The 288,358-nt window shown below is 38.0% G+C and overlaps 3 protein-coding genes across 5 annotated transcripts; 1 reads left to right on the top strand and 2 right to left on the bottom strand.

Moving 5' to 3' along the window:
- Window positions 1-20,071: 20,071 nt before the first annotated feature.
- On the bottom strand, window positions 20,072-233,237 carry Dredd (Caspase-8 Dredd). Of its 3 annotated transcripts, XM_025307385.1 has the most exons (6): window positions 213,889-213,969; window positions 202,680-202,854; window positions 160,214-160,406; window positions 110,949-111,074; window positions 47,346-47,498; window positions 20,072-20,585 (listed from the first exon to the last, which is right to left on the bottom strand). In XM_025307385.1, the coding sequence occupies exons 3-6, from the start codon at window positions 160,299-160,301 to the stop codon at window positions 20,380-20,382; spliced, it is 573 nt and encodes a 190-aa protein (XP_025163170.1). In that variant the 5' UTR covers window positions 160,302-160,406; window positions 202,680-202,854; window positions 213,889-213,969; the 3' UTR covers window positions 20,072-20,379. The 3 variants fall into 3 exon arrangements, with proteins under 3 accessions (XP_025163170.1, XP_025163168.1, XP_025163169.1); XM_025307383.1 differs by lacking the exons at window positions 202,680-202,854; window positions 213,889-213,969 and adding an exon at window positions 233,038-233,237; XM_025307384.1 differs by lacking the exons at window positions 20,072-20,585; window positions 202,680-202,854; window positions 213,889-213,969 and adding exons at window positions 32,637-32,913; window positions 233,038-233,237.
- Window positions 147,376-149,813, bottom strand: LOC112590535 (uncharacterized). Its single transcript, XM_025307386.1, has 2 exons — window positions 149,574-149,813; window positions 147,376-149,488 (listed from the first exon to the last, which is right to left on the bottom strand). The coding sequence occupies exon 2, from the start codon at window positions 148,036-148,038 to the stop codon at window positions 147,463-147,465; it is 576 nt and encodes a 191-aa protein (XP_025163171.1). The 5' UTR covers window positions 148,039-149,488; window positions 149,574-149,813; the 3' UTR covers window positions 147,376-147,462.
- A 22,609-nt stretch (window positions 233,238-255,846) lies between the features above and the next one.
- LOC109503716 (uncharacterized) lies at window positions 255,847-256,279 on the top strand. Its single transcript, XM_019840721.2, has 2 exons — window positions 255,847-255,950; window positions 256,026-256,279. The coding sequence occupies exons 1-2, from the start codon at window positions 255,884-255,886 to the stop codon at window positions 256,187-256,189; spliced, it is 231 nt and encodes a 76-aa protein (XP_019696280.1). The 5' UTR covers window positions 255,847-255,883; the 3' UTR covers window positions 256,190-256,279.
- Window positions 256,280-288,358: the final 32,079 nt, after the last annotated feature.

Consider the following 288,358-nt stretch of genomic DNA (forward strand, 5'->3'; position numbering starts at 1 on the left):
ATCACGAGGATAGACGGGCTCTATTTGTAACAACCAATGAGAATAGAAATAAAACGCGAATAAACGATGACACTTCTAATAAACGAGTAAAAGACGCGTGATAGATTGGAACCCGCTAGAATTGAGTATAGCTTCTTCGGCGTTTAACAGCTATGCACCTCGAATTCTACCAGCGAAAGGACGAACATGCAAACGTACTATCAGAGATACGTCTCTCGCTGAAGAACGCAATGCAGAGCGTGTACACGCGACATTTATAACGTCCGATCAATATAGGCATAAAACGCGAGTAAACGCTTTTAAATCCGCAAGTAAAAGACGCTTAATCAATTGGAACACACTGGAATGACCGACCTGGCAAAATTCTACTACGATCCTGTATACTATGCGGGATACTCTGCGATAAAAAATCTTTCGCGAGCAGCAGGACCTGACTCCACACGTGAAGAGATCATTCGTTGGTTTCAGTCGCGGGATGCATACACACTTCATCGACCGACACGGCATAAATTTCCACGTTTGCATTACAACGTCACGAATATCGACGATCTATGGGAGACTGATTTGTTCGAACTCGCTAATCTCCGAAATTACAATGATTTATTGTTACTTATTGACAATCATCGATATGTTTAGCAAATTTGTCTGGGTAGAACCAATACGAAGTAAGACTTCGACCAGCGTGACGGAAGCTTTTCGCCACGTGCTCTCAAGAAGCCGTGGGCGAGTACTGGTGTGGTTGCAGAGTAACAAGGGTAAAGAATTCATCGGTCAAGCATTTCAAAAATTTCTGAAGGAAAAGAACATAAGTTTTCACACGGTGCGAGATCCTGATGTCAAAGCAGCGGTGATCGAGCGCTTCAACAGAACGCTCAAAGAACGCTTATGGCGCTATTTTACGCACAAAAATACACATCGCTACATAGATGTTTTGCAAGGCATCGTGCACGCTTACAACTACACTCGACATTCCACTATTAAAATGGAATCGGCAAGCGTCACGTTGGACAACGCACGCATCGCTCGTGAACATACGCAGCAGCGATACCATCATCCCGATAAACTCGATCGAAGAAATCATAGTCGAGGAGCTAAATACAAAGTGGGAACACTAATGCGGGTCAGTAGAGCGAAAGGAGTCTTTGAGAAAGTATATGAGGCGAACTGGTCGGAAGAAATATTTCGTATTCACCGTATTCTCGAATGGCGAAATCCTCGTGTGTACGAATTGCGTGATCTGTCAGGTGAAGTGATCGATGGGATATTCTACGAGCAAGAACTAACCGGGGTAAACAAAAACTTACAAGAAGAAGAACTTATCATGGATAAGATGATACGACGCCGAGTACGAGGAGCTAATACAAAATTTTTTGTCAGCTGGCGAGGATACCCTTCTAAATTCAATTCCTGGATAGCTGCTTCGAATATAAAGCTGCTTCCAAACTATGATGGAAGGAAGCCAGTTTTTCATGATACTACCGAGCAATAGTAGCATGCGACACTATCCAGAAAATACAGCTACTTCATTTATTACGGAATTGCCTCAAGAAGTGAAGCTGAGTGGTTTATGAGAAGTTGCGCTTGCCGAAATTCAATTCCCCTTTAGTTTTTTACTCGTGCGTCCCGAGGAAGATACAGAACTCATATTTATTTCATTGTCGCGTGAAAATATTAATAACAAAAGTGCCAAATCGGTCATCATAAATGGTGACGATCATCTACCCAAATTCGGGGTTACCCGCATATCCTCCGGTGTTTACGCCACGGTGAACGAACTGCTACATGCTTTAAACAACGTTAGCTTATTACTCAAAACACACATTACCTGGCGCCAGGATTCTCATCATAGTAGTAAAGTAACAGTGTACTGCACATGTGATATTAAAGAATGCAATAGTCTTCATTTCGTAAAGTTTTCTGACAAAGTGGCTCGTATGCTCGGCTTCGATATGTATAGACCGAAAGAGGAATTCATTCATCTCAACTTGCCGAAAATTATGCAGGGGCGTACAGCGTACCGTCCCAATACTGATCGTAATGCGAGTCTCCAGAAAGTTGGAGAAAGAAGGTTTTACTCTTTCATCACATCAAAACGTGAACTTATATCCGACGAACCTGCTAGTGTGTTGCGGGGCGTACCCGATAAACTCTTTGTTTATTGCGACGTTTGTGAGTCCCATATAACAGGAGACGTGTATTCTCCTCTTCTCCGTGTAGTCTCCGTCGAATACAACGGTGGTAAATATGCCTACGGCCGTAACATGGTAAAGCATTTCTCACCTTCGAATTATATTCCATTGCGATTAACATGTTTCCGTACGATCGAATTAGATATAAGAGATCAGTTTGGCGAAAGAATACCATTTGAATTTATGACGTTGACAGTTACATTACAATTTAGACGTCGTGATTAGCACGATATGATACATTATTTAGAATATTACGAAGCACAATCCGGGGGAAGTCGCGGCGGTGGAAATCCGCGAGTTTTTATAGGAACGCAGTATCAGCGTGGTCATGGTATCGGCAGTTTTCTCGGTGGTCTGTTCAGGCGCGTGTTACCTTATCTGGCCAGTGGTGCGCGTGTTGTTGGAAAAGAAACTCTACGCACAGGGATTAATATATTCGATGACGTGGAGAATAACACGCTGCTGAAAGCAGTTGTTAAAACGCGCCTCAAGGAATCAGGCTCAAATTTCAAAAGAAGAGCAGAAGAACACATTAACAAACTGATGGAGGGGTCTGGATATAAAGCCTCCGCGAAAATCGGAAAAGCTCAGTTTCCTTTCATCAGGCTAAGCGAATACAACGGCAAATCATCTGCACCCAAACGTCGAGTCAACGCTTTTAAATCAAGTAAGAGGAAAGTGACTCGAAGAAACGTACAGAGGAAAAAATTGAGTAAGAAGTTAGCGAAGAAACCGGCGAAAAAGCGTTCAGTGAAGAAAAGCGGGAGAGGACTTGTCGGGAAGTTATCAAGAAGCGTAACGTGTCAGACATTTTTTCCTAAACAACAAACGCGTGCTTTCGAAGCATGTCCTTTCTTCATACGCATTCCTGCGAATGTTTAAAGAGTAAACTCGATATCTTCACCCTGCCGCCTACACAAACCAGTATTGAGAGTTCACAATAGATTCACTACAAACCCGTATCTTCTCTCACGGACGACGCGCCCATAGAATTCGTCATACCTGGGCATGGAGAAGAATACATAAATCTTGCTCACACCATGCTGTCGCTACGTATACGAATAGAAACGGAAACTGGAGCAGGAGCCGCCGTCGCAAAAGTAGGTCCAGTGAACCATATACTATATTCGATGTTCAATCAAATCGATGTATATTTCAACCAAAAAGAAGCTCGTGTCTTCTCCAAACAATGCTTACGCTTACCGCGCTTACATAGAGGCGTTATTAAATTATGCTTCACCAGTAAAAACCTCCCACCTGGCTTCGTGCCTGTGGCACAACGATACGGCAGGGAACATGAACGCTCTACTTGGAGTGACACCATGCAATCACGGACTTGACCGCTTTTGTACAAGGAGGGCGAACGCTGGATCTCGTAGGTCATCTTCACTGCGACGTCTTCAATTAAGATAAATTTTTGATCAATGGTGTCGAAGTGCGCATGAGACTTGTTCGTTCAAAAGATTCCTTCTGTCTTATTGAGGGAAATACTATGTCACGGATACGCATTTTAGATGCTACACTACTTATCAGAAGAGCTAGAATAAATCTAGGCATATTACTCGCTCATACGAAAATGTTGACCAAGACTACTGCTAAATACCCGCTCACGAGAGTCGAAGTTAAATCATTCACGATTCATAGTGGCGTCGTAGGAGAAACACTGGACAACGTCATTCTTGGACAAATACCGAAGCGTATAATTGTCGGTTTTGTCGATAACAAAGCATTTAACGGCGCCCGGCATTTAAATCCATTCAATTTCCAGCATTATGGAATAAATTTCTTTTCGCTGTATGTCGATGGAACTCAAATCCTTAGCAGGCCGTTACAGCCAAAATTTTCTAGTAATGAGGTGCTCTACGCCGAGGCATATCACACCCTTTTCTCGAGTACGGGCATTCACTTTTTGAACGAAACTAATTCTATATCCAGAGAAGATTATTCTGCTGGTTATACTCTTTTCGCTTTCGACCTCACTCCTGATCTTTCAGCTAATTGCACGGATCAATAGAACCTTGTGAAACACGGTAGTTTGCGAATGAAAGTACGATTCGAAGAAGCTCTCACAACAACGATCATCTGCTTAGTTTACGCTGAATTTGAAAGTGTGCTGGAAATAGATTCTTCTCGTCAAGTCATTGTAGATTATAACGATTAAAACGAGTCCCCCACTTTTCTTTTCGACGTCATTCCCCTTCCAATGTAAAGATTTTCAACATCATAACCCTCCTGAGTAATAGTTTTGAGAAAAGAGCCCAGTCGATTTCGAGGCGTGAAAAGTATACTTTCGGGGAAGCAGAATTGTGAATACAGAGGGAATATGGATGTGATTATCGAAGTGCAATGTTTCCGCGATACCAACGATGTCTATGTGCTCAAGGAAGTGGCTATTGTCGGTATTAATGAGTCATTCGTCGGACATTGGATCTTAGCTTCAGAGTATTTATTTGCGGAATTGAATGAAAAATCAAGACGGATAAATAACTGGCTTTCACAGAATTATCATGGAATCGAGTAGTACGACGGGGAGAGCAATCCGAAATATTTTTATCCGCGCTTACGTGAAATTACGAGTCACATCCGCGACTTCATGACAAAGGGCGAGGAAAAAGCGAGCTGCTTGCAAAATTTGTTAGTCCGAAACGTGTATAATCTGGAGAATATCTCGCCAATGTCCAGTGATCTTTCATCCAGCAAACGTGTAGAAGCTTGCTCATTTCACGCATTTAAAAAACACAGGCGTTATCGTTGTGCATTACGCAACGCATACAAATTGAAACACTGGTACATCGAACAAAGCCAAATCAACATCAGGAAATGTGATAACGTCTATGTGACTCAGTGCTTGTCCTTCAAAATTGACGACGAAGACAGTGAAAATAACTATTCCTACAAATCGGCGAGTGAAGAGTCATCGACTGAAGAAGAGGAAAACGAAACAAATACTGAATTGGAGCATTCAGTCGAACCGTCGAGGACTATAACAATCACGTTACCAGAGGTAAAACGAAATTATATAAAATGAATTCGCTCGAAATTCAACATGCGCTGCAACATCTCAACGCTAGATACACCAGCGTCTATCCAGCCGACAGACTACCGAAGGTGTGGACGAGATCGGCGGCAGTAGTCGCTAATACGGACAATCACGATTGTCCAGGACAGCACTAGGTCGCATTCTACATCGATCAGAATGGGGCAGCCACATACTTTGACAGCCGCCCTGGGACTCACGATTTCTCCTGCGTCTTAGAAGAAATTCTGTCATTTACCCATGGAATACCTCTCAGTTACAGGGACTTTTATCGATGACTTGTGGCCATTATTGTTGTGTTTTTCTTTACTTTATATGTCGGAGTTATAACCTCAGTACCTTTAAAATTTTGTTTACCAATGATTGCGAACGAAACGATCAGTTAATTTTATGAATGTATAAGAAAATCTTTTGTCAATGTAAGCGTAAATCACTAGATCATAATATCCCTATATACCAGGTTTAATCCTGTATTAAGAAAAATGCATAAGAATAAAATATGAATTTATTCTATAAAAATTTTGTATTGCTTTCTCGCCACCTCTTCTCTCTTCTCTGTGATCTGCAGTTCGCAGTAACAAAACCCGTTATAAACTTTTCGAGTTCGAAAACGAGAGGACATGCGCAGATAAAAATATTCGGCTAGACATAAACCGGAGGCATCGTCTTCTAACAATCACTAAGTAGTTTTTGTCTTCGAAATTAGCCTTATCTGCCCGAACATGTTTGCATGCGCTCGCGCGACTCAAAAGCAGTGGCCTCAGAGACTTGAGTCTGTAGGGTCTAGAATTTTCGAAATTTTCCACGCGTGACGTCAATATTCTACGTATGTACATAATATAGCTAGTTTCCATCAGAGTATAGCAATAACGTAGCGTTTAAGACGCTTGACTCAAGAGCCAGCTGACCCAGGTTCGAATCCGAGGAGGAGGACCTTACAGGATTTTTTCCAGAAAACATGCATGCAAAGGATGACCACGCGCACACACACGCACACACACACACACACAGCTCACACTGTTATACGACTACGTCTTGAAGCCAGTTTCTACCAGAGAGCAGCAGTAGCACGATGGTAAGACGGTTTAACTCAAGAGATAGAGGACCTCGGTTCGAATTCGAGCAGGCTCACAGAGTTTTTCCAAAACTTGTGACGCCGATACTTTCCGTATGTAGGCAATATAACTAGTTTCCATCAGGGTATAGCCGGTAGCGCAATGGTAAGACGGATTGTCTCAAGAGCCAGAGGTCTCCCAGGTTCGAGTCCAGCAAGGCCTACAGGGTTTTTCCAAAACTTTGTGACGTCGATATTTTCCGTATGTAAGCAATATAACTAGTTTCCATCAGGGTATAGTAGTAACGTAGTGGTAAGACGCGCGTGACTCAAGGGCCAAAGAAGTCCCAGGTTCGAATTCTCAGCAGAGCTTACAGAGTTTTTCCAAAAATGCAATATGTAAATTAAGTAGTTGGTCAAGAGCTGGTCCAGTAGCGCCTAACTCCAGCAACTCCTCCAATGTCCAGCAACTTTCTAATAATGGCCGCCATTTTACTAGTCCCAGCCATAATTTGCTTATGTCAAAAGTCGATCAGTTTTTGCCTGTGGGGAGATATGGGCCGTCAAAACATTCCCCCTCCACTCGACCCGCCGGCGCCGGTAGGCGTGGTTTAGTGGCGCCGACGGGTCGAGTGGAGGGGGAATGTTTTGACGGACCATACCTCCCCACATACTACTTCTGCGTTAAATGTGTTGCCTATTTGCCATCAAACTGTGATAGCAGGCTTTGCTCGAAATCTGCTCGCATAGGTTTGGTTATCTGGAATATTAACCTCTTCCGTGACACGGACGCACCGGTGCGTCTAACCAAAACCGTGCCGTAAGTGGCACGGACGCGCCGGTGCGTCCAGATCATTTTCGTGTTGTATTGAATTTTAAGTGTAATAACTATTGTTGTAGAATTTTTATCAAGTATTTTTTGGGTCGCTGATTACGAATTTCAACTTAGTTTTTATAATTTGTTAATAAAAAAACTATATTCAAATTAAAATGTCGGAAAATTGTAAATTTTTTTTGACACACAGGATGTGTGAGAGTGAGAAAGAGTGAGAGGGAGAAACTGAGGAGAGACCGAGGCATCCGATGGAGGGATCGGCGTCGTTAGAACAGGACAGCGGCGTCATCAATGGATTTCGCGCGACGTTCGGCGTCGTTTGACCGCAGCGCCTAAAGGAATCCGGAGTATTCGGTAGTACCAAAAACAGAGGATGTACGAAGAAGAGTGAGCAGCGAACGAGTCAATTCGCAGCGAGCAGCAAGAGCGTTAAGAGCGATTTTATATAAAAATCGTTAATTTAGTGATTTGAGAAATGACCAATTACTTTTATTTATAATATTAAGCATTTCTAAACATTTTAGTCGCCATATTCGATCCGCCATTTTGAATTTATATATTTTGACCTCAAATTCGGCTTCAGCGACCAAAAAACTGAAGTATACAAATTATTGAAAAAATCCGCCCCGTCATTTTTTTGGGCGGTTTCAGTGCATTTTACTGAATTTTGCTCTGCCACGAAAGGGGTTAATAAAGCATGCGTCGTACGAAACATCGCAGCGAGCCCCGCGAAATACCATATATCACAAATTTGTGCAGATAAAATTGCATAATCAAACTATTAAACTCTTTCAGGAATCATTGACGGAAAATGGTATAACAATTTGCCGCTGATATATTATATGTAGATAGCATGTAAAAGGAATATGCTGCAACAATTAGGTGGCGATATATAACGTCAACAAGGCATAATATCTCAACTTGTAAAATGGTATTTTGCGTGACTTGCTTCGACGTTTAGTACTGCTGACGTTTCATTTGAATATGATAAACTTTACATGGCCTTATTGCAAGATCCAGCTTTGTAAGGACCTCGGGAATAGTTCGAGGAATATGTTATAACAAATTGGCGGTGATATATTAATATTATAAATTTTTGACGACCGGATTGCAAAATCTGGCTTTGTAGCAATCTCGGGAATAGTACAAAGAAGATGCTGCAACAATTTGGTAATAATACGTATCGTCAAAGAGACGAAATGTTGCATCTCGTAAAATGATATTTTGAGTGACTCGCAACGACGCTTGATATGGCTGACGCTTTATTAATGTATGATAAATTTTTGACGGCCGGATTGCAAAATCTGGCTCTGTAGGGTTCTCGGAGATAGTTAAAGGAAGATACCATAATAATTTGGCGGTTATATACAGGGTGTCCTATTTTAGAGGACCCACTCAAATATTTCAGAAATACTGCGTTAAATCGAAAAATCTTTACGACAAAAATAGTTTGGCTTGAAGGAGGACATAAGACAGCGATAGCATTTTGTTTATAGATGGCGCCACTTTCGAGATATTCACTGATTATCAATTTTCTTAAATGGAAATCCCAGTTTTTTATTATATCATCTTTTTCTACCAATTAATTTGAACAACTTTTGTCTGAAACATTTCTTTATTTGCTTAATATTGTAACGATACGCCGATCGTTACGCACCGGGCCGTGCAATATGCATTCGTCCGCGTGCTGTCCACCGTACGCGATATGCAAGCGAGCGAGCGAACGAGCGAGCAAGAAGAGCGAAAGAGCGTGCGAGCACGCGGCACGCGCGGGGAGGCAAGGACCGCCTCGGCGCGCGTGGCATGCGGCCGTCACGCACCACTCCAGTGTCGCAAGGCACGGAGTGGGAAAGAGCGAGAGTCGTACGAGCGGCCGATATAAGGCGCCGTGCGAACATCGAGAGAAATCTTTACGATGCCTCATCTCGTACGACGAATTGTCTATCCGCCCGAGAGTCCTTAGGCATCCGAAGTGAGTGTGCTCGCCATTTCCTGGAGCGAGTGTCCTCACCGCTTCCAAAGCGAGTGTCCTCGCTGATACGTGCCAAATAGAGAGTGCTCTATTTCATCCGAAGCTAGTGTCCTCGTTAATACCTACCTACCAAATAGAGAGTGCTCTGTTCCTCCGAAGCGAGTGTCCTCACTAACACGCACCGAATAGGAAGTACTCTATTTCTTCCGAAGCAAATGTTCTCGCCATACTGGGGAAACGAATATCTCCGTTTCCCGAATCCTCGTCGAGCGTGCGAAATATCAATCCGAGTAATCTCGGTATTTCTCGACCACCGGCGATTTAACGTAACTCTCGCGTGCCACGAATATAACGGCGACGGCCGCGACCAATCGCCCTCCGCATGATAAAACAATTCGCGAGCGAGCGATCCCCGCGGAAAACCGTAGACGCTTCACATCGGAGTCAAGCACGGCCGTACCGAATTAAGCAACCTTTCCACTGGTCACGATCGCATACTGCGCCTCAGCCGTTCTCTTCACCTTATATTATTAAGCCTTCTTCACGTTATTATGTTAAACTTTCTTCAAATAAAGGACTTTTAGACTACGTGAGATCAATAAATTGAGTGCGATCCCTTCCCGCCTCTGGACTCCGGCGAGCCGTGACTCGACGGAGCCCTATCGCGAAACTTATTCGCGGGCAGGATCCGCACGGACGCACATCAGGCGTCACAATATACGTATTTTGAGATATTTAGGGAAAACTTGGTAACTTTTCCAACATTTTTACCTTACGATATCTCACTAACTATTCGTCGAAATAAAAAATAGTATTAGACTTTTTTATTTTATTTACTATCAAGAATATATTACTATAATAGTGCCCTGACTTTTATTAACTTATCGACCTTTCGAAATTTCAAAATTATTAAATTAATAAAAGTTAGAGCATTATTATAGTAGTATATTCTTGATAATAAATAAAGTAAAAGTGTTACGTCCTAGAGGAGGAGCGCAACTTTTTCGTGCGCAAGAAAGGCGAACCTCGTTCATACACGCATGTCAGGGAACGGGTCAAGAATCCGACGGGTCCCTTTACTCGGTCACTGATGTACGACGAGCGGTCCGTTTTTCGGTCAAGGACGCGAATCCTTTTACCGGAGATAGAACCATGAGTCAACTGTTGGAAGGTGGGGTGATTTTGAAATCAATTGGATGAAAATTAGACTATTAAAGATTTATTAAAATAAAGACGATAACAAAATGATATTACGGCGTGGTTTAGAATATTACAATTTACGTATGGCTGTGTATATGTATGTGTGTGTGTGTGTGTGTGTGTGTGAAGTGGAAGAAGAAAGAATAGAAAAGGGAAGGAATATGAGTAGGAAGTTAGTCGGGTGAGAGGGAACGAGAGCGGTCAGGTGAATTTAAAGGAGTGGATAATTCGGAAAAAGAGACAAGAGAATACGATATCGAAGGAGCAGAAGGAGTGGAAGCGCGTGTAGGAGAAGAGTAAGGAGTACCGGGGGGAAAATGAGGGAGAAGGTAAGGGGGTAGGAGTGTAGGATATGGGTGATAGCGCTATATTGACTATGGCTCGGAGATAATAAACCTAAGACGCTAGGTGGTCGGAATCGCTGGTGTCAAAAACCGACTCGAGCGTTTGGCGTAGTCGAGGGTTATCCCGATATTGTAACAATGACCCACTAAAAAAGGGTTTCAATAATAAGGGGAATTAATAAAATGGTGGTAGGAAAGATAGAAATAAAGAAAATGAAACTTACTGCTGATTCCTGGTATGCGAGGAGTGAACAAGATAGAACTGTCGATTAGTGGCTCCTGCTCGGTAGAGTAGGTTGGGATGGGTTGTGCTCACCCACTCCCTTCCGATTGTCCAATTATGGCACAATAGCACAGATACCGAATATAAGTTTTGTCCCCAAAAAAGAAAGGGAACGTAAGAGTGTGTGTGTGCTGCCGAAACAAAACTTGGAAGAAAACCGAGTACGAGTCTGAGTCTGAGTACGAGTTTGAGTGCGAGTCTGACTTTTTGTGTCTCTCTCGCAGAATTGGATTACCGCGGTTTTTATACCGATGATCGGAGGCAGAAGCTATCATGGGTGGGCAGAAAGATGACCTTTGAGGAAGGGGTGAATTGGTCTTAGTGAGAAAAAGTCTCAGCCATTAGAAATTAAGGATGAGGTTAAAAGATCTCGTTCTCGGGAGGCTTGGAGACATGAATATAGAAGGGCTAAGGGGTGGAGCGTGGATGTCTCTTAGTTAGGTGGATTGGTTTGATTGGCGGAATTGATTAGGCATGACAAGTGCGATGGTGGTGGATTCCTGTGAGAGAGAGAGATGTATACAAGTGGCCGGCTAGAAAAGTTAGAATGTCGTAAATCAAGGGTTGGGATAAGATTTTATGACCATCAGTGAAGTAGGCTTTGTTGGTTGACTGATAGGGCACGTATGGTTTTGGATTGGGAAGATGTAAGTTTCAAGTTTTAGAGCAGGAATGCTCTGAGTTGCTTTGTTCTATTAAAGGTTTGTTAGTGCAGAGTATCAAATTTTATAGCTAGGCTGACGGACACACTTGGCGAACACTACTCACAAGGGACATTCGGCAACGCGGAAATTCAAAAAAATCTGAAACTCTGCATAATTGTAGAGCAGATATACCTAATAACAAAACATTTTTCGTTGGTGCCCAAAAACGGTTTTAAGGGTGGAAACAACCCCTTGAACAAAGTTGATTTTTGTCTTTCTAAGCGAATATTATCGAAACTATTAAAGATATGAAAAAATGTTTTAGACAAAAGTTTTATGGTTTTAAAAGTACTTTATTATGCTATATTTAGATTTTTTTAAAATGTAAAATTATGTATAAAATACCCCCCCTCCTTCTCTTTTTTCAAATTGTTAAAATCAATTGTCCAACCAAAATAAAGCTTATTTTATGACAAATTCAACCATATATAATAACATTATGTTTGGAAAAGGCAATATTGAAAAAAAAATTAAAAATGCTCTTATATATATGCTACGCGTACCAAACTTAAGGGTTCGCTACTTGACGATGGCATTTCTTTCTCCCTCATAATTACTGACTGTAAAAGGTAAGGAAGGAATAAAAACAGGTAATCTAAGAAAAGAATAAAGTTGATGTTAAGAAGTAAGTTGAAGAAGAACAGCATGATAAGGAGGACGCAGAGAGAGTGTATATAACCCTAATATAGATAATCTTTTAAATTCAATTGTAAAGAACAAATAAGGAAATGAATGATATGAAGAAAAAAGGAGAACACACACGGATTTAATAATGAAAAATATAATTTATAAATTTATTCAGTGTACATTTGTGTGTATGTGTTTTGCTTCATTCAGTATATAGGTTTTATTAATTAAGTAGTCGATATAGATATTCGAGTGAAAGATATCTTATATTTTGGTATGGATTATAATATATACAAATTTTACAGGAATTGAGGACAGTAAAATATTATTTATTCTATATAATTATTACAATAATGATATTGCTCAAAGAAATGTTTAAAACAAAAATATTGCTTGCACCATGCACAACGTATAAAAGCCATTTTACCACAAATGCTACATTTTGGTATACGTTTTTCTTCTTTAAAATAACAATAATCGATTGGATTATGAAATTTTTCAGGCCGTGTACATAAATAACCACTTTTATACCAGCTATATCTAAATAAATTTCGAAATCTTGGAGAAGACAGTTGATTGTGTGTTAAAGATTGCAATTTTATTATGTTATTACGTAAATGTAAATTTATGTTATAATTATTTATAATAACACTATCAGAAAAGCTTCGAACAAAATTTTTCCAGATTCTGAAACCAAAAACATCTAATGGCTGTATAAAAGCAGTTGTTTTTTTTGGTATTGTTAGAATATTTACATGTTTGTCTTTTGGTACAAGTTCTTCCAATTGGTTCGGGCAATGAATCAAGCAGTAGTATACTTTTCTCTCCAGTGTTTGGTAGATACACTTCTTGGAACCAATTTTTGAAATGTTCAGTTGTCAATTTCCCTGATTTTGAAGCCGCAATGTAAATATTCACTGGTCTAAAAAGAGTTTGTTCTACTTGTGGTCCAAAAACACCAGTAGATTCTTTTAATACTATATACAAAGGCGAAAGGAGATGTCCATCTGCAGATATAATAGGCATAATGGTGTAGCTATGAGTCATAGCAGATAAAGATTGGATAGTAGCTCCAACTGTCTTCACTCCTACATTAGCTAATGTTCTTCCTGCATGTATTTCTAAATTAAAGCCACTTTCGTCCGCATTATAAGTTGATTCAGCACCGATTACATTAATATGTGGCTTTACTGTATTTACAAATTCCTCAGCGTTTTGACGTATAGTTAGATCAGTTAAATGAGAAGACCGCGTTTTAAATGTAGTTATTTTACGTGATGTAATACGATGTGCCTTTTTAAAATTCCATATCCACCAATTTCCTGCTTTAAATGAAGAAAAATCCACTTGTTCCTTTGCTTCTAGTGCCCATTTTCGCAGATTTATATTATGAATAATAAGTCCTCTATTAACAGCTTCTTGGAATTTTATAAGAACATATTCAGCAATAACTACAAGTTTGTCTGTATTTGAACCCCCACGCATTACATGTCCTTGCCATCTGTGCAATTGTTGAATAGATTTTACCTAGAAGAAAACAAATCTCAATATTAAACAATTCGAATTCAAAAATAAAAGAAGTTATATACGAATTAAATGTTCACGAAACATCAAATTGTAAAACTTAAAATAAAAAACAACGCGACTCTAACTATATAATTTACAGCTTTGGTCATAAGTATAAAGCATCTCTAACTCATTGTATTTTCCTAGAAATCAATGCATATACTCATAGTAAATATATAATCTCTTTACAATAAATATTATATTAATATTTTATAATATAATGTGTATATTATATTTATGTATATTATATTTATATTATAATTTATATTATATTAATATTATATTATATTACAATAAATATTGTAAAATAAATATTATTTTCCACATATTCTTATATTATATTTTTTTATTATATTATTTTTCCATATACTCGTATACTATATTATGTTCTCCATATATTCATATAGTATGTTTTTGTTACACAATTTAAATAAATTTTTTGGGATGCTTTATACTTATAGTCAAAGCTGTATGTACAATGACCGACAATGACGCGTTCCGCGAGAGGGGAAATAGAGTTCTCTCTGTCGCGGAACGAATCACTGCCGGTCACTGTACACCGTAAAAGCCTCAAGAATTTAATATATATTATTCTTCTTATTTTTTAATTAAACTTTACTTTTCTAAAACGATGTTGTACAGAAGTAAGAGATAAATGTCCTTTCTTTCCACTCTTCCAAAATTCGATTGCCTTTTTCTTATAACTTAAGTTTACATTTCCACCTTCATCATCCACAGTGCAAACTTCATTTCCATAATTATCTTCTTCAGGATCAATATCGTACACATCTACAAATTGTACGTCATGCGGTTCTGATGGATCGTCAAAATCAAGTCCCCACTCATGTTCGATCGTAATATCGTGATGTATAGCACTCTTTATTAAATCAGTAATTGTATCATGGAGTTCCACCTCTTGATGATTAACAGGAGTTATTGCAATATTTGTGAAATGAAATGTCGCAATTAACAAATTAATAACATTAGCTGGATTTATTACTGACATTATGATACAAATCTTAAGGATATTTTAATTAAACATTTCTCACAGCAATAATAATATACGTATTGCTTCAGTAACTGCTTCAATAACACTGAAATGTATTCCAAAATGGACAGCTTTTATATGCAAATGAATGAAGATAACATATGTCAATATAATGAACCTTGATTGCACTGTACTTGATAAAGAGTGCTATTTTGGTCGCACAGTCATAAAACTTGTGACAAGTGTTTTGCATGTTGCTATGATGTACACACACGTGCGCATGTACAAAAACACACATACACACACACACATATTTATTTATATTTACGCGTGTCGTTTAAATTAATGAAAAAGGTAGCCGCAATGTTGGCAAAATAAACGTCTATTACGTGAAATTTTATAATTTATAACATTTTTAAATATTAGTGACTGTATCCTTATCATGCTATTTTTCTCCTACTTACTTCTTAACATCAACTTTATTGCTTTTTTAGATTTTCTATTTTCTTCCTTCCTTATCTTTTACAGTTTGCAATTATGAGGAAGATTTGAGGAAGAAAGAAATGCCATCGTCAAGTAGCGAATCCTTAAGTTTAGTACGCGTAGCATACATACAAGAGCATGTTTAACTTTTTTCAATATTGCCTTTTCCAAACATAATGTTATTATATATGGTTGAATTTGTCATAAAATAAGCTTTATTTTGGTTGGACAATTGATTTTAACAATTTGAAAAAAGAGAAGGAGGGGGGGTATTTTATACACAATTTTACATTTTAAAAAAATCTAAATATAGCATAATAAAGTACTTTTAAAACCATAAAACTTTTGTCTAAAACATTTTTTCATATCTTTAATAGTTTCGATAATATTCGCTTAGAAAGACAAAAATCAACTTTGTTCAAGGGGTTGTTTCCACCCTTAAAACCGTTTTTGGGCACCAACGAAAAATTGTTTTGTTATTAGGTATATCTGCTCTACAATTATGCAGAGTTTCAGATTTTTTTGAATTTCCGCGTTGCCGAATGTCCCTTGTCAGATATAAACCTTCAACGAAGACGTGTAGATTTTTACAACAGGGCACTGTTTCTTGTTATGAAATTTTCCTAGATCGCCTTTCATTTGGCGCAACGGCTGTTTGCCAGATGTGTCTGTTTCCTATCTTATATTTATATATATATATTCCTATTATATAGTTATATTAAGAGAATAGAAGTTCGAAAGGAGAGAGAAAAAAGAAAAAAAGATTTTTTAAATAATTGTCCGGAGTTTGCAGGACGTAACAAAAGTCTAATACTATTTTTTCTTTCGACGAATAGTTAACGAGATATCGCAAGGTAAATGTTGGAAAAGTTACCAAGTTTTCTTTAAATATCTCAAAATATATTAAGCAAATAAAAAAATGTTTCAGACAAATTTTGTTCAAATTAATTGGTAGAAAAGGATGATATAGTAAAAAATTTGGATTTCCATTTAAGAAAATTGATAATCAGTAAATATCTCGAAAATGGAGCCATCTATAAACAAAATGCTATCGCTGTCCTATGTCCCCTTTCAAGCTAAATAACTTTTGTCTTAAGCATTTTTCGATTTAACGTAATGTTTCTGAGATATTTGAGTGAGTCCTTTAAAATGGGACATCCTGTATATTGTCAACGAGGCAATATATTTGTTCTTATAAAATTGTATTCGGCCTGACTCGCTGCGATACTTGGTACAGCTGACGCTTTATTTGTGTATAATAAATTGTTGACGGCCTGATTGTAAAATCTGACTCTGTAGCGATTTCGGGAATAATTATAGGAAGATGCTATAATAAGTTCATGGTCATATGTTACGTCAACAAGGCAAAATACTGCTTCTTGTAAAATGGTATTCCACCTGACTCGCTGCAACTCCTGGTACGGCTGATGCTTTATTTATATATTATAAATTTTTGACGGCTGGATTGCAAAAACTGGCTTTGTAGGGTTCTCAAGGATAGTTCAAGGGAGATGCTATAACAGTTTGGCAATTACGTATCGTCAACGAGGCGAAATTTTGCATCTCGTAAAATAATTTTTTGAGTAATTCGCTGCGATGCTTGGTACGGCGGACGTTTCATTTATTTTTCTTTATTTATTTATCTATTTTTATTTATTTATCTTTCATAAATTTTTGACTGGATTGTAAAATTTTATTCAGATCATTTTCCTTGAAATTTCAATACTGAAGAGTTATTAGGGTGGGCTGTTACTTTTGGGACATCTTGTGTTAGGAGTACAAATAAGTTTCCGCCGTTTTCTATCAAAAATTAGGAATTTATTGTGAAAGAACGGTACATTACATTTTATTCAAAGTATTGTCCATCACTAGCCACTACTTTTTCCCATCTTTCTGGCAGCATTCGGATACCACGTCTTCTGACGTGGTATCCGAATGCTGCCAGAAAGAATATCCACGAATCGACCCAATTTTTAGTATCTTCATATGATGTAAAGCGTTGCTTAAACAGGTACACTCTCGGATAATACGATTTCGGAGTTCATATAAATTATTTGGCTTTGTTTAATAGATTCTACTTTTCTGATAACTCCACAGGAAATAGTCAAGAAGTGATAGATCTGGGGATCGAGGAGGCCATTCGATTTCACCTCTTCTTCCAATCCATCGACAATAAAACTAATTATTAAGAAAGTCACGAACAATTATGGCATAATGAGGTCCTGCTCCATCTTGTTAAAACCAAGTTTGTTCAAAATTATCACCTGCAATCTCTCTTATTCTTGGTATTATTTGATTCCTTAACATATCCAGATATTTTGCGACGTTCAAATCACCATCAATAAAAAAACGACCCACTATTGAGTTATTCAAAATACCTGCCTAGACGTTCACTTTCTGTGGATATTGAGTACGAGATTCTTGCATCCAGCGTGGATTAGTGTTACTCCAATATCTGCAGTTGTATCTATTCACTTCGCCCTTTAATGTAAAAGTATGTTCGTCAGAAAATACTATATTATAAGAAAAATCCTGGTCCCTGTCGTTCAAATTCACAAAATTCTATTCAACGATTGGGATCGACTTCATTGAGTTCCTGAACTAAGTGAACTTTATACGGATGAAATTTGATTAACTTCAAGATTCTATGAACGGACGTTCGAGTGTTTTCATGCTGTTTAGCTGCGTTGCGAATAGAAAGGTGAGGGTTTTCTACAAATGCTTGTGCAACCTCCATTGACTCTCCTTATTTGTAACCGATTTAGGCCATCCAGATCTCTGACGATCTTCTATTCCACCAGTTTCATATCGTTGCATAGTTCGAATGACTGTAGGTTTGGAAATTAACGGCTGACCATTATCTCGGAATGTTTGATTAAATATTGTTCGAGTTTGCGAATAAGAATGTTGAAGGTCACCTCAACCTCGCATCATTAATAGTGATAATCGTTCCTGCTCACTAATACGTACATACGCCATAGTTTAGAAGTAGAAATTGACTGAACACAAAAATACATTTGGAAGATTTCCAAAAAAGACTGTTTAATTCGAGAGAAACTTTTTATAATGAAATGCTCTATAGAGAAATACGTAGTTGCATCTGAATAACGTCGGGTGAATATAGTCAATTTCATTCATAATATTTTACTAATGACAACATGAATGAGCCCTTATTTTCTAACATTAATCCATACTATAATTTTGATTCTGACACGAAATTTATACTACTTTGGATTTATCTTAGTTACACTCAACGAAACAGCTAGAACCTCCTTTTTGATTTATTAAACTTGGAAACTTGGAGGTAATGCTAGCACCAGAAGCCCAAAAGGAGAAGTGGTAGAATCGGCTACTCAGTTGATCACACGATCTAAAAGCTTGAATATTTTTTACGAGGCTATCTGAACTGTACAGTCTATGAGACAAGTCCGAATAATTCTGATAAATTTTTAAATTACATTAAAAACGAATTTTTTCGACGATGTTCTAATTTCGGAAGCTATTTAGACCTTGGATCATTATAATCTTGCTTTCAGTGGCTGGATCACATGGGGTCTGAAAATCCAGTCTGCTTCAGGCAATGGTTACCTAATATTTTATTCAATCAAGTGAACATTGGCAACGTATTCTGTTACTGCACGGTGCTCTCAAGGTCAAATCATTATTTGTCCTTTGATTGACCCTCAACGTTTGCCTTGACTCCTACAACAACCTGAATGTTTAACAACCTGAACGCGTTCTTCAGAATCCGGGATAAAAAATAGAGGTTCCTATTTTAAAAAATGGTTGACCTTTAAATGACATTGAAAATGGAGGTCAAGGTCAAAGTCAAGGTCACCAGCTTATGGCCCTCTTTGATCTCGACAACTCTTATTCGGGTCATATTTCATAAAAACCACGAACTACCAGCTATTTCGTACAAATAACATATTTGACTTTCAAATAACCCGTACAGTTCATTTCGACCCCCCCATAAAAATACATATCTAAACGTAACAGTTTGCGCTCTTTCAAAATCCGAGGTCAAAATTAGGGATTTCCATTTGAAAAACACAAGTTGACCTTCAAATGATCTTGAAAATAAAGGTCAAAGTCAAAGTCAAGGTCATCATAAGGTAGCTCATTAAATCCGTACAACTTTTATTCAAATCATTTTCCTTGAAACTTCAATACTGAAAAGTTATTAGGGTGGTCCGTTACTTTTGGGATACCCTGTATAACGTCAGCAGACAAAATATGTCAATTTGTAAAATGGTATTGCACATAAGTCGCTGCGACGCTTAGATCTCTCGCCCAAAAGCCTGGAAAGCATTTTTTTACTGTATATCGGCCGGCGAAATGCCCGAGTGAGTAAGATAAGTACAGCGATCGATTGTTCGTCCTTGTCAAACTGGCTGACCTAACCTTCCTGCTCTTGCGCTCACGCGCACTGTGTTGGTTGACGGTCTCGCTGCACGAGGCCTCCAAAGTCAACGCTGGATTTGTCTCTGACTCCTGTAGACCCTTAATGACAGAAATCTGATGAATGAGCGGGCGCCGGGACATTATGGGAGGAGCATCAAGCCGCTCAGGCTAGAGCGCTACCTAGTCGACCAAGGAACTGTTGCCGGCGCGCAGCGAAAGGAAGGACAACGCATCGATGCTCATGTCCCTTACCTCGTCACTCCTACGTCCCGCCGCACTGCGCCGATAAGGCCGCTGAATATTTGTGATTATAATTACGAGATTATTTTATGAGGTACTACTAGGATTATTTTATGAGGTAAATAGTTCATATTGAACTATAAAGTTCAAGGTTCAAGAGTTCTTTAATCAAGCAAAACATCGAAAAAGACAAAGCAATAGAGAGCGATGAGATCTACAAAGATTTTCATTATTTTCTATTGCAATCTATCGTTTCGCTGCATCTCACCGAACCCGGAGCGGTCTAGCGAGCATATTCGCGTTATTTCTTCTCTAAAATTAACTCAGCGGACTTGGGCCGTTACAATTGTTCATAAAAATGTCTTTGCAATATAACATAATATTTTGTTAGTAAAATATATATAATGCAACAGTATAAATTATAAACATTAGTAGTGCAATACATAATTTTAGTTATATTCTTTTAATTATATTCTTTAATTGAAAATCAGAATCTAAACGGTCTTGTCGTATTTCTGGTAGTTGAGCAACTTGACTTTCTCCTATTGTCCCTTGTTTTTTTCGTACAGATGCCATTATTTCTCTCACACATTCCAGAAAAGTTAGCTGGCTTCCATAAGTTCTGAAGATTTTACAAACTTCTTGTATAAACCATGAACCTAAATAAAATAAAAAATAACAATTAGATATCACCTACATATTCAATATGTAAATGTTTATATGTATGCTATTGTAACATTTATAAACATTATGGATAAAATAAATCTATTCTCCTTTTGTCAATAGAGTTAGTGATCTATTAGAGGGTTGAATTAATTTTGGTCTCATGTCAACTTTTTTATCTTTATTTAAAAAAAATAGTTAAATTTACATCAATCAAAATATTTTCCGTCGTTAGCTGTGACTTTTTCCCATCTTTCTAACAATATAGCGATTCCGCGATGATAAAACGATCTTTTGAAGTAATCCAATCAGGTACCCATTTTTGCACATCCTCATAATTATTGAAGTATGTATCTGTCAAAGCGTGTTACATCAATTGAAATAGATGGTAAACAGATAGTGCTAGATCTGGAGAGTATGAGATCGGGTGCAGAAGGATTTCCCCTCTAAGTATGTTTGTTTAATGATTGAAGCAACATATAGACGAGCATTATCATGCAAAAGAATTATTTTACCGGCTATCGCTGCCTTTTTCCGCATTAATTCATCATTCAATTGTTTTCAAATTTATTCAATTGTTGCTGGTATCGCTCCCTCGTAACTGTTTCATTCGGTTTTAAAAGCTTATATCATATTATTTTCGACAATTGGCCTTCCAGTGCGTGGTGCATCTTTGACATCGAAATTACCAGAACGGAATCAACGAAACCAAATTGCGCGTGATTGGCTGTTACAGTATCAGGACCATAAACACTATTCACATTTTCCGCGGCCTGGCTTGCGTTTTCGCCTTTATCGAAGAAAAACTGTAAAATATAGCGTATTTTCTCTTTGCTAGTGTCCATCTTTGACGCGCGCTCAAACAAAACTGAGTCAACTAATCACAAAACTGTCGGAAAAGTTTTTTTAGTACGAAATCTCATCTTTCTAACGCCATCTAGTGGAACCCGATCGGACTTATACAACGCGAGATATAGATAACTAAAGCCATCTATTGGAAAAATAATGGATTTCTTTTTATTACACCTGATAGTATACCACATCTTCCATATCCTAAATACAGAACATTACGTAATTATATATTAGGTTATTCGGAAAGTTCGTTTCAAATTTTTGAAATAAATTAAGAGCGCAATATTTTACACAAAGAGGAACTTTATTGAAGCAAATATGTACCGTTTTGTTCAACGACCTTGGCCCATCTTTCAGGAAACTGCATGATGCCTTTGCTCCAAAATAAAGGTTTCTTATTGGCGAAGAATTTATCAAGATGACTTTTGAGGACTTTCAAAGACTCGAATTTCTTGTCCCGAAGAAAATTTTTTAAAGCAAGAAATAGATAGTAGTCAGATGAGGCAAGGTCGGGAGAATATGGAGGATGAGGAAGAACGTCCCATTCGAAGTCTAACAGCTTCCTACGGATAGACATTGCGACGTGAGGTCTGGCGTTATCATGATGGAAAACAATTCCACGCCTGTTGGCCAATTCAGGGCGCTTCCGTGCGATGGCAGTCTTCAGTTCGTCCAGTTGAAGGCTGTACTTCGCCGCGTTGATGGTTTCGTTTGGTTGAAGAAGCTCATAATATATCACGCCCTTAAAATCCCACCAGATATTCAGAAGAACCTTTTTTGCGTGAAGCCCCGGCTTGGCCACTGTTTGCGTAGACGCGTCGCTGGTTCCCCACGAGACCTCTTGCGGCTAACAATTGTATAGGATCCAACTTTCATCGCCTGTTATGATTCTCTTCAAGAACGGTTCTTTTTGGTGCTGTTGAAGCAGCATATCGCAGACGTTCACACGTACCAGCAACTGCCGTTCATTCATTTCAAGTCGACTGGATGTGTGGCACCCACACATCCAGTCGACTTGAGAATCCTAGCTTCTTCAGATGGTCATGCACGGTGGAAACAGACTTGTGCAGAGTGTCGGCGAGTTCTCTAACTGCCACTCGAGGATTTTCGTGCACGAGATCCATAAGAAGCGTTTCATCAACCTCCTGAGGCCGGGCTGAGCGAGCTTGATCTTCCATGTTGAAATCGCCAGCTTCGAATCTTCGATACCATTTTCGAACTGTCTGGTGAGTGACACAGGCATCTCCATATACTGAGAACATCTCATTCAGGGTCTGCGAAGCCGTGAAGCCACGTTTAAAGCAATATAGTATCATATGACGAAAATGGACTTTTTGGTTCTCCATTTTTCAAACTGATTTCTGACGAAATAGTTGCACTTAGGAAGATCTACGAAGTTTCCTTAGCGGGCTCATAGATTCGGGAATGTTTGTTGACAAACATAAAATCGTTTAGAGCGCCCTCGTTCTTACTGATTACATAGAAATGTGGAGCGCGCGAAATTTGAAACGAACTTTCCGAACAACCTAATATATTAACGAATACTTCGCCGATGATCTTGAACTTCATATATATTATCAAGGACATGTCTCTAAGTAACTGGGAAAAAGTTTTAGGCGGCGGCCATCGTTTATTAAAGTTATTAACAAAAGAAGTTTCATTAATCGAGCATAATTTTTCAACACAGTAGGGGAGACCGGGGTGAAGTCGTCACTTTTTTTCGTTGTCGATTTTTAACAACAAAATTTATAATTCTAGTGAAATATGGTGTACCGTTGTAAAGAGTGAACTCTTGGCTACAAAATTTATATGGGTATTTTTTGTCTACGTCGCTTTATTTAACCGGTATAGCATAAAAACGACAAAGGTGCAAAAATTAAAATGTCAAAATTGCCGGGGCAGAGTCATCATATTCCCAGGGCGGAGTCGTTACTCCATTCTCGGACTAGAATCCCAGACAGCACTAATGTCCAAAACCAGGACGTTTTTCAGATGTCTTTAAGTCGTCTTTAAAATGTCTAGACATAAGACGTCTTTAAGATGTCTAAAAGATGTCTTAAAGACATCTTATGTCCCAGTTTCGGACATTGTGCTGTCTGGGATCGATCATTTTAAATGAAAATACATAATTCCGATCATGATATATGATAGGATAAGAGATAATTCGATTTTCATTTCTCGAGATTTGGAGAAAAAATACAGTGCTCAAAATAATTATGGCATAGATAATTTATTGTCGAAAATTGGCCAACTTTGATTAGCGATTACTTTACGAAAAATTATTGTAGATCAATGATTTTTATTTCAAATGAAGCTTGAAGTCTCTATTTTAAGAATATATCTCCATTTTTTGCATGCGATGCATTCCTACTCCTGTAACCCCTGACATCTGAGGGCATGTTTAGTATACTGAAAATTGCAAAGTTTGACGGAGTGCACGGATGTGGACAATTTTTTTTTGGGGACGTCGTTTGCATCGTCATAAAGTTCAAATCTTCCCCTTCAATTTGAAATAGAAATGGAGTTGTTACAATTTTTTTCGCAAAGTTACAGCCCTTCAAAAATATCGTTGTTTTCGACTTTCGGGCCAAGTACCGGCCGGCGGATTAAATGACTGGAAATCACAGTGGAGCAATAGCAAAAGTGTTTGTTGACATATGCACGCAAGCACGCGCGCATATTTTTCAGCTCCTGGCTCGTGTTTTGGCCGCAGCCGACATTCTTAGCATCGGCAAACAAATTCTCTCCATATTCTCCACGGCTCCGTATGATTTCTGAAGGGCTGTAATTTTGCGAAAAAAAATTGTAGCAACTCCATTTTTTTTTCAAATTGAAGAGGAAGATTTGAACTTTATGACGATCCAAACGACGTCCCCAAAAAAAAATTGTCCACATCCGTGCGTTCCGTCAAACTTTGCAATTTTCAGTATATCAAACATGCCCTCAGATGTTACAGGGGTAGGGGTGCATTGCATGCAAAAAATGAAGATACATTCTTAAAGTAGAGACTTCAAGCTTCATTTTGAAAAAGAGATCATTAGTCTACGATAATTTTTCGCGAAGTAATCGCCAGTCAAAGTTGGCCAATTTTCGGCAATAAATTATCTATGCCACAATTCTTTTGAGCAGCGTAAATATTATAAATTTCCGACATACAAACAATTTCACTTTTCGCCTCCGAAACCGAAAATATGTTTATTGTTATGAAAATCACAACATGGCACATAATCTCACTAAACTCCGTTGGTCACGTGGGTACTATAAGTACGAGTAGCGTTTACAATATTAATGGCGATAACTAATTCGACTATTAATTCATACAACATACAGATTTCGAGATAACTGTAGTAACGACTCCCGGTCTCCCCTACATTTAACACCAAAAACTTGCCGAAAGCTACTTTGGAACATAGTCAGAGTTGCTAGATGCAATATATTGCGATGCTACAGCGCATGCGTGAGATGACGTAGGAGCACGCTGCTTGAATAAAAGTCTCACAAGGGGAAGACGCATCGACCGGGAAACGGTTTGGAATGAAATTTACGGAGTTAATAGTACTTGACTACTAATAACTCATGGTAATAGCATACGACGCAATACCTCTTCGTTTTTGAGAAAAAACGGTCTAAAGAAAAGAGCCAACAAAGTGTACGAGTTAGTAAGATAGGTATTCAACGAAGCAGCGTAGCACAGCAGCAAAGGTAACGGACTACCGAGCTGACGGCTGAGGTTCGATTCCTGCTGTATGGTTTTTTTATTCTGTAAGCATAAAAATGAAACAGAAAATATTAATAAATAATAAAACTGCGTTTCTTAAATATATTAGTGTTTGTTAAATATATTATTAATGATTTAAATTTCAAAAAGACCGTAAATCTTATCTATAAAATATATAGTGTATGAGAAAATTTTTATATAATAATTGCAATGGAAATAGGAATAAAAATATTGTTATGAAATATATAGGAATGCTATTAACCCTTTGCGGTCGATGCCGCCACAGTGGCGGCATTCGCAAGTCATCGTAGAAATCGATGCCGCCAGGTTGGCATTCATGATCGCCTGGCGTGCGGCACGGCAAATGAGGCTAGCGATAATGAAACTATTCTCCCGATGCTAGATTCAAATGTTTAGATCAACTTACAGATATCAATGTTTATCGATCTCTTCGAAATCGGCCGATGGGTTAAACTGGTATGAAATAATTTTTCGTAATCTTATATTGTATATATAAAATATTTATTTCTGTTACAACTCTCTATATTGTGTAGAAGTCGTGTTATGTTGAAGTTGTGTTGTGTCTTTATCTCTTCTGGCAATCCCCCTCCAGAAACTTCCTTTGTGTCATTCTAAACGATCGTTAAGAATGACGAAATGATTCGAGCATCGGAACAGTCGTCAGTAGAGCAAGCAGCAGTGTGCATTTACTAGTGATACAGAGCAATTCGGTGATCATATTTAAATTACATATATCATAACAATGTCAGAAAATCCTTCAACAAGCAAAATAGTTGATGTAGAATCGCTAGAAGAAAGATCTTTTGAAAATGAAGATTTTAAAGGTGAATTCACTAATGCTCTCGTATATGCGAATTCTATTTACGAGAATAATGAATTATTATCGAAAAATCCTCCAGCGAAAATATATATTTTTACTCCTATTTCCATTGCAATTATTATATAAAAATTTTCTCATACACTATATATTTTATAGATAAGATTTACGGTTTCTTTTGCAATTTAAATTATTAATAATATATTTAACAAACACTAATATATTTAAGAAACGCAGTTTTATTACTTATTAATGTTTTCTGTTTCATTTTATGCTTACAGGATAAAAAAAACCATACAGCAGGGATCGAACCTCAGCCGTCAGCTCGGTAGTCCGTTACCTTCGCTGCTGCGCTACGCCGCTTCGTTGAATACCCTTCTTACTAACTCGTACACTTTGTTGGCTCTTTTCTTTAGACCGTTTTTTCTCGAAAATGAAGAGTTATTACGTCGTATGCTATTACCATGAGTTATTAGTAGTCAAGTACTATTAACTCCGTAAGTTTCGTTCCAAACCGCTTCCCGATCGATGCGTGTTCCCCTTGTCATCGTATTTTTTTAAAGATATTATAGCGCCCGTATTATACTATGCAGTTGAGAATTGCAATCTTGAGAATTGCAATCGAGTAAATTAGATAATCTAAATCGTGGTTATTTTAATTGGTCCGATAATAATTCTCAATCTACATTACAATTTTTCATTTAACAATGTCATTGTTAAATAATACAAATATCATGTAACAGTTACATAGTCGAATGAGAAATTATAATGTTAATGTAACGTAACTTACTTCACTGGACAACATAATCTGGGATAAAGCACTCGCGTAAGAAACGCGGGAAAACTATGCGGGAAGACAGCTGATCGGATAGCGCGGGCCCCTCCATGGACCCTGCGATACGCTTTATTATCATCATTGGCATATACTTTCGTAGAGCTTTGCGTCATCTCACGCATGCGCTGTAGCGTCGCAATATATTGCATCTAGCAACATTGAACATAGTACATATAAGCGGAGGAAGGGTTCCGCCTCTCCCCCACACCCCCTTTCGAAGAATCCTAACCTAATGTAGGTTATTGTATCTTATCAGAGCGTACGAGAAATATCGAAACCCTTTAGTATCTCGGGAAATACGCATTTTAGAAAATATTTCAAAGTTAGTAGGGTTTTATAAAGCGCATTACATGGCAATATTATTATGACCTTGAATAGCGTTTAAGATCATGTGCAGGTCATCTTAAATTTCTTAAACGAAACCCTCTATTTCCATTACATATTCTTGTAGCTTATCTCGAGGGCTTTCCAAAACACTATAATTAAATGTCTTTTCGTTAGGTATTTTTCGAGTTATAAGACTTAGAAGTTGCAGTACCGCCCCCATTAGCATTATCCAAGGTGTATCGCGTAGAGGTTGCATGGTCAGACTTACAGCTCTTTTGTGTATGCGTATATGTATATGTGTGTGTGGATGTGAGGTGTATCATCAATTTTGTACCTTGGGTAATACTAATGCCGGCGGTACTGCAAATTTAAGTCTTGTAACTCGAAAATTACCTAACGAAGAGACATTTAATTACAGTGTTTTGGAAAGCCCTCGAGATAAGCTACAAGAATATGTAATGAAAAATAGGGAGTCCTATTTAAGAAATTTAAGATGTCCTTCACATGACTTTGACAACGCTATACAAGGTCATAACAATACTGCCATGTAATGTGTCTTATAAAACCCTATTAACTTTGTATGAAACATTTTTTTTCTAAAATACGTATTTTCCGAGATATTAAGGGGTTTCGATACGTTTCGTACACCCTGTATATTGTTGGGCGTGGGTTCTAAGGGTTTTAATTTTTTCAACAACGCCCAACAATATATAAAGATGCAATAATCCAGATAGCACACGGACGTCCACTGGACGTCCGTTATATGTCCATTTTTTTTACAAAATACGTCCATAGGATGTACGTTTGTCACAACTTCGGACGTCCATCGGACATGAACGTCCGATGGACGTACATCGGACGTCCTACAGGTCCGATGTCCAAATAAGGACACCCTTGTTACGTCCAATTTATGTCCACGGACGTAAATCGAACATACGGACATAAATTGGACGTGAAACGTACATCCATTGGATGTCCGGTGCTATCTGGGAAGTTACGTTAGGTTAAGATTTTTTTTGGGGTGTGCTTATATGTACTATCTTACACTTTGACGCATTGCACATGCTTCTCGGTCTGTCCTTTTTAGATGCATTAAAGATTAACAGTGCGACTAAAAAGAACAGATCATAAGTCTTTGTATTATCGGCATGATAGATTTCCTAACTTCATATGTGTTATTTTTTATCACTTTATAACTTTTGATTTGTTGGAGAGCGACATTTTTCTTTGCACGTTCTACGCACCAAAATACACAATTGTACAGTTTTTACGAAATTAGTGAGAAGGCCTATATTTTCGATAATTACCGAAACTTCTTTTGTTAATAACTTTTTAATAATTGATGACCGTCGACTTTTTGCAAGTTACTCAGGGACACGTCCTTGAACATATATGAAGTTCAAGGTTATCGGCGAGGTGTCCGTTAATATGCATAATTACTAAACAGAAAAAGCATGTGTGTATGTCGAGGATATGATGAAGAGAACGTGCTCAGATCTCAGAAAAATAATTGACACTTATGATGACTTGGAAGTTAAATAAGAGAGAGGGGGAGGTGAAGGAATTGAATAGGCTCCTTTAAGATAAGAAGATCAAGGATTTAAGACCGAGGAATCTATCACATGCCTTCAAGAGAAGGAGGAGATAATAAAAGTCTTAACCGAAGAAAAGGAGGATGGAAGACTAGTCTGGAAAACGAGCGGATCACCCCGGGTCCTGTAGATCGCCACGGGACTGGATCCAGGCTGGTAACTCAGAAGCCTGCTTGGAAAGACCCGACAAACGGGCGGATCGCTCCGAATCCTCCAGAAAACCGAGAGACTGGGCCCGGGTCTATCTGGGGGAAAAGAGTCAGATCTCCTGATGAATCAGGACTCCAATAAAAAGGCGGATATTTTAGTAAAGCGGCTCTGGGCCACTCTGCCAGAAATAAAAATATGTATTTGTGTTTGAGGAGTGGGATCACTCACGTAGAAAAGGATGCCCTCTGTTTGTACTGTGCGTTCTCTCTCGCACACTCTCGATAGAAGGAGAATAAGGGAGGCAGTTGCTAATCTGTATGACAGTACAGATAACCACTGTTTTTTTATTTTTTTTCCGATATAATGATCAACCTAGATCACCGTGCCTTCAGCTCAGCTCGAGATATAGTCTGTAAAGTAAGAGCGTGCACAGCATAAATGGCAGTTGGTTTCAAATATCGTCCTAGTTTTTTTGTGAACCGATAGATGAAATCTTTGTCGTGAATGCTTTGTCACAAAAGATTCAGTTGGCATCGAACTCCAACCTGAAAAACACGTTAACCGCCATGAGTGCTGCATACGTATCGCGCTACGAGGCTGTGTTCCTTTGTTCCCACCGCAAAGGACCAAAAATGTCATATGCAGTGGCTGCTAAATACATGGCAAAGTCAAAATCGTTCGTCGCTGTGGGTTCAGCAATATAAGAAAATCAAAATGTCGATGACTTGCCAGAACGTGGCTCGATAGGCAAAGTAACGCCGAATATGGAAAAAAAATTGTGAATTTGTTTAAGCGGAACCCGACCTTAATGCTTAAAATTTATAAGAAGAGTTTATTGCCGACTGCTGAACGATGTTTCATAAAAAAAACGAGGACTGGATCTTACAGGAAGACAACGACCCAAAACACCGGAGCAAGCTTTGCACCGAGTGGAAAGAGCAGTCTGGCATCGTCACACTTGATTGGCCATTGCAGTCGTCTGATGCAAATCCCATTGAAAATGTATGGGCATATCTCAAGCACAAGCTTCGAGGAAAAAGAGTATGCACTTTGAAGCAGCTGACACGACAAATTCGTCTCATTTGGAGGTCTTTACCGAACGAATACGCAGTCAACTTAGTGGAAAGTATGTCTCGGAGATGCCAGGCAATTATAAATGCTGGTGGTGACTGGACTCATTATTAATGGTATAGCATTTTTCTTCTCATGAAGTACAACAAATCCATGTACATAAAAATCATTAAAAATAAATTTTTCTACACATTAACCCTCTTGCACACATTAACTCTCATGCACGCTCTTACTTTACAGACTATATATATCGGTATAGCCGCTGTACTATCGTACAGGCCGCTCAAAAAGCGATACCCGGTGAAAGTTGGGGCTCATGTGAGGGGCGGGAGTCATATTGGCCATATTGGCAACCTCTTTCTTGGGCCTATGTCCCTCGGCCGTGACCACCGATAAAGAGTAAAAGAAAATGATGTACCAGGTTGTAGCCCGGTCCCATTCCCCGCCTCCTTCAATAACATCCGAAGAGAGCCGGGGGAAAGGGCGAATGTCCCCTCTTTATAAATATCATTGTAAACCAGGAGGTTATCCCCGTCGGGTAGAATACCTGACCGAAATGTCGCCCTTCCCCGTGTGCACCGCAAGGGGGGGCGACGTCAAATGTAAGAAGGGCCGAGCACTAGGCCCCCCTGATCATAGAGTTGGAGACAAAGCAACGTTAAATCTTTACTGTCTCCCTGGCTCCATAACAGCCTAATAAAAGGTAACTCGGGGGTTCTAGTAAGAGTCCAACATAACTGCCGCCCTCCCCCAAGGGAGCGGGGTACTCATGAGGATTCCCCCTCTGGTTAACAGAAAAAGGTTATTCCATCAATTAAGACATGTAAATATTGGTTTAAGCGATTAAAAAATGGCAATTTCAATTTTAACGACAAAGATCGCTCGGGACAACCAAAAAAATTTGAAAATGCAGATTTGCAAGCATTATTGGACGAAAATCCAGAACAATTCGCTTCAGAACTTGGCAGAGCATTAAGTGTTGATCATACAATAGTTACTAAACGTTTATGTGATATGGGAAAGATTCACAAAGAAGGAAAATGGGTTCCACATCAATTATCGGAAAATGTCATTGTGAACCGGTTGAACATTTGCATTTCATTGGTCGCTAGACAAAAAATGAAGAATTTTATGTATCGAATTGTTGTGAGGATAAAAAATGAATCTATTTCAATAATCCCAAACGAAAAAATCATGGGTTGATCCAAGCCAACTAGCAACATCTACTTCGAGATGTAATATTCACAGTTCAAATGTGTTGCTGTGTATTTGGTGGGATCAAAAAGATGTTGTGTACTATGGACTGTTGAATCCGAATGAAATTGTCATCGCTCATCATTGTCGACAACAATTATACAAATTGAAGCGAGTATTGGATCAAAAATAATCAAACGCTTTAGATCTGAAATAGGAAGTCTTGCCGCATCCCGTGTACTCTCCAGATATTGCTCCATCCAATTATCACTGTTTCGATTATCATTGTTCCGGACAATGCAACATGAGGATATACATTTTCATAACATCGAAGAAATGCGAAATTTTGTTGAAAATTGGATAAACTCCGAAGAATCTTTTTATCGTCGTGGAATCCATCTTTTGCCAGAAAGATGGGAAAAAGTTGTAGAAAGCGAAGGAAAATATTTTGACTAAAATATTCGTTCATTATCTTGTTTAACCCTTGTTTAACCCTTGTTTAAGCCTTTGAAGTTTCTCTGTTCAACAGTTCTTCACTAAAATTTATATATAATGGTTTTTGGTGTAGCTGATTATGAATCCGTTGTCGAAATTTCGAAATTCAAGATGACGGATCGAATATGACGGACCAAATTTTAAAAGATTTTCGATTTCTATGGAAATTCGTACATAGGGGTTTTTAGGATCGCTGATTACGGATTCGCTGTCTATGCAAAAGGAGGAAGCTTCGTGGCCGCTCAAAACAAAATTAAAAAGCCCAAAAAATGAAATGAGAGAAAACAAAAAATTATGAAAGCATTGAGATAAAAAAATAAAAAGAAAGAAGTGAAAAGGACAACGACAAAAAACAAAACAAATAGCAAAAAGACAAAAGATAACAGAAACTAAAAAACAACAAACGGAGAAACTGAAACAAAGTACAAAATAAAACAAAAATAAAAATTGTCATAAATAAAAATATATATATATATTTTTAGATTTTATTGAAATTTCCGGCATTGGGTACTGTTATTTATCGGATTTCATAGGTTGATAAAATTGCTCCAATTCTAACAGCGGATTCATAACAGTGATCTTGAAAATTTCTATATACCAATTTTCATAAAAATCAAATATTTAAAAAATTTTTGTTCCACTATATTGAATTCGCCAACTTGAATTTTGAAATTCCGACAGCGGATTCATTATCAGCGGCCTCAAAAACTTCTATATACCAATTTGCACGGAAATCGAAAATTTTTTAAATTTTAGTCCGTCATAATGGATTCGCCATTATAAATTTCGAAACTCCCGTCAGCGGATTCATAATCAGTGACTCCAAAAAATCTTAAATATACATTTTCATGAAACACTTTTGAATAGAAAAATGAATCTTCAAAGTTTTAAAAGGTGTTGCATATATGCAACACTACGGAGCAAAGGGTTAAGTAAATCATTTTTGAAAAAAAACTCAAAACTATATCATGCTTCTATGTACATATACGAGGGCTGTATGATGAGTATTCATGTTAAGGGGTTACATACACTTCGAAGGCCGAAAAACAGGCCAAACTTTGACATTTTATTCTGTTAAACAGGTAGTGGAAATTACATGAGATTTTGTGTGATTATAGACTTATGTTTCGACAATATAAAAATATATATAAGTCATTAAAAAATTGCAAAGCAAAGAAAATATGGGCGCCGGCACATATCGAGGTTTAGAAAAGTGTGTTTTGCGGTGCACTTTCCCGTCTAAACGACCCATCTGAAATAAAAACCATATGGCGTTTTAAAATTAACAGTAATGGTTTGTCGTCGACGTTTGTCTATTTTTTATTTTGTCGTTATGAAATGGTGACGAGTTGAAATTGAAATTTCAAAAATTACGAAAAATTTTCATCTTTCTGATATTATTTCTTTTTTTAATGAAGATCAATAAAGAAAAGTGAGATCGTCAACGACAAAAAAAAGTTTCTGAGAGTATTGTGTAAAAATTTGAGAACGATCAATCGATTGATTTTTGAGATATCGTGTCCACCGTCTTTGAAAACCGTGTTTCGAGAAAAACACGTTTAAAGTTTCAAGTTTAGTTCAACTATTGTTAACAGCAGAATTTTGTAATTGACCTCTAGTCAGCAATTTCGGGGCTATATAAAGTACCTTCTATATCACATGCAGCATCGCTACACGAAAATTTCTGTTGACGGCGAGCAATTCTTCTTTTGCGCGTAGCCTTGTACGCTCGCACTTCGGCCACATCAATGCGCGCTAGGTTTTGATATTCACAATATGCGGCACAATTGTGACTAATATTGATTTCTAATGCATGCGTTATTAATAAATATGCAACAGCACCTTCATTAAAATTGCATACAGCAATATTGATTACAAACATTACAAATTTTGTCTTCTCGCTAGCTCAACAACTTCCGAATTGAATTTTAACGGTTTTTTTTCTTTTTCCACGTAAGCAGAGGGGAACATCGAACAATAAAGACCTGAAACCAGTGCTTCCAGAAACACAGAAGAATGCCGTGTTCGTGAATGCTCTACTGGCCGCGTCAGATACCAGAATTCGAGCGCTCGAATTCATTTTATTCAACTCTCTGTAACTTCGCCATTTTTGCAGATAGCGACATGAAATTTTCAGGATATTGGGTTAGCAAATAAGTTCGTTCGATTTTTTAGAATAGAATAAAACATAATTTTTTGATACATGTTCGGGAGTTCGATTAATTTCTTTAAATTCGACCGAATCCTTGTGATTTGATCAAATATTCTCGACGCTGTCGAATACGACATAGGTTGATTGAAATCGTGAAGAGAAATCGATTCCAACCAAATATAAACTCCGAACAATAGCTGGCGAGCCAACTCGGTGGATCTGTTATATTTCGAATTATGTTTATCTCTTCCTCGTCACGAAACAGTTGGATATTTCTAGAAAGTTCTACCGCTGATATCGCGCCGAGAATAGTGGCTGATCGCAAAAGGATTCGGCCTGTGCGCTTATGACTGGCCACCGAGCACATTGTGTGCGTGGTTATTCTCGATGCCTGATTCTGCGGGTCAGGTTCTCGTCTTACAATATCGGACACGCGAACTATGCTAGTATTGCGAAGTGTGGCGCTGATTTTCATTGAGTGCCGGAATTCATCTGTTTTTTTTTTGTATTTGGTTTTTTCTGTAATTTCGAGTTATTGCTCCGTGCTGACTGTCGCTGTGCTTGCGATCGCCTGTTCGCCCGCGGCAAGATCTCCGTCGTTCGCGAGGAAGATCTCCGTCGGTTCGACGGTGACATCCCATCGGCCCAGAAGTTCTCCGATCGCGGTATAGTGCGAACCTGCTCGGGCGCCTCAAGATCTCCGTTCGCCTCAATTTCGACGGTCAGCCCCCGCGGTGAGCCCGTTCATTCGTGTAGCAATCTTTGGTGCAATTAAACGGTGGAAAAGCATTTCGATTCTTCATTTGGATCCTTTTTTGGCCATCCGTTCCCACAGCCTCCGCTTCATTCCCACGTTGTTCCATCGATCTCGTTGCTCAGCGCTGAGCGATACTAGCGGTCGCGGCGCGGTCGATCGAACGGGAAGATCGCGCTCGCAAACAATACACAAGATAAATTTTAATCAATTATATATTGGCCATTTTTATCGATGACCTCTAGCCATCTTTCCACCAACTTCATTATGCCGCGTTCGTAAAACGTCTGAGGCTTATCGGCGAAAAACCAGTCCAGGTGGTTTTTAACGGCCTCTTCATCCTTGAAGATTTTTCCGTTCATAGAGTTCTGCAGCGAACGGAATAAATGATAATCGGAAGGGGCAACATCCGATGAATACGGAGGATGAGGCAAAACATCCAAGCTGAAGCAATTTGTTCCGAGTGGTCAATAACGTATGAGGTCTGGCGTTGTCGTGGTGGAAAACGACACCTTTGCGATTTGCCAATTCTGGACGTTTTGTGCAGATTGCTTGGTTCAATTTCGTCAATTGCAAACAATATACAGTCGAATCAATCGTTTTACCTGACGGTAACAGTTCGTAATGAATGACACCCTTGAAATCCCACCATACGGAGAGCATTATTTTCTTCGGATGCAGTCGCGCCTTCGAGGTTGTTTGCGGTGGCTCGCTGCTGTGCCCCCAGGATCTTTTACGTGTTACATTATCATAGACGACCCATTTTTCATCATCCATCACCATTCGTTTAAAAAATGGGTTGTTTTCTTGGCGTTTCCGTAGCGAATCGCAGATGGATATATGTGTGGTCAAGTTAACCTCGGTTAATTGATGCGGCATCCAAACATTAAGCCGAGAAACGTATCCCAGCTAGCGCAAATGCTTTTCTATGCTTGTGTGGGATATATTCAATGTCGTAGCAATTTCTCGTACCGATTGAGATGGATTTACTTCGATTATAGCCTTAATGTCACTTGAATTAATCTCGGTCGGGCGACCGGAGCGGGGCGCATCATTGATGTCGAAATTTCCAGAACGGAAATTGGCATACCACTTTTGGCATACGCGTTTCGTTAAAGCATCATCTCCATACATACGGCACATCGTTTTATAAGCATCCGCAGCTCGTTTGCTTTTTTTAAAGTAATAGGGGAAAATGTGACGATAATGCTCGTTATTTATTTCCATGTTCACAGCTACGCAGCACACGCAATACTGATGTTAGCCAAACCAAACACAGCACAACATAAACAGTGAAACATAACCTTTCAAATGTGTATTCGGTTTGCACGATAGCGCTGAGAAAAGAAAAGCAAATCCGCATGGAACTTACACTGAAACAAAAATCGAACGAACTTATTTGCCAACCCAATATATTCTCAAAACTTGAAGCTTTAAGAAAATGTAAAAAAAATCGACTTTTTTACTCTGCTAAGTGTATATAACCCCTTAAGGAAACGCATTTAATTTTTTTTATTTATTTCTCAACAGTCTGCTTTCAGCTCAATACACTTACGAGAGTAGTTCGAAAAGTTCTCGGCCTGACACAGAGATAGCGCCAGGAATATCAACTGGCTATAATTTTCTCAAGTTTGATCCTCCAGAGGGCCTACCGTCACAGTAACGTTACAGACAGTTGCCTTCAGTCGTTTGCTTGTTGTGATCGAGGAAAGCAAGCAAGATTTGGTGTTTCTCGAAAAATGGATAAATTCGAGTATCACGCAGTGATAAAGTACTTCGTTTTGAAAGGTTTAACGCCAACGGAAATAAAAGACGAGCTGGCTTCCACTTTGGGAGACTTCACTATCGTTTTCAACAATGAAGAAATGGGCTGCTGAATTCAAACATGGTCGTTCGTCCATTTATGACATTGAACGTAGGTCGTCAAAAAATCGCTACGATTGAGGAAATCATCGCAAAAATCCACAATGCCGTGTTAAATGATCGACGAATGAAAGTGCGTGAGCTTGCTGACATTGCAAAGATCTCAATAGATCGTGTTAACATCTTACACGAACATTTGCACATGAGAAAGCTTTCAGCACGATGGGTGCCGTGTTTGCTAACGGTCGATCAAAAATGCATTCGCATGAATATTTCTCAGGAGTGCTTGGACATGTTTAAATGCAATTCGACCGAATTTCTGCGATGATTCATCACTATTGATGAAACATGGATTCATCACTACACGCCAGAGACGAAACAACAGTCCAAACAATGGGTGGAAACGGGTGGAAGTGCTCCAAAGAAGGCAATAACAGTTTCATCGGCCGGAAAGGTGATGGCGATAGTTTTTTGGGATTCGAAGGGTGTGGTGTTTATAGACTATTTACAAAAAGGCAAAACCATCAACGGAGAGTATTATGCAGCATTGCTGGAGCAACTGAACGATATTATTAAATCCAAACGTCCTCATTTGGCAAAGAAAAAAGTGCTTTTCTATCATGACAACGCTCACACATCTTCGATTGCAGTTGGAAAGCTCCATGAATTGCGCTTCGAATTGCTGCAACATGCACCGTACTCACCAGATTTAGCCCCCAGTGACTTTTACTTGTTTCCGAACATGAAGAAATAGCTCGCTGGAAAGAAATTTACTTCAAATACGGAGGTCATCGTTGAGACAAACGCTTATTTTGAAGGGTTAGAGAAATCGTATTATACTGAAGGTATAAAAAAGTTAGAACATCGGTGATCTAAGTGTATGGAGTTGAAAGGGGACTATATAAAAAAATAAAAAAACATTTTGTCAAAAATCATGTTTTCTTTGTCAGGCCGAGAACTTTCCGAATTACTCTCGTACAAGTAAACCTATTCAAGTGTGATTCTCTAATTTTAATGAATTTCTAATACGTTGTTTTCCAACTAAATAAGAACATGTATTTTTTTATTCGGGCCCATACACCCTTTTAAAGAATAAAATACCCCTTTGAAAAAACTGGGTTTTCTCTTTCAGGCCGAATATCGATGAAACTATAAAAGATAGAAAAACATTTTTTAAACGAAAGTTGAATGGTTTCAACAGTACTATAAAACAATAAGAAAAAATTTTATTTTATTTTTTAATTTTCTTCAAGATACCACCACCACTCATGACCTTATCAAAATTTTGAAGCTTTTTTCTCTCACCAAATGAAAGCTTATTTTATTACGAATTCAGACATGTATAATAAAGTAACATTTCGAAAAATCATTTTTGAGAATTAATTAAAGGCCTCCGTACATATGCTATCTGTGCTCGCAACACGTTCTGTGCGCATCTTCTCGTAAACATGAGATAACAAATATGTTTGGAAGATATTCTTCATATATACCAAGTTTTCCAAAAGTAATAGACCCCCCCCCACCTATCTCAGAATATATGCATAATAGGGAAAAATGATCCGAACAAAAGTTTTAGGATTCATAAAGTTCTGTTTTTTTGTGACCTCAAATTTGATCTCGACCTTGAAGGTCATTTCAAGGTCAACTTGCGTTTTTTAAATGGGAATCCCTGTTTTTATTACACTGTTTTTTTTACCAATTAATTTGAACAACTTTTGTCTAACAAGGGCTATATAAACCCATGGGGAAACGGATTTCGCCGTACTTGCGCAGGAAAGTAGTACTCAATGAAACAATGGACAATGGAACAATGAAAAACGCTAAATGGATAGAGTGCGCTTCTCAAGCGTTTTCGAGAAAAAACGCTTCAAAGTTTTGCGCGGTACATAAGTGCCGCTACAGTAGCGGGGTGACCAAACAGCGACGGTGGCGGAGCATACTAGGCGAAGCGCTACGGAGCTGCAAGTTGCCTGTTCGTGCCTGATTTCCAATTTTTTTTTACTTTTTTTTACAGTAATAAAGTATTGCAGTTAAATATGTAATAATGCGCACGAAATAGGTGGCTTCGTCGGACATTTTGCTTGCAGTATGTTAATATAAAAAAAGTATATTTTTGCATGCATATAGGCGGCGCAATTAATTTATACGATATGTACGTAATGTCCTAATGTTTCTTTATTTTAAAAGTAAAAAAATACATACAAACTTTAAAGAAATCAGTCAATGCAACTAGTTCATGTGTACATTTTAACGTTTTATACCTGCGCCGGCCGACCCTTGAAAGCCGGTTCCCTTATTGTAAGCATGTGGATAGCCGAAGCGAACAAAGAGTTTCTTTGATCCTATGGCAAATTTTATCCAAGGGTTGCGGCCGGCGCAGGTATAAAACATTAAAATGTACACGTGAACTAGTTGCATTGACTGATTTCTTTAAAGTTTGTATGTATTTTTTACTTTTAAAATAAAGAAACATTAGAACATTACGTACATATCGTATAAATTAATTGCGCCGCCTATATGCATGCAAAAATATATTTTTTTATATTAACATACTGCAAGCAAAATGTCCAACGAAGCCACCTATTTAGTGCGCATTATTACATATTTAACTGCAATACTTTATTACTGCAAAAAAAAGTAAAAAAAAATTGGAAATCAGGCACGAACAGGCGACCTGCAGCTCCGTAGCGCTTCGCCTAGTATGCTCCGCCACCGCTGCTGCTTGGTCACCTCGCTACTGTAGCGGCACTTATGTACCGCGCAAAACTTTGAAGCATTTTTTCTCGAAAACGCTTGAGAAGCGCACTCTATCCATTTAGCGTTTTTCATTGTTCCATGAGTACTACTTACCTGCGCAAGTACAGCGAAATCCGTTTCCCCATGGGTTTATATAACCCTTGTAAAACATTTTCTATTTGCCTAATATTTTTTGAGATATTTGAGGAAAACGATAACTTTTTTAATATGTAACTTACGATATCTCGCTAACTATTTGTCGGAAAAAAAAGTGGTACTAGACTTTCTTGCTTTATTTAGTCTCAAGAATATATTGTTACAATAACGGCCTGAGTTTTGTTAACTTACTGACTTTTGGAAATTTCAAAATCATCAAATTAACAAAAATCAGGGCACTATTGTAACAATATATTCTTAAGACTAAATAGAGTAAAAAAATCTAGTGTCATTTTTTCTTCCGATAAATAGTTAGCGAAATATCGTAAGTTAAATATTGAAAAAGCTATCAAGTTTTCCTCAAATATCTCGGAAAATATTAGGTAAATAAAAAAATGTTTAATAAAATATTTAAATAAAAAAATTTAGACAACAGTTGTTCAAATTAATTGGTAGAAAAAAACAGTATAATAAAAAATAGAGGATCCCATTTAAAAAACGCAAATTTGACCTTCAAATGACCTTTGAGGTCGACGTCAAAGTCAAATTTGAAGTCACAAAAAAAAGAACTTTATAAACCCTAAAACTTTTGTTCGGATCATTGTTCCCTATAATGCATAGATTCTGAAATAGGAGGATGGGGGTTTCGTTACTTTTGGAAAATTTGGTATAATCATGGAAGTTTTTATTGCGCGCAGATAAACATATAAACATAGTGATATAGATATACAGAGTTTATCAAATTATGGAAACCATGAACTATTTTTATAACAATATCAGAAAACGGTAAAACACGTGTACCGATTTTTTTGTTGTTTTTTATATTATTTTTTTGTAGGCTTTTATACATAATTATTATTTATACTAATTATTATATATGTTATTATGATTATTAATATTATTATATATAATTATACTATATTTATATTTATTCTTTATTTTATATCCATTATTAATATTTATTTTTTGATTTTATTTTTATGTTGATTTTTGTATTTTTATTCTTTTTTGTAGGTTTTCTGAAATGTTTTTCTTTTTCACATATTTTTTTAATCATGTTCAGTTCGTAACTTTTGAAAGTATGTACAGTAATGAGGACGTCCAGAATTTTGTGGGTCAAAAAACTGCTGTATACACTTTGATTTTGTGCACCAAACACATCTAAAAATTGCAATATCATGATAGAAGTCACAAATAAGATCATAATTTTTTAAGCAAAAATTCACAGGTGTTTCGCATTTAGGTGGTTTCTCGTCAATGTAACCACTGTTGTACTATGCGTATCTAAAAAGGTTTACGAACCTGGGAGATGAAAACTGATTATGAATTAGAGATTGAATTTTCAGTATATTATTTCTTAAATGCAAATTTATATCATAATCATGTAGTATAATTATGTCTGAAATATGTTTCAAAAAATTCTTCCACGGCCTAAATGTATAAACATTCATTGGTTTAAATGTATAAACATTGGATGTTTATACATTTAAGCCATGGAAGAATATCTTGAAACATTTTTCAGACAATTATACTACATAATTATAATATAAATTTGCATTTAAGAAATAATATTATCTAAAAATAATAATCTCTAATTCATAATCATAATATCATAATTATAATAATAACATCTGAAAATTCAATTTCTTTCATAATCAGTTTTCATCTCCCAGGTTCATAAATCTTTTTAAGTACGCATGGTACAACAATGGTTACATTGAAGAGAAACCACCTAAATGCGAGACACCTGTGAATTTTTGCTTAAAAAATTGTAATCTCATTTGTGACTTCTGTCATGACATTGCAATTTTTTGATGTGCTTGGTGCACAAAATCAAAGTGCATATAGCATTTTTAGATCCACAAAACTCTGGACGTCCTCATTACTGTACGTACTTTCAAAAATTAAGAACTGAACATGATTAAAAAAGTATGTGAAAGAAAAAAGCATTTCAGAAAACCTACGAAAAAGAATAAAAATACAAAAATACAAAAAACCGGTACATGTGTTTCACCGTTTTCTGATAGTGTTATAAAAGCAGTTTGCGGTTTCCACACTTTTGATAAACTCTGTATATCCATACACTGTGTTTACATGTTTATCTGTGCGCAATAAAAACTTCCATGATTATATATATGAAGAATGTCTTCCAAGCATATTTGTCATCTCATGTTTACGGGAAGATGCGTACAGAACGTGTTGTAGGAAGAATGAAGCGGAGAGAGATAGCGTATGTACGGAGCCATTTAATTAATTATCAAAAATGATTTTTCGAAACGTAACTTTATTATACATGCCTGAATTCGTAATAAAATAACCTTTCATTTGGTGAGAGAAAAAAGCTTCAAAATTTTGATAAGGTCATGAGTGGTGGTGGTATCTTGAAGAAAATTAAAAAATAAAATAAAATTTTTTCTTATTGTTTTATAGTACTGTTGAAACCATTCAACTTTCGTTTAAAAAATGTTTTTCTATCTTTTATAGTTTCATCGATATTCGGCCTGAAAGAGAAAACCCAGTTTTTTCAAAGGGGTGTTTTATTCTTTAAAAGGGCGTATGGGCCCGAATAAAAAAATATGTGTTCCTTTTTTGAGTTAGAAAACAGCATATTAAAAGCTCGTTAAAATCGAAAAGTCACACTTGGGTAGGTTTACATGTTAGTCCAGCGACATTCCAAATCTTTTAAGCCATCCAAAAAATATTTGTCGAACTCCACAAAATAGGCCTCTGTTTCGGCCATGACTTCCTCGTTTGACATCAACTACTTTCCGCCAAGCCATTTTTTCATGTTTGTAAACAAAAAGAAATCGCATCGGGCCAAACCTGGAGAATAGGGTGGATGAAGCAGCAATTCGTAGCGTAATTCGACCAGTTTTGCTGTGGCGATTGTGGACGAGTGATCTGGTGCGCGTTGTCATGGTGAAAGAATATTTTTTCTTCTCCAAATGGGACCATTTTTTCATCAATTTAGCATCTAATCGGCCCAATAAATCAGCATAGTACTGCTCCGTGATTGTTCTTCCCTCCTCCAAATAGTTGGTGAAGATGATGCCTTGCGAGTCCCAAAAACGGTGGTCATGACCTTTCCAGCCGATGGAACCGTTTCGTCTTTTTTAGAGAAGATTCGCCGGGTGAAGTCCACTTGGACAGTTTTGACTGTTCTTTCATTTCTGGCGTGTAGTGATTCATATTTCATCAACAGTCACGAAACGCTGCAAAAAATCTTTCGGATTGCGCTTAAACATGTTCAAACAGTGCCCCGAAGTTGTCACGCGATTCCGTTTTTGCTCTACTATAAGCAAACGCGGCACCCATCTCGCCGATAGCTTTCTCATGCCCAATTTTTTGTGTAGGATATTTTTCGTGTAGAATACGCGTTCCATTGAGATGTTTAAAATGTCAGCGATTTCTATGATATTCACCCGGCGGTTTGCTAACGATATCATGGATTTTGTTGATTATATTCTCCATAGTCACCTCAATCGGACGGCCTGGGCGCTCTTCATCAAAAACAGATGTTCGGCCACACTTGAATTCATTAAACTAATATCTGATAGTAATCGAAGATGCATAGTCCTTATAAACAGCATGCAACTTCACTTTGATTTCCTCACATGTCTTTCCAAAAAAAAGGAATCGAATCATTGACCGATATTGCTCTTTTTCCATGGTTGCAAATAAACACGAACTTTTACCCACTTTTAACAGTTATCAAAATAAAATTATTCAATAAATCTGTTTGAAATTGACAAGCATCGTTTGAAAGATGGCGTTACATGATAGTATACAGATTTGCATCAGTGGCAGTATCTGTCGTGAAACACGGATACTTATCATACAACTCTCATATAAGTACATATATAAATATTAAATATCACTAGAGACGATACGCCTCCCAAGTGTTTTTGAGAAATCGCGGCTTGAAGTTTAATATGCTCCATTAGTGCTGCTGCATTAAAATGTTTGTCAAGCAGCGGCGGTGGCATAATGAACTAGACGTCATGCTACAAGTTTGCAAGTAACGTGTTCGCGTCCACAATATTCAATACATTCTTTTCTCACATAGTTCTCATATAGTTCTGTTACTGTTATAAAAATAAAAATATGTAGAATATACAAGGTACTATTATTCGGCTATGCGTTGATCTTATTTCATTCCTCCTACGTCTCGTCGCGCGCCGGTATTAATTGCTGGATCAACTGACTGAATAACTCTACTCATGTGATAGCCATGTATTTATTAGGAATTAATTCCAGTGAGTCTATAATTTTATATCTTTTATATATTTTTATAGGAAATATAAGTTTATACACTACTCAAAAAAATTATGGCTTTAAAAACTTTTTGCTGAAAATTACTCAACTTTGAACAATGATTACTCAGTGACAAATGGTTGTAAGACGATGATTTTTTTTTTTGATTAAAGGTTGAAGTCTCAACTTTAACATGTTTTCGATTGATTTTAGATCCAATTTATTTCAGTGTGCGATCTCATAATTCAATGGCATGTTTTTGATTTAAAAATTTGCAACTTTGACAAAACGGACAGCCTTGGGTAATTTTTTTTCTAAATTTTCATTTGCGGGGAATGAAAGTTTGATTTCATTAAAAAAAAACTCAAGTTTCTACGATTGTTTTTCGCGATTTTACAGCATTTTAAAGAAACCCATACATTTTCGTTATTGAAGGTAGGATTTGTAGGAAATCACTGCCAACTTTGGCATTACCTTATGGGATACCGAATTTTTGCACTAAGTGTAAAACAAGGTAGTTCATGGTAATGTTTTATGATAAAGAAACATGCATCCATTGTCTCAGGCTCAACGAGCACTAATTATTGCGCTTATGAGCGAAGGCTTCTCGCAAAGGTACGTGGCGAGACGACTCGGTATTAACCAATCCGTGGTTTTGTGAATTTGGTTACATTTTCAGGAAACGGGTAATTTACAACCACGAGAGGGACGGGAAGACAACAGATAACAACTCCACGAGAAGATCCCTCGGAGTCGACAGTACCAAGTCGACATTTGCCAATGCTAAATATTATTGAACATAGCTACGCAAACCCTCGGGGAGGGAATGCAAACATAGTTCCCCTGACTCCCCCCATCACGGTCCGAGCGGTAGGCACCCCGCAGGGGTTTAGTCGGTAGAAGTCCGACATAACCCCCGCCCTCCCCAAGGGGCGGGGGTATCCATGAGGATTTCCCTTGCGTGACCAAAAAAAAAAAGAAAAAAACTACACAATTCCTATTTCCAGTAAAATGTAGAAAATGTAGAAGTTTCTTTAAAACGCTGCAAGATCGCGAAAAAAAATCGTAGAGACATGAATTCTTTTTAAATTAAAGGGGAAGAATCAAACTTTCATTTCCCACAAATAAAATTTTTAAAAAAAGCTATCCAAGGCTGTGCGTTTTGTCAAAGTTTGCAAATTTTTAAATCGGAAACATGCCATTGGATTATGGGATCGCACGCGGTAGAAACGAATTGGATCTAAAATCAACCGAAAGCATATTAAAGTTGAGACTTCAACCTTTAATTTAAAAAGAAAATCACCGTCTTACGACCATTTGTCGCTAAATAATCATTGTTCAAAATTGAGCAATATTCAGCGCATATTTTTTAATGCCATAATTTTTTTAAGTAGTGTATATCAGTGCTGGGAATTAAGTGAGCAGCGCGAGCCGATTTCAAAGGTAACACCCGCGCAACACCCGCGCTTCCCCCACTATCTCTAGAAGCGCGGCGGCCGAGCCGCAGATCGCGCGTGAGACACTCTGCCTCAGGAACGGTCTCATATACGATATAAGATGAGATCGCACCCTCCGTCAAACCAAAATTAAAATATTTATTTATCCTTAAAAAATAATTCTTACTCTCATTAATGATGAAATATTACGCTTTTATTTCTAATATAATAAATTCTCTTTAATAATAATATAGTGATGACAATAATTAAGAATATAATTATTAAAGTTTTGTTAATAAATTTCCACATCACCCATGAGGTACTATTGTTGATGCGTTTTTTTTTAAGTGGTTTCCCCAGTAGGCCTACTCCACTACAAATTAATGAAGATGAAATATACGACTCAGCAGGAAAGCGAAATGCTACATTGTGAGAAATATAAAAACGAAAGAGGAAGAATAAGTACAGAGCGCAAAATGGCCAATTTTTATAGAAATATTAATTAGATTTTCTTGCTTGTTTATATGTCGATTTTACTAAGAATGATATATCCACAGAGATTTTGGAAGAGGTAGTACGCATCAACGAAGATAGTGATGCATTGCACAAAGATGAACGTTTGTCTATTTTTATGATTTTTATTTTAGAAAAAGAACATTCGCATAAATATGTGAGCCCAAATATAGAGAAAATTCGAAGACCGAAATTTCTAAGATGTGGATAACATGATGCGTCTAAAATTTTAAAGAATTCGACACTTTTTTTCTGCCATGTTTTTAGCGAAAGATCATATTGCAAATCGCACAATTCTGCCTGAAGATGTAGGCTTTATTCCTCGATTTGCACAGTGGAGGATTCTCAAAGAGTATTAAATCTTTTCTTAGCATTTCGAAATCACTGAAACGCATATCAAACTGATTTATTAAAGAATTAATAACATTATATTCTTTAACGAAATTACAATTTGTACCGTATTTTTCAAAGAGAAATAAAATTTAATTTAATTTTTATTTCTTAATTTAATTTAATTTAATTTTTATTTCTTTCTTCGAAGATTTAGACTCGCTTTACAAGCTTGCTCTAGTCACTAACATGACAAATTATTTAAATATTTTAAATTTAAAGCTGCAAAAGACCAACCAAACTATTTCGCAGGTAGTTAGTCATGTCGATTCTTTTCGCAGGAAACTATTATAGTATTTTTTAAAAATCAGTTACCAAATAATGTTCTTCATTTTTTTCCTTCTTGCCAGATTCTCTTTGAAAAATACAGTACAAATTGTAATTTCGTTAAACAATGTAATGTTATTGATTCTTTAATAAATCAGTTTGATATGCGTTTCAGTGATTTCGAAATGCTAAGAAAAGATTTAATACTCTTTGAGAATCTTCTCACTGTGCAAATCGAGGAACAAAGCCTACATCCTCAGGCAGAATTGTACGATTTGCAATATGATCTTTCGCTAAAAACATGGCAGGAAAAAAGTGTCGAAATCTTTAAAATTTTAGACGCATCGTGTTATCCACATCTTAGAAATTTCGGTCTTCGAATTTTCTCTATATTTGGGCTCACATATTTATGCGAATGTTCTTTTCCCAAAATAAAAATCATAAAAATAGACAAACGTTCATCTTTGTGCAATGCATCACTATCTTCGTTGATGCGTACTACCTCTTCCAAAATCTCTGTGGATATATCATTCTTAGTAAAATCGACATATAAACAAGCAAGAAAATCTAATTAATATTTCTATAAAAATTGGCCATTTTGCGCTCTGTACTTATTCTTCCTCTTTCGTTTTTATATTTCTCACAATGTAGCATTTCGCTTTCCTGCTGAGTCGTATATTTCATCTTCATTAATTTGTAGTGGAGTAGGCCTACTGGGGAAACCACTTAAAAAAAAACGCATCAACAATAGTACCTCATGGGTGATGTGGAAATTTATTAACAAAACTTTAATAATTATATTCTTAATTATTGTCATCACTATATTATTATTAAAGAGAATTTATTATATCAGAAATAAAAGCGTAATATTTCATCATTAATGAGAGTAAGAATTATTTTTTAAGGATAAATAAATATTTTATTTTTGGTTTAACGGAGGGTGCGATCCCATCTTATATCGTATATGAGACCGTTCCTGAGGCAGAATGTCTCACGCGCGATCGGAGGCTCGGCCGCCGCGCTTCTAAAGGTAGTGAAGGAAGCGTGGGCGTTGCCTTTGAAATCGGCTCGTGCTGCTCACTTAATTCCCAGTACTAGTGTATATTATAATTTTATTTGGATAAAGAATCAATCAATATACTAAAGTGTTTATTATTATTTACCTTCTTCTTTGTGACGTATTGATACAAAGCCTTGCATCGTAGACATAAACATAAAAAAATTTTCAAATTGACGTATATCTTCTGATGTAGAAGCATCATACATGCCATCTGTTGTTAGGTATTTATTCTCCATCTTTTGCACATATATGCTTCCTAAAAATAAAATAGTAATAAGGTTTTCGTTTAGAAAACATTCTAAAAGAAATATTTAATAGGTTTACATATACAGAATATTCAAAAGAAAATATCTACAGAATAGGTAATACTCATTATGCTAACAAGAAAATATACATATAAAAGTGTCTCCTTCTGACTTTAATGAGCTTGAAATACATAGTAATCTAGACTAAATAAAAGATACAAATTTTTTTATACGTGTTCAATCGGTCTTCTAACCGGTTCACTGGTGATCTTTCCAGGATCGATATTTCAAATTTCAAAATATCGGATTCAATATGGTAAATTCAAGTTCCATTATAGATACACAGGATGATTCAGAACAACCCTTTAAAAATAAAACTACCTGAGAAAATTCTAAGACACTTTCTCCTCTTGTAAAACTCTGTCTAAAGTTTATTTTTTAAGTTATTGTCAAAAATAGTTATCTTATTACTGGTCGGATACAGAAGGTAGGCAGAGACGGCGTAACTCATCGTGAGACGCGGGCGATAATGTGGGGTGCCTGCTGCAATCAGCTGTTCGCTATACCAGCTGCGTTCCAATATAAATTGCCAATATAAAGATCTCTACTATGTGTTATAATAGGAAAGATTTTTATAACTGGCAATAATGTTGGAAACGTATACACAAATGAAAACAAGTTCTGCCTCTCTGTCTTTTTCTTCCGATCGTTTTTTTTTCATTCACACATTTGAAATAAAAAGAGAAAAGAAGTAACCATAATTAATTACGATCGATCGATGAATGTTTGTTTGGTGATTGCCAAGCCTTGAAAAAAATACATAAATAAACATGTGTTTCTCCCAGGGATTATCAATCGCCATCAACAACACAACACAATATAACACGTTCTTATTTCGTTACAAGAAACAGCCACAGATAATTTCACGATTACGTGAACGCGACGTATTTTCAAATGTTAATCAGTTATGTTTCCCTTCAAACATACATAACGTAAAATGTTTTTGCAAAACAAATAATTCTTTTATAAAATGTTCATGGTGTGCTACTTAATTGTGTTTTACATGCTTTTATGTGAATTTTCATTCACAATATTGTACGGCAATGTCTGAATTTTATAATAAATAATTAAAATTATCCTTGTTATTTTTTATATAATAAAACAGATATTATTGTATATGTGTGCATTATATTTTTGTCCTATAAAAAATAATAAAAATATTAAAAATATTATAGAAATATTATAAAATATAGTAATACATTATTATATAACAATATTATACAGGGTCTGCTAAAAGTTCCAGAACGGCTAATTATTTAAAAAAATAATGATTGTTTAAAACAGTATTTCAAACAAAAGTTGTAGGACTTAAAAAAACCTATCAGATATTGATAGTTTGACCTTAGAATGACCTTGAGAAACGTTATCAAGGTTGACATAAAAATCTTAAATGGAAACTCCAATTTCTTATTACATCGTCTTTTTCCACCAATTAATTTGAACAACTTTTGTCTGAAACATTTTTTATTTGTGTAATATTTTTTGCGATATTTAAGGATAACTTGGTAACTTTTTCAATATTTAATTTACAATATCTCGCTAACTGTTTGTTGGGATAAAAAATGGTACTAGACTTTTCTATTCTATTTGATTTCAAGAATATATTGGTACAATAATGCTCTATTTTTTGTTCATTTATAGATCTTTCGAAATTTAAAAATCATCAAATTAACAAAAATCAGGGCGCTATATGTAACAATATATTCTTGAGACCAAGTAGAATAGAAAAGTCTGGTACCATTTTTTTATCCCGATAAAGGAAGTGGTCGTCTCGGTCGCCTTGTACGGGGCGCCCATATGGGCGCCGACCGCTACAAACGCCTGCTTTGGTAAATGTTGCGGCCGGTACTCATCAGGGCGATCCGAGCGTATAGGACCACGTCCTACATGGAGGCGACGGCCCTGGCCGACCTCCCCCCGTGGAGCTCCTGGTGCGTGAACGCCATCAGGTGTTTTGGCGAGTCAAGGAGCTCCGCGGTGATGGAGAAGTGATAACGGTCAGGGAGGTGGTGGCCCTGAGGTCTCAGGCCAAAGACCAGGTGCTCGAACAGTGGCAGCAGATGCTGCACGACCCTCGGGTGCCCGGTCTCCACACGGCCGAAGCCGTCCGTCCCTGTCTGGCAGACAGGAGGGGACGCGGACCCTTCCGGATGGTGCAGATGCTGACGGGGCACGGGTGCTTCGGCCGGTACCTGTATATAATCCGGAAGAAATCCACGGAGCAATGCCACCATTGCCCGGCATTGCAGGAAACGGCGCAGTACACGCTGGAGTTTTGTCCAGCGTGAGACCAGCAACGCTGTGACCTCCACCGGGCAATCGGTCGACGGAACTCGGACCCCTCCCCCCCCCTTGTAGGAGCAATGGTGGGGAGGGAGCAGGTCTAAGAGGCAACGGTCTTCTTCGTCGAGGACGTGATGTCTCGGAAGGAGACCGCTGAGCTGCATCATCGTCCCCGCCGAATCTCACGGCGGAGGCGGCGGCGCGCGCCAGGGGGGAATAGCGACTCTGGGGGAACGTCGGGCGAAGATCAGCCTCCTCCTCCGAAAAAGAGGAGGCTACTCCGCCCCCCCCTCCAGAACTCGCCACCGCACGCTGCCGGGGAGGAGGGGCAAAGGCCCCCCGCGCGTCGGTAAGGGGCGGACAAGAGGAGTGTGTAACCTGGTTGGGACCGGGTCCCACTCTCCGCCCCCTCAAATGGAGGGAGGGGCTAAGAGAAAGGGTGGGTGTCTCCATTTGGTATAAATAAAGATATTAACAATTATTCTGTGTCCCCTCTCTCCATGATTGAGACCAAGAAGCCAACCCGATCGGGAAACCGGTCGAGGCGCCGCACCCATTCCCAAGGAGGGGTGCAGCAATTGGGCTCCTGGAGAGTCTCAGGGCCGGTGTCGGGAAGAGAATGTTGACGTAGTTCTCACGACTCTCGCACTCTGGCCCAACTGGTAGGCACCCCGGTGATGTTTTAATCAGTAGGAGTCTGACATAACCCCCCTCCCAAGAGGCGGGGGGTATCCATGATGGATTTTCCCATCGTAAAAAAAAAAATGATTTTGAAATTTCCAAAAGTCAGTAAGTTAACAAAAGTCAGGATGATATTGTAACAATATATTCTTGAGACTAAATAAAGCAAGAAAGTTTAGTACCACTTTTTTCCGACGAATAGTTCGTGAGATATCGTAAGTTAAATATTGAAAAAGTTATCAAGTTTTCCTCAAATATCTCGAAAAATATTAGGCAAATAAAAAAAAATTTTTAGACAAGTTGTTCAAATTAATTGGTAAAAAAATAGTATAATAAAAAATAGGGGATCCCATTTAAAAAACGCAAATTGATCTTCAAATGACCTTCAAAGAAGTCAAGATCAAATTTGAAGTGAGAAAAAACAGAACTTTATGAACCCTAAAACTTTTATTCGGATCATTTTTCCCTATAATGCATAAATTCTGAGATAGGTGGAAGGGGGTCCGTTACTTTTGGAAAATTTGGTATAAATAAAGATATTAATAATTATTCTGTTAGTTATTGGTGTTATTAGAAATAGTATATATAATAGAATAATATATACAGGGTGTGGCAAAAGTCTGGAAACACTCAATTATCTCTTAAAAATGAATTTTAGAAAAAAACATTTGACAAAAGCTATAAGGTTTAAAAAGAGGCATGCAACGGTAATATCCGCTTGACTTTGGATGGCGTTGCCAAGGTCAGATCAAGGTCAACCTGATATTTGTAAATGGAATCCCCTACTTTTTATTACATATTCTTGTAGCTTACCTCGAAAGCCTTCCAAAACATTATAACAAAGTTGTTTTTGTTAAGTACTTTCCGAGTTGAGGCACGAAGGTTGCAGTACCGCCGATATTAGCATTACCCAAGATGTACCGCGTGGAGGTTGCATGATTGAATTTACATATCGTGTATGCGTGCGTGTGTGCGTGTGTAAAAAAGTGAGTGAGTGAACAATTGAATGAGTATACGTCTACAAATATAAATGTTTGAATTGTTGACCTTCTTCAATTTGACACTGTACCCGGCGGTACACACTTAGCCGACCGATCGTAACCAAACTGTATCAATCAATATCCACAAAAATTTATGTATGGGCAGGAATAGTTGGAACGCACATAATATGGCCATTCTTCATTGATGGAACTCTAACGGCTGAAAGCCGTTATATGCTGTCTTATGCTGCCATGCTTCGAAACGATATTATTCCTGCTATTCGCAATATTTTCGGTTTAAATTTTAATACAGTTTGGTTTCAGCAGGATGATGCCCCTCCACATTTTAGATTGCAGGTACGACAGTTTTTAAACGACACTTTTCCTGAAAGATGGATAGGAAAGAAGGGACCAATCGAATGGCCACCCCGATCACCTGACATGAATATCTTGGATTTTTTCTTTTGGGATTATTTAAAAGATCGCGTTTACAAAACAAAACCTCAAAATTTGGATGATTTGTGACACAGAATTACTACTAAAGTAGCATTAATTATCTCCGAAACATTGGGAAATGTTAGTAGGAACTTTCATGATCGATTGCTTCAATGTCAAGTTGAAGAAGGCCAACAATTCGAACATTTATATTTGTAGACGCATACTCAGTCAATCGTTCACTCACTCACTTTTTAACATACGCACGCACATACACACGTACACACGAGATGTAAATCCGACCGTGCAACGCGGTACATCTTGGGTAATGCTAATGTCGGCGGTACTGCAACCTTCGTGCTTCATAACTCGGAAAGTACTTAACGAAAAAAACTTCGTTATAGTGTTTTGAAAAGCTCTCGAGGTAAGCTACAAGAATATGTAATAAAAAGTAGGGAATTCTATTTACAAATATCAGATAGACCTTGACCTGACCTTGGCCACCCAAGATCAAACGGATATTACCATTGAATGTGTCTTTTTAAACCTTACAGCTTTTGTCTAAAACGTTTTTTTCTAAAATTTATTTTTTAAGAGATATCTGAGTGTTTCCAGACTTTTGCCACACCCTGTATAATAGTATACAGGGTTTGTCAAAAGTGTGGAAACCCTTAAATAATTTTTGTAAAAATGAAAATATCAAAAAACGGTAAAACACGTATTTTGATTTTTCAAAAAAGCTACCCTATGACATGGATACCGATCATTTCCCACTCCCTGGTATGCGGGGGTAAAAGGGGGGTTGAAAATTTTTAATTGGACTAAGGGTTGATTGGGGGCTCATTTGAAAGGTCTTTTCATAACAAACACACCCTTAAAATTTTAAGTCGCTATGATCACCCTATTAAAAATGGCGACCGTTCAAATTTCGAAATTTCATGCACTTAGTGTTATCCAGGATCAACCGGCTACTTAAAATCAGTTGTTCTCATTGCTACTTAAAATCAGTTATTCTCATGGCTACTTAAAATCAGTTGTTGTCACGGCTACTTAAAATCAGTTGTTCTCACTGCTACTTAAAATCAGTTGTGCTCACGGCTACTTAAAATCAGTTCTCACAGATCTTAGGCAGATTAAAAATTAAACGTTTTAAAAATGGCTGGCGAATTGTCGGAACGTGAAAGAATCACTATCCTCATGATGCGTGGATGGGATGATAACGAGCGGTCGTACGCTGCTATCGCTCAATTATTTAATGAGACGTATCCGAATCGTCGAATTAATAAGTCCAAAACTTGTCCAAAAATTGTCTTCAAAACAATGGAACGTTTCAGAAAAACTGGTAGCGTAAACAATCGCTCTAAATCAGGGAGACCTGCCATTAACGAAGAAAAACAACTTGATGTTCTGCAGACACTTATTGAAGGTCCCAATTCTACTATTAACAGAGCCGCTCACACTCACGATATTGCTCCCAAGTCCGTTTGAAGAATTTTAAAGAAAAACAAGTTCCATCAATACAAATTACAATATGTTCAAGAATTGCAAGACGGAGATGTGGAGCGTCGTATAGATTTCTGTGAAAGAATGATGGCACTAATAGATGTCCAGCCCATGTTTCCTTATCAAATTGTTTTTATAGACAAAGCAACTTTCACGTTAACGGGAGAAGTTAATAATCAAAATTTTCGTTTCTGGTCAGATGAGAATCCGAATTGGGTGCGGGAAACTCACACATAATACAAAAAAGAAATGTATCATGTGGAATAATAGATGGCTACTTAATAGGACCGTTTTCATTTTTAAGAAAATCTGAACGCTCAAAGGTACGACAGATTACTTGTAGATCAAATAATTTCAGCCATACGAAATATTTTTCCAAATAATTTTGAAGAAATATAGTTTCAGCATGATGGAGCTCCTGCTCATTTTAGTTTAGGGCCACGTCAAATTTTAAATGAGACTTTTCCATTAGGATGGATAGGAAGAAGGAACAGAAATAAGGGAGGAGAGGATTGACCACCTCGGTCACCAGATCTAACTCCTCTTGATTATTATCCATGGGGACATCTGAAGAGTAAGGTTTACAAAACAAAACCTGAAAGCATCCAAGAATTGATATAGCGAATAAGGGATGAAATAGATTTGATACCTTTTGAGACGAATCGTAGAGCCATTTCTGCATTCTATCAAAGATTGGCATATTGTCAGGAAGTAAATGGCAGCCACTTTCAGCATTTACTTTAACACACTGAGTCAAATTTATTTTAAAACACGGAGTAAAAGGTTTTGAATCATTAAAGAGAGATGACAGTTTTCAATCGTCTGTTTTGCAACCTATCACGACTATATATACAACACATTCATACTTGTTTAGCCACACGCACGCACACACATACGCACGAGCACGCGCGCGCGCACGCACACACACACACACAAGGGGTCAGATTCATGCCACTTCCACGCAGTTGATCTTGGATAACACTAAGTGCATGAAATTTCGAAATTTGAACGGTCGCCATTTTTAATGGGGGGGTCATAGCGACTTGAAATTATAAGGGTGTGTTTATTATGAAAAGACCTTTCAAATGAGCCCTCACTCGACCCTTAGTCCAATTTAAAATTTTCAACCCCCTTTTACCCCCGCATACCAAGGGGTGAGGAATGATCGGTATCCATGTCATAGGGTAGCTTTTTTGAAAAATCAAAATACGTGTTTTACTGTTTTTTGATATTTTCGTTTTTACAAAAATTATTTAAGGGTTTTCACACTTTTGATAAACCCTGTATATTGGGTCTAGGAAAAAGTTCGTGGCGTTTTTTTAGTAAAATTCAACTGGTTTTCTTATAGTATGAAAATGAATTTATTTAAACCAAATATGCTCCATTATTATCGACAATGTTTCGCCATTTTTCGGGTAGAGCCATGATGCCATCGATGAAGAACTTCTGTGATTTCTGGTTGAAAAACTGAATCAAGTGGTTTTCACAGTCTTCTTTTGATACCAGATTAATTCCATTGAGAAAGTTCTGCAGAGATTGGAACAAGTGATAGTCAGAGGATGCTATGTCTGGACTATACGGTGGATGCATCAAAATTTCCCAACCAAGCTCTCGCAATTTTTGACGGGTCATCAAAGAAGTGTGTGGTCGGGCGTTGTCATGATGGAAGACATCACCTTTTCTATTATTCAATTCGGGCCGTTTTCTTTCAATTGCCTGGCGTAATCTCTCTAGTTGTCCACAGTAGAGTTGAGAATCAATCGTCTGACCAACTGGAAGTAGCTCATGGTGGACGATTCCCTTCCAGTCCCACCACACACACAGCATCATCTTTTTCGGCGTCAATCCTGGCTTTGCGAATACTTGTGACGGCTCACCATCCCTTGTCCACGATCTTTGACGCTTCCGATTGTCGTACGTGATCCATTTTTCATCACCGGTTATGACACGTTTCAGAAATGGCTCGATTTCATTGTGTTTCAGCAGCGTATCGCAGATGTTAATTCGGTCTATCATGTTTTTCGCGCTCAACTCATGAGGAACCCATACATCGAGCTTCTTTTTGTAGCCAGCTTTGTAAATGGTTCAAAACAGTTTTGTGGTCAATTCCGAGCTCCATACCAATGTCGACATTGCTGATATGCTTATCTTGCTGGACTTTTTCAAGAATTTCATCAGCTTTTTCAATAATTGAACGACCAGAGAGTGACTCACATGACTTTCACATGAAAATTACCAGAACGAAAGCGAGCGAACCATTTCCGCGCAGCAGATTTTGATAAAGTACCTTCACCGTACACAGCACAAATTTTTTCACAAGCCTGCGCAGCGTTCTTCCCTTTGTCGTAATAATATTGCAAAATATAGCGCAATTTTTCATTATTTTTCTCCATTTTCAAACACAAACACCTTTCCAACCACTGCACCAATTTCGATGTTTATACACTCAAAGTAACGCTCGAAGTGTCACCTTTCCAACGAGCGTTTAGTGGTGTCGCTGCGATTTGTGTTTCCTGAGTTATTTGCAATGACACCATCTATCGGGAAAAATGCCACGAACTTTTTCCCAGACCCAATATATTGACCAGATAGTATTTTAAGAAAATATAAAACGATGTAAAATATGAGATTGGATTTTATGAATAAGTAACCCAGATAGCACATAGATATTCATTGAACATCCATCGAACGTACGTTTATGGACATTGGAATGTCCGATGGATGTTCGATTAAAGTTCACCAGACATTCGATGGATGTCCATTCGAAGTAGGTTTGCAACTCCGCTGTATGTCCATAGAATGTCCATCTTGAACGTACCTTGAACGTTCCACGGACATGAAATGGACGTATATAGGACATTCCAATTTCCATAAGCGAACATCCACGGAATGTCCAAATCATGTTCCATGATTAAAATTTTAATTAATTTTATAAGTTTAATATATTTATTGGTACTTATTAAAAATATTTTGAGACGTAAGTTAATTTATAAAATTAACTTTATATTTATTAATTAATTGAAGTAATATGTATAATACGTATAATATGTATAATACGAATAATGATGGAAACATAAAAATGCTGAAAATGACCGGCATATATATATCGTATATAATTATCGGCATATAATTATCGTATATATACTTGAAGTATTTTTTAAGTGTATATGTGCATAAAGTGTGATATAAGATTAAAAATACAATGAAATAAAATATTAAATAAAACTTTTTCCATATAATTATGATTTCATAAATATACATACATATTCTAATTCTTAATCGTAGCTTATTTATGATGTATCTTAATGTATTATAATATCTTAATATATTATAACAGTAAATATAATATTAATATACTACACACATATTCTTATGAAACTTTTAATTTGGTATTAGTACGCGTGAAGACGTCAAAAATAATGGATGTACTATTTATTAATATTTAACTCAAAAAACAACCAAGTTAAACTAAATAGGAACTGGAACATAAAACAAGAGCTTAAAAATTTCACAGATTTTTCGATTCTTATAGTTGTTTTTGAATATTCAATCTTTTTTGTTCCGCATCACACCTTTTTTTCGCCCTTTTCAGTCACTTTTGTATTGCCTCTTCGATATCTTTTTCGTGAAGGTAGCGTTTACCTTTTCGCTTGCAGCTATAACAGAAATCGATATATATTTATCTACTTAACATTCATTTTAAACAGGTTTGAAAGACAAGTATATAATAATTATTAAAAACGTACTGATTAATAACTGTGATAGCTTTAATATTTGGAATATACGTTTATTCTTTTTACCCAGCCAACTATATTTAGCAGCTAGTTCATTGGTGAGAATTTGACTCAAGACGCGTTTCACAAATTCGTAAGCACTCTTTCCTTCAACTTTTGTCATTATAAAGCAGCAGTCTGGAATTATCTATGAAATAAAAGAAATAAATATAACAGCTGTACATATACATTATATTTACCGATGTATCAAAATTTTCATCAATTTTCAAGAAATTCTCCACGTCTTCCTCCAATTGCTTCTCATTTTTAAGCTAACAGAATATGAATTATAGAACTACCTACAGAATTTTATGTTCGTTTATACATGTAAAGCATTTAATGCAATAAAATGCATATAATTACATCATAGAAATAATGAAAAAGAAAAATGTGCTTAGTTCATAACCTAAAAAGAAATCTAAAACCTATCAAAAAAATGTACTTACGGTATCTGGTTTTTTGTTTCTAGATGTTTTCCATATCACACACAACGTTCAGAAGAATATCATTTGCACTGATTAATTTATGTGTGTAAAGAACACACTATGTCAGCGGAAAAGTTATAAGCGCTTAACGCCGGCCGGCCTAGATAAGGCTTGGAGGCTATCGAAAACAAATGAACCATCGTATGTTCTTGCTTAAAGCGGGAAGCACATACTCTTGCACTCTTGCACTCGGTCTTCACAGTCAGTAGTCTGCTACGAGCTTTACAGGAAAAACCAAGCATGCGCAGAAGTGCTTCCCGGTGTATGTGCACAACTTAACAGTTTTAAATGAAACAACAGCAAAAAATTATTAATTTTTAATTAATTTCTCGTAATTACTGTTATAAAAAATCCCACTTTTCATTCATGAAAGTTGTTAAGTGGCATATTGAAACGAATATAACGGTTTTTGAAATGTTCAGTTTGAAATGTTCAGTTCAAGATGATTTTTTACGGATTTATAGCATTCCGAAATTTAAAAATTAACAAACTGATGTTCTAACAGATCAGTCAAAAAAAATTCGAATTAAAATTTTCAAAAATTTTTGTATTCGTCGTATCATATAAGTATTATTAAGATAAAATTAATGGATAAATATATGAGGATTCGTGCTGAAAAACATAAAAATTGAACATCCTCTGTTTAGGATATATCAGGTGTAGTAAAAAGAAATCCATTATTTTTGCGTGAAATTGAAGGCTTTAATTACCATAGTTAGAATGATCCGATTTAGGTCAAATATGCGCCGTTTTGTTCGATAACTTGTTGCCATTTTGAAGGTAATTTCATTATGCCTCTCTCATAGAAGCCCTCGTCCCTATTGGCAAAAAATTGAGACAGTCGATTTTCACAAGCCTCTCTTGAAGCGAATTTTTCACCAGCAAAATTGTTCGCCATGGATAGGAACAGATGGTAATCACTTGGTGCCAGGTCCGGACTATAAGGTGGATGCATAAGAACCTCCCAACCAAGCTCCCGGAGCTTCTGGCGAGTCACTATCGATGTGTGTGGCCTGGCGTTGTCCTGATGGAACACAATTCCTCTCCTATTGGCCAAAGCTGACCGCTTCTGGACGATTGCTTCCTTCAGACGGTCCAATTGTTGACAGTACAGTTCCGAGTTAAGAGTTTTGCCGTAGGGAGCAGCTCATAGTAGATAATTCCCTGCCAATCCCACCAAACACACAGCAAAACCTTCCTGGCCGTCAATCCTGGCTTGGCCACCGTTTCCGCCGGCTCACCGCGATTCGACCACGACCGTTTTCGCTTGACGTTGTCGTAAGTGATCCACTTTTCATCACCAATGACCAACCGCTTCAGAAATGGGTCGATTTTGTTGCTATTCAGCAGCGATTCGCAGATGGAAATTCGGTCCATGAGGTTTTTTTTCGTTAACTCGTGTGGCATCCATACATCGAGCTTTTTTTTGTATCCAGCCTTATTCAAATGATTCCAAACGGTTTTTTGTGCAATCTTTAGCTCTTGGGCAATCGAAACAGTGCTTACATGACGGTCGGACTCGACAATGTCCATGATTTTATCGATATTTTCGACAATTGGCCTTCCAGTGCGTGGTGCATCTTTGACATCGAAATTACCGTACGGGATCGACGAAACCAAAATTGTGCGTGATTGGCTGTTACAGTATCAGGACCATAAACACTATTCACATTTTCAGCCGCCTGGCTTGCGTTTTCGCCTTTATCGAAGAAAAACTGTAAAATATAGCGTATTTTCTCTTTGCTAGTGTCCATCTTTGACGCGCGCTCAAACAAAACTGAGTCAACTAATCACAAAACTGTCGGAAAAGTTTTTTTAGTACGAAATCTCATCTTTCTAACGCCATCTAGTGGAACCCGATCGGACTTATACAACGCGAGATACAGATAACTAAAGCCATTTATTGGAAAAATAATGGATTTCTTTTTACTACACCTGATATTTCAATATATATCCAAGAATGAATGTCCATATGATGTCCAGTTCAGGATATCCTTTTTATATCCAGTAATTGATATCCGATGTATGTCCATTTTTAGTCCATGGACATATGGACCTAAAATGGACATCCCAAGGACATTCTGTGCTATCTGGGAATACATATTATGATACATTTAATACGGCTGAATATCAAGTAATACGTAAGAAATTTGAGTGACAAAATTGTTGTATAGCAAAAATGCAATATCTGCCATGTTTGAAGTTACCTCCTCTTGACTGAATTTAAAAAAATATTTTACTTAGAAGTGTGCAAACGAAAAGTCGATTTGTTTCGTAATGTGCTAACGAAGATCTTCTGATTGCCATCATCACATGTCAGAATTTTGCAAAAATGCAAAATTTGCCATATGTGAAGTTAGCCCCCCTTGACTAAATTAAAAAAAAATATTTGACCTATAGATGTGCAAACGAAAAATCGACCTGTTTCGTAATGTGCAAACGAAAATCTATCGATTGGGCATATTATAATCCATTTTTGCACATTTTCAGTAGTGGTTATTATATAGCGAATATGCCAAAAGTTAATGTTAAATAACTTTTGAACTAGAAGTGTGCAAATAAAAAGTCAATTTGATTCGTAATGTGCAAACAAAGATCTATCGATTTCGTCGGTTTAAGATTAATTTGCTGGAAGTTGGGGGCCAGTGTGAAGTTGGCCCCCAAAATTGTTTCTTGAATAACTTTTAAACGAAAAGTGTGCAAACGAAAATACGAGATGTGCATATATATGCAAACAATGTACAAACGAATGACGTATAAAAAGATTTTTTCAAAAGTTGGGGCTAATTTCACAAGCATGGTTTAGAGTACGAAATTCCTTGAAGAAAACGGACTTTTTCGTTGTTATTTAATATCTCATAAAATATAAGGTATATAAGAAAGTGTTTTAGACAAAAGTTTTACAATATTTTATACTTTTTCCATCGGTCTAGTCAAATTTTTCAAAATGCAATATTGTACCCCCTCCCCTTCCCCCTTCACTGTTATCTTCGCAAATTTTCAAATTTTTGTAAGAGCAAAAATTAAAGAGCATTTATATACAGGATGTCCCATTTTAATATCCCATCTCAAATAACTTTTTTATTCTTGATTGTAGAAAATAATGTTTCAGACAAAAATTGTATGGTTTTGAGGAGGGCATAAGATTGTAACGAGTGAGCCTACGGCTCCCTCGTTACACGCTCGAGAGCGCACAACCGCCGAGGATTCGGCAGACCGCTACACGGGGCACGCGGCCCCTGAGCGCCGACAACCCGGCGAACACGCTCGGCGCGGCCGAAAACGGCCGAACATCGCCGAAGATACCCGAGAGCCGCAAGCACCGGAAGCCTTGCGCGGGCACGTGAGCTTTCGGCCGAAGATAGCCGAGCCGGCCGACGGAGATAACCGAGTAACGCCGGAAGCATCGCGCAGGCACGTGAGCTTCCGGCCGAAGATAGCTGAGCGAGCCGCCGAAGGCGCCCGAAGCCACCCCGGCCGGGGGTATAAGTACTAGCGACCGAGCAGCCCGAGACGGCACTCGACCACCGGATCGCCTAGAGAGCAGACCGAAGAAGAGGACCAAGACCGAGATACCGAAGAAAACGAAGAAACATCGTTCGCAATACCCTTTTACCCATTCCCACCGCTCCTAACCTACGGGTCGACGAAGACCATCCCCGCCATGAAACTCGTGGTCACCCACCGCTCCTTACCTACGGGTCGGCGACGTTCGTCCCCGCTACGGAACTCATGGCCACTCACCGCTTCTTACCTACGGGTCGACGAAGACTGTCCCCGCTACGGAACTCGTGGTCACTCATCGCTCCTTTCCTACGGTATGGTGTACGAACATACAACGATATGGTGGGGGTGGAATCTATTTATTTTAAGTATACGATTTGCTGTCGATTTCGATGTGCCGTGTTGTCTCTCGATTTGTCTGGTAAAAATTTAAAAATTTGGGGATTCAATATAGCGGCACTCAAGACAACCAATGAATTTACCTCACTTGACTTAAATTTTTGTCATATCCTTTTTAAACTGCCCTGTTGTGCCCTCTCGGTGAGTTTTCTTATTGTCTTTCTACACGGATAACATCTGTTAGGATACCTTTCAGCATACAACCTTTCCGCTGCACTGTAATTATTTCCAGCCTCACCCAAAATACGAATCATGTCGACTATTTCGTTTGACGGATAATCAGCTATAATTACAGGACTATTAAAAAATTTCGTAAAAATGCTAAAAATGTTACATTCGCCAAGAAAATATCGATGTTCTTTAACATGGGATATACTTAAGTAATGGGTATATTTGGGTAATGGGGTATACTTTGGGTAGAAACGTGGTTGTCATAGTCAAAATTGGACCGAAAGTTCAAAAATTCAAGAAATCGATTTTTTGAATTTTAAGCTGACAAGGAGATGGGTAATGGGGTATACTTCGGGTAGAAACGTGGTTGTCATAGTCAAAATTGGACCGAAAGTTCAAAAATTCAAGAAATCGATTTTTTGAATTTTAGGCTGACAAGGAGATGACGCAACCTGTTTCATCGATTTCAACACGAGTCATAGCATACTCGATAGCGCTATGATGCCGTATATAAACACCCTAACATAATATGCGTGAATGCGTCTTTGTTTACGAGTAATTTGCAGTTAAAGTTTGGCTCGCGGAGCCGTGCCACACATAGGGCGCAAGTTACGACACTCTTTCACGAAACGGCGTGGCTGAGCAGACAGAGGCTCCCGCGCCGCGAACACTTTTGCGCCGACGACGGCGTTCGTTTTTTTTTCGTATGTAAAGACATGTAATAAATATTTTTATATTGTTCTTATGTATAATTCCTTTTTTTGTTTCTACGCTATTAATCAAGGCTAATTAGGAGAGTCAGGTCTTTCAAATATGAACACAACTTTTTTATTAATTACAATAAAATGTTTTTTTCGTGTAAATCTATTTCGCATAAATTTTTCGTATGGTATGGGAAAGAAATGGCCAGACAGTGATTATTTTGTGTCAGAGAAACCTGAGAGCCGTTAGAACCGTTACAAGTGGAAAAGAACCCTCTTCCCTTTCCCCTTCTCGCAGAGGGATTCTCATGTTTTGTGACGTGCTCGCTTCATTCTCTGGGCAATCTTCGTAACGTGAATAGTGAAAAACTCGTGTTAAAAATGGAAACCACGTTTGTAGATGAAGCAACGATCAGCTATGTGCAAAATCTAGCAAAATGTGATATTACGAAAAAAGAGTTGACGGACGCAATAGAATATCTTCGAGGTAAATATATTGAATGTGTGAGCAATGGAAAAATATATTTGTACGTATTGTTATTGGCCTTGTATACAATATCAATTATATTGAATTCATGTTTGCAGATGTCCTGATACAATTTAATTTAATTAATAATGAAGCGCCAAGAAAATTATCAAAAAATTCCAAATTAATTGGCGGAAAATTGTTTGAAAAATTAATTAAACTGTTAGGAAAACATAAAATATCAGATGAGGTGGAATTTTATATAGCAGAAGGAGAAGACGTGATTGAAGAAGACGCGATGGAAGATGTTCAATCGTCTTCTTCGGACGAGCCTCATACGAGTCAAAGAACGGAAGAGTCTTCTCCGGACAAGCCTCATACGAGTCAAAGAACGGAAGACTACGAACCTCTGCAAAAAGTTGCAGCGATGGATCTAGTGCCGTATGACGTAAAATTGAAAATAGTTATGACCGCAAACGAACATCCGAATTGGAGCTTCCGTACGTTACAAAGCAAGTTTAAACAGCATTTGCATTATGACAGTGAAGTTGCACGCTTCCGCAAATACATTTTATCTGGTGGAAATTATTGGGATAAGCTGCAATTAATAAAACGGAATGTGTATGATCGGTTTACGGAAGCAAGAGAGCAAAGGCAACTTGTTACACGACGTCTCCTTCAACAGTGGGCGATGGCTGCAGCCGTTCAATGTAACAAACAAGGAGAAGAAAGCGAAGAACATGACAAAGCTTCCCGCTTTGTAGCATCGAACACATGGTTAACGTCATTTCTACGTGAATACAAAATTTCTAACCGTCGAGTTGTTCGGTATTTATCAAAAAGAGAAATAATATCACCGCAAGCTGTGATGGAAACCGCTGTACAGTTTCAAGAATTAATTAGAAGTATATCACCGGATTACGACCCGGATTTCATAATAAATTCTGACCAAACGGGCTGCGAATATCGCGTAAATGTTGTACGAACGTACACGCATACTGGCGAAAAATTCGTACGATTATATATCGGTGATCTAAACAAAGTGACTCACTCTTATACTGCACAATATTCTCTCACATAATCGGGCAAGCTATTAAATAAAGTGTTCATTTGCTTACAAGAGACTTCCAACACATTTGGAGTCCGGGTACAGAAAGAGGTAGATGCGTTATTGCTATTATGTAAAAATGTTGTTCCAGTCTGCTCCAAATCAGGGAAATTAACAACGTCTCTCTACCAACAATATTTGAAACTGGTTCTCAAGCCGTACGTTGGTAATCATCAGTTTTTATTTCTTGTTGATTCTTGGGGAGGACAAAAGAATATCCATATGTATAACGAAATATTTCGCGATAATAACAATAGGCCAACGTGTAACCTACAAATAATACCACCAAAATGTACGCCAATTTGTCAACCGTGCGATGTTTATTTCTATAGACAGGTCAAAATCATTATAAAGCGTATACAGAACTGTCCTTCTTTATATACCGGCGACAAAAGTATAAATTTGAACACTCGCGCTGATGCGATTCATATACAATCGCTCACACACTATCTGTTATCAGCATCAGTTTTCAATTTTATGCTCCAATATGCGTGGTATGCGTCCAGTCTTGTTGACAGTTGCGAGGTATTTTACAACGTCAATCAAATATGTTTTTCACCAACTATACATAGTCAAAAGTGTATTTTTGCAAAAAATTATGCATTCATTACGTGCAATTGATGCAAAAAACTATTATGTTTTACATGCTTTTATATGGCATTCCATCCGCAGAGTTGCGACTGCATGACCACATTTTATAATACGTAACTTTCATTTGTGTGCCTTATATTTGTCTTATGTGTGTGTGTATGTGTGTGTATGTGTTTTGATACAGACAAAAACATTTTATTGTAATTAATAAAAAAGTTGTGTTCATATTTGAAAGACCTGACTCTCCTAATTAGCCTTGATTAATAGCGTAGAAACAAAAAAAGGAATTATACATAAGAACAATATAAAAATATTTATTACATGTCTTTACATACGAAAAAAAAACGAACGCCGTCGTCGGCGCAAAAGTGTTCGCGGCGCGGGAGCCTCTGTCTGCTCAGCCACGCCGTTTCGTGAAAGAGTGTCGTAACTTGCGCCCTATGTGTGGCACGGCTCCGCGAGCCAAACTTTAACTGCAAATTACTCGTAAACAAAGACGCATTCACGCATATTATGTTAGGGCGTTTATACACGGCATCATAGCGCTATCGAGTGTGCTATGACTCGTGTTGAAATCGATGAAACAGGTTGCGTCATCTCCTTGTGAAAATGACACGTGCTTTCAATTTTGCCTTGACCAGCCGAATCGTGCTTTCGATCTTGCCTTATAACTTAAAAAGTACTTAACGAAAAGGTACTTAATTATAGGGTTTTGGAAAGCTCTCGATGTAAGCTAGAAGAATATGTAATGAAAAGTAGGTAGTTCCATTTAAGAAATTGAAGATGACTTTCATGTGACCTTCAAGAAACTATTCAATGTCAAACCAATGGCATCATCTTATGCCCCTCCTCAAAACCATACAACTTTTGTCTGAAACATTGTTTTCTACAATCAAAAATAAAAAAGTTATTTGGAGTGGGACATTAAAATGGGACATCCTGTACATAATGCCGCATCCACCTATATATAATAATAATATGGTTCCCCGATTCAATTTTTGGTAAAACTAATACATGATTAATAATTTCGCGTTATAGGCACTGCATTGTGCGAGCAGGTAAGCACTGTACGTAACGATGCGTTATTTTTCTTCACATGCGCTATGCTTTATTATTACTTGCGCATATTTTCTACTACATACTACAAGATTAATCGAATTAATTCTAATGATATAATATGCAATGTATTATATAAGATAAAGACGTGAGCAAAGATAAATGTGAATATATAACATACATTATCTGCGATTATATGCAAATTCTGTATTATTTCTTTCAAATATATTGTTACGCCCAAGCATCGTTTTCCTCTCACTCACGATCACCCGCGTAAATAGTAAGCAACATTCCCGTGAACAAATAACAAGAACTCTTTAATATAAACAAAGCTTTATACAAGGTTTGCGAACGAGAACAATTATTCAGAGAAAACTCTTAACGTAATTCGACCGAACTGCTCGATCGCTCCACAGAAAGTTACCCTTGCTGTCCACAACAACAACAACCGTAACAACGGTTGCTAAGATGTGCGCCGACACATTCCACGTTTGGCAAGACGTATATACGGGAGCGTAACACTGCCCCCGTCTCTTCAAATTGTCGTCCCGACAATTCTCTTAGGCAATGTCATCCTCTTCCTTGACTCCAGAGATCTTCATGACTCTTGTCCTACCCTGAGCTGCTACAGGTTACCAGACTCCATGAATTCCTGATCTCAATCAAGGATTCTGAGGATCTTGACTCTTCGCCTTCAGAACATCATCTCTATCCCCGTCCTCTAGGAGATGATCAGTCTCCAGGACCTTTTGGGCCAGTCTTCTTGTTCTGGTTTCCTTCAAAGCTTAAGAACTGCTAGCCCTCCTTGAACGCCGTCCGAGTCTCTTCATTCGTCCTCCCAATATTGACGAAGACTTCGGACAAAAAGGGGGGGAATATAACTTCCCCGTGGTCCCTAACATCCTTAAAGGGTTACTTTTTGTTCCCGCCTCGGCATTTGTCCTCAGACCCGCGGAAAAACCACGGGGTCCCAAAAAACCGCGAGCGAGACGGTCTTCTTCCATTGAACGATTAACAAGCATATTCCAGGAAACTGGAAATTTTCAGCTTAATTTCCAATCCCATTTTCCTCTTCGAATGTCAACACCACACCAAAACTTCAGAAGCACCCAAGACTTCAGCCTGGCAAAAAAAATAGAATTAAGGGTTTATCTTTCCAAAAATGGAGCTATTCTATTTGAATGAACAACCTTTTGCCTATGCTTAGCCGATTTGCGAATTCGAAAAATTACCTCACTAAGCTGCCTGACAATCTCATAAGGCCCCTCCCAATTATTCTGTAATTTCGGGGCCCTTCCCTTCCTTCTTTGAGGATTAAATAAGTAGTAAAACAAGACGGGATCTAACCCACTTTTGAAATGAATTTTCAAAAACCAGACCTTTTTTAATGAAATCTTTTTGAACCTGACCTTTTTAATGAAATCTTTTTGAACCTGACTTTTTTAATGAAATCTTTTTGAACCTGACCTTTTTAATGAAATCTTTTTGAACCTGACCTTTTTAATGAAATCTTTTCGAACCTAACCTTTTTAATGAAATATTATAATTAATACCCCCCTATTTATTGATACCCCCCCTATTGATACGCCCTCTTTATTGATTTCCCCTCTTTATTGATACCCCCTCTTTATTAATACCCTCCTCCTCCCAAAATTTTTATTCTATGAGCAAGATGGCGGCCGTGACGTCACGAGAGAAAAAGCGTGCCGGGTGCTGCTAGACTCGAACCTGGGCGCCGCGGGTTGCTATCGGACGCTCGAACCTCCTAGATCAGAGCTCGGCAAAATATGCACGCAACGGCCAATTTTCGACTATCTCCGCCCACCGCTATTCCCTTTACCTCGCCGCTCCGCGCGCTGCCTACAAGCCGCTCGAGCCTCAGGAGCGTGTTTCCAATAGTTTTCACGTTACCCATGAGGTATTATTGTCAACGCGTTTTTTTTAAGTGGTATCCCCAGTTGGCCTCTTCATTTTTCAAAAACGAAGTTTCTAAAAAATGAAAAGTGTTCTTCTTTAAGCGACGATTCCTTACCACCTTATGCGATTCGCTACATACAATATCCAAATTGACGTTTCCACTCTTACCAATAAAAGACGCCGAAATTCGAATTGAATATTCTTCATTTAACATATTTTATTTCGCTTCTGTTCAATTAATTACGGGTTGTTACAGTCATCAGTGGATTAGGCTTACTGGGGATACCACTTAAAAAAAAAACACGTCAACAATAGTACCTCATGGGTAACGTAAAAACGATTGAAAACACGCTCTTGAGGCTCGAGCGGCTTGTAGGCAGCGCGCGGAGCCGCGAGATAAAGGGAATAGCGGTGGGCGGAGATAGTCGAAAATCGGCCGTCGCGTGTACATTTTGCCAAGCTCTGTCCTAGACCATTGCTGCCTGTTGCTAGTAGATGTCTAGTGAAGGTTCTTACAGTATGTGTGATGACGTCACGCAAACGTCAAAAGAAAAAACATGGCGGCGGTGTAGGCCAGACTCGAACCTGAGCCCCGCGGTTGCTATCGAATGCTCGAACCTCCTAGACTATTGTTGCCTATTGCTAGTAGACGTCACGTTTACGGGTAAGATGGCGACCGTGACGTCACGCGCATGTCCAGAGAAACGTGCCGGGATGTAGATAGGGTCGAACCTGGGTCCCGCGATTACTATCGAACCTGGACCCCGCGATTACTATCGAACGTCTATCGGACGTCTATCGAACGTCTATCGAACGTCTATCGAACATCTTTCGAACGTCTATTGAACGTCTATCGAACGTCTTTCGAACGTCTCTCGAACGTCTTTCGAACGTCTCTCGAACGCCTTTCGAACGGCTTTCGAACGTCTCTCGAACGTCTATCGAACATCTTTCGAACGTCTATCGATGATTTAACAGTGCGTGTCGTTGATCAAGGAGGACATTCGCTCGATTTTCGAGGAGAAGAGAATACCATTAGATTGCACGTGATCGACAGCGACGATAATAAACATAATCTATGAAATGCTTGTGGTGAATCAAGTCGAACAGAAGAAACAAGCTGGAAAAATATATTTTACGAGACACGCGATTAAGAGTACAAAATCCCTTGTTCGAAAGAAACTCAGCGCGTTTGACGTTGAATTTTTGAAATCTCTGGGATTCATCGTACGAAACGATTGAGAGAGATGATTGACATTTTGAACATTGGAAGTGAACCGGTCTTTGACGATCGCATCGTCAAGATTGAGACACATGTGTACAATCCATACGCTAACACAACGTTTGGATATAGCGATGAGATACGAATACCCATATAGCAGCAGGATTTATACATATTGCCATGCGAGAGTTATCTCTATGTCGAGGGGAAGGTGACGAAACAAGTTGCAGTCGATGGTGCGACTGTAACGTTGGGATATAATTGCATTGCATTCATGTTTGATGAGATCCGTTATGAACTGGATGGTGTGGAGATTGATCGTAACAGAAACGTGGGAATAACTTCAACGCTCAAAAACTACGTATCGATATCTTCAGACGAAAATGCTGTCATGAAAAATACCGCGTGGGATACGACTGACACTATTTCGCCGCACTGGTACTTTAACTTTTGCGTACCACTCAGCGTGTTGCTAGGATTCTGTGAAGACTACAAGCGTATAGTGATTAACGTGTCAAGAATTGATTCTATTACAATCGCGCGGCGACAACAACAGTCTACTAGGATCTCCAGTGCCGGATCCTAAGATTGAGCTATTCAAGATACAATGGCGAATGCCTCACGTAAACGATATCAATAAACTTTCCATGCTGAAAACTTTGGAGAACGGACGATATTTGAGTATGAGTTTCCGCTCGTGGGATTTGTATGAATTTCTTCTACTGCAAAGCACGACCAAATACCAGTGGACCGTCAAAACTGCTACTAATTTAGAAAAACCTCGATACGTTATCTTTGCGTTGCAGACTGGCCGGAAGAATATCATGTCAGAAAATATAATTCATTTCGATGACTGCAAATTGATCAACGCGAAGCTCTATCTGAATTCAGAGTGTTATCCGTACGATGACATGAATTTGGACTTTGCAAAAAATAAATACGCAATACTTTACGATATGTATAGACGTTTTCGTAAATCGTATTATGGATGCAACAGTGTTGAGGTATGGTTAACAACTACCAACTTTCTGCGGCTAGGTCCTTTTATGGTTATCGATTGTTCGCGTCAATATGAGTCCGTCAAGAGCATCACTGTAGATGTGTGGATAGAATTTGAGTGTAAGGAGAATATACTGGCGAATACTACCGCGTACTATCTCATCTTGCATGATCGTGTAGTTGAATACAGCCCGCTAACCGACATAGTGCACAAACTCAACTAACATCAGAAAGTATATACGAGAAAAGAATAATACACGAAACAAAGTGCTATAAACGGCATTTCTCTCCCGGACGTGTCAAAAATTGTACGATGCTTAAAAAACATTATTTCAAATATACAGATGTTTCTTGCAACACGCTTATCCCCTTTCACCTCTTAGGATTTTATATGATAATTGCATTTAATAAAAATACAGTTCTTTATTTGCGATATGATGCTTATTAGACGTTTGAGAGAAGTTCGAAAGACGTTCGATAGACATTCGAGAGACGTCCGATAGACGTTCAATAGTAATCGCGGGGTCCAGGTTCGATAGTAATCGCGAGGCCCAGGTTCGACCCTACCTACATCCCGGCACGTTTCTCTGGACATGCGCGTGACGTCACGGTCGCCATCTTACCCGTAAACGTGACGTCTACTAGCAATAGGCAACAATGGTCTAGGTGGTTCGAGCGTCCGATAGCAACTGCGGGGCCCAGGTTCGAGTCTGGTCTACACCGCCGCCATATTTTTTCTTTTGACGTATGCGTGACGTCATCACACATACTGTAAGAACCTTCACTAGACATCTACTAGCAACAGGCAGCAATAGTCTAGGAGATTCGAGCGTCCGATAGCAACCGATAGAACCTGGGCCGCGGGACACAGGTTCGAGTCTAGCAGCACCCGGCACGCTTTTTCTCTCGTGACGTCACGGCCGCCATCTTGCTTACAGAATCAAAAATTCTGGGGAGAAGGAGGGTATCAATAAAGAAGGGGTATCAATAAAGAGGGGGAATCAATCAAGAGGGGGAATCAATAAAGAGGGGGTATCAATAGGGGGAGGCGTATTAATAAATAGGGAGGTATTAATTATAATATTTCATTAAAAAGGTCAGGTTCAAAAAGATTTCATTAAAAAGGTCAGGTTCAAAAAGATTTTATTAAAAAAGGTCCGGTTTTTGAAAATTCATTTTAAAAAGTAAGTTAGAACTCGTCTTGTTTTACTACTTAAATAACCAAACTTTTTATCCTATTTTGAAGTTAATCCGCTTAGCTTTCTGATCATAGCGATCCTTTACTCGCAAAGATTTTAGATTCAAGTGTTCTCTCACACTGCGATGGATCGCATCCAGCCTTTCTCTGAATTTCCAAGTATAACATTCCCTTGCGTTACTATCCCTAATCTCAGGTGGATTTTCTCGCAATAAATCCATGGGAAGCCGAAGTTCCCGACCAAAATACAACTCCGCAGGAGTAGAACCTGTAGCCTCATGCCTTGACGACCGTCAAGCTAACATGCACAAAGGAATTAATTTATCCGTCCCTTTGATTTTCTACCATAAATTTTGACAGATAATTCAAAATTGTCTGCTGCTGGCGTTCAACCTGACCATCGGACTGGGAGTGTAAGGCAGTTGTTCTAGTCTTCTTAATTCCCAACGAACGAATAATTCCTGAAAATCTTTCGAAATTTCTCCCCTGATTAGTATGCAATTCGCATGACACGCCATGCCTAGAAACTATTTCATAAACAAAAACTTCCGCCACCGTCTTAGCCCTACTATTTTTTAACGGAAAAGCCTCCACCCATTTCGTAAAACAATCCACTATTACCAGGAGAAAACGATTCCCTAAAGACGAATATGGAAGAGGAGCTAAAATGTCCATCTGAATTCTTTCAAATGGAGCACTGACATTTGCAACGGAGATTTACCCTTCCCAGAGGGACCCTTTCTTGCATTACAAATATTACAGCTCCGATACCAATTTTCCATATCTTGCTTACATAAAGCCCAATAAAAACGTTTACGAATTTTATCCAGAGTTTTATTGATCCCGAAATGACCTCCTGTAGGCGTGTCGTGAGCAGCTCTCAAAATTTGTTCCACCCGACTTCGAGGAACTATAATCTGATCAATAACGAGTTTAGTATTTGGAGATTACCACCTCTTATAAAGAACCCCATTCATTACCAAAAGAGCATCCCAATAAAAAAAAAAACCCTGACCGAAGATTCAAGACTGGCCAAGTCCTCACGAAGTGGAATTTCTCCTTTTTCTTTAGCACGCAAAAATATAGAGACCACTGAATCTTCAAATTGTTCCTTACGCCACTCCTCCAGAACATCTTCCTGCAAAACTATTCGAGCTATTAAGCCTTCCTCACTGGATTCCTTTCTAGCTTCCACCTTATCGTAATAATTGCAGCCATCTCGAGAACATGGCCGTCTAGATAATCCATCTGCGTTTTGATGCGATATTCCTTTTCGATACACTATCCGGAAATCGTACTGCTGCAATCTCTCTAACCATCGAGCTAGTTGTCCTTCCCTAAAAGAAGTCAACCAATGTAAAGAATTATGATCAGTCCTAACCAAAAAATTCCTACCATATGAATAATGATGGAAAGATTTTATAGAATTAACTATTACTAATAACTCCTGACGGGTCACACAATAATTTCGTCCCGATTTATTTAAAACCTGACTAAAATATGCAATAACCCTTTCAACCCCATCTTGATTTTGTGACAAAACTGCTCTTATCCCGTGATTAGAAGCATCTGTATCTAAAATAAACTCTCCCGTTTCAGAAGGGAAATTAAACACCGGAGAAGAAATTAGAACCTGCTTAAGATCATCAAAAACTTTCTGACTTGATTTTGTCCAAATAAATTTTTCCTGACTTTCAGTCAATTTATAAAGAGGCTTTGCTAATGTTGAAAATCCCTTAATAAATTTCCGATAATAAGAACAGAATCCCAAAAAACTCCGAACTTGCTTTTTGCTCTGGGGAATCGGCCAGTCTTTTACCGCAGAAATCTTTTCAGGATCTGTAGTCAACCCTTCCTCAGAAATATTATGACCCAAATACCTAACTTTTTGCTAAAGAAAGAACACTTTTTGGGATTAATTTTCAAATTCGTCTAGATAAACCAAACAAATTTTATGAAGCACCTCCCGAAGAACCTTTTCCATTAATCTTTCCAACGTAGCCGGTGCATTACAAAGACCGAATGGCATCACTGTAAACTGCCACAAACCATTTCCAATCGAAAATGCAGTCTTTTCCCTATCTGAAGGACGAATCCCAATTTGCCAATAACCACTCTTAAGGTCTAAGGTACTGAACCAAGATTTACCCGAAAGCTGATCAAGGATACCATCCATCCTTGGTAAAGGATAACAGTCTTTAATAGTAACCGCATTCAATTTTCTATAATCCACACAAAACCTAAGTGAACCATCAATCTTCCTAACCATGACCGCAGGAGAAACCCAAGAACTTTGCGATTCTTCAATAATACCTTGACGTTTCATATCCTCAATAATTGATTCTACCTTCTGACCCATGTGAATTGGAATTCGCCTAGGAGTTTGCTTAATTGAGCTAGCTCCAGAAACATCGATAGAATGCTCCAAAATTTTACAATTCCCAGCAGAAATGTCTTCTGCAAAAACATCTTGAAAATCACTCAAGAAAGAGGCAAAGATCTCCTTCTGCGGAACATTCAATCCCTCCAAACTATTTTCAAAAAACTCCTGCAGAAAAATCGGAACCTTACTCTCCGAAATTACACGAGAACAAGTAACCATCTCCCTTTCCGGCCGATTCTTACTAGTAAATTCTTTCTCAAAAATTTTGTCTAATTGAATTTTCTTTAAAAAGGCGACACCTAAAATACAATCGTCAGAGATGTCAGCTACAAGGAAAGAAAATTCTACTTTATGCCTACCTACATCTACCTTACAAGCACTTTATAATGCACCATTACCACTTCCCTAGTCGGATATCTTAGAAAATAATTACTATTAGGAGTACAAATAAGTTTCCGCCGTTTGATAAAAGATGACCCCAGAAGGTTATGTTGAAATTGTCAGATGTAAAACGTAATATCCTAAGTTTGGACATCTGGTAACAACATAACCTTGAAGTATAAGTGACTCCGTATCAGAATCACATAATTTTTTCGTGCGAAAATGTCAAGTTTTGTGCCGAATAAGCGTCATTTGCGGGAACTTTTGATTTACTTCTTTAATTTGAAGAAATCTGCAGCTGAGGCACATCGATTGCTTGTAGAAGCATATGGTGAGACTACTTTAAGTGAGAGAAGTTGTTGTGAGTGATTTCAAAAGTTTAAAAACGGTGAGTTTGACGTGGAAGACAAAGAACGTAGTGGAAGGCCGAAAGTGTATGAAGACACGGAATTGGAAGCATTATTGGAGGAAAATTCGTGCCAAATGCAAGAAGAACTTGCACTTACATTAGAAGTGACTCAACAAGCAATTTCACATCGTTTAAAATCGTTGGGAATGATTCAAAAACAAGGAAATTGGGTTCCATATAAACTGAAGCCGAGAGACGTTGAACGCCGATTTTGCACGTGTGAAATGCTGTTTGCCAGGCATAAAAGAAAGGGTTTTTTGCATCGTATAATCACTGGTGATGAAAAATGAATCCACTACGATAACCCAAAGAAGAGAAAATCATGGGGACCACTTGGCCATGCTTCAACATCGATAGCCAAACCGAATATTCATGGAAAAAACTCATGCTGTATATTTGGTGGGATCAGCTTGGTGTCGTGTATTATGAGTTGCTCAAACCGAGCGAAACTATTACTGGAGCTCTCTACCGAACACAATTAATGAGATTGAGCCGAGCACTCAAGGTAAAACGCGCCCATTACTACTCCAGATACGACAAAATTATTCTCCTACATGACAACGCTCGGCCACATGTTGCAAAACTGGTCAAAACCTATATGGAAACACTTAATTGGGAAGTCCTACCCCACTCGCCGTATTCATCAGACATTACCCCTTCCGATGATCACTTGTTCCGGTCGATGGCACATGGCCTGTCTAAGTAGCGCTTTACATCATATGAAGATACTAAAAATTGGGTCGATTCGTGGATAGCCTCAAAAGATGAAAATTCTTCCGACGTGGTATCCGAATGCTGCCATAAAAATGGGAAAAAGTAATGGCTAGTGATGGACAATACTTTGAATAAAACGTAATATACCGTTCTTTCACAATAAATTCCTAATTTTTGATAGAAAACGGCGGAAATTTATTTGTACTCTTAATAACTGGAAAACGCTATCTATAAGTTTTTACCAATTTTTCACTTAGTAAAGAAATACCGGAGCCTGTATCAATTCTAAAATTACACACCTCTCCATCCACTAAACCCTTATAACAAAAAGAACTTTCATTCCCAACAATTCTACCATTCCTAAAAGAAAAATTATATTTATTTTTATTCAGTCTATTGACAGGGGTATGTTTACTAATAGTCAAGCTCCCCCCGCTCAGTTCGACCCTAACTAAGTTTCCCTTCTCCTTATGACCCAATGAAGGACACTCTGACCGAAAATGCCCACTTGTGCCACATTGCCAGCACTCTTTCCCACTAACAAGGGACATTCGGTAACGCGGAAATTCAAAAAAATCTGAAACTCTGCATAATTGTAGAGCAGATATACCTAATAACAAAACAATTTTTCGTTGGTGCCTAAAAACGGTTTTAAGGGTGGAAACAACCCCTTGAACAAAGTTGATTTTTGTCTTTCTAAGCGAATATTATCGAAACTATTAAAGATATGAAAAAATGTTTTAGACAAAAGTTTTATGGTTTTAAAAGTACTTTATTATGCTATATTTAGATTTTTTTAAAATGTAAAATTGTGTATAAAATATCCCCCCTCCTTCTCTTTTTTCAAATTGTTAAAATCAATTGTCCAACCAAAATAAAGCTTATTTTATGATAAATTCAACCATATATAATAACATCATGTTTGGAAAAGGTAATATTGAAAAAAAAATTAAACATGCTCTTATATGTATGCTACGCGTACTAAACTTAAGGATTCGCTACTTGACGATGGCATTTCTTTCTTCCTCAAATCTTCCTCATAATTGCAAACTGTAAAAGATAAGGAAGGAAGAAAATAGAAAATCTAAAAAAGCAATAAAGTTGATGTTAAGAAGTAAGTAGGAGAAAAATAGCATGATAAGGATACAGTCACTAATATTTAAAAATGTTATAAATTATAAAATTTCACGTAATAGACGTTTATTTTGCCAACATTGCGGCTACCTTTTTCATTAATTTAAACGACACGCGTAAATATAAATAAATATGTGTGTGTGTGTATGTGTGTTTTTGTACGTGCGCACGTGTGTGTACATCATGGCAACATGCAAAACACTTATCACAAGTTTTATGACTGTGCGACCAAAATAGCACTCTTTATCAAGTACAGTGCAATCAAGGTTCATTATATTGACATATGTTATCTTCATTCATTTGCATATAAAAGCTGTCCATTTTGGAATACATTTCAGTGTTATTGAAGCAGTTACTGAAGCAATACGTATATTATTATTGCTGTGAGAAATGTTTAATTAAAATATCCTTAAGATTTGTATCATAATGTCAGTAATAAATCCAGCTAATGTTATTAATTTGTTAATTGCGACATTTCATTTCACAAATATTGCAATAACTCCTGTTAATCATCAAGAGGTGGAACTCCATGATACAATTACTGATTTAATAAAGAGTGCTATACATCACGATATTACGATCGAACATGAGTGGGGACTTGATTTTGACGATCCATCAGAACCGCATGACGTACAATTTGTAGATGTGTACGATATTGATCCTGAAGAAGATAATTATGGAAATGAAGTTTGCACTGTGGATGATGAAGGTGGAAATGTAAACTTAAGTTATAAGAAAAAGGCAATCGAATTTTGGAAGAGTGGAAAGAAAGGACATTTATCTCTTACTTCTGTACAACATCGTTTTAGAAAAGTAAAGTTTAATTAAAAAATAAGAAGAATAATATATAGTAAAATACTTGAGGCTTTTACGGTGTACAGTGACCGGCAGTGATTCGTTCCGCGATAGAGAGAACTCTATTTCCCCTCTCGCGGAACGCGTCATTGTCGGTCATTGTACATACAGCTTTGACTATAAGTATAAAGCATCCCAAAAAATTTATTTAAATTGTGTAACAAAAACATACTATATGAATATATGGAGAACATAATATAGTATACGAGTATATGGAAAAATAATATAATAAAAAAATATAATATAAGAATATGTGGAAAATAATATTTATTTTACAATATTTATTGTAATATAATATAATATTAATATAATATAAATTATAATATAAATATAATATACATAAATATAATATACACATTATATTATAAAATATTAATATAATATTTATTGTAAAGAGATTATATATTTACTATGAGTATATGCATTGATTTCTAGGAAAATACAATGAGTTAGAGATGCTTTATACTTATGACCAAAGCTGTAAATTATATAGTTAGAGTCGCGTGGTTTTTTATTTTAAGTTTTACAATTTGATGTTTCGTGAACATTTAATTCGTATATAACTTCTTTTATTTTTGAATTCGAATTGTTTAATATTGAGATTTGTTTTCTTCTAGGTAAAATCTATTCAACAATTGCACAGATGGCAAGAACATGTAATGCGTGGGGGTTCAAATACAGACAAACTTGTAGTTATTGCTGAATATGTTCTTATAAAATTCCAAGAAGCTGTTAATAGAGGACTTATTATTCATGATATAAATCTGCGAAAATGGGCACTAGAAGCAAAGGAACAAGTGGATTTTTCTTCATTTAAAGCAGGAAATTGGTGGATATGGAATTTTAAAAAGGCACATCGTATTACATCACGTAAAATAACTACATTTAAAACGCGGTTTTCTCATTTAACTGATCTAACTATACGTCAAAACGCTGAGGAATTTGTAAATACAGTAAAGCCACATATTAATGTAATCGGTGCTGAATCAACTTATAATGCGGACGAAAGTGGCTTTAATTTAGAAATACATGCAGGAAGAACATTAGCTAATGTAGGAGTGAAGACAGTTGGAGCTACTATCCAATCTTTATCTGCTATGACTCATAGCTACACCATTATGCCTATTATATCTGCAGATGGACATCTCCTTTCGCCTTTGTATATAATATTAAAAGAATCTACTGGTGTTTTTGGACCACAAGTAGAACAAACTCTTTTTAGACCAGTGAATATTTACATTGCGGTTTCAAAATCAGGGAAATTGACAACTGAACATTTCAAAAATTGGTCCCAAGAAGTGTATCTACCAAACACTGGAGAGAAAAGTATACTACTGCTTGATTCATGGACAGGACATTGCCCGAACCAATTGGAAGAACTTGTACCAAAAGACAAACATGTAAATATTCTAACAATACCAAAAAAAACAACTGCTTTTATACAGCCATTAGATGTTTTTGGTTTCAGAATCTGGAAAAATTTTGTTCGAAGCTTTTCTGATAGTGTTATTATAAATAATTATGACATAAATTTACATTTACGTAATAACATAATAAAATTGCAATCTTTAATACACAATCAACTGTCTTCTCCAAGATTTCGAAATTTATTTAGATATAGCTGGTATAAAAGTGGTTATTTATCAACACGGCCTGAAAAATTTCATAATCCAATCGATTATTGTTATTTTAAAGAAGAAAAACGTATACCAAAATGTAGCATTTGTGGTAAAATGGCTTTTATACGTGGTGCATGGTGCAAGCAATATTTTTGTTTTGAAAATTTCTTTGAGCAATATCATTATTGTAATAATTATATAGAATAAATAATATTTTACTGTCCTCAATTCCTGTAAAATTTGTATATATTATAATCCATACCAAAATATAAGATATCTTTCACTCGAATATCTATATCGACTACTTAATTAATAAAACCTATATACTGAATGAAGCAAAACACATACACACAAATGTACACTGAATAAATTTATAAATTATATTTTTCATTATTAAATCCGTATGTGTTCTCCTTTTTTCTTCATATCATTCATTTCCTTATTTGTTCTTTACAATTGAATTTAAAAGATTATCTATATTAGGGTTATATATACTCTCTCTGCGTCCTCCTTATCATGCTGTTCTTCTTCAACTTACTTCTTAACATCAACTTTATTCTTTTCTTAGATTACCTGTTTTTATTCCTTCCTTACCTTTTACAGTCAGTAATTATGAGGGAGAAAGAAATGCCATCGTCAAGCAGCGAACCCATAAGTTTGGTACGCGTAGCATATATATAAGAGCATTTTTAATTTTTTTTTCAATATTGCCTTTTCCAAACATAATGTTATTATATATGGTTGAATTTGTCATAAAATAAGCTTTATTTTGGTTGGACAATTGATTTTAACAATTTGAAAAAAGAGAAGGAGGGGGGGTATTTTATACACAATTTTACATTTTAAAAAAATCTAAATATAGCATAATAAAGTACTTTTAAAACCATAAAACTTTTGTCTAAAATATTTTTTCATATCTTTAATAGTTTCGATAATATTCGCTTAGAAAGACAAAAATCAACTTTGTTCAAGGGGTTGTTTCCACCCTTAAAACCGTTTTTGGGCACCAACGAAAAATTGTTTTGTTATTAGGTATATCTGCTCTACAATTATGCAGAGTCAGATTTTTTTGAATTTCCGCGTTGCCGAATGTCCCTTGTAAGTCGCTTACCACGATTATCCCACAAATTCCCTTGCTGTTCTCCAAAGATTCCTTCGAAACCCTTTTTCTGCTTATTCTTTTCTCTATCGAAATTTTTATTTTCCCTTGAAAAATTATTGACGTTCTTAAAGTTATTCCGGTACCCACTTTCGAAACTATTTCTCTGGATAATTTTAATTGCTATACTTCTCTCAACGGCCGATCTTAATGAATTTACTCCTTCTAACTGTAACATTTGTTTAACAAAACCGTCCGACAAGGCAGAAATGAATTGTGCGCATGCTATTTCATCACGCACCGCAAAATCGCACTCCGCATACGCTAAACCGTTCAACCGTTGCCAACCGTTCAATCTCATTTCCCAGAGACGCGTAATCCTCATTGAATTTTTGTTTTCGATTAGTGAACTGTAAATAATATGACTGAGCCGAGAGTTCCTCACCAAAAAGTAATTCTAATTTCGCCTTAATCTCCGAAAACGAAATCGCTCCGATTTCCATGTTCCCGTCAAGAATTGAGCGTGCCTTTCCTCGAAGACACGAAACAAGAGCCACGGTCTTGGCCGAATCGCTCCAACCATTTGAATGCGCAATTAAATCAAACTGCGCCATAAATTCACGAAGAGGAACGTTTCCGTCATAAATATCCATTTTTAATTTAAACCCGAGATCCAATTGCGTACCCCCTATCGGATGACTAACTACATTCGGAGAAATATTATTAGAACTTAGCTGGATCAAACGCTCCTCTAAACGCTTCAGCGCTTCGTCCCGCTGAAGAAGCTAAGACTGGAATTCGGCTTCTCGTACCTGCTGCCGCTGCCTTTCCTCGCGTAACGAGCTCAGCTCCTCACGTATGGCCCGTAACATTTCCGCTCCACTTGGCTGCTCCGGCGTCATTACATGAGGCCTCTTCCTTAATTGTACTCCTGACACAGTCGCCGTTGACGCGTCACCGGAATTCATCCCGGACGAGCCCCCAAAATGTTACGCCCAAGCGTCGTTTTCCTCTCACTCACGATCAGCCGCGTAAAAAGTAAGCAACACTCCCGTGAACAAATAACAAGAACTCTTTAATATAAACAAAGCTTTGTACAAGGTTTGCGAACGAGAACGATTATTCAGAGAAAACTCTTAACGTAATTCGACCGAATCGCTCGATCGCTCCACGGAAAGTTACCCTTGCTGTCAACAACAACAACCGTAACAAAGGTTGTTAAGATGAGCGCCGACACATTCCACGTTCGGCAAGACGTATATACCGGAGCATAACAATATTGTTAAATATATTATATATTGTTCTTCTATAATATTATTCTTCTATAATTTATTATATTATTCCTCTCTACTTCTATAATTTATTATATTATTCCTCTCTACTTTATTTCTCTATATTACTACTTCATAATTTGTCCGAAATTCTCTGTTAGCTTTTCTTTGGCAGTTGGTAATGATATGTTGTATTTTCACACTTTATGCTTCTGTACAAATTGCGACACCGCGCACATTTGCTACTGTTGTTATACAGGGTATGCTAAAATTTCCGGAATGGCTAATTACTTAAAAAAATAATAATTGTTTAAAACAATATTTGAAACAAAAGTTGTAGGGCTTAAAACAAGTTATCAGATATTGATAATTGTTTGACCTTGGAATGATCTTGAGAAATGTTATCGAGGTCGACATAAAAATCTTAAATAGAAACCCCAATTTTTTATTCCACTGTCTTTTTCCACCAGTTAATTTGAACAACTTTTGTCTGAAACATTTTTTTCTTTGCCTAATAATTTTTGAGATATTTAAAGATAACGTGGTAACTTCCCAATATTTAACTTACGATATCTTGCTAACTGTTTGTCGGGATAAAAAAATGGTACAAGACTTTTCTATTCTATTTGGTCTCAAGAATATATTGTTACAATAGCACCCTGACTTTTGTTAATTTGACGATTGTTAATTTGAAATTTCGAAAGATCGATAAATGAACAAAAAATAGAGCATTATTGTACCAACATATTCTTGAGATCAAATAGAATAGAAAAGTCTAATACTATTTTTTTATCCCGACAAACAGTTAGCGAGATATCGTAAGTTAAATATTGGAAAGTTACCAACCCAGCCGACACAATTTGTTACTGCTATATAATTTAAGAGAATGCTTTATATAACAAATATTTCATGTTATTCATATCCCAGTTACGTCTCTGTATCATTTCTTTTATATAATATAAATATGCAAATATTACATATTATTCACATAATATGAATACATTGCTTCAATATATAGACGATATTGCAATATATAGGGTGAAAGAAAAACCCCGGAACTCTTGAAAATTTCGAAAAATATACACTTTATAAAAAAATGTTTCAGACAAAAGTTGTAGCGTTATAAAAGATCTATTTACCGATCTTAACAATTTGACCTTGGGTGGCGTCATCAAGATCAGGACAAAGTCACCTCGGATTTTTTAAATAGAACCCCCAATTTTTTATTGCATATTCTTATAGCTCTTCTTCAGACCTTTCCAAAGCACTATGGTTTTATTCAATTTGAATAAGCTGTTCCGAAGTTATCGAGTTTTTTAAAGTAAGATATCTAGCTAACTAAGGCAAGATCGGAGGATGATCCGGCCAACTAAGGCAAGGTCGTAGGATGATCTGGCCAACTAAGGCAAGATCGGAGGATGATCCGGCCAACTAAGGCAAGGTCGGAATGATCGAGCCAATTAAGACAAGATCGGAGGATGATCCAGCCAACTCGTAAAAATAATTGCGCGACTAACTTTCAGGCGTTGGCTCCTATTGGCTTGTCTTAATTTCGTTGATTGATTTATTTCAGTTATTTATTTATTTGAATTATTCTGCTGTTCGATGTTTATTTCTTCCATTTACTCATTTAATACTCATTACAGTTTAGTGAATCGCAAACTCGACTGAAATTCTTCTATTTTTTTGAAAACTATTAAGAAACTGTTTGAAGCTAGTTGTAAGCTGACTTAATTGCACTTCATTCCGTGCTCATTATTATTCTTCAGCACTGTCTTTAGAATAACTTTGAATTGATCCAAATATTAATTTAGTCGATTAGACTAAATCTTACCATTTCTGCTTGTCAATATGGCAAGTCTTTCAGAACGAGAATGCATATTTCTTTTGATGATGAGAGGATGGGATGATCGACTAAGGTCGTACAATGATGTGAGGCGGCTTTTTAATGAAACTTTTCGTAATCAGGGTAATACCATTTCAAAATGTACCGTTGAAAGAACGATAAGGCGTTTTCAGGAAACTGGAAGTGTGAAAAATTGTGCAATACCAGGTAGGCCAGTATCAGCAACAAGTGTAGAAAAATCATTAGATGTTCTACAATCGAAAATCCGCATGATTCGACCCGCAAAGTAGGACAACAACATGAAATAGATCAAATGTCTGTGCTTAAAATATTGAAAACGAATAAATTTCATCATTATAAGATTCATCTTGTACAAGAGCTAAATGAAGATGATTTTGATAGGCACATTGAATTTTGTGATTTGATGATGGAAAAAATAGCCGAAGATCCTAACTATCTATCAAATGTAGTATTTTCAGATGAGGCAACATTTCAGTTAAATGGCCACGTTAATCGACACAATTGTAGATTTTGGTCAGATACAAATCCTCACTGGATTGAAGAAACACACACGCAATAACCACAAAAAGTGAATGTTTGGGTAGGCATTTTGAATAATGTTCTCATAGGTCCGCTCTTTATTGACGGAAATCTAACAGCGATAAAATATGAGAATATGCTAAGAAACGAAATAGTTCCAGCGATACAAGCAATCATGGATGACAACTTCAAGCATACATGGTTCCAACAAGATGATGCCCTCCCACATTACGGAAGGGACGTCTGTAATTATCCGGACACAGTGTTTTCTCATCGGATAGGTCATCATGGATAGGTAGAACAGGACCTATAGAATGGCCTCCTCGATCACCCGATTTATCACTTAACGATTACTTCCTGTGGGGCCATTTAAAAGATAGAGTTTACAAAATGAAACCACAAAATTTGGATGACTTACGAAATCGAATTCTTGATGAAGCTGCTCTCATCCCTGCTGATTACATTCAAAAAGCCGTTTCATCTTTTTACGATAGATTAGCTTATTGTCAAACTATTGATGGTGGACATTTTGAACAATTACTTTAAAGCTTTCCAGTATTGCCTTAGTTGACCGGACAACTCCCGACCTTGCCTTAGTTGGCCGAATCATCCTACGATCTTGCCTTAGTTGGGTGAATCATCCTCCGATCTTGCCTTAGTTGGCTGGATTATCCTCCGATCTTGTCTTAGTTGGCTGGATCATCCTCCGATCTCGCCTTAGTTGGCTGGATCATACTCCGATCTTGCCTTAGTTGGCCGGATCATCCTACGATCCTGCCTTAGTTGGCCGGATCATCCTACGAACTTGCCTTAGTTGGCTGGATCATTCTCCGATCTTGCCTTAGTTGGCCGGATCATCCTCCGATCTTGCCTTAGTTGGCTAGATATCTTACTTTAAAAAACTCGATAACTTCGGAACAGCTTATTCAAATTGGATAAAACCATAGTGCTTTGAAAAGGTCTGAAGAAGGGCTATAAGAATATGCAATAAAAAATTGGGAGTTCCATTTAAAAAATCTGAGGTGACTTTGTCCTGACCTTGATGACGCCACTCAAGGTCAAATTGTTGAGATTGGTAAATAGGTCTTTTTCAACGCTACAACTTTTCTCTGAAACATTTTTTTATAAAGTGTATATTTTTCGAAATTTTCAAGAGTCCCGGGCTTTTCTCTTCACCCTGTATATATATATATACAGGGTGCACAATTTATCTGAAGACAATGAAATATCTCGAGAACTATGCATTGGATAAAAAAAAGTAGTTAATGAAAGTTGTTAGTCTCGAAGGGGGACATCCAATGATACCAAATTCGACCTCCCATCCCACCCCTGGGGGTAGGGGTTGGGGGCAACTTTGAAATCTTAAATGGATACCCCCATTTTTTATTGCAAATACAGATTCTACGCCACAAAATACGTAAATTTTGTTCGAAACTTTTTTTTTATTCGTGATAGATGGCGCTGTAATCGCAAAAAATTATATTTTCCGCAATTCTCCAGAAATGATCATTGGATTGAGAAATAAAAAATACCTGTTCAATATTTTTAAAGAACATAATAAAAGTTATTCCCCCCCATCCTCTCGGGGTAGGGTGGGTGGTAACGTTCAAATCTCAAATGGGAACCCGAATCGAAGAGGGAACTGCTCGACGCGCCACTGTGGGTGTATGACGAACTACGGCTTATTATAAAAGGCAGTGCAATGCTATCTATCACGAATGAAAAAAATTGTTTCTATAAAAATTTCATGTACAATCTAACTCTGCAATGAAAAATGTGGGTCCCCATTTGAGATTTGAACGTTATCACCCACCCTACCCCGAGAGGATGGGGGGGGAATAACTTTTATTAGATTCTTTAAAAATATTGAACAGTTATTTTTTATTTCTTAATCCAATGATCATTTCTTGAGAATTGCGGAAAATATAATTTTTTGCGATTACAGCGCCATCTATCACGAATTTAAAAAAAAGTTTCGGACAAAATTTACGTATTTTGTGGCGTAGAATCCGTATCTGCAATAAAAAATGGGCGTTTCCATTTAAGATTTCAAAGTTGCCCCCAACCCCCACCCCCAGGGAGTAGGGTGGGAGGTCGAGTTTGATATCATTGGATGTCCCCCTTCGAGACTAACAACTTTCATTAACCACTTTTTTTTATCCAATGCATAGTTCTCGAGATATTTCAATGTCTTCAGATAAATCGTGCACCCTGTATATATATATATATATATGGGGCATTCTTTGCGAAACCGACTACCCTTGCTCGCCAAATTTGGTTTCAACCAAAAAATTTTTTCCGGGGCTGAAAATTTTCTTTATGATGTCTACTTTCATTAGTCGTGTGGCCTTTTCAAAAATTCTCAATGGCGGATTCAGAATGGCGCCAGCAAACGCGGAAGAAGGGGAAAAATTAGAATTATTCCTTCTCTCCACGATTGGTTTTAACAAAAGAAATGTTTCCGGGATTCTAAATATTCTTTGTGATATAGACATTCATTAGCCGTATGGCCTTTTTGAGAATTCAACATGGCGGATCCAATATGGCGGATGAAACATCAAAACTGAAAATTTTACAGTTGCAAAAATATGATCATATTATATGTCAAATTTTGAATACAAATGCTCTCTTGCGATTTTGCGACTAAACGCATCGTTGCCGAAAGAAAAATTCATGAACATTGAAATGTTAGTTAAACCTAGAAAAGCTGAATTTCAAATGTATCGAAGAGTGTAGAACCGATCAGATAAAAATTGCGGTCGTGATGAGAATATTTTGGAGTGGCTAAATACAAATCTGGGATGAAAGTTGCTAAATTCAAAATGTCGGATCCAATATAGCGAATGAATATCGCTTGAAAACATTTAAGCATAAGCTAACCAATCCTATGGGAACGCAGTGATCAAAGTAATGATTGCCCAAGAATACTTGGGCAAAAAAGCATTCTAAAACGATACAGATATTTTATTTCAGCAAAACCGAACACCAAAAAATTAGCAGAAAATTAAAGAAAAGATTTGATTCAGCGCTTGCAATACCGAAAATACAAAAAAATAATTCCTTTTCAGTAGTTGCAGAAAATACACTCTTAATGAAACGATTCTCGAATGATGAGTAATGAAATGAAATGAAAAGTAAACCGTTTATTCGTGCTGTTTGGCCTTTTTCCAAAATCAAACCTGTCAATTTGAAATGACGGCAACTTACGAAAATGGAGAAATGCAAGTCTTTTTAGTATAAATGTATATTACATTTACAAATAATTAAAAAAAAATTTTTTTTCATCTAGTAGTGTTTCAAAATATAAAATTACATGTAGATCAAATTCGGTAAATAGACTCTGGATTTATTTGCGTACGTTTAACTGGCTAGCCTGCTCTTAGCGTTATCCGGGGTCAACGACGTGGACATGGCAGGAATCTAACCCCTGTGTGTATGCGCGTGTGCGTGCATGCGTGTGTGTATGTGTGTGTGTGTGTGTGTGTATTTGAGTGCATGGTCACGCGTGTAACTGAATGATGGATGTATGCTCGCAATTCATTACGAAGTTTTCAAAGAAAATTTTATTTCTTCTTCATCATTCGAGAATCGTTTCATTAAGAGTGTATTTTCTGCAACTACTGAAAAGGAATTATTTTTTTGTATTTTCGGTATTGCAAGCGCTGAATCAAATCTTTTCTTTAATTTTCTGCTAATTTTTTGGTGTTCCGTTTTGCTGAAATAAAATATCTGTGTCGTTTTAGAATGCTTTTTTACCCAAGTATTCTTGGGCAATCATTACTTTGATCACTGCGTTCCCATAGAATTGGTTAGCTTATGCTCAAATGTTTTCAAGCGATATTCATTCGCCATATTGGATCCGACATTTTGAATTTAGCAACTTTCATCCCAGATTTGTATTTAGCCACTCCAAAATATTCTCATCACGACCGCAATATTTATCTGATGGATTCTACACTCTTCGATACATTTGAAATTCAGCTTTTCTAAGTTTAACTAACATTTCAATGTTCATGAATTTTTCTTTCAACAACGATGCATTTAATCGCAAAATCGCAAGAGAGCATTTGTATTCAAAATTTGACATAGAATATGATCATATTTTTGCAACTGTAAAATTTTCAGTTTTGATGTTTCATCCGCCATATTGGATCCGCCATGTTGAATTCTCAAAAAGCCCACACGGCTAATGAATGTCTATATCACAAAAAATATTTAGAATCCCGGAAACATTTCTTTTGTTAAAACCAATCGTGGAGAGAAGGAATAATTCTAATTTTTCCCCTTCTTCCGCGTTTGCTGGTGCCATTCTGAATCCGCCATTGAGAATTTCCGAAAAGGCCACACGGCTAATGAAAGTAGACATCATAAAGAAAATTTTCAACCCCGGAAAAAGTTTTTTAGTTGAAACCAAATTTGGCGAGCAAGGGTGGTCGGTTTCGCAAAGAATGCCCCATATATATATTATTTAGGTTATTCTATTTTATATTAAGAGTACAAATAAGTTTCCGCCGTTCGACAAAAGATGGCTCCACCAGAAGGTTATGTTGAAATTGTCAGATATAAAAAGTAATATCGTAAATTTGGACATCTGGTAACAACATAACCTTGAAGTATTAGTAACTCCGTATCAGCATCACATAATTTTTTTCGTGCGAAAATGTCAAGTTGTGCGCCAAATAAGCGTCATTCGCGGGAACTTTTGATTTACTTCTTTAATTTGAAGAAATCTGCAGGCGCATCGATTGCTTGTAGAAGCATATGGTGCGACTGCTTTAAGTGAGAGAAGTTGTCGTGAGTGGTTTCAAAAGTTTAAAAACGGTGAGTTTGACGTGGAAGACAAAGAACGTAGTGGAAGGCCGAAAGTGTACGAAGACACGGAATTGGAAGCATTATTGGAGGAAGATTCGTACCAAACGCAAGAAGAACTTGCACTTACATTAGAAGTGACTCAATAAGCAATTTCACATCGTTTAAAATCGTTGAGAATGATTCAAAAACAAGGAAATTGGGTTCCATATGAACTGAAGTCGAGAGACGTTGAACGCCGATTCTGCATGTATGAAATGCTGTTTGCCAGGCATAAAAGAAAGGGTTTCTTGCATCGTATAGTCACTGGTGATGAAAAATGGATCCACTACGATAACTCAAAGAAGAGAAAATCATGGGGACCACCTGGCCATGCTTCAACATCGACAGCCAAACCGAATATTCATGGAAAAAAACTCTTGCTGTGTATTTGATGGGATCAACTTGGTGTCGTGTATTATGAGTTGCTCAAACCGAGCGAAACCATTACTGGAGCTCTCTACCGAATACAATTAATGAGATTGAGCCGAGCACTCAAGGTAAAACGCGTCCATTACTACTCCAGACACGACAAAATTATTCTCCTACATGACAACGCTCGGCCACATGTTGCAAAACCGGTCAAAATCTACCTGGAAACACTTAATTGGGAAATCCTACTCCACCCGCCCTATTCACTTTACATCATATGAAGATACTAAAAATTGGGTCGATTCGTGGATAGCCTCAAAAGATGAAGAATTCTTCCGACGTGGTATCCGAGTGCTGCCAAAAAGATGGGAAAAAGTAGTGGCTAGTGATGGACAATACTTTGAATAAAACGTAATGTACCGTTTTTTCACAATAAATTCCTAATTTTTGATAGAAAACGGCAGAAACTTATTTGTACTTCTAATATGTTACATAACTGTTTCATGAATGGTATGTTATTCTTATTGTACTATAACTGTAACTGTACTATACATGAAATATGTAACATACATATAACAACTATAACTTACATCAACCTATTTGTAACATAAACATACTATCATCGTTACTTTTGAAAACTGGCGAAATTATGATATAACTACAACATTGCAGCTACTTTCACGTTATATAAAATGTGACATTGGAATGTATAGGTTATATAGTATAGTTATATATATATATAGTTATATAGTAAACATATAACTGTGTCAACTGGGAAGTTATCCTTAAATATTTCAAAAAATATTAGGCAACGAAAAAATTTTTCAGACAAAAGTTGTTCAAATTAATTGGTGGAAAAGACAGTGTAATAAAAATTAGGGTTTCCATTTAAGATTTTTATGTCGACCTTGATAACGTTTCTCAAGGTCATTCCAAGGTCAAACAATTATCAATATCTGATAACTTTTTTAAGCCCTACAACTTTTGTTTAAAACATTATTTTAAACAATCATCATATTTTGAAATAATTAGCTGTTCCGGAAATTTTGGCAGACTGTATATTCACATTATACACCGGGTGTTTCAGACCATACGGATCACCCGATTTTTTCGTTAACGCTACATTTTAGAGAAAAATATTTCAGACAAAAGGGATTCAAAGGATCTATTTACTGACGCTATGAATTTGACCTTGGGATAACCTTGAAATGTCCAGTCAAGATCAGCATAAAAATCTTAAATGGATACTCCAATTTTTTATTACATCATCTTTTTCTAGCAATTAATTTGAACAACTTTTATCTGAAACATTTTTTTATTTACTTAATATGTTTTGAGATATTTGAGGAAAACTTGATAACTTTTTCAATATTTAACTCACGATATCTCGTTAACTATTTGTCAGAAGAAAAAGTGATACTAGACTTTTTTGTTCTATTTAGTCTCAAGAATATATTGTTCCAATAACGCCCTGACTTTTGTTAACTTACTGATTTTTGGAAATTTCAAAATTATCAAATTAACCAAATAGCGTCAGTAAATAGATCCTTTCAGTAAATAGATCCTGAAGTCCTATAACATTTTTCTGAAATATTTTTCTCTAAAATATCGCGTTAATAAAAAAATCAGGTGACCCGAATCTGAAACACCCGGTATATTCACATTTATCTTTGCTCTCGTCTTCATTTCGTATAATACATTGCACATCATATCATTAGAATTAATTCGATTAATCTTGTAGTATGTAGTCAAGAGGCACGGTAGTGCCTATTATACGCGAAATTGCGAGTTGAAACGAGGTGAGATATTCATATCTCAGCAATGGCTGAACCGATCGACGCTTTTTTAGTCCCAATCGATTCAGTCTTAAAAAATAGAAAGAAAAGTGTCCTAGTGTTTTTTGTGTACGTTGTCTCCAAGTATATACAGGGTGTCTCAGAACTTTGGGACACGGGCTCCGTAGGGACATAGAGCTAAGTGAGAGGAACAAAAAATTCCTCTACCATAATGTGAAAATCGTAATAGTTTTTTAGTAATAACCGCGTAAAGTTTGGCGTTTTCCACGCCCATCGCGGCCTATAGACGCTCCGCGGCAAGCTGTATACGTAGAGGCTGAGCGATAACGCGGCTCGCGCTGACCGTCGCGCGGCGTCAAAGCGCCAAGACGCCATCGCGGCAGTCAGCGCGAGACGCGTTATTGCTCAGTTCCTACGCACACAGCTTGCCGCGGGGGTCTATAGGCCGCGATGGGCGTGGAGAACGCCAAACTTTACGCGGTTATTCCTAAAAAACTATTACAATTTTCACATTATGGTAGAGGACTTTTTTGTTCTTCTCACTTAGCTCTATGTCCCTACGGGGCCCGTGTCCCAAAGTTCTGAGACACCCTGTATATTTTAAGACAAAGTCCAAATTACGGAAAATTACGATTCAGTAAGAAAGTAAGAAAGAAACGCTGGATCGCCGAGGAGAGGGGATTTGTGCATCTCGTTTTTCCGACACCAGAGGCGTTACGAGCGCTCTGAAGAAGCAAAGAGCAGCGAGTGCGAGTGAACAAGCGATAAAAGGTAAGAGAGAGAAGAATATTGCTAGAATACAGGAGGTGAAAATGTGTGACAGAGAAAAAGAAAGCGAGAGCGAGAGCGAGAGAGAGAGAGAGAGAGAGAGAGAGAGAGAGAGAGAGAGAGAGAGAGAGAGAGAGAGAGAGAGAGAGAGAGAGAGAGAGAGAGAGAGAGAGAGAGAGAGAGAGAGAGAGAGAGAGAGAGAGAGAGAGAGAGAGAGAGAGAGAGAGAGAGAGAGAGAGAGAGAGAGAGAGAGAGAGAGAGAGAGAGAGAGAGAGAGAGAGAGAGAGAGAGAGAGAGCGGGAGAGAGAACGGAAGAGAGAACGGAAGAGAGAACGCGAGACAGAACGGGAGAGAGAACGGGAGAGAGAAGGGGAGAGAGAACGGGAGAGAGAACGGGAGAGAGAACGGGAGAGAGAACGGGAGAGAGAACGGGAGAGAGAACGGGAGAGAGAACGGGAGAGAGAACGGGAGAGAGAACGGGAGAGAGAACGGGAGAGAGAACGGGAGAGAGAACGGGAGAGAGGACGGAGGAGAGAACGGGAGAGAGAACGGGAGAGAGAACGAGAGAGAGAGAGCGAGAGAGAGAGAGAGAGAGGGGGGGGGACAGGCGAGAAAGAGAACGGGCGAGAGGGGTGAAAGAGAGAGGCATAAAAAGGTGAGAATGTTGGTATGCGTTGGTATGTTATGACGCACGTCATTTGATTGCCGATCAGCTGGTGCTGAGCAGACGATGTGATGAGCTATGCCATCGAAAAATCAATACCGGTGTTTATTGACACGTCGTTCAGGGTGATCGCCCTTCGATTATAAGAACCGCTTCATACAATTTATAAGTGGTGCAGGTATTACGCGATTTAGCTGGATAATTAACAAATATAAATTAATAACATTTATATATTAATGATGTATGTACGTGACGTATATATAAAATTACAAGTAAAACTTATACAAGCGCAACATGTATTGTGTTATTTTTAGAAATTTCAAATTCAAATTTTTTTTTAAAGGTATATATATACATAACAAGTTTTTACAAGTAAAACTTAAAGATAATACTGCGACGTGATTTCTTCTCGCCGTCGGCAAACTGCTCGGCCCACGCGCCCCGGCCGCTCGCACTCGCACCAAAGTGGTTGGGCGCCAAGTGCAGCGGACTGCACCGATCACTAACACGAAACGAAAAACCACCATGGCCGAGACACGCGAATCCGACGGGACCGGTGGCTCCTCGATATTTTAAGTCGGTAGACGGGAGGGTTCGATCGGGAATCCGGGAAGTGATCGGGAAAACACAAGAATAGCACTGCGCGTTTTGATTATCTCACTTTTATTTCCCGGGAATCGGTACGGTCCGACCCCTCGATACGGTACACTCCGCTGTGTGCTCTCGCGAATTCGGGACTTGCTCTGCGCTGACAATTAGTCCGAGACACGGTACGCACGAAACACCGAAATAGAAAATCAGGTGGACGGTCTTACACAGTCGGGAACCTCCCGGCGGCGTAGTCCTTCGATCTCCCTCCTCTGCTCGCTCCTACGCAACGCAACCACCAACGGTAACTCCTTGGGCGAGTGGAACACCACAAAACTTTCCCTCTCGCTAACGGCAACCGACACTTTTTCCTCTCGCTAACGGCAAACGACAATCCTTTCTTAGGCGATAATTAATCCGCAGTACGCGGAATTAGACTGACAAAGTAAGAGATAAGAGAGAGCGAAAACGGGAGTTCGCTCTTTTATTTGCTCCCAAAAACAGTGTCTTCCCTTTCTTCCTTGTTTTGTCTCGAGGCTCTCCTCTCCCCCTCCTCTCTTCCTCGTTTTCTCTTCCAATACGAGAATCCTTCCGCGGATCTTTGTTTTCGATCCGCGGGACGGATGCTCGGTCTCACTCTCGCGCGTTCTCTCTCTCTCTCGCACTCCCACTGTCTTTGCGCGCCTAGGCCGGCTTTGTCTAGCACGCGGTCACGCTTCGAGCACCGGGAGCGACGATACAGTTGCTTGATATTTCTACGGGCCTGTGGACAACGGAAACGGCAGCGACAATCTTTTGAGGCGATACGGGAGTCGGTAATAAGAAAGATAAGAAGGAGCGTTCACCTGAGGTGGCTGTCCGGTCGATGGGTGACGTCCTCTTCTTCCTCCTGGCTTCTCCGGTCTTGATGGTCGGCGCAGGAGGTCCAGGGGCACAAAGCTCGGGGACGCGGGACCGTCACACCTGCGCGCTCTTATCACTAACAATAATGCTAATTATAATTTCGGGGGAGGGTCCTTTGCAATTCGCACAACCCTTAGGACCCCTTCCCCCCCTCCCCGCCTCGCGGTATAGGGCTCACCATTTTGTGACGGGCGCCTCCGCGGCTGCCACGTCACAATATATAAGATTTTACAAGTAAAACTTATATAAAACTTACTTTTTTAAACAAAAAGGTAGAAAAAGGCGCCAAGTACAAGCGCAACACGTATTGTGTTATTTTTAAAAGTATCAAACTCAAATTATTTTTTTACTATATATATGTGTACATAAGTTTTTACAAGTAAAACTTATAAGTATGATAAAACTCTGCAACACTTTTCTACTGTACAAAAGAAATGATATATTAGAGCAGTAGTGCCAACTGAGAAACCTAACATATATATATGATTATTGTATACTTAACTTAATATTTTTAGAAATCTCAAATTCAAATTATTTTCTTTTTAAGATATATATTATGTATATAATATAAGTTTTTATAATATATGTACATAAACTTTTAAAAGTAAAAATTATATCGTGTTATAAAAATTTAACACGTTTGTTAATAGTGTCCAATATTTAAAAAAATATCTTTTTAAATATTATGTACATAACATAAGTTTTTATAAGTAAAACTTATCAAATTATTTTTTTTGTAAGATATATATGTACATAAACTTTTAAAAGTAAAAATTATATCGTGTTATAAAAATTTAACACGTTTGTTAATAGTGTTCAATATTTAAAAAAATATCTTTCTAAAGGTTATGTTATTCAAAATATTCAAGAAAACCTAGCTACAAAAAATGTCCATAACATAAATTTTTACAAGTAAAATTTATCATTCTTTATTAGAACACTGAGTTATGGTTATTTTACTTGTTATTGTAGCAAATTAATTATTATAACAATGCAATAAAAAATATTTAATACAAAAATCTTGGCGCGGCTGCACCAAAAACTATCGAACTAAAACTTGTTTAATACATATATGACAGCATTTTCATTATAATAAAATGTACTTGTAAATTCTCTCTATACATATACGGTGTAATGTTTTATTTAAGTTTATATAGTGTTATAATAAATTATAAACCTTCACAATATACATATCGAATGTGTATATATTCTACATATTTTGATATTTTTTTATTCAAAGATGTTATTATCAAAGATGTTATTCTTATTATAATTGACAAAATGTCAATGATATCTAATTTGACTTTAAAAAACTATATGGAACTAAAACTTGATTAATACATACATGACATTTTTATTATAATAAAATGTTCTTGTAAATTTTCTTTATACATGTACGTTATAATGTTTTATTTAAGTTTATATAGTATTATAATAAATAAATTATAAACCTTCATTATAGAATATGTTATAATAAAAATGCTGTTATATATGTATTAAACAAGTTTTAGTTCGATATAGTTTTTGGTGCAGCCGCGCCGAGATTTTTTGTATTAAATTTTTTTTATTGCATTGTTATAATAATTAATTTGTTACAATAACAAGTAAAAAACCATATAACTCAGTGTTCTAATAAAGAATGATAAATTTTACTTGTAAAAATTTATGTTATGGACATTTTTTGTAGCTAGGTTTTCTTGAATATTTTGAATAACATAACCTTTAGAAAGATATTTTTTTTAATATTGAACATTATTAACAAACGTGTTAAATTTTTATAACACGATATAATTTTTACTTTTAAAAGTTTATGTACATATATATCTTACAAAAAAAATAATTTGATAAGTTTCACTTATAAAAACTTATGTTATGTACATAATATTTAAAAAGATATTTTTTTAAATATTGGATACTATTAACAAACGTGTTAAATTTTTATAACACGATATAATTTTTACTTTTAAAAGTTTATGTACATATATTATAAAAACTTATATTATATACATAATATATATCTTAAAAAGAAAATAATTTGAATTTGAGATTTCTAAAAATATTAAGTTAAGTATATAATAATCATATATATATGTTAGGTTTCTCAGTTGGCACTACTGCTCTAATATATCATTTCTTTTGTACAGTAGAAAAGTGTTGCAGAGTTTTATCATACTTATAAGTTTTACTTGTAAAAACTTATGTACACATATATATAGTAAAACGATAATTTGAGTTTGAGATACTTCTAAAAATAACACAATACGTGTTGCGCTTGTACTTGGCGCCTTTTTTTTACCTTTTTGTTTAAAAAGGTAAGTTTTATATAAGTTTTACTTGTAAAATCTTATGTATTATCTTTAAGTTTTACTTGTAAAAACTTGTTATGTATATATATACCTTTAACAAAAAATTTGAATTTGAAAATTCTAAAAATAGAAAATATACGCAAGTGTACGCAAGTAGTAATAAAGCATAGAGCAAGTGAAGAGAAATAACGCAACGTACAGTACCTACCTGTCCGCACAACACGGTGCCTATAACGCGAAGTTATTAATCATGTAGTTTTGCCAAAAATTGAATCGAGAAACCATATTATTATTATACAGGGTGTCCCATTTTAATGTCCAACCCAAAATAACTCTTCAGTATTGAAGTTTGAAGGAAAATCTGTATAGAAATTGTAGAGATTTAAGTGAGCTTACCTTATGATGACTTTGACCTTTTCCTCCATTTTCAAGGTCATTTGAAGGTCAACTTGCGTTTCTTAAATAGGAACCCTTACTTTTTATTACACTACTTTTTTCTACTAGTTAATTGGAACAACTTTTGTTTAAAACATTTTTTTATTTGTCTAATATTTTTTGAGATATTTGATAACATTTTCAATATTTAACTTACGATATCTCGCTAACTATTTGTCGAAAAAAAGTAGTACTAGACTTTCTTGCTTTATTTAATCTCAAGAATATATTGTTATAATAACGCCTTGACTTTTGTTAACTTACAGATTTTTTGAAATTTTAAAATCATCAAATTAACAAAAATCAGGGCGCTATTGTAACAATATATTCTTGAGACTAAATAAAGCAAGAAATTCTACTGCTACTTTTCTTCCGACAAATAATTAGCGAGATATCGTAAGTTAAATATTGAAAAAGTTATCAAATTTTCCTCAAATATCTCAAAAAACATTTGATAAATGAAAAAATGTTTTAGTCAAAAGTTGTTCAAATTAACTAGTAGAAAAAACAGTGTAATAAAAAATAAGGTTCCCATTTGGAAAACATAAGTTGACCTTCAAATGACCTTGAAAATAGAGGTCGAGGTCAAAGTCAAGGTCATCGTAAGGTAGCTCACTTAAATCGCTACAACTTTTATTCAGATCATTTCCCTTGAAACTTCAATACTGAAGAGTTATTTGGAGTGGTATTAAAATGGGACACTCTGTATATGGGTGAATTCAGCATTATATCAGGTGTAGTAAAAAGAAATCCATTATTTTTCCAATAGATGGCTTTAGTTATCTGTATCTCGCGTTGTATAAGTCCGATCGGGTTCCACTAGATGGCGCTAGAAAGATGAGATTTCGTACTAAAAAAAACTTTTCTGACAGTTTTGTGATTAGTTGACTCAGTTTTGTTTGAGCGCGCGTCAAAGATGGACACTAGCAAAGAGAAAATACGCTATATTTTACAGTTTTTCTTCGATAAAGGCGAAAACGCAAGCCAGGCGGCTGAAAATGTGAATAGTGTTTATGGTTCTGATACTGTAATAGCCAATCACGCGCAATTTTGGTTTCGTCGATTCCGTTCCGGTAATTTCGATGTCAAAGATGCACCACGCACTGGAAGACCAATTGTCGAAAATATCGATAAAATCATGGACATTGTCGAGTCCGACCGTCATGTAAGCACTGTTTCGATTGCCCAAGAGCTAAAGATTGCACAAAAAACCGTTTGGAACCATTTGAATAAGGCTGGATACAAAAAGAAGCTCGATGTATGGGTGCCACACGAGTTAACGCAAAAAACCTTATGGACCGAATTTCCATCTGCGAATCGCTGCTGAATCGCAACAAAATCGACCCATTTCTGAAGCGGTTGGTCACTGGTGATGAAAAGTGGATCACTTACGACAACGTCAAGCGAAAACGGTCGTGGTCGAATCGCGGTGAGTCGGCGGAAACGGTAGCCTAGCCAGGATTGACGGCTAGGAAGGTTTTGCTGTGTGTTTGGTGGGATTGGCAGGGAATTATCTACTATGAGCTGCTTCCCTACGGCAAAACTCTTAACTCGGAACTGTACTATCAACAATTGGACCGTCTGAAGGAAGCAATCGCCCAGAAACGGCCAGCTTTGGCCAATAGGAGAGGAATTGTGTTCCATCAGGACAACGCCAGGCCACACACATCGATAGTGACTCGCCAGAAGCTCCGGGAGCTTGGTTGGGAGGTTCTTATGCATCCACTTTATAGTCCGGACCTGGCACCAAGTGATTACCATCTGTTCCTGTCTATGGCGAACAAATTTGCTGGTGAAAAATTCGCTTCGAGAGGCTTGTGAAAATCGACTGTCTCAATTTTTGCCAATAGAGACGAGGGCTTCTATGAGAAAAGCATAATGAAATTACCTTCAAAATGGCAACAAGTTATCGAACAAAACGGCGCATATTTGACCTAAATCAGATCATTCTAATTATGGTAATTAAAGTCTTCAATTTCATGCAAAAATAATGGATTTCTTTTTATTACACCTGATATATATAAATGCTCTTTAATTTTTGCCCTTACAAAAATTTAAAAATTTGCGAAGATAACGGAGAAGGGGGGAGGGAGGAGATATAATATTGCATTTTGAAAAATTTGATTAGACCGATGGAAAGAGTATAAAATACTGTAAAACTTTTGTCTGAAACACTTTCTCATATACCTCATATTTTGAGATATTAAATAATAACGAAAAAATCCGTTTTCTTCAAGGGGTGATTGCGACCCCTAAATCTGGAGATAAACATATAAAAAAATACGTATCTAATGTTTTTTGATGCTCTACAAAATATCCAATGCCTATCAAAATCGGTGAGGGACGGTTACGTATGTTTCCTTGTTAGTAAATACGAAGGTAGTCCCAGAAGTACCTGACCTGACATATAGATAGCGGTTGTTGAAAAGAATGACTATGGTAGAAAATACCAACCTTATAAAGCTTAAGTTTGAAGTTTGACGACGCTACGTTGCTTAGTATTTGTTTGGCAGCCATCAATAGTGAACGCTCTCAGTGAATTTGTAAACATGGGAAAAATTGGTCATCGTTATGTGATACAATACTTTCATTTACAAAGGCCTCAGTCCAACCAATATCAAAGCGGAACTAGATTCTACTCTGAGGGAATCTGCTCCTTCGTTTACAACAGTAAAATATTGTGTGGCAGAGTTTAAACGAGGCCGTACGAGCTGTCAAGACGAACATCGCAGTGGTGGACCAAATGAGGTGACCACGTCAGAACTGATGAAGAAAATCCACAAAATGGTATTGGGTGACCGTCGATTGAAAGTGCGCGAGTTACAGACATGGTAGGCATTTCAAAAAGTGCTGTACATCGCATATTGACTGAAAATTTGGACATAAGAAAGCTGTGCGCAAGATGGGTGCCGCGATTACTCACAATAGAACAAAAACAATGTCGTGAGGATGTTTCAATCGAGTGTTTGGCGAAGTTTCACAGTAATAAAGCCGAGTTTTTGCGTCGATTCATAACCATGGTTGAAACATGGGTCCATCACTTCACACCTGAGACGAAGGAACAGTCAAAACAATGGACTAAGGTGGCTTGATGGCTATTTTGAGGAGCACGACGATTCTCACTATAAACAGGGTATCGAAGCTATTGAACATCGCTGGGAAAAGTGTATTGAGCTAAAAGGAGACTATGTAGAAAAATAAAGATATTTTTCCCCAAATTTTTTGTGTTTTCTTTGTTAGGTCAGGTATTTCTAGGACTACCCTCGTATGCATGTAACCTAGGTATGATTGTAAATATGGATTTATCCTTTTGACTTGTCCCTTTTTTCTAAGGACTCCAGTAATAATTAAAATATAATCGATGTTCCCTTCAGTGCAATAATCTGAAAGTTAATCGATATGAATGCTGCACTTCGGTCGCTGATTATTCGACATTTCTGCACGAATGAATTCAAGTCATAAGGAAAAACGATAGAACTTCTCGGGGGGCTACCAGAACTCTAAAGAAATTGACCGATTATCGAAAAAAAATTTTCTGTTGTATTTAGAAAATTCGGCATCTGCGATACTTTGATGAGCTAGATCTCTTTCATTTTTGCTCGAATCGATTTAAGTCATGAGGAAAACCGATAGAACTCTTCGGGGTGCTACCAGAACTCTAAAGAAATTGACCGTTTTTTGAAAAAAAATTTTCCTCGGTAAGTCAGGAAAATCGGTCAATTTCTTTAGAGTTCTGGTAGCCCCCTAAAGAGTTCTATCGATTATTGTTAAGAATCGTTGAGCTGCGATCGAAGATAAAAAAGTTGCAGTCGTTTGAAGTTTCGAAATGCGAAATTTTCTAAATCTCTCAAAGATGAACAAATTTTTTTTCATAATTTCGGCATTCTGTTAAGAGTTCTGGTAGCCCCCCTAAAATTTCTATCGATTTTCCTTAAGCATCAAAGCCCTAAAGTTTAAGATAAAAAAGTTATAGCCTTTTAAATTTACGCAATCGTGAAGTTGGCCCCCATAACTTTATTTCGTGTTTTGACCACTTTAATCAACGGAACTTTTTTTATTGATAGAGAGAACTCTAGAACTCTTTAGGGGCAATCAGAACTCTGTCATTTTTCAAATTTTCAAAATGGGGAACTAATTCACAGAGGTTAGGTAGATTGGGTTAAGACAAACATAAAAGTCCGTACCATTTTTGCAGAATTTGCATAATATCGAATTATTAATTACAGAAATCTGCGATGAGCGCACCTGAGATAGATGATTAGAGAAGCGTCGCAGCTTCTCTTTATAGGCCCAGTGACCCAGTAACTGTTGCTTATTATTTGTCTTAACCAAATTTATCTTTACTTTCGGATGGCAGCTAATTTCGACACCTTGTATAATATATTGACAAAGACATCCCGACAAAAACGTTACGTTATCCACGTCGAATCTATATGATTTAGACTTGTAGATGGTATTATCTACAAGTATCGACAAATTCGTTCTATATTCCTTGATACATGATCTAATCTCTTCATTTTGCTCGAATCGATTTAAGTCATGAGGAAAACCGATAGAACTCTTCGGGGTGCTACCAGAACTCTAAAGAAATTGACCGTTTTTTGAAAAAAAATTTTCCTCGGTAAGTCAGGAAAATCGGTCAATTTCTTTAGAGTTCTGGTAGCCCCCTAAAGAGTTCTATCGATTATTGTTAAGAATCGTTGAGCTGCGATCGAAGATAAAAAAGTTGCAGTCGTTTGAAGTTTCGAAATGCGAAATTTTCTAAATCTCTCAAAGATGAACAAATTTTTTTTCATAATTTCGGCATTCTGTTAAGAGTTCTGGTAGCCCCCCTAAAATTTCTATCGATTTTCCTTAAGCATCAAAGCCCTAAAGTTTAAGATAAAAAAGTTATAGCCTTTTAAATTTACGCAATCGTGAAGTTGGCCCCCCATAACTTTATTTCGTGTTTTGACCACTTTAATCAACGGAACTCTTTTTTTATTGATAGAGAGAACTCTAGAACTCTTTAGGGGGCAATCAGAACTCTGCTCATTCTTTTCAAATTTTCAAAATGGGGAACTAACTTCACAGAGGTTAGGTAGATTGGGTTAAGACAAACATAAAAGTCCCGTACCATTTTGCAGAATTTGCAATAATTATCGAATTATTAATTACAGAAATCTGACGAATGAGCGCACGCTGAGATAGATGATTAGAGAAGCGTCGCAGCTTCTCTTTATAGCGCGGCCCAGTCGACCCAGTAACTGTTGCTTTATTTATGTTTGTCTTAACCAAATTTATCTTTACATTTCGGATTGGCAGCTAATTATCGGACACCTTGTATAATATATTGACAAAGAGACATCCCGACAAAAACGTTACGTTATATCCACGTCGAATCTATATGATTTATACGGACCTTGTAGATGGATATGTATCTACAAAGTATCGACATAGATTCAACGTTCTATATTCCTTGATACATCGAAGTTCTATATCCTCGAAAGCTACTATCCATGTGAATATTTCTCCCATTTATATCCTTTTAGACGATTTTCAAGAGTTTTCCCCCACTTATTTTACTGTACTTTTCCCTTATTGCATCAACATTTCTTGTCTCAGGATCGTTAACATCATTAGGCGCTTACTAGTAGTTGTAATTATAGATAATTTTACAACTATTGGTAAGTGCTTCTTAAATGTTATGATGTCAATGGTCTTGAAACAGAGAGCGCGACTGTTAGATCTATGGCCACCACGCGTGCGAGTGCAGTCAGGGTAAAGTAAAATAAAATAAATGGAGGAAAATTCTTGGAAATCGTCTAAAAAGTGAAAGTAATTTTGAGCACTGTACTATATCATGATAAAATTTTTTCCTTTTTCTTTAGTAACTTTTATTCGTTAACTTTCATACATTTCAGTGCAATAAGTCTGTCCTACTCATTTCAATGATAAAATATTTACTTACTTTTACGTTTAATTATATTTATACAATTATACAAGTGTTCATTGTATTTACCTTTTAGTGACAGGTATTAAGTGTATTTACCACTGTATTTACTATTATCATTAATATTTATACTATGTTGTATAAAAATATAAAATAAAGATAAATACTATGCATTTTCAATTGTGCTATTTTCCTTCAATTTCTACCTAAAATCTTGCATGTAGTGAAAAAAATCAACTCAATTTTGAAACTAGAAACCACGCAGATTCCATGTGGATATATCCTCAAAATTCATAGAATTATCACGTAGATTTCCGCATCGATTCAATGATGTAATCTACGTGGATTCTAATACTGTTTTTGAAAGGATCATCCACTCGATCATCATACGCGATGTCCATGTCGATAATCCACGTAATAAGAATGTGAATTCCTATTATACCTATTATTGTCGGGTATAGCTCTATGTAATTATTTCTATCTCTAAAAAATGTAATTGCCTCTAGTTTCTATTGTTATATATGGATGAATATGATATACGATACTTTTTATTTTTGCCTTAAAAACTTTAAAATTTTTGAAAGTAATAAGGAGAGAGGAGAGGATCGAGGCCGTCCGCCTCTGTTTGCCAGAAATGGCGGACAGGAGGGGACGTGGACTTAGCTTCCATCTGGTGCAGGTGCTGATGGGCCATGGGTGTTTTGGCCGATGCCTGCACCAGATTCAAAGGGAACCCACCACTCAGTGTCACCACTGCCCGGTGCTGGAGGACACGGCGCACCATATGGGTGCACAGAGGAGGCCCTCTCGCTCCCGCGCGTGGTCCAGGCCATGTGCGGGAGCGAGGAGGCGTGGACAGCGGAGGCCTCCTTCGCGAGGGACGTAATGTCCCAGAAGAAGGCCGCCGAATAGAAGCGCCGTCCCAGTACCCGTCGCAGGGAGCGACGGGGGAGGCGGTGCTTCCCGGGCCTAGGAAACGGGCTCGAGATGGTCGGGGACCTCTTCGGCTGCCACGGGCCTGCCTCCGTCCGCGCGGGGGAGGGGGGGCGACGGACTTAAAGCCTGCCTTCCCCCGCGCGACGGTAAGAGTAGGTAGAGGGGGAGTGATGGTCTGTTTGGGGACGGGCCCCACTCTCCCGCCCCCCTCCGGTAGAGAGAGGGCTAGGAGAGAGGGTGGGTGTCCCCTCTCTCCTCCATTAGGACCAGGAGGCCAACCCGACCGGGCGACCGGTCGAGACGTCGCGCCCTCGACTCCCTTTGTGGGAGGGGGCGCGGCCCTTGGGCGAGGAGCTCCCTTTGAACCCAGGGCCGGGGTGTCGAGGAGGCAGTGCAGGCGCAGTTCCTCCGACTCCCCACACTCCGGCCCGCCTGGCAGACACCCCGGTGCGGTTTTAGTCGGTAAGAGTCCGGCATAATCGCCCCCCCCCCCCAGGGAAGAAGGTATCCATAAGGATTTCCCCACCGTGATAAAAAAAGAGGGGATTTCAAAAATTTTTCAATTTTGCAAAATCTAAATACACAACAAAGAGTGTGAAATACAAGTATAACACAACTTTCATATCAACCATTTGTGCATATGCCTCGTACTTTAAAAAATGTATGCTAAAAATGAAAATGGTTTTTCTTCGAAGTGTGGTTTCACTCCCTCAGACTGAAATTCCGCGCGAACAAAAAATAATTTTGCACGAATGAACTATTTTACTTCCACATAAAGTTTGAGAATTTTTTTAATTTTTGCGTTTCCTATCCTTTCTTGTAAGTAATGCTAAGAGTAGGATATACACACATACGTACACATGCATATACAGGGTGTTAGAAAAGTCTGGAAACGGTCAAATATCACGAAAATGAAACGTTTCTGAGAAAAATGTTTTCAACCAAAGTTATAGGGTTTTAAAAGTTCTATCGAATGATCACATCCGTTTGATCTTGAGTGGAGAGGTCAACGCGAAGTCAAGGCCAACATGACTTTTTTAAATGGAACACTCCATTTTTTATCACATAGTGTTAAAGATGACAGTAAGACCTTTCCAAAACACTATATAATAACTTATTTCTGTTGAGAATTGTCTGAGTTATGAGCATTTATGATGCCGCCAGCATTAGTATTATCCAGGATATACCGCGTGGAGATTGTTGTATTCGTACTATTGTTGGTGTGTTTTTTTTTAAGAAAATCCAATTAATATTTTTATAAAAATTGGCCATTTTGCGCTCTATACTTATTCTTCCTCTTTTGTTTTTATATTTCTAACGATGTAGCATTTCGCTTTCCTGTTGAGCCATATATTTCATTTTCATTAATTTTTAGTGGAGTAAGCCTACTGGGGAAACCACTTAAGAAAAACGCATTAACAATAGTACCTCATGGGTGATGTGGAAATCTATTGGCAAAACTTTAATAATTATGTTCTTAATTATTGTCACCACTATATTATTATTAAAGAGAATTTATTATATTAGAAATAAAAGCGTAATATTTCATCATTAATGAGAGTAAGAATTATTTTTTAAGGATAAATAAATATTTTAATTTTGGTTTGACGGAGGGTGCGATCTCATCTTATATCTTATATGAGACTGTTCCTGAGGCAAAGCGTCTCACGCGCGATCGGTGGCTCGGCCGCCGCGCTTCGAGAAGTAGTGGGGGAAGCGCGGGCGTTGCCTTTGAAATCGGCTCGTGCTGCTCACTTAATTCCCAGCACTGATCTAGAGGGCCATTCTATTTCTCCACGTCTTCCTATCCATCTGTTTGGGAAAATATCAGTTAAAAACTGATGCACTACTACTGTATAGTGTGGCGGTGCACCATCTTGTTGAAACCAAATATTTTATATATTTCCGTCAAACAAATTGTCAATAGCAGGAATTATTTGATTTCGTAATAAATCTAGATAAGTGTTCGCATTTAAATTTCCTTCGATAAAGAAAGGCCCGATAATATCACGTTCGCAAACACCCACCCACACGTTCAGTTTTTGGGGTTACAAGTATAGAGATCACGCATCCCGTGAGGGTTCTCCGTCACTCCAATAGCGGCAATTCTGACGATTTACCGTTCCATTTAATTCGAAAGAAGATTCATCGGAAAGAATGATATTATCAAGAAAAGTGTTATTATTATCGCATTGACGCATCATTTCATCGCAAAACTCATTTCTTCTATCGAAATCACATTCCGCTAGCTCCTGAGTAAATTTTATTTTGAAAGGATGCCATTTTCCTTTCATTACAATTTTATGAATGGAAAATGTACTAACTTCAGTCGCCTGTTCTACTTTCCTTATCGAAGAATTAGGATTTTCTACAAGTGATTGCATCACATCCAAACTTTTATCAAGATGTATCGCTGATTTTGGTTTACCACTCCGCGGGCGGCCCTTGACAGATCCCGTTTCTTCGAATCGTCTAACAGTTTTTTTAACTGTAGACTTTGGAATTGGTTCACGATCTGCATAAGTATCGTTAAACAAAGTCGCTACTTGTTCTGAAGACTTAACGCGGTCACCTCGCAACATCAATATTGTATTTCTTTCCCTTTCAATCAATACCATTTTGGCGACTACCGAAAGTAATTTCTTACTTTGCAAAAGAAATTACTTTGACTTGATATACGAATAAGTAATTTGTTACGTGTATGACGATTACGATCTGCATCTAGTATCTAGCACCTAATAAATTTTCTTCGATAAAGAAGAGTCCAATAACCAAAAACCCGTGGACATGTTTTTTTGGGGATACATGTGGAGATCACGTCTATACTATCTTCCTTATCAAAGAATAAGGATAAGCTCCCACAAATGATTTGTAAGTCTAATGACAATTTACAAATAATTTATTACAATGTGTACGCAACGAAACCTGGTAACTTGGCAGACCTTAGGGAACGCATACTACACCAAGTAAATCTTATCTCACCAGAAATGAGACGAAACGTTTTAAATGAATTTCATCTACAATTAGGTCATTGTCAAGCAGCAGATGGAAGACAATTTGAACACTTAATTCAGTAAAAACTCGTCTACATACACACACACGCGCGTGCGCGCGCACATATATATACACAGCAGAGAGGGTTTGGAGTCATTAATGGGACCTTCTACCCTGTTGGGTAAACAAAATCGATATTTTTTTACAACATTTTCTGAAAGTTTGAAGTATTAAAAATACGTTCGTAAAGTTGTAAGCCGGAATTCGAAGAATTGAGAATTATAGAGCTATTTAAAGAGAAGCGCCCAGATAGAAATCGGATCGTGCTGCGCGCCGCGGTACGCTGCGTCGCGGCGCCGATCAAATGTCTATCCAAGTTTTTGTTTGCGAAAAAATCGTTTCTTCTTTTCTGTCGCTTCGCTAACTAATTGTGAGATGTAGAATAAACAAAAGAGAACAGGCATGCGAACAAAGGAGAACGGGATTCGCAGCTAGAAACGTGTGTTTAGTCTCAGTACGTTCTTATACCTCGACGCATACCGATACTTTTATTTGTTTTCTTAATGTATAAAAGCAATAAGTTTAAAGCAATAATGTATAAAAGCAATAAAAAAGGCATTGCCCGCCCTGGACAGAGAAATAAGAAGAAGAAATTTGGCAACCGATTTTCAAAAAAGCACAATTCGGATCTTGCAAGTACTTCTGCAGAGAAATTAAGAAAGAACAATGGTACTGAAATCACAGTCGATCCAACTCAAGGCTACCATATAATTCACTTCGTTTCAATCTTTTCGACTTTCACTGCTATATTAAAATGTAAAGAATGTGAAAGTGATGTTACATTCAATGTGAAAGATGAAAAAGGCTTGGGATTCCAGCTCGCTGTAATGTGTTATTGTCGCGAAACGAAAATAAACTCTTGTCCGAAAATTAATAATAAGGTATTTGAAATTAATAGACGAATAGTATTCGTAATACACCTTTTAGAAGTCGGTTTGGAAGGACTCAATATATTTTGTGGCATGATGAATATTGATCAAGGAATGGCTATCAATACGTATTATATATGCATAAAAAATATATGAAATTCCGCAAATGCAGTTTTCAATATAATGACGAAAAAGGCGGTTCAAGGAGAAAAGACAAAAACTACCGAAGAAGGAAGTGAATTTATCAATGCTCCGGCGATGAAATATAGAGCAAAAGAGGGTTTACTTCGTTATTTAGAGCCGTTAGTCTGATTGGAAAAAATACTAACAAGGTACTGGATGTAATTGTTAAGTCAAGTTTTTGTTTATCGTGTAAGTATCGGGAACGTAAAGTTGGCAGACGAGTACGAAGAATGACTAGAAAAACACAAGGAAGAATGTGCGTGTACTCATTCGAGAAGCGCGGGAAAAATGGAAGTTGATGGCGTCATAGAAATCTTTAAAAGATCGGTCGAACGTCTCGGTGTATGCTATAAGAATTACATTGGCGACGGTGACACGAAGACATTCAAATCACTTATAACATAAAATCCATATGGAGGTGAATTTCCAGTAAAGAAAAAAAGAGTGCATAGGGCATATACAGAAGAGAATGGGCTCGAGATTGAGATCTGCGAACAAAAAACATGCGGGAATTGGAGGTAAAGGCGAAGGAAAACTAACCGATCAGCTGATTCGAGATTTGTTAACATATTATGGTTTGGCTATAAGAAGACATTCCGACTCAGTCACTGATATGCAGAACGCAATATGGGCCATGTCCAACCATAAATGTTCGACTGATGAAAATCCGATGCATCAAAACTGTCCGCCAGGAATGGATTCATGGTGCAAACGGAGACGCGTGAAAGTCGAACAAAAATTAGATGCTTACCATCATCCTCCTCCTCTTTCAAGTAAAGTCCAAGAAGTTTTACGCTCTATATATAAAGAACTTACATCTGATGACTTCATAGAGAGATGTTTAGGTGACCATACTCAAAATAATAACGAGAGCTACAATAGTGTTCTGTGGCATTTCGCTCCAAAGCATCGCTTTTCGTCTGTGAAGATAGTAGAAATTGCAGCTTTCCTGGATGCTTATTTATTTAATAAAGGCTATACTTCTTTTTTAATAGTGATGGGAGCCATGGGGATTAAATTTGGCCCACAGGCTAATATAATGGTTAACGGCAAGGACAACAATCGAATACAACATGCTAAACGATGTCACTTAAAATCCTCCAAGGAGCAAGAACGGTTCGCAGGAACGAAATAGCAGGCCAAAACGAGATTTTCCAGGAAGAAGAGGGCTTACTATATGCTCCTGGAATAGCTGATTAGCAGTGAGTACAAAAGTTTCCGTTTTATATACCTGGCAACCTAACTTGAAACTTTAAAGCTGTTTTTCTCAAAACAACATTTTGCGAAATGGCGTAACTTCTATCTCGGAAACTAATGAAGCAATCGGCTTCCAATTTTACATGCACACATAAAAAAGTGCTCCCCATAAGACTACGGAGAATAGAAAATATTCAATAGATTTTTTATAAACAAAAGAAGTTGTATTTCTTAGCAAAAAGACATTTGTTTTTCTTTTTAAGATCGCCATTTCGAAATAAATTGGAATTTTTTGATACCTATAATCTATCTTGTGCACATACTCATATATTTCAAGAATCTTTTTCGTTTTATTGTTTAGGAGCACTTGGAGAAAAGCTAGAATGTACGCCATCGAGATACATTTTTCTCAAACACTCCCCGTCCGCTCACTCTGGTTTTCACAGTTTTCAATACTTTTGGCTACAAATTTACAGAAAGTAGAAGGAAATATGAATAAATATATCTGTAGAATATGAGAATGATCTATTGAATAGTTTTTGTTAAAAAAAATACAAAAAATGTTTTCCTATTTTTTTGACCAACAAGGTAGAAGGTCCCTTTAAATACTGTGGGAGTGACGAACCGCGGGGTCCTTATTTCTGCTGACACACACACACACACACGCACACGAACACGCACACGCACACGCATACGCACACACGAACACACACGGGTGTAAAGTCCGACCATGCAACCTCCACGCGGTACATCCTGGATAATACCAATGCAGCACCGTAAATTCTAAAACTCATAATTCAGACAATTCTCAATAAAAATAGGTCATCAAGTAGTGTTTTTGAAACGTCTCGCTGTCATCTTTAACACTATGTGATAAAAAATGGAGTATTCCATTTTAAAAAATCATATTGGCTTTGACTTCGCGTTGACCCCTCCACTCAAGGTCAAACGGATATGATCATTCGATAGAACTTTTAAAACCCTATAACTTTGGTTGAAAACATTTTTCTCAGAAACGTTCCGTTTTCGTGATATTTAACCGTTTTCAGACTTTTCTAATACCCTTATACCTGCACGCATTCACACGAGATTTAAATCCGATCATCTACCACCACGTGAAGTATCTTGATCGAGTTACATGTTAATTTTCTTTTTGAAAAAATTTTCCACGATAATTTTTATCCCGAACTGAATATTTTACATGAAAAGGTTGTCCATTTTGTAACATTTTCTTCAAAACGACATAACTTTATCAAAAAAGATCGTAGAAAAATGATTAAAATATAGATTTGTTAGGTGTTTGGAAATGAGTGTGCCGCCAGAGAAGCGAGCGAAGCCCGCCTGTCCTGCATGGCGGGCGGCATGGATTCGCGGCGCTGGCTTACTCGAAGTCGGCACAGCGCTCCGGTCTCTCGCAGGCGAGCGCGCGGCCGTCCCGCCGGTCGCCTTCGCTCGGCGAGTAGCTCCAGCCGTGGCTGCTACGAGGCGCCACCTGACTCTGCAACCCGCGGGCAAGAATGCGCCGGCCGAGTATATACTCCGCTAAACGGCCGGCTCTTCGCCTTCGTATGGCCCAACGCCGATTGTAACAATCTCTGGTGTCTGGTCTGTGCGACTTTGTAGCGCCCATCCTTTACTAACCTGCTCTCTAGGCTTTTTCCTAGTGCAGGTTCCGCGTGTAGTAGAGATTCGAACCAATGCAATATAAAATCTGCTGAGCTGACGGCGGTACCAATACACCCTGCTGAGTTGAGGCTTTACGGTGAGAATCGACTTTAGCTTTGAGTTCACCGCGTTGCCACGATTCAGGAGCGAACTTAATCGCCTCCGTGTGGAACGAGTGAACTTTTGAGCGTCCATTGAGGACCTCGGCTGTTAGGCGTGGCCGTCTCCTTTGAAGTTTACGAACTCTCTCTCTTCCCAAGTATCCATCGAGGATCTTGGTAATTTCTAGAGCAACGTGATCGCTTCTTTGAGAAATCTGAGCTCTCGGTCCAAGCGTCCGCAAGACCTTGGCTAATCGCCCAGGAGCAACTCAGTCGCCTCCTGCATGACAAGAGCTCAAAGCTTTCGTGCGTCTCCACGGTTCTCAGGACCGAGGCAGATTGCAGGCCATTGAGTCCGGAAAGGCAAGCCGTCCGAAACGACGGAGGTCGTTTCACTTTCGCGCTCGTGAACGTCTTTGTCACGAGTGCTGCTCGGGTTTCTTGGTTCGGATTTACGACCCGAAGAGGCCGCACGAGACCTGAGTCTACTATCATCCTTGACTCCGATCCTTCTGATAAGGGTGTTCCGGCATCCGCGCAATTTCGCTCATTCTTGAGCAAAGTCGCAAACATTAGGAAATATATGAGCTTAAAATTTCATACATTTTTGTACCAGAGAACCAATTCCCCTAAGCAATGCAATAGTTAAAAAACAATTTTTTTCTAATTAATCGAAATCTATTTTCAATATTCACAATTTTGTAAAACATTTTTTATAATTCACTTGTAGGTTCTTAGTTATTACAAGAAATGTCCAAGTTTTAATTTGAATTTTGTTTTATTTCAATATGATAATTTTTGGCTGAGATATTTTGGTTGAGCTATTAAAAGATGTTACAAAATAGTGTTAAAATTTAGTGGCCCGTTTTCTTTTTGCGGGTGAGTGTATTTAAGATCAAATTGATAGAACTAGTAAATTCTATAAGTACTTTTTCCCGTTTCTATAACATGTTTTTTTCCGAAGTATCAAATCGTTTCGCGACTTTTCGAATATTCTGTATAATTTTTAATTTTTACGCATGTTTGACTTTTTTATAACAATTTTATTTTTAATTTCTTACCACATGTCTTTCCTTGGCAAGCTTGTATAATAACAATTTTTATAATATCTTTCAATTCCATGGAGCAAAGATTTCTTTCAATCATTTCTAGAGAAATTTCCTTCTCGTCTGATGTTATTACACCTCCTGTAACAAATATATCTTTTATTTGACTGAATAAAACAAATATTAACGGTATTAGAATAATAAAATAAAATATATTAATAGGATATTGTATGCGACATTGGGAAGTATCATGTTACTTCCTTATCAAGAGTCTGAATCTAAGGATGGCGTCTTACAAAACTGAGACAATATTTTTCTAATAGGAGAACTAAGGCACCGCCCAGGACTAAAATTATGATGAACAATATTGGCGTCCTTGTGGGGGCCCGGTTTAAATATCTGGGAAGGATGATAGGATTTCAGACGCCATTTTGAAAGGCTAGTTCCCAGTGCATGATCAGCGGCAACCTCATCGGCTTCATGCGCAACTTGGGTAACCCTAGTAAAAGAATTTGCCGTCTATATGTTACGAGGGTAGTCCCAGAAGTACCTGACCTAACAAAGAAAACAAAAAATTTGGGAAAAAATATCTTTATTTTTCTACATAGTCTCCTTTTAGCTCAATACACTTTTCCCAGCGATGTTCAATAGCTTCGATACCCTGTTTATAGTGGGAATCGTCGAGTTCCTCAAAATAGCTATCAAGCCACCTTAGTCCATTGTTTTGACTGTTCCTTCGTCTCAGGTATGAAGTGTTTCATCCATGGTTATGAATCGACACAAAAACTCGGCTTTATTGCTGCGAAACTTCGCCAAACACTCGATTGAAACATCCTCACGACGCTGTTTTTGTTCCAATCGCGGTACCCATCTTGCGCACAGCTTTCTCATGTCCAAATTTTCAGTCAATATGCGATGTACAGCACTTTTTGAAATGCCTATCATGTCTGCTAACTCGCGTACTTTAAGTCAACGGTCATCCAATACCATTTTGTGGATTTTCTTCACCATTTCTGGAGTGGTCACCTCATTTGGTCGACCACTGCGATGTTCATCTTGGCAGCTCGTATGGCCTCGTTTAAACTCTGCCACCCAATATTTTACTGTTGTAAACGAAGGAGCAGACTTCCCCAGAGTAGAATCTAGCTCCGCTTTGATATTGGTTGGACTGAGGATTTTCAAATGAAAGTATTGTATCACATAACGATGACCAATTTTTTCCATGTTTACAAATTCACTGAGAGCGTTCACTATTGATGGCTGCCAAACAAATACTAAACAACGTAGCGTCGTCAAACTTCAAACTTAAATCTTTATAAGGTTGGTACTTTCTACCATAGTTATTCTTTTCAAACAACAACCGCTATCTATATGTCAGGTCAGGTACTTCTGGGACTACCCTCGTAGCTTAGTGACATCGCTTATCTTTTATAAGGCGCTTATGTAAGTAATAAAATGATTCGATAAAACTGAAAACTTATTTATTTCTCTAGTTAATCTAATTCAGTTTTAAGAACCGCTATTGATTTTTCGATAGCACAGCTGATCAGATCGTCTCTGTTAACCAACAATCGAATGATGGGCGTCATTACATATACATGTACTCGTATACCAAATCCAAATTATTTTTTTTTATATATAGAGTGTGGCAAAAGTCTGGAAACACTCAAATATCTCTTAAAAAATGAATTTTAGAAAAAAACGTTTCAGACAAAAGTTGTAAGGTTTAAAAAGATGAATTCAACGGTAATATCCGCTTTATCTTGGGTAGCGTGCCAAAATCAAGTCAGGGTCAACCTGATATTTGGTCAAATAGAATCCCCCACTTTTTATTACATATTCTTATAGCTTACCTCGAGAGCTTTCCAAAACACTATAACAAAGTTTTTTTTCGTTAAATACTTTCCGAGTTATGAGGCACGAAGGTTGCAGTACCGCCGACATTAGTATTACCCAAGATGTACCGCGTAGAGGTTGCACGGTCGGATTTACATCTCGTGTGTGCGTGTGTGTGTGCGTGCGTGTGTGTGTGTGTAAAAAAGTGAGTGAGTGAGCGATTGAATGAGTATGCGTCTACAATATATAAATGTTCAAATTGTTGACCTTCTTCAATTTGACACTGAAGCAGTCGATCATGAAAGCTCCTACTAACGTTTTCCAATGTTTCGGAGCTAATTAATACCACTTCAGTGGTAATTCAGTGTCGCAAATCATCCAAATTTTGAGATTTTATTTTGTAAACGCGATCTTTTAAATAACTCCAAAAGAAAAAATCCAAGGGATTCATGTCAGGTGATCGGGGTGGCTACTCGATTGGTCCCCTCCTTCCTAATCATCTTTCAGGAGAAATATCGTTTAAAAACAGTCGTATCTGCAATCCAAAATGTGGAGGGGCACCATACTGCTGAAACCAAACTGTATCAAAATTTAAACTGAAAATATTACGAATAGCAGGAATAATATCGTCTTGATATTTAAAAGATCGCGTTTACAAAGCAAAACTTCAAAATTTGGATGATTTGCGACACTGAATTACCACTGAAGTGGCATTAATTACCTCCGAAACATTGGAAAATGTTAGTAGGAGCTTTGATGATCGACTGCTTCAGTGTCAAATTGAAGAAGGTCCACAATTCGAACATTTATATTTGTAGACGCATACTCATTCAATTACTCACTCACTCACTTTTTTACACACGCACGCACATATGCACGCACACGCGCACGCACACACACATGCACACACGCACGCACACACGAGATGTAAATCCGACTGTGCTACCTCCACGCGGTACATCTTGGGTAATATTAATGTCGGCGGTACTGCAACCTTCGTGCCTCATAACTCGGAAAGTACTTAACGAAATAAAACTTCGTTATGAAACTTCGTGTTTTGAAAAGCTCTCGAGGTAAGCTACAAAAATATGTAATAAAAAGTTGGATATTCTATTTATAAATATCAGGTTGTCCTTGACCTGACCTTGGCAACGTCATCCAAGGTCAAGCGGATATTACTGTTGAATGCATCTTTTTAAACTTTATAACTTTTGTTTGAAACGTTCTTTTCTAAAATTCATTTTTTAACACTTTGCCGGCCGCTTACTTCTCGCATCGCCTTTACGCTGTCGCCAGCGAATTTCGCGCGGGTTCTACTGCTCGCCGACGGTGATATTAAAGAATGTCAAGAAAAGACAATCGAGATAGTTAAAACAGAAGCATAGTGGAAACATTGTTGCCGCGCTGAACCGAAGTCACGCGTACACTCAGAGACAGGTATGGTGTCCCCCGGCGATGTCGTATACGCTTGTAAAACAATCGAAAGCGATGACAGGCATATACGCATACGCATATGGGCGTACTATACAGCGCGAGAGTAGCGACGAAGGAGAAGTGGTGGGAGACGTTCCGATGTTGCATCCTTATCGCACGTCGCACGATCGAGAGAGAAAGCATTACCAGACGTGGTACGGTTAATTGTGTCCCCAATAGCTGTCTCACTCACTCTACGCTTGAATGCAGGGAATATGAGTGAGACAGCTATAGAGACGCCACACTGTCTCTATAGGTGTCTCGCTCGCTCTAATAGCGATGTATCGCGCTTTCCTCTATTCTCATTAGCAGAAATGCCGATTAAGGAGGGAATCCTGCCTGTAGGTCAGAAAAATAAGCTACTTTCACGAATTTTTTTTCGGCAACTAAGCAGACGACTGATTTCAAACTTGATAGAAATAATAATATATGTTTTATTGATAAGAATAAATTTTTATAGCGTTATATGAATAATAATGTAGCAAATATACAAAAAATAACGTGACGTGTTTAGGCGCGCGCCGTTTCACGGTTCCTATAAAATCTCAAAATATGGTGGACTGAGACAAAAACGCAAGTAAGATAAAAATGCTACTTAAAATGTAGGCTCCGCTCTTGAAAACATAAAAAAAAATTAGGGAACTCTTAATAATAAAAATTACAATTATAATAACGAAACGCTATATAGCATTTCCTGAAGCCTCTTTTTATATAAAAAAAGTCGATCGATCGACTTCAGCATGTAGTTATATATTCGAAACATGTCTATCGTGTGAACTAACGAAATTAAAAAATATTAATTTTTTATATGCACCGCGCTGTCTCTATAGGTGTCTCGCTCGCTGTAATAGCCATGTATCGCGCTTTTCTCTTTTATAACACTATAAAAATTTTTTTATTATCAATAAAACATATATTATTATATCTATCAAGTTTGAAATCAATCGTCGACGAATAATTAGCAAGATATCGTAAGTTAAATGTTGAAAAAGTTACCAAGTTTTCCTTAAATATTTCAAAAAATATTAGGCAAATAAAAAATGTTGCAGACAAAAGTTATTAAAATTAATTGGTAGAAAAAGAAGATATAATAAAAAATTGGGCTTTCTATTTAAAAAATTAAGTTGACCTTCAACTGACCTTGAAAATGCCCTCCAAATAAAAAACTGATCATGCTACTCTCTTTCCCCTTCGAAATCATGGAACACGTGTTTTAGCTGTTTTTAATATCTTTCATGGTTTTGAGATTTTTTACCTGTTACGTTCGAATTTTAGCACCCTGTATATATGTTAGGTATCTCAGTTGGCGTTACTTTTTTAATATATCACTTCTGTTGTAAAGTAGAATAGTATTGTAGAGTTTTATTATAGTTATAAATTTTATTTATAAAAATTTATATTACGTATATATATCAGATTGTCTAAAAAGTATTGAGCTTTTTGCGCACGAGATAACGTTAGTGTCCCAAATTTCAGAATATATGAGTCGCAGCAGGTCAAGACTAACGTCATTTGATAGCTGACGGTTAAAAGTAGTAGACTTACAAAAAGTGTTGGAATTCTTATTGTTCCGAATTGGAAAATCATATCGGCGGTTCTGCGTGCTCATTAAAATCGTCCAGCGGATTCTCGCGGAGCGTGTGCTGGACGCCGGTAACAGCGAGTCACCGCTCGGGCAAATCACCCATGTTTACAAACGAATTATTTGCTCGATCTTTGTCTTGCCGCCTGGTATTGTCTCGGCGCGTTACACTGTCTCATTGTGTCGGTGACAATAACGCTCTTTCCATCAGAAAAAACGTGCGGCAGTCTAATGTCTCGTGACTAACGGCAAAACAATGTATTTACCGTCTAGATCTTTGTGTCAGTCAACCAACGATGTGTACAAATCTGCCAATCGGCTTGAGCCGCATCAGCGATATAAAATTATAAATATCACGATCAATATCATGACGATAGATTTTCGGCAGAATCCGGCTGTCGAACTCAATTCTCAAGTTCCGTTCGGCTACCGTCGAATCTTAACAACGCGTCGCTCCGGCGCGTGATTATTTTCTCCGTCTCGTTATTGAGACACAACGTCATTGTTCGCGATCTACAAGCCGCTGTACTGGGTCAACGCTAATAAACGCTTCGGAATCGGAGACTCGAACACATTATTGTCCAGAGAACCGACCGGTCCTCTCCTTTTGGCTGATTTCCGTCGGCTCCAGTCGTACTCGCTCTAGCGCCCAAGATCTGGGCGATCCCGGCGTTCAACGGGTTAACTCTAAGATTCAACCCGCAACACTTATAATCAGACGTAAGATATTGCGCCGTGAAGATGAGTGAACTTTCCGCAAAACTGCGCTATATTTTTTAATTTTATTTCGATAAAGATGCAAATGCTGCGCAAGCCCGTGAAGAATATGTGCTGTTTATGGGCAAGATACGTTATCAAAATCAACAGCCAAAAGATGGTTCAGTCGCTTTCGTTCTGGAAATTTCGATGTCTAAGATGCCCCTCGCAGTGAGCGACCAATTACAGAAAAAGTGGGTGATATTCTAGCAGAAGCCGAGCAAGACTGGCATGTAAGCAGTCATGATATCGCTAATGACCTAAACATCCATCACCAAACAGTGTTAAACCATTTGGAGAAAGCTGGCTACAAAGAGAAGCTCGATGTTTGGGTGCCACATGATCTAACTAAAAAAAATTTACTCGCTCGAATTTCTATCTGCTAATCTCTACTGAAATGTAACGAAATCGAGCCATTTCCGAAGCGATTAATCACGAGTGATGAAAAGTGGATAACCTACGACAATAATGTGCGAAAAAAATCGTGGTCGAAGCGAGGAAAAGCTCCACAGTCTGTGGCAAAGCCCACACTGACGCCCAGGAAGATTATGCTATGTGTTTGGTGGGATTGGAAGGGCATCGTGCATCATGAGCTGCTGCTGCCAGGCAGAACGATAGACTCGAACCTGTACTGTCGACAATTAACGCGATTGCACCTGGCAATTCAAAAGAAACGGCCGGAACTGGTCAACAGAAAGGTCGTATACCACGCTAACAACGCCAAACGGCATACATTTTTAACGACCCGTCAGAAATTGAGAGAACTTGGCAGGGAGGTTTTAATGCATCGTACAGCCCGGACCTGGCACCATCAGACTATCATTTGTTTCGGTCTCTGCACAACTCCTTGAATGGTGTTAAGTTAGTTTCAAAAGAGGCTTGTGAAAACCACGTGTCACAATTTTTTCATCAGAAATCACAGAAGTTCTATAGCAACGGGATTATGGTGTTGTCGGAAAAATGGCAGAAGGTCATCGAATAAAATGGTGCATATGTGGTTTCATAATGTTATTTTCAAATAACAATAAATGTATTCTCAATTTTGACCTCTAAAGGATCAATACTTTTTAGACAACCAAATAACTTGATAATTTGAGATTTCTAAAAATAACAATACGTGTTGCACGTGTACTTGGCGCCTCTTTTTACCTTTTCGTTTAAAAAGGTATGTTTTATATTTTTTATATCATATCTTTTTTGTAGTTAGATAAGTTTTATTTGTAAAATCTTATATATTTCACACATATATAAGGTGTTTCATTTTAAGTGATATAGTTGATTATCTCGTAAATCGATGATTTTATTGAAAAATTTTTTGAACGAAAGTTGTATGGCTTGAAAGGGTACACATGATGGAGATGTGGACTTGACCTTGAGTGACTTTGTCAAAATCAGGTCGAGGTCATTAATGTTTTTTTAAATAGAAATCTCTATTTTTTATTACATATTTTTGTAGCTTATCTCAAGAGCTTTCCAAAACACTATAATGAAGTTACATTTTATTGCATACTTTCCGAGTTATGAGGCTTGAAATTTGAAGCAAGATCAATTACTGATCCGGCTACCTAAGGCAAGACCGATCACTGATCCAGCCAACTAAGGCAAGACCGATCACTAATCCGGCCAACTAAGGCAAGATCAATTCGAATATGTATTTAGCCGTTGATAAGTCTTGCCTTAGTTGGCCGGATCAGTGATCGGTTGTTATATCCTGCGGACTCCGCGTATTCTAAATTCTTTTTATAAATAAAGCGAATTTATTTTATATTACTCACTATACGTTCAAATTTTCATACTTAACTAACATGTTTCCGCGACCCTTCGAATATGGTCACGTCATGTACCGATTTCTCTTCTTTTTTGTTTTTCCTCCTAGAAGGGTAATTACCAAAGTTTCTCTATTTTTGTCAGGAAGATCCGCTGAATTCCTTTAGCCAGGCATTTTCCTTTACAAATATCTTTTAATAACTTCCTCCTTCAGAGCAATAATTTCCTTTGAAGACGAATCGACCGGTCAATCTCTCATACTGTTACATGACGCGAGTAGCGTTTGATCCTCAAGAACTCATGCCTTTTCCACGTCCTTTCATACATTTTATTGCACACCAACTCTAATTAAACCTAACGAAATTTTGAAATCTTTTACTGTCATATGTACCCCATCTCTTACAATATTTATCCTTGAGATACTGTAACGCACTCTTAAAATCTCACTCCTAAATCTTTGCAACAAAGTCCTATGACCATATTTGGATAAACCTTAGATCCCTGACACAACTTCCAAAACCCCCTCTCGACCGTGGTGACGATTTGAGTAAAACGAAAAGGCAATGTCATTTTCCGTCAGACCAGCAACCAAGACAAATCAGAAACTCCTCTTCAGCATTCCTTCAGGGTCTCTCTAACAATTTAGCCTACTAATGGCTTGGACAGATTAGTGTTCCCCCAGTCTTTGATTATTCTGTGCAATGCTCTCGCGTACTATTGGACCATTGTGAGCAATCCTGAGCAGCTGAAACTAGCTCCCGATTCGTGGCGCAGAACTTGGGTCATCCAACTCCATAAACCCGCAACAATTACTCTCTTCATCTTCAATAAATACTATAGAAGCAGCAGTAAGTTATTTATATTCTCTTTTGTCTGAGTGACCCTTTTCCTTTTTTTCCTCTTTTCTTTTCTTTTTCTTTCCCTTTTTTATCTCCCTTACATTTTTTACCCCTTACATTATTTTATCCCTCCTTAATCGTAAAATCCAGTTTCAGTGACCCAATGTTATAAATCTCAGTCAGACATAACGACCATGGAATTTTGCTCGGACCGCGAGGATTCTGAGGTCACGTCTATAGTATTGATAACCCAAGACCGTCCGGATTATGTTCTTCGTCACGAGTTAGACGCTACAAGACTCTCCAGTCCTCTTCCCTTGTTCCTTCCTAAATCTCCCCCTGGAACCCCACCTCCTATTTCTTACTCACCGACTTCTTTGAGTCCCATAGACGACCGATCTCCTATAAGCTCTCCTCTACCTTGGAACCCTTCTCCGATAGCTTCTCCTCTGACCTCACTTCTACGAGGAGGTACATATAGTTTTTACGCAGCCTTATTCCGCGGCCTCATACCAATTTACTCTTCCTCTTCGGAAGCATCGTCACCGCGATCTTCCCCTTTATCTCGTACTTCCCCGTCACCGGATGTTCCCCGTATCAGAATACCCAAGCGACTTTTCAGGATAACCGAGAACCGCCGTTCAAAGTGCGATTGTTTATATATACAGGATGTCTTATAACTAATCTGGCAGAGCTCGTGGAGACATAGAGCGGGTTAAGACAAATATAAAAGTTCCATATCGTTTTGTGAGATTCGCAATAATTATCGAGTTATTAATGACAGAAATCTGAGGAATGAGTGCACGTCGAGACGTTATGGGAGGAGCATCTAGCCGCTCAGGCTAAAGAGCACTGCCCAGTCGACAAAGGAACTGTTGCCGGCGCGCGGCGAGAGGAAGGACGACGCGCCAATGTTTGTCCTTACCTCGCCGCTCCTACATCCCGCCGCACCGCGTCTAAGCTCGCGCCGATATGGCCGCTGAATATTCGCGATTACAATTATGAGATTATTTTATGAGGTACCACAGATAGCTCATATTGAATTGTAAAGTTCAAGATTCAAAAGTTCTTTGATCAAGGAAAACATCGAAAAGGAGAAAGCGATAGAGAGCGATGAGATCTACAGAGATTCTCATCGTTTTCTATCGCAATCTATCGTTTTGCTGCATCGGATCCGAAAGAAATGATATCGCGTAAAGATAGAGTACGATGAACACTTTTCATCGTACTCTATTGTACTCTATCGTTAGGAGAATATTTAATTGTTAGAGTATGATAGAATTCGCGTAGAGACTCATCGTGTCCTATCGTTTTATTCAAGTCTACACGGAAAATATGTTTGGTTGAATGAACCCATTTTCTGACGAAATGAGAGAGAGAGAGAGAGAGAGAACGATTAAAAAATTTTGATTGAAAAAAGCACAATTTTGTTTAAGTTAACCATAAACCTTGATGAATTAGATTCAGTGTTAATATTTTCAGTTAATATTTCTCTGTATCGTTCATATTTCATTTGCAAGCTGTATCATGGACCAAACATTTTTACCATATATCATACATAAATTGTTGTCTTATATCGTAATTCTTGTCAGTGGTATATTAACCGCGAGGATTCTGAGGTCACGTCTATAGTATTGATAACCCAAGACCGTCCGGATTATGTTCTTCGTCACGAGTTAGACGCTAGAAGGAACTGAAAGTTCTGTATCGTACAATTGCGAAAAGAGGACCATCGTTGTCAATGGTGCACCAACGATATTCGGCATAAAATTGATTCCTAGATATAATCGCGATATAACGCAAATCCGAGTGTGTTATTTTGACACGTTATTTTTATGCGTGTCAAAATAACACTCGGATTTGCGTTGTATTGCGATTATACCTAGGAATCAATTTTATGCCGAATATCGTTGGTGCACCATTGACAACGATGGTCCTCTTTTCTCAATTGTACGATACAGAACTTTCAGTTCCTTCTGTCGTTAATATACCACTGACAAGAATTACGATATAAGACAACAATTTATGTATGATATATGGTAAAAATGTTTGGTCCATGATACAGCTTGCAAATGAAATATGAACGATACAGAGAAATATTAACTGAAAATATTACCACTGAATCTAATTCATCAAGGTTTATGGTTAACTTAAACAAAATTATGCTTTTTTCAATCAAAATTTCTTAATCGTTCTCTCTCTCTCTCTCTCTCATTTCGTCAGAAAATGGGTTCATTCAACTAAACATATTTTCCGTGTAGACTTGAATAAAACGATAGGACACGATGAGTCTCTACGCGAATTCTATCATACTCTAACAATTAAATATTCTCCTAACGATAGAGTACAATAGAGTACGATGAAAAGTGTTCATCGTACTCTATCTTTACGCGATATCATTTCTTTCGGATCCGATGCAGCAAAACGATAGATTGCGATAGAAAACGATGAGAATCTCTGTAGATCTCATCGCTCTCTATCGCTTTCTCCTTTTCGATGTTTTCCTTGATCAAAGAACTTTTGAATCTTGAACTTTACAATTCAATATGAGCTATCTGTGGTACCTCATAAAATAATCTCATAATTGTAATCGCGAATATTCAGCGGCCATATCGGCGCGAGCTTAGACGCGGTGCGGCGGGATGTAGGAGCGGCGAGGTAAGGACATAAACATTGGCGCGTCGTCCTTCCTCTCGCCGCGCGCCGGCAACAGTTCCTTTGTCGACTGGGCAGTGCTCTTTAGCCTGAGCGGCTAGATGCTCCTCCCATAACGTCTCGACGTGCACTCATTCCTCAGATTTCTGTCATTAATAACTCGATAATTATTGCGAATCTCACAAAACGATATGGAACTTTTATATTTGTCTTAACCCGCTCTATATCTCCACGAGCTCTGCCAGATTAGTTATAAGTCACCCTGTATACAGGGTGTTTGATAGCTGATCATGCGGACGAAAGTTGGAGACAGATTGGGTGTAGCCGAGAAGAAAAGTCATGTACCATAATATCAAATTGGCAATAGTTATCGAGTTATTAATTAAAACATGTGAGCCAACGAGCGCGTAGAGAGCGGAGGGCGGCTGCAGTAAGCACGTAGACATTTGAACGCTCGTTGGCTCACATGTTTTAATTAATAACTCGATAACTATTGCCAATTTGACATTATGGTACATGACTTTTCTTCTCGGCTACACCCAATCTATCTCCAACTTTCGTCTGCATGATCAGCTATCAAACACCCTGTATATATATATATCTACATATTATAAATCTTCACGAATTTCAACGGACTTTATTTCATTGTGAATTTTCGCTTAGTTACCAATAAAATGAGCAATTCGTAATTCTAACGTAGTCACATTTTCCTATTAATTATTCTCAAGAAAAATTCTCTCTTCCCTTAACTGTCGTTCACGGTCCTATCCCAGGTAAAGGGATTTAGTTTCCTGACCTAAATAAAGGACCACCGACGTATGTCCACGCCAAATAAAGAGGTCATCCTTGATCTGCACCGCAAACTTGCGAGTACGTCGGAGCTTGTGAAAACAAGCATCCAGTTACGTTCCTCCTCCAGGACGTAACATACAAAAATTGGGGACTCGCCCGGGATGATATGAGCGATAGTTGAAAAAGGGGCATGAATACGCTGTTACGTCCTGGAGGAGCGCAACTTTTTCGTTCGCAGGAAAGGCGAATCTCGTTCGTACACGCGTGCCAGTGAACGGGTCAGGAACCCGACGGGTCCCTTTACTCGGTCACTGACGTACGACGAGCGGTCCGTTTTTCGGTCAAGGACGCGAATCCCTTTACCAGGGATAGGACCATGAGTCAACTATTGGAAGGTGGGGAGATTTTGAAATTGATTGAATGAAAATAGACTATTAACAGATTTATTAAAATAAAGATAATAACAAAATGATGTAACGGCGCGGTTTAAAATATGACAATTTGCGCGAATGATTGTATGTGTATGTGTGTGTATGAGAAGTAAAAGAAGAAGGAATGGAAAAGGGAAGGAATATGAATAGAGAGTTAGTCGGGTGAGGGGGAACGTGAGTGGTCAGGTGAATTTAAGGGAGTGGATAGTTCAGAGAAAGAAACAGGAGAATAAGATATTGAAGGGGTAGAAGGAGTGGACGCGCGTGTAGGAGAAGAAGAAGGAACAAGGGGTAAACGTTGAGGGAGTAGGAAAAAGGGGGTAGGAGTGTCGGGTCTGGGTGATAATCGATTTCTACGGAAATATTAATAATGGATCGGAGATATTGCAGTTGATTTTCGAATTCGTAGGGGTCTCTTATCCCGTATATCGTCTCGAAAAGGTGGAGGACTCTATGGATGGACCCCACAGAATAATAGTAATGACCCACTAAAAATGGATTTCAATAAACGGATGGAACCAATAAATAAGGGCATAGAAGAAAATAAAACTTACTGCTGATTCGAGATGAGTTGACACATGAAAAAGGGAGAATGGCGCAGATCTGCGTAGGTGTTCTGGTTTCCAATATTTGGAAATTTGCACCAGCCGAGTATTCCAATTGAAGTACCAAATAATTGTTCACTTATTGGAACCAGGAAGCCCGCATTTTTCTCAAAATCTGAGTGCTAGAATGCTTGAATGTTCGAATGCTTGAATACTGAATATTTGAATGAATATTTAAATTTCTCAAAATCTGAATCTGAATGAATCTAGAATCTGAATTCTGGAAATCTGAAATCTGAATGCCTGCGGAGGCATATGTCGCGGTTTTTATACTGATGATCGGGGGCAGGACCCACCAGAGTGGATAGAGAGATGGCCCTTGGAGAAGGGATGAAGCCTGAAGGAGAGTCCAATGATGTCAAAGATTTAATTAGTAAATTTTTAGTATTGGTCCTGGTTGACTTTAGTAAGAAAAAGTCTTAGCCATTAGAAATTAAGAGTGAAGCTAAAAGACGTCGTGGGAGGAAACAGTTAGTTCTAGAAGACATGAATATAGATGGGATAAGGGGTGGAGCGTGGATGTTTCATAGTTTTGGATGTATAGGTTATGATTGGCCGAATGGATTAGACACGACAAGTGTGATGGTGGTGGATTCTTGTGGGGTAGAGAGATGTATACAAGTGGCCAGCTGGAAAAGTCAAGATGCCGAAAATCAAAGGCTGAGATCAGATTTTACGACTAAGCTTTGTTGTTAGACTGCATATGGTTCTAGATTAGGAAGATGTAGGTTTCAAAGTTTTAGAGCAGGAGTGTTTCGAGTTGCTTTGTTCTACTGGAGATCTGTTAGCGCAGAGTTTCAAATTTTATAGCTAGGCCGACGGACACACTTGGCGAACACTACCCAGATATAAACTCTAGATTTTTACAACAGGGCACTGTTTCTTGTTATGAAATTTTCCTGAATCGTCTTTCATTTGGCGCGACGGCTGTTCGCCAGATGGGTCTGTTTCCTATGTCCATTGTTATATTAGGAGAATAGAAGTTCGAACAGAGAGAGAAAAAAGAAAAAAAATTTTTAATTAATTGTCCCGAGTTCGCAGGACGTAACAACGCGATCGAATTCAAATAAATCCGAGGTTGAAAAGGTATACCAGCTGGCCATACGGGCAACGCCTAAATCTTCTAAAACGATTGAGCCGCAATACGCATCGACATCTTACGTACCTTCTGTATCTTCTGAGTCTTCAAATGCTCCCCCCGTATCTATTCTCTTACCGATAAATGAGTCCACAACTCCTGAAATTCGGAGAATTTTGAGATAGTCCGCTTTCGGAGACTGCATTTGGATTAAAATCGCGAGCTTTTGACAACCTTCTCAGTCCTATTATAGATAAAAGTTTAGAACAAACTACATCACTGATAGGGCACCGTAGCGAAGTACAACCTACTTTATATCGCTCTCTTGGCGAATCTCTATATTCTTTTCACTTAGCTGTTACCGAATCCGCAGTAGAGTCGAGCGATAAACCACCGACAGAAAGATTAGAAATTTCAAGTAGCAAAGAAGTAGAATCGATAACCGAAACAGAGACGTTAAACAATAAAGAACCGGCGGTGGGAAATGAGATTCCTCCTACAAAAAACTTTGAAGATCCAGTAAAAAATAAACCGAGAGTAATTAAAATGAGTAATACTTTGCATTACGTCGTTGGTGCCGTTCTTTTCTTTGACGGACAAAATATTCCAATAGAACATTTTATAGAAGGATGTAATTTAGCAAAGGCTATGACACCGATCAAGAAAGAAAGATATTTAACAAAAGTGCTTTATACGTGTTTAACGGGAGAAGCTCGCCATGCAGTGCAAGATCAAGTTTTTTCGTTCGTCAGCCAATTAACGAAATTTTTAAAGAACATTTTCGGATCATTTAAAAGTTATCCCGAATTACAAGATGAAATAAGACATATACATCAAAGAACCGGTGAATCAGTTATCGAGTACGCAAACCGAGTAAAATCCACGAATTGTAGAGTCTTATCACACTAACATCAGACCCGCCGCTGCGGCGTATACAACTTCACTAGAAAAACAATTGTCATAGTCATCATTAGAGGGTTAATACCTGAAATTGAGCAGCGTGTTTCTAGAAATTTAGATGTTGAACATATTATACAAGATGCGTTAGAAATAGAAAAAGAACTACAAGCAAATAAAAATATTCGTAACACATCAGTTTTTCCATTTGCTACGAGTTTTTGCTCAACGTGTCAAAAGACTGGACATACAGAGGACAAATGTTGATTATCCCAGTACAACATAACGACACCGTATTCAAGCAACGAAATTCTAATTTGCCAAATTTGTAAAAAACGCGGATAAAGTGCTGATAAATGTCGATTTAGAGACCCAAATATTCGTAACCGTGTAAAAATAGTTGAAAGTAATATTATTTCGTGTCAAATCTGTTTCAAAACCTGTCATACCGCACAAAATTGTCTATTATATCGTAATCAATCGAATATTATTTGTCAAAATTGACAACATCCTGGTCATAGCTCTAGAGAATACAGAAGTAATCCGTCAAATTTAAACGCTTTGATTTGTCGAAATTGTAACAAAATGGAACACATCGCTCGAAACTGCTATGCTAATTTCAACTATTGGGTCTGGGAAAATGTACGTGGCGCTTTTTTAGTAAAATTCAACTGGTTTTCTTATAGTGTGAAAATGAATTTATTTAAACCAAATATGCTCCATTATCGACAACGTTTCGCCATTTTTCGGATAGAGCCAACATGCCATCGGTGAAGAACTTGAAAAACTGAATCAAGTGGTTTTCACAGGCTTCTTTTGAAACCAGCTTAATTCCATTGAGAGAGTTCTGCAGAGATCGGAACAAGTGATAGTCAGAGGGTGCTATGGCTGGACTATACGGTGGATGCATCAAAACTTCCCAACCAAGCTCTCGCAATTTTTGACGGATCATAAAAGAAATGTATGGTGTGTATGGTGTAAAAGAAATGTCGGGCGTTGTCATGATGGAAGACAACACCTTTCCTATTATTCAATTTGGGCCGTTTTCTTTCAATTGCCTGGCGTAATCTCTCTAGTTGTCCACAATAGAGTTGAGAATCAATCGTCTGACCAACTGGAAGTAGCTCATGGTGGACGATTCCTTTCCAGTCCCATCACACACACAGCATCACCTTTTTCGGCGTCAATCTGGCTTCGCGAACGCTTATGATGGCTCACCATCCCTTGTCCACGATCTTTTACGCTTCCGATTGTCGTACGTGATCCATTTTTCATCAGCGGTTATAATACGTTTCAGAAATGGCTCGATTTCATTGCGTTTCAGCAGCGCATCGCAGATGTTAATTCGGTCTATCATGTTTTTCGCGCTCAACTTATGAGGAACCCATACATCGAGCTTCTTTTTGTAGCCAGCTTTGTGTAAATGGTTCAAAACAGTTTTGTGGTCAATGCCTAGCTCCATACCAATATCGACACTGCTGATATGCTTATCTTGCTGGACTTTTTCAAGAATTTCATCAGCTTTTTCAGTGATTGAACGACCAGAGCGTGACTCATCTTTCACATCAAAATTACCAGAACGAAAGCGAGCGAACCATTTCCGCGCAGCAGATTTTGATAAAGTACCTTCACCGTACACAGCACAAATTTTTTCATAAGCCTGCGCAGCGTTCTTCCCTTTGTCGTAATAATATTGCAAAATATAGCGCAATTTTTCATTACTTTTCTCTATTTTCAAACGTAAACAACTTTCCAACTACTGCACCAATTTCGATGTTTATACACTCAAAGTAACGCTCGAACCTTTCCAACGAGCGTTTAGTGGTGTCGCTGCGAACTGTGTTTCCTGAGTTATTTGCAAATTGACGCCATCTGTTGGGAAAAACGCCACGAACTTTTTCCCAGACCCAATATAATACTACGTGCAGTGAAGAAGTATGTCAATGGTGCAATAGACGCGGACACTCAGAATCTCAATGTCGCGAAAGACGAATTGCTAAGAACTAAACGCGACCAGTACGATATCAAGTATGTGGGAAGTCCGGCCACAATGCCCGTGATCGCCGTGAAGATCAACCATCGAGTAATAATCAGAATCGGGCTGCACAGAATATACCGGATCATTGTACGATAAGAAACATCGAGATAAGTACAACGGACGGGAAAAAATTGGAATCGACTACGTAAAGTTTTGAGAAAAATTATTAAATAAATGAGGGAATAAATGCGCAGTGGTCGGACATCGCGGGTCTGCTATTCCACACAGCTTGGACCGGATTGACAGGCAACAACGGGCCGCGCCGCACAGTGGGACAAATGGGTCTTTTTGTGGACAAAAATCGCTAGACGGCGTAATTTTTAACCGATTTCCATGCTTTTTTTTTAATTTACTCGCGATGAATTGCTCTACAATTATATCGAGCTCGTTTTTTAAAATTAGGTCCTCAATTCAAAATGGCGGACGCGCAAATTTGTCAAATGTATAACACATCACTCAATAAGTTCGTAGGATGACATATAAATGGCGCTACTATTGACAAATCCATATGATTTTTAGAAAGTACTAACCTTCAAATGATAGGTGTCAAAATTTCATGACAATCGGACGTTTAGTTCAAAAGTTACAGTGGTTTTAGTGACGCACGACGTCGACGCGTTTTAGCAATGCATCGATGATTCAGCGGGCTGTATGGAGCTGTTTCAGCGCAATAAAAAAGATTTTTTGATGCAGTATGTGACAATGGATGAAACATGGATCCATCATTACACTCCAGTGTCAAATCGGCAGGAAAAGCTCCAAGGAAAGAGATTTGGCTTCAATGAAGAAGTGATTGCCAAAACTGAAGCCTTGCTAAAACGAGTCGACATCGTGCATCACTAAAACCACTGTAACTTGTGAACTAACGTCTGATTGTCGTGAAATTTTGATACGTATCATTTGAAGGTTAGTACTTCCTAAAAATCATATGGATTTGTCAATAGTAGCGCCATTTATATGTCATCCTACGAACTTATTGAGTAATGTGTTAGAACCTGTAAAATATCGAATATTTTTGGATCGGACAAAGTTTATACGGACTTTTAAGGCCTGCGAGATATACAGGGTTTGTCAAAAGTGTGGAAACTCTTAAATAATTTTTGTGAAAATGAAAATATCAAAAAACGGTAAAACACGTATTTTGATTTTTCAAAAAAGCTACCCTATGACATGGATACCGATCATTCCCCACCCCCTGGTACGCAGGAGTAAAAGGGGGATTGAAAATTTTTTATTGGACTAAGGGTCGAGTGGGGGCTCATTTGAAAGGTCTTTTCATAACAAACACACCCTTAAAATTTTAAGTCACTACGACCCCCCTATTAAAAATGGCGGCCGTTCAAATTTCGAAATTTCATGCACTTAGTGTTATCCAGGATCAACTGCGTGAAAGTAGCATGAATCTGATACCTTGTGTGTGTGTGTGTGCGTTCGCGTGTGTGTGTGCGTGTGTGCGTGCGTATGTGTGTGCGTGCGTGTGGCTAAACAAGTGTGAATGTGTTGTATGTATAGTCGTGATAGGTTGCAAAACAGACGATTGAAAACTGTCATCTCTCTTTAATGATTCGAAACCTTTTATTTCGTGTTTTAAAATAAATTTTACTCAGTGTGTTAAAGTAAATGCTGAAAGTGGCTGCCATTTACTTCCTGACAATATGCCAATCTTTGATAGAATGCAGAAATGGCTCTACGATTCGTCTCAAAAGGTATCAAATCTATTTCATCCCTTATTCGCTGTATCAATTCTTGGATGCTTTCAAGTCTTTTGTAAACCTTACTCTTCGGATGTCCCCATAGATAATAATCAAGAGGAGTTACGAGGGCAGTTTGATAAGTCAGTGACTTTTTGTATTTTCCGCGCAGTAACTTTAAATGCAGCACTGCTCCCGTCAACTGCTATCTATTAATAGACTACTGTACGAGTTTGGGCAAACTGCGGCATTTAGTTAGTGTTTGACAGCCATTGAAAGCAGACAACCTCGTGAATTTTAACGAAAATGGAAAAAAGTGAATTTTGTGTGCTGATTAAGCATTATTTTTTGCGTAAAAAAACCATCACCGAAACCAAGGCAAAGCTTGATAAATACTATGGGGACTCTGCACCATCAATTTCAATGGTTAAGAAGTGGTTTACTGAGTTCCGTTGTGGTCGTACCAGCACAAGTGACGCCAAACGTTCAGGTCGCCCAAAAGAGGTCGTCACGCCAGAAATCGTCGATAAAATCCATGGAATGATATTGGACGATCGGAGAATGAAAGTGCGTGAAGTGGCTGAGGCTGTAGGCATCTCAACTGAGCGGGTACATCACATTTTACATGAATATTTGGACATGAAAAAGCTATCCGCGCGATGGGTGCCGCGATTGCTCACACTCGACCATAAGCGCAACCGTGTGACCATTTCAAAGGAGTGTTTGGCGATGTTCAGCCGCAATCCGAACGAGTTTTTGCGCCGTTTCGTTACCGTAGACGCAACATGGATCCATCACACCACACCAGAGACCAAGGAACAATCAAGACAGTGGGTTTCTTCGGGTGAACGTGCACCAAAGAAGGCCAAGGTGGGTCTGTCGGCCAACAAGGTCATGGCCACAGTTTTTTGGGATGCACGCAGTATCATTCACATCGATTACCTTGAAAAGGGTAAAACGATCACCGGCGAATATTATTCAGAGCTTTTGGACAGATTCGATATTGATTTGAAGTAAAAACGACCGCATTTGGCGAAGAAAAAAGTGCTGTTCTATCAGGACAATGCACGGGTGCACACGTGTGTAGTCACCATGGCAAAAATCCATAAATTGAGCTACGAACTGCTACCCCATGCAGCATATTCACCAGATTTAGCCCCCTGCGACTATTTCCTGTTTTCAAACCTGAAGAAATGGCTGAGCGGTAAGAGATTTGGGTCGAATGAAGAGGTCATCACTGAAACAAACGCCTATTTTGAGGGCCTTGAGAAAACCTATTATTTGGAAGGAATAAAAAAAATTGGAAAAACGGTGGACTAAATGTATCGAGCTAAAAGGAGACTACGTTGAGAAATAAAACGCTTATTCGCCGAAAAAAATATCTTTTATTAAAAAAGTCACTGACTTATCAAACTACCCTCGTATATCTGGTGACCGAGGTGACCAATCCTCTCCTCCTTCATTTCTGTTCCTTCTTCCTATCCATCGTAATGGAAAAGTATCATTTAAAATTTGACGTGGCTCTAAACCAAAATGAGCAGGAGCTCCATCATGCTGAAACTATATTTCTTCGAAATTATTTGGAAAAATATTTCGTATGGCTGAGATTATTTGATCTACAAGTAATCTGTCATACCGTTAAGCGTTCAGATTTTCTTAAAAAAGAAAACGGTCCTATTAAGTAGCCATTTATTATTCCACATCATACATTTATTTTTTGTGGGTATTGTGTGTGAGTTTCCCGCACCCAATTCGGATTCTCATCTAACCAGAAACGAAAATTTTGATTATTAATTTCTCCCGTTAACGTGAAAGTTGCCTCGTCTGTAAAAACAATTTGATAAGGAAACATGGGTCGGACATTTATTAGTGCCATCATTCTTTCACAGAAACCTATACGACGCTCTACATCTCCGTCTTGCAATTCTTGAACATATTGTAATTTGTATCGATGGAACCTTTTTTTCTTTAAAATTCTCCAAACGGACTTGGGAGCAATATCGTGAGTTTGAGCGGTTCTGTTAATAGTAGAATTGGGACCTTCAATAAATTTCTACAGAACATCAAGTTGTTTTTCTTCGTTAATGGCAGGTCTCCCTGATTTAGGGCGATTGTTTACGCTACCAGTTTCTCTGAAACGTTCCATTGTTTTTAAGACAGTGGACTTATTAATTCGACGATTCGGATACGTCTCATTAAATAATTGAGCGACAGCAGCGTACGACCGCTTGTTATCACCCCATCCACGCATCATGAGGATAGTGATTCTTTCACGTTCCGACAATTCACCAGCCATTTTTAAAACGTTTAATTTTTAATCTGCCTAAAATCTGTGAGAACTGATTTTAAGTAGCCGCGAAAATAACTGATTTTAAGTAGTCGTGAGAACAACTGATTTCAAGTAGCCGTGAGAACAACTGATTTTAAGTAGCCATGAGAATAACTGATTTTAAGTAGCAGTGAGAACAACTGATTTTAAGTAACCGGTTAATCCTGGATAACACTAAGTGCATGAAATTTCGAAATTTGAACGGTCATCATTTTTAATGGGGGGTCATAACAACTTAGAATTTTAAGGGTGTGTTTGTTATGAAAAGACCTTTCAAATGAGCCCCCACTCGACCCTTAGTCCAATAAAAAATTTTCAACCCCTCTTTTACCCCCGTGTATCAGGGGGTGGGGAATGATCGGTATCCATGTCATAAGATAGCTTTTTTGAAAAATCAAAATACCTGTTTTACCGTTTTTTGATATTTTCATTTTTGCAAAAATTATTTAAGGGTTTCCACACTTTTGACAAACCCTATATGTAAAATCGAAATTCTCAGTTTTTGCCAGTGGAGAGGATCTGCAGTGGGCCGATATATATTTTATACCTGCCTGATATCCCCACATTATCAATGTATTCTACTAATAAGTTTGCGTATATATATTCCATATATATATATATGTGTGTATGTATGTAACATATTGCTGGATTATTTATGAATTCCATAGTTTAACATAAAATCTTGATATAGGTGACAGCATATCAAGTCAGTACTCAGATGAAAATAACGGATTAAAGTCAATCGTGTGAACTAGCTATATTAATACTTATCTCCTTTTAGTAGTAGATAGTAATACTTATCTCCTTTTATTCTGACGACTTCGTCATGTGCTAAAATGTTTAGTATATTTTTGTCTTTTTTGTAATTAAATAATATTTTGCAATATTATTTTTTATAATTTTGTATTATTTTTCACTGGCTACTTCTCGGGAGAAGCGCAAGAAGCAAGCAATAAGATTTTTAGACAATTTTGTGCCTAACATAGCAGAATGTAGTCGCGACGAACTACTAATGCAGATGTTATGCAGTATCTTCTAATATCATCAGATCTGGTAATTAGTAGTCTAAGGATAACACCCAAAAAAAAGAGAAAGATTTACCTGCAGAAGCTAAAGAGTTATTACTTAATTGAAACAAAACGCTTTATACGTAAAATGACAATTTTGTACATTTTGACAAAATGCTATTATACAATAAATATAAGTAAGATATGTTAAAAATATGTTACAATATAAGTTTAAGGTACATTATAGATATACAGGGTGAGTCAATTAAAGTGTTACAGACTTATATCTTGGAAATGAATAATTTTAGAGAAAAATGTTTCAGACAAAAGTTGTATGGTGTCAATGGGACATAAGAAGGTATCATTGATTAGACCTTGATTAGCCATTTGAAGGTTACGTGAAGGTCACCAACAATTTTTCAAATGGAACGCCCTACTTTTTTTGGCATATTCTTATAACGTATTTCAAGAGCTTTCCAAAACACTACAAAAAAGTATTTTTTTGTTAAGTACATCCCGAGTTATGAAGCTTCAAAGTTGCAGTACCGTCGGCATTTGCATTATCCAAGGTGTACCGCGTGGAGATTGCACGGTCGGATTTACACCTCGTGTGTATGTGTGTGTGTGTGTGTGTGTGTGTGTGTGGTGTGTGTGTGTGTGCGCGCGCGCGCGTGTGTGTGTGTGTGCGCGCGCGTTGTGTGTGTGTGCGCGCGCGTGTGTGTGCGTGTGTGTGTGCGTGTGCGCGTGCGCATGGCGTGTGTGCGCGCGCGCGTGCGTGTACCGTGCGTGCGTGTACCGTGCGTGCGTGTACACACACACACACACACACATACACACACACACACACACACATACACACGAGGTGTAAATCCGACCGTGCAATCTCCACGCGGTACACCTTGGATAATGCAAATGCCGACGGTACTGCAACTTTGAAGCTTCATAACTCGGGATGTACTTAACAAAAAAATACTTTGTTGTAGTGTTTTGGAAAGCTCTTGAAATACGTTATAAGAATATGCCAAAAAAAGTAGGGCGTTCCATTTGAAAAATTGTTGGTGACCTTCACGTAACCTTCAAATGGCTAATCAAGGTCTAATCAATGATACCTTCTTATGTCCCATTGGCACCATACAACTTTTGTCTGAAACATTTTTCTCTAAAATTATTCATTTCTAAGATATAAGTCTGTAACACTTTAATTAACTCACTCTGTATATGTTGTTATAGATATGTTGTGTTATAGATGAGTTGTGTTATAAGTGTTTTGTGTTATAGATGTGTTATAAATATATCATAGATGTTATATTAATAGATGTTTAAATATATAATAAAGTATATACAAAAAAGTGTTTAAACAGAAAAACATGGTAAAATATCAAAACCACAACAAAATACAAAAAGTATGAAAAATAATACAAAATTATAAAAAATAATATTGCAAAATATTATTTAATTACAAAAAAGACAAAAATATACTAAACATTTTAGCACATGACGAAATCGTCAGAATAAAAGGAGATAAGTATTGCCATCATTAATACAGCCAGTTCACACGATTGACTTTAATCCGTTATTTTCATTTGAGTACTGACTTGATATGCTGTCACCTATATCAGGATTTTACGTTAAACTATAGAATTCATAAATAATCCAGCAATATATGTTACATATATATACATATATATATACATATATATATATATACGAGGGCGGTCCGATAAATACTTAGCCTCACCGCCCGATGGCGCCACTATCGCAAGAGAAATTTACTATCGTGTAGTACATTCTCGTAGACGACTACTGTCGAAATTTCAGCCGAATCGGACTCGTAGTTTTGTTTTGACCGCGTGTGGAAGCGGGCGTGTCCGCGGATTTTAGAAAAATGGAAAAAGAGCAATATCGGTCGGTGATTCGATTCTTGTTTTTGGAAGGGAAATCGCGCAGCGAAATCAAAGAGCGCTTGGATGCTGTGTACGGTGACTCTTCTCCTTCGATGGCGACCGTCAAAAATTGGTTTAACGAGTTTCAACGTGGTCGCACGTCGGTTTTTGATGAGCCACGCCCAGGTGCCCCGAAAACGGCTACCACGGAGGATAACATGACAAAAATCCACGATCTCGTATTGGCAGACCGCCGATTGAAGGTGCGCGAGATAGCTGAGACAGTAGGCATCTCAAAAGACCGCGTGGGTCATATCCTGCATGAAATTTTGGGCATGAGAAAGCTGTCGGCGCGATGGGTGCCGCGTTTGCTCACTCCGGACAACAAGCGCAACCGTGAGACCACTTCAGAGCAGTGTTTGACGCTGTTCAAGCGCAATCCGAAGGAGTTTCTGCGTCGTTTCGTGACCGTCGACGAAACATGGATCCACTGGTACACACCAGAGACCAAGGAACAGTCGAAACAGTGGACTTCACCCGGCGAACGTGCTCCGAAGAAGGCGAAGACTGTCCTATCGGCCGGAAAGGTGATGGCCACCGTTTTCTGGGATCACAGGTGTGATCTACATCGACTACCTGGAGAAGGGCAAAACAGTCACAGGGCTGTACTATGCCGAATTATTGGGCCGATTCGACGCCGAATTGCAGAAAAAACGGCCCCATTTGGCGAAGAAAAAAGTGCTGTTCCACCATGACAACGCATCGGCTCATACCTCCGCCCTCGCCACGGTCAAATTGGTCGAATTGGGCTACGAACTGCTGCCCCATTCACCGTATTCTCCAGATTTGGCCCTGTGCGACTTCTTTTTGTTTCCAAACTTGAAAAAGTCACTCGCCGGGCAGAAATTTGAGTCGAATGAGGAGATCATCGCCGCCACGGAGGCCTACTTTGCAGACCTCGAGAAAACGTATTTTTCAGACGGGTTAAAGAAGTTGGAGCATCGCTGGGTCAAGTGTATCGAGCTAAAAAGAGACTATGTTGAGAAATAAATCGCCACATTTCCAAAATTTTCGTTTTTCTTTTGTAGGCTAAGTACTTATCGGACCACCCTCGTATATATATACAATATATATACGCAAACTCATTAGTAGAATACATTGATAATGGGGATATCAGGCAGGTATAAAATATATCGGCCCATTGCAGATCTTCTCCACTGGCAAAAACTGAGAATTTCGATCTTACATATATATCTCGGAGGCCTGAAAAGCTCGTATAAACTTTGTCGGATCCAAAAATATTCGATATTTTACAGGTTTTATACATTTGACAAATTTGCGCGTCCGCCATTTTGAATTGAGGGCCCAATTTAAAAAACAAGCTCGATACGATTGTAGAGCAATTCATCGCAAGTAAATTAAAAAAAAAAAGCATGGAAATCGGTTAAGAATTACGCCGTCTAGTGTTTTGTCCACAAAGAGACTCATTTGTCCCACTGTGCGCCGGTCCGCTGTTGTTACTTGCCAATCCGGCCCAAGCCGTGTGGCGTAGCATGCCTGCGATGCCCACAACGCATGCCCACTGAGCGTTTATTCATTCATTTATTTAGCAATTTTTCTTAAAACTTTACGTAGTCGATTTCTATTTTTTCCCGTCCGTTGTACTTATCTCGAAGTTTTTTGTTTTTTATAAAGTTTGTAAGTTTATAATTACCCACCCTATATATGTGAATGTGTACGTCTCGAAAATAATTCATGAATATGAAAATAATAGAAGAAAATTCATGAAAATCTGGAAATTTTCACGATTATTCATGCCTTTTAATCGCCATCTTACAAGGGGAGGACGCATCGACCGGGAAACGGTTTGGAACGAAACTTACGGAGTTAATAGTACTTGACTACTAATAACTCATGGTAATATCATACGACGCAATACCTCTTCGTTTTCGAGAAAAAACGGTCTAAAGAAAAGAGCCAACAAAGTGTACGAGTTACTAAGAGAAGTATTCAACGAAGCGGCGTAGCGCAGCAGCGAAGGTAACGAACTACCGAGCTGACAGCTGAGGTTCGATCCCTGCTGTATGGTTTTTTTTTTATTCTGTAAGTATAAAAATGAAACAGAAAACATTAATAAGTAATAAAACTGCGTTTCTTAAATATACTAGTGTTTGTTAAATATACTATTAATAATTTAAATTGCAAAAAAACCGTAAATCTTATCTATAAAATATATAGTGTATGAGAAAATTTTTATATAATAATTGCAATGGAAATAGGAGTAAAAATATATTATATTTCCGCTGGAGGATTTTCGCCTTTTCGATAATAATTCATTATTCTCGTAAATAGATTTCGCATATATGAGAGCATTAGTGAATTCACCTTTAAAATCTTCATTTTCAAAAGATCTTTCTTCTAGCGATTCTACATCAACTATTTTGCTTGTTGAAGGATTCTCTGACATTGTTATGATATATGTAATTTAAATATGATCACCGAATTACTCTGTATCACTAGTAAACGCACACTGTTGCTTGCTCTACTGACGACTGTTCCGATGCTCGAATTATTTCGTCATTCTTAACGATCGTTTAGAATGATACAAAGGAAGTTCCTGGAGGGGGATTGCCAGAAGAGATAAAGACACAACACAACTTCAACACAACACGACTTCTACACAATATAGAGAGATGTAACAGAAATAAATATTTTATATATACAATATATGATTACGAAAAATTATCTCATATTAATTTAACCCTTTGCGATCGGCCGATTTCGAAGAGATCGATAAACATGGATATCTGTAAATTGATCTAAACATTTGAATCTAGCATCGGGAGGATAGTTTTCTTTCATTATCGCTAGCCTCATTTGCCGTGCCGCACGCCAGGCAATCATGAATGCCAACCTGGCGGCATCGACCGCAAATGGTTAATAGCATTCCTATATATTTCATAACAATATTTTTATTCCTATTTCCATTGCAATTATTATATAAAAATTTTCTCATACACTATATATTTTATAGATAAGATTTACGGTCTTTTTGCAATTTAAATCATTAATAATATATTTAACAAACACTAATATATTTAAGAAACGCAGTTTTATTATTTATTAATGTTTTCTGTTTCATTTTTATACTTACAGAATAAAAAAAATCATACAGCAGGGATCGAACCTCAGCCGTCACCTCGGTAGTTCGTTACCTTCGCTGCTGTGCTACGCCGCTTCGTTGAATACTTCTCTTACTAACTCGTACACTTTGTTGGCTCTTTTCTTTAGACTGTTTTTTCTCGAAAACGAAGAGGTATTGCGTCGTATGCTATTACCATGAGTTATTAGTAGTCAAGTACTTTTAACTCCGTAAGTTTCGTTCCAAACCGTTTCCCGGTCGATGTATTCTCCCCTTGTTAGATCCGCCATTTTGAAATTCTCTAATATGAATTAGTTGTCAGCAAATATCCTAAAATCAGTACCCTGTATACTAAATTGATGCTAAATACTAGGATTTTGCGAAGTTATTCTAAAAATACATTATATTTTAAGTTTTTTCGCTGAAACCGCCATTTTGAGGCAGCCATCTTGAATTCACATTTTCACCAATGCATACCTTGAAAGTTCAACATTTTTGAGACAAGATGTAACACTTGTATCTGTATCAAAGTAACGTTTTTGATACGAAATCAAGCTTATAAAAATAAAATTGTCGATTTTTCACGACTTTTTTTCCAAAAATTCCGCCATATTGGATTTTATTGTGAATCTAAACGAATTCTGATGACGGAAACTTGTAGAACGACACCGAAAACATAAGGAAGTGCTATTCCAACCTTATATAGTATGTTTCTCAACATAAAATACAGATGCAAAGTAAGGCTAATATTTTAGGATTTTTGGACGTTAATGGGTTAAATATGTATCTGTATAAGTAAATATGTATCTGTATAAGGTTGCTCACAATTCTAACTGTTATAATCAATTACCAGTCAAGAGAGAACGTCACTTATTACTTGGCACCGTTTTATCTGCTACTCAGGCAAGGCACACAAGTTAATTGTAATTTATTAGCACCTGTGACCAACTAGGAGATTCTTGGTACAAAATGATACCAAACTCGATAGAATTTATATCGCCAACAATCTTGAAACCCATGACTAAGCCAGAAATACACCAATCCTGGATCACTAGCCACCAGCGGTATTTACAGTCAATCAGATTTTGACGATTTTAAAGATCACATTTTGTTTCCAGCAGCACGCCTTTTGGTTCTCAACACAGTGGCACGAGCAATGATGGGCCAAAGTGCCACAATCCACGGAGGATCATTTACGAATCTTTTAGACGAAGCTTCATTAGAAAAACTAGCTATATCAACCTGGAAAAAAATCTAGGGACGATTTTTTATTTTCGGCAATATTAGCGCTGGAATAATAGGTATCTTTCTTATTTCCCGGTTCATTAAACTATTATTAGATACCATTTTATATGGTTACGCACTATACTCAATATATGGCTGTTCCTGTTATTTAATAGGAGTTATATGGGACTTTCTTACACAATTATAAATTTTAATCGATGGAAAGAAAACCACCAAAACTAAAGCAGCTATTGAATTACAAACTGTCAGCGTGGAACCAACCCATCCTCCCATAACTACCGAACTTTCTAGTTCTACCAATCAAACAGAATACCAACGACTTTATCTATTCTGCCCACAAAAGGACAATACAATATATACCCTTGGACTCAAATCATAAACTCCTGTTTTCATACAAAAAAAATATATATGGAGCATTCTCTGTCAAATCTGACACTCCCTTTATCCAAAAATTGAAGCAACAAGAAAACTGTATCCGGGCTCATTTTGAAGCTATGGATATGTACTTTTATTTAAACCGTGACCTTTTCAGAAAACCAATATGACGGTTCCAATATGGCGGCTTGAAGTCGGAAAAGTTAACAAGATAAATTTATTATTATCTGATTATATCTTTCATTATCAGGTAAATTCATGAAATAAAATAGTTTCTGAGAGTTTTCGAAGATGTTCTTTCCAAATCAATGATTGAATTTTTCATTTAACCTCGTATAAGGATTAAAAATAAGGGTTGGGTGTTAATTTTCCAAGTTTTCAGTGCGCTCAATGCTATTCGTTGGTGAGAAAAAAATATCTCAGAGCTATCTGAGTATATTCTTCCACAAACCGATCATGCATCAGCATTTCATCCCCTAAAATTCGTCCCCTAAAAGGGTTAGAAATAAGGATTGAGGTGAATTTTCAAGGATTTTGTACACGTAATGCCATTCGTTGGAATGGGAGAAAATATTTCAAACCTATGAAAATGTATTCTTCGAGAAATCGATGTTCCTTCAGCAAGTTGCTTTCTAAGAGGGTTGAAAATAAGGGTTGGCGAGGATTTGTACAGATTTTTGTGCTCTTAATGCGATTCGTTGGAATGAACAGAATATTTCTGGGCTTTATGAAAAGATTTCGAAAGGAGCCGATGTTCCTCCAACATTTTATCCTCTGAGAAGAAGGAAATTAGGGGTTGGGGGTGACTACTGGTTGGTTTTATGCACTCGATGCCAATCGTTGGAGAGAACAAAATATTATTATTAATCAAACGATTTTCTAATGCTACTCACGGTACACAATTTTCTTTGGAAAATTCGAAATGAACGAAAGATTTTCTATAATCTCTCTCAACTAAAATAATTCTTGAAGAGAAAGAAAGCGAAAATCCTACTTTTTATATTGAAAATGGATTTTCAATAGGTCTATTCTCTACTCTTACGCTCCAAATCTCAAATTTTATTATTTCAAGCATAATGTCTTTTCAGGTAAGGTCTACGATTTACGAAAACAAAAACAAACTGTCCTAATCTCTGATTTCACATTTTTTAGAGGGGTATAATCTGAAGGAACATCAGTTTCAAGGGAAATACCCCGATTAAACTCCGGTAATATTTTGTCCTCTCCAACGATTGACATCGAGTGCACAAAACCAACTAGTAGTCACCCCAACTCCTAATTTCCTTCTTCTCAGAGGATAAAATGCTGGAGAAACATCGACTCCTTTCGAAATCTTTTCATAAAGCCCAGAAATATTCTGTTCATTCCAACGAATCGCATTAAGAGCACAAAAATCTGTACAAATCCTCGCCAATCCTTATTTTCAACCCTCTTAGAAAGCAACTTGCTGAAGGAACATCGGTTTCTCGAAGAATACATTTTAGCTTTGAAATATTTTCTCCCTACCAACGAATGGCATTACGTGTACGAAATCCTTGAAAATTCAATCCTTTTTATAACCCTTCTAGGAGGTGCTGATACATGATCGGTTTGTGGAAGAATATACTCAGATAGAGATCTGAGATATTTTTTTCTCACCAACGAAGGCATTGTGTGCACGAAAACTTGGAAAATTAACACCCAATCCTTATTTTTAACCCTTAAAAGAGTTTAATGAAAAATCCAATCATTGATTTGGAAAGAACACCCTCGAAAACTCTTAGAAACCATTTTACTCCATGAATTTTACCCGATATGAAAGATATAGTCCGGTAATAATTAATTTCCTATTAACTTTTCTGACTTCAAGTCGCCATATTGGAACCGTCACATTGGTTTTCTGAAAAGGCTACGGTTTAAATGAAAGTACACATCCATAGCTTTAAAGTGAGCCCGGGTACAGTTTTCTTGTTGTTTCAATTTTTGGACAAAGGGAGTGTCAGATTTAACAGAGAATGCCCCATATATATTTTTTCATATCATCATATACAGGATGGGCCACCGAAAACGAAACAAGCGTGTTTTTTGGTATTTAACTTAATTAATTCGAAAAACGCTCAGACACGTCAACTTTAGTTTCAAAGGGGACTTGATAATTGGCTATTTTCGTTCACCAAACTTCAACCCCATAAGATAAATTAATTTCACCATAAAAATTTTGAATGGCAAGTGGTATCTCGTAGCAACATATAATTTGAAAGCGCGTTAAATTCCCTTTATATAATGTTTTATTATTTGAATTCCGATCATCTTTTCCCGAGAAAATATGCTCCAACGAAATAAGAAATTTACTAAACTAGTAACTTACGTGTCAATGTAGTAAATGTTAGAAATGACCACCACCAGCTTCCATACAATAATAAAGATTTTTGTCAAAACGTCGCATATTCTGGAACATTTGTGGAGTGATTTGACGGCATTCGTTGACGACGTACGTTGTTGTAAATCTGTTAACGAACCTGGCTAAGATGCGTAAATTTTACTCTTTAAGTGACCCCACAAAAAGAAATCTAGCGGAGATAAATCTGGAGATCATGAGGGCCATTCAATAGGGCCTCTCCTTCCAATCCATTTATCTGGAAATCTTTGATCCAAATACCGTCGAACAGATATTGCATAATGCGGAGAAGCTCCGTCTTGTTGGAATACCAACTGATCTTCAAGGTAATGCTCATCATTCTCGATAACATCAGTTAACATTGGGTCAATGATGTCTTCCAGTAATTCCAAATACATCTCTGCGGTCAAATTATCAAGTAAAAATAAAAGACCAACGATTCGATTACCAAAAATACCAGCCCAAACATTTAATTTTTTTAGGTGTTGGGTATGTACTTCGTGAAGTATCCTCAGATTAGAATCTGCCCAATAGCGACAATTATGGCGATTGACTATGCCATTTAGATAAAAAGTGCATTCATCGGAGAAACAGACGTTGAAAAGGAAATTTGGATTATAAACCGCTCGTGTACTTATAATCTCACAAAATTCTAAACGACGATCAAAGTCATCTTCATTGATTTGCTGTGACAATTGAATTTTGTATGGATGGAACTTGTGATGTTTTAAAATCCGTCGAATACTGGTCCGACTAATGCAGATCCTGATGCAGCAGTCAATTGTCTTGTACTCAACGTAGGATTGATAGTAAAGTGGTATCGCCTCTTCCACCACTTCATTTCTTACCGGGTTTTGAGCGTTTCGCTTTTTATTGTATACAGAACCGGTCGCCCGAAATTTCCTCACTAACTCTGCATGATGTTAGTTGAATAATTCGACTGTTCTATTAGCACATTCTTTGTTACGAAAGAAAACTTCAATTAGTTCAATCCTCTTTGTAATCGAGTAAACCATTATTTGAATTGTAGAAGTAACGAAAACTACGAATGATGTATTGCTTGTCGCTACAGGCACGGACTGTCGTTATCCATTCACATTTAAAAGGCACAAATGCTTTGTTTGCAAACAAGAGAAACATAAATGTCATTTCATTTGTATCATGCGTACATTTCTTTACGTACGGCATTTGTAGTTCTAGCAGCTAGTTGACACGTAAGTTGCTAGTTTAGTAAATTTCTTATTTCTTTGAAGCATATTTTCTCGGGAAAAAATGATCGAAATTCAAAAATAAAACATTATTGTAAAGGGAATTTAATGCGTTGATATGTTGCTAGATACCACTTGCCATTCAAAATTTTTATGGTGAAATTAATTTATCTTATGGGGTTGAAATTTGGTGAACGAAAATAGCTAATTAACATGTCCCCCTTGAAACTAAAGTTGACATATCTGAGCGTTTTTCGAATTAATTAATTAATTCAATACCAAAAAACACATTTGTTTCGTTTTCGGTGGCCCACTCTGTATATATTTTCATTTATTTTAGGAATGAATATCACACATATCAACACTACTTTACTGACTCGAAACTCTCTACCCGTGCACATCATCCGAGTGGAATCTCCCACATTGTTTTGGGTACAATTAAAGTATAACAGAGCAACGCTCCTGGAGCTGCAAGAAGACCTGGAGTGGGTATTAAAAAGAAGACCAAATAGGTACATCCTGCCAGGGTTGGGAAGTAACGCGTTATTTGTACTGATATCGTTACTTTTTTGAGTAACGATTAGGTAACGCCATTATTTTTTGGTGTCAGTAACGAAAAAGTAACGGCGATACATTTTTTTTGTAACGAGTAACAAAACGTCCGTTACTTTAATCGTTACTTTTTAATTTTTATAAAATTAAACTTAATTGTATTTAATTTCTATGCATTTTTTGTTTTATGCTGAATTTAATGAGAACCAATAAAGATGGACTCACATATTGTCATCCATTGGCTATACAGAAAAGTTTAAAAAAAAGGTGAGTTGGTGTAATTTGGTTAATACATATGTTCATCAAATAACATTCATCTGATCAAAAAGAAAAATCAATATGTTCATATTTAATTTTATTGATTTAACTTTAGGTTTTGTACTACATTTGAAAAAGAAGAATTGATAATTGCCAGCTGTTTGCATCCCAAATTGAATTGGTTAGCTGGAGATAAGTGAAAACTTGCACAAACGTATTTAGAAGATTTATAAGGAATTCCTTTAATTAAAAATTTTTTGATGTCTGATAAGCACAATAATAACGATGATTTTTTAAATTTTAAATAGCAAACATCAAATGAGAAATTTGCCTATGGTGAATGGCAAAGATTTTTTAAGTTAACAGGCACTAATATCCAAATATTAAATTCATATCTACTAATTAAGAAACTTTTCATTAAGTACAACAATTAATAACATAAAATAATAAAAATATTTAAATATATATATATATATTATATATATATTTCTAATCGTCTTATGTCTTATATCTTGTCTTAGCACCTTTCTTATAATCCTGGATTTACAACAAATAAAATTAACGGAAAGTAACGAAATAAAATATTGTTACTTTCAAGTAACGGTAACGCGTTATTTTTTAAGATCAATAACGAGTAACGATAACGAATTACTTTTTACCGAAAGTAATGGTAACGGTAACGAGTTACTTTTAAAAAGTAACTTTCCCAACCCTGCATCCTGCTACCTCATGCGATTACTCCAGGCAGGACAGTAGCAGTACGCAACCTCGACTAATAGTGTCGAGGCACAGTAACAGAAACAAGAAGGGGAGTCGCCTTCATATAACTGGGCGACTGGGGAGAATATGTTACAAGAACATTCACGGACATTTATCAGCTGCCAGATCAATTCCATCAGATGCCGTAGCAAGCTATTCCCTGCAGATTATGTAATATAAAACTTGTAGATCCATCCCTAGCATGGTCAACAAAGGCTAAGCAGTTAACTAAACTTTTGGCGGAAGGCGAGGAGGGATGGATGAAGATCCAAAAGACTGCATCCACACGATCCGTGAAAGTCGAAATGTAGATGTCTCGACCTAATCGACTGAGCTACAGCTCCTTAAGAACAGAACTAATCGAACTGGGCTAAGCTGAACCAATCACCAGCGAATACTGAACAAATCAGACTAATCTTGCTAATACATATACCGGGTGTTTCAAACCACCCGAGTCACCCGATTTTTTCGTTAACGCGACATTTTAGAGAAAAATATTTCAGACAAAAGTGGTAGGGCTTCAAAGGATCTATTTACCAACGCTATGAATTTGACCTTGGAATAACCTTGAAAAGTCCAGACAAGATCAACATAAAAATCTGAAATGGGAACCGCGATTTTTTATTACACCGACGTTTTCCAGCGATTAATTTGAACAGTTTTTGTCTAAAATATTTTTTCATTTGCCTAGTATTTTTCTAGATATTGAAGGAAAACTTGATTACTTTTGCAATATTTAATTTATGATATCTCGCTAACTAGTTGTCCGAAGAAAAAGTGGTACTAGACTTTTTTGTTCTATTTAGTCTTAAGAATATACTTTTACAATAGCGCCCTGACTTTTGTTAATTTGCTGATTTCTGGAAATTTCAAAATCATCAAATTAATCAAATTCAGGGCGCTATGGGAACATATTCTTGAGACTAAATAGAGCAAAAAAGTCTAGTACTACTTTTTCTTGTGACAAATAGTTAGCGAGATATCATGAGTTAAATATTAAAAAAGTTACTAAGTTTTCCCTAAATATTGCAAAAAATAATAGGCAAATGAAAAAATATTTCAGATAAAAGTTATTAAAATTAATTGGTAGAAAAAGAAGATATAATAAAAAATTGAGCTTTCTATTTTAAAAAATGAAGTTGACCTTCAACTGACCTTGAAAATACCCTCCAAATAAAAAACTGATAATGCCAATAGTCGCGTTCAGCAGAAAAAGCTGCTTACTAAGCACTTAGTGATTACCGTTTCTGATTGGTTCATTCCCCTGGATTTGTTAAAGATCTAAAAGAATACTCCATCATCCTCATAGATAATCACTAAGCGTTTAGTAAGCAGCTTCCTCTGTTGAACGGGACCATTCTCTTTCCCCTTGGAAATCATGGAAAATGTGTTTTTGCTTTTTCAATATTTTTCATAGTTATCGAGATTTTTTAATGCGAAAGTTAAAATAGGACACCCTGTATACAGGGTGGCCCATGTAAAACGTTACAAGTCCATAACTTTAAAAATATTTATCAAATCAAAAAATTGTTCATACGAAAGTTTCATGTATTCGAGAAGCCTCTCTAACTAAACAAACGTAAAATCGCTTTAACTTCCCCTTTAAGGGGGAGGGAGTAACTTCATAATTTTAAATGGAACCTCCTATAAAATGTTAAATATTTGGATTCTACGGGAAAAAGCAAGTAAACTTCTTTTTAAACATTTATTTGAAAAATGCTTCTATCAAAAGTTATAATAAAGATATATATATATATATATATATAAGCATTTAAACCTTTAGCGATTTCATTCATGATTGAACTCCATTAACACAAAGTTGCGTTCGCGATACAACAATAACAAAAAAGACCTTAGAGTACATACTTGATAGTAGTATAAGGGTAGGTATGGCCAGTCAAAACATTCCCCCTCTACTCGACCCTCCGGCGCCACTAGATCACGCCCACCAGCGCCGGAGGGTCGAGTGGAGGAGGAATGTTTTGAGTGGCCATACCTACCCCTAAGGTTGAAATTTTGCGGAAATTTGAATCACCGGAATAAAAATTAGCGTAATCTAAATATTAAATTTTTAATATTCATATTAGGCGTTGTTAGTGATTCTAGCTCTTGGTCAGCTGGTTAATTTATATATTACTTTTGGAAAAATCTCTTTAGGTACCCTCTGCGAGGCTCGAACCCGGGGCCTCAGGCTCTTCAGTCAAACGTCTTACTGCTCTACTGCTACTCTTTGGTAGAAACTGGTTTCACGGCGTACACGTAGAACGGAGAGGTGTGTGTGTGTGTGTGTGTGTATGTGGTTAGTATATGTAGTCTCTGGAAAAATCCTGTAGACCCTTGGCCGGATTCGAACCTGGGTCCCGCTGGCTTTCGAGAGTCAAACGTCTTATGCACTACGCTACTGCTATACCTTGATGGAAACTAGCTATATTTGTATACACACGAAGAGTATTGACGTCACGCATGAAAAATTTGGCAAATTCTAAAACCTACGGGACTCGAGCCCCCACCATGAGACCCCGGCTCTCGACTCTCGTGAGCGTGTGCGAGCATGTTCGAGCAGGTAGGGATCATTTCGAAGACAAAAACTACCCAGCGATTGTTGGAAGATGATACCTCTGGTCTATGTCTACCCGAATGTTTTTATATGTGCGGGTCTCCTCGCTTTCGAACTCGAAAAGTTTACAACGGGATTTGTTACTTCGAACTGGAAATTACAGGGAAGAGAGAAGAGGTGAAGAGAAAGGAATGCACAATATTTTTCATAGAATTAATTCACATTTTATTTTTCATGATTAAGATGAGACATTTATTAAAATTGCTCGTACAATTTTATTTAAATAAATCGAAGTAATTTCTTGAAATATAATGTGGAAATAAATATCTAGAAACATTAAATCTTTTAATTGCCGATGTTCATTTTGCTCGATTTCCTGATAGTTTGCGAAGAGCGTCTATTTCACGATGTCCTCATCTAAGTTTTTTTTGAGAAGCCTGAGTTCTATCTCCGTTACGAGAAACCGAGCGCAATCGTTTACAAGTTTTGCAAACGTTTGCAGTTGTTCACATCGAGCGTCAATACATTTTGTTATAAGTTCTAGCCCGTCAAAAGATGTTGCCTGCATCACAATGTTTACCGTGTAGACATTTCGTTTCTTCGTTGGCGGCTGCTGTCCCTGAGATGAATCGGTAGGCATCCTCTTCGATGCGGTGTTCACCTCGATCGTTTTCGTATTTTCAGTCACTATGATCGCCCTTGCCCCATACGCCGTGGAAAAGGTAATAGTCACATCGTTAATATGGACGGGCTCCGGCACGGCCCTGGTTACCGAGTGCAAGTAATCACCTATGTGTTTCATGTACTCCTTAAACTTTTCCCATGTGGCGAAGTCGAACTGGATCTCTGTAGAGGTATTGCCAGATAGTTTTATTGTAGGCTCGAACGTTGTCCCGTCGTTTGATGCCCGCAATCCGATTTGCATCCTCTTGGTATCCGAAGTGTTGAGGGGATAAGTAATGCAAGGAAGCATATAGCTCTCATAGCGAGCCTTCCCAGAGTCACCATACGATCTTCTTAAATTCTGCGTTTGCGTTAGTATTCGCCATTATGTTTCTTACAAGAACTTATTAACCCACAAGTGAAAACACGAGAACTAATATACTTCGTCGCACGAAACGAGTACTAAGACTGAAGAAGCTCAAATGGTTTGGGCCCAGCCCAATGGGCTTCTTATAGGAAAAAGAAAAGTGGAGGGGTAGTTCTGTGTGCATACAACAAATAAATTTATTTCTTAATATTTGTTAAATGATTCAGCCTAGAATGTTCTAGAATTTCTCAGAACGGAGCATATGTGTTCCTACAGGTTTTATGATGTCGTGGGAGCAGGCGTTATATTTGTCGAAGCAGTGGATGGGAAAATACATTTTATGGTTTTTTGCGAAAATTTCCAATCGGACTCTATTGTAGTCAAAACCGATTATATTGTCCATCCTTACATCTAAATTTATGTTTAGATAAACACATTTCTACAAATCGTTTGTGTAGGCCGCAGAGGAATGGCGCACATTTTTTCACATCTGAGAATTTATAAAAACGAGAAGAAAGAAGATTTATTCTTTTGTGACTGAACGGAATGCGCGAACCCTGCAGATTCCGACGGGTGTTATCGCAGGAATAAGCATTATATTTGCCGAATCAGCGGATGCGAAAATGCCCTTTACATCTCTTTTGTGAACCGGAGTCCTATCCTAGTCAAAACTGATTATATTTCCTTCCACGCATCTAAATTTAGATAAACAGACAATTCTACAAAACGTTTTTCGTATAGGCCTTAAGGGAACCGCACGGAACTCGCATTTTTCACGTCTGAGAATGCGAGATATAGATATGAGAAGAAAAAGGTTTATTCCTTTATAGCAGGAATAATGTGATCCTTTAACAGATACCAAATTCTGCGATAAAACTAGACGAGTATATTGCCGAAAAGCGTTGGTATAGTTAGTCCCGCCTTATTTACACAAGCATTCGTGGAGGTTTCTCAAAATTTTGGAAGATCCATGTTATATAAGAGTGTTCAAAACTGCTGCGACGTATTTTACTGTTTCCATCGCTTCGAGCAACATTCCTATTCCGTGATATTCGTGAATGTATAAGATGTCGCAGCTTTTCAAAATTGTACGTGACTGTATAATCGTAGCGTCAGTAGCAAATCCAATAATCAAACGTGAGAAATATTTGTGCGAACGCGCGAGTAATAATAATGAGAAGACATATGAAGTGTTTTATAAATTCGCGGCCATGTGCAGTAGTGGTCTACTGGCGATGTTATTCGCTTGCGGGCAATTTAAAAATAATCCTCGCTGGCATGAGATCGCAGCCGAGATTGTGGAAGCGAGAAGATTACTCGGAAAGAATGAAGAAAATATCGGTGACTGTGTTCAGGACATGCTCCTTTCCGCATTGTAAGTAATTTCCTTTCGCTGTAATGTGACATAAAAGAATAAGTCTAATAAATGCTGGTGTTCACGAATACGTTCTTGTGTTCTTCATTTTGTCAGTTCTCACCAATACTGTACGAAGCGGAAATCCAAAGAGCCGCTCTCGTGATGCTACTAAACCACGCCCACCGGCGCCGGCGGGTCGAGTGGAGGGGGAATGTTTTGACGGGCCATACCTCCCCACAGGCAAAAACTAATCAACTTTTGAAATAAGCAAATTATGGCTGATATTATTAGGGGTTGGCTCTTGATCAGCTACTTAATTTGCATATTGCATTTGCAGAAAAACTCTGTAAACTCTGCTGGATTCGAACCTGGGACCTCTGGCTCTTGAGTCACGCGTCTTTCCACTACGCTACTGCTATACCCTGATGGAAACTAGTTATATTGCCTACATACGAAAAGTATCGACGTCATAAAGTTTTGGTAAAACCCTGTAAAAGGCCCTGCTGGATTCGAACCTGGGAACTTTTAGACCTTGAGTCAAACTGTCTTACCACTGCGCTACTACTATACCCTGATGTACCCTGAAACTAGTTATACAGGATGTCCCATTTTAAGCGTCCACCTCAAATATCTCTCTTATTTTTTATTTTAGAGAAAAATGGTTCAGATACGTTTTGTATGGTTTCGAGGGGGCTATAAGACGGTACCATTGGTTCGACATTGAAGAGTCATTTGAAGGTCACGTGAAGGTTACTTCAATTTTTTTAGATGGCACCCCCTATTTTTTACTATATATTTTTGTAGCTGACCTCGAGAGCTTCCCAAAACACTATAATCAAATGTTTTTTGGTGAAGTACTTCTCGAGTTATAAAGTTACAAATTTACAAAATTTTGATAAAAATACAAAATATTTCGTAAAACATTCACTTTCCGATAGTCTTATCTTACATGATCCAACCAGTCAAGGCAAGATCCGAGCATGATCCAGCCAGTCAAGGCAAAATCCGAGCATGATCCAGCCAGTCAAAGCAAGATCCGAGCATGATCCAGCCAGTCAAGGCAAGATCCGAGCATGATCCAACCAGTCAAGGCAAGATCTTCTTTTGTGTACAATTACTTAAAGTGTTCAAAAACTTGGTCATTTACTTGTATGCATAGCTCTAGTCTATGGTGAAAGTCGTCCCTAACTTTTTCAAGAACACCTACATTAATATTTCTGCAAGCCTGTCTGATCCGGGTTTTCATATTTTCAACGGTTGTAGGCTTTTTCGAATAAAATATATCTCTAATGTAGCCCCAGAAATAAAAATCTAGGGGTGTCAAGTCGGGTGATCTTGGGGGCCATTCTTGAACTCGGCTGCCCATAACAATCCACCTATTCAGGAATCTATTGTTTAAATATTGTGTAATAGCTCGAGATCTATGAGCCGGTACTCCATCTTGTTGGAACCACATTCGTCTGAGTAAATCATTGTCGACATGTCTCAAGAGGTTGGGCAGGTCATCTTGAAGAAATCTTAGATACATTGCCGCATTGAGATTTTCTTCAAAGAAATATGGACCAACAATAACATCTCCTAGAATACCAGCCCAAACGTTAATGGACCACTGCCGTTGGAACTCTTGGCTTCTCTGCCAATGTGGATTAGCATCTGAATAATAATGGCAGTTATGTCTATTAACGCCTCCTCTATTACAAAACGTGGCTTCATCAGAAAAAAGCGTATCAGCAATGAACCGGGGATTTTGTTGGATTTGATCTCGAGCCCAGTTACAAAAACGTACACGGCGTTGATAGTCCCTCTCTTCCAATTGCTGAGTTAGATGAATGTGATATGGGTGAAACTTGTTGAGCTTGAGCACACGATTGGCTGTTGATTTAGATACACCATATTGCCTCTCAATTTGTCTCGTAGAGATTTGAGGATTCAAAGCAACGGCACCTATAACAGTCAATGATGTGACTTCATCAGGGCCCGATTTTCGCCGGTTTCTTCTAAGAAAACCCTGTTCAGCTCTGTCGCAGAGTCTTTTTATTACTTTCCTATCAGGATGGCGTCTGTCTAGAAATCTTTCAGCATAAAGCCTTTCTGCTGCCGAGTAATTATTCCTAGACTCACCCAAAATGCGAATCATGTCCACAATTTCAGTTGGTGGATAAGCAGTCATAATTCTAAAGAAAAAAAGCGCCAATAGCCAAAAATTCCTGTCTTATCAAAAAAAAGTCAATGGATAATAATATGCGTCTGTCTGAGACTTCGCCAAAATACCGACAGTTGCCCAAGTAAGAAATTTGAAACAAGCCTTTTGATATTTGTTTCATTAAAAGAATTGACAATTGCACTTTCACAAATGTTACAGTTCATTGATTATCAGGCAATACAGGATCTCGTCTTGACTGGCTGGATCATGCTCGGATCTTGCCTTGACTGGCTGGATCATGCTCGGATCTTGCCTTGACTAGTTGGATCATGCTAGGATCTTGGCTTGACTGGTTGGATCATGTAAGATAAGACTATCGGAAAGTGAATGTTTTACGAAATAGTTTGTATTTTTATCAAAATTTTGTAAATTTGGAGCTTTATAACTCGAAAAGTACTTCACCAAAAAAATTTGGTTATAGTGTTTTGGGAAGCTCTCGAGGTCAGCTATAAGAATATGTAATAAAAAATTGGGGGTGCCATCTAAAAAAATTGATGTAACCTTCACGTGATCTTCAAATGACTCTTCAAGGTCAAATCAATGTTACCATCTTATGGCCCTCTCGAAACTATACAACACATGTCTGAACCATTTTTCTCTAAAATAAAAAATAAGAGAGATATTTGGGGTGGACACTTAAAATGGGACACCCTGTATAGCAACTGTTACGTCCTGCGAATCCCGGACAATTATTTATTAAAAAATCTTTTTTTTCTTTTTCTCTCTCCTTTCGAACTTCAATTCGCCTAATATAACTATACAGGGTGTTATAAAAGTCCCGGAAGAGCAGAATAACTCGAAAAATATGAGTCCTAGAGAAATACGAAGTACTGGGTTTTTATGGTTTGTTCATGGCTACCTGGCAGTGACCTTGGATTTGACCTTGACAATGACTTTGAAGGTCATTTGAAGGTCAGATCAATTTTTTTAAATGGGACCCCATACTTTTGACCCCAGAAATGAAAAGAGCGGAAATTTTTACGTTCGGATATGACCTTGAACACTGCCAAATTTGACCTCTGAAGGTCACATAAAGGTCTAAGCTTGTTTTAGACTGAAAACGCGAATATCTTCGAAAATGCACCTGCTAGGGAGCAATGTTACGGCATAAGAATAAGAATGTAGAGATCAACGAGGGAACCGAATCCGACGTCGGATTTTGCAAATTCAAAATGGCCGATTCAAAATAGCGGCCGATATTTAAGAATAACAAAAATTGGATCTCGTTTAAGGAGTTTTTGAAGTCGTTTCTGAAATCGAATCCGACGTTGGATTTTACAAATTCAAGATGACCGATCCAGAATGGCGCCCGATATTGAGGAATTACCAACAATCGGAGTGTGACCTCGTACGTAACGTAAAATCTCACTCTTCACATTATGGGGAAGTAAAAATATGTGTTTCCTGCCTAAAAAAATTAATTGACCTTGATATGACTGACACATAACCTTAAGAACAAGGTTAAGGTTGAAAACGTCATATCGAACGTAAAATTTTTCAATCTTAACACTTTTAGGTCAAAAGTATGGATTTTCAGTCCTAAAAAAGTCCGGTTTGACCTTAATAATAATCTTAACTCACGACCTTGAGAATAAGGACAAGGTCACGGCTGAATGTCCCTCGTTGACCTCTACATTCTTATTCTTATGCGTAACATTGCTCCCTAGCAGGTTCATTTTCGTGTTTTCAGGCTAAAACAAGCTTAGACGTTTATGTGACCTTCAGAGGTAAAATTTGGCAGTGTTCAAGGTCATATCCGAACGTAAAATTTTCCGCTCTTTTCATTTCTGGGGTCAAAGGTATAAGATCCCGTTAAAAAAATTGACTTGACCTTGAAATGACCTTCAAGGTCATTGTCAAGTTCAAATCCAAGGTCACCGTCAGATAGCCAGGAAAAACTTATAATAACCCAGTACTTCATATTTTTTCTAGGACTCATATTTTTCGAGTTATCTGCTCTTCCGGGATTTTTATAACACCCTGTATAATAGGAATATACAGGGTGAAAAAAACTCCGGGACCCCTGAAAATTTCGAAAAATATACACTTCATAAAAAAATGTTCAGACAAAAGTTGTAGCGTTGAAAATATCTATTTATCGATCTCAACAATTTGACCTTGGGTGGCGTCATCAAAGTCAGGACAAAGTTACCTCGGATTTTTTAAATAGACACCCCAATTTTTTATTGCATATTCTTATAGCCCTTCTTCAGACCTTTTCAAAGCACTATGGTTTTATCCAATTTGAATAAGCTGTTCCGAAGTTATCGAGTTTTTTAAAGTAAGATATCTAGCCAACTAAGGCAAGATCGGAGGATGATCCGGCCAACTAAGGCAAGGTCGGAGTGATCGAACCAACTAAGACAAGATCGGAGGGTGATCCAGCCAACTCGTAAAATTAATTGCGCGACTAACTTCCAGGCGTTGGCTCCTATTGGCTTGTCTTAATTTCGTTGATTGATTTATTTGTTATTTATTTATTTGAACTATTCTGCTGTTCAATGTTTATTTCTTCCATTTATTTAGTAATTTGCCTTTTGCCTTAGTTGGCCGGACAACTCCCGACCTTGCCTTAGTTGGCTGGATCATCCTCCGATCTTGCCTTAGTTGGCCGGATCATCCTCCGATCTTGCCTTAATTGGCTGGATCATCCTCTGATCTTGCCTTAGTTGGCTAGATATCTTACTTTAAAAAACTCGATAACTTCGGAACAGCTTATTCAAATTGGATAAAACCATAGTGCTTTGAAAAGGTCTGAAGGAGGACTATAAGAATATGTAATAAAAGATTGAGGGTTCCATTTAAAAAATCCGAGGTGATCTTATCCTGACCTTGATGACGCCACCCAAGGTCAAATTGTTAAGATCGGTAAATAGATATTTTTCAACGCTACAACTTTTGTCTGAAACATTTTTTTATAAAGTGTATATTTTTCGAAATTTTCAAGGTCCCTGAGTTTTTTCTTCACCCTGTATATACAGGGTGCACGATTTATCTAAAGACATTGAAATATCTCGAGAACTATGCATTGGATGAAAAAAAGTGATGAATGAAAGTTGTTAGTCTCGAAGGGGGACATCCAATGATACCAAACTCGACCTCCCATCCCACGCCCTGGGGGTGGGGGTTGGGGCAACTTTAAAATCTTAAATGGAAACCCCCATTTTTTATTGCAGATACGGATTCTACGCCACAAAATACGTAAATTTTGCCCGAAACTTTTTTTTTGATTCGTGATAGATGGCACTGTAATCGCAAAAAAATTATATTTTGCGCAATTCTCCAGAAATGATCATTGGATTGAGAAATAAAAAATACCTGTTCAATATTTTTAAAAAACATAATAAAAGTTATCCCTCCTCCATCCTCTCGGGGTAGAGTGGGTGGTAACGTTCAAATCTCAGATGGAAACCCGAATCGAAGAGGGAACTGCTCGACGCGCCACTGTGGGTGTGTGGCGAACTACGGCTTATTATAAAAGACAGTAGAGGAGGAACGCAACCTTTTCGTTCGCGAGTAAGGCGAACCTCGTTCGTACACGCGTGTCAGTGGACGGGTCAGGGACCCGACGGGTCCCTTTACTCGGGCACCGACGTACGACGAGCGGTCCGTTTTTCGGTCAGGGACGCGAATCCCTTTACCGGGGATAGGACCATGAGTTGACTGTTGGAAGGGTGGGGTGATTTTGAAATTAACTGATGGAAATAAATTAATACCAAATTTATTAAAATAAGAGTGACAACAGAAAGTTATGCGGCGCGGTTTATTACAATTTACTTAAATGATGTTGTGTGTATGTGTGTGTGTATGAGAAGTGAAAGAAGAAGAAAAAAAAATAAAAAAAAAAAGGAAGGAATATGAGTAAAGAGTTAGTCGGGTGAGAGGGAGCGTGAGTGGTCGGGTGAATTTAAGGGAGTGGATAGTTCGGAGAAGGAAACTGGTGAATAAGATATCGAAGGGGTTGAAGGCGGGGACGCGTGTGTAGGAGAAGAAGGCGGAGTACCAGGGGAAAAACGAGGAAGAAGGTAAGGGGATAAGAGTGTAGGATCCGGGTGATAATCAGTTCCTAACGCTATATTAACTATGGCTCAAAGGTAGTGGATCTGAGACGTAAGTTGGTCTGGATCGCTAATATCAAAAACTGCCTCGAACGTTCGGAAAACGTGGTGGAGGGTTATTCCTATGTTGTAATAATGACCCACTAAAAACGGATTTCAATAATATGGGGAATTAATAAGATGGTAGTAGAAAAGGTAGAAGCAATAAAAACCAGAACTTACTGCTGACTCCTGTTATCCCGAAGGTGAGCAAAAAATAAAATTGTCGTTTGGTAGCTCCTGCTCGGTAGGTTAAGTTGTGCTCGTCCACTCCCTTCCGATTGTTCAATTATAACACAAACACTAATGCCTTTTGCTGATTTCTTTGAATGTTTGCACAAACTCGGATATATGAATCGTAGATATATTATCTGAATGTCTGACTTGAAATCTAAATTCTGAATGCTCAAAACAGAATATCCGAGTGAGAGTGTGACTGCCTTTTTCAGAGTAGAATTAGAAGTAGAAGTAGAAGTAGTGTGTCAGAGGCGGATTACCGCGGTTTTTATAATGATAATCGGAGGCAGAAGCTATCAGGGTGGGTAGAGAGATGGCCTTTGAGGAAGGGGTGGATTGGTCTTAGTGGGAAAAAGTCTCAGCCATTAGCAAAGTTAAAAGATATCGTGGGAGGAGACAGTTAGTTTTTGGAGATATGAATATGGAAGGGCTAAAGGGTGGAGCGTGGGTGTCTCATAGTTTTAGGTGGATATGATATGATTAGCTGAATGAATTAGGCGCGACAAACATGGAGGTGGTGGATTCTTGAGATAGAGAAATGTATACAAGTGGCCGGCTGGAAAAATCAAAATGCCGTAAATCAAAGGCTGAGATCAGATTTTACGACTATCAGTGAAGTAAGCTTTGTTGGTTGACTGATAGGGCACCTATGGTTTTGGATTGGGAAGATGTAAGTTTCAAGTTTTAGAGCAGGAATGCTCTGTGTTGCTTTGTTTTACTGAAGGTTTGTTAGCGCGGAGTTTCAAATTTTTATAGCTAGGACGACGGACACACTTGGCGAACACTACCCAGATATAAACTTTAAACGAAGACGTAGATTTTTACAACAGGGCACTGTTTCCTGTTATGGAATTTTCCCGAATCGCCTTTCATTTGGCGCGACGGCTGTTCGCCAGATGGGTCTGTTTCCTAATTTATATTTATATATGTATACAGGGTGCACGATTTATCTGAAGACATTGAAATATCTCGAGAACTATGCATTGGATAAAAAAAAGTGGTCAATGAAAGTTGTTAGTCTCGAAGGGGGACATCCAATGATACCAAACTCGACCTCCCACCCCACCCTCTGGGGGTGGGGGTTGGGGGCAACTTTGAAATCTTAAATAGAAACCACCATTTTTTATTGCAGATGCGGATTCTACGCCACAAAATACGTAAATTTTGTCCGAAACTTTTTTTTTTATTCGTGATAGATGGCGCTGTAATCGCAAAAAATTATATTTTCCGCAATTCTCCAGAAATGATCATTGGATTGAGAAATAAAAAATACCTGTTCAATATTTTTAAAGAACATAACAAAAGTTATTCCCCCCCCCCCATCCTCTCGGGGTAAGGTGGGTGGTAACGTTCAAATCTCAAATGGGAACCCGAATCGAAGAGAGAACTGCTCGACGCGCCACTGTGGGTGTATGGCGAACTACGGCTTATTATAAAAAATTGTTTCAATGAAAAAAATTGTTTCAATAAAAATTTCACGTACAATCTAGTTCTGCAATGAAAAATGTGTGTCCCCATTTGAGATTTGAACGTTATCACCCACCCTACCCCGAGAAGATGGGGGGGAATAACTTTTATTATGTTCTTTAAAAATATTGAACAGGTATTTTTTATTTCTCAATTCAATGATTATTTCTGGAGAATTGCGGAAAATATAATTTTTTGCGATTACAGCGTCATCTATCACGAATCAAAAGAAAAGTTTCGGACAAAATTTACGTATTTTGTGGCGTAGAATCCGTATCTGCAATAAAAAATGGGGGTTTCTATTTAAGATTTCAAAGTTGCCCCAATCCCCACCCCCAGGGGGTGGGTTGGGAGGTCGAGTTTGATATCATTGGATGTCCCCCTTCGAGACTAACAACTTTCATTAACCACTTTTTTTTATCCAATGCATAGTTCTCGAGATATTTCAATGTCTTCAGATAAATCGTGCACCCTGTATATTCCTATTATAGTTATATTAGGAGAATATAAATCCGCGAGAGGAAAAGACAATTTTGTTAGTTAAATCTGCAGGACGTAACACTTGTAAACAGTACAAATTTTCATTGCATGCAATTATAAAACTGCAGAATTTGGATAATGGTTTAAGCCTCGAAACATATCCATATATTTTTTGTAACCAGTATTGCTTATTTAAATTGAGATTGAAATTGTAATAACCAAACATTAAAAAAAATCTTATCTAATATGAATTTGCACATCTTCTTTCTAATATTTTTATCCAATTAGTTTTGAAATCACTGAAACATACATTGATAAAGATAATACAGGGTGGACCATTTTAACCTTTAATGGAGAATAACTCGACCGGTGAGCGAAATAATGAAAAAAGTTTCATACAAAAGTTGTTGGACAAGGAGGGGAACGTATGACCATATCCTCGAATTTGATCTTGACTTTGACCTTAGGGGTTATTTGAAGGTCAAATAACATTTTTTAAATGGAATTGCCTATTTTCGACCCCGGATTTGGAAAGAGCGGGAAATTTTAGAATAGGACATGGTATGATCGATAAGATCAAATGTCATGTTTTGAGGTCATTTCAAAGTCAAAAGGAACTTGTACGTGTATTCATGCGAAAATCGTATCTGTATACGGGGATTTCTAAATTATCTTCTATACTTAGCATTACCCAGAGACAACGACGTGGACGTGGTAGAATTCTGCCTTTTTCGGGGTGCTTGTTTAGAGTGAGTCCCCTTGCCTCTCACTATGCATACTTTGCTATTATTAATCTAGCTATTCAAAAGGTTTTCGAAAGTTGCACCGTTAGCATTTATGCAATAATTGAGCCTTCTTTGGAAATAAGCCACTGTGCTGAGCAAGACATTTCGTGGAATCGCTTCGTCTTATGCGATTTTCCATATCTTCTCTTGTTGGTTCTTCTTTGAAAACAACTTCTTTCAAATAGCCCCAGAGATAAAAATCGAGTGACGTCAAATCAGGAGAACGAGGAGGCCATGCAATCGGACCCTCTCGACCAATCCATCGGTTCGGGTACCTTTCATCTAAAAACCTCCTGACTATACGTGCAAAGTGCGGTGGTGCACCATCCTGTTGGAAGAACATCCTTCGCCTGGTTTCCAAGTCTACGTTCTCCAACAAATGAGGCAATTGGTCTGTGAGCAAATCGAGGTACGTATTTGCATTCACAGTACGTTCGAAAAAGAATGGACTGACCAAGTATCCATTAACAATCCCGCACCAGACAATGAGGCTCCAGCGGTGTTGATTGTTAATGGATACTTGGTCAGTCCATTCTTTTTCGAACGTACTGTGAATGCAAATACGTACCTCGATTTGCTCACAGACCAATTGCCTCATTTGTTGGAGAACGTAGACTTGGAAACCAGGCGAAGGATGTTCTTCCAACAGGATGGTGCACCACCGCACTTTGCACGTATAGTCAGGAGGTTTTTAGATGAAAGGTACCCGAACCGATGGATTGATCGAGAGGGTCCGATTGCATGGCCTCCTCGTTCTCCTGATTTGACGTCACTCGATTTTTATCTCTGGGGCTATTTGAAAGAAGTTGTTTTCAAAGAAGAACCAACAAGAGAAGATATGGAAAATCGCATAAGACGAAGCGATTCCACGAAATGTCTTGCTCAGCACAGTGGCCTATTTCCAAAGAAGGCTCAATTATTGCATAAATGCTAACGGTGCAACTTTCGAAAACCTTTTGAATAGCTAGATTAACAATAGCAAAGTATGCATAGTGAGAGGCAAGGGGACTCACTCTAAACAAGCACCCCGAAAAAGGCAGAATTCTACCACGTCCACGTCGTTGTCTCTGGGTAATGCTAAGTGTAGAAGATAATTTAGAAATCCCCGTATACAGATACGATTTTCGCATGAATACACGTACAAGTTCCTTTTGACTTTGAAATGACCTCAAAACATGACATTTGATCTTATCGATCATACCATATCCTATTCTAAAATTTCCCGCTCTTTCCAAATCCGGGGTCGAAAATAGGCAATTCTATTTAAAAAATGTTATTTGACCTTCAAATAACCCCTAAGGTCAAAGTCAAGGTCAAATTCAAGGATATGGTCATACGTCCCCCTCCTTGTCCAACAACTTTTGTATGAAACTTTTTTCATTATTTCGCTCACCGGTCGAGTTATTCTCCATTAAAGGTTAAAATGGTCCACCCTGTATATTAAGATGTAATATCAAACATTAATTAATTGAGAAGTAAACATTGTCCTTACCTTTATATCCATGACTTAAAATGCAGAAAAACAGACAATCATAGTTGATGCCATATTCATTCGGAATATTTTTTATTTTTTCAAGCATGTCCTTTTTTTTCAAATTTTCAAATAGATAAACTTTGAACCCAAAAGCTTGAAATGTTTCAGATAAATTAGCACAATCTGCATTCGTTCCGTATCGTGCTTCATACTAAAAAAGCATTTCGAAAATATTTTTAGATATTAATTAAATAATATATTTAAAAATATAATTTATCTAACATTATAACTTTCATAATTTAATAATTAATAGGAGGAAGAAGGGCATTTAGAAGTTTACAAATATTTATTAGGGATATACAAAAGTTTCCATTGTTCAAGTATAGATGGTATTGTGAATTATTTATATGAAAGTTGCGACGCATTTTTGTTAGATTATATCAGCCTACATACATAGAAAATGATTAATGATTGTATTGAGTGCCGCGATGGGAGTCTGCGACGTCGACACTCCCCAGTCGATACAATTTGTTACTGCTATATAATTTGAGACTAACATTTTATATAACAAACAAATATTTCGTGATATTTATATCCCAGTTACATATATCTATTGTTTCCTATTATACAATATAAATGTGCAAATGTTACATATTATTTACATAACATGAATGTATTACTTCAATATATGGGCGATATTGCAATATAACACTGTAGCTATATAAAATCAATATCATTAATTATTTACATGATATTACTATTGTTATATAGCATCTAAACGTTGGAACCATATTGACGTTATATTTTATTGCAACAAATATGCATGCAAATATAAATACTAGGTGCGCAACTAAGTTTCCGGGATTTTGATCAATGAAAAATGGAAAATTTCAAGAGAAATACAAAAAATGGTTTATTCAAAGTATCGTCCCTCGCTAGCTACACATTTTTGCCATCTCTCTGGCAATACATGAATCCCGCGACGATAAAACTACACGTCTTTGGACCGAAACCATTCATCCAACCAATTTTGTACTTCTTCGAAATTGGCCAAGTGTTGCCCAGCCAAGCCATGCGTCATCGACCGGAACAAGTGATAATCGGAAGAGGCCAGATCTGACGAATACGGCGGATGCGGCAGCAAATCCCATTTCAGCGTATTGATGGTGTCCTGGGCGATGGAAGTGCGATGACACGGAGCGTTGTGCTGCAATATCACTCGTTCGTGTCCCGTGTCCCATTCTGGCCGTTTTTCGAGCAATGCATGGTTCAAATTGATCAGTTGTTGTCGGTAGCGATGCATTGACAGTTTCGCCCGGTTTAAGCAGCTCATAGTACACAATTCCTTTCTGGTCCCACCAAACGCAGAGCATTGACTTTTTTTCGAAACGATTTAGCCGTGCCGTCGATGTTGATGCTTCGCCACGAAAGCCACGAATTTTTGCGTTTGGGATTCTCGAAATATGTCCACTTCTCATCGCCAGTAACAATTCGATGCAGGAAAATCTTTCTTTCATGCCGCAAAAGCAAAATTTCGGAAGTGGTTCTTCGATTTTCCAACTATCTCTCACAAGGGGAGGACGCATCGACCGAGAAACGGTTTGGAACGAAACTTACGGAGTTAATAGTACTTGACTACTAATAACTCATGGTAATAGCATATGACGCAATACCTCTTTGTTTTCGAGAAAAAACGGTCATAAGAAAAGAGCCAACAAAGTATAAGAGTTAGTAAGAAAGGTATTCAACGGAGCGGCGTAGCGCAGCAGCGAAGGTAACGGACTACCGAGAGTGACGGCTGAGGTTCGATCTCTGCTGTATGGTTTTTTTATTTTGTAAGCATAAAAATGAAACAGAAAACATTAGTAAATAATAAAACTGCGTTTAGTAAATAATTATTAATTATAAATTAATTATAAAATATAAATTAGTAAATAATAAAACTTTCTTAAATATATTAGTGTTTGTTAAATATATTATTAATGATTTAAATTGCAAAAAAACCGTAAAGCTTATCTATAAAATATATAGTGTATGAGAAAATTTTTATATAATAATTGCAATGGAAATAGGAATAAAAATATTGTTATGAAATATATAGGAGTGCTATTAACCCTTTGCGGTGGATGCCGCCACTGTGGCGGCATTCGCAAGTCGTCGTAGAAGTCGGTGCCGTCAGGCTGACATTCATGATCACCTGGCGTGCGGCACGGCAAACGAGGCTAGCGATAATGAAAGAAAACTATCCTCCCGATGCTAGATTCAAATATTTAGATCAACTTAAGATATCCATGTTTATCGATCTCTTCGAAATCAGCCGATCGCAAAGAGTAAAACTAATATGAGATAATTTTTCGTAATCTTATATGGTATCGTATATATAAAATATTTATTTCTGTTACAACTCTCTATGTTGTGTTGAAGTCGTGTTGTGTTGAAGTTGTGTTGTGTCTTTATCTCTTCTGGTAATCCCCCTCCAAGAACTTCCTTTGTGTCATTCTAAACGATCGTTAAGAATGACGAAATGATTCAAGCATCGGAACAGTCGTCAGTAGAACAAGCAGCAGTGTGCGTTTACTAGTGATACAGAGCAGTTCGGTGATCATATTTAAATTACATATATCATAACAATGTCAGAGAATCCTTCAACAAGCAAAATAGTTGATGTAGAATCACTAGAAGAAAGATCTTTTGAAAATGAAGATTTTAAAGGTGAATTCACTAATGCTCTCGTATATGCGAATTCTATTTACGAGAATAATGAATTATTATCGAAAAATCCTCCAGCGAAAATATAATATATAATATTTTTACTCCTATTTCCATTGCAATTATTATATAAAAATTTTCTCATACACTATATACTTTATAGATAAGATTTACGGTTTTTTGCAATTTAAATCATTAATAATATATTTAACAAACACTAATACATTTAAGAAACGCAGTTTTATTACTTATTAATGTTTTCTGTTTCATTTTTATGCTTACAGAATAAAAAACCATACAGCAGGGATCGAACCTCAGCCATCAGCTCGGTAGTCCGTTACTTTCGCTGCTGCGCTACGCCGCTTTATTGAATAACCCTCTTACTAACTCGTACACTTTGTTGGCTCTTTTCTTTAGATCGTTTTTTCTTGAAAACGAAGAGATATTGCGTCGTATGATATTACCATGAGTTATTAATAGTCAAGTGCTATTAACTCCGTAAGTTTCGTTCCAAACCGTTTCCCGGTCCATGCGTCCTCCCCTTGTCAGTCAACTCATGTGGCACCCATTTTCCTTCCTTTCGAATTTTTCCCATGGCATGTAAACGTTTGGAAATACTTTGACGAGTCATGTTTAATGCCTCCGCAAGTTGATCTTATGTTTGCGTATCATCTTCATCCAATAACGCTTGCAGATCAGCGTTCTCAATTGTTTTTGGTCTTCCGGAGCGCTCCTTGTCCTCAGTATCGAAATCGCCACTTCTGAAGCGTTTAAACCAATCTTCACAGGTAGTTTTCGATGGTGCATGTTCGCCGTAAGCTTCCTCAAAACGACGTGCTTCAGCTGCACTTTTTTTCAAGTTAAAGCAGAAAAGCAAAGTTTCCCGGAAATCCTGTTTATTTGTCACAAAACTCGACATCTTCGTTATTAGAAAAAATATTTTTGCGTTGCGATATGTGTTGGTATTACGACTGGTTATTGTTAACAGATGTCCAAGCTATAAAAAAACACAACTTCAGACATGTATGTCGACTACATGTGTCGTTAGCACCATCCATGTGTGAAACCCGGGAACTTAGTTGCGCACCTAGTAACTTCAATTATACAAGGTGTCCTACTTTAAAAAATGCACTTCGATAATTTTTCAATAAAACATTTTCAGCAAAAATATTTCGGACAAAAGTTGTATCATTTCAAGGAGGACATAAAATAACTACTATTTTGTTTACAAATGACACCACTTTCGAGATATTCACTGATCATTACTTTTCTTAAATGGAAACTCCAAATTTTTATTATACCATCTTTTTCTACCAATTAATTTAAACAACTTTCGTCTGAAACAATTTTTTATTTGTCTAATATTTTTTGAAATATTTAAGGAAAACTTAATAACTTTTTCAATATTTAACTCACGATATCTCGCTAACTATTTGTCAGAAGAAAACATGGCTACACTTTTTTACTGTATTTGATCTCAAGAACATATTGTTACAATAGTTCCCTTACTTTTGTTAACTTATTGACTTTTGGAAATTTCAAAATCATCAAATTAGCAAAAGTCGGGGTGCTATTGGAACAATATATTCTTGAGACCAAGTAAAGTAAGAAAATCTAATAGCATTTATCTTCTGACAAATAGGTGACGAGATATCGTAAGTTAAATATTGAAAAAGTTTCCGAGTTTTCCTTAAATATTTCAGAAAATATTAGGTAAATAAAAAATGTTTCAGACAAAAGTTGTTCAAATTAATTGGCAGAAAAAGGTGATATAATAAAAAATGGGAGTTTCTGTTTCAAAAAATAAGTTGACCTTGACCTGACTTTGGTAATGCCACTCAAGGTCAAACTGATAAGATCAGTAAATACATCGTTTTGAGCCTTGTAACTTTTGTCTGAAACACTTTTCTGTAAAACTTATATCTTTCGAGATTTTTAAGGATTTCCACCTTTTCTCTTCATTCTGTATATCAAAAACCACGGCAGTGGTTTGCGCCAAGATATGCTTTTTGTCGTATACGTTCTTGAGTTGCCGTCCTGATTGCTGTGGTATATTCACGCAAACCAACTAGTTGGAGGGGGCACAATTTAGAGTTCCGCTATAACCGCTAAACCGGTGCAGTTCTGAGTGGTCCCAATCGATTTCTTGGGTCTAAATTAGTTAATAGAATTGTCTTTATTTTTGCTCTACGTATCATGTGAGCCGAGATACTTTAGTCCAAAGTTTAATTTACGAAGATTTCACGTTTGCTAGCCTTACTAAAAATGTCATATCAAAAATGTCCATCTCACATTTCTTCTGTTAGAGGCGCTGCGAATCGATCGTCAGAGGCGCCACGAACGGGTCACTCATTGTCAGAGGTGCTATAATTCAAAAGTTGCATACGAGTGTGTTTGACATATGTAGTGATATTTGAATGTTACCAGAAAAAGTGATGTGCTCATAAGAAAAGCCGAGGAAGAAAAAGAGGAAATCAAGATATGTGTAATATAAGTCACGGAATTTAACTGCACATTAGAACAGGTAAGTAAGTTATTGATTGTTGATCTATGAATGAAATTTATTCTTTTATTTTTATTCCATTATCCATCCATTATTATATGTATTCTTGTAAACAAAACAATAATATATTACATCATATTGTATATTTGACATTTACAGGTAGCTGCATTTGATTTGACATTTACACATAACTGCATTGGGACATTACTATTGAACAGAAGCACAACAGATTCACTATCAGATAACATACAATACTATAAAAATTTTTTATTATTATATGTATTTATATTGGGTATGGGAATAAGTTTTAATCGTTTTTTATGTAGACAAAAAACATAGTTTGAATATGAAAATATTAAACGATTTTATTCAAAATATTTTCCATCTGAAGCGACAACCTTCGCCCATCTTTCGGGCAATAAACGGATTCCTCGAGTGAAGAATTTTATTTCTTTGGAGGCGATCCAGTCGTCGACCCATTTTTGTATGTTGTCATATGAGGTGAAGCGCTCTCCAGTAAGTGCCGACTGCATCGACCGGAACAAATGATAGTCTGAAGGGGCAATGTCTGGTGAATACGGCGGGTGGGGTAAGACCTCCCATTTCACTCCTTCTAGATATGTCCGGACGGGTTGACCAACATGTGGCCTAGCGTTGTCGTGCTGCAAAATCAGCTTCTCGTGTCTATCGCGCCATTCCGGCCGTTTTTCTTGAATAGCTTGTTTCAAACGTATTAGTTGAAGTCGGTAATATTGGGAATAGATAGTTTCGGACGGTTTCAGCAGCTCATAGTAGACGACACCCCGCATATCCCACCAGATACAGAGCATGACCTTTGACCCGTGAATATTGCGCTTTGGCGTTGATGGACCTGGTTCACCTGGTTCACCCATGCTAGTTTGCGTTTAGGATTGTCGTAATGAATCCATTTTTCATCGCCAGTGATGATCCGATGCAAAAAAACTCCTTCTTTCTTGTCGTTGAAGCAACATTTCGCACGTGACCAAGCGCCTTTCAATGTTCCTTTCCTTCAACTCGTGTGGTACCCAATTTCCTGCCTTCTGAACCATTCCCAGCGCATGTAGGCGTTTTCCAACGGTGGATCGATCAACATCCAATGCTGCAGACAATTCTTCAAGTATCTGACATGGATCAATATCAAGCAATTTCTCAAGTTCCTCATTTTGGAATTTTTTTGGGGCACCGTCGCGTTCTTTGTCGTTGACATCGAAATCACCATTTTTGAAGCGTTGGAACCAATATCTGCAAGTTGGCTCCGATGGAGCATGGTCGCCGTAAACATCCACAAGCAAACGGCACGTTTCCGCAGCACTTTTCTTCAAAAGATAGTAGTGGAGAAGAACTTCCCGCAAATGCTGCTTTTTTGGAACAAATTCCGACATTTTCGATGCGATATGAATACTTGCTGTTTGCACTCCAAACAAAAGTCTTATACTGCGTTTAACAGCTTACATATACACCTTTTAAATCCATGTATCGAAAGGTTAGAAAAGATGCAAGCGAAACTATTAATGCCATCTATGGGGAAACGATTAAAACTTATTCCCATACCCAATATGTATTTATTTGCCCCTAACGAGAATACATTATTTCATACTATATATTTCACATTTTCAGATTGCAGAGATGGAATATATTTGTTATTAAGCAGAAGCAGAATCAATAGGCCACATCCAGGTAATGTACTGTTTAAAAGATATCTTTTATATATATTCTTGCCCAAAACAAGAATGTGTTATTTCAGATTGCATATTTTATATTTTCAGGTTGCTGCTGAGGACAAATAACAAAATGTCCCAACGCTACAATCCGAAAATGTGAAATATCCAGTATGAAATAATATATTTTAATTATGGACAAATAAATATATATGAATGCATATAATAATAATAATAGATGTTTTTTATAGAATATTGTCTGTTGCTTGATAGTGAATCGGTTGTCCTTCTGTTCAATAGTAATATTCCAACATAGCTATCTGTAAATGTCAAATCAAACACAGCTATTTTTAAATGTCAAATATGAGGTAATGTATTATTGTTTTATTTTATATTTTTGTTTATTATTATACATATTCTTACAACAAAACAATAATACATTACTTCATATTGCATATGAAATGGTATGATGTAACAAAAATTAAACGGAACGAGTATATTGAGTGCTACGAAATAAGTACTGGTTACTATGTGAAACGGCGAGAACGTGAATATCTTATTAATCATTACAGATATGACGTTAATGTTCAACCAGAAAAGTTTCTTTTCAGTATTATTAATGTTTAACCCCTGGTGAGAAATAGAGAATCTTAAAAACGGATGTGAAACTTATGCTGAATCGTTTCAACTGAAGAAATTACACCTTACAAATGCATTGCAATACCATGAAAAATTAGAAGAATTACAAAAAGCATTTGAAATTGCAAAAAACAGTTAGTTTAACAATGTTTGGATAACGAAAAGGACGAGTCTCAAGATGATCCTGAAAACTCTATAAGTGTTCAAAATATAGAGGCTGGTGAAGCAATGCAAGATTTTAGAGATCTTGAATAAATTAGCTGGAAACATTAATTAATATTTCTGAAATGATAGAGAAATTGAATACTGATCAAAAAAGGTTATTTGGTAAAGTAGTCAATACTGTACGGTCGGATAAGTTATTACGATTATATAGGGTCATCGAAAAGTATCGGACCCCCCTAATATCTTCAGTTAGAATGCATTTTGGAGAAAATGTCCAATAGCAAAGTTGTGCAAATGGTTTCAAGCGGGGAGTAAGATGATTACCTTGACTTTGACCTTGACCATGTCCTTCAAGGTCATTTCAAGGTCAACCTTATTTTTTTAAATGGAACCCCAACAGTTTATTGCATATTCTTATAGCTTATCATGAGAGCTTTCCAAAACACTATAATAAAATATTTTTTCATTAAGTACTTTTCGAGTTATAAAGGTTTGAAGTTAACAATTTGTTAAGTGGTGTGTGATTCCGGCCAGTTAAGGCAAGAGTGGTGTGTGATTCCAACCAGTTAAGGCAAGAGTGGTGTGTGATTCCCATCAGTTAAGGCAAGAGTGGTATGTGATTCCGGCCAGTTAAGGCAAGAGTAGTGTGTGATTCCGACCAGTTAAGGCAAGAGTAGTGTGTGATTCCGACCAGTTAAAGCGAATTTCATTCCAATTGGTCAACTTGGGCAAAATATTCAATTGTACCAAACAATTCACAACAAATGTTCAAATTGTTGCCCTTCAACAGCCTGGCAATGTGCCAATCTGTTATAAACAGCTGAAACCGCATTCCGGAACGTTTCCGGCGGTATTAATTCTATCTCTCGAGTTATTCTCCCTCTTAAATCATCTAAATCTTGAGGCTTGATGGCATAAATTTTACTTTTCAAGTAACCCCACAAAAAAAAGTCAAGTGGGGTCAAGTCCGGAGACCGAGGTGGCCACTCAATATGACCCCTTCGCCCTATCCACCTGTTCTGAAAGACCTCATTCAAATATTGACGGACAATGACACTATAATGAGGTGGAGCTCCATCCTGTTGGAAATAAATTTCATTCATATTTCCACCAGCTATCTCGAATATCTGGAACAATTTGTTCGCGAAGCATGACTGTATATACTTGTGCTGTCAAATTCCCTTCAATGAAAAAAGGTCAACTAGTCTACCATTAAGAATACCAGCCCATACGTTAACTTTTTATGGATATTGGGTATGATTGTCTCTTTTCCAGTGAGGATTAACGTCACTCCAATATCTACAATTGTATTTATTTACATTTCCAGTCAGTTCAAATGTTGCCTCATCAGAGAGAACAATATTATTAAGTAATAGAGGATCGTCGACAATCATCTCCATCATAAGATCATAAAATTCGATGCGTCTATCAAAATCGTCTTCGAACAACTCTTGGACCAAATGGAATTTGTATGGATGCCATTTATTCAATTTCAGAATTTTACTGACAGATGCATGACTGATTTCCTGTTCTTGTGCAACGCGATTGATGGAAATGTGGGGACTTTCAACGAAAGACTGTAAAACATCTAATGCCTTATCATTATTTGTTGCTGTTTTATGTCTACCAGATCTTGGGCGGCTTTTAACGCTACCAATGTCCTCGAAACGTTGAATAGTACGGATTACAGTACTTTTGGAGATCCTATTATTTTCATTCCGAAAATTTTCATTAAATAATTGCGTTACTGTTTTATACCCTCTTTGTTGATCTCCCCATCCTCGCATCATTAACAGTGTTATTCGATCTCTTTCAGAAAGCTCCGCCATTCTCAATTAGAGCAAAGAAGAATTAATCAGGTAAGTGATAGGAAATTGATCTAAATAATTAAGTAGAAAAAAATATTAATTATTAAGTGTTGGTCCAACTATCGATTTGTTTATTTCAACCAGCACTAGCAAAAAGCTCGTTGAGCAACTGAAAATCTAATAGATCAATTAATAATATTTACGAAAAAATTCTGGGCTGTTGGAAACAAAATGTTTCCAACAGCCCAGATGTTTGGGACAATCAATTGAAGCGCAATGGCTTCTTTTATTACAGAAACAATTTTTGGGGCTGTTCGTTTTCGTCCACGAGGTGACTGCTGCTCGCTAAGAAGAAGACAGCACTGCATCAAAGATTCAAATCAGTCCGCATTGTTTGCTCAAGAGCTTGTATTACTATTGGTGCCTGCGAGAGTGAGACAATAAAGATCAGCCCCGCCAACGCTTTCGGGCAGATTCCCGCTAACGCCTTCGGACATCACGCATTCGAGCAGCTTCTCGCGATCACCTTCGGGCAGTTTTCCGCCATAGCCTACTAGCATAACCGCTTGAAGCCGTACAACTTTGCGATTGGACATTTTTCCAAAATGCATTCTTACTGAAAATATTAGGGGAAGCCAATACTTTTCGATTAATGTATTTTCTTTAAACCAATTAATTAGTCTCATTATTTCGCGCACAAAAGTATTAAGGTTATGATTACTAAAAACTAAATAATATTTTACAAGATATTTTACATTTTGTGTCAAAAAATTGTTAACTTCAAACTTTTATAACTCAAAAAGTACTTAATGAAAAAATATTTTATTATAGTGTTTTGGAAAGCTCTCGTGATAGGCTATAAGAATATGCAATAAAATGTTGGGTTCCATTTAAAAAAATAAGGTTGACCTTGAAATGACCTTGAAGGACATGATCAAGGTCAAAGTCAAGGTCATCATCTTACTCCCCGCTTGAAACCATTTGCACAACTTTACTATTGGACATTTTCTCCAAAATGCATTCTAACTGAAGATATTAGGGGGGTCCGATACTTTTCGATGACCCTGTATGTTAGTGGAGAAGGTAGTGCCGGAAAAAGTTTCTTAATCAAAACCATTAAATGTTGGATCAGAGAAAACCTCAATAAGGATACTGCTGTAGCAGCACCAACTACAACGTTTAATATTGATGGTTTGACAATTCATAGGTTGCTTCAATTACCTATTCAACATGGCCATACTCCTAAATATAAATGATTCTCCAATCATATGCTGAAAGTTTTAAGAGCAGATCTCAAAGATGTTGTTCTTTTTATAATTGATGATAAGTTTCAATGATATCAAATTTAACTTTAATATACATACATTTGCGGTTGTCTGAAATATTGATACTGGTGATTATGATGATGGTTGGTTTGGACAAAAACACATTCTTTTATTTGGAGATTTACTTCAATTACCATCTGTACCTGACGATCAGGTTTTTATAAAACTATCAGGTGAAAAAATTAATAAATATCTCGGTTCTTTGGACAATGTTAATTTGTGAGCAATGTTATTTGACTATGATAAATTAACAATCAATATGCGTCAACAAGGAGACACATCGTACCGCGATTTATTGCCTAGGATTCGAGTTGGTTTATTGACAAAGTCTGATTCTGAGATCTTGAACAAGAGAAACATATCTTTTAAACATGCTTCATTTGAATCTAGATTAGATGAATTATGTAATTTTATTAATGATTTTCCAACAGACATGGTATGTTTGCTACCTACTTGTTACATGTGATGTTTTAAACGCTGCAATGTTAAGTCGTATATCTTCGAAAGAAATAATATTGGGTTAAGTAAAAAGTTTTGAGCGTTTTCCGCTAGATGACTTTAGTGAGGTCATATCTCACGATATATACGTCGCATCTGGTCATTCTATACTGCGACTTTAAGGTGACATAACGCTTTAAAAAAAGTTCTTTGACAGTTTTGTGTTTGGTGAAGCCAGTTGTGTGTTAGAGCGTTCCAAAATGGAGGTAAAAAAAGAGAAAATTCGATACATTCTTCAGTATCACTACGACCAAAGGGAAAAAGCGGAGCAGGCGGCCAAAAAAATTTATGCTGTTTATGGACCCAATACAGTATCGAATGCAACAGCAAAGCGGTGGTTCCAATGATTCCGTTCTGGTAATATGGACGTCGAAGATGAGACACGCTCTGGTAGGCCAATCGTCGAAAATATCGATAAAATCATGGAAATCGTCGAGTCGGACCGGCATGCGAGCACTTATTCCATTGCCCAGGAACTGAAGATTAGCCAGAAAACCGTTTGGAACCATTTGTAAGGCTGGTCTCAAGAAGAAGCTCGATGTATGGGTGCCACACGAATTGACGCAAAAGAACCTTTTGGACCGAATTCATGCCTGCGATTCTTTGCTGAAGCGTAACGAAATCGACCCATTTTTGAAGCGGATGGTGACTGGCGATGAAAAATGGGTCACATACGAGAATAATAGGGAGGTTTTACTGTGTGTTTGGTGGGATTGGAAGGGAATCATCCACTATGAGCTGCTCCCATCGGGCCAATCACTCAATTCGGACCTACACTATCAACAACTGACCAGATTGAAGCAGGCGATCGACGAGAAGCGGCCAGAATTGGCCAATAGGAAGGGTGTTGTGTTCCATCAAGACAATGCTAGGCCGCACACATCTTTGACGACGCGCCAGAAGCTCCGAGAGCTTGGATGGGAGGTTATATCGCACCCGCCGTATAGCCCAGACCTGGCTCCAAGCGATTATCACCTTTTCAAGCATTTGCAAAATTTTCTTGATGGTACAAAACTCGCCTCAAGAGAGGCTTCTGTAAATGAGCTGATCAAGTTTTTACCAATAGGGACGAGGACTTCTTCAATCGCGGAATTATGAAATTGCCTTCAAAATGGACAAAAGTTATCGAACAAAACGGCGCATATTTGATCTAAATCCGATAATCCTAACTTTGTTAATTTCATCATCAAAATAAAGAGAAAAAACGCTCAGAACTTTTTACCTCACCCAATATTAATTGCTGAAGATATTGTCGACTGCATCCCGTATGTAAAAAAGAAAATATTAAAGTAGCTGTCAGATAATGATGACAATAATTCTAGGATAGCAACTCAGACAGCACCGGACAACCAGTGGATGTATGTTTCACGTCCAATTTATGTCCGTATGTCCGACTTACGTCCGTAGACATAAATTGGACGTAACAAGAATGTCCTTGTTGGACATCGGACCTGTAGGACGTCCGATGTACGAGGGTGGTCTGATAAGTACTTAGCCTACAAAAGAAAAACGAAACTTTTGGAAAAGTGGCGATTTATTTCTCAACATAGTCTCCTTTTAGCTCGATACACTTGACCCAGCGATGCTCCAACTTCTTTAACCCGTCTGAAAAATACGTTTTCTCGAGGTCTGCAAAGTAGGCCTCCGTGGCGGCGATGACCTCCTCATTCAACTCAAATTTCTGCCCGGCGAGTGACTTTTTCAAGTTTGGAAACAAAAAGAAGTCGCACGGGGCCAAATCTGGAGAATACGGTGGATGGGGCAGCAGTTCGTAGCCCAATTCGACCAATTTGACCGTGGCGACGGCGGAGGTGTGAGCCGGTGCGTTGTCATGGTGGAAGAGCACTTTTTTCTTCGCCAAATGGGGCCGTTTTTTCTGCAATTCGGCGTCGAATCGGCCCAATAATTCGGCATAGTACAGCCCTGTGACCGTTTTGCCCTTCTCCAGGTAGTCGATGTAGATCACACCTTGTGAATCCCAGAAAACGGTGGCCATCACCTTTCCGGCCGATAGGACAGTCTTCGCCTTCTTCGGAGCACGTTCGCCGGGTGAAGTCCACTGTTTCGACTGTTCCTTGGTCTCTGGTGTGTACCAGTGGATCCATGTTTCGTCGACGGTCACGAAACGACGCAGAAACTCCTTCGGATTGCGCTTGAACAGCGTCAAACACTGCTCTGAAGTGGTCTCACGGTTGCGCTTGTTGTCCGGAGTGAGCAAACGCGGCACCTATCGCGCCGACAGCTTTCTCATGCCCAAAATTTCATGCAGGATATGACCCACGCAGTCTTTTGAGATGCCTACTGTCTCAGCTATCTCGCGCACCTTCAATCGGCAGTCTACCAATACGAGATCGTGGATTTTTGTCATGTTGTCCTCCGTGGTAGCCGTTTTCGGGGCACCTGGGCGTGGCTCATCAAAAACCGACGTGCGACCACGTTGAAACTCGTTAAACCAATTTTTGACGGTCGCCATCGAAGGAGAAAAGTCACCGTACACAGCATCCAAGCGCTCTTTGATTTCGCTGCGCGATCCCTTTCAAAAACAAGAATCGAATCACCGACCGATATTGCTCTTTTTCCATTTTTCTAAAATCCACGGACACGCCCGCTTCCACACGCGGTCAAAACAAAACTACGAGTCCGATTCGGCTGAAATTTCGATAGCAGCCGTCTACGAGAATGTACTACACGATAGTAAATTTCTCTTGCGATAGTGGCGCCATCGGGCGGTGAGGCTAAGTACTTATCGGACCGCCCTCGTATGTCCATCGGACGTCCTATGTCCGAAGTTGTGACAAACGTACGTCCTATGGACGTCTTTTGTAAAAAAATGGACATATAACGGACGTCCAATGGACATCCGTGTGCTGTCTGGGAAGACTTTCGAAAAAAATAATTATAAAGATTGAAGCAACAGTTATGATAAGGTATAAGTAATATTAATGCTAGTTTGGGTTTTGTAAACGGTACAATTGTTACAGTTATTTAAATCGTAGAGGACCCATCTACCAACAATATAGAAAAAATCAAATTTCTTTTACCGTCAGGTATAGAATATTTGATTGAAAGAGTAAGCGTTAAGTTTGAGGTGATGGATAGAGCGTACATTATTAGAAAACAATTTCCTTTGTCTTTAAGTTATGGAATTATTATTCATAAATATCAAGGCCTGAGTTTATAGGCTGTCATGGACATAGGTAAATCTGTATTTAGTTGTGACCAAGTTTATGTTGCATTATCGCGAGTAACGTCTATAGAGAGGTTATATTTGATTAATTATGATCCTTCATCAGTAAGAGCGAGTGAAGAAGCTATTATTGAATATAATCGGTTAAAACAAACATGTAAAGCTGAAGCAGCGATGATTACTATTTCAAAAAGACGTCACCGTAAAGTAAACGATATTTTGTGGATGTTGCCAAAAATGGTTTCCTGTATTCAAGAGTCACATCAAGAAATTCAAAGTACTGCATGGATTATACATGGTTTTCAAAATACAAATACAGTTTTCACGTTATGCTAATACAATATTGCAATGTTTATTGAATTTAAATGATATTAAACAATTAATCATTTCAGATAAATTAAATATTTAAGGTGCATTAGCATTTCAATATAAAAAGGGAACGGCAAAATTCAGTACATATTCGATACGATAATATTTGGAAGAATACCTTTCTAGTAATATAAAACGAATTGCGTATGAATTTTTAACGGCTCTGTATGAAAAATATAGTACAAAAAATTTACTCCAGTGTAAAATAAATACTACAAGCCGATGCAAAACTTGTGATAATACAAAATGTATTACGAGTAATACTATTTTCGTATCAATATCAATTAATAATTTACAGGAGAAAAGTTGTGATCTTCAACATTTGATAAATATTACATTTGGTCGTTGGTATCAGTTCTCTAACAAGTTATGTAAACATTATACAGGAAAAACATTGTACAGACCTATTGTTTAAAAATGAAATAATATCAGTACAAAATATTATTATTATACGTATAAAATTATTTTCAGTACAGAATGGTGAATTACTGAAAGTGTATAAACTTAATTTGCGTCCAGTTCCAACAAGCAAGATATTAATAGCTGACCAGTTCTATAAGGTGATGAACGCTGTATTTCATCATGTAGATGTATTAATAATAGACATTATACAAATATATATAGAAAAGAACTCTCTAATATTTGGATTGAAGTTGATGATACGCAAATTAAAAAAAGGCAATGGCCAAGAGGCGCTAAGGATATTTATATAATTTGCTTAGTTAAAATCGATAATAAATAATGCATATGAGATAATGCATAATTCTTTTATAAGATTTTCGAATAAAATTATACATATAACCGGGATATATTAAATTATGCATTATTGCACGATACAATTAGTAAAGAGGACCGTCATGTCATTAATAAAATACTAGGTGCGCAACTAAGTTTCCGAGTATTTTGATCAATGAAAAATGGAAAATTTCAAGAGAAATACAAAAAATGATTTATTCAAAGTATCGTCCCTCGCTAGCTACACATTTTTGCCATCTCTCTGACAATATATGAATACCGCGACGATAAAACGACGCGTCTTTGGACCGAAACCATTCATCCAACCAATTTTGTACTTCTTCGAAATTGGCCAAATGTTGCCCAGACAAGCCATGTGCCATCGACCGGAACAAGCGATAATCGGAAGGGGCCAGGTCTGGTGAATACGGTGGGTGCGGTAGCAGATCCCATTTCAGCGTATTGATGGTGTCCTGGACGATGGAAGTGCGATGGCACGGAGCGTTGTGCTGCAATATCACTCGTTCGTGTCCCGTGTCCCATTCTGGCCGTTTTTCGAGCAATGCATGGTTCAAATTGATCAGTTGTTGTCGGTAGCGATGCCCATTGACCGGTAGTTTCGCTCGGTTTCAGCAGCTCATAGTACACGATTCCTTTCTGGTCCCACCAAACGCAGAATATTGTCTTCTTTCCGAAGCGATTTGGCCGTGCCGTCGATGTTGATGCTTCTCCAGGTGAAAGCCACGCTTTTTTGCGTTTGGGATTCTCGAAATATATCTACTTCTCATCGCCAGTAACAATTCGATGCAGGAAACTCTTTCTTTCATGCCACAAAAGCAAAATTTCGGAAGTGGCTCTTCGAATTCCCATCTGTCTCTCAGTCAACTCATGCGGTACCCAATATCCTTCCTTTTGAATTTTTCCCATGGCAAATGGTAAACGTTTGAAAATACCTTAGCGAGTCATGTTTAATGCCTCCGCAAGTTGATCTTGTGTTTGCGTATCATCTTCATCCAATAACGCTTGCAGATCGGCGTCCTCAATTGTTTTTGGTCTTCCGGAGCCCTCCTTGTCCTCAGTGTCGAAATCGCCACTTCTGAAGCGTTTAAACTAATCTTTACAAGTAGTTTTCGATGGTGCATGTTCGCCGTAAGCCTCCTCAAGCAAACGACGTGCTTCAGCTGCACTTTTTTCAAGTTAAAGCAGAAAAGCAAAGCTTCCTGCAAATGCTGTTTGTTTGGCACAAAACTCGACATTTTCGTTGTTAGAAAAAATATTTTTGCGTTGGTATTACGACTGGTTATTGTTAGCAGATGTCCAAGCTATTAGAAATACACAACTTCAGACATGTATGTCGACTACATATGTCGTTAGCGCCATCCGTGTGTGAAACCCGAAAACTTAGTTGCGCACCTAGTATATGACGGGGGTGGAGGTAGGGCCTCTTCTATACTTTTTATAATAATTAAATACTGTTCAGAAAACTGTTTAGTTACACTTATGATATCCATTATAGCTTTTGTAACAAAATCAGTGATATCCGTAAAAACTTACCTCAAAAAAGGTAAAAAAAGCGCTAAGGTACGCGCGTGTCTGTGTCTATGCAAAAAATTTGTAAAAAAACTACACAAATTTATTGTAAAAAAAAACGTATCAATAACTATAATAAAAAAATAACTTTTGTAAAAAAAAACTTTGTACGAAATCTGTTGTATTATTATTATTCTTTATTGCCTCCCCTTGGGATTACAATTCTTACCCTATCCTTTACATTCTACTCTCGCTTTCCTACCTCTTACATACTATTCGTTCGAGAGAGAGAGAGAGAGAGAAAGCGCTCCTCCCACACACGTGTCATACTTCTCTATTCTCTGTCTCTCTCTCACTCTCCATTCCTTTCCTCTCATACCATGACCTCCGTTTCCGGTGTTCCCTCTTTCTCCCCCTCCGCTCCTCCCCACCATCATCTTTCCACTTCCTTCATCCATCCCCCCCTTTTCCCTCCTCTCCCAGCACCTCCCTCTCTATCTCCTGCCATCCCCTTTCTTCCCCCATCTTATGCACTGCTCCCATACATGCTTCCATATTTCTCCTCTTCTCCCACATATCCTGCACCTCCTCTTTTCCTCCTCCTCCCAATACCTTCTTCCTCTCAACTCACATCCCATCCTGAATCTCACTATCCTCCTCCATCTTTTCCCTCCCCACCACATTTTCAAATATCCTGGTACCCCCTTCCCCCTCACCCTTTCATATCCCTTCATTGTACCCTACCATTGTATTTCGATTCTCCTATCTTTTCCTATCTTTCCACCTCCTGCCTTCTCCTTTCTCTACTCTTTATTTCCTCTCCCCTTATCCCCCCTCTCCCTTTCCTTCCACCTTTTCTATTTTCCACCCCTTATCCTCAAAAAACCTTCTCCCTTCTTTCTCCCATTTCTCCAGTTCCTTTCCTCTCCTATTCTCCTATTCCTTATCTCCATCTAGCACCTTCTTGCTATTTCTCTCCTCTTCCCTTCCTCCAGCCTCTTCTCATATCCCCACGCTCTCATTCCCACTCTGCTTCTCAGTAACTCCCTCTGCACCTCCTCTCTTATCATATACCCTGGCATCCACATCTTTACCCCCAAAACCCATCTTAAATATCTTTCCTGCAACTCCTCTATCTTTCTCCTCTCTCTCCATCCCCATATCTCTATTCCGTAGCTTACCACCGGCCACACGAATTTATCGAACAGCCATACCCTCCTTCCGCAATCCTTTCCAAACCTCCTTTTTCCTATCCCTCATACTTGTCTCATCACCTACGCTCCCTTCTTTAACCTATCCTTGACTTACTCCTCTTGCACCCCGTTCCTCTTCATCACATATCCTAAGTATTTATATTCCTTTACTTTCTCTAACCTCTTCCCTTCCATCTCCAATCCACTTTATTCCATTTTCCTCCATTCCTTCTGCACCTCATTACTTTCGTTTCCTCTATATTTATTTCCAAACCCTTCTTTTCTAAGTACCCCTCCAGTCTCCCTATCATTTCCTTCATCCCCTCCTTGTCTTCTGACAATACTGCCAGATCATCTGCATATGCCAACGTGTATATTTTCTCCTCCCCTAGCCTTATCTCTCCCATCCCCCCTTCTTCAATTCCTCGTCTATATCCGCTATTAACAACATGAACAATATGGGATTTAATCCTTGCCTCACTCCCCTCCCTATCCACAATTTTTTCTCCCTCCCTCCCCCCTTCTCTCACTCTACTCCTTGTCTCCGCCTGCACCTCCTCACATCTTCTTATCGACCCTTCCCTTACTTCCCTTTCCCTCATTGCTTTTCCTAATATCTCCCTATTTACTGCATCAAATACCGCCTTAAGGTCCACAAAAAGCATTACCATTCTTTTCTCCCTCCTCTCCACCCGCCTATTTATTAAATAATTTAATGTGTAAACATCGTCCCCCTTCCCCTTCTAAATCCCGCCTGACTTTCTGGCAAAATCCTCTTCCTCTCCACCTCCTCCCTCAGTCTCTCTGCTAACGCCACCGTATACACTTTGTACGCTGTTTGCGTCAACGTCACCCCTCTCCTCTGTATTCCTCCACTCTTTTTCCCTCCCCCTTCTTCACTATCAGCACTACCATTCCCTCGTTCCATTCCTCTGGCCACCCTTCCCCCTTCCACATCCTCTCACATATTTCCCCTAACCATTCTTGTATCTCCTGCCCCCCCGTATTTCAACACCTCACTTAGGATTCCGTCTCCTCCTACCGTTTTTCCATCTTTTAATCCCTTTGTCACTCTCCTTATCTCCTCTTGCTCCAGTCCTTCTTCCCCATCATCCTCCTCTGCTCTATTTATTTCCCTCCTTACCCTTCCCTCCACTCCTCCCAATATTCTCCTAAAGTATTCCACCCATTCTTCCATTTTTATCTCCTCATTCACTCCCCTCCTCTTCCTCCTTTCCCTATTTATTACCTTCCATATCTGCTGTTCTGTTCTCATCTCCCCTAACTCCTTCTCCCACCTCTCTTTTTATTTCCTCTTCTTCTCCTCACATACCCCTTTGTATCTCAATCTCTCTTCCTTATATCCATATTAAAAATTTTAATGTCAGCTACAGAAGTAAGAAGAGTTCTAGTGCAGCTTAATACGACCAAGACGTGCCAAGGGTTTTTTTATTTTTGGTGAATCTTCATAATTCTTTTCAATTCCTTGTATCTTTGGATTAAATTTTTTGCCTTTTTTTTATTTAATATAAAGTTAATAAGTTAATGCGCGTTATTTGCATTGCTGTTATTGTTAAAAATAATAATAACCGTGACAACCCAGTAAATAGTATGTAACAGTTATATAACTATTAGATATAGCAGTTAGTTATTATTTCTAAACTAAACAATATAAATGCAATATAACATGTGTGTTATATTATATAACAGCTATATTGTTGAGTGGGAAATTACAATAAACAATTATATAACTGTTACTTGGTGTTTGCTGGGAAGTTATTTTACCAATGAATCAATAGTACCTGTACTACTACTTCATTAATATGTATTCAACAAACAGCGATATAAAAAAAACAAGAACATAAGAAATACATAACAAATAAGAAATGTAATAACATAATACTAGTTTGTTTCATATTCATTTGACGTGAATCTCCTAATATCACTATTTTTGTAATGAAAAATATCAAATGTTACAAATTACTGTTTCTTATAGAACAAATTTTCTAAAAAAATTTCATCATTTTTGTTGAAAATGAAATTTTAAAACCAAATTACATATCACAATTATTTCAATTTTAATAAGATTTTTTCTACGGAACTCTTTTATTACAAATTGATATGCAATGTTTTCAAGTACAGTTTTTGTAAAGCTATTTTTATTACAGTTATTAATACAGTTTCTTTACAACAGGTTTTGCACAGTTTCTTTTATAAAAGTTATATTTTATTATAGTTATTAATACGTTTTTTTTTTACAATAGATTTTTGTACGAAGTGTTTTTACAAGTTTAACATTAATCGCTTGAGTTCCACGCAGCGTCGTGGCGGTTGATTGGGGGCCCGTAACGGTGGAGGGGGTGTATCTCCCCCACCGCAAAAATAGTGCCGGTCTTGGCGAAATGCCCCACATTATGGGGATCCTAGACGAGGTCGGGGACTTGGTGCGGAAGTGCCATCCCCGGCCCGTCGTGGTTGCCGGGGACTTCAACGCCCACTCCACGGAGTGGGGTTGCAGTCCCTAGCAGGGGGATCCCCAGAGGGGCGACGCCGAGATCGACTGGGCGGCGGGACTCGGCCTCCTGTTGATGAACAGGGGGTCGGCTAGCACCTGTGTGCGGCTGAAGGGGGAGTCGGTCATTGATTTAACCTGGGCTTCCCCTTCGGCCGCTCGGATTTTCCGGGAATGGACGATGGTGACCAAGGGTGAGACGTTATCTGATCACAGATATATGATCACAGATATAGTCTGGGCTCTCGGTCCCGCCGCACCTCCGCAGGTGCTGGGCTGCCGCCCAGGGGGGGAAACCGAAGTTCCCTTTCCCGAAGGTGGGCCCTCAGTCAGCTGAATGCGAACATGTTCCACGCGGTCATCCTCGCGGCCACCTAGCATCTAGGAGAGTGGCCAGAGGAGTGGGACGCTAGGAGGGGGCTAAGCAGATGGTGGGCATCATAACGTCGGCTTGCGACGTTGCGATGCCCCAGTCCCACCCCCGTCGGCGCCGGGCTGCTTACTGGTAGACGGCGGCCATCGCAGAACTGCGAGAGGCTGCCGTCAGAGCCAAACGGGAGTATACCCGGGCCCGGCGACTGGACGGGGAAGCCGTGAGGGAAAAGGAAGACTATCAACACGCGAGAGATGCCCTCAAGGCCGCCATAGCTGAGGCAAAGAAGAGAACCTGGGAGCAACTGGTGAGCTCCCTAAACCCCGAAGACCCCGTGGGGGCGCCCATACAAGCGGACGGTCGGTAAGATCCGTCCGTGGGCGCCTCCGCCCACGGAGTCGTTGGACCCCCAAGACCTGGAGGGGCTCCTCGACATCCTTTTCCCGAGGGTGGAGGGAGCCCCCTCGGATCCCCATCCCTGAGGGTGGGGAATGGAGCGAGAACCTGGGGGTTAGTCTGGAGGAGTTCGCCAGGGCCAAGAAAAAGCTGGAGAACAGGGCAAAGCCCCGGGTCCCGACGGCATTCCTGGCCGCGCCTGGGCTTTCGCCCTCGGCGATCGGAACATGGCCGCAGCCATGAGGGACGTCATGAACGAGTGCCTTACAGGGGGTCTTCCCCCCAGAGTGGGCCAAGCTAATCTTCCTCCCAAAAGCGAGCAAAATATCCGATGGACCGCCGGCCTACAGGCGGATTTGCCTGCTGGACGAGACAGGCAGATGCTGGAGTGCATCGTCGCGGGCCGCCTCGTCCAGCATTTGTCCTCAGAGGGGCCGGACCTCTACGACAGACAATATGGGTTCAGGCCCGAACGATCAACGCTGGACCCGATCCAGCACGTCCGGGACCTGACCCGGACTGTCGTGGAAGAGGGGGGCGGGGTGTTGTTGGCGGTATCACTTGATATAACTAACGCCTTCAACACTCTGCCATGGTCGGAGATCGGGCGGGCACTTGAGTACCATCGGGTTTGCCTATCTCCGGCGTATCCTCGCGGCCTACTTTGAAGACAGGGAACTCGCCTATCCGGTGCAGGGCGGGGTCCAAGGCCGGCGGATTATGGAACGCGGTGTCCTGCAGGGGTCGGTTGGGACCTCTGCTGTGGGACATCGCGTTCGACAGGGTGCTGCGCTTGCCCCTCCTCCCTGGCTGCCATGTTATCTGCTATGCAGATGACGCTCTAGTAGTAGTCGGGGAGGTTCGGCTGAGGGGAGGCCCTCCTCCATGCGGAGGTGGCTTTGGCGACGGTGGTGGGCACCATAAGTAGCCTGGGTCTGAAGGTAGCGCCCCAAAAACGGAGGCCATCTTCTTTTACGACGGCAGCCGTGGGGCGCTACCGGAGGCCCAGGTCATAGTGGACGGAGTCCGCGTCCATGTCGGGCCCAAGATAAAATATCTGGGACTGACGTTGGACAGCCGATGGGACTTCAGAGCCCATTTCAGGGACCTGGCCCCCCGAGTGCGTAAGGCGGGTCTGGCCTTGGCCAGACTTATGCAGACCCAGGGGGGCTGGCATGCGCGCCGCCTGTACGTCGAAGTGGTTCTCTCGGTCGCCCTCTATGGGGCGCCTACATAGGCGCCTCAGCTAATGGCCACCGCCTGAGGCAAACGCCTCATGCGCCAGGTGCTAAGGGCGGTGGTTATGAGGGCGATTCGGGGGTTCCGCTCTATGTCGTACATGGCGGCGACGACCCTGGCTGAGTTCCCCCCCCGTGGAGCTCCTAGCGGACGAGAGAAGCGTCCTGTATTGGAGGATACGAGAGCTCCACGAGAAGGGGGACGGATTATCGGCCAGAGACTTAACGGCCCTGAAGTCCCAGGCGGTCGCCTGGACTCTCGAGCGATGGGCGGATGCAATGTTCGCCCCGCGGGAGTTTGGGAGACTGACGTTGGAGGCTGCGAACTCCGCCTGCCTGGCAGAGTTCGCAGGCAGGAGGAGGCGCGGACTCACTTATCATCTGGTGCAGGTGTTGTCTGGACATGGTAGTTTCGGACACTACCTGCACCGGATAAAGGAGCCCACCACCGGATGCCACCACTGCCCGGAGCCGGGTGACACCGTGCAGCACACGCTCGCAGAGTGCGAGGCGTGAAGCCGAGAGCGCGGTGTCCTGGTCCGGGCGATGGGTTGCGGGGAGCAGAATCTTTCGCTCCCGTGCATGGTACGAACCATGTGCGGGAGCGAGGAGGTATGCGGAGCGGCGGTCTTTCTGCCGCGACGTTATGTCGCGGAAAGAGGCCGCCGATTGGGAGCGTCGCCCCGGAAACCATCGCAGGGGGCGACGGGAAGGGAGGCGCTCCCCAGGTATGGGCAGCGGGCCTGAGGGGGCGCAGGCCGAGGAGGATAGGTCACTGGCTCACCGGAGGCCGCCTCCTCGGCCGCCTCGGGCCCGCCTTCAGACGCGCGGGGGGAAGGAGCCGCCGGACACGCGTGACACTCACCCGTCTCCCCCCTAGAGTATTGGTAAGAGTAGGATAAGGGAGAAGTGAAAGCCTGGTTGGGGTCGAGCTTCGCTCCCCGCCCCCCTTCCTTTGAGGAAACTAAAAAGGGGAGGGGCGCGGAGGGAGGGTGGATGTCCTCTTCTTCCAAGTTGAAACCAGAAGGCCAACCCGGCCGGGAAACCGGTCGGGGAATCGCGCCCTGGACTCTCTTAGTGGACTCGAGGCGAGAGGCTCCCGGAGAGCCCTGGGGCCGGGGTATCGGGGAGGGAATACAGGAGTCCTCCCATAAGTCCAGTGGTGCGTGGGGGGCCCTAAATGGCTTGGAGCTCTGCGTACGGAGCTAACGGGAGTGGCGGTTCAGTAGAAGGTATAGGAAGCTAGTACCTACGGCCGCCTATCGCTACCCCCAGGAAGACACCCCCTTGGTGTTTTAGTCGGTGCGACTAAACCCAGTCCGACATAACCCACGGGTCACCCCCCAGTGACCTGTGGGTACCCATAAGGGGTCTCACCATGGTCACCAAAAAAAAAAGGGAATACGGGAGTAGTTCCCCTGACTCCCCCCACCACGGTCCGAATGGTAGACATCTCGCAGGAGTTTTAGTCAGTAAGAGTCTGACATAACTCCCGACCTCCTCAAGGATTGAGGGTATACATGATGGATTTCCCCTGCGTTACCAAAAAAAACAAAAGTTCCACGCAGCGTGACCGTGCTGTTCAGGTCGAAAAGACCTACTATTAAGTGCGCAACTAAGTTTTCGGGTTTCACACATGGATGGCGCTAACGACATATGTAGTCGACATACATGTCTGAAGTTCCGTTTTTTTTTATAGCTTGGACATCTGCTAACAATAACCAGTCGTAAGACCAACACATATCGCAACGCAAAAATATTTTTTCTAACAACGAAGATGTCGAGTTTTGTGCCAAACAAACAGCATTTGCGGGAAGCTTTGCTTTTCTGCTTTAACTTGAAAAAAAGTGCAGCTGATGTACGTCGTTATGCTTGAGGAGGCTTACGGCGAACATGCACCATCGAAAACTACCTGCGAAGATTGGTTTAAACGTTTCAGAAGTGGCGATTTCGACACTGAGGACAAGGAGCGCTCCGGAAGACCAAAAACAATTGAGGACGCCGATCTGCAAGCGTTATTGAATGAAGATATGCAAATACAAGATCAACTTGCGGAGGCATTAAACATAACTCGCCGAGGTATTTCCAAAAGTTTACATGCCATGGGAAAAATTCAAAAGGAAGGAAAATGGGTGCCGCATGAGTTGACTGAGAGACAGATGGAAAATCGAAGAGCCACTTCCGAAATTTTGCTTTTGCGGCATGAAAGAAAGAAAGAAAATTTTCTGCATCGAATTGTTACTGGCGATGAGAAGTGGATATATTTCGAGAATCCCAAACGCAAAAATTCGTGGCTTTCACCTGGAGAAGCATCAACATCGACGGCACGGCCAAATCGCTTCGGAAAGAAGACAATATTCTGCGTTTGGTGGGACCAGAAAGGAATCGTGTACTATGAGCTGCTGAAACCGGGCGAAACTACCGGTCAATGGGCATCGCTACCGACAACAACTGATCAATTTGAACCATGCATTGCTCGAAAAACGGCCAGAATGGGACTCGAGACACGAACGAGTGATATTGCAGCACAACGCTCCGTGCCATCGCACTTCCATCGTCCAGAACACCATCAAAACGCACAAATGGGATTTGCTACCGCCGTATTCGCCAGACCTGGCCTCTTCCGATTATCACTTGTTCCGGTCGATGGCACATGGCTTGGCTGGGCAACACTTGGCCAATTTCGAAGAAGTGCAAAATTGGTTGGATGAATGGTTTCGGTCCAAAGACGCGTCGTTTTGTCGTCGCGGGATTCATGTATTGCCAGAGAGATGGCAAAAATGTGTAGCTAGCAAGGGACGATACTTTGAATAAACAATTTTTTTGAATTTCTCTTGAAATTTTCCATTTTTCATTGATCAAAAAACCCGGAAGCTTAGTTACGCACCTAGTATATTTGATCACTGTGGACAACTGACTGTCTACTGGGATTCTGTTGCAGTCAGCGCGCTCAACTTTACTGATAGATGTCAGCGCATTGTTACTTTTTTTCACGTGAACCATATGAGTAATACATTTTATTTCTAGTTCTCATTCTTTCAATTATTTTTATTGAACAAAGACTAAAAATATTTGGTTTCCAGCGACGAGTAAGTGAGAATAGTAAGTGATAGGGAGAGAATAGGGAAAGGTTATTAGTGCGAAGTAGTGAGAGTGGAGGAGAAGGGAAGGGTGTGGTAGACTGCGTGAGAGTGTAAGATTGAGGATGAGGAAGGGCAGGAGGGGGGGTAGCAGAAAAAAGAGGGTAGAGAAGTGAGAAGGCGGAGCAGGATATTGAGGTTAGGGAACTGGGGGAGAGGGGACGGAGGAGGGAGACATGAGATAGAGAGAGGTGGTGCGAACTGGTGGAAGAGGCGGGAATTAGGAGAGAGTCGCGGGAAATCCGGAAGGAGGTAAGGTGAAGGAAGAGGGGAAGGAGAGAGAAAGAGGATGGAGCAAGGAGGAAAAGGAGAGGGGGTGCAGAGGAGGGAAAGAGGAGGAGAAAAAGAGAGGGAAGCTAACGAATGCGGAAAGGTTGAGGAGAAACAGCACGAGCAGTATAGGGAGTGTGGGAAGTTTTATAGAGATGATGTGGAAGGGGAAAAGGAAGATAAGGAGGGAGGAAGAGGTGGATGAAGAAGAGAGGATAGATAAGAGGAATGTGAAGGTAGGAAGGCACCGTGAGGGGAATGGGGAGGGAGGAAGAGGGAAAGTAGAGGAGGAAGAGGGAGAAAGGGAGAGAGGAGGATGGATGAGAGAGGAGGAGATAAAGGAAATGATATGGAAATTGATGGAAGAAGTGAGAGAGCATAAAGAGGAAGTGAAGAGGGAGGGAGAGAAGAGGGAGAGAGGGAATAGGGAACTAAGGGAGGAATTGAGAAAGAAGAGAGAAAGAAGGAATGGGAGGAATGGAAGAGAGAGAGAGGAGGGAGAGGGAGGAAAAAATAAAGAAGATGGAGGAAAGGATGGAGAGATGGGAGAAGCGGGGAGAGGAGGAAGGAGGGAGGAATTGGAGAGGAGGGAAGAAGAAGGATAAGGGAACTGGAGATAAGGATAAATAAAAGAGAGAGGGAGGAGAAGAGAAGAAATGTGGTGGTGAGGGGGGTAGAAATGGAGGAGAAAGGGGTGGAAGAGAATATTAAAGAGATATGGAAGAGAATGGAGTTGGAGGTAGATATGAGGGAGGTGAGGAGACTGGGGGAAGGGCAAAAAGAAGGGGAGGGGATGGTATTAGTAAAGCTAGGCAGTATGGAGGAAAAAAGGAAGATGATGGAAGCGAAGAAGGAATTAAGAGGGAGGAAGGAAAGGATAGAGGACGATTTAACAAGGGAGGAGTGAAGGACGAAGTGAAGGATAGAAAGAGAGGCGGAGGCAGAAAGAAGAAAGGGAAAGAGGGTACAAGTGGGATATTTGAAGATGTGGGTGGATGGGGAGATGGAATGAGGTGGGGGGAAAGTGGTGGGAGATGAAGGGAAACTGAACGGGGGTGAGATGGAGGAAATGAGAGAGATCAGGGGAAAAGGGGGGAAGAGAAGGGAAAGAGAAGGGAGGAGGGAAAGGGGGAGGAGGTATATAAGGTGGCATTTTGGAACGTGGCGGGGCTTGGGAATAAAGATAGGGAATTCTGGGAAGGACTGAAAGAGTGGGACATAATGGTTTTAATGGAGACGTGGATAGATGAGAGGGGGTGGGGAAGAGTGAGAAAAGAGTTGCCGAAAGGATATAGATGGGAATGTCAGGGAGCGAAGAGAAGAAAGGGAGGGCGTTAGGAGGGATGGTGATAGGAGTGAGGGAAGGGATGGGGATGGTCAGGGAGGAGGAGGAAGAGATGGAGGAGATAATGGTGAGAAAGGTGAGAATGACAAAAGAATAGTGGAGAATAATAGGGGTATACGTGAATGGGGATATGGAGGTAAAGATGGAATGGATGAAGAAGTAGGTGGAGGAAAGAGGGGAGAAAGGGAGAACGATAGTTGGGGGGATTGGAACGCGAGGACAGGAAGAGAGGGAGAAGTAGTGGGAGAGAGGAGGGGAGAGGGGAGCAGGAACTCCAAGGATAGGAAGATATGTAGGAACGGAAGGAAGTTATGTGAATTTTTGGGAGAAAGAGGATGGTGGATATTAAATGGGAATATGAAGGGGGGTGAGAAGGGGGAGTGGACGTCCACTCCTGTGGACGCCACCTTGTCGTGGTGGAATGGTTTACGGGTCCCAATGAAGTGTAGAGCTATGCCGGCGGGAGCTACGGCTCCTGGCAGGTCTTACTTTGCCGGATTCGTCTGCACCGAGGGATCCAATTAAGAGCGCCCTCCCCTGGGACAGGCAGCTGCCTCCCGGGGGGTATAACGGGGCCGGAGGGCTATGGCCCAATGGCCCCCACAGTGCGGGCAGGTCGGGCTCGTTAACCTGTGTGGCAGCCGACCTAGGGGAAGGAAAACCCCGAAAATAAACCCGAAGAGTCCACCTTGTTACTAAACAATTTATGGAAGGGAAGTTTACAGAGGGATTATATGCCCTGGGATTCGGACCCAGGGACCGGCGTGGAGGCAGTATCGTCCCTGTTGCCTCCTCGTCGTCATCAAGCATAGGGCTGGATGAGGAGTTGATGGCGGACTCCTTACCCGAAATGGCTGTAAGGGAGAGTGCTGGTTGTAGCTGGCCACTTACACGGAGGGTGAGGAGGAAAATTCTGAGGGCGTGCCGAATGGCTTTTGGACTCTCGATGGGAAGGCGGGACGACTTCAGCATGCCGGAGTATAGGAGGAAGGCGTACGGGAAGCGCTTCGGCCTTTCTGCGCTTGTTTGTGGAGGTGGTTGGGGATGCGTATTCCGAGCTGGATAAGATGGATTGGCTTTGCCCGGAGGACGTTTATCTTCCTGGGGATTGCTCTGAGGCTGGGTCCATTGGAGTACCTTTTTGGTCGGATGCGGAGAAGGATTCGTCGATGTTTAAGGATAGGCACCATAATTATAAGAAGCGGAGTCAACGGAGGTTATGGACGAAGGCCCCGGACTATTCTGGTGAGTCTTGGCCCGATCTTCCTTTGATGGACGTTGAGAACCCGTCGTTGGTATCGGAGGAACCGAAGCAGGATGGCGAGGAGTCATTACTTTTGGCCGCGTCATCCGAGGCTTTAGAGTTCTGGCCGAGGAGGAGGAGGAAATGGAGTTGGAAGGCTGGACATTGGATTGGCGGTGCAGAGCGCTCGGCTTTAGATGGAAGTGTTGTTCGGGGAACGAGCATGTATGAGGAGGAGTTAGTAGCCATATCACCGTTGAACTGGCCGTTTGGACGAACCAGTGTTGACATGTGCATTTGTCATGATCGGCTAATCCCTGGTACGCCGATAGTCGTGCGACAGAAGGCTGTGGGGATGGATGGTGATGTGTGTGGTAGGAAGGAGGACTTGAGGTTACACCTGGAGAAGGAGATGGTGTCCGACGCGGTTGGTGTGGACCCTCTTTTCATGGTTGAGCTGATGGAGTTGGAATCCAGTATGAGGGAGAGTCTCCGGGAGATGGAAGCTTCTGGGGATAGGATAAGGGAAGCCCTGAGAGCCATCGATTCTTTGTTGGATGACAGGGGCTACAGAGGATTGTTTGAGGAAAAGTTGGAAGGAATTTCAGACTCTGGTGGTCGTGGCCGTTTTATATGGAAAGAGAGGTGGGATCGGACTCTCTGGAAGACGGGCTTACGGAGCACACGGGATCTGGACGCGGTGGTGCTGAGCCCTATTGTTGGCACGCCTGTTGGCACGCTTGTTGTATTGGAGGCACGCCTGTGGTGGAGGAGAGTTTGCGGTTGAGTGTGGCATTGGAGAGTTCGGTGGATAACGGCTTAGCCAGGTCGAATTTGGCTGTAAGGCCAGCCGGAGTCCTCCATGTGGGGAAGGAGGAAGGAAGGAGATTAGATGAGGCTAAGGATGGAGCAGCAGGAGAGTCTGTTTCCGTGGAAGAGGAAGGTAATAGGAGGAAGATGACAAAGAAGAGGAGGAAGAAGAATATGAGAATCCGAATTAGGAAGCGGATATTGGGTGGGATTAGTAGTAGCAGGAGTAAGATAGTAGAATTGGAAGAGGAGGAGTTACAGGCGAATGTTACGTCGGCTCTTGATGTGGCTGCGGAGGCGTCGCGGGGGTCGGCTGACTCGATAGGACCGAGAGGCTCGGGTCGGATAGGCCCGGTGGGGCCGCGTAGCCGCTCGGTCAAGATTGATGATGGTGACGTGGCCGGATTTGGGTTGGACAGTATCATGTGTCCCATATGTCGTGGATCGGGTCGCGTTGGGAACCCGAGAGATCCATGTTATGGGGGGCGACTACGGGGGAGGAACGGCCCGGTTCGATACCAGGAGGTAGTATCAGCCTCGGATGGTTGTGCCGTGGCGTCTCCGCCTGTGGGCTCTTGGAGTGGGATGAAGTATGATAGGAGTGTGGACTTGGACTTGGACTCGAGAGGAGGATTGAAGGCGAGGACTGGTTTAAAGGAAGGAGACTGGATTAGAGTTTTGGGAAGGAGGAATAAGAAGAAGTGGAGTAATAGGCTGGGGGATAAGGGAATAATAAAGGAGGTGCAGGATATTGGACATAAATCGGAGGAGGAGCTTAAAGGAGGCTGCGCGATGGATAGGGCACGGACCTCTCGGGGTGGAGACAGCACTCGGATGGAGGATGGCTTGTCTCTGAGAGAGTGGGCGCGATTGCCTGTCTGCTCAACGGATGTAAGGGTTGAAGTTATAGGTAGGAATGGCCTCCACTTGGATGGCGGGAACCCGGGTTCTGATGGTGGTACTTCCTTAAATGGACCAGGGCCGTTGCGGTCAGTAAAGAAGGTGGGGGTTTGGATGGGATGGAAACGAGGAAGTAGGTTTAGGAATAGGATTGTCGACAGTTCAAGGCAAGGAATTGGGGGGGAAGGATAGGATAGTGGATGACACTGTGACGACGTTAGCAACGATACCAGGTAGAGGACCGATGACGTCGAGCAGCGTGGTTGCGGTACAGGAATTGGAAAGGATTGGATTAGGGACTAAGAACAGGATAGGGAAGGGGTGTAGTTGGATTCGGTTGAGGTGGCAGGATGGGATAGGAAAGGAAGAAAAGATAGGATTGAGGAAGGAGGTAGATTGTAGAGAGCTGGTGGGGGAAGTTGTGGCGGTGGGCGGTGTTCGGCCCGCTTATTCTGAGGGCGCCACTTGGGCCGCACAAAGACAGGATGGCTTGCCCCTGAGTGAGCTGGAGCTGGCTCGGTCGTCGTCCTCTTTCTCCGTGGGTAGTGTTAGGAATTTGAGGATGGTTAGGAATGACGATAGTGGTCCTCTGTCTGGAACTGCGACGATTTTAGGTAGGGGACCGAAGACATTGGATAGGGAGGTTCTGGAGCAGGGAGTAGTTAGGAACGGGTCCAGGATTAGGTATAGGAGGGGGGTGAGGAATAGTTGGAGTAAGAGTAGGAGTAGGAGTGGTGATTGGTGCGGCAATGAGGTGGGAGAGGTTTGTTGTTGCGGCGGAGTTGCTGGCGGTGGCTCATCTTCGAATGGCGGGGATTCGGTGTCGAACTGGCCCGGGCCCTAGCTCTCGATCGGAGAAGTCGAGTGGATTGTGGCGTCTGAGGTGCCATAAGGGTTGGGGCCACCACAGAAGGGTATGAAGTCCTTGATGGATCGTAGTAGGGATTGTTATGGATGTGGAAAAGTTGGACATTATGTCAGAGGATGCTGCGCGAGAGTTGCTATCGGATATGATCTGGGTAGGTCTGGTGGTGGCCTCGTGCGGCAACATAGGTTGAGGGGACGACGGTGATGCAGAGGGCATACCTCGTCCACGGTAAAGGATAGGGGGGAGGAGCGTCGACCATAGGGTGGATTCCGACTTCGGGCTTCCGGACTTCGGAGTTCGCCCTTTTGGGTGGACGTCGGTCCTTGGGATCTCGGTCCTTTGGACAATTGGGGGATAGCTGGTCCAGGCCTGTCTGACCACGGCACTTGTGCTGTTGGTCGGACTGGGCCTGTTTGACCGGTTAGGGCCGGGGGGGGGAAGGGGTGCGCAGACCCCAGTTGTGAGGGTCTTGGCATGAGAGCCACGCGGTGACGGGAGGATTCGGACGTATAAAGACGTTGACTCCGGTCAGGTTTGTTTCCCGAATCCTGTAGTCGTAAGCCACGTGGAGGCCGGGGGAGGTTTTAGTGTGTGCAAGTCCCACACTACCTCATGGTTCTGCGTGGTCATAAGGTCTGCGAAGGCATTTCCTCCTCTATAACAAAAAAAAGGGGGGGGAGTGGATGTACGTAAGGGGAGGGGACGTCAGTAATAGACTATGTGGTATAGGATAGATAGGAAACGGAGAGACAATGGACAGAGTGGAGAGAATGTAGGTGGGAGGAAGAGTGGAGTCGGATCACCAGCCGGTAGTAGTGTGGATAAGAGGGGGAAGGGGAAAGGGAGGAGGAGGGGAGAGAGGAAGGGGAGGGGGAGAAAAAAGATGGTGGACGAAGAAGGAACTAGAAGGATTCGGGGAGAAATTTAGGAGAGGGGAGAGAAGGGAGGAGAGAGTACAAGAATGGAGGAGATTAGAGGGGGGATAAGAACTTTGAGGGGGATGAAGGGGAAAGAGAGGAAAGAGGGGAGAGGATGGTAGGATGAAGAATGTAGAGAGGCGAAGAGGAGGTTGAGGGGAGAGTTGAGGGTATGGAGGGAGAGGGGAGGAGATGGAGAAAAATATAGGAAAGAGAGGCTAAAGTATAAGAAGATATGCGAGAAGAAGAAGAGCGAGCAAGGAGAGAGGTGGGTGAAAGAGTTAGGGGTGAGGACAGAGCAACAGATTTGGGAGATGCTAAAAAGGGAAAGGAGGAGGAGGGGGGTGGAGGAGGATATAAATGAAAGAATGGAAGGAATACTTTAGGAAAATATTAGGGGGAGTAGAGGGAAAGATAAAGAGGGGGTGAATAGGGGAGGGGAAGATAATGGGGAAGAAGGGCTTGAGCAAGAGAAGATAAGGAGGGCGATAAAAGGACTGAAGGATGGAAAGGCAGCAGGAAGAGATGGAATACCAAACGAGGTATGGAAATATGGGGGACAAGAGGTGAGGAAAGGGTTAGGGGAAGTATGTGAGAGGGTATGGAGGGGGGAGAGTTGGCCGGAGGAATGGAGTGAGGAAGTGGTAGTACCGATCAGGAAGAAGGAAGAGGGGGAGAGAGTGGAAGAGTACAGGGGGGTAACGATAACGCAGACGGCATATAAAGTGTACGCAGCGGTACCAGTGAAGAGGCTGAGAGAGGAGCTGGAGAGGAAAAATATATTACCGGAGAGTCAGGCGGGGTTTAGGAGGGGAAGGGGGACAGTGAATAATATTTATGCACTGAATTATCTAATAAATAGGCAGGTGGAGAGGAGGAAGAGAAGGCTGGTAATGTTGTTTGTGGACTTAAAGGCTACCTTTGATTCAGTGAATAGGGAGGTGTTGGGGAGGGTGATGAGGGAGAGGGGAGTAAGGGAAGGGCTGGTTAGAAAATGTGAAGAGGTGTTAGGGGAGGTAAAGAACAGGGTGAGAGTAGGGGGAGAGGAGGGAGTTTTTTGGACAAGAAGGCGGGTGAGACAAGGGTGTCCGCTGAGCCCGATGCTATTCACGATTCTAATAGCGGATATAGATGAGGAGTTGAAGAGGAGGGTGGGGGGTGAGACTGGGGGAAGGGAAGGTGTACACGCTGGCATACGCAGATAATTTGGCGATTTTGGCGGAAGACGAGGAGGGGATGAAGGGGATGATGGCAAGACTGAAGGATATTTTGAAAGGAAAGGGTTGGAGGTAAATATAGAGAAGACAAAGATAATGAGGTGTAGGAGGAGTGGGGGGGATATGGAAGAAGGTGGAGTGGAGATGGAAAGGGAAGAGAATAGAGGAGGTGAAGGAATATAAATATTTAGGATATGTGATGAGGAGGAATGGAGGGCAGGAGGCACAGGTGAGGGATAGTATGAAGAAGGGAGCGAGGAAAATGGGGCAGGTATGGGGATTGGGGAAAAGGAGATTCGGAAAGGACTGGGGAAAGAGGATATGGCTGTTTGATAAGTAGGTGTGGTCGGTGATAAGTTATGGGGTGGAGAGAGAGGAGGAAAGAGGAAATGCAGGAAAGATATTTGAGATGGGTATTGGGGGTAGGAAGATGGACGCCAAGGTACATGGTGAGAGAGGAAATGTAGAGGGAATTGCTAAGGAGCAGAGCGGGAATAAGAGCTTGGGGGTTGAGAAGAATGAAAGAAGGTTGGGAGAAGGGAAGGGAGGGGAAATAGCAAGAAGGTGCTGGATGGAGATGAGGAGAAAGGTGAGAAGAGGAAAAGAGGTGGGGGGTGGGAAAAGGAGAGGAAAAGGTTCTTCGAGAACAGAGGGCGGAAAATTGATAGGATAGAAGAATTAAGGGAAGAAGGGGAGGAGATAAGGGGGAAGGAAATAGTGAACAGAGAAAAGAAAAGACAGGAGGAGGAAAGGATAGGGGAGTCGAGGGTCAATAAGGGGTATGGAAGGGTGAATGGAAGGGGAATACCGGAATATTTAAAGAAAGGATGGGAGGAAAATGGAGGAGGATAGCGAGGTTTAGGCTGAGGTGTGAGTTGAGAGGAGGAAGGTATTTGGAGGAAGAGGAAAAAAGGAGATGCAGGATGTGTGAGAGAAGGGAGGAGACGTGGAAGCATATTTGGGAGGAGTGTATGAGGTGGGGGGAAGAAAAGGGATGGCAGGGAATGGAGGGGGAGATGTTAGGGGAGGAGGGAAAGGAGAATGGGTGGATGAGGGAGGTGGAGAAATGGTGAAGAGAGGGAGAGGGAGAGGAAAGAGGGATAGAAAGAGCGGCGGAAACGGAGGTCAAGGTATGAAAAGAAAGGAATGGAGAGTGAGAGGGAGAGAGAGAATGGAAGAATGGAGGAATGAGAGTGGGTGTGAGGTGCGGTCTCTCTCTCTCTTTCTCTCTTTGCGCGCGGACAGAGAATAGTTTATAAGGATAAATGTAAGAAAGTAGATTGTAAAAGATAGGGGGAGGGGAAGAAGTGTAACCCCAAGGGAAAGCAATAAAGTTATTATATATATAACTAAAAATATTTATATGTTAATAGCATCACAATAGCACAACACAGCAACACAAATAAATTTTATAAAGTAATATGTTATAAAGTAAAAATATTTTTAATTTCCAAAACGGAATATTTAAAATAAAATTATAATTTATGACATTTATGTTTATCAAAACATGTTGGATGAACTTCCTTTTTACACAGCATACAAATTAAATGAGATTGTCTTATGCTATTTTTTTTGCACGGACATTTTCGCAAATTATGTCCTGACAATTTTACTAAATCAAATGTTATTTCTTCAACACGTTGAAAAAGTTGTTTGTTTTCTTTTCCTCCACTTACACTCAATTTCAAAAATGATTTTTGAATGAGATCTAACCAAGGCATTAACTTTTTACCAACTATTTCCTTCTAAATTATATATGCATTTAAAACATGCAGCTAATTATATTGAATGCCACATTTTACGAATATTTAACCGTTCTTCGTTCATCAAGATAGGTATAGGAGATAGTTACAACATCTTATCTAATTCATCGACGTCGCCCATAAATCTATTGTAAGAATGAACAATAGATGGTTTTGTCAAACGCACTTCTCTACTGTATCGCCTTTTTGCTATTGTTATATTTTGTTCTACTGTTTGAGTATGGCATAAGTTATTTACTTTATTCAACTATTTTTTAAGTGCGGCATTATCTAATAACCTGCACTTTATTTGGATCAATCTAAAATTAAATGCCGTAATAAAGGCATAAGTATTTATTATGTAGAGATAAAGTGTACATTTCATGTTTCACATAAATATAGCTGAAATAGCGAACTTCAATAGGTTAAGAGAAGGAAAATTACTTCTATAATATATGTATATAAACCCCTATGAAAAAACATGCCAAAAATACTTGGAAAAATATATCATTAATTAAAAAAATTTTACCGCTGTCGCTGACAATCACACTCGAACTCAACGCACAAGAATCTAAACACCTAATAATTATGCTGCCGAACTATCAAACTTCATTTATCAAAACGACCGATTTAATTTACTTTTATATAAAAAACAATAATATAAAAAAACAATTATATAAAAAACAATGCATATAAAAAACAAAAATTATTAAATATTTAATTACCCACTAATATTTTCCATACATTGTTATTTAAGAAGGAATATTTAAGATATTTAAGAAAGAAATTTAAGAAGAAATTTTACAGCTATGAGAATTTTCAAAACATTTTTTCTATTAATTTATATAATTGTTTTCGATCTGTATTTTAAAAACCACCCTTTTATCATGAGATATAGTCGCCATATTGAATCATTTTTTATTTTGTAATTTTGACGTCAGATTCGAAATCAGTTCATCAAAAACTCTCTGAAAGCATTTATTCTTCTAAATTATATGATTATTTTCTGTCTATTGAGACATGGTCTTGGAGACCATATCTAACGTTTCTACCTTTAAACCCGCACCATTGTAGAAAGAAAAAAATACGTGTCGATTATTTTTCGATGTTGTACAAGTGTGCAAAGTTTCATTAATTAGTGAGTGACACTTCCGTAAGTTTCCTTGTTAGATAATTTAAATTTTGGACTATGTTTGCAAACTTTCTTCTTGGACTCATTATGCCTTTTGGGGATATAGTAAACGAATAATAAAACTCACAAAGAAATGGCAAGATATGTTAAATCGATAATTGAATGAGTCATATTTTATTCGAATGGAGGGGTTGAGTACATAAAAATCCTAAAAGGATTTGCGTGCATGGGCCTTCGTTTGCGAGAAATTTGCAATTACAAAAACAGCTACTTGTTAAGTATAGTAACTTGGAATCAATAAGCGTAAAGCGCAATAGCTGCGGAAGCTAAGGTGCACGCTAGTATTTTATCGTCTACGTCCGAGGAGTGTTCGAGTCCTCGCAGTGCCAACATTTTTCTTTTTATAATATGTATTACTATATTTTATGATTCCATAATATTTTTAATATTTTTATTATTTTTTATAGAACAAAAGTTTATTTTTATTTTTTATATAATAAGATAGATATTATTATATACGTGTGCATTATATTTTTATCCTATAAAACATTCTACGTTAATGCGTCCAATAACCTTGTAATGTAATAATCAGCAGTAATAAACTAACAATTAACAATAATCAGCACTTATCCAACAATGCGTTCGATCGCTTCGCCAATTGCAGCATGTTTGTTGGTGTCGAAAAAAAGTGCGATCACGTTGCTTGGCATTTTTCATTCGACACAAAAGAAGACGAGCGCTATCGCATTGCTTGGTTCTTTTCAACATGAATTAAAACAAGCGTTATCGCGCCGTTTGGCTCTTTTTGATAAGATTTTTCCAATGAGCCCTGGGACGCTTTCTCTTTCTCTCTCTCTCTCTCTCTCTCTCTCTCTCTCTCTCTCTCTCTCTCTCTCTCTCTCTCTCTCTTTCTCTCTCTCTCTCTCTCTCTCTCTCTCTCTCAAACGATTAATATTAAATTTAAAAAATATAAAGTAAAAATGAAGAGAAAACTATATCACACAGTAGCTAGAATCGAACCAGAATCGCTAACTTACTCAGGAGACGACTAGGCTACTTAGCTATTAAACTTCTTGGTTGCTGATATTAACATACATACATGATATAAGAGTAGACATGATATAAAAATAGACGCATACAATTATTATGTATAAATTGTACACATGTGCGCGTATATAAACATACTTAAATTTGTAAAAAATGGGTGCACGCTAGTTTCCAAGCGTCATTGCCATGAGTTGTCCTAAGCCACCAAATGCTTTTCTATCTGGCTATGGACCACAGCACATCCATTGTCGTAGCGCCTTATATTATTTACGCAAATATTTTACGTTACGCAATACGTAAGCTAATTCTATGGCAACATACAACAAAAACGTAATGTAATGTCTTACATTATATCACATTGCGTTATCTTTCTATAGAATTGGCTTACATGTCGCATAACACAAAATAGCATAAGGGGCTACTATAATATACATATATAGGATGTTTAAAAAGTTCCAGTACAGCCGGGTAACTTTTGAAATATTAATTATCATAGAAAACTTCTTTGACAAAAGTTGCAGGAAATAAAAAAGGGTATTCAATGGTGACCTTTGACCTTAAGATAACTTTCAAGATCAAATAAAGCTCAACCCATTTTTGCAAATAGAAGTACATGTTTTTGATAGCGGAAATCGAAAGATCATAAAAAATTACGTCCAGATATGTATTTAGTCATGTTGACTTTTAATCTCTAGAGGTCATTTCAAGGTCATTGAACTTATACTTCCATAAGTTATGGTACGGTCCGATAAATCTGGAAATATTGGTTGTCGTAAGAAACTTCTTAGACAAAAGTTGCAGGCAATAAAAAAAGGTATTCAAAGGTGACCTTGACCTTTGACCTTCAGGTGACCTTCAAAGTCAAATGAAGGTCAACCCCGTTTTTTCAAATAGAAGCATATATTTTTGTCAGTTTGGGGGCGTTAATTACGAATCTGATGTCAAAATGAAGTTTCAACTCCATCCTACCCCGAAATTCGAATAATTTTTTTCGCTGTTTCAATCTCCGCTGACAAAAACACATGATTCGATTTGAAAAAACAGGGTTAACCTTCATTTGACCTTGAAGGCCACCTCAAAGGTCAAAGGTTAAGATCACCTTTGAATACCTTTTTTTATTCCTTGCTTTTATCTAACTTTTATCTAACAAAGAAGTTTCCTACGACAAATAATATTTCCAGATTTATCCAGCCGTACCGTAACTTATGGAAGTGTAAGATTTAATGACCTTGAAATTACCTCTAGAGCTCAAAATTGAACATGACTAAGGACATATCTGGACATATCTGGTAATTTTTTACGCTCTTTCGATTTCCGCTATCAAAACCACATGCTTTTATTTGAAAAAACGAGATTGACCTTTATATGACCTTGAAGGTTACCTCAAAGTCAAACGTCAAGGTCACTATTGAATACCTTTTCTTATTCCCTGCAACATACAGGGTATCCCATTTTAAGTGTCCACCTCAATTTTCTCTTACTTTTGATTTTATAGAAAAATGGTTCAGACACGTTTTGTATGGTTTCGAGGGGACCATAAGATGGTAACATTGATTTGACCTTGAAGAGTCATTTGAAGGTCATGTGAAGGTTACCTCAACTTTCTTTGGATGGCACCCCCTATTTTTTATTACATATTCTTGTAGCTGACCTCGAGAGCTTACCAAAATACTATAATCAAATGTTTTTCGGTGAAGTACTTTTCGAGTTATAAAGCTCCAAATTTACAAAATTTTGATAAAAATACAAACTATTTCGTAAAACATTCACTTTCCGATAGTCTTATCTTACATGATCCAACCAGTCAAGCCAAGATCCTAGCATGATCCAACTAGTCAAGGCAAGATCCGAGCATGATCCAGCCAGTCAAGGCAAGATCCGAGCATGATCCAGCCAGTCAAGACGAGATCCTGTATTGCCTGATAATCAATGAACTGTAACAATTGTGAAAGTGCAATTGTCAATTGTTTTAATGAAACAAATATCAAGAGGCTTGTTTCAAATTTCTTACTTGGGCAACTGTCGGTATTTTGGCGAAGTCTCAGACAGACGCATATTATTATCCATTGACTTTTTTTTGATAAGACAGGAATTTTTGGCTATTGGCGCTTTTTTCTTTAGAATTATGACTGCTTATCCACCAACTGAAATTGTGGACATGATTCGCATTTTGGATGAGGCCGGGAATAATTACTCGGCAGCAGAAAGGCTTTATGCTGAAAGATTTCCAGACAGACGCCATCCTGATAGGAAAGTAATAAAAAGACTCTGCGACAGAGCTGAACAGGGTTTTCTTAGAAGAAACCGGCGAAAATCGGGCCCTGATGAAGTTACATCATTGACTGTTATAGGTGCCGTTGCTTTGAATCCTCAAATCTCTACGAGACAAATTGAGAGGCAATACGGTATATCTAAATCAACAGCCAATCATGTGCTCAAGCTCAACAAGTTTCACCCATATCACATTCATCTAACTCAGCAATTGGAAGAGTGGGACTACCAACGCCGTGTACGTTTTTGTAACTGAGCTCGAGATCAAATACAACAAAATCCTCGGTTCATTGCTGATACGCTTTTTTCTGATGAAGCCACGTTTTGTAATAGTTTTGTAATAGAGGAGGCGTTAATAGACATAATTGCCATTATTATTCAGATGCTAATCCACATTGGCAGAGAAGCCAAGAGTTCCAACGGCAGTGGTCCATTAACGTTTGGGCAGGCATCCTGGGAGATGTTATTGTTGGTCCATATTTTTTTGAAGAAAATCTGAATGCGGCAATCTATCTAAGATTTCTTCAAGATGACCTGCCCAAACTCTTGAGACATGTCGACAATGATTTACTCAGACGAATGTGGTTCCAACAAGATGGAGCACCGGCTCATAGATCTCGAGCTGTTACACAATATTTAAACAATAGATTCCCGAATAGGTGGATTGGTATGGGCAGCTGAGTTCAAGAATGTCCCCCAAGATCACCCGACTTGACACCCCTAGATTTTTATTTCTGGGGCTACATTAGAGATATAGTTTATTCGCAAAAGCCTACAACTGTTGAAAATATGAAAAACCGGATCAGACAGGCTTGCAGAAATATTAATGTAGGTATTCTTGAAAAAGTTAGGGACGACTTTCACCATAGACTAGAGCTATGCATACAAGTAAATGGCCAAGTTTTTGAACACTTTAGGTAATTGTACACAAAAGAAGATCTTGCCTTGACTGGTTGGATCATGCTCGGATCTTGCCTTGACTGGCTGGATCATGCTCGGATCTTGCCTTGACTGGCTGGATCATGCTCGGATCTTGCCTTGACTGGCTGGATCATGCTCGGATCTTGTCTTGACTGGCTGGATCATGCTCGGATCTTGCCTTGACTGTCTGGATCATGCTCGGATCTTGCCTTGACTGGTTGGATCATGCTCAGATCTTGCCTTGATTGGTTGCATCATGTAAGATAAGACTATCGGAAAGTGAATGTTTTACGAAATATTTTGTATTTTTATCAAAATTTTGTAAATTTGGAGCTTTATAACTCGCAAAGTACTTCACCAAAAAACATTTGATTATAGTGTTTTGGGAAGCTCTCGAGGTCAGCTACAAGAATATGTAATAAAAAATAGGGGGTGCCATCCAAAAAAGGTTGAGGTAACCTTCACATGACCTTCAAATGACTCTTCAAGGTCAAATCAATGGTACCATCTTATGGCCCCCTCGAAACCATACAAAACGTGTCTGAACCATTTTTCTATAAAAGCAGAAATAAGAGAGATATTTGGGGTAGGCACTTAAAATGGGACACCCTGTATAATATATATTGTGGAGTAGCTAAAAATAAGAGACACGTATTTTCTTATACGTGCCCAATTCCATATTTTAGGGGTTAAAATCACCCTTACAAGGTATATCGGTATACCTGGTTTTCAGAGAGTGTATTTTAAAAACTATAAGATACAAAAAACTGTTTCAGATAAAAGTTGTATGGTTTTTGACGCTCCTTACAACTGTGTACTTAGATTTCTTAAAAATATTATATTTTTTATATCCCCCTCCTACCATTTTTATTTTTGCAAATTGAAAATTTTTGTAATGACAAGAATTGTAGCATTTTTTAAGCTGAATTCAACCATATATAGCTTAATTTTGTTAAGTGAAGTTATGATCAGTTTTTTGAAGTTAGGGACGATAAAGCTAGCAATTGTCCAATTCTGACCTCGGATTCGGATTCAGTGGATCAAAATACATAATATACTTGTCCGGTTTTAGGCACCGACCACTTTTTCTTGGGGGGCTGTGTTATTATTGATTATACTTGCTGGTTCGAAACTTTTGTTATCCTAATCACAGATATAAATATTAGGTGTTCCGGTTAGTTTTGAAGGATTTTTTTGCAAAAGAAATTCTTTTGAGAGATGTTTATTTTTGAGAGACGTTAAATTATATTTTATTTAAAATATTTTTCATCGATAGCTATAAGCTTTTCCCACTTTTCGGGCAACAAGTGAATTCCGCGATGAAAGAAATATTCGTTCTTCGAAGTAATTTACTCATCGAGCCATTTTTGTATTATTTCATATAATTTTAAATGCTGATCAGCAAGGCTGTGCTGGATAAATCGAACTAAGTGGTAATCGGAAGGAGCATAGTCAGGTAAATATGCGGCGTATAGAACCTCCATGATAGAACCTCTCACTGAAGTGTCGATAATGTATCTTTAACTGTTTTTGCAACATGCGGTCGAGCATTGTCGTGCAACAAAATTATTTTGCATTTTCTTTGAGCTATTACTGGATCTTTTTGGTTTAAGGCTTCTGTTTAAGGTCATTTTGACCAGAACTCCGCGTTGACAGTGGAGCCGCGATATAAGCGGCAGGAATGAGAACCTTCTACTGCATATTCACCGCTTGGTAAATGCGAGTAGGTTCTGTTGCATGTTACGAGTGCGTGCTACGATAAACAAAAACAGATAGCGAATCTATGTCTGTCTTTGTCTTACCGCCGGATAGCTGACAATCGATGCGGCTGATACAAGCCAGCGACAATCTTATCTCTCACGATCTATTTCATATGTGCCCTCCTTTTCACGTGATGCCTTAGAACCCACAAATATATGTGTATTGCTGCGCCCGTGTCTTTGGGGGACATGTTATCCCCACGCTCCTGGGAGTGGACTGCAAAGGAATCGAGTAGAGATTGTTTGATAGCTGTTGTTGTCAAGGAGGTTGTTTAATAAATAAAAAGGAAAGAAGAAGAGATGAGAGAAAGTCGCCCTGGTCTTGTCACGACGAACGGACGTATTAAAATAAAGCTTCTTTCGTTTTGTTAATTCCGTGTTATTTTTCTTACGCAAGGGCGCAACAGTATTATTGTAGCCCTTTATGCTATCCTGTGTTATGTGACATGTAAGCCAATTCTACAGAAAGGTAACGTAATATAATGTGAGACATTATATTACGTTTTTGTTGTATGTTGCCATAAAATTAGCTTACGTGTCGCGTGACACAAAATATTCGCGTAAATAGTATCTTTTTGAAAAATAAGGTAAAGAAATGACGCCAAGTACACGCGCTAGATGAAAATGTTTATTTGTTAAATAAAAAAGTTAAAACTTTAATAAAGAAAACATTATAAAAAGTAATATAGTACAAAAATCTGTTTAAATCAATTTCTTCTAAAAAAAGTTGTGATATCAAAAAGTTGCGCCAAAATAAAAATGAAAATTTGTACATTATTTATATCATATTTAACATTCAAAATGTTATATCCAATAAAATATTGACTTAAACAAAACTACGACATTCAATAAAATACAGATACTAATAAAATATGAATTTATATATCAAGCATTGATACTAAAAATAGAAAAACATCGTTATATAAAATAGTCTTGTTTTAAAAACCAAAAGACTCAAAGATTTAAAAATTTGAAGCATTGATAGCAAATTGATTGAAGCAAATTAAAGCATTGAATCTAATTAGTTTGGCAATATAGTTGGGTAAAAATGAGAAATATTTAATCACAAATATATTGTAGAAGAAGAATTCTTTTTAAATCTACTCTTCTTGAAACAGTAATTATATCAGAAAGTTGCGTCAAAACTAAAATTTAATTTGAACATTACGGCTTAATATTAAAATGGAAGTCATGAAAACTTATATATGACTATTTAATATATTAAAAGTGAAAAAGCTATTTACAAGATATTGCTTCCAAAACCAAAAAATCTTAAAGCATTGCACGTAATAAGTGTCTTAAGGAAAAAAAAGGGAAGGAATAATATAATAAAAAAAATTATTAATATAAAGAAATGTCCGTGTTTGTGTGAGTTATTAAAAATTTAAAAAGTATTTTATGCAAAGAACTTGGCGCTGATAGACTGAATAATATCCTAGGTTGTCGAAAAAATAAATCAATTTAATTAATTTAATAATATTGAACAATAATTCATAATAAATATACAGGGCTTGCCAAAAGTTCCGGAACGACAAATTATTTCAAAAAATAATGATTGTTTAAAACAATGTTTGGAACAAAAGCTGTAGGGCTTAAAAAAGTTATCAGATATTAATAATTGCTTGTCCTTGGAATGACCTTGAGAAACGTTGTCAAGGTCGATATAAAATTCTCAAATGGAAACTCTAATTTTTTTTACACCGTCTTTCTTCACTAATTAATTTGAACAAACTTTATCTGAAACACTTTTTTATCTGCCTAATATTTTTTAAGATATTTAAGAATAACTTGGTAACTTTTTCAATATTTAACTTACGATATCTCGCTAACTGTGTATCGGGATAAAAAAATAGTACTAGACTTTTCTATTCTATTTAATCTCAAGAATATATTGATACAATAATGCTCTATTTTTTGTTAATTTATCAATTCTTCGAAATTCCAAAATCATCAAATTAACAAAAGTCAGGGCGCTATTGTAACAATATATTCTTGAGGCCAAGTAGAATAAAAAGTTATCTTGTACTATTTTTTTATCCCGACAAACAGTTAGCGGGATATCGTCAGTTAAATATTAAAAAAGTTACCAAGTTATCCTTAAATATTTCAAAAAATATTAGGTGAATAAAAAAATGTTTCAGACAAAAGTTATTCAAATTAATTGGTGGAAAAAGGCGGTGTAATAAAAAATTGGAGTTTCCATTTAAGATTTTTATGTCGACCTTGATAACGTTTCTCAAGGTCATTTCAAAGTCAAACAATAATCAACATCTGACAGCTTTTTCAAGCCCTACAACTTTTGTTTCACACATTGTTTTAAATAATCATTATCTTTTGAAATAATTAGTCGTTCCAAAATTTTTGGCAGACCCTATATAACAAATATTTCTTACAAACTAAACTTATGTATACTAACTTATAATCTAACACCCATTCGATATGCTTATTTCTTTATGCACATCTACACACACACACACGCACACTCACATCCACACATACCCACACCCACACCCACACCCACACACCACACCCACACCCACACACACACATGCGCGCGCACGCACACGCACAATATTAACTCACACGAACACACACATTTCTTTGTATTTATAATTTTTTTATTACATTGTTCCTTCACTTTTTTTCCTTATGATAGTTATTATTATATTCGGTTTAGCAGCACCAAGTTTTTTGCATTAAATATTTTTTAAATTTCTAATAACTCCCACAAACACGGACATTTCTTTATATTAATATTTTTTTTTATTACATTGTTCCTTCCCTTTTCTTTCCTTAAAACAGTTATTACGTGCAATGTTTTAAGATTTTTTGGTTTTGGAAGCAATATCTTGTAGATAGCTTTCTCACTTTTAATATATTAAATAGTTATATATAAGTTTTCATGACTTCCATTTTTAATATTAAGCCGTAATGTACAAATTAAATTTTAATTTTAACACAACTTTCTGATATAATTACTCAAGAAGAATTACTCAATTGCAACAAGAGTAGATTTAAAACGAATTCTTCTTCTACAATATACTTGTGATTTAAATATTTCTCATTTTTACCCAACTATATTTCCAAACTAATTAGATTCAATGTTTTAATGTTTCAAATTTTTAAATCCTTGAGTCTTTTGGTTTCTAAAACAAGACTATTTTATACAACGACGTTTTTCTATTTATATCCCGTGAGGAGAACTTGAAACCCCTATCGGGCGCGTCCCCGGGTGACGGACTGGGGAAAGCTCGCCGGTGTAAACCAGAGAGTAGGAGGGAAATAAAATACCTCTCGCGGACCAACAAGACAAAACATGCAATGCACAAAACAAATGGACTGAATACCCCAGGTGGTACTCCAGTTGAGAAGCTGGGCAATCCACCCTCGAAAGAAGCTGGCCCTAAGGATTCTGGGAAGGGCCATACACTGTGTGAGTTGTATAGTAACAATCGGAATGATGTGCCACCAATAGAGATACACCAGATAAAAACACAAAGCGAACATAAGTTATACGATGCGTGGAAGATGGAGAAAGACAACAATACAAAGCTAGCGTATGATATAGCAAATCTACAACAATTGCTAGATATGCAAAGGGAACTGAATACCCTCTTAAACAAAAATAACAATTATGAAACCAAACAAGAAGAAAATAAGGTTGAATATTGTACGGATGAGGAGGAGTTAATTAAAGAAACAGAGTGGATAATTAAAGGTAGGAAAAAAAAACGGAAAATAACTACGTCATCAGAAAGTTCACTACAAACTCAATCTCAACATAAAATCCAAGACATGATAAATAAACCACAGAGCAAGCAAAGAGAAAATAAAAAACCTCCCCCAATTATAGTCAGTCAAATTGGGAATTACGATGCTTTGTATAGTGATCTGGAAGATAAAAAAATAGTATTTAAGGCCACTATGCTGAATAATGAATAGGTTAAAGTCAATGTAGAGGACCCAGAAGAATATAGAAAGCTGACTAAAATTCTTAATGACAACACTTACCAATGGCATGCATACCTATGAAAATAAACAGACAAGGCCCATCAAAGTAGTTGCAAAAAAACTGCACTACTCATGTAAGCCGGAGATGGTAATTGAAGATATTAGAAATAAAGGTCTGGAGATAATAGAAGCAGTAAATATATTGAGTATAAGAGACAAAACACCCTTATCACTATTCATGCTTACGTTTCAAAACAGCGAAAATACTAAAAAAATCTATGAAATTAAGGAAATTCTTGGTATGAAGGTGGAAATTGAACCATTAAAGAAATCAAAATTGATTCCGCAATGCAAAAAATGTCAAACGTTTGGACATACCCAGCACTTTTGCATTAGAGAACCAAGTGTGTTAAGTGTGCTGGAAAGCATTTAAGCAAAGAGTGTAAGAAACTAAAGCAAGAGCAACCTAAATGTGCTAACTGTGGTGAAAACCACCCAGCTAACTATAGGGGTTGTGAGGTGGCTAAAAAGCTGCAGATTGTAAGAAATGAGGTAATAAGGAAAAAAACAAAGAAGCAAATAAGATCGGCCTATATAATATAAGAGAAAACCTTTAGCCAAGCTGTCCTGGGAAATAAAATCATGGAAAATGAAACGCAGAATAAAAACAAAATACAAGACGAAAACAATACCAATATAATACTGGGGAAACTAATTGAAAAGCTGGACAAACAGGAAGAAGAGTTTAATGTGCAAGGAAAACTATTAAACGGTATACTAGAAAGACTTTCAAAACTAGAAGGGAAAAGCAACAGAGCAGAAATTCCAAAAAAAAAAAAGAAGATAACCAACAAGCAAGATCTGAAAATAGTAACATGGAATGCTAATGGCATTAGACCCCAAGAGGACCACCAAGAAGAATTACAAGTTTTCTTAGATACCCAAAATATAGATATATGTCTTATATCTGAGACCCATCTCGTCAAACAAGGCTACATTAAATTTAAAGGATATAAGGTTTACAGTACAAAGCATCCCCAAAACATGGCTAGAGGAGGCAGTGCAGTCATAATTAAGGAAAATATAAAGCACAATGAAGAAAAACACTATGAACTAGATATACTCCAAGCGACTGTAGTTAATATTAAAATTGGTGGGCACAAAATAGCAATTTGTACAGTATACTTCCCACCTAGAAGCAATCTCAAGAAAGAGCAGTACCTAAACTTCCTACGAAACAAGTTTATAATAGGAGGAGACTTCAATGCAAAAAATACCTATTAGGGATTAAGGGTAACCACAACTAAAGGAAAAGAGCTAATGGCGGCAATAAAAGAACTGAAATGCAACTGCCATTTAACAGGTAAATCTACCTACTGGCCAGCGGACGAACAAAAGATGCCTGATCTATTGGACTTTTTTATTTCTAAAAAATTATCTGTCAATTATACTAACATCATAGAAAGCTTTGACCTAAACTCAGATCATTCTCCTGTAATCCTCATCATAAGTGAAAGACCGATAGAAAGGGAATGCAATCCTACATTGACTAATAGATCAACTGACTGGGAAAAATTTAAGATTGATCTATCAGAAAAGATTAAACTGAATGTTACATTCAAGTCTAAAGATCAACTTGATGAGGAAGCGGAAAATCTAGTAACTGATATCCAGCAAACTGCTTGGAAGAATAGGATCATAGCAAGAAGAACAGTAGGTAACAATTACTCACAAGAAATCAAAGAATTGGTTAGAGAAAAGAGAAAGGCAAGGAAAAAATGGCAGCAAACTAGAGCACCGGTAGACAAAAACAAATTAAATAATCTTACTCAACAATTAAGAAGAGAAATTCAAGATATTAAAAATATGTCCATTAACTCATATTTACGAAACTTAACAGCGGATAAAGACACAGAATATTCCCTATGGAAAGCCACAAAAAAAGCCATAAAAAGATCGATAACCCAAATACCACCCATAAAAAGACAGGATGGAACATGAGCGAGAAATAATAAAAGCAAAATAGAAACATCTGCTAATCACCTGGAAAAAACATTCCAACAGCATGATACACAACATAACGAACTTCCAGAGATTAACTATACTGAGGACGAACCTATTAGGTGAGTGACACCAAAAGAGGTTATACAAGAAATAAAAACAAACAAATAGTAAAAAAGCTCCGAGGTATGATCTCATAACAGGAGAAATATTAAAAAATCTGCCCCATAAAGGGATAGCTAAAATATTATTAATGCTGCTATTCGGCTGAGACATGTCCCGGGCACATGGAAGGTTTCGGAGATCATCATGGTTCCCAAACCAGGTAAGTCTCCGAATATGACTTTTTCATACCGACCTATATTATTACTACCTACTATGTCCAAGCTATTTGAAAAATTACTACTTAAGAGGATCCGACCAATAATAGAAAACAAAAGATTAATACTTAATCACCAATTTGGCCTTAGAAGCAAGCACTCGACACTAAAACAAGTCCACAGAATTACTAATATTACAGAGGAAAGTCTAGAATAAAAAAAAATCTGCTCGGCGATTTTTTTGGATGTTGCACAAGCCTTTGACAAAATATGGCACAAAGGCTTAAATCATAAAATAATTAAATACTTCCCTAAACAATACGCAAAAATACTAGAAAGCTACTTGGTGGGAAGATTGTTTAGGGTGAAATATGAAAATGAATACTCAGAATTGAGAGAAATTAAAGCAGGGGTGCTGCAGGGTAGCGTCCTATCCTGTATCTCTTATTCACTAATGACATTGCCTACTCAGAAAATGTTATAGTCGCAACGTTTGCGGATGATACTGCAGTCTTAGCAGCTGGGGAAAACACTGAAGAAACGACAAGGAAATTACAATTTGCCGTTAATAAAAGGAATAACTGGACTAAAAAATGGAAAATAAAATTAAGTGAGGATAAATCGACTCTTATCAACTTTATTAAGAAAAAATTAAAACCCTTCCCGGTGCATCTATTAGGAGTACAAATAAGTTTCCACCGTTTTCTATAAAAAATTAGGAATTTATTGTGAAAGAACGGTACATTACGTTTTATTCAAAGTATTGTCCATCACTAACCACTACTTTTTCTCATCTTTCTGGCAGCATTCGGATACCACGTCGGAAGAACTCTTCATCTCTTGAGGCTATCCACGAATCGACTCAATTTTTAGTATCTTCATATAATGTAAAGCGCTGCTTAGACAGGCCATGTGCCATCAACCGGAACAAGTGATAATCGGAAGGGGCAATGTCTGGTGAATACGGCGGGTGGGGTTCCCAATTAAGTGTTTCCAAATAAGTTTTGATTTGGTTTTGCAACATGTAGCCGAGCGTTGTCATGTAGGAGAATAATTTTGTCGTGTCTGGAATAGTAATGGGCGCGTTTTACCTTGAGTGCTCGGCTCAATCTCAATTGCTTAACTGTGTTTGGTAGAGAGCTCCAGTAATGGTTTCGCTCGGTTTGAGCAACTCATAATACACGACACCAAGCTGATCCCACCAAATACACAGCATGAGTTTTTTTCCATGAATATTCGGTTTGGCTGTCGATGTTGAAGCATGGCCAGGTGGTCCCCATGATTTTCTCTTCTTTGGGTTATCGTAGTGGATCCATTTTTCATCACCAGCGACTATATGATGCAAGAAACCCTTTCTTTTATGCCTGGCAAGCAGCATTTCACATGTGCAAAATCGGGGTTCAACGTCTCTCGGCTTCAGTTCATATGGAACCCAATTTCCTTGTTTTTGAATCATTCCCAACGATTTTAAACGATGTGAAATTGGTTGTTGACTTCTAATGTAAGTGCAAGTTTTTCTTGCGTTTGGCACAAATTTTCCTCCAATAATGCTTCCAATTCCGTGTCTTCGTACACTTTCGGCCTACCACTACGTTCTTTGTCTTCCACGTCAAACTCACCGTTTTTAAACTTCTGAAACCACTCACGACAACTTCTCTCACTTAAAGCAGTCGCACCATATGCTTCTACAAGCAATCGATGCGCCTGCAGATTTCTTCAAATTAAAGAAGTAAATCAAGTTTCCGCGAATGACGCTTATTCGGCGCAAAACTTGACATTTTCGCACGAAAAAAATTATGTGATGCTGATACGGAGTCACTAATACTTCAAGGTTATATTGTTACCAGATGTCCAAACTATTTACATACATAATATATGTATTGGTTACTTGGGAGAAAATCCCAACTTTCAACTAATAATAAAGTACTACTATACAATCAAGTGATAAAACCTATTTGGACATACGGCCTCCAATTATGGGGATGTGCCAAAAAATCTAATATTAATATCATACAAAGATGCCAAAATAAAATTCTAAGAGGAATTGTAAATGTACCGTGGTACATTAGAAATGGGGATATACATAGAGACCTACTGGGAGTGGTTGTTATGAGGGATGAGATTGGGAGGGTGGCGCGACGACATGAGGATAGAATGCGCGAGCATGTAAACATCGAAGTAAAACAGCTACTTAAATACTATGAATCTAAAAGGAGACTTAAAAGGACCAAACCTCACGACTTAGCAATAACATAACAATTGTAACTAGGAGGTGCATTGGCTAATTCTAGATAATACACTAATAAACATATGACAAGTTAAAAATGCTGGTTAGTCGGAAACGATTAGTTGCAATCAATATACAATTAAAAAAAAAACATATTAAATAGTCATGCATAAATTTTTATGACTTCCATTTTTAATATTAAGCCATAATTTACAAATTAAATTTTAATTTTGACACAACTTTCTGATATAATTATTGTTTCAAGAAAAGTATTAGGGACTTGAATAAGTTCTCGCTGTTTCCCGACAGATGGTGTTATCTTAGCCTTTTTGCATCAGGCAATATTACAGCCAACTTCATCGTGAAGCTCCACTATTAAGCTCGAAGTGACAGTATATGTTATTCTGCCGAAGCGTAAACAATATATTTTTTCATAGCGTTAAACATGTCGAATTTCGTGCCAAAAAGTAAGAGTATTTGTGGGGAATTTTACTGCATTACTTTATTCAAAAATAATCTGCAGCTGAAGCACATAGAATTCTTGTGGAGACTTACGGCGACCATGCTCTGTCGGAAACAAGATGCAGAGATTGGTTTAAAAATAATGATTTTGATGTTGAAGATAAATAACGCTTCGGCGCACTGAAAAAATTTGAGACGAAGAATTGGAAGCATTACTCGATAAAGATCTATGTCAGACGCAAAATAAACTTGCAGAATCATTAGGAGTTGATCACATAACAGTTGCCAAACGTTTAAAAGCATTAGGAATGATTCAAAAGCAAGGAAATTGGATGCCGTACGAATTGAAGCCGAGAGACGTCGAATGACGTTTTTCACGTGTGACCAGCTGCTCCAACGGCAGAAAAGGAAAGGATTTTTGCATCGTATTGGGACTGGCGATGAAAAGTGGATATACTACGATAACCCGAAGCGTAGAAAATCGTGGGGTAAGCCCGGCCATGCATCAAAGTCGAACATCATCGGCAAAGCCGAATATCCAAGCCGAATAGTTCCAAGCTCATGCTCTATATTTGGTGGAATCAGTTGGGTGTATATTAGTATATTAGTATATTAGTATATTAGTATATTAGTATATTATGAGCTCCTCAAACCCAACGAAACCATCATGGGAGATCGCTATCGACTACAATTGATGCGCTTGAGCCGAGCATTGAAGGAAAAACGGCTGCAATACGAGGAGAGACACGACAAAGTAATTTTGCAGCATGACAATGCTCGGCTACAAGTTGCAAAACCTACTTGGAAACGCTCAAATGGGAAGTCCTACCCCATCCGTCGTATTCACCGGACATTGCTCTTTTCGATTACCACTTGTTTCAATCGATGACTCATGGCCTGGCTGAGCAGCACTTCCTTTCTTATAAAGATGCCAAAAATTGGGTCGATTCGTGGATAACTTCAAAAGATAAGTCGTTCTTTTGACATGGTATTCGTATGCCAGAAAGATGGGAGAAAATAATGGCTAGCGATGAACAATATTTTCAATGATATGTTCTTTACTAATTTTTTTAAATAAAGCATTCATTTTCACGAGCAAACAGTGAGAACTTATTCAAGTCCCCAATAGGTTTAAAAAGTATTCTTCTATAATATATTTGTGATTTAAATATTTTTCACTTTTACCCAACTATATTTCCAAACTAATTAGATTCAATGCTTTAATGTTTCAAAATTTTAAATACTTAAATCTTTTGGTTTTTAAAGCAAAACTATTTTACAAGGTTTGATCAAAAAGTAACGAGAATTTTAAAATTTTTTGCGCGCGCTGTATCTTGTCTATTCAGTTGATTTTTTTTGTGTTGGTAGCACTACCAGTGATGTACGTGTCAATTTTCAGCTGGCAGCTGCGACGCTTAGTTTATGTTTGGCGAGCGAATGAGCAAGATGGTGGTGGCGAGCAAGATGTATTTCAGTATGTTTGGCGATTTTTTGTGTGGCGAAATGTCGGATCAGAGAGCATATCGCTTTGCTTATCCAACAGTTCTTGGCGAAACACAACACGGTTGTGATGCCGTAACAACCTTATTCTCCAAACATGGCCTCCTGTGACTTTTTCCTATTTCCCAAACTCAAAAGGATACTCAAAGGACGTTTTTCAACAATAGATGAGATAAAAGCGAAATCGCAGATCTAGCTCAAGATGATACCTAAAGAGGCATTCCACCAGTGTTTCTCAAACTCGAAACTACGTTGGCATAAGTGTATAATATCACAGGGAGACTACTTTGAAGGAGATGGGATAAACATTGAAGATTAAATAAATACTTTCCGAGAAAATTAAAAATTCTCGTTACTTTTGTTCAAGCCTCGTATACAACAAATTTTCTATTTTTAGTATCAATGCTTGATATATAAATTCATATTTTATTAATATCTGTATTTTATTGAATGTCATATTTTTGTTTAAGTCAATATTTTATTGGATATAACATTTTGAACGTCAAATATGATATAAGTAATGTACAAATTTTCATTTTTATTTTGGTGCAACTTTTTGATATCACAACTTTTTTTTAGATGAAATTGATTTGAACAAATTTTTGTACTATATGACTTTTTATAATATGCTCTTCATTAAAGTTTTAACTTTTTATATTTAACAAATAAACATTTTCATCTAGTGCGTGTACTTGGCGCCATTTCATTACCTTTTTTTTAAAAAGGTAAGTTTTTTAGGATTATATCATTCCTTTTTTTACCATATTATATACATTGGTATATACATTACCCAATAATCGGCGATACTTTCTTCCAATCCAATAGACGCGTCGCGTATATATCATATATAAATGAATAAATGATAAATGATATACATATAGTACGTTAATAATAACGTATCTCTTGTGAATAAATGATTAATAATATACAATAATACTATGATACTGAACATCCACACAAAATATATTGCTATAAAAAACTACCTATATTGGCTGAGTTTCGTAAAGCGCATTTATTTACCAGGTCTGTAAATATGAAACCGGAATATGCCCATAGATGGCCCTAGCTGTCAATGTAGTTACCGTCAAACCGCGTCATTGGCGTCATTTCCATTTGTTGACATCTGACAAAGATTTTCAATTCACAAGTTTCATACAACAGCATAGTTTGTAATAGCGTTGAACATGTCGAATTTTGTGCCTGCACAAGCTACGATTTGCGGACAGCATTGATTTTCTGTTACCATTTGAAGAAAACTGCTGCAGAATCGCATCGAATGCTTGTCGAAGCTTACGGTGAGCATGCTCTTGGTAAATCACAGTGCTTTGAATGGTTTGAAAAATTCAAACGTGGCGATTTTGACGTGAGAAACGAAGAACGTGGAAGACCACCGAAAAAGTTTGAAGACAGCGAATTGCAAGCATTGTTGGATGAGGATGACGCTCAAACGCAACAACAACTCGCGGATCAATTAAATGTGACACGAGAAGCCGTCTCCATACGTTTGAAAGCCATGGGAAAGATCCAGATGGGAAAATGGGTTCCACATGAACTGAATGAAAAACAGCAGGAAAACCGAAAAACCACTTGCGAAATGCTGCTCGCCAGGTACAAAAGAAAGTCATTTCTCCATCGAATTGTGACTGGCGATGAAAAGTGGATATATTTTGAGAATCCTAAGCGTAAAAGATCATGGGTAACTCCAGGCGAACCATCGACATCGACTGCAAGGCCAAATCGCTATGAACGGAAGACAATGCTCTATGTTTGGTAGGATCAGAAGGGTGTGATCTATTATGAGCTGCTAAAATCTGGCGAAACCGTTCATACTGAACGCTACTGACAACAAATGATCGATTTGAATCAAGCTTTGCGTGAAAAACGACCAGAATATCAAAAAAGGCAACACAAAGTGATTTTGCTTCATGATAATGCACCATTACACACAGCAAAACTGGTTAAGGAAACGATTGAGGCGTTTAGTTGGGAAATACTTTCGCATGCGACTTACTCACCAGACTTGGCTCCGTCGGATTACTACTTATTTGCATCGATGGGACACGCATTTGCTGAGCAGCGCTTCACTTCTTACGAAAATTTACGAAAATGGCTCGATGAATGGTTTGCCTTAAAAGCGCAACAGTTTTTTTTGGCGTAGCATCCACAAATTGTCAGACAGGTAGGAAAAATGTATAGCTAGCGATGGACAATACTTCGAATAAAATATTTTTTATCATTTTCATATAATAAACGTGTATTTTCTATACAAAAATTCCGGTTTCATATTTACATACCTGGTATATACTAGCTAACATAACGTCAGTACTTTAAAAAAGTCTGCCAATTAAATAATAAAATAATTAAAATACGCACGATATAATTTCGACTGTGCGTCTCCACAAATTCCACACATTGACGGCCACTGACCATAACATAAAGGGTCTGCCAAAAATTCCGGAACGGCATATTCAAAATTTCAAAAAGTAATAATTGTTTAAAACAATGTTTGAAACAAAAGTTGTAAGGACTTAAAAAAAGCTATCAGATATTGATAATTGTTTGACCTTGGAATGATCTTGAGAAACGTTATCAAGGTCGACATAAAAATCTTAAATGGAAACTCCAATTTTTTATTACACCGTCTTTTTCCACCAATTAATTTGAACAACTTTTGTCTGAAACATTTTTTTTATTTACCTAATATTTTTTTAGATATTTAAGGATAACTTGGTAACTTTTTCAATATTTAACTTACGATATCTCGCTAACTGTTTGTCGGGGTCAAAAAAATGGTACTAGACTTTTCTATTCTACTTGGTTTCAAGAATATATTGATTCAACAATGCTCTATTTTTTGTTAATTTATCGATCTTTTGAAATTTCAAAATCATCAAACAAAAGTCAGGGCACTATTGTAACAATATATTCTTGAAACCAAGTAGAATAGAAAAGTCTAGTACCATTTTTTTGACCCCGACAAACAGTTAGCGAGATATCGTGAGTTAAATATTGAAAAGGTTATTAAGTTATCCTTAAATATCTAAAAAAATATTAGGCAAATAAAAAAATGTTTCAGACAAAAGTTGTTCAAATTAATTGGTGGAAAAAGACGGTGTAATAAAAAAATGGAGTTTACATTTAAGATTTTTATGTCGACCTTGATAACGTTCCTCAAAGTCATTCCAAGGTCAAACAATTATCAATATCTGATAGCTTTTTTTAAGTCCTTACAACTTTTGTTTCAAACATTGTTTTAAACAATTATTATTTTTTGAAATAATTAGCTGTTCCGGAACTTTTGGGAGAACCTGTATAATAGACTATGAAACGCTATGATACGCAATAAACAATTGAAACGCGATTATTGATTATAAATGTGCTTTACGAAACTCAGCCAATACAGGTAGTTTTTATTGCAATATGTTTTACGAATATTCAGCATCATAAAATTATTGTATATTATTAATTGCAAGTTTTGTTTCAAATTAACAATGAATGATATTGAATTCGACAAGTAAGTAATTTTCTATAGCAATACCGAACATTAATTATAGTACTCTTGCATGCATTATACATTTTATTAATTGCAAATTTTTTTCAGTTTGCAAATGGATGATGTTGAAACAAATAATATAACATTAAAAGATGAAAATAAAGAGTTACGAGAAGAAATTTAAAAAATGAAAGAGGTGGTGGAGCATTTAAAAGCAGTTTGATGCCGAGCCGCAGCAGTTAGAAGAACAGCCACCGCTATCAGTCCTATCAGAAAAATGTAAGATTTCAATTCATATATTATATTATGCTATAATTAAGAAATATTATAATATATAATTATGATATAATGCATTTATATTTCACACTTAATTATTAGGTGTAAAGGGTGTCCCAAAATTCACGCAAGATTTGAATTTTGCGCCATTTGTGCGGTAAAGTATTGCCAACGAAAAAAAAAGACAGCGTGACAGCTGATAATTCAGATTTTAAAAATGGAGTGCTATACGAAAGAACAATGCGTTTTCATTGTTGAGCAATATTTTAAAACTAATGAAAGTTTGGCGAACAAAATCATCTTCAGCGATGAGGCTCATTTTCATCTTGATGGCTTGGTTAATCGACAAAATTGTCGCATTTGGGGTTCAGAAAATCCACGAATGATTGTTGAGAAACAAATGCATCCACAACGTGTCACTGTCTGGTGCGGAATTTGGGCTGGAGGCATCATCGAACCATTCTTCTTCGAAAATGCGGCTGGTCAGGCAATAACAGTTAATGGTGCTCGCTATCGCGACATGATAATCCAGTTTTTTGTGCCTAAATTGCAAGATATGGATGTGGACGACATGTGGTTTCAACAAGACGGTGCTACATGCCATACAGCCCGAAAAACAATTCAATTACTGCATGAATCATTTCCTAGTCGTGTAATTTCCCGTTTTGGTGATCAGATTTGGCTGCCCAGATCATGCGATTTAACGCCGTTGGACTTTTTTCTTTGGGGTTTTGTTTACTTCGTAACCTGGTGAGCGAGAAACAATTGATAGTTATTTTGGCAGGTTATGCACGTAGACCTGCAGTCAGCAGTGCAACTCAATAGTGCATTTTATTAGTGCAATATTTGATAGTGCAATGGAGACTGTGCGACGGTATAGTAATAGAGAATCGATGGATATGATTTTGATTTTTGGTGAATGCCAACAAAATCAGAGACGTGCAGCAGCTTTGTACGCGGAACGTTTCCCCAACAGAAGGCACCCGGGACATGGCTTTTTTTGCAGTCTTTGCGTAAGACTATGCGAGCATGGCATGTTGCATGCCTCTACAAGGCCACATCATGTCCCGTTTAGAGGTAGAGCGACAATTGATGCGGTGCGAGCGGAACTCGAAAATAACCCGCATACCAGTACACGAGTTATTGCGCGTACTCTGCAATTAAGTCAGAGTAAAGTGAACCGCATTATAAAGAAAGAACTTGCATGGCACCCATTCAAAAGGCACCCAACTCAAAGGTTACTTCCTGTCGATTTTCATCGCCGTCAAGCATCCTGCGATTGGATTTTAGACAAGGTAAGTATATAATTGGGATAAAATAATATGCAATAAATATGTAATGAACATATTGTTTTATTTATGCTAATATCTTACAGATTGATCATGACAACGTGGCAGATGATGCATTTATAAGAAAAATTTTATGGACGGACGAGTGCGTCTTTCATAGTGACGACGGTATTAATCGTCATAATGAACATCATTATGCAGAAGAGAATCCCCATTGCCGCAAAACCGTCCACGTCCAAGGGAAATATTCCGTCCATGTTTGGGCGGGCATATTGGACGATAACATTATTGGGCCGTTCTTTTTCGCAGAGAATGTTCATATTACTGGCGAAATTTACGTTAATTTTGTAGACGATATATTAAGCGGCTTATTGGAAGATATGCCGTTAATTCTAAGGAATACTATAATTTTCCAGCAAGATGGTCATCCCGCCCATACGTCCGTTGTCGCCCGTGAGATATTAAACAGAAAATTCCCCGATCGATGGATCGGGATTTATAGTAATTTTCAGGAGTGGTCGTCGCGCTCACCTGATCTTACTCCGTTAGATTTTTTTCTGTGGGAGTATCTAAAAGACCGGATATATCAAACAATACCACAGAATAGAGGACAGTTGATTAATCGCATACAAACTGCGTGCTTAGAAATTACACCGCAAATGTTACGCAAAGTACGCGAAAGTTTTGTGCGGCGAGCTACTTTATGTGAGGAGCACGATGGAGGTATTTTGAGCATCTCCTGTAAATTAATCATATTATAAATATCTATAAATATCATTATTATAAAAATATTCACGTTTATTATTTCACACAATTCCATTTAACTCAATATTCTACAAAATAAAATATTAATGAATACATACCTACATAATTGTTGTTTATTTATTTGTATCCTGCGTCGTAATATTCTACGTTGTACCTGTCCTCACGTGTTCGTTATCGCGTGAGTGGGTCACAAAAAAAACAGAAAAGCTCAGTGCATCTGACCGGCGACACCGAGGTCGGATGTTCAATTCAGTAAGCTCCGTAGAAGATTCACGATAAAGTTTTTTGTAATTGCCGTACAAGGAACTCAGTACAAGGCGGTGCAGCACGAAGAACTCGGTACGCACTTGTGCAGTGCGCGTGACTTTACTCTCGCGTAGCTAGTCAATTCTCTGCCGCTCTCGTACGCCGACCGGATCCTCGCTCTCGAAAATCTCGGTGTTCCGTCAGGCGTAAGGAACCAATTACTTTTCAAGAAGGATCGAATCGACTCAATAACCGCGAGTCAACGTTGTGTCCTCGCACGACGGCAACGCGTGACTAGCAGTAAACACAGTCTTGTTGACGCGGTTTACCCTTTTTCTTTCATGGAATATGATTGTGTCTCGAGTTCTAGAAGCTTCGATTTGCGAGACTTCTAGAATCCGAGCATTACAAGGCCGGTACTTTGAATAAATTATTTAACATTTCTAGACAGTATCTACGTGTCGAAATTGCGTTTTTAAATTAATTCTGCAAATTCTTGTACCGAACTTGAAGAATCTATTTAGACATATACACACGTGCGTTGTTCGTCGACTCCAAGACTGAATGACTGTTCAATCCAAGTCTTATTTTTTCATGTTTACATTTCAAAATATTTTATAAATATTATGTTTTTAATCTTATTATGCGAAACCGTTGACGACTAGTGCACAATTTCGTTTGATAGGTACGCGGGTGACTATACCGACATGCCTGCTATTATCGACATTGATGATATTACCGGCGTCCCTAGCAATTGGCAACCCGTTGTACTGAGCTCTATGTTGATGCATCACCCTGTACACCTAATATAAATATTTTGTTACTGCAGGGGGATAGCAACGAGGCAACAGAGGCAAAGGTCACCCGTATAGAGAAGGACGTACTATTACCAGAGGTGTAAGAATCTACAATTTAAATATCAAATTATAAAAATATGTTGTGCTCATTTCAGCACCATCCATTTATAAACTAAACATATAATGTGTACTGTATAAAAAATAAAAATTTAAATGTATTACGAATTATAATAAATAAAAAGTAACTGATATATGTATGTATGAGGCAGTCTGAAAAGTTCTTGACCTGATACATACATGGCATTAGAAACTGTCAAACTATAACTATATTGGAAAGTGGCATCTCTAATATAAACCCATGTAAAATTTTATTCGATCAGTCAAATCATTCGAGTAGTAGCACCACTTGAAAAAGCTTTGTGCCGCATTTGCTAACAATTGACCAAAAACGCATTCAAATGTGTATTTTTCAAGCATGTTTGAATCATTTTAAGCAAAATAAAATGGATTTCAAGCGTCGTTTCATAGCTATTGATGAAACTTGGATCCACCACTATACACCAGAGCGAAAAGATTCGTATATATTTTATATAACTTTTCATATCTTCTATTTATATTACTACTATAACGCAAGTATTTATTGATTAGTATAACGTAAGTATTCATTAACAAAGACTAAAACTTGCATACATACCTAATATATAAAAAATAATATTATAATGCTACATAAAATTATAATTAAAATAGTACAATAATTTTGTGTAGAATTATTATTGATGTTGAAATACGCTCAGTAATTAATCTTTCTCATATCAAAATTAATGCTATATCTGTCCAACTAGATACAATTTTGGATGTTCGTTAGTATTTAAATGTTAAAGAATACTTACTGTATTCTTTAACTGTATACTACAAGTATTAATTAACAAATAATGTCATTATTATCTTATCAAAGTAATATTAAACAAAATTATTATCAGGATAGGGAAAAAGATATTTTAATATCATGCAAGCATTCATTAACAAATATATTAAGCTGCAGATAAATATGTTTATAAATAATATATTACATTTAAATGCATTATTCGTTTGCTGCTTAATATAGAAATCCTGATAATAATTTTGTTTAATATTACTTTGACAAGATAATAAAGACATTATTTGCTAATTAATGCTTGTATTATAGTAAGTATTCTTTAACATTTAAATAGTAACGAACATCGAAAAATTGTATCCAGCTGGACAGATATAGCATTAATTGGATATGAGAAAGATTAATTACTGAGCGTATTACAACACCAATAATTCTACGCAAAATTATTGTACTATTTTAATTAATTTTATGTAGCATTATAGTATTATTTTTTACACATTAGGTGTGTATACACAAGTTTTAGTCTTTGTTAATGAATACTTGCGTTATACTAATCAATAAATAATAAATTAGGTGAACAACTTTGCTTCCGCAGTTTTCCTATAGATGGCTTTAGCGGTAAGTAGTAGTCGAAATAAACAGATCATAGACGTCATGCAATAAACTTGGGCATCTGTCAACATAACCCTATAGAAACATTAGTCGATTTGTGTCTGCATCATAAAGTTATTCTCGATTGAAAATGTCAGTTTACGAGCCAAATTCTCGTCATTTGCGGGAGGTTTTAATTTTCTGTTTCAATATGAAGAAATCTGCGGCTGAGGCTCATCGAATGCTCTCAAATACTTATGGTGAGGCCGCTATTAGTGAAAGAACATGTCGTAAGTGGTTTCAACGCTTCAAGAACGGTGATTTTTACGTCGAAGACCGGCATAGCGGTAGAAGAGAGAAAGTTTTCGAAGATGCAGAATTGGAGGCATTACTTAATGAAGACTCGTGTCAAAGTCAAGAAGAATTGGCACGATCATTGGGAGTAACTCAACAAGCAATTTCAAAACGCCTCGAAGACATGGAATGATTCAGAAGCAAGGAAATTGGGTGCCGTACGAGTTGAAACCGAGAGATGTTGAACGGCGTTTGTTTGCTTGTGAACAGTTGCTTGAAAGGCAAAGACGGAAGAGATTTCTGCAGCGCATTGTGACTGGGGACGAAAAATGGGTTCATTACGATAACCCTAAGCGCAGAAAATCATGGGCATATCCCGGCCATGCTTCCACGTCGACGGCCAAACCGAATATTCACGGTTCCAAGGTTATGCTCTGTATTTGGTGAGACCAGCTCGGCGTAGTGTATTATGAGCTATTAAAACCGACTGAAACAATCACAAGCGATCGTTATCGCAATTAATGCGTTTGAGCCGAGCATTGAAAGACAAACGGCCACAATACGAGAGACACGACAGAGTAATTTTGCAGCATGACAACGCTCGGCCACATGTTGCAAAACCGGTCAAAACATACTTGGAAACGCTCAAATGGGAAGTCCTATCCCACCCACCGCATTCACCGGACATAGCTCCTTTCGATTAGCACTTGTTTCGATCAATGGCACACGGCCTGGTTGACCAGCACTTCCGGTCTTATGAAGAAGTAAGAAATTGGATCGATTCGTGGATCGCTTCAAACAATGACCAGTTTTTTCAACGCGGGATTCGTAAGTTGCCCGAAAGATGGGAGAAAGTAATGGCCAGCGATGAACAATACTTTGAATCATAAATGTATAACTAGTTTTTTACAATAAAGCCTCGAATTTCGGAAAAAAACGGCGGAAGCAAAGTTCTATACCTAATATTTGCGTTATAGTAGTAATATAAATAGGAGGCATAAAAAGTTATATAAAATATACACATCAGTTACTTTATATTTATTATAATTCGTAATACATTTAAATTTTTATTTTTCATACGGTACACATATTATATGTTTAGTTTATAAATGGATGGTGCTGAAATGAACAACATATTTTTATAATCTGATATTTAAATTGTAGATTCTTGCACCACTGGTATTAGCACGTCCTCCTCCTCTATACGGGTGACGTTTGCCTCTGCTGCCCCGTTGCTATCTTTTTGCTATAACGAAACATTTATAATTAAGTGTGAAATATATGTGAAATATAAATGCATTATGTCATAATTATATATTATATATTCCTTAATTCTAGCATAATATATAAATTGAAATTTTATATCTTTCAGATGGGACTGGTGGCGGTTGTTGTTCTCCTGATTGTTGAGGCTCAACATCAGACTTTGCTTTTAAATACTCGATTGTCTCTTTCAGTTTTTTAAGATCTTGCAGCTTTTTATTTTCATCCTTTAGTGTTATATTATTCATTTTAACATCATCCATTTGCAAACTAAAACAAAATTTGCGGTTAATAAAATGTATAATATGCAAGAATATTGCAATTAATGTTCAATATTGTTATAGAAAATTACTCATTTGTCGAATTCAATATCACTCATTGTTAATTTGAAACAAAATTTGCAATTAATAATATACAATAATGCTATGATATTGAATATCCCTACAAGACATATTGCTATAAAAAAGTACCAGTATTGGCTGAGTTTCGTAAGGCGCATTTATGTATGTGCTAGCATAATGTCAACGCTTTAAAAAACTCAGACAATTAAATAATAAAATAATTAACATACTTACGATATTATAATAATGTGCGTCTCCACAAACTTTACGCATTGACGACCACTGACCATATAACATATAATAGACTATGAAACGTTATGATATACTACGATACGCAATAAACAATTGAAACGCGATTTTGTACGTACACTACCGCTACCATGTTCTATTAGATTCGAAACGGGCAACTGCGACGACGACGACGTTTCATTCTTATTAATATACTTATTACTAAAAATTTTCACAATTGAAATTATGTATTATTCAAAAGATCCGTTATTATTAACGTATTACATGTATATTCACATATACGTGATATATATGCGTCAGTGCATGCGTGATATCATAGCGTTAGTAAATAGATCCTTTGAAGCTCTACAACTTTTGTCTGAAGTATTTATCTCTAAAATGTCGCGTTAACGAAAAAATCGGGTGACCAGGATGGTCTGAAACACCCGGTATATGCGACGCGTCTATTGGATTGGTAGAAAGTATCGCCGATTATTGAATCTCTATAACGGCTGTAAAGGTTTTCTTTTATTTCACATTAGGCTTAATCGATGGCTTGGAGTCGAATTATATAATTTAATAAAATAAAAAAGTCATCGTCGTTGGAGCTGACCGTTATGGACTTTTAACACAAAATAGTACCAGTAGCGTTTGCAGTCGATAACGTGCGAAAAGCGTATGTACATAAATAATCGCGTTTCAATTGGTTATTGCGTGTCGTAGTGTATCATAGCGTTTCAATGTCTATTATACAAGGTGAAGAAAAAACCCTGGGACCCCTGAAAATTTCGAAAAATATATACTTTATAAAAAGTATTTCAGACAAAAGTTGTAGTGTTGAAAAAGATCTATTTACCGATCTTAACAATTTGACCTTGGGTGGCGTCATCTAGGTTAGGACAAGGTCACCTCGGATTTTTTAAATGGAACTTCAATTTTTTATTACATATTCTTATAGCTCTTCTTCAGACCTTTTCAAAGCACTATGGTTTTATCCAATTTGAATAAGCTGTTCCGAAGTTATCGAGTTTTTTAAAGTAAGATATCTAGCCAACTAAGGCAAGTTCGGAGGATGATCCGGCCAACTAAGGCAAGATCGTAGGATAATCCAGCCAACTAAGGCAAGATTGTAGGATGATCCGACCAACTAAGGCAAGATCGGAGGATGATCCAGCCAACTAAGGCAAGATCGTAGGATGATACGGCCAACTAAGGCAAGGTCGGGAGTTGTCCGGTCAACTAAGGCAATACTGGAAAGCTTTAAAGTAATTGTTCAAAATGTCCGCCATCAACAGTTTGACAATAAGCTAATCTATCGTAAAAAGATGAAACGGCTTTTTGAATGTAATCAGCAGGGATGAGAGCAGCTTCATCAAGAATTCGATATCGTAAGTCATCCAAATTTTGTGGCTTTGTTTTATAAACTCTATCTTTTAAATGGCCCCACAGGAAGTAATCGTTAGGTGATAAATCGGGTGATCGAGGAGGCCAGTCTATAGATCCTCTTCTACCTATCCATCGATGAGGAAACACTGTGTCCAGGTCCAGGCAATTACGGATGTCCCTTCCGTAATGTGGGGGGAGGCACCAACTTGTTGGAACCATGTAGGCTCGAAGTTGTCATCCATGATTGCTTGTATCGCTGGAACTATTTCGTTTCTTAGCATATTCTCATATTTTATCGCTGTTAGATTTCCGTCAATAAAGAGTGGACCTATGAAAACACTTCAAAATGCTTACCCAAACATTCACTTTTTGTGGATACTGTGTGAGTGTTTCTTCAATCCAATGAGGATTTGTATCTGACCAAAATCTACAATTGTGTCGATTAACATGGCCATTTAACTGAAATGTTGCCTCATCTGAAAATACTATTGTACATTTGATAGATAGTTAGGATCTTCGGCTATTTTTTCCATCATCAAATCACAAAATTCAATGCGCCTATCAAAATCATCTTCATTTAGTTCTTGTACAAGATGGATCTTATAAGGATGAAATTTATTCATTTTCAATATTTTAAGCACAGACATTTGATCTATTTCATGTTGCTGTCCTACTTTGCGGGTCGAATCATGCGGATTTTCGATAAAAGATTGTAGAACATCTAATGATTTTTCTACACTTGTTGCTGATACTGGCCTACCTGGTATTGCACGATTTTTCATACTTCCAGTTTCCTGAAAACGCCTTATCGTTCTTTCAACAGTAGATTTGAAATGGCATTACCCTGATTACGAAAAGTTTCATTAAAAAATCGCCTCACATCATTGTACGACCTTAGTCGATCATGCCATCCTCTTATCATCAAAAGAGATATGCGTTCTCATTCTGAAAGACTTGCCATATTGACAAGCAGAAGTGGTAAGATTTAGTCTAATCGACTAAATTAATATTTGGATCAATTCAAAGTTATTCTAAAGACAGTGCTAAAGAATAATAATGAGCACAGAATGAAGTGCAATTAAGTCAGCTTACAACTAGCTTCAAACTGTTTCTTAATAATTTTCAAAAAAATAGAGGAATTTCAGTCGAGTTTGCGATTCACTAAACTGTAATGAGTATTAAATGAGTAAGTGGAAGAAATAAACATCGAACAGAATAGTTCAAATAAATAAATAACTGAAATAATTCAATCAACGAAATTAAGACAAGCCAATAAGAGCCAACGCCTGGAAGTTAGTCGCGCAATTATTTTTACGAGTTGGCTGGATCATCCTCCGATCTTGTCTTAGTTGGCACGATCACTCCGACCTTGCCTTAGTTGGCCGGATCATCCTCCGATCTTGCCTTAGTTGGCTAGATATCTTACTTTAAAAAACTCGATAACTTCGGAACAGCTTATTCAAATTGGATAAAACCATAGTGCTTCGAAAAGGTCTGAAGAAGGGCTATAAGAATATGCAATAAAAAATTGGGGGTTCCATTTAAAAAATCCGAGGTGACCTTGACCTAACCTAGATGACGCCACCCAAGGTCAAATTGTTAAGATCGGTAAATAGATCTTTTTCAACGCTGCAACTTTTGTCTGAAACATTTTTTTTATAAAGTGTATTTTTTTCGAAATTTTCAAGGGTCCCGGGATTTTTTCTTCAACCTGTATAATTCGACCCCAAGTTATCGATTAAGCCCAATGTGAAATTAATCCATTCAGCCGTTATTGAGATCCGATATTGGCGATACTTCCCAACTAGACGCGTCGCGTAAAGATACACGGTCCGCCTCGCCATTGCTGCGCGTGAACTTGAAGCAAGACACGACCGTGTCTCTTGATAAGGCGCTACGACAAAGGATGTACTGTGGTTCTTAGCCAGATAGAAAAGCATTTAGTGGCTTAGGACAATTCGTGACAATGACGCATTGAAACTAACGAACGCACTTTTTACAAACTCAAGCATGCTTATACAGGGTGTCCCATTTTTTAAAAATGCACCTCGATCATTTTTCAACGAAGTATTTTCAGCAAAAATGTTTCAGACAAAAGTTGTATCATTTCAAGAGGGACATAAAACAATTATACAATACTATTTTATTTACAAATGGCACCACTTTCGAGATATTCACTGATCATTACTTTTCTTAAAAGGAAACTCCAATTTTTTATTATACCATCTTTTTCTACCAATTAATTTAAACAACTTTCGTCTGAAACATTTGTTTATTTGCCTAATATTTTTTGAGATATTTAAAAAAACTCGATAACTTTTTCAATATTTAATTCACGATATCTCGCTAATTATTTGTCGGAAGAAAAAGTGGTACTAGACTTTTTTGCCTTATTTGGTCTCAAAAATATATTGTTATAATAGCGCCCTGACTTTTGTTAATTTGATGGTTTTGAAATTTCCAAAAGTTAGTAAGTTAACAAAAGTCAGGACGTAAGAAATGGATCGTGAGAGATAAGATCGCTGCTGGCTTGTGCCAACCACCACGATTGTCAGCTATCCGGTGGTGAGACAAAGACAAACATAAATTCGCCGTCTTTGTCTAACTTATTTTACTCGTGGACACAGCAAGGAAAAGAACTTAAGGATATCGACATGTTACATGCAGTGCTTCTCGTAGCAAAATGCTGAACTAAAAAGCGTGGAAAAATGACATGTTGACGGCCCAATTTATTCTTGCGTGCCATTTTTATTATTCGCTCTAGTGAACTTCTGTGACATATAACATATTTAAGAAATCTATAAGAAATTCCGAGTTCTTGGGTTTTTATGAAATATGATGGATGAAAGCATAATTTCTACCCGTTTCATCAGCTGTTCGACCACGCGTTTTCTCGCGTGAATAAGCCCCTTTTCACGGCCTATTTTACGGCTCTGTGTTAACTGTTCAAGCAAAAGGGAAGAACTTGGAACTTTTTACAAGTGTGCTGAAGCCATTTCGTGTATTGTTTTGGAGGAATATCATTGTATTTTGAAATGGCGTGCAAGAATTCTCACAAGTAACTCACACTACCCAATTGTCACTCACTGATTCCAATGAAATTTGGCATGCACGTAGAACATTGAAAAATATTGAACACGTGTTTTTTTATATCGGCTGACAACGCATTTTAAGGGTGGAAATCACCTCTTGATCCCTAAACATGAAAGCACTATTTCAACCCTTTGTACATATTACATGTGATTTCCGTCAAATTTGTCTTCCATTGAATTAGTCAGTAAGGGGTTTTTAGGGTCGCTGATTACGAATCTGGAGATAAAATTACAAAATTCAAGATGGCGGACCGAAATTGTAAAAAGATAGGTAATTCAAACCAATTTTGGTATCTGGATGTTTTTAGAGCCTCTAATTACGAATCTGAAATTGGAAGTCAAAATATAATTCGTATGTCGCACTTTATTATTATTATTATTATTATTATTATTATTATTATTATTGTGTTTTACTTGTTAGATTTTTAAGGTTTATTGTAAACTTTCAAGGATATTAATTATATAAATTTTCTGAACGTTAAAATTAACGTTTTGAACATTAATAGATTTTTTGCTGTTCAAATCCAGAATTTAAATAAATAATATGAATGAATATGAATAAATATGTAAATAAATAGAATATAAATAAATGAATAAATATAAGGCATAAGAGAAAGTATATATCTGAGTTCACAAAATCAAAATCGCATATAAATGTTCCTACAACAAATGTTTCTAAACAAATGAGAATCGACGGCCGATTTTCTTTTTTCTTGCGATAGAGACATTTATTTGAGATATTATCATTTCGTTCTCATTTTTTGTATTTATTGTCCGTTGGTGATCGGCTATAATAAACTATTCCTTGTGAATTTTGTTCCGCTATTATATTAACAATTCATTACATGATTATTCTTGATTTGGAAGGAGTGATTACGCAATGTCGATGAATCCAAAAAATATATTAAATTTATTAGGCCTCTATTTCGAAGATCCTGTGTACAATATACAATCAAATATAACTGAAGAGGAAAAATCGTTCACGTCTCATCTCGCGGATTTAATGAAAAATGTTACCAATAGTCAAGTGTTTATTGAGAGTTATGATTGTTTAAGCTTCCATGATCCCAGTGTTCCTGATGCCGTTTTAATTGAAGAAGAGTCAGAATATGATTCGCAAAGGGATGTGCAAGACGATACGAAGTTCGACGAAATGGTAGACTTGAATTACAAGAGGAAGGTAGTTGAATATTGGCGATCGGAGAAAAAGAAAAGATTGAGCTTTGAAACAGTAAAAAACTGATTCAAGAAAGTCTTAAATCAACGACAATTTTACAGATGGGAAGCATATGTTGCCGCAGATGGATCGAGAAGTGATAAATTATTATTTATTTCACAATATGTTATGGAACAATTTAACTCTGCTTCTAACAAAGGTGTTCCCATCCACGATTTAGATTTGAAAAGATGGGTCATCACGGCGAGAGAAGATGTTAATTTATCTCGTCAATCATTTTCGGCTTCAACGAAATGGGTATATTATTTCAAAATTCAGCATGGGATTGTTTCAAGGAAAATAAATAAGTTCGTTACCCAATCGCAAATTTCGAATAAAGCAGGACTTTTACAAAAGGCTTCAACCTTTGTGGATCAAGTGAAAACGAAAATAAGCCTATTAGGAGCAGCTAACGTCTATAATTCAGACCAATCGGGATTCAATTATGAGTTTCATGCTGGTCGTACATGGGGGTCATACAGGGGGAGGGGGTCGTACAATAAGGGGTGTTCCAAAAGTAGAAGGTCTTGCTCAATCTTTACATTCCTTAACCCATTCCTACACGATACAGCCAATTGTATCTGCTGATGGTGTTTTGAAATCCTCTTTACTGATCTTTTACAAGAAGCAATTTAGTTCGGACCAGTAGTGCAAAAATCGCTGTAGCGAATAACATCGCTTTTACATCTAAATCTGGTAAGTTAACATCCGAACTGCTATCAAATGATTCAACAATATTCTCTTACCCAATACTGGAAAAGAAGTCTGTTCTTTGTTTGGATTCTTGGTCAGGTCAAACAGAAAAGAAGTTTGAAGATACAAAGGTAATAAAGATATAAAAATCCTCACCATTCCTGTTGGAGCCACTGACCTAATTCAGCCATTAGATGTCTTATGCATTCAGACCGTGGAAGAATTTCTTAAAGCAATTTTCAGACATAATCCTTTGATATAATTACAATATTAACTTGCATTTATGGAATAATATTCTGAAAATCCAATTGCTGATTCACAATCAGTTTTCTTTACCTCGATTTGTAAACATGTTCAAATACATCTGGTGGAAAAGCGGATATATCGTAGAAAATCCAAGCAAGTATGAAATGCCTGCTGATTACTGTCTGAAAAACTGCGATACAGTTTGCAAGAGTTGTCAAAATGTTGGTGTTATGAAATGTGCGTGGTGTACTAGTTCTTTGTGTCTGCAGCATTTTCACGATAAGCGATGAGAATCTCCTTCACTATTGCTATGAATATGAAGAATAATTTCACTCATTGTTGATATATCTACCATATATACAGAACAGAGAGAAATTATTACTTTTTTCTTCCATTCTTTGAATTTCATGACCACGTCTTGCTTTAATCGACTGGACCATGACTACGTCTTGCCTTAATCGGCTGGACTATAACTACGTCTTGCCTTAATCGATATATCAAGATATCTATATCTACATCTTATCAAGATATGGCAGAATATCATTACACATTCCATTCGGATACTGACGGAGAATAATATTTTCGAAGACCAACTTCCTAATCTGAAAATAACTGCCGCGATAGGTCAATTTTGAATACCGATTCATTGTTAAATTCCGTAAATGTAATTGCCTGAGGCAATATCCTCCTTCACTACAATACAATTTCGATCTGTCATATTGCGTCATATTTCGCCATCTGAATTTTATAATTTTATCTCCAGATTCGTAATCAGCGACTCTAAAAACCCCTTACTGACTAGTTCAATGGAAGACAAGTTTGACGGAAATCATATGTAATATGTACAAACGGTTGAAATAGTGCTTTCATGTTCAGGGATCAAGAGGTGATTTCCATCTTTAAAATGCGTTGTCAGCCGATATAAAAAAATACATATTCAATATTTTTCAATATTCTATGTGCATGTCAAATTTCATTGGAATCGGTGAGTGACAGTTGAGTAGTGTTACTTGTCAGTGTGGCATTTCTCGCTTATGACGTCACAAATCCAATATGGCCGCGGCGACCATCCAGGGACCTTAAAGCATGATTCAAATCGATTAATTGTTGTTGATAACACAATCACTGTTTACTTTGATTGTAGCAACTCATAATACACGATGCCTTTCATGTTCCACCAAATGCACGATGTAACGAGTGAGCCAAATGCTCACTCGTTACGCGCTAAAGCGTACGGCCGCCAAAAAAGCGGCAAACCGCCGTACAGAGCACGGCCCCTGAGCGCCGGCAACCTGCCGAACTGGCCTGGCGTGGCCGAAACGGCTGAAGACGCCCGAGCGCCGTAAGCACTGGAAGCATCGCGCAAGCACGCGAGCTTCCGGCCGAAGATAGCCGAGCGGGCCACCGAAGGCGCCCAGCCGGGGGTATAAATACCGGCGAGCAAGCAGCCCGAAAGATCACTCAACCACCGAGCCACTCCGAGAAAAGACCTAGGAGGAAAACCAGGGAAAAGACACCGCAGAAACACCGTTCGCAATTTCCTACCGTTATCCACCGCTCCTAACTTACGGATCGGCGAAGACCGTCCCCGCCACGGAACTCGGGGTCACCCACCGCTCCTTACCTACGGATCGGCGAAAACCCTCCCGACAGGCGACACGAAAGGCAAGCACCCGGACCACCGGGGTCAACCAAAGTAGGCCAGAAAGAGCCCCAAGGATCCGGCAACGAGCGCCGCGACCAACACCCCAGCAAAGAAGCATCCATGAACCAGGCGACCCGACCAGCAGACCCGGGCAGCAGTGGAAGGCCGCCACAAACCGGGTGACAAACAGACCCCCTCACCCCGTAGAAAATTGTAAGTAGGGTGGGGGCAACGCCCCAAATAAAGACATTACCACCAGATCTCACGACACCCACATTCACACGCCCCTCCCACGAATCCTGGCACCGGCGAGCAGGCCTGGCAAGGCAAGGAGGCGAGACGGACGGGAAGAGACCCGTTACAACAATAAAACATTACTTCCGTGGATGTTGCGTTTTGGAATCGATATCGATGGTTGTCCTGGACTTATCCACGATTTTTTATTCTTAGGATTATCATAATAGATCCATTTTTCATCTCCAGTTATAATTTAATACAAGAACTGCTTTTTTTATGACAAGAAAGCAATGAAGTGTAAGTGGTTAAACGATTTTAAATAGTCCATTCAGACAATGCATGTGGAACTTATTATGTCTTCTTTTTAAATCTTCCCCATTGCGTGTAAACGATTTGAAACGGTTGATTTATCAACATTTAATGCTTCAGCTAGTTTTTGGAGCGTTTGAGCTGAATTTTCATCCAATAATACCTACAATTCTGCATCTTTAAACTTTTTTGTTTGACCTAAACATTCTTTGTCTTTCAAATAGAAGTCACCACACCGAAATCGCCGATACCAGTATTCGCACGTTTTACCCGATGGAGGAAAATCAGAATAAGTTTCTTTGATGAATCGGTGGGCTTCAGCAGCCGTTTTCGAATCGAAACAATAAAACAGTAAAAGTCAAAAATGCTCTTTATCACACTTCATTTTCAATCGCACTATAAGTGTTATGTTCACGAATGTACATGCTATGTGTCAAATTATTTGTAAAAATGCCCAAGCTTTAAAATAGCGTACCAACTTTCAAAATATATCAAATAGATTTCTGGCTATAGCCATCTATATTAAGCCCTCAAAACTAACCGAAACCTACACTTAATATAAACAAATAGACACGTGCACGCGCCATGCACACGCATATGCACGCACGCGCATATATACTTATTTATATATTCATATATAATCAATATTCAGATATACCTCTTCACCAAAATACATTTGATTTATAATAATACACAGTCCATTATTAATGGGTCGTATCTTTTTTATATAATAATATTTTTCTGCAAAGGATGTTTCTTGTAAAGAAATTAGTTGAAGATAACTTTTATTATTCATATCAAGCATCCCATGAGTATCAACTACATGTAGATGATTCTCCAATTTCTCTAAATCCATACAAATTGTTTTTAAATTTTCAAAATTTTTTAAATGTTTTAATAATTTGTCCATGTTATGTGTATCTGAAATAAAACATATTTAAATAATTATTATCCTTGACAGATAATTTTATATCATTTACATTAACAAAGCATAATATGACAATTTGTTCTTATGGCATTATCATACAGGGTCTGCCAAAAGTTCCGGAACGGCTAATTATTTAAAAAAATGATTGTTTAAAACAATGTTTGAAATGCTCTATTTTTGTTAATTTATCGATCTTTTAAAATTTCAGAATCATCAAATTAACAAAAGTCAGGGCGCTATTGTAACAATATATTCTTGAGACCAAGTAGAATAGAAAAGTCTAGTACCATTTTTTAGAAAAGTCTAGTACCATTTTTTTATCCCGACAAACAGCGAGATATCGTAAGTTAAATGTTGAAAAAGTTACCAAGTTATCCTTAAATACCTAAAAAAATATTAGGCAAATAAAAAAATGTTTCAGACAAAAGTTGTTCAAATTAATTGGTGGAAAAAGACGGTGTAATAAAAAATTGGAGTTTCCATTTAAGATTTTTATGTCCACCTTGATAACGTTTCTCAAGGTCATTTCAAGGTCAAACAATTATCAATATCTGATAGCTTTTTTTAAGCCCTACAACTTTTGTTTTAAACATTGTTTTAAACAATCATCATTTTTTGAAATAATTAGCCGTTCCGGAATTTTTGGCAGACACTGTATAAAGAAGCCCACGTAACTCTGTACACTTTAATATCCTGGATACGCATTTAATTTTAATCGTTCTAATTCCATATTTCATAGGTCTCAGATAGTTTTTAAATCTGTATTGAAATCAATCTCCATTTTCATCTCCTCTTGAAAATGAAATGCGGAATAACTTTCAAATTTTATATGTATCTTTATACAAGATACCCCCAAACAATTTTCATAGAGCTCGTGGAGTTATACCAGATTAAGACAAACATAAAAATACCGTTTTGCGATATTCGCAATAGCTATCGAGTTATTAATTACAGAAATTTGACGAATGAGCATGCACCAAGATGGATGACTGGAGAAGCGTTGCAGCCGCTCGAGCCACAGCGTGGTCTAATGGATCCAGCAACTGTTGACGGCCTGCGGCGAGATGTAGATACAGCGAGATAAAATACGAATAGCAGCGCGTTATCCTTCACCTCGCCGCGCACCGGCAACAATCGCTGGATAGACTAACAAAAGGAAGGTCAGAACTGGCCTGCTCCGATTTCGACATGCTTGACATATATTATAGTACTACTCCCTCCCCCTCGCCTTCACTAAACTTCACTAATCAAAAGTAAAGCCATTCGATGCAACGCTCAAGCATTCGCAAGAAAAATGAGTTTAAAATTTTCGGTATTCCATATGTACCTACATACGTACCGAATAATAAAAACAAGTTATCAACGAATAGCAGTAGCCGAAACCATAAGGTGAGACGGATTAGTATGCTGTAGCGCTGCGTGTCACAAGTTCGTATCTCGCTTTTTTTTCATTTCTTTTTTCATTTCCATTTACACGAATGTATATATACAGGGTGACCCATTTTATTTTCGACAGTTAATTATCTCCAAAAATAAAATAGATATGGAAATAGATATGGAAAAATGTTTCATAAAAAAGTTGTAGGATTTTGAGGGGGACATTTGATGGTGATTTTGACCTTGACCTAAAGTGAAATTTGAGTGAAATTAGAGGGTCATTTGAAGGTCAACTAAAAAAGATTAAATAGAAACTCCTATTTCTCATTGCACATTTGTGTAGCTCATTTCGAAAGCTTTCCAAAACACTATAATTAAATATTTTTTTGTTAAATATTAGGTTGACCAATAAGTCCGTGCGGTTTTTTTATTTATAAATGACCGATGATTATTTTTGTAGAATGTAATAACTTTAATCAATTATGTATTAGCCGTTGTTATCTACTATCTTTTGCCATCTTTCGGGCAACTTCATAATATCTTGTTCAAAGAACTTCCTATCTTTTTAAGCAAAAAACTGTTCCAAAGTGTCGTTTGACAGCTTTCTCACAAACGGAATGCAATCCCTTCACAAAACCGTTTAATTGAATTGCTTCTTGGGCGTTTTTTAAATTGTTACAACTTTTGTACGGTTTACTACAAACGAAACGGAAAGCACTACAAACAACTACAAACGATTCTAAAGAAGGCTGCGCAAACGGATTTGAGATATCTAAAAATTGACAGAATTGCCTTTTGGACGTTCTTTTTAAATTGTTACAACTTTTAGACGGTTCAACTACAAACGAAACGGAAAGCACTACAAATAACTACAAACGATTCTAAAGAAGACTGCGCAAGCGGGTTTGAGATATCTCAAAGTCGGGTGGATATCATTTTTAAAATTTTTATATTTTTTAAACGATCGAACTACAACGAATTTAAACAACAAACGAAATTAATGTTACTACAAACAACTACAAACGAAAATCTAACGTTTTTTATGCAGAAAATTTAATTTTTAAAAAGTCGGGTGTCAAGTTCACACAGCTGACAGGACGACGACATCGTCACATGCTGAAGACATCACCAAACCAGCTCGAAGTAAGTCCTCTTGCTCTGGCTACTACAGCTAATAAAACTAAGTCTTCCCCGAAGGATTAGGCCTCCTCTCCAGAGCCTAAACATCTGGGACTACCGAGGCAGGCGACCATTGTCCTCGAAATATGCCAGAGCTTGACAGCTCAACAGGAAGGACTACGGGACCAGAGCACGTAGACCAATCCTGGAAGCTTCACTGGACCGAGGAAGAGACGACGTGATGATAATAATAACTATAATAATAAGCTCTATAAGCGAAATATCAGGTGTAGTAAAAAGAAATCCATTATTTTTCCAATAGATGGCTTTAGTTATCTGTATCTCGCGTTGTATAAGTCCGATCGGGTTCCACTAGATGGCGTTAAAAAGATGAGATTTCGTACTAAAAAAACTTTTCGGACAGTTTTGTGATTAGTTGACTCAGTTTTGCTTGAGCGCGCGTCAACGATGGACACTAGCAAAGAGAAAATACGCTATATTTTACAGTTTTTCTTCGATAAAGGCGAAAACGCAAGCCAGGCGGCTGAAAATGTGAATAGTGTTTATGGTCCTGATACTATAACAGCCAATCACGCGCAATTTTGGTTTCGTCGATTCCGTTCCGGTAATTTCGATGTCAAAGATGCACCACGCACTGGAAGGCCAATTGTCGAAAATATCGATAAAATCATGGACATTGTCGAGTCCGACCGTCATGTAAGCACTGTTTCGATTGCCCAAGAGCTAAAGATTGCACAAAAAACCGTTTGGAACCATTTGAATAAGGCTGGATACAAAAAGAAGCTCGACGTATAGGTGCCACACGAGTTAACGAAAAAAAACCTCATGGACTGAATTTCCATCTGCGAATCGCTGCTGAATCGCAACAAAATCGACCCATTTCTGAAGCGGTTGGTCACTGGTGATGAAAAGTGGATCACTTACGACAACGTCAAGCGAAAACGGTCGTGGTCGAATCGCGGTGAGCCGGTGGAAACGGTGGCCAAGCCAGGATTGACGGCCAGGAAGATTTTGCTGTGTGTTTGGTGGGAATGGCAGGGAATTATCTACTATGAGCTGCTCCCCTACGGCAAAACTCTTAACTCGGAACTGTACTGTCAACAATTGGACCGTCTGAAGGAAGCAATCGCCAGCTTTGGCCAATAGGAGAGGAATTGTGTTCCATCAGGACAACGCCAGGCCACACATCGATAGTGACTCGTTAGAAGCTCCGGGAGCTTGGTTGGGAGGTTCTTATGCATCCACCTTATAGTCCGGGCCTGGCACCAAGTGATTACCATCTGTTCCTGTCCATGGCGAACAATTTTGCTGGTGAAAAATTCGCTTCAAGAGAGGCTTGTGAAAATCGACTGTCTCAATTTTTTGCCAATAGGGACGAGGGCTTCTATGAGAGAGGCATAATGAAATTACCTTCAAAATGGCAACAAGTTATCGAACAAAATGGCGCATATTTGACCTAAATCGGATCATTCTAACTGTTGTAATTAAAGCCTTCAATTTCATGCAAAAATAATGGATTTCTTTTTACTACACCTGATATATATATTAGGAGTACAAATACACAGTCTGTCCCAGATCCAATGAGACTGGTCTAAAAAAAATACAAAGCGTTTATTATTTTGATTTTTTATTCTTGTTTATTCAAAATAGTCTCCTTCTGAGTCAATACAGCGCTGGAAACGTTCAACAAATGTTTCGAAACATTTTTTATACTCACCGGCTGGAATGGCCTTTAGTATGGCGGTCGAAGTCTTTTGGATGAGCGGGATGGTATCGAAACGATTTCCTTCCATCCCCAATTTCAGTTTGGGAAATAGCCAGAAGTCGCACGGAGCCAAATCAGGTGAATACGGTGGATAATCGATAACAATGATGCCTTTTTTGGTCAGGAATTCACGTACCATGATGGCTTTGTGCGATGGTGCATTATCGTGCAACAAAAATCAACTGCCTGGCTGTCGATATTCCGGTCGAACTCATCGAATTCTGGCCCACAATCGTTGTAGAACTCCCAGATAATATCTGAGCAGACACACAGCGGTCGCTTCAAAGAATTTCTTTGACTTTCTCGATGTTTTCTTCATTGCGAGTGGTTTTTGGTGGCGGTGCTCGGTCATCGTCTGCAAGGTCCTCACGACCGTCACGGAATCGGCCAAACCAACGGAAAACCTGTGCACGGGACATGCATTCATCCCTGTACACATTTTTTAGCGTTTCGTACGTTTCTGCACCACTTTTACCCAATTTAAAAGTTGGTTTTTCGATCGACATACACAAAGTGACTTTACATAAAATGTCAAACCACAGTGAAATATCAACCGAATTCGCTCAAATTTTGAGGTTAAGTAGATGAAGGGTAGAACATTCACCTACCATCATTCACTCATAGATATCGCTGCGCTAAGAACTTTGATGGAACCAGTCTCATCGTATCTGGGACAGACTGTGTAAGTTTCCGCCGTTTTCTATCAAAAATTAGGAATTTATTGTGAAAGAACGGTACATTACGTTTTATTCAAAGTATTGTCCATCACTAGCCACTACTTTTTCCCATCTTTCTGGCAGCATTCGGATACCACGTCGGAAGAACTCTTCATCTCTTGAGGCTATCCACGAATCGACCCAATTTTTAGTATCTTCATATGATGTAAAGCGCTGCTTAGACAGGCCATGTGCCATCGACCGGAACAAGTGATAATCGGAAGGGGCAATGTCTGGTGAATACGGCGGGTGAGGTAGGACTTCCCAATTAAGTGTTTCCAAATAGGTTTTGACCGGTTTTGCAACATGTGGCCGAACGTTGTCATGTAGGAGAATAATTTTGTCGTGTCTGGAGTAGTAATGGGCGCGTTTTTCCTTGAGTGCTCGGCTCAATCTCAATTGCTTAATTGTGTTCGGTAGAGAGCTCCAGTAATGGTTTCGCTCGGTTTGAGCAACTCATAATACACGACACCAAACTGATCCCACCAAATACACAGCATGAATTTTTTTCCATGAATATTCGGTTTGGTTGTCGATGTTGAAGCATGGTCAAGTGGTCCCCATGATTTTCTCTTCTTTGGGTTATCATAGTGGATCCATTTTTCATCACCAGTGACTATACGATACAAAAAACCCTTTCTTTTATGCCAAGCAAGCAGCATTTCACACATGCAAAATCGGTATTCAACGTTTCTCGGCTTCAGTTCATATGGAACCCAATTTCCTTGTTTTTTAATCATTCTCAACGATTTTAAACGATGTGAAATTGCTTGTTGACTTCTAATGTAAGCGCAAGTTTTTCTTGCGTTTGGCACGAATTTTCCTCCAATAATGCTTCCAATTCCATGTCTTCGTACACTTTCGGCCTTCCATTACGTTCTTTGTCTTCCACGTCAAGCTCACCGTTTTTAAACTTTTGAAACCACTCACGACAACTTCTCTCACTTAAAGCAGTCTCACTATATGCTTCTATAAGCAATCGATGCGCCTCGGCTGCAGATTTCTTCAAATTAAAGAAATAAATCAAAAGTTCCCGCAAATGACGCTTATTCGGCACAAAATTTGACATTTTCGCACGAAAAAAATTATGTGATGCTGATATGGAGTCATTAATACTTCAAGGTTATGTTGTTACCAGATGTCCAAACTTACGATATTACGTTTTACATCTGACAATTTCAACATAACCTGCTGGTAGGGCCATCTTTTGTCAAACGGCGGAAACTTATTTGTACTACTAATAGAATTTAAATAAACCCTTTTATGCGTTTATAAAAAAGAATAAGTCTTCCGCCCACCAAATAATGGGATAATTATTCACCTGATCCTACAAATAGTATATCATTAAACAATTGTACGTAAGAAAGCACACGCTTTCTTATTGCGTTTATTTATCTACCATTTATTTTGTTTTATATGGCTATATAGATAAGGTACTACCAATATTTAGATATCATGTCGTGAGACGATATAGATAATAAGTATCCTATAACAAGATGCAACGTTTGTTCTGATAAAGGAAAACATAAACCAGAACCACATTCCGAAAAGAAATGACTCCTTATTGCCTCCAATGCAACGTATGATTATGTTTATAATATTGTTTGATATGTACACAAAAGAAAAATATACTTAAATATTATTAAAAATGTCTTCTATGCTCTATTATCAATAAGGTTAAACCTTATTGATAATATTTCTATGTTTAAAAAATCGATTATATTCGTATTATATTCATGTTTAATTATTTCAGTTCAAAACAAATTATGTCTTTGACTCTTTGAAAAAATAAAGCACATACAACAATTAAAACTTATGATGATTACTAATAAAGAATATCATGAATTTTACAATAAAAATTATTCGAATGCTTCAGTTTTAATAGATTTTAGATATCAACGTAGATATCAACGTAATATAACTAGAAAAACAGCAAAATGTGCTTGGCGAAATATGCATTATGCTATTGATACATTGGAATAAATGAGTAGAATGGCTTCGCGTGAAGCTTCGCACGAACTGCAAAATGTTAAATATTACAATTTAAAATTTGAAATTAAAATTTCAGAATAAGAAAAAAAATTCTCTAGAGATATGCCCGCAAACTTAAAAGAGATTCACTTAAAAGAGATATAGATATATAAATATTTTAAATATAGAATAATGGAGACATTCATTATCATTATACTTGTATATAATAGGTAACTATCTAGTAAGCAATCTGTTGGTAGCCTACATATAGATTGGTGACAGATTCTATCAGGATTTATCGATAGATCCATAGACATCTATGTTTGTATTTGGTTCATGTTTTGTGAATGGAATTTGCTAATAGAATGTGATTGGCGACGAAGAGCAAGCATGATTTGTAATATATTACATTTCCATAAACGGCAGATATTACTCAATTCCTAATGTCACTCTGTCATCATATTCTGCCATCAGATCTTGTACTTCTACTAACAAACTGCTAACAGAGTTTGTAGCAAATGTTGTGCAAAATCTATTTTTACATATATAGTTATCCAAATAAATGCAAGAAAACAAAAACACAATTTTCAAAAATTAACGTTATCTCAAGGCTCTTTCAAATATGATTAAAATAACTAAAATGGTAAATTTGAGTCGACACACAATATTGATGTAAAATAATAAAGGTATAAAAATTCATCTCGATAAAAACCTGTCTAGTACATAAAACACATGTCAAACGTTTGAAACGACCTTGTGTTTGGCCCTCATTAGTGGTTATGAATACGCTATTATGCGAATCAACTCAACTTCTCTGCTTTCTTCTAAGTTCACTGAAAATAAACTAATTCACGTCCTCGGTAACGCACTGCATCTCCTCAAGCCATGAAGTCAAAGTGAATTAATAATAGGGAGTGAATTCTATATAATTTCTTCTCCGGTTCTGTGTATAACTCTTCTGACATGTGGAAGGGTTTCGGGAAATACTGATTCGGAAATACTGATTTTCAGGAAATGAGTGGAAACTCATTTGTAGTCTTTATATGACAATTTTTAATGACTAATCTGATGTACTTATGCATTATAACAACTGATTAAAGACGTTAAACCAAAACATTTCAAATTGAATTCGATGCACATGAAACGAGGTTTTTGTGTGTTTATTTAATATACGAGGGTGGTCCGATAAGTACTTAGCCTACAAAAGAAAAACGAAAATTTTGGAAAAGTGGCGATTTATTTCTCAACATAGTCTCCTTTTAGCTCGATACACTTGACCCAGCGATGCTCCAACTTCTTTAACCCGTCTGAAAAATACGTTTTCTCGAGGTCTGCAAAGTAGGCCTCCGTGGCGGCGATGACCTCCTCATTCGACTCAAATTTCTGCCCGGCGAGTGACTTTTTCAAGTTTGGGAACAAAAAGAAGTCACACGGGGCCAGATCTGGAGAATACGGTGGATGGGGCAGCAGTTCGTAGCCCAATTCGACCAATTTGACCGTGGCGACGGCGGAGGTGTGAGCCGGTGCGTTGTCATGGTGGAAGAGCACTTTTTTCTTCGCCAAATGGGGCCGTTTTTTCTGCAATTCGGCGTCGAATCGGCCCAATAATTCGGCATAGTACAGCCCTGTGACCGTTTTGCCCTTCTCCAGGTAGTCGATGTAGATCACACCTTGTGAATCCCAGAAAACGGTGGCCATCACCTTTCCGGCCGATAGGACAGTCTTCGCCTTCTTCGGAGCACGTTCGCCGGGTGAAGTCCACTGTTTCGACTGTTCCTTGGTCTCTGGTGTGTACCAGTGGATCCATGTTTCGTCGACGGTCACGAAACGACGCAGAAACTCCTTCGGATTGCGCTTGAACAGCGTCAAACACTGCTCTGAAGTGGTCTCACGGTTGCGCTTGTTGTCCGGAGTGAGCAAACGCGGCACCCATCGCGCCGACAGCTTTCTCATGCCCAAAATTTCATGCAGGATATGACCCACGCGGTCTTTTGAGATGCCTACTGTCTCAGCTATCTCGCGCACCTTCAATCGGCGGTCTGCCAATACGAGATGGATTTTTGTCATGTTATCCTCCGTGGTAGCCGTTTTCGGGGCACCTGGGCGTGGCTCATCAAAAACCGACGTGCGACCACGTTGAAACTCGTTAAACCAATTTTTGACGGTCGCCATCGAAGGAGAAGAGTCACCGTACACAGCATCCAAGCGCTCTGTGATTTCGCTGCGCGATTTCCCTTCCAAAAACAAGAATCGAATCACCGACCGATATTGCTCTTTTTCCATTTTTCTAAAATCCGCGGACACGCCCGCTTCCACACGCGGTCAAAACAAAACTACGAGTCCGATTCGGCTGAAATTTCGACAGTAGCCGTCTACGAGAATGTACTACACGATAGTAAATTTCTCTTGCGATAGTGGCGCCATCGGGCGGTGAGGCTAAGTACTTATCGGACCGCCCTCGTATAACTTCGTATAACGCAAACAGAAATCTTATATATTTATATTAAGTGCACAACTTAATTCTCGATCCCTAATTTCAATCAATGACAGTACCTATTTAAATTCATATATCTTTCCCGCCGTATAATCATATTGAAGCATTATGTTTAAGCTTTAAAACACAGCATAATATATAGTTGATAATTCTATTAACATAACTTAAGAAAGCAATTGTGAAGCCAATATTGTTCAAGAAGCAACATTTGCAACATTGCTTCCTTTTCGTTTTCAACTAAAAAAAAGTACTGCTGAAGCCCAAGAAATGTTTTGTGAGGTTTTGGGGGAGGATGTTGTTTCCTACAATACTTGTAAAAAACGGTTCCAGCTGTTGAGTAGAAATTTTGATCTTCGTGATAAAGAACGCCTTGAACAGCCGAGAAAAATTGAAAATGAGAAATTGGAACAACGTTTGAAAGAGGATTCCTGTCGCACACAGTCAGAGCTTGCAAAAGAACTCGGAGTAACACGGCAAGCCATTTCTAAACGTCTACACAAGTTGAGGAGGATTCATAAGAAGGGCCGTTGAGTTTCCCTCATACTTACAACTACAATTGAAAACAAGAGTAGATGCTATGATATTGCGGTGTCGTTGATTTAAGAAGAACTTTCTGCACAAGATTATAACCTACGAAGAAAAATAGATCCTTTACGATAATCTAAAAAGGCGAAAATCGTAGGTTTATCCAGGTAAGCCTTCGACCGCGAATATTCACGTCAAGAAGGTGTTACTGTGTATATGGTGGGATTAGCGGGGCGTCGTATACTGGGTTGTTCTAACCTGGTAAAACGGTCACTTGCTCAGCATTATCTGCAGCAACTGATTCGTGTTAGTGTTAGTTCTGGAGGAAAACAGATTTTATACTAACAAAGGAAGAAGGAAGGTCATTTTGCTTCAGAATAATTGCGCCGTTGTCGGTCCCAAGCCCGGATGAGAAAGAAGGAAGATTGTAAGGCAAGGTTAGCAGCCTACCTAGCGTAAAAAAAAAACATTGCTCACTGAACTAATACACTAGCTTCGGATGTAGGATAGATATATGGTGATGACAAAGAAAAGGAAAAAATAAATGAGAGATCATCGCAAAAAGGAAAATCAAGACTAAGGAAAAACGAACTTACTCGAGTGCTGGAACATTAGGTCCTGCAGTAAAAAGGATCAAGAGATACTATTAAAGATAAATAAACATAAAATAGACATCTGCGCTTTGTCAGAAACTAACGAAAAAGGCAATAGATCCACCAAGTGGAACAATTACATACTAATTTACAGCGGAGTTTGAAAAACCAAAATTTGAGAGAGCAAAATTGTGTCGGATTACTGATATACGAAAAGTCTGAAGCAAATATAGACAATATATAATACATAAACGATCGACTACTGCAGGTCACCTTGATAACGGAAAATAAATCATTACATATTGTGTCTGTGTACGCGCCAGACACAAGTAAATCCAAAGGAGAAAAAATCCTCTTCTGTGAACAACTACATCACCTAATCATCACATAATAAAAAGCAAACCACTGCAGGACACGATCAAGACAAGCATATCTGGCACTTAAAAGTTGTCAATCAGAGGAACAGAATAGGAAATACAACTGCATCAGGAACAAAATAAACTTAAGAATAGATCAGATAAAGAAAGGAAACCTCAACGCACAAATCGGTAATAATGCCATTACAGAAATAAAACAATGAAGATGTGAAGAACGAAAGCGGAGATCTGCTCATAGATTCCTGTACAGTACATAGGTTCCTATACAGTATAGACTACGAATAAATAACACTTTTTTCGACCACAAAAAAAAACAATACAAGATAACATTCAACGTCAGACGTCAAAAAGTCTATAATAGATTATATTATCACAAGTCATAACATCCAACCGTCACAAATTCGGAATATAAGAGTTCTAGCATTAGCGAACATAGGAAGCGACCACAACTTGGTACTATGTAAACTTAGCATGAGAGCACCAAAATATAAGAAATATAAGCCACAGATTATAGAGAAGTTTAATTTGGAATTACTCCAATGGTCCCTAACAGCACATGATATCATTCGAAAATTCTATACTCATACTGTGAATATACGTTATAGATGTAACGTACTGAGAACATTCCCATAATACCTCTTGTAGTACATTATTTCTCATATATTCTCAGGATATATTTTGAATATCTCTTATTAGTACATTACTTCTCGTATATTCTCCGGATATACTTTGAATATCTCTTCCCTAATAGCACAGATATCCAGAGGACGTCCCGAATACATCTTGAGGACGTCCTGGGGATATTTCTTCATTCTCAAGACGTCCTTAGGACGTCCCCAGGAGAACATGTGCTATCAGGGTTATTAGTATATTATTTCTCGTATATTCTTAAGACATAATTTTACTTATCTCTATCTAGGGAGGTACTCTTATAGTATATTATTTCTCGTATATTCTCAGGATATACTATTACTTATCTCTTACAGCATATTATTTCTCGTATATTCTCAGAATATACTTTTGAGTTATATGCATTAGCGGATATGTAGCCATTTTGGATACATAATTTCCGATATTGCCGGCACTTGTCTTTGAATGCGTTCAAATACACAACTGTCGCACAACTGTTGAATTTGTCATATCAACACTCTGTGTTGATTGCGGTTGGTTCTAAAAGTAAGAGCCAATCACGTTCGACTGCTATTGTGCACGTACCACGCACGTACGAGTGGTTTGGTCTGCTGAACGCACCCTTTTTATGCTTTCTTTGCTGGTGATCATTGGTGACAATTGACGACGTTTAAAAATTGTGCGATTAATCATAGGTAAACCTTTTATAGGATTAATCATAGGTAAACCTTTTATAGGATTAATCATAGGTAAACCTTTTATTTCTTTTAAAATACGCTAAACGTAAAAGAAAATTTCCGCATGAAAGATAGTTTTCATAATAATAACATTCATAATAATAATAATAATAATAATAATAATAATAATAATAATAATAATCTTAATAATTTACGATGAAATACTTTTTACTACTGTTTAATTAACCTCCAAATCAAATATTGTGAAACTTGTTCATTGTATAGTAAGTTTATATTTCATAGCTCAAAAATATTTATTTTTACCTAAAACTCTGGTTATGTGTTTGCAGCCACAAAAAGGCACGCGTAAATCTATTCTGCAAAAGAGGCACACACACGCATATACACACAGAACTGGGATACAAAGCAAAGAGTAAGTACAATAATCAGTAAAAATTTACATTTTTATTTTTTTACCTCTTTACTTGCTTCTTATGTACATGTATACAAGGTTCCAATAATGCTTTTCCACATGAAATTTGCTTTTCATATATCTTAACGTAGAAAAGTACAACTTCATGTGGGAAGGCATTATTGCAGAACCCGGTGTACTGCCCAATGATTCGTTCCATTGTTATACTACACTAGAGTAACAAAAAGTACAAAATAGATTATAACAAGTCATTGACTGGAGTGTATATCTTTCATATGTCTTTTTTATTTTTGATTGTCACATTTGTACTTCGCGCGTGCAATTTATTGTAAATTATATATATAATATTGGGCACTTGAATAAGTTCTCGTTGTCTTTTCGTGAAAATGAATGCTTTATTTAAAAAAATTAATAAAGAACATGTCATTGAAAGTATTGTCCATCGCTAGCCACTACTTTCTCCCATCTTTCTGGCAGCGTACGAATACCATGTCGAAAGAACGACTCATTTTTTGAGGTTATCCACGACCCATTTTTTGGTATTTTCGTAAGAATAGAAGTGCTGCTCAGCCAGGCCATGAGTCATCGATCGAAACAAGTGGTAATCGAAAGGAGCTATGTCCGGTGAATGCGGCGGGTGGGATAGGACTTCCCATTTGAGTGTTTCCAAGTATGTTTTTACCGGCAACATGTGGCCGAGCGTTATCATGCTGCAAAATTACTCTGTCGTGTCTCTTCTCGTATTGCGGCTGTTTTTCCTTCAATGCTCGGCTCAAACGCATCAATTGTAGTCGACAGCGATCCTCCGTGATGGTTTCGTTAGGTTTGAGGAGCTCATAATATACTACACCCAGCTGATCCCACCAAATAAAGAGCATGAGCTTGGAACCATGGATATTCGGCTTTGCCGTCGATGTTGATGCATGGCCGGGCTTACTCCACGATTTTCTACGCTTCGGGTTGTCGTAGTGTATCCACTTTTCATTGCAAGTCACGATACGATGCAAAAAACCTTTTCTTTTTTGCCGTTGGAGTTGTTCACACGCCGTTCGACGTCTCTCGGCTTCAATTCGTACGGCACCCAATTTCCTTCCTTGCTTTTGAATCATTCCTAATGCTTTTAAACGTTTGGCAACTGTTGTGTAATCAACTCCTAATGATTCTGCAAGTTCATTTTGCGTCTGACATGGGTCTTCATCGAGTAATGCTTCCAATTCTTCGTCTTCAAACTTTTTTGGTGCGCCAGAGCGTTATTCATCTTCAACATCAAAATCATTATTTTTAAACCAATCTCTGCATGTTGTTTCCGACAGAGCATGGTCGCCGTAAGTCTCCACAAGAATTCGATGTGCTTCAGCTGCAGATTTTTTGGAAAAAAGTAATACAGTAAAATTCCCCGCAAATACTCTTTTTTGGCATGAAATTCGACATGTTTAACGCTATGAAAAAATATGTTGTTTACGCTTCGGCGGAATAACATACGCTGTCACTTCGAGCCTAATGGTGGAGCTTCACGATGAAGTTGGCTATAGTATTGCCCGATGCAAAAAGGCTAAGATAATATCAGGTGTAGTAAAAAGAAATCCATTACTTTTGCATGAAATTGAAGGCTTTAATTACCATAGTTAGAATGATCCGATTTAGGTCAAATATGCGCCGTTTTGTTCGATAACTTGTTGCCATTTTGAAGGTAATTTCATTATGCCTCTCTCATAGAAGCCCTCGTCCCTATTGGCAAAAAATTGAGACAGTCGATTTTCACAAGCCTCTCTTGAAGCGAATTTTTCACCAGTAAAATTGTTCGCCATGGACAGGAACAGATGATAATCACTTCGTGCCAGGTCCGGACTATAAGGTGGATGCATAAGAACCTCCCAACCAAGCTCCCGGAGCTTCTAACGAGTCACTATCGATGTGTGGCCTGGTGTTGTCCTGATGGAACACAATTCCTCTCCTATTGGCCAAAGCTGGCCGCTTCTGGGCGATTGCTTCCTTCAGACGGTCCAATTGTTGACAGTACAGTTCCGAGTTAAGTTTTGCCATAAGGGAGCAGCTCATAGTAGATATATCCCTGCCAATCCCACCAAACACACAGCAAAACCTTCCTGGCCGTCAATCCTGGCTTGGTCACCGTTTCCGCCGGCTCACCGCGATCCGACCACGACCGTTTTCGCTTGACGTTGTCGTAAGTGATCCACTTTTCATCACCAGTGACCAACCGCTTCAGAAATGGGTCGATTTTGTTGCGATTCAGCAGCGATTCGCAGATGGAAATTCGGTCCATGAGATTTTTTTGCGTTAACTCGTGTGGCACCCATACATCGAGCTTCTTTTTGTATCCAGACTTATTCAAATGGTTCCAAACGGTTTTTTGTGCAATCTTTAGTTCTTGGGCAATCGAAACAGTGCTTACATGACGGTCGGACTCGACAATGTCCATGATTTTATCGATATTTTCGACAATTGGCCTTCCAGTGCGTGGTGCATCTTTGACATCGAAATTACCGGAACGGAATCGACGAAACCAAAATTGCGCGTGATTGGCTGTTATAGTATCAGGACCATAAACACTATTCACATTTTCAACCGCCTGGCTTGCGTTTTCGCCTTTATCGAAGAAAAACTGTAAAATATAGCGTATTTTCTCTTTGCTAGTGTCCATCGTTGACGCGCGCTCAAACAAAACTGAGTCAACTAATCACAAAACTGTCAGAAAAGTTTTTTTAGTACGAAATCTCATCTTTTTAACGCCATCTAGTGGAACCCGATCGGACTTATACAACGCGAGATACAGATAACTAAAGCCATCTATTGGAAAAATAATGGATTTCTTTTTACTACACCTGATATCATCTGTCGGGAAACAGCGAGAACTTATTCAAGTCCCCAGTACATACGTACAGACATAGGTATATACATATGTACATATGTACATACATACGTACATACGTACACACGTACATACATATGTACTATGACGTGGCAGCCGTGGGGGCGCCCGTCACAAGAAAAACCCTCGGTCCGTAAGCGAGATTTGCGGGGGGGGAGAGGGAAGCCGAATTGCCCCCCCTCCCAAAATAATTAGCCCTAAGAATTAAGAGCGTGCAGGTGCGACGGTCGCGCGTCCCCAAGATTTGTGCCCATGGACCTCCCGAGCCACCCGGACAGGAAGACCAGGGAGGATGCCGAGGACGTCGCTCACCGCCCGGCGCGGCCAGCTCAGGTGAATGCGCTCTTTTCTCGTCTCGTCGCAGAAAGTTTATCATTATTCTGCAATGATTACCGCTGCCGTGTATTATTCCACAGGCTAACCTGACAACACGGACGAGGCAGCAATATACCGTCGAGCACCGTTCTCGACGCATGGGTCGCTAGCCAAAAACAACGGCTAGACGGACAAAGAGCCACGCTCGCGAGACGCCGTGAGCGAGAGAGAGCGAGCGAGACAGGGCATCCGTTCCGCGGATTGTCAACAGAATTCGCGGAAGGATTCCCGGACGAAAAAGAAAAAGGAATAACAAGAAAAAAACGAGAGACGGGAAGATCCGTTTTTCTCTCTCGATGGAGAGTTGAGTTTTTCGCCTCGAAGAAAGGAGTCAGATTCATTTTTGGCCTCGAACCGATAAGATTCGAATTACCGCTCGTCAGAGAAAACGCTTTGTGTACCGCTCTAAAGAGAGAAATAAGATTTGGTGTTCCGAGATTGCGAAGGAGAGAGGAGAGTGGGTGTTACGACCGCTATCGGGGAGTGGAGGAGTGCCGTGCCTTATCGAAGGCCACGATCCCGGAGAAGACCGAGCTGCCACTGGCCGCGCGACCGGACCGACCGACCCGTCGACCATCGAGGACCACGCCGCCGGGAGGTTCCCGTCACTGTAAGACCGTCCACCTGCCATTTGTTTCTCCGGTGTTCCGTTAAGTGTCGCGTTCCGCGAAAACGCATTGTATACGAAGAGCGGTATCGACCTCGCGTAAGAGCGACCGGAAAAGAATTCACGTGTACCGTATCGCGAGGAGCGGGAAGTTACCGTCTCCCGGTGTTACCGAATAAATCCCAATCTCGCTAAATCGGCCGTTTGGTTTTCTTCTTGGTGCGTTTCCGCCTCCTGATTTCCGACGAACCCTTCCCGTCTGCCGACTCAAACTTATCACGAGCTACCGGACCCGACGGATTCGCGCGCCGCGAGTAAACTTCGTGTTGGTGAGTGGTGCAGCCCGCTGCACCTGGCACCCAACATTCGGTTGGTGCAAGACCGCGGCGCACGGACCGACGGCGGTTTGTCGGCGCTTTGAAAGAAGCGTCGCAGTACACACGTACATACATACATACGAACGTTTATACATACGTAAATACTTACGTACATACATACATACATACATATGGTACACACATATATACATACATATACATACATACATACATACTAGTTGCGCAACTAAGTTTCCGGGATTTTTTGATCAATAGAAAATGGAAAATTTCAAGAGAAATACAAAAAATAGTTTATTCAAAGTATCATCCCTCGCTAGCTACACATTTTTGCCATCTTTGTGGCAATACATGAGTACCGCGACGATAAAACGACGCGTCTTTGGACCGAAACCATTCATCCAACCAATTTTGCACTTCTTCGAAATTGGTCAAGTGTTGCCCAGCTAAGCCATGCGTCATCGAACGGAACAAGTAATAATCGGAAGGGGCCAGGTCTGGCGAATACGGCAGGTGCAGTAGCAGATCCCATTTCAGCGTTTTGATGGTGTTCTGGACGATAGAAGTGCGATGGCACGGAGCGTTATCGTGCTGCAATATCACTCGTTCGTGTCTCGTGTCCCATTCTGGCCGTTTTTCGAGCAATGCATGGTTCAAATTGATCAGTTGTTGTCGGTAGCGATGCCCATTGAGTTTCACCCGCTCATTCAGCAGCTCATAGTATACGATTCCTTTCTGGTCCCATCAAACGCAGAGCATTGTCTTCTTTTCGAAGCGATTTGGCCATGGCGTCGATGTTGATGCTTCTCCAGGTGAAAGCCACGATTTTTTGCGTTTGGAATTCTCGAAATATATCCACTTCTCATCGCCAGTAACAATTCGATGCAGAAAACTCTTTCATGCCGCAAAAGCAAAATTTCAAAAGTGGCTCTTCGATTTTCCATCTGTCTCTCAGTCAACTCATGCGGCACCCATTTTCCTTCCTTTTGAATTTTTCCCATGGCAAATGGTAAACGTTTGGAAATACCTTGGCGAGTCATATTTAATGTCTCCGCAAGTTGATCTTGTGTTTGCGTATTATCTTCATCCAATAACGCTTGCAGATCGGCGTCTTCAATTGTTTTTAGTCTTCCGGAGCGCTCCTTGTCTTCAGTGTCGAAATCGCCACTTCTGAAGCATTTAAACCAATCTTCACAGGTAATTTTCGATGATGCATGTTCGCCGTAGGCCTCCTCAAGCAAACGACGTGCTTCAGCTGCACTTTTTTTCAAGTTAAAGCAGAAAAGCAAAGCTTCCCGCAAATGCTGTTTATTTGGCACAAAACTCGACATCTTCGTTGTTAGAAAAAATGTTTTTGCGTTGCGATATGTGTTGGTATTACGACTGGTTATTGTTAACAAATGTCCAAGCTATAAAAAAAACACAACTTCAGATATGTATGTCGACTACATGTGTCGTTAGCGCTATCCATGTGTGAAACCCGGAAATTTAGTTGCGCACCTACACTGAGAAAAAAATATCTGATAATTGGAATGGATATTAGGTTGTTCGGAAAGTTCGTTTCAAATTTTGCGCGCTCCACATTTCTATGTAATCAGTAAGAACGAGGGCGCTCTAAACGATTTTATGTTTGTCAACAAACATTCCTGGATCTATGAGCCCGCTAAGGAAACTTCGCAGATCTTCCTAAATGCAACTATTTCGTCAGAAATCAGTTTGAAAAATGGAGAACCAAAAAGTTCATTTTCGTCATGTGATGCTATATTGTTTTAAACGTGGCTTCACGGCTTCGCAGACCCTGAATGAGATGTTCTCAGTATATGGAGATGCCTGCGTCACTCACCAGACAGTTCGAAAATGGTATCGAAGATTCGAAGCTGGCGATTTCAACATGGAAGATCAAGCTCGCTCAGGCCGGCCTCAGGAGGTTGATGAAACGTTTCTTATAGATCTCATGCACGAAAATCCTCGAGTGACAGTTAGAGAACTCGCCGACACTCTGCACAAGTCTGTTTCCACCGTGCATGACCATCTGAAGAAGCTAGGATTCTCAAGTCGACTGAATGTGTGAGTGCCACACGAAATGAATGAACGGCAGTTGCTGGAACGTGTGAACGTCTGCGATATGCTGCTTCAACGGCACCAAAAAGAACCGTTCTTGAAGAGGATCATAACAGGCGATGAAAGTTGGATCCTATACAATTATGTTAGCCGCAAGAGGTCGTGGGGAACGAGCGACGCGTCTACGCAAACAGTGGCCAAGCCGGGGCTTCACGCGAAAAAGGTTCTTCTGAGTATCTGGTGGGATTTTAAGGGCGTGGTTATATATTATGAGCTTCTTCAACCAAACGAAACCATCAACGCGGCGAAATACAGCCTTCAACTGGACGAACTGAAGACTGCCATCGCACGGAAGCGCCCTGAATTGGCCAACAGGCGTGGAATTGTTTTCCATTATGATAACGCCAGACCTCACGTCGCAATGTCTATCCGTAGGAAGCTGTTAGACTTCGAATGGGACGTTCTTCCTCATCCTTCATATTCTCCCGACCTTGCCCCATCTGACTACTATCTATTTCTTTCTTTAAAAAATTTTCTTCGGGACAAGAAATTCGAGTCTTTGAAAGTCCTCAAAAGTCATTTTGATAAATTCTTCGCCAATAAGAAACCTTTATTTTGGAGCAAAGGCAGCTTCCATCATGCAGCTTCCTGAAAGATGGGCCAAGGTCGTTGAACAAAACGGTACATATTTGCTTCAATAAAGTTCCTCTTTGTGTAAAATATTGCGCTCTTAATTTATTTCAAAAATTTGAAACGAACTTTCCGAACAACCTAATATATACATATGGTAAAAAAAACTATAGTTAGGAATACCACATTTATGTTAAGCATTACCATAATTGTGGTAATAATAATAATACATGCATATTCATCCAATCCATATAACAATTTTACTATAAATAATGGTTAAGTTAAACATAAATATATTTGAGCTATTGGGTGAGTGCAAAAGTTCGTGCGGAGTTTGTGAGTAAAAGTCACACAGTGATTAGGCAAACAAAAATCTTTATTCAATCAATGATATATTCTCCATCGTTTTCTATAATCTTTTCCCAACGTTCTGGCAGCATACGGATGCCTCAATCATAAAAACTGCGCGGTTTAGATTCGAAGAACGAAGAGACGCCGTTTTTTAAGGCCTCCAAAGAGTCAAAGTTTTTTCCATTTAAATAATTTTGCAATGACCGGAACAAGTGATAGTCAGATGGTGCGATATCAGGAGAATACGGTAGATGCGTTAAGACATCCCAATTCAGGCTTTTCAATTTGCGCAGCGTCTTTTTCGAAACGTGTGGTCTGGCGTTGTCGTGATGAAAGACGACTCCCTTGCGATTTGACAAAATCGGACGTTTCTCTTTTATTTCTCGATTCAGATTGGTTAATTGGCGACAGTACTTGTCCGAATCAATCGTTTCGCCAGCGGGGAGAAGCTCGAAATAGATTATGCCCTTGCAATCCCACCAAACAGAGAGCATCACCTTCATCGGGTGCAAACTGGCCTTTGGCATTGCGTCACCATGCTCACCTGATTGTTTCCATGTCCGTTTGCGCTGAACATTGTTGTAGAGGACCCATTTCTCATCGCCCGTCACTAGTCGATCCAAAAACGACTCGTTATTGAGCCGCCCGAGTAAAGAAACGGCTGCAGAAATTCGCTTGATTTTGTTCTTCTCGGTCAGCAAATGGGACACCCATATATCGAGCTTCAAATCGAATCCCATCTTTTTTAAACGCCAAAAAACGGTTGATCGGTCAACGTTTAGTGCTGTAGCAACTTCTTCTGTTGAAATTCGCGGATTATTGAGCACTAAAGTACGCAAAACATCGTCATCAATGTCAGAAGGTCGACCAGAGCGTGGCTCGTCTTCAAGGTTAAATTCTCCGCGCCGAAATTTAGCAAACCATTTTTCCACAGTTCGTTTAGCTGGTGCTTCATCCTGATAAACATCCTGAATGTTTTTTACGGCTGCGGCAACGTTTATTCCCTTCCGAAACTCGTAAAGCATAACATGCCGTAAATGCACCTTATCGATACTCATTTTTAAAGTGATATTTCTCGAAGCAGTTTGTATGAAAACAAATGATTTTTTTTTTAATAACAGCTGAAGACGTCACCTTTCCAACGTTATATAATATGTAGATGGAAGTATTAATGACAACACTTTACGACGCTTATAACTCCATGTATTGAAACTCCGCACGAACTTTTGCACTCACCCAATACATATACCAAATGGTACTATGAATTAACCATTTTATATAGTTAACACAATTATAATTAATCGCAAAAAATGGTAAATATAACTATATTTTTACTAATTGTTTTACTATTCACATAGTAATAATAATAAAAAGAGAATAATTAAACACATTACCATTTTATATAGCAAATGTAACTATATTAATGATTTATTTAACAATATTTAGAACTTCTAATTTACAAAATATTTAGTACTGACTATCAAAAAATTACGTACAACAATAATGCTTTTGCACAATATTACAGAGCGTCCGTAGCACTCATGATGTGGCTATTCGCTTGTGAGTACTATCTATCATATTCTGTGGCATACTACGAGAGTGCCATAACTAATTGAGTGCATCACTAACTGAAGATCGGCCTAACGTGCGTAAAAATCGCGCCTTGCCACAGATCGGGATAATTTTTCTTAAGTAGGAACGCGCATGCGTTTACGACGTTTTAGCCAATCAGAAGTCTTGACGCATGCGCACAGAAATTCTCGCCGGGAAAGAATTGTCCCAGTACTGCGTTGCTATTAGCGATCATACACATGCACATTTCGGACTATAATTGTTTTGGTCGGCAGCTACCGAAAGAAGTGAACAAGTGAACAAGTGAAGATATATGCAGTGAGTTATTGTCAGAAGAAAATCCGTCGTTTACGAACAAGTAAGTAATAACTATTATTATAATATAATATTTATGAACGATAATATATATTTTAATACTTAAAGTATAAAGTTTAGGATTTACGACACCTATACACCGGGACAAAAGGAAATTAGATTATATGCAAGAAGATAGAAAGTATAATTATAACAAAATATTTTCTCTTTTCCTCACATAATTTCCTTTTGTTCCAGTGATATAAGTACCATAAGTCCTAAATTGTATGCTTTAAGTACTAAAATCGTGGACAATACTTAATCTATACAGATCACAGAGACATTTTATATATAAGCTATTTATCTAATTTAGCAAGAAAATCTGTCTGTGACATCCATATAGATTAAGATCAGTCACACTTCTTATTAAAAGTTAGTAACAGAACCTAAATGTTCTCACTGATATTGCTAGAATGTCGATGCTATAAATTTTACGTATCATAATTTTCTAGCAGATACAAAAAATAACAATACGTTTTAGTTGTGACATTTAGAATTCTAGTTGGGTCAACAAAATATTTCTCTGAGCATTGATTGAAGATTTAAATATTTTTCTCAAATAACTCTTAGTACAACCATTAACTATTTACTTGTTTTGTTGAAATTAACATTTATTGAATCATAGTTCAAATTAAAATTATTTTTATGTATTTCATATTTATTCAGGTTGAAACTTAATGTTACATCTTTAACACTACTGATAATGTCAATTTTTATTGAAGAAACTTTACAGGAATGGGGTCTTGAGGAATACATTGAAAAATTTAAAGGTTACAATCTTATTTTTATAATAATTTACCTACAAAATGTAAATATAATAATATTGTACTTTTATTTGTCTTTAGAAGAACAGATTGACACGAATGCATCCCTGTATATGTCTGATTCGATGGTTAAAGAATTAATTCCCATAATCGGAAAACGTTTCTGTTTTCTTGAAAATCGGAAGAAATTACTGGAAATTAGAAACAATAAATCCATTACTGACAATTCAGATTCGGTAGGATAACTTCTACTTCTTTTCTAATTCTATGATTGTATTTGTGTTAGAATTAACAAATCTTTTTTCTTTTAACCAACATATAGGCTTGTATTTATAGTCATTTCTTATCTTTAATCACAGTCAAATGTTATATTTAAAATCGTTCTAAGTTCATCTTAAAATGCTTTATTAATAATTTCATTAGCTATGTACAGCTTTGAAAGATGAAATTATTATAAAATGGTTTTAAATATAAGATCTGACTATGAATATCAGTTTAAGAAATTAGTGATAAAATGTGTTAGATATAGGAATATATTTTTAAAAACTCCATTTAAAAACAATTACAATTCTTAATTTTACTAAAGTTATTCGTATTTTTATTCTTCAATATTATATAAGTAGAGTACATTCTTATAATGGACTTTTTTTTCTAATATTGCATTGCATTATAATAGATTTTATTCTTATTATTTATTCAAATTATTGTCAACTTTAATGAATATTATTGCTTAGGACATTTCGATCATAAAGGAATCTCAGGATTACATTAGTGTAGCTAGTACTTTGTCAACAGATACATGTCCTAATCATAAAAAAGTATATCTTCAATACAAATCTTATAATTGCATTAAATATCACATTTTTTAAATATATTGAATTGCATTAAAATTGATTTCACTTTTGTTATATTAATCTTATTATTTATCCTAATTATTGTAAATTTTACTTATGAATATTATTGCTTTAGGATATTTTGAATAGAAACGAATCTGAGGATCATGATATAGTGAGTGCTTCTTCGACAAATGCATGTCCTAATCGTGGAAAGGTATGTATTTCCCATACAGATTTTAAAATATTCTTTTAAATTGTATTAAAATGTTTTGGCTACACAGGTTTATGTAGAAATTTAAACTATTAAGTTTTTATACCTCTCGTTTAATATTTTTAAGTCATAATTTTCGTTTATAAAACGATAAAAGTTCAACTAGCATTTGTTGAAATATTTGCTCATTTTTGTAAAATATAAAATTATTAATTATATATAAACGAAAGCAATTTTACTATTTTTGTATTTTCATTAAATATTTTTGAGATTTGAAAAATTTTTTTAGATTCTACAACAATTACTTCCTGAATCATATACTGGTAAAAAAATACTGTGTCAAACTACGATTGACTCCATCAGATCGCGGTAAAATATGTAACATAGTTATTGAAAAGCTTCTTACCACATCTATGAAGTATGTAGTACATCTTTTAAAATATTATATCTTTTTATATTAATTTATTTCGTATTTATTTATTTCATTCTATTCTAATATTGTAGAATAAAAAATGAAGAATTTGAACATTGGGCTAAAGAAATAGTCAGCCTCTTTAAATATGAAAAAACATCTACGTATTATGTTCCAAGTAATAAAAAATTGCAACGTCTTGCTACCGGTAAACTCTGGGACAAATACAATAATCTTAAAAACCTTGTTAAAAAACACGAAGAAGTTTGTGAAAAAAAGAAAGTTAATTTGACTCCTGATTTTCAAGAGATATTGATTAAATTGCGTGCTATTGAACCAGATGACACAGATCTTTCAAATCTTTGGAGAAAAACATTCTCAGCAAGAGACAGAACAAGTTCCATTGTTAATTACTACGAAGAATATCCAATTTTAAAAACATCGATTGGTAGTACATTGGTAATCATAGATATTATTTAATGTCGTATATAATTCAGACAATAAATATTTTGTAATGCAATGTAAATTGTTACAGCTACAAATCGATTTCGAGATAGAAACAGATAGGCTCATATTTCAAACAAAGTGGCCTGCAATTGCTCCATATATATTACTTCTCGCTGAAAAGACAGAAGCATGCCCGTCGTTATGTGAACTATGAAATGGTACATGTATAGAGGTTTATATACAGGGTGTCCGGTAACTTATCAAACAGCCGCAATGTACAGATTGAACAGATCAAAATCATCAGAAGTTGTATACCATTTTGTGCCGTATAGTTATATGTTGCCGTGTATTATATATGTTGCTTGTTACTCCACTTCGAAATCAGCTGTTACTCATATAAGAAGTTAGCATTACTAAGAAGTAAGCAATTCTTTTTACACACGGAGCCCGTCTTACAGCTTCCCTTGCGCTCATTCGCTTACACATTTTAATTTAATTAAAAAAAAAACATATTTTAATTAATTACGGAGTAAATATAGAGAAAATTACAAAATAATATATAACTTTTCTGATTATTTTGATCCGTTCTATCTGTACACCGTGGCTGCTTGACGAGTTACCGAACACCCTATATTAATTCATATACATACATATAAATATATGTATGTATGTATGTATATACATACAGGGTGTTTGAAAGCTTATCATGCAGACGAAAGTTGGAGATAGATTGGGTGTAGCCGAGAAGAAAAGTCATGTACCATAATGTCAAATTGGTAATAGTTACCGAATTATTAATTAAAACATGTGAGCCAACGAGCGCGTAGAGAGCGGAGGGCGACCGCAGAAAGCACATACACATTTGATACAGGCGGAGTCAACGAATGGCGGTAGGCGAACGCGCGCGGCGAAGGGCAACGTAAGCGACACGAGGCGAGCGCACGCGATGAGGAGCGAGCGAGCTATAAGGAGAAAGCTATAAAGAAAAAGCTCGCTCGCTCCTCGTCGTTCGCGCTCACTCGCTCCTCGTCGCACTCGCTCGCCTCTTGTCGCTTACGTTGCCCCTCGCCGCGCGCGCTTGCCTACCACCACTCGCTGACTCCACCTGTATCAAATGTCTACGTGCTTACTGCGGCCGCTCTCCGCTCTCTATGCGCTCGTTGGCTCACATGTTTTAATTAATAACTCGGTAACTATTGCCAATTTGACATTATGGTACATGACTTTTCTTCTCGGCTACACCCAATCTATCTCCAACTTTCGTCTGCATGATAAGCTTTCAAACACCCTGTATATATATACAGGGTGGGTGATTATAAGTTGCCAACCCGAAGTGTGAAGGTAGATTGGGTTAAGACAAACATAAAAGTCCCATACCGTTTTGTGAGATTCGCAATAATTATCGAATTATTAATAACAGAAATCTGAGGAGTGCGGCGCCGCACGCCGCCAACAGTTGCTTGGTCGAGTGGGCCGCGCTGTGGCCTGAGTAGCTGCAACGCTTCTCCAGTCATCTATGTCGGCGCGCTCCCATTCCTCAGATTTCTGTCATTAATAACTCGATAATTATTGCGAATCTCGCAAAACGGTATGGGACTTTTATGTTTATCTTAACCCAATCTACTTTCACATTTCGGATTGGCAACTTATAATTAACCACCCTGTATATATACATACATTACAGGTTGCTAAATTCAAACGTAACAGGTAAAAAATCTCGAAAACTATGAAAGATATTAAGAAAAGCTAAAACACGTGTTCCATGATTTCGAAAGGGAAAGAGAATGGCATTATCAGTTTTTTATTTGGAGGGCATTTTCAAGTTCAACTTAATTTTTTAAAATAGAAAGCCCAATTTTTTATTATATCTTCTTTTTCTACCAATTAATTTTAATAACTTTTATCTGAAGCATTTTTTTATTGCCTAATATTGTTTGAAATATTTAAGAAAATCTTGATAACTTTTTAACATTTAACTTACGATATCTCACTATTCGGCGAAAGAAAAAATAGTATTAGACTTTTTTACTTTATTTACTATCAAGAATATATTACTATAATAGTGCCCTAACTTTTGTTAATTTAATAATTTTGAAATTTCCAAAGGTCGATAAGTTAACAAAAGTTAGGGCACTATTATAGTAATATATTCTTAATAGTAAATAAAGTGAATAAAAATGTCTAATACTATTTTTTCTTTCGACGAATAGTTAGCGAGATATCGTAAGTTAAATGTTGAAAAAGTTACTAAGTTTTCTTTAAATATTTCAAAAAATATTAGGCAAATAAAAAAATGTTTCAGACAAAAGTTGTTAAAATTTATTGGTAGAAAAGAAGATATAATAAAAAATTGGGCTTTCTATTTTAAAAAATTAAGTTGACCTTCAACTGACCTTGAAAATGCTCTCCAAATAAAAAACTGATAATGCCATTCTCTTTCCCTTTCGAAATCATGGAACACGTGTTTCAGCTATTTTTAATATCTTTCATAGTTTTCGAGATTTTGTTACATTTGAAATTTGGCACTCCGTATATGTGTATGTGTGTATATGTGTATCATATATTTTTTACTGTGAACCAATTCTACCTTTATATTGAAAAAGAGAGAGAGGGAGAGAAAAAGTGAGTAGAGGAAAAAGCGGGAGAGATAATTAACATAATTTATGTATTAATTCCAGATATACATATTGAGACATTAAGCCTTCTCATATTACCATATTTATTTAAACCATGTAACGTAAAAACGTGCAACAAAAAAAAATGGAAACCTTCCAAAGCCGAAATTGCTGAAAGCTTTATTTTTCGAGTTCCTGTAAGTAACTTTTAACATGTTCTTGGAAAATCATCATCTTACTGACGATCAAATTATTAACTTATTATTTACGAAACGTATTTATAATGCTATTATTCTATTATTTAAGAGTATTGTTTAATTTTTTTATTTCAGAACATAGCAGACTTAGAACCAAAGTTGAAAGAACGAAAAGAAAAACTTAAATCTTTTGGATTAACGCTTCAACCAATGGTAATTGCAGTAGGATCGGTCGTAAACCTGACGTCTTTTTATGTTCTTATAAATGATGTGAAATACGTCAACAAGCTTGATAAATGCATTAAACTTATGTTTCCAAGTTTTCTTTGCATTAAATGCAAAGTATCCTGTAGACTCAGAAATTGTATGGCATTTCTTACAAAAATACGTATACGGTATAAAGAAAAATACGACCGTTCTTATGTTTCTGTCGATGTCACTTGGTATGACCTGCAAGAACTCATGTCTGCGTAGAAGTAACTAAAATAATTTATATTATCATCGACTATATATTAAAAATAAATTGGTAAAGGTATACATCCGTAACAATGATTAAATGCAAATTTTGTTCTAATACTTACTCTAAACACTATCTAAAACTACATATGCAATTTGAACATCAGAAACGTCTTACTTGTGTGACATATACTTGCGATTTTAAAAGTTGCACTCGTTCATATTCTACATATAAAGCTCTTAAGAAGCATCAAAAACATCACATAAATTGTAAAAAGATAGAGTTACAATGTGATATGCCTCAACTATCAAATGTAAATAAAATAAATATAGTAACAGTAATGGACATTTCTAAAAATGAAATCGAATCTGATACGAATGATACAGATTTAAATGAAAATTTTCACCTTGAAACTATACGGAATAAACTCTGTACACTTGCGTTATAAATGATTTCTTCATTACATTCAGATGCAACGTTATCTCGAAAACAAATTGACCGAATTGTTCATATATTCCACTCATTTCTTAACACAAACTATATAAATGATTTAAGAGAAAGAATATCTCTTATAAATACATTAAATTCTAACCGTATAGTGGAAGAATTTAAAATATTGTAAAATGTTTTTAACGCTATTGATAATGAATACAAACGAGAGAAACAGTTAACAAATATTGGATATAATATAAGACCTACGCGAATATTTTTTGGAACTATGGAAGTAAAAAATAAAGATACATTAAAAATAGGAAATGTGTATGGACAATTAATACCATTGAGAGAAATATTAAAAACATTTTTCGAAATAGACGATATATTTGATAAAACGTGCAAATATATTACGACACTGAATGAAAATGAAGATGAAATTTGTAATATTGTACAAACTAATTTTTGGAAATCCAAAATTTTTAATAATAAAATAATAACTTTTCCTTTGTTTTTATACGAAGATGCATTTGAGACAAATAATCCACTTGGATCACATGCAGGTGTATATAAGTTATGTGGAATGTACGTCTCAATACCGTGTTTACCGACAGAATTGTATTCGAAATTAGATTACATTTTTCTTGTTCAATTATATCACACTGATGACGTAAAAATTTTTCCTAAAGAAAAAATTTATTCATATTTAATAAAAGAATTAATGTTTCTGGAAACAGAAGGTGTTACGCTAGTAGTGAAGTCTAAAAAAATTCGAGTATGTTTTAAACTTGCATTAATTATCGGCGACAACTTAGGACTACATGGTATCTTGGGATTTGTTGAAAATTTCTCCGCAAATATTTGCTGTCGATTTTGTAAAATATCAAAGGATATATCTTGTAAACAATGTAGCGAAGATATTACTATATTACGTAATAAATAAATTATGCAGAAGACATTGCAAGTAATAATACAAAAAATATAGGTATAAAAGAAAATTGTTCATTTAATTGTTTAGAAAATTTTCATGCAATTGAAAATTATTGCGTGGATATCATGCATGATTTATTAGAAAGTGTGTGTGTGTGTACGGAATGTGTACGGTTACATTTTACATTATTTTATAATGCAAAAACAATATTTTACGTTAGAAGTTTTGAACTGGTGTATACAATTTTTTAATTTTGATTCAGTTTCAAATCGACCTCCAACAATATCAGAACCACAATTACTTAAAAAGTCTATTAAAATGTCTGCTTCTGAAATGCAAAATTTTGTACTAAATGCTGGCTTAATATTTGGTGACCTTATTAACTGATATTGATGACAAATACTGGCAACTTTTTAAATTGTTACGACAAATCCTTTATACTATACTTCAATATAGTGTTACAAAATCAATAGCAGATTTATAAGAAAACTTGATTAATGAGCATCATTTATTATATATCGAGTTATTTGGAGAAACTTTGAAGCCTAAACATCATCTAATGCTGCATTATCCTCGAATAATAAAAATTGTTGGACCATTACGATTTTTGTGGTCAATGCGTTTTGAGGCAAAACATCGCCCTTTTAAACAATATGCCCGTGTAATTACTAGTCGAAGAAATTTGTGTCATAGTATTGCAATGAAACAAATATTAATGTTGGACAGTTTATTTATAAACATGCAATGTGGTCAATTACCATATATAACATTTAAAGAAGATACTTCATTCAGTTCTCAGAGTCAAATGTCATTAAGTAATTGTTCAAATTACTCCTTATTGAAAAATATTTCTTTTGGAATTATAAAATTTAATAAAGGATCGATTGTTTTATTAAGTATTGACAGCGATGAATTTCCCATTTGCAGAAATTATAGACATTTTCAAAATCAATAGAAACGTATCTAGCAATGAATATGTACCATCCGATTTCATTACCACTACAAGATATTTGTTTACAGAACACTTTGATACTCATTACCAAGCTTATGCCATAAATATTTCGCATGAATACAATACTGTCAATTTCGATTCTTTGATGGCATATCACAAAGTATACACCTTAATTCATAAAGCAAATGTAAATAAGTATTACATCAGTTATTGAAAAGTGTATTTTGCATTCTGTCGGAGGTTTATGTCACATCTGTACAATGTTATAATTTAAGAAATGATAAAAAAATATATATTTACTACTTGCATTCTTCTGTTCATAATAACATATTTCATAATAGTGTATAATTTTTCGTTCTTTATTCTTCTGCGATTTTTGTCTAAGGTTTCTGGGTACTCGCCGCAGCAATGTTGAATTATTATATCAGAAGTGAGAAATGACATGTTGAAAATTCTTCTGCATGCCATTTTGAAATAAAAAAATATTTGTATAAAGAAACACTTCAGATCGTCTTAACATGCTTGTAAAATGCTCAAAGATTTTCCCTTAACAATCAATAAATATTTGTAAAACAGTATACAATTTTCCTCTTTGATTCACTTTTGCAGATTTATTGACTATCAAGAAAAAATAAATTTTCGAAGTATTTTACAAGTATGCTCAAATGATCTGCTGTTCTTTCATACAGATATATTTTGATTTGAAAATGGCACACAAAAATTTTATGCATGTTTTTATTTCTGACGTAATAAATCAAGAGTTGCACAATGAAAAATCAAAAACTTTAACTTAAATAAAAATTCACGACTTTTCATTTTAAACTTTTTCGAGTTTAATATAATGTTTCGTACTATATGTTATTTAGTTAATGCTTTAACGTTTATATATTAATATGTCAAATGTAAGTCACATTCATGAAAAATGTTACTATATTAGTTTTCATGATTATTAATTTTATTTAGTTTAATTAAAAAAAGATTTATGTGATAAATGATGAGAAGGTACATGTGACCGAAAAATAACTGAATTATAATTATAAGTAGTATTTTCTTTTATGTTTTTTAAAGTTTAATTTATAATTGTTTAAAATTATAAATTAATGTATTTTTATTATTAAAAATTGCATATTTTATGTAATGCCATTGATTATGACAATCCTGCATAATAAAAAATTCATATTAAACCTTCTTGTATAATTTAATTAACTCTCTTTATATAAGGTACTGATACCATATAAATATAGTAAAATTATTTATATACAAAAAATAAGATGTTACTATTAATATTAGTAGAATTTGCTACTATTGTGCATGTTAAATCGCACTATCAATTATGTTTCCTGTAATAATATGTTATAGTATATTTTACTATACAAATATCTCATTTTAGTTGTGGCAACTATATAATATGGTTGCAGTAATCCCTATCAAAGTTATTATTACCATAATATAGTGTTTGCTTTACTATAACTTACATAGTTAAAGTAATTATAAAAACATGGTTGGGGCCGAAAATAACTATTTTTTATAGTTAATTTATAGTTAATCCAACCATTTTTTTCTCAGTGTAGTACATACATACATACATACATACATACATACATACATACATACATACATGCATACATACATACATACATACACTGAGAAAAGAGACTGGTAATACTTACAAAATGCATTTAGTTAAAGATTTTGACGGAATATTTGGTAACTGTTATGAAATTTGATATTAATTACCAAATAATTAATAAATCTGAAACGTGAACTTTTGTTCAGAGTTGAACTAATTAGATAAAATAGTAATAGCTACCAAAATTTAATGTTTGTAATAAAATATTTGATGATTATTGTTAAATATTTAGTATCATGAAATCATTAAACTTTACTTTATAAAATATCTAGTAAATATTACCTTCATCTGAAGTTAAAATAATGAAATATTTAGTAACTATTATTAAAGGATGTAGTATAGTCAACGAAATGTTTAGTAACTATTACCATATTACCAGTGCAGAAAACGAAATATATAGTAACTATTATCTAATGTTACTATTATATATTCTAACGTCGTACGTTTACAAATTCACTGTGAATTCTGGCTCATACGACTCTACTGTGTGCTACTGCGGCTCTATTACTACTAAAAACTGATATGAATATAAAGAATAACCATTATGGATTTTCTTCTGCAACATTGGGGATTATCAAATATCAGTGATATTGTTTACGCGATCGCGTTCTCCGCTCAGAAGTTGACCGCTCGGCAGAAATTCCGGTATTGCTCAGCGCTGAGCAACGAGGTCGATGAACCGATGGGGAAAGGACGCCAAGGCAGGGAGACGGTCACGAGATGCCCCAAAAAAAAACCTGACAGTTCGAAATCCGTTTTAACTGTTTAATGTTCAACAAAACTTTAAGCACGCTAGAATCGGGTGACCGCGGGCCCGGCGGGCCGGTATCGACGGAATGGGAGACGAGGCCGCAATTATAAAAAAAAAACGATTACAATAAAACGGATGAATTCCGGCACGGAATTCAAGAACGGCGCTACAACTTCGCAAGGTTGCGATTGGCGCACGAAAACCTGACCCGCAGAGTCATGCGTCGAGAAAACCCACAACGCACAAAATGGGCTCGATTGCCGGTTAGAAGCGCACAGACAGAATCCCAGCGCGATTAGCCATTATATTCACGGCGTGATCTCAGCGATCGAACCTTCGAGAAACAGGTAAATGTTTCGTAACGAGACCAAGATAAATATAATTCAAAATATACAGATCCACCGAGTTGAAATGCCAGCGATTGTTCGTCTGTTTATATTTGGTTGGAATTGATAGCTGTGACAAGATTTCAATAAACGGCTATCGTAACCGACAGCCGAAAATACCCGGCCAAGTAGCAAGGATTCGGTCGAATTTTAAGACTGAACTTCATAGAGCTCCCGAACATGCCGCCCACCTTGAAATTTGAATTTCAAAGGCGTGCGACAGCGAAACAAGAGCCGGGGCGTTAAACAAAAAAAAAATACATAATCAAAAAAAGAAAAAGTCGCAGGAGAATCAATTGAGGATGGCTAAGACGAAGGCTTGGGGATTCCGCTGGTCATGTATCCCGGAGGCTGGTTGCGCTGAGAGTCTTGACGTCCTCGCAATCGACGGGCAAAACGCACAACTGTACAATCGGTCGTCGATATTCCGCATGAGAAGTCTTGACGCTCGCGACTCGAGTGAGGCCGTCGGACCCCGGGAAACATTGGGTGACGCGTCCCAGTTCCCATTTGCACGGGGGCAAAGCGGGATTGCGAAGGAGGACCAACTGTCCTATTTTGAGGCCGGCTTTGACCTGTCTCCATTTTGTGCGCTGTTGTAACATGTTGACGTAGTCATTCTGCCAGACCTTCCAGAATCGCTCGGTGATCTGGCGAACAAGCTGCCAACGCGTCAGACGATGCTCGTTCACATCGAGGACGCTAGGCTCCGGGACAGCGGTAAGCGCGGACCCGATTAAAAAATGCCCCGGAGTCAGCGGTTCGTAGTCGTCGAGAGTGTCGGAAATCGGGGCAATCGGGCGCGAATTGAGGCAAGCCTCTATTTTGCAAAGCAGCGTGGTAAGCTCCTCAAAGGTGAGTGTGTGAGGCCCGAGAATGCGGTGCAGATGATATTTTACGCTGCGTACACCGGCTTCCCAAAGACCGCCAAATGGCAAGAGGAATAAAATGCCACGTGATGTGGTCGGTCGCGATAACGCTTTGTAAGAATCGCGAATCACCGCCCGATACGCGGTCGCGAGTTCTCTATCGACACCGACGAATGTTGTCCCGTTATCTGAGTAAACCGTTTGCGGAAGTCCGCGACGCGAAGAGAATCGAGCGAATGCGTTCAGAAACGCATGAGTGGAATACTCGGAGACCAATTCCAAATGAATAGCGCGTGTAGCAAGGCAGATGAACAGCGCGATATATGCCTTCCGAGACGTGATCCCGCGACCGGCGGAAACGCGCACCCGCACCGGACCAGCGTAATCGACACCGCAATGCAAAAAATAGCGCGTTGGAGCGGACACGCGCACCGCAGGAAAATTGCCCATGAGCTGAGAGGAGACGGCGGCACGTTCGCGAGTACAAGTAACGCAGCGATGAATGATTGCCTTGACAATGCTGCGGGCGTGAATCAACCAAAGTTCGCGCCGCAATGTGCTCAGGGTGAGCTGTAGTCCCGCATGGAGAGCTTTTAAGTGAGCGTGTTCGACTATGCGGTCAACGAGGGGTGCGAGCCAATCAAAATCGGGTGGCGGACTTGATATGACAGCGGCGCGCTCTTTATTCGGCCGCTGACACGGAGAACGCCGTCGTGATCCAGAAATGAAAACAGGGAGAGAATCGGGATTTTCGGAGAAAGGGGCCGATTGACAGTAAGAGAGGCAATTTCCTGGGAGAACAAGTCGGGTTGAATTTGTTTGAGCCCAAATAGGCGAGCGCGGCTGTATTCCGATGCGGTAAGTGCGCGTCCAGAAGCGTCATTCGACGAGGGATCGATCGACGTGCGGCGGCATCGATAAATAAATCGAAAGAGGTACGCGGTTACGCGGATGAGTTTCGGCCACGACTAATAGCGCAGAGCGAGATCGAACGTGCCCCGCGGCCCCGAGCAATGACACAAAGCGACTCGCTCCTCGAGCGCAGCGCTGGACGACAGAGAAGCATCTGGCGCGGGCCAGGTTTCCGCTGAATCGCCCAGCCAAGGCGGGCCACACTACCACAACCGGTGGTGACGGATCTCGTCTCCGAATATGACCCGCGACGCACAATCGGCCGGATTATCGGCGGTGGGAACGTATCGCCACGAAACCCCGGTCAGATGCGCTTAAACAAAGGCCATGCGGTTCGCGACAAACGTTTTCCAGCGAGACGAGGGCTGGCGGAGCCAGGCGAGCACGATCTTCGAGTCCGTCCAGCATGTGCACGGGACGTCGGCAACCTGGAACGATCCGCGAACGAACTTGAACAACCGAGCGAGAAGCACCGCGGCCTGCAGTTCGAGGCGCGGGACCGTGAGCGGAGAGAGTGGCGCTACTCGCAATTTCCCGGCGAGCAGGGTGATAGTGATGCGGCCCGAGGGCGACACGACCCTAAAGTACACGGCGGCGGCGTAAGCGGCGTTAGACGCGTCGCCAAACCCGTGCAATTCGAAACGTACGTCCCCCCTAAGGCCGGTCCATCGGTCAATTCGAAGGCCTGATACACCCGAGAGCCGGGAATAAATTTGCCGCCATCGTCCGAGAAGCGGTTCCGAGATGGTCTCATCCCATGCGAAGTTCCCCTTCCAAAGCTGCTGCATTAAGATTTTCGCGGTTATCGTGACCGAAGAAACCCATCCCAACGGATCGTACAAGCGGGTTATGGCAGAAAGAATTGTACGCTTGGTCGCGGGAGCATAACTCGCGAGCGAGGCGGTGAATTGAAACGTGTCGCGCGCCGGATTCCATCCGAGTTCGAGAATTTTAAGGCTTTCGTCAAGTTCGAGCGATTTGTGAACAGCCAACCCGTGATTGGCGGGGTCGATGTCGTCCAAGAGAATGGGCGAGTTGCTCGCCCACTTGCGCAAGGTGAAACCGCCACGGTGGAGGAGATTCACGAGCTGCTCACGCGTCTCACGCACAGCAGTGATGTCGTCATCCCTGAACAACACGTCGTCCACGTAAATGTGGTTTTGAAGAATTGCAGTAGCACGCGGAAATTGAGCACCTTCGTCGGAAACAAGCTGTTGCAACACCCGCAAGGCGAGGAAGGGTGCACAAGACATCCCGTATGTCACCGTGAGCAATTGGTATTCAATTGGGAACTCGGAACCGGTAGCGTTCCAAAGAATACGTTGGTAATTAAGATCGCGATCGTCCAGGAGAATCTGGCGGTACATTTTTGCGGAATATACGTAGCGGTACCGTCTCCACCTCAATATTACGGCGGCGATCTCCGTTTGCAACTTTAGTCCCGTAAATAGATGATCATTCAAGCTCGTGCCGTTAGTCGTTAAACTCGAAGCATTAAAAACAACGCGCAAGTGGGTGGTGACGCTATCGGCGCGGAATACAGGATGATGCGGAATAAAAACATTGTGTTTCGCTCGATGACGCGAGCATGGGCGCGCGATGCATATGACCGAGGCTCTCGTACTCGTTCAGAAAGTCTCTGTATTCGGCGGCCTGCGTCGGGTTAGCTCGCATTCGGCGTGAGAGAAACGCGAAAAGGCTGCAAGCACGATTCCGCGAGTCTCCGATTGCGATTGGAGGCTCAGTTTTGAAGGGAAGACGCACGATATATCTTCCGTCATCGGAGCGAGAATGCGTCGTTCGGAAGTGCAACTCGCACCGTTCATCGGCGGCCGCGACGCTCGCATGCGGAGGGATCTCCTCAATTTCCCAAAACTGCTTCAATTCTTTCTCGAGTGATAATGACTCGGGTAGCGGGGAGAAAGCGCAGTGATGCGCTGATATTTCCCACGACGGTCGAGACTGTAACGGTTCGCGGGGTTCAACCGGCTCGCGCCGGGCCTCCGACTTGACGGGGCCTGACACGACCCATCCGAATATTGAACGCTGCGCGATAGGTTGACCGACGGAGCCTTTGCGGAGACCGTCTAAAATGAGCTCATTATATAAGTCGGCGCGATACCGGCTGGTTCCGGATCGGCGAGCAGCAAGCCCTTCAAATGCGCAAATTCGGAAATGTCCATTATGCACTTCGGAGCGTAAGAAGTAAGCCGGCGCATAATGACGGCGACCGTCGCAAGCGACGGCGACGCGGAATCGCGCGGCGAAACGAAAATTTGCGTAACATGCTTATACGTCCCCGTGTGAATGCCGCCGACAGCTGTAACTGAAACGGACATACGAATTCGTTTCGCGCGCAAAAGTTGTGCCACACTTTCGCAGATGAATGTCATCTCCGATCCTTGATCGAATAACGCGCGAATGGTGATTTGGCGACCGACGGCTGTTCTCACAGTGACCCACGCCGTCGCGAGCAAGACCTGGGGTCGCCGGCGAGGGGTCGCAGCCGCAAGCAAAGAAGTGACGGCGGAACTTGATTCAGCGGACGGAGACGATCGGCCGGTCGACGGGCCTATCGCCGGAGGAACGGACGATTCCGAGCCGGCGTGAAGACGTAAAATTTTTCTATCTTGACACTTTTAGGTCAAAAGTATGGATTTTCAATCCTAAAAAAGTCCGGTTAGACCTTAATAATAATCTTAACTCATGACCTTGAAAATAAGGGCAAGGTCACGGCTGAATGTCCCTCGTTAACCTCTACATTCTTATTCTTATGCGTAACATTGCTCCCTAGCAGGTGCATTTTCGAAGATATTCGCGTTTTCAGCCTAAAACAAGCTTAGACCTTTATGCGAACTTCAGAGGTCAAATTTGGCAGTGTTCAAGGTCATATCCGAACGTAAAATTTTCCGCTCTTTTCATTTCTGGGGTCAAAAGTATGGGGTCCCATTTTAAAAAATTGACCTGACCTTGAAATGACCTTCAAGATCATTGTCAAGGTCAAATCCAAGGTCACCTTCAGATAGCCAGGAAAAAATCATAAAAACCCAGTACTTCGCATTTTTTCTAGAACTCATATTTCTCGAGTTATTCTGCTCTTCCGGGACTTTTATAACACCTTGTATATATAATATCAGGTGTAGTAAAAAGAAATCCATTATTTTTGCATGAAATTGAAGGCTTTAATTACCATAGTTAGAATGATCCGATTTAGGTCAAATATGCGCCGTTTTGTTCGATAACTTGTTGCCATTTTGAAGGTAATTTCATTATGCCTCTCTCATAGAAGCCTTCGTCCCTATTGGCAAAAAATTGAGACAGTCGATTTTCACAAGCCTTTCATTATGCCTCTCTTGAAGCGAATTTTTCACCAGCAAAATTGTTCGCCATGGACAGGAACAGATGGTAATCACTTGGTGCCAGGCCCGGACTATAAGGTGGATGCATAAGAACCTCCCAACCAAGCTCCCGGAGCTTCTAACGAGTCACTATCGATGTGTGGCCTGGCGTTGTCCTGATGGAACACAATTCCTCTCCTATTGGCCAAAGCTGGCGATTGCTTCCTTCAGACGGTCCAATTGTTGACAGTACAGTTCCGAGTTAAGAGTTTTGCCGTAGGGGAGCAGCTCATAGTAGATAATTCCCTGCCATTCCCACCAAACACACAGCAAAATCTTCCTGGCCGTCAATCCTGGCTTGGCCACCGTTTCCGCCGGCTCACCGCGATTCGACCACGACCGTTTTCGCTTGACGTTGTCGTAAGTGATCCACTTTTCATCACCAGTGACCAACCGCTTCAGAAATGGGTCGATTTTGTTGCGATTCAGCAGCGATTCGCAGATGGAAATTCAGTCCATGAGGTTTTTTTTCGTTAACTCGTGTGGCACCTATACGTCGAGCTTCTTTTTGTATCCAGCCTTATTCAAATGGTTCCAAACGGTTTTTTGTGCAATCTTTAGCTCTTGGGCAATCTAAACAGTGCTTACATGACGGTCGGACTCGACAATGTCCATGATTTTATCGATATTTTCGACAATTGGCCTTCCAGTGCGTGGTGCATCTTTGACATCGAAATTACCGGAACGGAATCGACGAAACCAAAATTGCGCGTGATTGGCTGGGGGGGGTTATAGTATCAGGACCATAAACACTATTCACATTTTCAGCCGCCTGGCTTGCGTTTTCGCCTTTATCGAAGAAAAACTGTAAAATATAGCGTATTTTCTCTTTGCTAGTGTCCATCGTTGACGCGCGCTCAAGCAAAACTGAGTCAACTAATCACAAAACTGTCCGAAAAGTTTTTTTAGTACGAAATCTCATCTTTTTAACGCCATCTAGTGGAACCCGATCGGACTTATACAACGCGAGATACTGATAACTAAAGTTTATTAATAGTATCCAATATTTAAAAAAAATATATTTTTAAAAGTTATTATTATTAAAGAAAAACTTAACGACAAAAAATGTACGTAATATAAGTTTTACATATAAAATTTATTATAAAACTTATCTTTTTAAACAAAAAGGTAAAAAAGGCGCCAAGTACAAGCGTAACACGTGTTGTATTATTTTTAGAAATTTCAAATTCAAATTATTTTTTTTAAGGTATATATGTGTACGTAACATAAGTTTCTACAAGTAAAACTTAAACATAAGTTTTTACATATAAAATTTATCAAATTATTTTTTTTAAGTTATATATGTGTATCAATAAAAAAGATATCTTTTTAAAGGTTATTATTATTCCAGAAAAACCTAATAACAAAAAATGTACGTAACATAAATTTTTACAAGTAAAATTTATAAAACTTACCTTTTTAAACAAAAATGGTAAAAAAGGCGCTAAGTACAAGCGCAACACGTATTATGTTATTTTTAGAAATTTATTATTATTTTTAGAATTATTTTTAGAAATATCAAACTCAAATTATTTTTTTTAAGGTATATATTAGGTAAATCGGAAAGTTCCGTCCGTTTAGCGACAAGTAGCTATAGCTAGAACTGTCGTTAATCTCTAATGTCTAAACGAAGCTTAATAGTTTGTTTTGACATCTGTCAATAATATTTAAGACATAAAAGTATACGTTTGCATCAATAACATTGTTTTTCACTGCATCGAAAATGTCGAAATTTGAGCCAAATAAGCGTCATTTACGCGAAGTGTTAATCTTTTGCTTCAATTGGAAGAAAACTGCAGCTGAAGCTCATCGAATGCTTATAGAAGTTTATGGTGATAATGCTCCTTCCGATAAAACATGCAGAGAATGGTTTCGATGCTTTAAAATTGGTGATTTTGATGTAGAGGACAAAGAGCGTTCTGGACGGCCAAGAGTGTTCGAAGACGAAGAATTGCAAGCATTGGTGGACGAAGACACATGTCAAACGCAAAAGCAACTTGCAGAAGTATTAAATTGTGTTCAATCTGTCATTTCCGATCGTTTGAAACCCTTAGGAAAGGTTTACAAGGAAGGGAAATGGGTCCCATATGAACTGAAGCCAAGAGACATTGAAAGGCGAAAAACCGCCTACGAAATTCTGCCTGCTAGACAACAAAAAAAGGGATTTTTACATCGTATCATCACTGTAGAGGAAAAATTGATTTATTTTGACAATCCTAAGCGTCGAAAAACTATTTACGATCCCGGCCAACCCTCAACATCGACGCCAAAGCGGAATATCCACGGAAAGAAGAAAATGCTCTATATTTGGTGGGATCAGAATGGTGTGCTGTACCATGCGCTGTTGAAAAGTGGTCAAATAGTCACAGGGGGTCTCTACAGAGAACAAATGATCCATTTGAGCCGAGCATTGCACGAAAAACGACGAGCATTTGCAGCTTTTAATGAATTGCATGAATAATTGTATTATATAACATCAATGTAATATGAACGTAATTACTATTATATAACGTGTTAATTATTGTTATATTATTATTATAATATAATCTTCAGCTTATAAGAGAATAACGTAACAGATATATAACATAATCATATTACAATTATGAAACCAAACTATATAACCTCAATATAACTAAAGTATAATATTAAATTACATGTTACTCTTATGTTATATAACAGTTATATTCTGTGATTGCTGGGTACCTAATGTTGAGTGGCACTCTAATGGATTTAATATTATTTTATCTTCATTTTTGCTTTACGGTTCTAAAAAATTCCAATACTTATCTCGCTGTGTCTTATCTGGCAGGATGTTCCAATTGCACTAATTTCTCACAACACAATAGTATTCCTAATGGTTTCAGAGTTGTACTGGATCTCATATTTTCAGATTTTCATGTTTATAATCTCTATATTGCGGAGGATAATATCCTGCCTCCAGATTTATATCATCTGTCCTTGAGTTTAAAACTTCCTGTTCCGCTAGTTCATATGTCAATTTGTGGATCTCTACATTATAATTTTTGCGAGGCAGACTATAATTTGATATGTCACTATTTAAATAAAATAAACTGAGATATAACTCCTTGATACGTATGGATGTATTATAAATAGTTTTGTTGATTTTATTTATAAATCTTGTTTATAAATATTTTTTTACAACATCTATTCAAAACAATAAAATTGTGTCTTCCGTTTCGTCATGTTGTTCGTCATGATTGTTAACAAAAATTCTTTCTTGCGTTAATTCTCCAATGAGTTACGTCAATTAATAAAGAATAAAAAGTTAGCACATTGTGTATGGAAAAAATATAATCAAGAGTATGATTACCTTACCTTCTCTGATCTGCGTACTAAATGTAAACAATTTAACGAGCAAAATTATTCATTATATAGGGTGTTCCATTTTAAATGATCCAGCCCAATATCTCAAAAATTAAACCCAGCAGACAAAAATGTTTCAAACAAAAGTTGTTTGGCTCGAAGGAGAACATAAGATGATGCCATTGATTTGACCTTGGATAGTCTTTTAAAAGTCATGTCACCTTCAATTTTTTAAATAGAATCCCCTATTTTTCATTACATATTCTTATAGCTCATCTCAAGAGCTTTCCAAAACACTATAACTAAATTACTTTTCGTTAAGTACTTTTTAAGTTATAAGGCTTGAAAGTTGCAAGTTGCAATACAGTGTATTCTCAGCAAACACAATATTACATGTAATGTGCATGTTAGTTGTAATTTCATTACATATTCTTATAGCTCATCTCGAGAGCTTTCCAAAACACTATAACTAAATCACTTTTCGTTAAGTACTTGTTAAGTTATAAGGCTTGAAAGTTGCAAGTTGCAATACAGAGTATTCCCAGCAAACACAATATTACATGTAATGTGCATGTTAGTTGTAATTTCATACTCAACAATGTAACTGTTATACATATAGAACTGTTATATAACACATATGTTATATAACAGTTATATTGTTGAGTAAGAAATTACAACTAACATGCACGTTACATGTAATATTGTGTTTGCTGGGTTATCATTTGAATAACCATTTCTACATACATAACCTAAAAATTATAACCTAAAACTTTGTAGATATAAAATTTAAAAATTAGGATAGTGGAATTGAATTGTAACTGTTAACTCGAATGTACCTTGTGGAAAATGTTTAAGTTACAACTCTGATTTCAATTTGACTATTCAAAATCAGTGATCTGTAACAATTATTTCAGATTAAACATACTTATTTCAAAATTATCAGTTTCTGATTTTTATTACTAGTTACTTGATGCGCTTATCATCGTTGTCTAATTGAGATATTCAATTACTGCAATATCAATGTTCGAAGATAAAACTTTGTTTGGAAGAATTAAGATGTCTTTTCATAACTGACATTCATACTTGCTTAAGTCAGTCTTTAGGCTTTTTAACTGATGCTATTACTCTGACATCATCATTTTGATGATGTATTTCTAATCCAAATACGAGGTTACGTAAAATTAAGGTTAGTTATGAGCAATTTGAATAATTGGATTACTAATCGTGGGCGCTAAAGTGAAAGTTGCTTAACCGTCTTTTTTTTTCCAGGGCACTCATCCATCGTAACTCAATTAGCTCAACACACTCACGCCGACAGTGTGCTCCTTTGCATATTCTCATCCTTGTAGCAATCATAGATTTTTATAAATTTATCTTTTTATACAATTTTTCTTCCACGAGTTACCGAGAATTTGAGACTGATATTATCCCATCGTATTAGCAGAGTAACGACCTCCAAAAGGATTACTCAATCTCTTTTGTACTCACGCAACATTTTCTGCCTTAATTGGTCTATCCAACTACTGATTGATCCATGATGGCTGATGGCAAAGAATGATCCGTAAACGCTTAAATTTGTCTTAGTCGTCCAATATCAACCAGGATAATAAATCTATCGGCTCTTACTTTATCTTGTAACTTAATGTACGCAAAATGCCGGATTATACTTCGAACGAAATTGTTGATATTATTCTGGTACTTGGAGAACGCCATAATAATTATCGACAAGCAGCGATATTTGGATACCGTCGACATTGGATACCGTCGATTTCCTTATAGAGGATATCCAAATCATTATATTTCCAGGCTTATATTGCGTCAACGGCAACGTCAGCGTCAAAAACGACAAAGGCGTCATATTAACATACCAGACAGAGATTCAACAGTATTTGCTATATTGGGGATGATAGCTATTAATCCACGTGTGTGACGAAGCAACTTTTCACAACACTGGACAATTAAATCGGCATAATTATCACTATTGTTCTGTTGAAAACCCACATTGGTATCGAGAAATTAATCATCAACATCGCTAGAGCCTCATTGTATGGTGTGGCATATTAAATGGAAATCTTATCGGCCCTTATTTCTTTGACGAAAATATTAATGGTAATAATTATTTACACTTTCTACAACAAAGATTGCCGGCATTACTTGAAGATATCGATCTGAACACAAGACAATGTATATTCTTCCAACGGAACGGTGTGCCTACGCACTGAAGTAGAAGTGTTAGATACCATTTAGATCTCACATTCCTAGGCAGATGGATAGAACGCGGTGGACCAGTGTCATGATGTCCTAAATCTCCATACTTGTCATGTCTAGATCTTTTTTTATGGGGATACTTGAAGAACGTTGTATATTCAAAAACACCCACAACAAGAGAGAATTTGATGGAGCGTATGCTTGCCTGCCGTAGCATCCCAAGAAATGTACTTTTATCGACAGTTGACAGTTTTGAACGTCGAGTTCAATTATATATGGATAATAATAAACAGATATTTAAATATTTATTAAGATCATAATCCTTTCACACGAAAACTAGATTGTGACATGGATCGGATCGTCTGGATCAGTCCCGATCTTGTTTTAATCGGCCAGATCAGTTCCAATCTTGCCTTATAACTTAACAAGTACTTAACGAAAAGTACTTAACGAAAACTTAGTTATAGTATTTTGGAAAGCTTTTGAGATTAGCTATAAGAATATATAATGAAAAATAGGGAGTTCCATTTAAAAAATTGAAGGTGACCTTCAGAGGATTATCTAAGGTCAAATCAATGGCATCATCTTATATGCCCCTTCGAACCAAACAATTTTTGTCTGAAATATTTTTGTCTCCTGGGTTTAGTTTTCGAGATATTGGGTTAGATCACCGTGTACTAGAATGGAACACCGTGTAAACTATTTAGGACGGACCACACGAAATAACATAAGATTTTTCTAGGGTTTTGTGAATTTAAAGAAGCGTGGAAGAACATTCCCCTAACTTATACAATATAGAAATAAACTGGCGGATAATCATCATCTCATGGCAAATCCATTCGCGAATTTTTTCCAATCATATGCTGATTCTGCGGGTATTTATCCTTTTCTCTCAAATCTTAACGACAGTTTTTTATCTGAATTTGAAATTGATATTATCGAGGTTTTCAATGCTATCAATTCTCTTAATTATAAATCAGGGTCCAAGTGATGATAGAATATCTCCCTTATTCTTTAAGTATTGTCAATTTATAATTTCGCAAGCCTTATATATATTTAATATATCGCTATAGGAAGGAATATTTCCTCATCGTTGGAAATCAGGGGGAGCTGAATACTCCTTTCTTTAAGTCGGGTAAAAGATCATATCAGTACTGAATACTTCTACCACGAAATACCACCACTGCCTGGTGTCGGAGGACATAGCGCAGCACACCCTGAAAAAATGCCCCGCATGGGACCAAGAGCGCTGTATCTTCATCCGGGCAGTAGGTGGCGATCTAAACCACTTCCTGCCGGCCCTTTTCAAGGCCATGGTCGGCAGGGAAGAGGTCAGGAGTGCAGTGGTCTCCTTTGCGGAGATAGTCACGTCCCGCAAAGAGACGATCGGGGCAGAGACGACAATGCAGACTGGCGGCCAGGAGCGGACTCATGTAATCGGGGACATCTTCAGCTGCCCAAGACGCATCTTTAACGAGACGGGGGGACCGGCCCGGGACGAACCCAGCGCGGTACGGGTCAGGCTGATCTTTCACACCTCGGCGACACTGGATCGATGCCGGGCATTAGGACGTCCTAGTTCTCTGACGCCCGGGGCGTCAGGGACGTCCCCGCCTACCCAGGACTCGCCTTCTCTCGACGACGAGGAGGACGGCATCGGCCGCTGTAGGGGGAGACGGGATGTCATCCCTCTTCCTCTGACAAGGCCCGCCTCCGTCGCGTCGGTACGGGCGGAAAGGGGAATTTTTATTAATTTGATGATTTTGAAATTTCCAAGTCAGTAAGTTAACAAAAGTCAAGGCATTATTGTAACAATATATTCTTGAGACTAAATAAAACAAGAAAGTCTAGTACCACTTTTTTTCCGACAAATAGTTAGTAAGATATCGTAAGTTAAACATTGAAAAAGTTATCAAGTTTTCCTCAAATATCTCAAAAAATATTAGACAAATAAAAAAATGTTTTAAACAAAAGTTGTTCAAATTAACTAGTAGAAAAAGACAGTGTAATAAAAAATAAGGGTTCCCATTTAAAAAACACAAGTTGATCTTCAAATGACCTTGAAAAGAGGTCAAAGTCAAAGTTAAAGTCATCATAAGGTAGCTCACTTAAATCCCTACAACTTTTATTCAGATCATTTTCCTTGAAACTTCAATACTGAAGAGTTATTTGGGGTGGGACATTAAAATGGGACACCCTGTATACATTCATGTAAATGGAAATGAAAAAGAAAATGAAGAAAAAAGCGAGATTCGAACTGGTGACATGTAGCGCTACAGCGTACTAGTCTATCGCCATACGCCTTAGCTATGGCTGTTCTCTGTTTTTATTATTCGATACATAAGCAACACCGAAAATTTTAAACTCATTTTTTTGCGAATGCTTGAGTGTTGCATCGAGTGGCTTTACCCTTCATTAATGGGGGAAGGGGAGGAGGGGTAGCACTAACATAGTCAAGCTCGTCGAAATCGGAGGGAGTCAGTTCTGGTCCTCCCCTTGTGAGTTTAAAAAGTATTTTGTGTCTTTTAAATTACTACAATATAAAGTTACTCTATCTTTTAGTTTAGAAAACATAGCGAAATCTTTTTACATATTTCAATGGTGACAAATATATGACCATGAGTATAGACTTATCTGAAAAAGTAATGTAATATTATAGCGATATATAACGTTATTTAAATTGTTTTGGTATTAAAATTCTTTATCAATGAAAACTCACTTAAGAACATTAATTTGAGATCATCTGGAAAATTTTCGTCAAAATTCATGTTAATAAAGCGTAGGTTTTCGAAAATTCATATTTTAATAAACAATGAGCGACGGATAAATTCTTTTAAATTTTATTCAGGAAAATGTTTGTTTATAATATTAGATGTACAAATAAGTTTTAAAGCATTTTTTGTATGACGTATATTGCTGGTTTACAAATCAGAAATTCTCCCGCAGTTTTGTCACGTGACTGTAACCAGTCTAGAGTAACAAAAACGACGTAGAAGTTGGTTCAGTATTCAGACGTTCTTAAACGTTGGTAGATGAAAGATGACAAGCGACAAAGCATTTATTCGTCACTGCATTCATTACGAATTTCACCAAGCGAAAAGTGCTGCAAAAGCATGTGCATCGATATAATTTGTTCTTGGGAAGAATACTGCGTCGAAAAGAACATATGAATTTTGATTCAAGCGGTTTAAAGCTGGTCATTTTGAGGTTAGTGATCGAGAACGTAGCGGCGTCCCACAGAAGGGTGAACATGAGCAATTGCAAGCATTATTGAATGAAGATTCCGCGCAAACGCAAAAAGAACTTGTCGAATAAGTGGGAGTAACTCAACAAACTATTTCTAATCGTCTACACACAATGGGAAAGATTCACAAAGAAGGAAAATGAGTGTTACATGAACTGAGTCAGAAGAACAAAGATGAGCATGTCATGAAGTGTTTAGATCTGTTAAACAACGTAGAAAGTCTTTTCTGTGGAAAATTGTGACGGGCAATGAGAAGTGGATATGGTTCGACAATCTCAAACGCAAAAAACACTAAGTAAATCCCGGAATAAGCAACGACATCAATACCAAAGCGCAATATTTACTCGAAGCAAGTTTTGTTATGCATCTAGTAGGATATCAAGGGTGTGCTATATTATAATCTCTTGCAACCGGGTGAAATTATTACTGCTGATCGCTACAAACAACAATTGCTGCGATTGAACGAGGAAATCAGTCGAAAACGTCCATTTACTGGCAAAGGATTGCGCCCCGTTAAATTGCTCCATGATAACGCCAGACCGTATGTTGCGAAATCGATCAAGGAGACGTTATTGACGCTTAGCTGGGAAGTTTACTGGGAACACTCGGTGTATAGTCCCGACATAGCCCCCTCAAACTCCTTCAGACTATCACTTGTTCCGATCCATGCAAAATGCTTTATCTTCAGTTCACTTCCGGACATTTGACGAACTGCAAAAATGGGTTGATGACTTCATCGTGTCACACGACGAATATTTTACTGCTGGAATCTGTCAGCTGCCTGACCGATGACAGAAGGTGATAGATAATGACGACGCATATTTTGATTAATAAATATATTGTACTTTTCTCTCAAATACGTTTTACATTATCTTAAAAACGCTTTGAAACTCCTTTGTACACCTAATACAAACTACGTGTTCCTTTTGAATGTACGCAGTCGAAAAATTGTTTATTTATAAAAATTTTTTATTAATAACATTTTAATAAATAATAACCGCCGGCTAAAATCTTCTAAAAATTATTCAAAATGGTAATCTCTATAATATATTTCAAAGTCAAAATTATTGGTTGCATTTCCTAAATTGCATAATTATCAAATGTGCTATTGTTAGTAATTCCTAACAATTTAATTAGAGTTTTTAATGATTATAAATGTTTATGCAATTTATACAATATCCACATTTGCATATTTGTATTTAGCATCATAGTGATGATCTCGATAATGATCTCAAGTACTTAAATTATACAGTTACTAATAATTCAAAATAATTCAGTATTTTAAATTAGTAATTATTGCCTAATATCAATAATTACTATTGGATTTCATTACTTTGCAATATTTCTTGTAATATCAGATTGTCTAAAAAGTATTTAGCCTTTTGCGCACGAGATAACGTTAGTGTCCCAAATCTCAGGGTATATGAGTCGCAGCAGATCAGGCCTAACATCATTTGACAGCTGACATTTAAAGCTAGTAGACGTACAAAAAGTTGGAATTTTTATAATCATACGTAAGGTATTGCACCGTGAAGATGAGTGAACTTTCCGCAAAACTGCGCTACATTTTACAATTTTATTTCGATAAAAGCGCAAATGCTGCGCAGGCCCATGAAGAAATTTGTGTTGTTTATGGGCAATACGTTATCAAAAGCAACAGCCAAAAGATAGTTCAGTCGCTTTCGTTCTGGAAATTTCGATGTCCAAGATGCTCCTCGCAGTGGGCGACCAATCACAAAAAAAGTGGATGATATTCTAGCAAAAGTCGAGCAAGACCAGCATGTAAGCAGTCATGACATCGCCAATGATCTAAACATCCATCATCAAACAGTGTTAAACCATTTGAAGAAAGCTGACTACAAAAAGAAGTTCGATGTTTGGGTGCCACATGATCTAACTCAAAAAAATTTACTCGATCGAATTTCTACCTGCGAATCTCTATTAAAACGTAACGAAATCAAGCCATTTCTGAAGCGGTTGATCACGAGTAATGAAAAGTGGATAACCTACGACAATGTGCAAAAAAGATCGTGGTCGAAGCGAGAAGATCCACAGTCAGTGGCCCACACTGACGCCCAGGAAGGTTATGCTGTGTGTTTGGTGGGATTGGAAAAACATCGTGCATCACGAGCTGCTACCGCCAGGCAGAACGATAGACTCGGACCTGTACTATCGACAATTAGCGCGATTGTACCTAGCAATTCAAAAGAAACGCCCGGAACTGGTCAACAGAAAGGATGTCGTATACCACGCTGACAACGCCAGACCGCATACATCTTTAACGATCCGTTTGAATTGAAGAAATTGAGAGAACTTAGTTGGGAGGTTTTAATGCATCCACTGTATAGCCCGGACCTGGCACCGTCAGACTATCATTTGTTTCGGTCTCTACAGAACTCCTTGAATAGTGTTAAGTTAGTTTCAAAAAAGGCCTGTGAAAACCACGTATCACAATTTTTTGACCAGAAACCACAGAAATTCTATAGCAACGGGATTATGGTGTTGCCGGAAAAATGGCAGAAGGTCATCGAACAAAATGGTGCATATGTGGTTTCATAATGTTATTTTCAAATAACAATAAATGTATTCTCAATTTTGATCTCCAAAGGCTCAATACTTTTTAGACAACCTATATCGTTTTTCATACATTTTCAAAATATATAGTGAACTTATCAACGACGTTCCATTTATCTATCGATGTTATAAATATAATATATTTTGAAAGTATATCTGCATTTTTCCAAAAGTGGCTTATAACTTTTAATAACAAAAAAAAATAAGCATACATTTTCTCATAATTATTATTTAATATCTTGTGCCTTTTATCAATTTAATTGTGCATTTTAAATCAATTTGTTTGCTTTAATTCATTATAATTTTAGTTAAAAATTTACAAGCAATCATGACATTTTTATATTAATATATACTATATACTAATATATGTATATGTATCATTATAATTTACTTACAATTTGTTAATATACAAGATGCATTACATTCATTTCAGATTCATAACAGTTAATATCTATTGTACTTTGAACAGTAGAAAAAATGATGTTAAGAGAATGTTGAATGACTTAATAAGCACTATTTTCTTGTAAAGTCAATTTTTTGTTAGTGCAATGATGCATTAGAAAAATGCAATTACTGAAAATGTGTCGCTTGATAATTGTCGCCGATTAAGTTGCAATAAATATTTATACTGTATTTCTGCTTAATCCATACTTTTGCGATATTTTCTAGAAACATGAGTGGAATATAGTATATAAGACTTCTAAATATTTCTATCATTCTTTCTAATGTCCAACTTCTATTGAACTCTTCAATGCAAGAAAGAAATTAGGAAATTATACGAAACAAAAAATATGTTGTATTATTTATCTCCTTAACTATTACTCTTATTTATCTGCTTAAATTCATAATGTTTATTTCTCAGATTCACTTTTTTAAGCATTAACGATTAGGCATTGGTCAGATAATTAGGAAAACACTGGTGATGCTTATATATGTACATGCACGCACGCGCGCACGCACGCACGCACGCACGCACGCACGCACGCACGCACACAAATACACACACAATAAACCTGCTGGGAAAGTTTTCTCAGCAAACATAATCAGATGTTAATGATATATTAGTTATGTCAATAACTATATCAATAATAAATATCATTAATAAATCATATTTACTAAGAGAGTAATGTCATTAATAAGCAAATTTTACTCTTTTATATTAATTCTTATATATATATATATGATGCATCTATGCTCTAAAATCAATTACCTATTAAAATAAACTTATTAATAGACAGATATATAAAGCTTACATTTCTAAATATTCCCATTTCTTATATATATAATTTCCTGTAAATTAAAAAAACAACAGTAAACTTACCTTTTGAGATTGTAATATATTTAATTTGCATCCAATACAGCATATGCAATTCAAGATAATTTATATTGTCTAATAAAGATTCGTAATTAGAATTTTCTGATTTAATATGGTCTAATAATAATTCTCGATTAACCTCATCTAAAGACTCACAAATTACATATAAACATTTTGCAATAATATTTATATTTTTTGAACACAATATAATCTTTGGAAAATATTCCAAATCTATGTCACTAAATAAAAGTTTCAATTTCTTTATTACTTCTCGGTTATTTAGAATGCACAATGCTTCTAAAACTCTATTTTCCCAATTTTCTGGGTTCCTTTTTATATAATCAGTAATTATATATTCACTTGTACTCTCGGCTTCTTTAAGAAGATTGAAAATATCTTTAAATGCATTCGCATAATCTTCTATTATTAAAAATAATATTGAAATCTTCTCATCTATATCCAGATCATCTTCAATTTGTTTCAAAATATCAATATTTAAAATAATATTAGTTATATTATATGCATTTGCATCCACTGATAATGACATCACGAATTAGGTATATCATTCATTACATTCCTGTTCACCTGAAATATACATTATAAGGTTATTAATTAAGATTATTAATAATGTAGGCTTCATTTATAATAAAAAGCATTATAATTTATAACACACAAAAAACTTACAATAAAAATAGCTTCATAAAAATCTATTCTTTGTTAATGTATGACGTACATTCGTTCGGTATATGGCTTTAGATAGAAAGGTGTATCCATGCGCCATTCTCCATTGATGTATGACATATCAGAGAGAAACCTAAGAGTGGCCACTGGGCCGGTTACGCCGGGACGCTTTTTCCGACGCGCCCCCTAAGAAAATGTGTGCACACTATATCCATCCTGACGGTAACGACAAAGTATGCATGGTTCTTATTCACTTAGGCCTGGTCTACAATACGTGTCGTAAGTTGTAAGCCGTAAGAATTGGCGAATCACAGTCGATTATTATAAAAATAATCGGCTATAATTGGTCAGTTCTTACGGCTTACAGCTTACAACACGTATTGTAGACAAGGCCTTAAGGGGATCCTGGAGTCGTCTGTTTTACCGACAAATTGACTCAATTTTCTTAAACACTATTCTTTTTATTAGCTATACAGATTGAAAAATCCTTTTGTACAGCGAAAGTACTTATAATAAGGAAGTCTGGAAAGCAGAGTTTTATGTAAAATTTAATGAAAAATTAAAAAATTACAGTTTTCGTTATCATGTTCTGCATCAGTTCGTAACTTTACTTATTAATTATAACAGTTCTGCAGTTTGTCCGTGCAAAAGCTTTTGCTTCCATACTAGCCATGATATGAAAGAATAATACTAAAGTAATAGAAATGAGCTTAGAGATCAGTGTAAAAAGAATAGTATTTGAGAAAAAATGGCTTAGATGCGTGTGTGTGCGGAATATTTTTCCTACATTTTGGGGTAAAACAGAACAGAAGATTAGTTCCGTATAATCGTAATCGATGGAGCTGCAGGCAGACACAATCGTACTATCCTTGTCTGTTTCATGCGTAGAGTAATATTATGATAATGAAATTGTAGTTGTTAAATTTTTTGTCGAATTTTACATAAAACTCTGCTTTCCAGACTTCGTTATTATAAGTACTTTCATTGTGCAAAAGGATTTTTCAATCTGTGTAGCTAATAAAAAGATTAGTGGTTGAAACTCTCTCGTATTTGTTCCCTCGGTCGCACGCTTATTAGGCTGCGTTCACAGTCAGTTGGAAGACGTGTCGTATGTCGTACATATGTCGTACGTACCAATCACAAGCTCACATGTGGTGTCTACATTAAATTATTGTACATTACAATTAAATTAGCTATATATATATATATTAATATCTCTCTTTATATATATATATATATATAGAGTTAATTTAATTTATAATTTATATATATACATTTATTTATATATATATATACATTTATATATATATATATATATGTATATGAAAGGGCAGTTTTCAGAACCGAAAAAAATTATCCAATTTTATTATATAGATATTGAATTCAGCTCTAATCTAAGTAGAAACCGCTTGCTGATTTAAAAAATATTGGTTATTTTTCGAAATATAAGGTTTAATATATCGAAGAGTAGTTTTAAGGACCAATATATTTTTTAAACTTTTCCTTAAATTACATTGTTATTAATAGATATTTCTATTAGATATGTTGAATATAAATAATGAGATGGCTTATTTAGGTCTTGCTAAAATATAATTTGATAAAAATAGTTCAATTTCTTCTGACCTGAGAAGTACCTTTTCGTAATTTAATATGTTCGTAGTCAGGTAGTTTTCAGGTCTCTCAGTTTTCTGTTTAAAATATGAATCTTTTCACTATTTTATATATCTATCAGCCGGAGGATAAAGTAATAAGACTGATAATGTTACTTTATATTATTAAATATTAATAAATAGGTAAAAAGTATAAATTATAGACTAAAGCCAGCGGCACACGGTGCTTGTTTTCGTGCTGGATTGCTTGCTGGATGAAAATATTGCGTTGTGATTGGTACATTTCCGAAGATGGATGGAAATGCACCAATTAGAAAGCAATATTTTCATCCAGCAAGCAATCCAGCACGAAAACAAGCACCGTGTGCCGCTGGCTTAATACTTGATGTCCTGACAACTACCATTTAATCATAAATGTTATCAGAAGCTGGGCAGAAATCAGTTCCCTCGATTTCATGATATTAATTATGTATTGGTCATATAAAAGGATGGTGGTTTGTATTAAACAAGAGTTATTTTATTGTCGCTTGTGATGGTCTCTTATCGCTAGTCATTGGTCACTTCAAATGCAGATTCGTACCTAATAGTTAATAATTTTTCCCTAAATTTTTGCTAATTATATCGACTTGCGCTTTTCAATACATAATATCGTCGTCATGTAGTTCAGATTTATTATTTTAGTCTATCTCTTAATTGCTTCTCACTATATGCTGTAATCTATATCTTGTCGTTAACTTTTATCGCAACAGAAATTTTAAAATCTTTATGAATTTTTATTTTTGAACTGAAACTGTCTAACGACTCGAGCTTTTCTAGGCATAATATCATTGTAATTTAATTCTAATTTATTATTTTTCTGTTATATATTTCTAATTTATTATTTTAGTTGGCCTCTCAATAGCTATTCAACATGTGTTGTCTCCTTATCATAAATTTCATTCTAGTAGAAATTTCTCAATCTTCAATAATTTTTCCTCAGTTCCCGTTAACTATATAGACTTATTCTTTTCGACGCATAATATTATTGACTTTGATAACAGGAAACATCTGAGAGACAAACTAAATTAATAAATTAGAGCTTCAGTACAACAGTAATATACATAGAAAAGCGCGAACTTATACAGTTAACAGGAGTTTAGGAAAAAAATTATTAGAAATTAAGATATCTTGACTACTATGAAAATCAGCGACAAGTTATAACAGAAAAGACATCTTAAAAAGTGGTTCACAAGTGAAATAAAATAATAAATTGGAATTATATCACAATGATATTATGCGTAGAAAAGCGCGAGTCGCTAGATAATCTCAGTTCTCAGCTAAAAGTTCATAAAGATTTTGGCTATAAAATTTAGAACAAGATATAAAAGACATCACACATTGAGAAAGGACTAAAGGGCAAACTACAATAATAAATTAGAGCTCTATCATAACAATATTATGTGTAAAAAAGCGTGAGTCTATATAGTTAACGAAAACTTGGGAAAAAATTGTAGAAATTGAGAAATTTCTACTGCAATGAAATTTATGACAAGGTATAGGTGACAACATATGTATGTTGAAAAGCTACTGAGAGGTCAACTAAAATAATAAATTAGAATTAAATTACAATGATATTATATGCCTAGAAAAGCGCCAGTCTCTGGATAGTCTCAGTCCTGAGATGAAAATTCTTAAATATTTTAAGATTTCGATTGCCATGAAAGTTAACGACAAGATATAGATGACAGATATATTAAGAAGCAATTGAAAGATAGGATAAAATGAGAAATCAGAGTAACAACACGACGATATTATGTACAGAAAAGCGCAAGTCGGTACATTTAGCAAAAACTTTGAGAAAATTATTAAATATTAGGTACGAATCTGCATTTGAGTTAACCAATGAATAGCGCTAAAGGATCATAAAAACGACGATAAAACTTTTACTTAATATAAATCTACATCCTTTTTCATGAGGAATACAAAATTAACATCATTTAGCTATATACATGTATATATTTTATAAAATATCAAAGTTTGAGG

The sequence above is a fragment of the Harpegnathos saltator genome, unplaced genomic scaffold (genome assembly GCF_003227715.2).
Source record: "Harpegnathos saltator strain DR-91 unplaced genomic scaffold, Hsal_v8.6 scaffold851, whole genome shotgun sequence".
NCBI classification, from domain to species: domain Eukaryota; kingdom Metazoa; phylum Arthropoda; class Insecta; order Hymenoptera; family Formicidae; genus Harpegnathos; species Harpegnathos saltator.

Excerpts from the sequence above, each read along its gene's own strand:
- LOC112590535 (XM_025307386.1), bottom strand. The coding sequence starts at position 148,038 with ATGCTTCCTTGCATTACTTATCCCCTCAACACTTCGGATACCAAGAGG.
- Dredd (XM_025307383.1), bottom strand. The coding sequence starts at position 233,235 with ATGGATTTAGAGAAATTGGAGAATCATCTACATGTAGTTGATACTCAT. Across the intron at positions 160,407-233,037 it reads AAATGTATTTTGGTGAAGAG|TATGAAGCACGATACGGAAC; the intron begins GTATATCTGAAT and ends ATGCTTTTTTAG. Across the intron at positions 47,499-110,948 it reads TTGCCAAGGAAAGACATGTG|GAAGCATATATGTGCAAAAG; the intron begins GTAAGAAATTAA and ends TTTTATTTTTAG.
- LOC109503716 (XM_019840721.2), top strand. The coding sequence starts at position 255,884 with ATGTCAATTTTTATTGAAGAAACTTTACAGGAATGGGGTCTTGAGGAA. Across the intron at positions 255,951-256,025 it reads ATACATTGAAAAATTTAAAG|AAGAACAGATTGACACGAAT; the intron begins GTTACAATCTTA and ends ATTTGTCTTTAG.